This window comes from Watersipora subatra, chromosome 1 (assembly GCF_963576615.1).
Source record: "Watersipora subatra chromosome 1, tzWatSuba1.1, whole genome shotgun sequence".
Classification (NCBI taxonomy): Eukaryota; Metazoa; Bryozoa; class Gymnolaemata; order Cheilostomatida; family Watersiporidae; genus Watersipora; species Watersipora subatra.
Genome location: NC_088708.1, coordinates 1,168,774 through 1,411,156, shown reverse-complemented (window position 1 = coordinate 1,411,156; position 242,383 = coordinate 1,168,774). Strand labels below are relative to the sequence as shown.

At 37.2% G+C, this 242,383-nt stretch overlaps 10 protein-coding genes across 11 annotated transcripts; 4 read left to right on the top strand and 6 right to left on the bottom strand.

Moving 5' to 3' along the window:
• Positions 1-46,201: 46,201 nt before the first annotated feature.
• On the bottom strand, positions 46,202-70,614 carry LOC137385684 (uncharacterized). Its single transcript, XM_068072209.1, has 12 exons — positions 70,268-70,614; positions 68,554-68,752; positions 67,249-67,428; positions 56,910-57,058; positions 56,042-56,186; positions 54,720-54,897; positions 53,393-53,484; positions 50,364-50,534; positions 49,274-49,440; positions 48,779-48,938; positions 48,083-48,190; positions 46,202-46,460 (listed from the first exon to the last, which is right to left on the bottom strand). The coding sequence occupies exons 1-12, from the start codon at positions 70,612-70,614 to the stop codon at positions 46,296-46,298; spliced, it is 2,061 nt and encodes a 686-aa protein (XP_067928310.1). The 3' UTR covers positions 46,202-46,295.
• An 8,013-nt stretch (positions 70,615-78,627) lies between these two features.
• On the bottom strand, positions 78,628-79,675 carry LOC137385683 (salivary glue protein Sgs-3-like). The gene is made up of 2 exons (XM_068072208.1): positions 79,659-79,675; positions 78,628-79,129 (listed from the first exon to the last, which is right to left on the bottom strand). The coding sequence occupies exons 1-2, from the start codon at positions 79,673-79,675 to the stop codon at positions 78,628-78,630; spliced, it is 519 nt and encodes a 172-aa protein (XP_067928309.1).
• Positions 79,349-102,008, bottom strand: LOC137385682 (prominin-1-like). The gene is made up of 20 exons (XM_068072207.1): positions 101,936-102,008; positions 100,952-101,296; positions 100,632-100,690; positions 99,134-99,342; positions 97,078-97,198; positions 96,836-96,902; positions 96,594-96,689; positions 94,729-94,928; positions 92,554-92,692; positions 92,020-92,191; positions 91,355-91,519; positions 89,880-90,012; positions 89,425-89,637; positions 89,092-89,247; positions 86,623-86,832; positions 86,004-86,165; positions 85,653-85,768; positions 80,718-80,738; positions 79,862-79,900; positions 79,349-79,696 (listed from the first exon to the last, which is right to left on the bottom strand). Exons 2-20 carry the CDS (start codon positions 101,208-101,210, stop codon positions 79,675-79,677), a joined length of 2,559 nt encoding a protein of 852 aa, XP_067928308.1. The 5' UTR covers positions 101,211-101,296; positions 101,936-102,008; the 3' UTR covers positions 79,349-79,674.
• A 1,421-nt stretch (positions 102,009-103,429) lies between these two features.
• LOC137407616 (prefoldin subunit 2-like) lies at positions 103,430-111,645 on the bottom strand. The gene is made up of 3 exons (XM_068094083.1): positions 111,458-111,645; positions 107,569-107,692; positions 103,430-103,900 (listed from the first exon to the last, which is right to left on the bottom strand). The coding sequence occupies exons 1-3, from the start codon at positions 111,589-111,591 to the stop codon at positions 103,733-103,735; spliced, it is 426 nt and encodes a 141-aa protein (XP_067950184.1). The 5' UTR covers positions 111,592-111,645; the 3' UTR covers positions 103,430-103,732.
• A 205-nt stretch (positions 111,646-111,850) lies between these two features.
• On the top strand, positions 111,851-138,522 carry LOC137409998 (uncharacterized). The gene is made up of 13 exons (XM_068095631.1): positions 111,851-111,958; positions 113,306-113,508; positions 113,596-113,667; positions 116,652-116,898; positions 117,019-117,101; positions 117,452-117,594; positions 119,004-119,206; positions 119,540-119,752; positions 121,539-121,807; positions 123,440-123,674; positions 133,054-133,156; positions 135,824-135,905; positions 137,938-138,522. Exons 2-13 carry the CDS (start codon positions 113,312-113,314, stop codon positions 137,981-137,983), a joined length of 1,893 nt encoding a protein of 630 aa, XP_067951732.1. The 5' UTR covers positions 111,851-111,958; positions 113,306-113,311; the 3' UTR covers positions 137,984-138,522.
• A 1,138-nt stretch (positions 138,523-139,660) lies between these two features.
• Positions 139,661-144,898, top strand: LOC137385622 (uncharacterized). The gene is made up of 3 exons (XM_068072122.1): positions 139,661-139,803; positions 141,965-142,678; positions 144,122-144,898. The coding sequence occupies exons 2-3, from the start codon at positions 141,974-141,976 to the stop codon at positions 144,653-144,655; spliced, it is 1,239 nt and encodes a 412-aa protein (XP_067928223.1). The 5' UTR covers positions 139,661-139,803; positions 141,965-141,973; the 3' UTR covers positions 144,656-144,898.
• A 228-nt stretch (positions 144,899-145,126) lies between these two features.
• Positions 145,127-188,141, bottom strand: LOC137385621 (voltage-dependent L-type calcium channel subunit beta-1-like). Of its 2 annotated transcripts, XM_068072120.1 has the most exons (13): positions 188,011-188,141; positions 182,048-182,150; positions 179,168-179,263; positions 176,449-176,574; positions 174,189-174,311; positions 171,043-171,176; positions 168,638-168,726; positions 163,299-163,426; positions 158,537-158,792; positions 158,154-158,171; positions 155,824-155,975; positions 149,895-149,990; positions 145,127-146,927 (listed from the first exon to the last, which is right to left on the bottom strand). In XM_068072120.1, exons 2-13 carry the CDS (start codon positions 182,048-182,050, stop codon positions 146,481-146,483), a joined length of 1,668 nt encoding a protein of 555 aa, XP_067928221.1. In that variant the 5' UTR covers positions 182,051-182,150; positions 188,011-188,141; the 3' UTR covers positions 145,127-146,480. The 2 variants fall into 2 exon arrangements, with proteins under 2 accessions (XP_067928221.1, XP_067928222.1); XM_068072121.1 differs by lacking the exon at positions 176,449-176,574.
• A 5,800-nt stretch (positions 188,142-193,941) lies between these two features.
• LOC137385677 (uncharacterized) lies at positions 193,942-194,814 on the top strand. Its single transcript, XM_068072195.1, has one exon. It carries the CDS (start codon positions 193,942-193,944, stop codon positions 194,812-194,814), a length of 873 nt encoding a protein of 290 aa, XP_067928296.1.
• Positions 194,815-194,964: 150 nt separating this feature from the next.
• On the bottom strand, positions 194,965-198,528 carry LOC137408336 (protein FAM221B-like). The gene is made up of 6 exons (XM_068094832.1): positions 198,466-198,528; positions 198,066-198,206; positions 197,660-197,770; positions 197,030-197,230; positions 195,582-195,701; positions 194,965-195,315 (listed from the first exon to the last, which is right to left on the bottom strand). Exons 1-6 carry the CDS (start codon positions 198,515-198,517, stop codon positions 195,119-195,121), a joined length of 822 nt encoding a protein of 273 aa, XP_067950933.1. The 5' UTR covers positions 198,518-198,528; the 3' UTR covers positions 194,965-195,118.
• A 4,242-nt stretch (positions 198,529-202,770) lies between these two features.
• LOC137385735 (WASH complex subunit 5-like) lies at positions 202,771-235,650 on the top strand. Its single transcript, XM_068072273.1, has 26 exons — positions 202,771-202,992; positions 203,215-203,321; positions 203,433-203,517; positions 205,621-205,721; positions 205,916-206,035; positions 206,775-207,000; positions 208,633-208,755; positions 208,840-209,005; positions 209,429-209,553; positions 213,301-213,430; positions 214,463-214,575; positions 215,008-215,174; positions 215,549-215,624; positions 215,787-215,906; positions 216,170-216,301; positions 223,578-223,940; positions 224,152-224,276; positions 224,416-224,506; positions 224,673-224,847; positions 225,417-225,496; positions 225,930-226,033; positions 228,602-228,731; positions 231,824-231,920; positions 232,217-232,376; positions 232,663-232,750; positions 234,461-235,650. Exons 1-26 carry the CDS (start codon positions 202,771-202,773, stop codon positions 234,521-234,523), a joined length of 3,489 nt encoding a protein of 1,162 aa, XP_067928374.1. The 3' UTR covers positions 234,524-235,650.
• The last annotated feature ends 6,733 nt before the right edge of the window (positions 235,651-242,383 follow it).

The window sequence follows — 242,383 nt, the reverse complement described above, 5'->3', positions numbered from 1 at the left end:
GTAACTCACTCGAATAATTCTACTGCTTCAAATTACTGGAGTAGGATTCTCATATGTTTTTCTGTACAAGTGTTATATTGTAAGTAGTGCTACCCAACAATAAATGGATGAAATCGACTGCTTGCTCATTAATAAGCTTAAAAAAAAGGAGCAAAGATACTGACATGTTGAACTCCGTATCGAGGGTTAGTAGTCATACAGATTTACTTGAGTATTCAATACATCGCTGAGCTACATAGTCGCGGTGATATAATGATAGATGTTTCAGCATCTATTAAATTATTATCGTATGAAAAGGTATCACAAGAACCCAGTGACAACAATAAAATCTGCCACTGACATTTCTTATGAAATTGTAAATCATCTTTTGAGCCTCTCACTATGAATAGACGCTCTGTTGTCTGATTAAAAGGAAGTTTTTTTGAATTTGATATTGAAACCTAGAAACACTTCTTTTTTATGTTTCAAATAAAAAACCATTGTATGGGAAGCATTGTATAAATACTGAGGCTAGATTTTACCTTCTCTTGAGTTTGACTGCAACTGTAATGGCTATGATAATTATAAGCAACAGTCCAGCTAACCCTCCAACAATCCAACTCACAGGTGGCAAATTCTCGCTTTGTTCCGATGAGCCTAAATACAGGTAATCCGGTATTTACTATTCACATCTTCTACAGGCTGATTGCTATTGAGTAACAAGAGCAAAGAAGACCGGACAAATATGATGATTAGATTATACAATGATTCAAGGTTGTTGAAAGCTTTCGGCTACTTTATAAACGTTACAATAATCGTATGAAAAAACGAACATTTCATAAAGTTGTAATTGGATCAAATGTTCTGTTATGTTAGTACAAGTACTGGTAGTACAACCAATATTAGTAGAAGCAGTGTTAGTACGCACAATAGTACAAGTATTGTTACCACAAAGAACTTTTACAATAACTAATGTTAATACAAGAAAGCGATGGTAGTACAATAATATTACAGTAGTGTTAGTACAAGCAATAGTGCAGGTATTATTACTACAAGGAACTGTTACAACAACTAAAGTTAATACAACAATTGTTGGTACAAGTAGTGGTAGTACAAGCAGTGCAAGTACAAGTGATAGTAGTGCAATAATAGTAAGTACAGTAGTGTTAGTACAAGTAGTGATAGTACAAGTAGTGGTAGTACAATAATAGTAAGTACAGTAGTGATAGTACAAGTAGTGATAGTACAAGTAGTGTTAGTACAAGTAGTGATAGTACAAGTAGTGATAGTACAAGTAGTGGTAGTACAATAATTGTAAGTACAAGTAGTGTTAGTACAAGTAGTGATAGTACAATAATTGTAAGTACAAGTAGTATTAGTACAAGTAGTGATAGTACAAGTAGTGGTAGTACAATAATTGTTAGTACAGTAGTGTTAGTACAAGTAGTGCTAGTAAAAGTACACCATACTTACCACTCTGATCGGAACTATCCATCATCGTATCAGATCTGCTCAAGGTTGTTGATGTGTTTGAAAGTGGAGTAGAGTTTAGCTTTCTGATAGTAGAAGTCGTAACAGAGTGGAATCTGAATAATTTAGCGTTGTACGAAGTTGCTGCTGTTGTTAGTATAGCATTAGCTGGAATGGTTGTAGTCTTTTCTGTCATTGATATGGTTGTTGTCGTTATATTTCCGGTCATACGTACAGCTGTAGTTGGTGAGATAGCCTTGGATGTCTTTCTCGTTGCAGGGGTCATCACACTCTGGCTTGACATAGCGATGCTAGTAGGCGTCCTAGTGCGTAATTGCCTTGTTGTAGAGGTTGAAACACCTGGTTTTATCGTTGTGGTTGATAGCATGGATGTAGTTGCGGTCGCCAATGTTGGCACAGTGGTAGTAATTGGAACAAATGTAGTGGTTGGCACAGCTGGGGTGTTTGCTACAATTGTTGGCACAACTGTTGTGGTCAACACGGTAGTTGTTGTTGATAGTGTTGAGTTTGGCCTAGTTGTTGACGAGAATATGGCTGTGGATGCCGGAGTTGTGGTTGTAGGTATCTTTGTGACTGCTCCCATTGTAGTGGCTGTTCGTGTGGTCAACGAAGTAGTTGTTGTTGATAGTGTTGAATTTGGCCTAGTTGTCGAAGCAAGTACGGCTGTGGATGCCGGAGTTGTGGTTGTAGGTATCGTTGTGACTGCTTCCACCGTAGTGGCTGTTCGCGTGGTCGTGTATACTGGGCTGGTCTTTATTTTAAAAGTAGAGCTCAAGAGGGGATAAAGAGTGGTGCTTGATATCTTCGCAACAGTTTTTGTATCCCATTTGGAAAGTGTTGTGGTTTGAAATTTATAAGTCGTAGTAGCTCTGCTCTCTGTTGTCGTTGTAGTTGTTGTCGCTGGGCAATCCTCATTACTTATTTTAATGTTGTCTACTCCTGCTGTCATTGCATCATCAACTGGTTTGCTTTTAAATCTTATCTACATAAAACAATATTGTGTAGACTGCTGTGAATGTTTTTATAGCTTAAAGCTTATTCAGAACTGCGGTAAAAATGAGCAGAAAATGGAGCTATCTGGTATGTGCTTTTCGACAAACTAGCCTTTATCCCAAAGTATTCAAGAAGTATATTTTGTAGAATAAGCATTCTCATAGATGTTCTTAGATCTTTGGGGTTAACTGTATGCATTAGCTGTCATGCACTAACCCTTTTCAGTGACTATCTGATGGTGTTCGCAAGTAAGTGAAGTAACAAAGTAGCAAGGCAATTCTTCAGTAAAAGTAGGTCATCTTTAGCTAGTAAGCAAGATGATATGAGGTTGACAAGCTTTGAAAGGTACTTGCCACATGTATAGCCGGTAAACCCGATTTGAAAAACCAACTTATCAGCCATATAGAAAGATACATGAAAAGTATTATATTCATTAGATACCGTGATGCATTCCATAAAGATCTTTGCCAAAATAGTCTTGAATGAATTAAATATGTTTAGACATGTAAAGTTTAATTTTCATTTTTAAAAAAGGTCCAGTAAGTGTTCACAGTAGTTTTATACAGATACTGATCGTATTTTAAACAAGAATATTATTTTTTGGAAGCAAAAATAGAAGATATTACGATTTTTAATTTGCATGAATGATCAGCCTCAAGTAACAAGACTGCAAGACTTGCTACTGAAAGACATGAACTCTCATGTGGTCACGCATGAGCTCTAATGTGGTCACGCATGAGCTCTCATGTGGTCACGCATGAACTCTCATGTGGTCACGCATGAGCTCTCATGTGGTCACGCATGAGCTCTCATGTGGTCACGCATGAACTCTCATGTGGTCACGCATGAACTCTCATGTGGTCACGCATGAACTCTCATGTGGTCATGCATGAACTCTCATGTGGTCACGTGTGAACTTTGATGTGGTCAAACTTGAACTTTGATGTGGTCACACGCAAACTTTGATGCAGTAGCACATGAACTCTGATGTGGTAGCGTGCAAACTTTGATGGGGTTGTGTACAAACTCTGAAGTGATCGCATGCATACTCAGCTTGCGTGCGTGTGAACTCAGCTTGTGTGCGAAGTCTGCTCGTGTGTGAACTCAGTTCACGTGCAAACTCGGGTCTGATGCATACTCATCATGTAAACCATAGACCTATTAACTATACAGTTAATAGATAATTAAAATATACAGTAATGATAGTTGAAGGATAGTTAAATATGCAGTATAGTTAATAGGTCTATGATGTAAACCTATTTCATATTCGCGCCATGTCAGGTTTCTCATGGCAATAAAAGTCTCTAAAGGTCTCTCATGGTAGTGAAAGTCTCTAAAGGTCTCTCATGGTAGTGAAAGTCTGTAACGGTCTCTCATGGTAGTGAAAGTCTCTAAAGGTTTCTCATGGTAGTAAAAGTCTGTAAAGGTCTCTCATGGTAGTGGAAGTCTCTAAAGGTCTCTCATGGTAGTGAAAGTCTGTAACGGTCTTTCATGGTAGTGAAAGTCTCTAAAGGTCTTTCATGGTAGTGAAAGTCTTTAAAGGTTTCTCATGGTAGTGGAAGTCTCTAAAGGTCTCTCATGGTAGTGAAAGTCTCTAAAGGTCTTTCATGGTAGTGAAAGTCTCTAAAGGTCTCTCATGGTAGTGAAAGTCTCTAAATTTCTCTCATGGTAGTAAAAGTCTCTAAAGGTCTCTCATGGTAGTGAAAGTCTGTAACGGTCTCTCATGATAGTGAAAGTCTCTAAAGCTTTCTCATGGTAGTGAAAGTTTGTAAAGGTTTCTCATGGTAGTGAAAGTCTCTAAAGGTTTCTCATGGAAGTGAAAGTCTGTAAAGGTATCTCATGGTAGTGAAAGTCTCTAAAGGTCTCTCAAGTTAGTGAAAGTCTCTAAAGGTCTCTCATGGTAGTGAAAGTCCCTAAAGGTCTCTCATGGTAGTGAAAGTCTTTAAAGGTTTCTCATGGTAGTGGAAGTCTGTAAAGGTCTCTCATGGTAGTGAAAGTCCCTAAAGGTCTTTCATGGTAGTGAAAGCCTTCAAAGGTTCTTCATGGCTGTGCTCTACAACTCGCTACTGTCTATTGACTATTTCTTTTCACTTTCTGTTTCACAAGTTCTTATGTTGAGCAAAATTGAAACATTAATACATGATAGAAGTTGATACATTGTTTACATATTATTCACGACATTGGTTCCTAGGCGCTGAACTAATCTGCTAGCAAGTTGAGAAGAGCTCTTATAGTGCATGCACTCATGCATTATTTTTTCAAAAACGCTGACCACCCAGGTTACGAGCTGAAAGCGGCTGCATAATGGCCTATATATACATATACATATATATACATACATATATATTTATATATATATGATTATTTTCAGATGTTGAAGAACAGAAGCGAGGTAGGTTTCTAGGAGAAGGAGCGAGGTAGGTGCTGTAGCAGAACAGTATGTGCAGTGGGTGTGGTGGTAGTACAGTTGGTGCAGTAAGTACAGTGGGTTCAGTTGCTGCCAACTAATAAATATATTCATGGACTGGAGGCTAGAGTAAGTATACAGTGGCCATGCGCTTGTTGTATTATGAAGTTTATGTAGCGCATAAATAGTGCAGAGCTTCATGTAATTGTGGATTACATCATATGATACATTTTTATTCATACTATGACATACCTTGTATTGTTCCATGTTATCATTTTTGTGATATGCTAAAAATTGTCTCCACCTGTCTGAAGTACTCGTGTTCATTGTCCAATGTTGAGGAGTTTGCAACTCTTCATTCAAACTGGCTCCAACTTTCTCAACAATACTAACATCTAGTTCACCCTGACTCAGCAGGAATTGGAAGGACAAGCGGATGCAAGTCTTGTCTTTTTCAGCAAGAATCAGGGGTGACGTTAAAATTGCTTGACTCGTAGAAGAGTTTGACACATTCACCCACATGTAGCTATCTGCAGAATATGTAACATCAGCTGGTTATTAGATTAAAGCCTTTTGTTGCTTAAGCTATCTGTTTAACTAGTAACAAACTAGTAGACCTAACAAGCCATTGAGAAGCCTCAACCTTTATCGCTGGTTGTCTAGCGGTAAGAAACATTGAGTAAAGCATGGATTTATAGGTGCCTGTGGATCATACCGTGGTTAACATTTGGTGCAGCTATTGGATTGGTGCTAGCTTTTCTTATCTCCCACCCGTTTTCAGTAATATAACCGTCGTATCCAATTTCAAAGTTTGCATCACCAGCTGGGGTGCACTCTCCTTTGGTATATGAAATGTCATCTATCGCCGCTCTCATTAGATGTTTTGAGTCAGTAGACATTCCTACCAGATTATATAAGTAGGGCTCTGTACCAGGTCTACAAACAACTTCATCACATCAGAACTTTTATATACAATGTATTTAGTTGTATTTTGTGTTTTTTAAGTCTGAGTATAGTTCAGAATGTACTTATTTAAAATGATGTAGACACAAATATACAGTAGTTTATACAAGGTGTTTTTAAAGATGTGTTTTTAAAGATGAGGGGCATTGAAAGCTTCCAATCTGATCATATACTAGTTATAAGTGCAAGTAAGTACTTAATTAACTCCAGCTCCCTATTTTAACCAACTTTACTGTCTCTTTTTATATCTTTTCTTCACCATCAATTCCTTCCTTTGTTTTCTCTTTTTTCTTCTTATTTAATTGCCACTCTTCTCTTTTTTATCTATTCACTTTCTCTCACTCTCTCAATTGATCTCTCTCTTCTCTCTCCTTTCTCTCTTCTCTCACTCTCTCACTCTCTCACACTTGATCTCTCTCTTCTCTCTCCTTTCTCTCTTCTCTCACTCTCTCACGCTTTTACACTTGATCTCTCTCTTCTCTCTCCTTTCTCTCTTCTCTCACTCTCTCACGCTTTTACACTTGATCTCACTCTTCTCTCTCCTTTCTCTCTTCTCTCACTCTCTCACGCTTTTACACTTGATCTCTCTCTTCTCTCTCCTTTCTCTCTTCTCTCACTCTCTCACGCTTTTACACTTGATCTCACTCTTCTCTCTCCTTTCTCTCTTCTCTCACTCTCTCACGCTTTTACACTTGATCTCTCTCTCTCTCTTCTCTCTCCTTTCTCTCTTCTCTCACTCTTCCACACTTTTGGTCTCCCTCTCTCTCTTGCCCTCTGGATCATCACTTTCTCACTCGCTTGCTTTCTCCCTCACTCTTTCCCTTTTTTGCACAACTTTTTTCACGCTTGCATTCTCCAGTTTTTTATTATGTAGCACTTTTTCTTGTTTTTAATTCTCTATTTGTTTGTTCAACTTAAGCCAGTCCAAGAACTTTGGTAGACCTCATAAGTTTTGTCATCCTCACTGCCAAAGTATAGCTCCTTTATATTCTACATTGACTGCCTTCAAACAAAGGCCACTTTTGTTAAATAGCTGTGCTGACCTCAAGGTGACTTTCACAAGCAGCCATTCAGTAGCGTTGTAGCTTGGAATTGTTTTCAAGACATCAGGTTGACCACCCAGTATCATAGCCGTAACAGCCAAGCTCACATTGGACAGACTTCTCTGAGGTAGCTCGTAATAGTAAAAGGACAGGCATATTGGTTGACAGGGTATTTTCAGAGCACCATGAAGAAGTGTCAACTTGTTGTCTCTGTCAGTCAAAACTGCATATCTACCATCACTGGTTCCCTTAGTGTGATCAACTTCGGGCCCTAATCCAGAACTTCCATTTACCACCTGCCACCCGTGAATATTTGGGGTAAATGTTTCAAAATCGTTTGATCTCATTGCTCTGCTAGGAATTCCATCGCAGCTCACTGTAGTGGTCATCTGTTCAATGGGGCTTGTAGTTTCTACAATGTGAATCACAGTAGAAGTTGTCTCCAGCATAGATTAAGTATTCTTAGTGTAGGCAGCGTTTAGGGGAAATATAGGATGGAAAAGTTTATTTTAATATAGCAAAAATAATTAAGGGTGGGAAGGCCGTACAGACTGTCAATGTAAAGAGAAAATAGCATGAAATACTGAGAGAGGTAGGAAGGAGAGAGGGAGGGAGAAGAAAGAGGGGAGAGAGATACAAAAAAAGGGCAAAGAGAGAGGGAGAGAGAAAGACATGTAGATAGCATTAGAATAAATGTATTTTGGGATGGCTAAGAAAGTGCAGCATTCTGTATTCTGCACTATTCTCAAAACAATTATTTTAATTCACGCATCTATGTATATCAACATTACCAGCTGAAGGGCATTCTCCTTTTTCATAAACAATATCATCCACTGCAAGAGAGTCAGTGGGCACCGGTGTCTTTCCAACTAGATAATATATGTAGGGCTGACTACCAGGCCTGCAAGCAACAATAACATGCCCATCTTCTAGTCTACCAGTGATACTTAAATAGGGTCTAAAGCAGCTCTATATGAATTATAAGGGTTTGTTATTGCCATGGTTTTTTACTAATAAAAAACCATGGCAATAATGTTGCCATGGTTTTTTGTCTGTTGTTTGCTCTGAACAGACAACTTCATTAAACAAAGACTATTGAACACTTTTTTAAAGTGGTCATAAAGCAAAAGTAGATTGACACAATTGGCGAGCAATGAACGAATGAAAATTGGTTCGAATACATTATCAAATATGCTTTTAGCATGTTGTCCTTATAATGACAACATATAACTATAACCTTATAAACACAAAAACAAAGCAATGCGTGTACTTTAGTCTTTGCAGTCATACTCTAGTTGTAAGTACTACTTCTTAAAGATGAGCTTACATAATTTTTTTATAGCGATTTTATCAAAAACAATCGATATTTTATCGATTGTTTTTGATGTTTGAGGTTATCTTATTGTCAGGATGTTTCTAGATTGAAATGAATAAGCTTGATTGCGATTAAAATGCTCAGAAGATAAATGCGTGCAAAATGACATCACTAGTTGTTATCATTGCGATAGTTGGTATTAGCTATTGTGTTCAAGTAGCAGCATTATGTGACTCTATTCTAATTTGCAACTATTATAGAGGTCATAATCGCACTTTCGCTGGATCTAAGCATTATAATCGCCATAAAGTTTGTCTGATGTTAATCCTAAACATCCTGCCTATCAGATCACCTCAAACATCCAAAACAACTGCAAAGGATAAAAACACGGAGACCTTCTGATAAAATCGACAAAAAAGCTGTTTACGTTTATCTGTAAGTCTATTCAGAAACTACAAATTTGCGAGTGTTCAAATCTCCCATTCCTAGAACAGTAATTTTTGTTGACTGACCTCAATGTGGCTTGGGCACGAAGCCATCCAGTTGCATTGCTACTGGTAACGGTTTTTAAAACTGAAGAATTCCCACCTAAAGGTGCGTATGTAACTTCTAAACTCGCCCCAGATGGTCTTTTGTTGGCAGTTACAGAGTAGAAGAAGGACAGGCATATTGGTTGACAGGGTATTTTCAGAGCACCATGAAGAAGTGTCAACTTGTTGTCTCTGTCAGTCAAAACTGCATATCTACCATCACTGGTTCCCTTAGTATGATCAACTTCGGGCCCTAATCCAGAACTTCCATTTACCACCTGCCACCCTTTAATATTTGGGGTAAATGTTTCAAAATCGTTTGATCTCATTGCTCTGCTAGGCATGCCATCACAGCTCACTGTAGTGGTCATCTCTTCAAAGGTGCTAGTAGTTTCTACAATGTGAAGCACATTAAAAGTTCTCTAACTAGTGGTCATCGGTCCAATGGGGCTTGTAGTTTCTACAATGTGAATCACAGCAGAGATCTTTAACATTAATTCGACATTATAGGGTAGTTGAGTGTTCTGAGACTGAGAATCAGTGTTTCTTCTAGCAGTTGGCGTCCGCTATGTCCGCTATGTCCGCTATCAGTTGGCGTGGGCTAGCAGTTGGCATCTGCTAGCTGATGGAATGTGCGAGCTGATGGCATTTGCTAGCTGATGGCATTTGCTAGCTGATGGCATCTGCTAGTTGACATCAGCTAGCAGTTAACATCAGCTAGCAGTTGACATCAGTTTGCAATTGACATCAGCTAGCAGTTGACATCAGCTAGAGGTCGGTGTCTGCTAGCAATTGACATCGGCTAGTAGTTGACATCAGCTAGCAGTAGACATCAGCTAGCAGTTAACATCAGCTAGCAGTTAACATCTGCTAGCAGTTGACATCAGCTAGCAGTTGACATCAGCTAGCAGTTGACATCAGCTAGCAGTTGACATCAGCTAGCAGTTGACATCAGCTAGCAGTTGACATCAGCTAGCAGTTGGCATTTGTTAGTAGTTAGCAGTACCAGCTACATGTATATTAATATTATAATTACTTCCACTAAATAACTGTTTGAAAGTCTGAATACTGACTCTGGCATAACTTATCTTTAAAAATTCTTGTTGAACACAGCAGTTGCTGTTAGTAGTTAGTAGTTAGTAGTTAGTAGTTAGTAGTTAGTAGTTAGTAGTTAGTAGTTAGTAGTTAGTAGTTAGTAGTTAGTAGTTAGTAGTTAGTAGTTAGTAGTTAGTAGTTAGTAGTTAGTAGTTATAGCCTTTTCAGTGGCACTGAACTAACATTTCACATACTAAGGCACTACCAAACGTTTTCATAAGGTCTTGTTCATTTATCCAGCAGTTTCTATTTGAGTTCATGAACAGCGTCTCCTGCCTAAAGCCAAGAACTTGCACCGGTCATATAACTACCAAGCATTCTCATTAAAGCTGTACCTGCATATGTTTCTTGAAGGATTGGCTGCATTGTGATGCTGTATATTTGCAGTAATATTTTGGTGTCAGCGCTAGAGTACGATGAGAATTCAAACTCTACTTTCAGCCTTGATGATTCATCTTTTTTTTCGACGTGTACACTTATATTAACCAGGTTATTTTGGTATGAAAACCACTTCTTCTCCAGCATGATCTCGTTAGTCATAGAGGCTGTATATTCTCGAGTAACTCGCACGCTCGCTTCAGAAGCTACAGCTTTGCGCAGATGGATTCTCATGTCGAATGTGTTGAACCTCCCGAATATAGGAGAAACAAGCCTGTAGAGACTAGACCTTGAAGAGCTTAGCATCCACAAGTTTAGGCTTTCCACCTCTGCAGAAAACATATGGTACATTAAGAGCAAATATCGCTGCCTCTGACAAACGCATCACCAATAAACAACATGTTAAAAGGTGTGGCCTGAGATAAGCTTATAGAGATCAGTAAAGCTAACCAGTACTATGGACAAGGCCAGCTGCATATTTGCCCTTTCCTATGGTCCACTTTGGCCCTTCTACAGTCCAAGCGCAGGTATATTCTGTAAAACTGCATCCACCTATCCAAATACATGTACATGCATATATACATGTAGTTCAGTGCCAATAGACGATGCTGCAAAAAGAGTTTTAGGGGAAGCTTGGTAAGGTTGATGCTATGCCTAGTGCCTACCATTTCCAACTTGCTGGTCTGGACTCTCGAAGACACTTATGTCATCTAGAAGTATCGCACCTTCTCCACTCGTCACATTTGTATTGAATACAATCTTGAAGCTTCTAGTAGCCAGTGGAGGAATGTCTGCTCCATATCTCTGCCATACAGATCGGTTTGTTTCGCCGTCTGAAAGGATAACTGATGAGTCAATTGTTAGAAAATTGCAACAGAAACTAAAAAAGTTTTATGGAAAAAAGTAGATATTTTCTTTAAAAAAAAGGGTGAAGTTGAGATGATTTCAGAAATCTTCAAGAAAGAAGGGGGAATCTTGAGAAAATGGTAGGAGTTTGGAGTAAATCTTCAAAAAAGTTTGAAGTATTTGCCAGCTATTAGTTGGCTCTGTTATAATCCAGTACACATCCTTCGCAGATTTAAAGTTGTATATTAAATCTGCAGATCGTTCACTTACAAGTCTGCGTTGCCTTGTTTGCTCATATTTAATTTGACCAGCCGTTGAGTAATTCACTTTATAAATGGGCGTGGTCAGTTAGTTATAATATAGCTCAAGAACTTAAACTACAAATGAAGCCATTTATTAGAAGGAGATAATCCCTCAAGTATTTATTACCAGTCAAGAATATTGCTCTCAAGACTGCCAATGCGTTATGATGAGAATAGGTAGCGATGGAGTGAATACATACCCTGATTGAATACATGCAGAGGTCTTATTCCATTCAGGTCAGATAAGGATACTGCAAGAGAGGTCATTGCGTTTCCCTTAAACGCTGCCCAGTAGTTGACCGTAACCCTCTGTTCCTTATGAACTAAGATTATGTCTGTTGTGTATGTGGCGGGCACCTCCGTCTGTAGATAGCCTTTTGCTACATCAGAGGCGTTACGCAGGTCGCTACATTTATGTATGTAATCTGCATTAATCTTTTAATAATCAGTTAGTTTCAATTATAAATGTTCCGCATTCATTAAACAGACATGTACTTCTCTGACCTCAGGCATTCATTAAACAGACATGTACTTCTCTGACCTCAGGTCATCTTTTCTTTTCTATCAAATTTATATATTTGTACAATCCCTCAAAGATCGAATATGGTGTCTGTTTTACTTGTCAGGTACCTCAACTACCTTTGCAGGTAGTTGAGCCCCTACTTGCTCTGGGTAAACGTTCTAAACCACTAGGTCTAGTTTGCCTCCTTCAAGTTTACATATATTTACACACGCAGGTAAGTCTAATCTTGAATGTAAGTCCATGTCTAATTAGGTGTGTCTCAGTTGAACTGGCTTTAGTTTATTTATTTAATAGGAAGTACAGCTCATGTAAGTATTTAATTTACATGTAAGTCTACCTGAGAGTAAGTATTTATTTATGCCTGTTTTGTCGAGTTCAACTACGTATCAGTCTAATTTTAGAGAAAAGAAAGATCATGGAAAGAGAACAGTGGTGAGACACAGCACTAAATGGTAGCCAGGTGATGTAGGATACCTTGTGAGTTGTGAGCCCCTGCAGCTGACAAGTCCGTGGTGGATCCATTGCCAGTCCTCCATCCTTGCAGGTTACTCAGCTGCAAAATGCATGTAGGTGCAGAGTTATACTGACCACCTTCACACCCCTTTTGTGAGAAGTAATAGAGTAGTGATAGCGTAGCAATAGAGTAGTAGTAGTAGAGTAGTAATAGAGTAGTAATAGAGTAGTAGTAGAGTAGTAGTAGAGTAGTGATAAGTAGTGATAGAGTATTAATAGAGTAGTAATAGAGTAGTAGTAGAGTAGTGATAGAGTAGTGATAGAGTATTAATAGAGTAGCGATAAGTAGTAGTAGAGTAGTGATAGAGTAGTGATAGAGTATTAATAGAGTAGCGATAGAGTGGTAGTAGAGTAGTGATAGAGTAGTGATAGAGTAGCAATTATAGAGTAGTAATAGAGTAGTAATAGAGTAGTAGTAGAGTAGCGATAGAGTAGTGATAAAGTAGTGATAGAGTAGTGATAAAGTAGTGATAGAGTAGGGATAGAGTATTAATGTAGTAGTAATAGAGTAGTAATAGAGTAGTAATAGAGTAGTGATAGAGTAGTACTAGAGTAATAATCAACTTAGTAACAGAGTAGCAATGGAGTAGTAATGGAGTAGTAATAGAGTAGTTAAAAAAAGTTCTAATACCGTAAAGAAAACTGCCGGCTCCCTTTACTGCTTCGCAAAAGTAAAGACGCCGAGTGTAAGCAACAAGATGTATATATATTTTACAAATATATATATGAGTACATGTGAACAATGTGTGCACATTACAACGAACAACATGCAAAGGGACTTCCAGCTATCTCTGCCTTCCTTTGCTCATCTGGGCTCCTTATATAGAAGAGCTTGTGCAATATGCTTCGCCCCTTTGATAGTCTCGGCTCCATCGGTTCTTTGTTTAGCCAGCTCAGGTAGCCAAGCTGGCTAAACAAATAACTTATCTGAGCTCTGCTACTACACCGTCATCGGCTGGTCGGTCACAGGTGAATTGTCAACCAGGTCTGACTCAACATGAGCAACTCTGTGTAAAACAGATTTGCCCATGGAGGTAGCCTGGCCAGAGCCCTCTCTTTCTCGGTAGCAGGGGTTTTGCCACCTCGTCCAATTTAGCCGAACCCATGTTCTGGCACACGGACGCGGACTCCTCGTCTGAGCTTAGTAAGCCCGCCAAATGTTCCTCCTCCCCTATTTTCATAGACTCTACCAAGCTCAACATATCTCTGAGTGAGTTTACTGTCTCATCTGGTTGAGCCATGTTAATATTCTTGTTGGAAGGTTGATTGGTATATGCTGTAACAGCAGAGTTTCTGTTGGTTTGTTGGGTTACTTCAGTGTAAGGTTTTTAGAATCAGCAAAAAATTCTGCACGAGAATCAATACATTTAAAAAACGAAAGGAATGTTTAATATTTTGTTATTCAGTGAAACTGGCTGAAAAAGAAAAATGCTATCATTTTTTTCAGTTTGAACAAAACGTAGACACACATTGTCTAATATAAAAATGTAGTAGCCAAAAATGTCATTGGTCCAGCATTGAAGGATTTCACTAGCAGAAATTGTTGATGATCTCTTGAGCCATTGCCTGAGCTATGTCACATAGTCCCAGAGTAGCCTTGATCAGTCCCGGCCAGCTTTCCAGGCTGCCGTCGCAGCGAACAGGCCCATGCAGCTGATTGTTTTGCGTGCATTCCTATCTATTTCTGGCACAGCTGTTGAGCTTCCCTTGAGTCTCTCTAACGAGATCTGGCTTTCCATTGCAAGCTCCTTGTGAGTCGGTCTTCCATCTCTCAGCTAAATGATCTGGCACTGCGGGCAGTCCTCACAGGTCTGTCGGCTGAGTCCATCAGCATTCCGATGGCAAAGCTTTGCTCGGTGTTCTAGCGTGTACTGAAACCCAGCTAGGATCTCTAGTCACCTAGCCACCTAGTTCAAGGGCTGTTTTTGTTGGCATGGCCATAGAAGAGAAGCATGATTTGTACGCAAAAAGTATGGCCGATTGTATAGTTAGGGCCAGAAATGATTTATCTTTACCACGGCAACTGCTTCCTTCGGGTTACACCGCAGTTCCGTTTAGCAGGTACCAGGGCCTTGCTAAAAAACGAGATCACCCTCTCGGTCCCTTATTATACTTGTGACAGCATAGAATCTACTCCGCAGCCACTGCCATCCATGTCTAGAATATACAGCCGGTTTAAATTAGATTAGCTCAGTACAGGGGCCAAGGACACATACTACTTCTAGCTCCTTGAAGGCCATCTGCTTTTCTTTGCTGCAAGTCTACCTCTCGCTCTTGCCAGTCAGTCGGTGCAAAGCCTGTGCTGTGGTAGTAAAGCTAGGTATATACTGCCGGTAGTAGCCTCCCATACTCAGAAAAGCTTGCAACTCACTGAGTCCTTTGGGGATTGACCATTGTTGGACTGCTTGCGTCTTCTTTAGATCAGTAGATACACCCTCTGCACTAACCACATGGCTTAAGTAATGCACCTGTAATTGGAGCAGCTCACATTTGAAGAGCTTCATTTTCAGTCCAGTTCCTTTCAGAGGCTGGAACATTTCCTCCAACCACTACAGATAGGTGTCGAAGTCAGGGGTAATGACAATGATGTCATCCAAATAGAGCAGCACCATCTTCCAATGTGAGAAGTGTTGCACATACTTCTTTAATCTTTAGAAGGTCAAGACTAAAGCGTAAGACTTAACAAGACCTCCACTTCCACAAACTGGAATGAGTAGCAAATGCCAACGCCTCTTAAGCATCGGTGTCCAAGAGTACTTGTCAGTAGCCACTGACCAGGTCTATTGTACTGAAATCAGGCTGCTGAAAAGTTGTACTGCATCAAGGCTGTCATCGACCTAAGACAGGGGGTAAACATTCTGCTCAGCACCGGCATTCAGCTGCCGGTAGTCAACACAGAACCACTACTTGCCATCCTTCTTCCAAACTAACACCAGCAGAGAGCTTCAGACACCTCCAGCTGGCTCGATGAGTCTCTTGCTCAGCAGCTCTTGAACTTGACACACGGCCTTTACCTCCTTTTCCAGTCCCAACCAATGAGGAGGTTGCTGGGTGGGTCGAGTCTCTTCATTTAGTAAAATAGAATGCTCCACCTTGGAGGTCCATTCCAAATCTCCATCACCAGTACTGAATGTACCCTGGTAGCATGTCAGCAATATTGCTAGCTGCTTGGCCCTGCCCGGCTTTAAGCTGTTTTGCCTTAATGTTGCAAACAGGTCCTTCAAGTGGGCTGGCACTTTTACATTTGGTCTACAACTTGGTGGTCTTCCACTCTTGAGGAAGTGCCAGTTGGGATGCCAGCTTGTAGGTGTAGGGGTTGGTTCATGAGATTGAGGTATTGCGTGAGTGTGCTTCACTTTGGCCTAAGTTAGTTCAAAATTGCAGTCAAAAGCAGCTCACTTGGACAGCCCTCTATCATCCCTAAGGAGCAGCAATTCCTGGTGGTCACCCAACACGGAATGGCCAACTCGGTCCTGGCTGGCACCACTAAGTCCCGTACCACCTGGCAACCGGAACAACTAGTCCTGTCTGTGCAGGTAAAAGGCTGAACATCCATGGAGACCACGGGCTGTTAAAATTTCATTACACACTGGTGTGCCATCAAGAATGGCATCACTAAGATGGCATCCTCCTTGATGTGACTCACCACAAAGAACTCCTCAGTCTTTACATTGCGGAGTTGTATGGACAGTCGCACGACTCCATAGAATGGCAGCCGGGTCATATTGGCCATGAGAACATGACTGTCACTCTCCTCCAACAAGTCTCTTGTGCCCTAAAAGAGCTTGTCAAACATTTTCTTGTTCAGCAAGTTGGTAGTGTACTCAGTGTTGATCAGGATTCGGATGAGCCGCCCTTCCAACTTCCCGAAAAGGAAGTAACTGCTAGAGTGGGTAGCGCTTGGTGACTAGTGACCGGTGACTGGTAGCGCTTGTGCCCTGGTAAATTCTGCACTACCCTTGATTTGCAAGGCAAGTTCACAGGCCTGGACAGTCCTGAATCTGGTTGGGAAGCCTTTTGAAGTGTCTGCTGAGTCTAACCAATGGGTGCACGGCGAGTCAACCCTGCAGCTTTTAAAGCAGGCTTCCAGTTGTGTGCTGGTCTATTGGTTTCAGACTGGGCCTCGAGGCTGGCCTTGGAGAACCACACTCTTAGAGCAATCTCATGCAGTGTCAAATCGAGCCGAAAGGGGAGCGTAAGGTAAGTCAAGCCAGCCATTAAAACGGGCTTCCGATGTTGCATCAGCCAAGTTCTTTTAAGCTGATCTTCGAGCGCACTTCTGGCAACATAGCCTGCTGTGGCTCAGTCTGATTCGGAGCATGTTGCCATGTTTGACCCGTCCTCCATAAACTTGGGGTTCAGTTCCTCTAGAGCCTTGCAGTAATTCCGGAGAGCTACGGCTGGAGTTTACTTCACTGTCGTCTCGACCAGTGTAGTAGGTGCAGACTTCCTCCGTTTGACTCCCTATTATTTCTCAGACTTTCCCGGGCTAGAGCTCCTTTTGGCAAAACATCTCTAACTGGCAACATGTCGGACCGGCCTTTAGTATGGGCTTTCAACACAGCCCAGTCTGAGTTCGTTTTACACGGGGGAGATTGGTTGAGGGCCTTGATGCAACCAGTAGTTGGCCCAACTGTTGCAACCCTTTGTTGTTTCTCCGGTGTTAAGGCCTCTCGCACGAGTAATGTTAGCTGTCTGACAGTCTGGTGCTGGACCAATGCAGTTCACTCTTTTGAGACCTTTTCCACAGACCTGACATCCACTCCCTAGAGGAGCTCCGTTCTAGCTCGAATTGCCTCCATCAACTTGGGAGTTGACATGGCCAGCAGGTGGCGCTGTAGCCCTGCATGATTTATGGTGCTGTAAAACAGCTCTTTTGCCATGACTGTCCCATAGGGTGCGGGCAAGTCCCCATAAGCCACATGAACCAGGCTCTCTACCTGGCAGGCTTGCCAAGTACCCAGCCTCTGAGAGTAGTGAGAGGAGTGCCCAGCCTCTAGGCTGGGCACTCCTCTCTCTATTTAAAAAAAATATATATATTTTTTTTACAAATATATATGAGTACATGTGATAGATGGGTGGGCATTACATTGAACAACATGCACAGAGACTGCCAGCTATCTCTGCCTTCCTTGGTCATCTGGGCTTTTTATATGAATGAGCTTGTGCGTTAGGTTCTGCCCCTTTTATCATTCCATCTCTATTGTTTCTTTGTGTAGCCATCTCAGTAGGCTGTTGGCTAAACAAAGAACCTAAAGTTGAGTCTCCTGCTGTGAAGAGACTCTGCCCGGTCATAGCATCAGTTTTGGAATTGACTATGCAGCTAGCCCTGGTCTCTGTGCTCTGCCACCACAATACTATCAGTACCACATAATGCAAGAAACCATTTCCTCTGATCTAATAAGAAGTACTACTCACCTGTGTAGAGTTTCCATGCTCATCTGATAGCATGTTAAAGTTTTCCTTGAACAAGTCAACTCTTTTTGCTTGCTGGTAAACACAGGCTTGTGATGCGAGTTTTATGAATCTTATCGGCATATCTCCTTTATACGCTGCACCAAACTACAAAAATATGTCATAACAGGTTATCAACAAATATTAGAATGTACATTTTCTACAGCAAAAAACGATAGAGTTGTTTGGTGTAGAATAAAATGGTAGTATTATACAAGGTTTTGAAAGTTCCAATGCATCATATTTAGAAGAACCTAAAAAATATATTTCTTTACAACTTTTTTTACCTTGAATGGCTTTTTTGATTGCACTGTAATCAAAGCTGATCCTCGTCCTTTATCCTTTATTGTGGCCAGAAACTGGGTCTTACTGTCAGTTTCCATAGAAATATTGAAGACATTAGATGTACGATCATAGCCATATCTTACTGTCAGACAGTATGTGCCAGGAGCATAAGGTAAAGAGGGTTCCTCAGGTAGACTTCTTTGAACAACTGTCGAATGGCCAAATACATTTCAAGTTATACGAGCAGACAGAATACTAAAGTCTGCTTTACATTTTCTCTTAAGCAATGCTATGGAAGATCTTTAGATAGTAAGTTGTCTGCCTCCTGCATAATAAAAACTTCCAGTCTGTAAGCTGGTGTGCTCGTAACTAGTTAAACTGATATTTTGGAAATCATAGACATTTATTCTGTTACAAGGTGGTAACCAAGTGAGGGTGCTCTAAAAAGGGCCCATGCTAGTGCTAGCATTAGTTTGTAACATTCTCATTTAGGGCATATTAGTTGGCTTGCCACATACTTCTGTGATCTGTTTCTGCAAATCTTCTGTCCTTGGCATATCTTACAGGAGGTGAGTCATCAACTTGTCGAATATCCCATCCGCAGAATGAGACGGTGAAATCACATGTTGAAATGACCACTGGTGAAATAGAAGAGAGAGGGGAAATTATTTAGAAAGGTCTGCTGACTGCCCAAATAAGGGTGATCAGGGGGGAGTTTGAACTCGATAGAGCAAATGATTTCTTCAAATCAATTTAAAAACTTACAAAAATATTTTATTTATTACTGTTGTTTTCAAGCTTTGAGCTATGGAATAAAATTTTAAAAAATTATGTAAAAGTGCTAATATTAGCATTGATTCATTCAAGACAGCAGTTTACCTGGCACAGTTTCCGTGGTAGACAGTAGTCTCTCAGGATTTAAGGTTGTTGTGTCTCCCTCTCTCTTCTCTCTTAATCCAGTTGTATGCGTTTTCAGCATGGAAGCTGACGCTGTTGTGGAATCAGGTTGCTTTAGGGAGGATGATGACTGGAATACTTGTTTAGTGGAAATGGTCGATGTCTTGGTAATCAGTTTAGACTTAATTGGTGGGAAGGAGGCAAGCTTGGTTGATGTTGGCCGGGTTGTGACTGAGTTAGCAGCAGATGGTTTAATCAAGGCTCCTTTTGATGCAGTTGCTTTGTACGTGGTGGGTGGAGATATCAGGGGCTTAGAGGTAGTGGGTTTCGTTGCGGTTGCTTTAGTTGTAGTTAGTTTGATAGTAGTTGGTTTGGGGCTGGTAGGTCTTAGGGTGGTAGTTTTAGGGGTGATAGGTTTAGGGGTGGTAGGCTTAGGAGTGGTAAGTTTAGGGGTGGTAGGTGCAGTTGTGGTTTTTTCAATTGTGGTTGGTTTGAGTGAGGTAGGTCTTGGAGTGTTGGTTGTAAGGGTAGTAGGTGTAAGGGTGCTAGGTTTAGGAGTGGTCATTTTAGGGGTGGTAGGTTTAGGGGTGGTCGGTTCGGTTGTAGTTTTTTCAATGGTGGTTAGTTTGGCTAGAGTTGGTATTCTCGTTTCCCCAATCGCATAAGATGGAAGACCTAAAGAACCAATCATGTACATTAGCTACAATGTCGAAGTATTGACAAAACGTTAATAAATGAATGCTAACTCCCACACTCACTGGCAATTAGTATGTCTGTTGCCAGACATACCAATTAACAATTTTATAATAATAGTAATACTTTAATAAACAACATGCTGATACGTTATCAGACAGGGTAGTATTCTGGATCACATGCTATGCTAGACACCCTTACAAAGTATATTAAATGTGAGCACACGCTGCAATACAAGTAGGACATTACAAAGGAGTAATAGGGGTATGAGTTCATGATAAATGATACCATATACATGTACACAAGCTCTGACCTTTGCATGATGCTGTTAGGGGTCTCATCAATATGTCATCTAGAGCTATTGAATCTATCATCGTGTTCATCAACTTGCCTCGAATCTCCAACTGAAATCATCAACCACAAAGTTTAAGAGCTCATCTACTCTCAATTGTTTCTTACGAAGATTTCAACTAAAGGTCAAACATACTTTTACACAAAACTTCACTATTGTACTAGTACAGTTGTTAAATTGTCCTCTCTCTTAGCACAGCTTTCTTAAAATCACAAAGACAACTTAGAACAGACATGGCAGGGTGCTATCAAACACCCCCTAAACAACATTCATCTTAAAAAGGAACTTACACAGAATTTTGTGTAGATTTTATCAGAGAGTATCGGTATTTTTCAATAACTTGTGATTGTTTTTGTTGCTTGGGGTGGTCTGCCTGCCAGGACGTTTCAAGATTAAAATCAACAAAACTTGGTTGCGGTTCAAATGCTCAGAAGAAAAATACTTGCAAAATGGTGTCACTAGTTTTATTGTTGGGATAGTTGATATCTTCTATTGCTTTCAAGTTGTAAGTTACGTGTCTCTATTCTGGGCTCTTTCCAACTACGTATAAGCATCATAATCACACTTTCACTTGATCTGAGTGAAGCGTCTTGAAACATCCTGGCCACCAGATCACCCAAACATCAAAAACAATCGTAAGTTATAGAAAAATACCGCTACTTTCTGATAAAGTCTACTAAAATTTTAGTGAAGTTTTTCTATAAATTGAGCTAAACTATCTTGAAGGAAAATGGACCTGGTAAGGTACTTCTGATGGCATGTTAATCGGTATTTTGCCTTGGTGCCAAAGTTTCCTGCTTCTATAATCACTCCTTTCGTTAGTCATGCTCCACAAGACAATAGGTTTGCTGGACTGTCCATATCTTAGCGCAACTTCAAGTAGTCCTTGTGAATTGGCATACATATAATACCAGAACTCAAAGCACCCACTGCTGTTCAGTGTTGGAGAAATTATAGTCGTATTCAGGTCCTTGTATACAGAAAGTCTGTCCATGTAAAGACAGAAGCTACCTGTCAGTGCAAACCAGAAGAAGAAATAATAATATTGACTAAACTTTATATTCTATGAGGCTAGTAGTGAGTGCTTGCTGGTGAGATAATTGGTACTGACTAGCCTGGCAGTGCTATGAAATTGGAGAGTGATGCATGGTGTACACAGCACATGGTTACACAGCACATGGTTACATGGTTACACAGCACATGGTTACATGGTTACACAGCACATGGTTACATCATTACACAGCACATGGTTATATCATTACACAGCACATGGTTACATGGTTCCACAGCACATGGTTACATGGTTCCACAGCACATGGTTACATTGTTACACAGCACATGGTTACATGGTTACACAGCACATGATTACATGGTTACATAGCACATGGTTACATCATTACACATCACATGGTTACATCATTACACAGCACATGATTACATGGTTACATAGCACATGGTTACATCATTACACATCACATGGTTACATCGTTACACAGCACATGATTACATGGTTACATAGCACATGGTTACATCATTACACAGAACATGGTTACATTGTTACACAGCACATGGTTACATCGTTACACAGCACATGGTTACATGGTTACACAGCACATGGTTACATGGTTACATAGCACATGGTTACATCGTTACACAGCACATGGTTACATGGTTTCACAGCACATGGTTACATGGTTCCACAGCACATGGTTACATTGTTACACAGCACATGGTTACATGGTTACACAGCACATGATTACATGGTTACATAGCACATGGTTACATGATTACACATCACATGGTTACATCGTTACACAGCACATGATTACATGGTTACACAGCACATGGTTACATCATTACACAGCACATGGTTGCTTCGTTACACAGCACATGGTTACATGGTTACACAGCACATGGTTACATGGTTACACAGCACATGGTTACATCGTTACACAGCACATGGTTACGTGGTTCCACAGCACATGGTTACATGGTTCTACAGCACATGGTTACATCGTTACACAGCACATGGTTACACAGCACATGGTTACATGATTACACAGCACATGGTTACATCATTACACAGCACATAGTTACATTGTCACACAGCACATGGTTACATGGTTACACAGCACATGGTTACATGGTTACACAGCACATGGTTACATGGTTACATAGCACATGGTTACATCATTACACAGCACATGGTTACATCGTTACACAGCACATGGTTACATCGTTACACAGCACATGGTTACATGGTTACACAGCGCATGGCTACATGGTTACACAGCACATGGTTACATGGTGAATGGTTGTATGATGAAAGGTGTTAGCATGATGCCACAACTAGAGCATCCTTTTAAATCAATTACTTACACACGCATAGAATTTGATTTTCACTATAAATGTAAATAAATACCAAAATGTATGTAAATATAGAAAACATATCTCTAATTGTAAAGTATAATTACGATGCGCTTCTAATTACAACTTCTATGGCATTTACCAAGAGGCACGCGATCTGCTCACCTTGGCCTGGGGTGTGATCAGTCGCCGGACCATTTGTTAGGTATATTGGTGTCTCCCCTCTTTTCCATACAGAGTCCGTCCGTGTGGCTAAGCCTTTTCTCCAGGAACATATATCTAGCTCAAAGTCGCAGTCCACTAAAATTCATATGGAATATACTAGCTTCTGGCAACTGTCTTCAGATGAGAGTCGAATAGAGTAGACTTGAACCACACATCATAACCATACCAGCTAACCACACATCATATCCATACCAGCTAACCACGTATCATAACCATAACAGGTTTTAATGAGCTAACTGATAGCCTGTGTAAGTAGATAATACCTCCACAAGAATGATGAACATACAAGTATAGTCAACATACAAGTATAGTCAACATACAAGAATAGTCAACATACAAGTATAGTCAACATACAAGTATAGTCAAGATACAAGTACAGTCAACATACAAGTATAGTCAACATACAAGTATAGTCAAGATACAAGTACAGTCAACATACAAGTATAGTCAACATATAAGTATAGTCAACATATAAGTATAGTCAACATACATGTATTATAGTTAACATAAGATAGCTTGCACTGTACCTAGAGACGGTTGACATGGAGCCAACACGTAGTCATCTATTGCAATTGCTCCCCTTCCCCTAGAATGAACCCCCTTAAAAAGGAGTCTGAGAGGTGCTGAAAGGTACTCTAGGTAGATGCTGGCTTCTCTCCATGCATCTCCTTGAGAGCCTGCAGTAACAAAGGCTTTAGCATTGAGTCTATAAATTATTAAACTGAAAACTCTGCTAAAATATGTCAATTCTTTTCAACCACAGGGACAGAGACTTTCTTATTGGACTGTGCTCATGGCACAGTGCAAGAAGACTGCTAGCTAGCTCTCAGTGAAAGTGGTTTGTTACAAATTGGTGACTTTTTGCATAGAATTGATAGATATTCTAGTATAGAATTAATAAATATTTTGTATATAATTAATAGATATTTTAGTACATAACTAATAGATATTTTTGCATAGAATTGATAGATATTCTAGTATAGAATTAATAAATATTTTGTATAGAATTAATAGATATTTTAATATAGAATTAATAGATATTTTAGTATAGAACTAATAGATATTTTGTATAGAATTAATAGATATTTTAATATAGAATTAATAGATATTTTAGTATAGAACTAATAGATATTTTGTATAGAATTAATAGATATTTTAGTATAGAATTAATAGATATTTTAGTATAGAATTGATAGATATTTTTGCATAAAATTGATAGATATTCTAATATAGAATTAATAGATATTTTAGTATAGAATTAATAGATATTTTGTATAGAATTGATAGATATTGTAGCCTGAAGCTTTTGCGAATCATTATAAAGACTTTCATTGAGTCTACCTTGCAGTCTCCATATCCGTTGATCTGGCAAAGATCTGTTAGCATAGACAGCCCAGACCTCGAGTGAGCCTGTGCTCCTACCAAACATGTAGTACCAAAAGGTCACACAGATATCTCCGAGATACGGATAGCTTGGTGAATACAAGTTTTGCACAAGGTCTTCTCTTGCATATCCCGCTTCTGTATAGAGGTAGTAACCTAAAAAATAAAAATATTCCCGGTTCACTGTTTATCTTAAATGTCAGAGGAAGCGGTTCTCCAACCATGGCTTATAACCTTTAGTTTATAGCTTATAGTTTATAGATTATAGATTGTAGCTTATAGCAACAACTGACATCTACATAGACATCCACATAGATATCTACTTGCATAGACAAGTAGTACCCTTATGAGAGCTAGAGCACATTTAGCACTTTCTGTACAAGCTTCTAGGTTTGTTAACTTGTTACATCTCCTCATTTGTTGGGGTTGCAGGAAGGATTTTGCGATTTTCATAAAATTCAAATTTCCTAAAATCACCAAACATTCTTCAACAAAATTATTCTACAAATTAGATATTCTCTTGTGACTATAAACATTGCTTGACTACGCAAGACTGCCTTTAGCTGTAATACCTAACTATTTATACATTATAAGCTTGTCATTGAGTATTTTGTTAGCTGTATAGTTAGAAAGTTGTTTACTTATGCATATATATTTGCATATAATAATATAATAGTGATGCAAAGTTATGACATTGTATACTGTGCTCCACGAAGAGCATAGCAATAAATACTTGCATCAAGATACGGTGTGTAAGTGTTTGGTTCAAATTTTGTGGATGTCTGTAGGCCTACGTGTTTATTTCTAGACAATAAACACATCTTAAAATATGGAACAGCTCTGCAATGGTAACAGGAGATGTATAAACAAAAATGGTCAACCAAAATGCATTTTAAAATGACTTATAGAAAAACAATTACACAAACAAATGCTTAGACTAACCTTTAGTAGAGCAAATGAGTTTTGAGTCCGTATTTGAAAACATGATTTACGTCTCTACTGGAAGATTTGGTTTCATAGAATTCTAGTAGATGTTTCAGTAAATATACATGTAGATACATATCGATATTATATAAAGAAAGCTTGGTGTTATTTGGGACATACATAATATCTTCAGCTAATATTACAATTGTCATATATGAAGTACATGATATCTTCAGCTAATATTACAATTGTCATTTATGAAGTACATGATATCTTCAGCTAATATTACAATTGTCATTTATGAAGTACATGATATCTTCAGTAAATATTACAATTGCAAGTTGTGATGTACATGATATTGTAAAGGTTTTGTGCAACCTTCCCTTTTCCTCCACTAATACAAGACTCAGTGCATGAGTTTATACATATATTTTTGCTTAGTTCATTAGTTGTACAAGAATAATCAAGTAACAGGCAATGAACAGGCCCAGAACAGTTCTGCTCTTCTACACAAATGTTCGAGCTTATATAGCTAGTATGCTCCGCCTCCGTTCTACTTGGCTGGATTCGGCATGGCCCGGCTCAGTCTTGACTCAGCATGGCTCTGGCTTGGCTTTGGTTTGGCTAAGGTAAGGGGACGCCATCCACCACTTACTCCCCTCCATTGGCGACTAAGGTCTCCAATTTATGTCCTGAAGAAGCACCAGTTGGGCCAGGGCCTCATGCTGGCGGGCTCCGTAGCAGAGGCGCTCCACCTCCTCCAGTAGCTGGCGCTCTCGGCCCTCCAAGTGTCCTTGCCGTAAGACCGTCTGCATCTGCATTGTCTCGGCAGCCCTCATCCACTCTTGGGCGTCTTGTGCCAACAACCGGGCCTGGCTGCGCTGCGTCTGCAGGAGGGTCTGGCTAGCTGGAGTCCGTCCCACTACCCGGCGGAATCCAAGGCCGTCCGGCTCCTCTTGGTCGAGGCCGCCCAGATCCGGGCTAGGGGACACAGCTGAGTCCTGGCCTGCGAGACTCCCCTTCGCGGGCTACGGCGCTTCCTTCCTCTAGTAGTGGGAGTGAAGGCAGCCATCGTCAGAGATCCTCGCATGTTCTCCTGGCAGAACTGCTCCCAAGAGTCCTGGTCGACCAGATACACCACCGGCTCCACTCCTCCCTGCTGGTGAGTAGCGTGGTGTAATAGCATTTGATCTCTCGACACGTGCTGCCAGTCACAGGGGCACACAAACACGGCGTAGTGGTGTAAGACATGAAAGTGGATCCGCCGGATGCTGGTCGTAAACTGGCAGATCCGGCAGCTCCCGTCCTTCACCTGTTTCTCCGCTCATGAGTCAGTCCGGGAAGATAGGTATTTGATAGCCTTCACTTCACTCTTCGCTTCCACAGCCTGGTTTCTCCTGGCTCCGGCTCTCTTACGGGCATTCTTTCTCTAACGGTAACAGCCGGCGGAGAAGAGGACAACTCTGGTGAAGAGAGGCTGACTCGTCTTCTCTTAGTGCACACAGCAGCCGCCCGGCACTCCTCTTCCACTTCTTCTGGCCTGGTCTCGTTGAGCAGGTCCTCCACTCTCTCCTCGGTTAGAGTTGCATCTAACAGCGCCTCTGCTCTTTCTTCGGTGATTTCTAATATGGCAGAGTTCGGTTGTCATGTCATATCCAGCTCCATGTCATTCCCCTTGTAGGCCACCACGTTTGCGGGTATTGGCCTATGCATTCCTTCTCCAGTTTCTTTCAAGCTAATTGTGACCGAAATCAGTAAGTTCTGTAGTGATGTGTTGCCTTTGCTATCCATTTTTTGCAGTGCTCTGATGTCGTTCAGAGAAAACGAGTGCTTTAAAAGGAAAGTCTTGGTTGCGTCCGTGAGAACTGTTTTACAACCTTCCCGCGCGATCTCCGGACCATTTTCCGACAATTCCATAGAATAACATACACCATCTCCGTACTGTTCCGGCTTCCTAGTTGTCCGGGCTGGCCTCAGATTGTGCCGAACCAGAGTTGACAGAATTGCGGGGTTGATGGGATCTGGTGTTGTGGTCTCTTCGGTCTCCACCGGGTTTGCTTCAGGTTCTTCCGGAACTTTTTCTCGTGTAGCCGGATTGATTTTCTCGGAACTCGGAGGGCCTCTCTGGCTTTCTCCTTCTTCCAGTCCAGCTAGATTTTCTCTCGGAGTTATCTCCTGCCTTCGTTTTTTTGCAGCCTTTAGCAGCAACTTTTTTTAGTTGAGGGGCGGCAATATGAGTACAGGGTCTATTTTGACCTTCTTCTGCCTCCTCTCCGGCCTGCTGGGTCGAGCTCCTTTCATGTTAGGACCTCTCCTTGGCTTCAGGGTGGCTGGTATATGCCCCAATCTTTCTGGGCAAGCATGATAAGGTTTCAGCCTTCCTTCGCTCTGAATGGAAGACTGGCCCTACCGTTCCACCAGATGCGTGTGGTTCCCCCAGGCCTTGAAACCTGGTATGGTCCCATGAACTTCGCCTGCAGTTTTGGATTTTCTTCCCATCTCCGGCGTTTATTCGTGAGCCATACCCAGTCACCTGGGGCGTATAGCGGTGGTTTGTCCCTGTTCTCTTACCGAGCCTCCATCTGGCTTTGCCGTAGTGCCTTGTGCACTGCCTGCAACCTCCACTGCACCTCAAGGGCATGCTCGTGGGCAGGAAAAAACTCGGTCAGTGGGGGATGGCTTTCCAACTGGTCTGGCAACCTCAGCTCCCGTCCCAACATCAACATGTTGGCCGTCTCTCCGGTCGCGGAGTGAGGGGTACCTCAGTATGCCCTCATCAGCTAAGGAAGCAGCAAGTCCCATTCGTCCTGTCCCCGGGCCATGAGAAGTGCCCTCAAAGAGTCTCCGAGTCCCCGGTTGTTCCACACCACGATTCCGTTGGCCTGTGGATGATATGGAGCCGTATAGGTTTTCCCTATGTTCCAGAGTTGGCACAGTTCGGCCATCAGTTGGCTCTCGAACTGCACCTCTTGGTCCGGGTGGATCTGCTCAGGTAATCCCAGGTAGCAGAAGGCCTGCTCATCCAGCGCATTGGCGACCACCAGGGCCGTGGCGTCAGGTAGTGCCAATGCGTCCTGCCACCGGGTGAAGTGGTCGGTGAGGACCAGCATCCACCTGTTCCCCCTAGGCGTGACAGGAAATGGCCTCACCAGGTCTACAGCCACTTTCTGCCAGGGTCATCCGGCGTAGAGCCTTGTTTTTCCTCTGGCCGCCTTTGTCCCTCCATGCTTTGCGGCCTGACACACCTCACAACTCTTGAAGAGCCGTCTGACTGTGGACGTCAGTCCGGGCCAGTACCAAGTCAGCCGGAGGCCGCTTATCGTTCTTCCCCCCCCCAGAGTAAGCCAGGGCGTGCGTTTGCCACACCATGGTCTCCCGCACGGCTGGGGGCAGATGGCGCACCATCTGGCATGGCCTTGTGAGGTCATGCGTGCTTTCAGCACGCCTTCCTGTTGTATGGGCAGAGAGCCTCACATGTGATGCAGGATATCCAGCTCTCTCCTTCCGACTTCCAGGTGTTCCGCTGGCACCTCTTCTCCTGTGGCAATGGCACGGTACATGATGGCCACTGGTCCTTGTCCGGTGGCCTGTGTCCTTGCCAGTTTGCCTTTTAATCCTGTCACTCCTAGTGGGACTGATAGCCCCTCGGGGAAACCTCCGGCACCCAGGTTCAATCTCACCACTGTTGGGGGGGGAGTCCAATGCGAGTTGCCAGCTAGCCCCCGAGGTATGCGACGTTGCCCAGGGTCGATCCCGTTCTGTTGAGGGCGGGGGTCCCATCCAGGCAATTGGTCGGGACTCACATGGCTAACGGCTTTTGTTCCCTTGCCAACTCCTTCCGTGAGGGGCCCCCGTCTCTCTGCTCAATGCTTGCACATTTCGGCAGTCCTCGCAGGTTTGCCTGCTCAACCCATCTGCGTTCCTGTGGCGAGTCCCTGACTGATGCTCCAGAACGTAGCCGAACTCAGCCAAGATTTCGAGCCACCGGACTACTTGGTTCGAGGGTTCCCTCCTCCGGCATAGCCACCGGAATGACGAGTGGTCCGTCCGTAGGAGGAACTCCTGGCCATGCAAATACGGCCGAAAGTGCTTAACTGCTTTTACCACCGCAAGCAGCTCCCGTCAAGTGACGCAGTAATTGCGTTCCGAGGAGATGAAGGTCTTGCTGTTGTAGGCAATGACCATCTCGCAGCCCTTCTGTACTTGGGACAGTACGGCCCCCACTCTACACCCGCTGGCGTCTGTGTCCAGGATGTACTGCCTCCGGGGATCCGGGTAGCCCAAAATTGGGGCGGTGCTAATACTATCCTTCCGCGTGTTGAAGGCAATCTGTTCCCCTTCCATCCATTTCCAGGGCTCTTCTTTTGCAGTCAGCCGGTGCAAGAGACGCGCTATAGTGGCGAACTCCGGGATATATTGTCGGTAGTAGCGGACCGTCCCGAGGAATCCTTGGAGTTTCTGTAAAGAGCTATTGTAAAGGTTTCGTGTGACCTTCCCTCTTCCTCCACTAGTACAAGACTCGGTGCATGAGTTTATACATATATTTCTGCTTAGATCATCAGTTGTACAAAACTGATCAAGTAACAGGCAATGAACAGACCCAGAACAGCTCTGCCCTTTTACACAAATGTTCGAGCTTATATAGCTAGTAAGCTCTGCTTCCGTTCTACTTGGCTGGACCCGGCAGGACTCAGTTCGGCCCGGCTTGGCTCGATCTTGACTCGGCATGGCGCTGGCTTGGCTTTGGCTTGGCTTGGCTTGGCTTGGCTTGGCTTGGCTTTGGCTTGGCCTTGGCTTTGGCTTTGGCTTGGTTTTGGCTTGGCTTTGGCTTGGCTTTGGCTTTGGCTTGGCTAAATGTAAAGGGACGCCATCCACCACAATATCTCCAGAAAATGCAATTCCTGTATAACAATTACAAGACAAGCTGAAGTAGTGCTTAAGGAGTTACCTTCTCCAGTAGAATGATCTTCTTTTGGCAAACTTCCTTGCAAATATTGATTGGCTTTTTTTCTAGTCCAGTCCTTCTCGGCGGCTTTATCCTACATATTAGTATTAGAACATCTACTAGTTACCCTTCTTACAATATGCAGGACAATGTGCTACACTTGCACCTACATGTAGGTCTTGGTTAGTTTCTACCAATGAGCCAACATTGTCACCAACTAAGGAGTGCTCTAGCAGTAATCTGTCAAGTGTCATTTGTACCTACTTTTTGCAATCACTACTTTATATATTGGTGGCATATTAATCACCTTTGAATTTGGTGGTGTACAAGCCAAATGCCAGGCTTTGCATGGGTGTTAAAATAGCTTATAAACAGTGGCAGGTTATGTAGTTGCCATCGGACAATTTGAGTAAGCTAGTATACGTATTGCTAAGCTTACTAATAAAAGCCGTGAGAGCAAGGTTTAATGACGTTGCACGCGACAAAGTACCTATGCGTATTTTAACGCAGATAATAACTAGCTGCCCTATGAATCCATTGTATCACGTGTAGCTTAATGGGTTAGCTTGTTAAATTGTAAATGAGATGTTTCAAGATCAAATCTACTGCGACATGGATTTTTCATTGATAGATTTTAATTGCTATAGCTGAAAAAACACCAAACGACGACAGCCGACGAAAAACACCAAACGACGACAGCCGACAACAAACTTTGAGATCTACATATATAGATTAATCACATTTAAATCTTCTGGTGTAGTCGTCTTTGAATTTATGCGCATGTTAGTCACTTTTGAATTGAATAGCATATTATTAAGAGTAGAAGTTAATAGACAATTTTTGCTATCTGAAAGGCATACTAGTTGCCTTCTTAGTTCTATGTAAGTCGCCATGAAGAAAGTTTTCCTGTCTTAGACTCAGTACAGCATGAAAGTGTATTCAGCAGTCAGTCTCACATCACAGACTTAACGACATTTGAATGGAATATTGCCGTTACCTGAACAAATCCACACATGTCTTCCTCAAAGTCACACGATGCATAATGATCTGTGAGGGACGGTTTTGCTTGCTGCGGGACAACTGCAATATATGGAACATATTTCAATAGATGAAAAGTCCTGTTCTCAGATCTTGCATCAGAAAAGTTTAATAACGAAAAAAAGTTGGCACAGTCAGCGCAAAAGAAAGACCTTTTCAATAATTATTTAGTTACAAAGGCTGCCTAAAGCAGTTGCATACTTGCATTAATATAAATGATGTTGTTACAAAGATATTTGACCTTGTTAAGATGCTAATAGATTTGCACCAATCATAAAGGTTTTCCAGAGTAAATGATACCAGTTAACTGTATGATTGCTGTAGATTCAACCTACTAACATATTCACTGCACCTACTAAGACACTCACAATGTTTGGTGTAATCATGGTTTGCATGATCAGGAGGTCTAGCTAAGGTTGTGCTCCTTGATAGATCATCTCATAAAGAAGCAACATCAAGTGACATGAAAGTAAGTCTGAACCTAAATCTCGTACCTTCGCAGGATGATGTGTAAGCTTTAGATATGATGTCATCTATCGCGATATCACTTTGTGATGTTGTTCCAGACTTGCCCTCTATAATGACCTTCAAAATATACGTGGTTACAATCATTCGCTGCCAAGTGTATGGTGGGAAGTGCCCAATGTTGAACTTGTTCAAAGATTTTAAATGAATTCTGAAAATGGTTGATGTCGTATCACTACATCTGAACTTATTTTATAGGCTTCACATCTCAGAGTAAGCATCCATCTGTCTGCAGCAATACCTTATTAGGAGTGAGTAGGATAACCAGCTTTCTGCCGTTTGAAAGAGTTCTTAAAGAGAGTTATTAATGGAAACAAAGCTATTCAATGTTATCAGTTATTCACACCTCTTTGTGTCATTTTAGTAATCCTACAACAGCTTTGCAGAATACATTTATCGCAAAGATTTAGTCGCTAGAGTCTCCTTTACAGTTGATATTAGTATCCTCAAGGCAATATGGCCTCCATGTAACCAACTCAATCATAATACACCACTAGGCTCAAGATCAAATAGAAAAAATATACATTTACAGATTTAGAATTAGCTAACCATCTTTTTGGAGTTATCCCCTCCTAACAATCGTAAGCTTAACAATTTTCTTCCGATTTGTTACCTTACATACTCATGATAACAATTAAATATTAGACTAGCCTTCAGTTCAAAAAGTTGTTAAAAGACATGTTAGTAACTTATGGTATAGAACAGCACCAACTAGGACCAATGCAGAGAAGAAATGAAGAAAAGCTAATGAGAACCTGGAAAGAGCTGGCATGCGTAAGAAGAGGCACGGAGGCATAACTCCATACTTCGCCTTGGTTGTCCTGCAGACCCCAAACCTTTCTCGCTGAATTATCTTTGGTGTGCTTTATGTAGACATTAAGTTCTGCTCCTGAGTCAACATACATGTAGTACCAAAATTCAAGGCACAAGCTGTCAAATGTCGTCAGTGAAAGAAGCCATGATGCCCTTTCTGGATTGTGAGAGGCTTCAATGTACGCAAAATAACCTAAAAAAGTCCAAAGACAAGTAGACATTGATCTTCTGTTTGGCCAGTATAAAAAGTACATACATGTAAATGGAATTTAGTAAAATTTACCAAAAGCGAAGCAAATGGTTGTATTATGTAGTTTAAGTAAAACAGTGCTTTATGCCCTTTACCTGAACCGCTTGTGTGGTCTCGTGAAGGACCAGTCTTGCTCGTCATTGTTTTCTTTCCAATATTCCAAAACGTTTCAGGACTTCCAGGAGACTTCGCATCCCATGAACAAAAGTCTGCTTCAAACTGGCAACTCACTGTAAGCGGTAGAGATAGTAGTGAGACTAATAGGCGAGTTACAAAAGAATTAGCCTAGGAGTACTTAAAGTAGGATTAGGATGAGGGGTGGGTAAACCTAAAACATGCCTCTAGATTTAAGCACACAGGCAAATGGTGACATTTAGTCACTTACAGTTGATGATGGAGCAGGATTGAATGGTGTAGTCATCAAGGGCAATGTCCCCTCTAGAGTTAGAGTTCAGCTGAACAGCTTGAAAGAGAAGATGGAAGGACTCAATTTGCATTGACTTAACGGGTACTCTAATGACCGCCTCCTTCCAACTATTGCCTTGGTTCCCTAGCAAAACATAGTGTTAGCTGTACAGTGTATTAACATGAATTACCACCTCGATATCGATAAAGAAGGTAGCACAGGTCACTGTGTAATACTATACTGTGTAATACTATACTGTGTAATGCTATACTGTGTAATGCTTTACTGTGTAATGCTATACTGTGTAATGCTTTACTGTGTAATGCTATAATGTGTTATACTATACTGTGTAATGCTGTACTGTGTAATGCTTTATTGTGTAATGCTATACTGTGTAACGCTATACTGTGTAACGCTATACTGTGTACTGTTATACTGTGTAATGTTATACTGTGTAATGCTATACTGTGTAATGCTATACTGTGTAACGCTATACTGTGTAACGCTATACTGTGTACTGTTATACTGTGTAATGCTATATTGTGTAATGCTATACTGTGTAATGCTATACTGTGTAATGTTATACTGTGTAATGTTATACTGTGTAATGCTATACTGTGTAATGTTATACTGTGTAATGTTATACTGTGTAACGCTATACTGTGTAATGCTATACTGTGTAATGCTATACTGTGTAATGCTATACTGTGTACTGTTATACTGTGTAATGTTATACTGTGTAATGCTATACTGTGTAATGCTATACTGTGTAACGCTATACTGTGTAACGCTATACTGTGTAATGCTATACTGTGTAATGCTATACTGTGTACTGTTATACTGTGTAATGCTATACTGTGTAATACTATACTGTGTAATGCTATACTGTGTAATGCTATACTGTGTAACGCTATACTGTGTAATGCTATACTGTGTACTGCTATACTGTGTAATGTTATACTGTGTAACGCTATACTGTGTAATGCTATACTGTGTAATGCTATACTGTGTACTGTTATACTGTGTAATGCTATACTGTGTAATACTATACTGTGTACTGTTATACTGTGTAATGCTATACTGTGTAATACTATACTGTGTAATGCTATACTGTGTAATGCTATACTGTGTAACGCTATACTGTGTAATGCTATACTGTGTAATGCTATACTGTGTAATGTTATACTGTGTAACGCTATACTGTGTAATGCTATACTGTGTAATGCTATACTGTGTAATGCTATACTGTGTACTGTTATACTGTGTAATGCTATACTGTGTACTGTTATACTGTGTAATGCTATACTGTGTAATGCTATACTGTGTAATGCTATACTGTGTAATGCTATACTGTGTAATGCTATACTGTGTAATGCTATACTGTAGTCTTACCATCTTTATATATATACACTCAAATTTGGCTAAATGTAAATAAATATGCAATGCTAGTTTTTTAAATCAAAAGTTGTGATTTTGTGAGCAAGTACAAGTACATTATTTATAGTGGTTTGAGGTCACTTTTGCTCAATTACTTCAATAATGAGAGCAAAATAAGTTAAACTGACATTAAGAGCTCTTTAGTTAGAAGTGTATAATGACCGCTTATAAAACACGAGTGATCGCTTATGACAGTGTAGTTCGTATTTTAAATAAATTGTAGGATAATTTTAGGGAATGTTTTCTTTCCTAGTTACAGAGTGTACAACTCTCCATTTGTTCCATTTGTTCCATTTGTTCCATTTCCACTCCATATTTGACACTTCTGTCACAGTATCTGTCATAGTAGCCATGCCATTAAACAAAATAACTGAGAGAGTAAGTAAAGCTTTCAAAAACTGAAAGTCTTAAGTTCAGACTGATTTAAAAGATTCTAGTTGATAAAAGGTTGTATCATGCCTTTAATTACTGAAAACGGTAACTTCAATGTTTGATATGTTTGACTTGAGAAATAGTTCACAGGCTAGCTCACAGGCTAGCTCACAGGCTCGGGTTCACAGGCTAGCTCCCATTACAAATCAGTTTGAACCCTGATACTTAATTGTTTGATAAACAAAGATAACTTGAAAGATGACACGTACTTACAGAACAATACAACTCACACGCCAAAAGGTGAGAGCCGTGATATGAGATAAAATGTCCTTGGTACAGTTTGGGCTGTCGATAGGTCAGCATAATCATTTGTTATATCTCAGACTGTCGCCTGCACAACTAGAGTTTTGCACAACGACAGTCGCTTGTGCAACTAGAGCTTACTTGTCTGAGACTGTCACCTGTACAACTAGAGTTTACCTGTCTGATACCGTCACCTATGCAACTAGAGCTTACCTGTCTAAAGCTGTCACCTGTGCAACTAGAGCTTACCTGTTTGAGACTGTCACTTGTGCAACTAGAGCTTACCTGTTTGATACCAGAGTTTAGAGATGCTCTTCTTATTACTGTCAGTAAGCTGAACATTAAGTTCTCCGACATACTGGCCATACATGTGATACCAAATGGATACACAAGCATCCTTTTCAAAGTGGTAGACAGGTGATAGCAAGTTGGCCGTGTTGCTTTTTTTACCTCCATAAGCTCTCACATATACAAATGAACCTAAAATAAGTTATTGCAATGTTTATTTGCAATGCTATCAACAGGCTAGTTTTTAAAACTGTTTCCTCACATAGACCGCACCTTCTTTGCTATTGGAGTGATCTCTCTCTGGCCCTGTTCCTCGAGTTGGTGTCCGGCCAGTCTGCCTAGTCCAGTTTTTAGTATCATGAGTTCCCTATAAATATAATTTTAGGTCACCTTCTCATGCTCTATTGTCACCTTCTCATGCTCTATTGTCACCTTCTCATGCTCTATTGTCACCTTCTCATGCTCTATTGTCACCTTCTCATGCTCTATTGTCACCTTCTCATGCTCTATTGTCACCTTCTCATGCTCTAGTGTCACCTTCTCATGCTCTATTGTCACCTTCTCATGCTCTGTTGTCACCTTCTCATGCTCTATGGTTTATGTTTGAAAGCTATAAGATAGTTTCATTCAACACAATGCAATAATAAAAATGTGAAAGTTGACAGAGTTATATAAATAGGCTGATCTGGACTACTCAATTATTGTCTCTGGACAGTAGAAGAAGTTTTAGATACCATAAAAGTCCTACAGCCAACATAGAACATGGAAGGATAGAAAAGAAGGATTAAAACAAGGGCAAGTAGAATAAATCGGAGACAAACCATAGAACTACTTTGAAATGGAGGAGGTGACCGTATTTAGTATGGAATAATTAAATTGACATAATTTACAATAAGGGCAAACCGAACATGTTTTTCAAAGCTGTCAGAATACAAAAGGGTCACAAGAAATAATCAGTACAGAGTGCCTTTGGTTCAGCACTATACTGTATTAGATTGTACAGTAGTTAGAATGTAGCACTATACTAGTGTATTAGATTGTACAGTAGTTATAATGTAGTACTATACTCATGTATTAGATTGTACTGAAGTTAGAATGTAGTACTATACTCATGTATTAGATTGTACAGAAGTTAGAATGTAGTACTATACTCATGTATTAGATTGCACAGTAGTTCAATGCAGAGAGTAGATGAAAAATCAAGAAAGATAATGAGCATGAAAGTGTTACACCCAAGGATTGATAACTACAGAGTATGAAGGTATTACACCCAAGGGCTGATATCTACAGAGTATGAAGGTATTACACCCAAGAGCTGATATCTACAGAGTATGAAGGTGTTACACCCAAGGGCTGATATCTACAGAGTATGAAGGTATTACACCCAAGAGCTGATATCTACAGAGTATGAAGGTGTTACACCCAAGAGCTGATAACTACAGAGTATGAAGGTATTACACCCAAGAGCTGATATCTACAGAGTATGAAGGTATTACACCCAAGAGCTGATACCTACAGAGTTTGAAGGTATTACACCCAAGGATTGATATCTACAGAGTATGAAGGTATTACACCCAAGGATTGATAACTACAGAGTATGAAGGTATTACACCCAAGGGCTGATATCTACAGAGTATGAAGGTATTACACCCAAAAGCTGATATCTACAGAGTATGAAGGTGTTACACCCAAGAGCTGATATCTACAGAGTATAAAGGTATTACACCCAAGAGCTGATATCTACAGAGTTTGAAGGTATTACACCCAAGGATTGATATCTACAGAGTATGAAAGTGTTACACCCAAGGGCTGATATCTACAGAGTATGAAGATATTACACCCAAGAGCTGATATCTACAGAGTTTGAAGGTATTACACCCAAGGATTGATATCTACAGAGTATGAAGGTGTTACACCCAAAAGCTGATAACTACAGAGTATGAAGGTATTACACCCAAGAGCTGATAACTACAGAGTATGAAGGTATTACACCCAAGAGCTGATATCTACAGAGTATGAAGGTATTACACCCAAGAGCTGATATCTACAGAGTATGAAGGTGTTACACCCAAGAGCTGATAACTACAGAGTATGAAGGTATTACACCCAAGAGCTGATATCTACAGAGTATGAAGGTATTACACCCAAGAGCTGATAACTACAGAGTATGAAGATATTACACCCAAGGGCTGATATCTACAGAGTATGAAGGTATTACACCCAAGGGCTGATAACTACAGAGCATGAAGGTATTACACCCAAGAGCTGATAACTACAGAGTATGAAGATATTAAACCCAAGGGCTGATATCTACAGAGTATGAAGGTATTACACCCAAGAGCTGATATCTACAGAGTATGAAGATATTACACCCAAGGGCTGATATCTACAGAGTATGAAGGTATTACACCCAAGGGCTGATATCTACAGAGTATGAAGGTATTACACCCAAAAGCTGATATCTACAGAGTATGAAGGTGTTACACCCAAGAGCTGATATCTACAGAGTATAAAGGTATTACACCCAAAAGCTGATATCTACAGAGTATGAAGGTATTACACCCAAAAGCTGATAACTACAGAGTATGAAGGTATTACACCCAAGAGCTGATAACTACAGAGTATGAAGGTATTACACCCAAGAGCTGATATCTACAGAGTATGAAGGTGTTACACCCAAGAGCTGATATCTACAGAGTATAAAGGTATTACACCCAAAAGCTGATATCTACAGAGTATGAAGGTGTTACACCCAAGGGCTGATATCTACAGAGTATGAAGGTATTACACCCAAAAGCTGATATCTGCAGAGTATAAAGGTGTTACACCCAAAAGCTGATATCTACAGAGTATGAAAGTGTTACACCCAAGGGTTGATAACTACAGAGTATGCAGGTGTTACACCCAAGAGCTGATATCTACAGAGTATGAAGGTATTACACCCAAGAGCTGATATCTACAGAGTATGAAGGTGTTACACCCAAGGGCTGATATCTACAGAGTATGAAGGTATTACACCCAAGAGCTGATATCTACAGAGTATGAAGGTATTACACCCAAGGGCTGATATCTACAGAGTATGAAGGTATTACACCCAAGGGCTGATAACTACAGAGTATGAAGATATTACACCCAAGGGCTGATATCTACAGAGTATGAAGGTATTACACCCAAGGGCTGATAACTACAGAGTATGAAGGTGTTACACCCAAGAGCTGATAACTACAGAGTATGAAGGTATTACACCCAAGAGCTGATATCTACAGAGTATGAAGGTATTACACCCAAGAGCTGATATCTACAGAGTATGAAGGTGTTACACCCAAGAGCTGATAACTACAGAGTATGAAGGTATTACACCCAAGAGCTGATATCTACAGAGTATGAAGGTATTACACCCAAGAGCTGATAACTACAGAGTATGAAGATATTACACCCAAGGGCTGATATCTACAGAGTATGAAGGTATTACACCCAAGGGCTGATAACTACAGAGCATGAAGGTATTACACCCAAGAGCTGATAACTACAGAGTATGAAGATATTAAACCCAAGGGCTGATATCTACAGAGTATGAAGGTATTACACCCAAGAGCTGATATCTACAGAGTATGAAGATATTACACCCAAGGGCTGATATCTACAGAGTATGAAGGTATTACACCCAAGGGCTGATATCTACAGAGTATGAAGGTATTACACCCAAAAGCTGATATCTACAGAGTATGAAGGTGTTACACCCAAGAGCTGATATCTACAGAGTATAAAGGTATTACACCCAAAAGCTGATATCTACAGAGTATGAAGGTATTACACCCAAAAGCTGATAACTACAGAGTATGAAGGTATTACACCCAAGAGCTGATAACTACAGAGTATGAAGGTATTACACCCAAGAGCTGATATCTACAGAGTATGAAGGTGTTACACCCAAGAGCTGATATCTACAGAGTATAAAGGTATTACACCCAAAAGCTGATATCTACAGAGTATGAAGGTGTTACACCCAAGGGCTGATATCTACAGAGTATGAAGGTATTACACCCAAAAGCTGATATCTGCAGAGTATAAAGGTGTTACACCCAAAAGCTGATATCTACAGAGTATGAAAGTGTTACACCCAAGGGTTGATAACTACAGAGTATGCAGGTGTTACACCCAAGAGCTGATATCTACAGAGTATGAAGGTATTACACCCAAGAGCTGATATCTACAGAGTATGAAGGTGTTACACCCAAGGGCTGATATCTACAGAGTATGAAGGTATTACACCCAAGAGCTGATATCTACAGAGTATGAAGGTATTACACCCAAGGGCTGATATCTACAGAGTATGAAGGTATTACACCCAAGGGCTGATAACTACAGAGTATGAAGATATTACACCCAAGGGCTGATATCTACAGAGTATGAAGGTATTACACCCAAGGGCTGATAACTACAGAGTATGAAGGTGTTACACCCAAGAGCTGATAACTACGGAGTATGAAGGTATTATACCCAAGAGCTGATATCTACAGAGTATGAAGGTATTACACCCAAGAGCTGATATCTACAGAGTATGAAGGTATTACACCCAAGGGCTGATAACTACAGAGTATGAAGATATTACACCCAAGGGCTGATATCTACAGAGTATGAAGGTATTACACCCAAGGGCTGATAACTACAGAGTATGAAGGTGTTACACCCAAGAGCTGATAACTACAGAGTATGAAGGTATTACACCCAAGAGCTGATATCTACAGAGTATGAAGGCATTACACCCAAGAGCTGATACCTACAGAGTATGAAGATATTACACCCAAGGGCTGATATCTACAGAGTATGAAGGTATTACACCCAAGGGCTGATAACTACAGAGTATGAAGGTATTACACCCAAGAACTGATATCTACAGAGTATACATTCAAGAAAAGAGTGATGACAAAGCATAAAATCAATAGAGGATGTCATCATCCTGAAAAAAATTAGAACAGACTGAATAGAAATCACATACGTATGGACAGGTGATACACATACATATAGATAGGTGATAAACATCTGTATGGACAGGTGATAAACATATTTATGGACAGGTGATACACATATGTATGGACAGGTGATAAACATATGTATGAACAAGTGATAAACATACGTATGGACAAGTGATAAACATACGTATGGGCAGGTGATAAACATACATGTGGACAGATGATGAACATATGTATGGACAGGTGATACACATAATGTATGGACAGGTGATAAACATACGTGTGAACAGGTGATGAACATATGTATGGACAGGTGATAAACATATGTATGGACAGGTGATAAACATGTATGGACAGGTGATAAACATACATGTGGACAGATGATGAACATATGTATGGACAGGTGATACACATAATGTATGGACAGGTGATAAACATACGTGTGGACACGTGATGAACATATGTATGGACAGGTGATAAACATATGTATGGACAGGTGATAAACATGTATGGACAAGTGATAAGCATACATATGGACAGGTGATAAACATACGTATGGACAAGTGACAAACATATGTATGGCCAGGTAATAAACATACATGTGGACAGGTGATACACATACATATGGACAGGTGATGAACATGTAAATAAACCTACAGCCAAAACATACTGAACAACTAGAAGAGTGAATCGTATAGAAAGGTGAATCAGCAAGACAAGGCAGCTGCAATTACTGCAACATTTGAGAAAAAATGTAGAAGTAGAAATATCACATGCATGGCTGAAGAAGGCATGTCTAAAAGCACAAATAGAGGTCCTTATAACTGCAGGTCAAGGCCAGACTACTGAGTGTCGATTGACCAGAGGAACCAAAGTAACTGACGATGCCCAATGCTGAGAATGCAAATAAAAAGATGGAAGAATAAACTACACTGTATCAGGATACCAAGTGCTTGTTGGATAAAATATAAATACGAACACAACAACTTATGCAGGTATATTTATTGTATATTAGGTAAAGAACATAACATACAGTGAGCAACCTGTCAACTAGCGACCACAACCTGTCACAGAAAATGGGAAAACTGAGCCGTTATAACCTGTAAATTTACACCGATAAAGAAATTCGCGCAGAAATCCCAGCTATAATCGTTCAGGACAAAAAGACAAAGTAAGTCACTATCAGCAATACAGACTGCCTCATAGATACAAATGTCAACAGTAGAGAGCCTCATAGATACAAATGTCAACAGTAGAGAGACAGAAAAGATCATAAAACAGCAAGAAAATACGGCAAGTACGGAGAACAGTTTGTCTTCCCAGTAATTGGAGGGCTTAATGACCAAGACATGTTCGAGCCATTACGCAGTTGTCTTACAAGACTAGAATGTGTTCAGTTTACAAGAATCATTGCTGCTCGTTCCGCGTCTGCGACTCGCTGCAACACTCTGTCCCTAGAAAGGAGGCCATACCTCAGCAGCACTCAGAAAACAATAATAATGATAATAATAATACGTGTAGTTGTCAATAAGAAGAAGACTAGAATGGCTGGTTATAAATGTTGTTATACCAGGTGACCTCTGACCTCTGAGTGAAAGGAATACTGAGCCTTGAGATGGAGGTGAATCAAATATAGATCACAAGAGCGCTGGTCACATTACTAGTGATGGATGTGCTTGGAGTTGTCATCCCCTGAGTGACTAGATGAAGTACTTCATGTAGACCAGAAGAGACTGGACAACATACAATAAATTGCTCTACTGGTTGTAACAAATATCCTATGAAAGGAGCTCCATATCATATCTATGTTTTGGATGAATAACAGAATAACATTCAGCAAAAGCTCTGCAATAATTGAATATAATAATAATATTATTAATAATAATAACGGTAATAATAATGACCATCTAACTAAATCAGCTAATCAGTTAACATCCTTAGGAAGGTCGTGTCTATCCCTGCCCAGTGGAACTAGGTTGATGGCAGAAAACAGCCCCCCCCGCTCCAGCTGAGATAAAATCAATAATACTAATATCTATAACGATTCAAAAAGCAGCTCTATTCGAAACTGCCAGCTTTTAAGAACGACTCTTCACTATAAGGACTCATTAAAGTGAGATCTCTTTGACTTCAGGCTAAAGCCTCAGCTCACTTGCTACTAACAACCTGGATGTGAAGACACGTTCAATAATAATTATAATAATAGTAATAATAATAAAATATACCTGTTCAAAGCCACAAAAGTCCTGGTCAAAATTACACTTGTAAACTTTTTTATCCATAAGACAGAATCCCTCTGTTAAAGAGATGTCATCTATGGCTATAACAGCCTTTCTCCTTGACCCTTGAACTCCTCTGATACTTAGCTATAAAAACAACAGATGTAATGGAAATGGAATCGTCGTTTTCCTGCATCCACAAATATCAGCTGCTTATCTGAGTCATAATTCATAGATCTTGAGTTATATCTAACCTCTCTAGATTCTAGTAAATCTATCAGTAAACTTGACATGTATAGCTATTGTATTGACCAAAGTAGAAGGTGAGCTCTCAATGCATAAGTTACACTCTGTAAAAAAGGCAGCTGAAAGTATATTAAATCTGATGATGTATGTTTCCATGATTGTCTCCAAGCAGTCAAAATAGCATGAAACATGTTGTTTTGCTTTCCACTATGATAAAAGAGAAAACTTATAAACTCAGCCTATTTCTATTCAAATAAAGTATTTATTTAAGGTGTGTCAAAGAGTTAGAGAGTTGTCATCACATACTTCAACTCCTCCGCTGTTGCTAGCAGAGACCTCTACATTCGCTGTCCGCCGCCACTGAGACTCAGTGCTGCCGACAGCTTTCCAAAGGACCTGAACATCTGAGGTCGAGTCAGCCTGACTCGTTATTTCGAGGGAGTCAGAATCCCTAAGTATCGAATACCACAAGTTGAGACAGAAAGTACCGGACTTGAGCTGTCTTGTTATTGAAACATAACTGGGCGGAGTTCTTCCTCCATAGCTGTTTATTAGCAGATACTTTCCAGCTGTAAGCAAATGAAACCATTTATTATATTATCTTTCATACGATTATATTGCATTGTAGGCCATAATATTATATATTATATTGTATGTGTTCTATTATATTTTAATATATTACATGAATATGAACTTCATTTACAACCAGTGCATGAAGCCAATAAGGTCATAGAAATTATAATAGAATAATAAAGGTGATCGCTGTCAATGAAGGAAAGAATAAAATAGTGATTTGCTCATCATAGTAGTGCGGCAGCGAGTATTAAATGTGTCACTCAATCTTGTACAGTGACGCCTGGAGGACTGGCGAGTAAAGAGTAAGTGTTTGACCTTGAGCACACATTTTGCACACATCAACTCTAGATAGAGGCTTCGGTCTGTGATGTCTGCCATATACAGCCACTCTGTATAAGATTCTATCTATGGGTATATGATGCGGAGGCAGAGGCTCTGATGCCTCTCTAGTAGGATTGTGATGGTTGTGAAACACAGCTACGCCATCAGCAATACCGAGCTAGAATTTGTATTATATCAGATCATATTATACCGTATTATATTATATTATTTTATATCATATCATATTTTAATACAATATTTTATTATAGCATATTAAAATTAACTTGAATGCATCAAATTATGTTAAAGAGTAGAACAATATATATTATACCAATGATAGTATGTGATATTACTCTATGACAGAACTAATGACTCACTGTGAGTGCCTGACGTGTGGTCATAATTGACTCCAGTTCTCGATCCCTGGGCCACTCTCCAGCTCTTTGTTGAGAATCCACAAAGACTTCTGTCATCGAAATTACAGTTGACATAAAAGGCTTCCGATGCTAAAAAGAAAGCAATGTCATGCGCAGACAGTAGTAAATGACTACTGCAGACGAGAGAGGGAATTATGATAGAGAACATACACTGTATACACATGAGGAGAGCGAATAAAGGAACTATCAACATCACGCTTTGTTTACTGGTACCTGCTGGTACATGCCTCACCTTGACAAAGACAATGGAAAGCTAGTATAATTCCATAGATACTCGGATGACTGCTGTATAGAGAGGATGCCATTTGTGAACGCTGACAGTCAAAAATGAACTGACTTGTGGTCAGCTTTTCCATCTTCATTTATCTTCTGACAAGAGAATTGTATTGTTTTCTTATCTCAATGTCCTCGCCATTCATAATATCTATTTATCAAACAATCACCGGTCAGAAATTAAACATTTCAGCCCATGAACTATAGCAGACATCAGTAGCCTGCTTGCTGTCTGCTTGCCAATTTATAAAAATCTATTTTTTTCTGAATTCAAATGTTATACTTTACTACAATTTTACACCAACACTAATTGGTTATTAATTGCAAGCATATTTACATTATATCATTTATCATATTATTAACATATCATATTATATATTATATCATTTGAATAAATTGGTTTTTTTTAGATAATTTTAGTAGCTCAGACTATAAATTATCAATAACTATCAGCAACCCTTTCCATTATTATACTCGGATTTCCAACCACCTCTCATACCATATCTCAGTCGCAATTCTAATTCTTACAGGTACTGAGATAATGGCTTATCTTTAACAAATTGGGATGCGTTATATAATATATAGATTTCTCTTGTCTTTATCTCATAATGGTCTGGTGTTACTGAAGAGTCATGAAGGAAGGTATTTACAATTACGCCAATGAATGAGGTAAGCTACACTGATATATGTTCCTACCATATGTAATTAAACCATTTTAAACTATTGGATCTTTTCACCAGGGTACGTTACCTGATGATCCCTGTAAATCCTAGAGACAGAGAGCACACCTTAACATATTCAAGAACGGTGTGAAGTTATCTGCACATACCATGAGCTATCGCCAAAATAGGTAGCGAGAGAGCAGCTACATTTATACTCAGTATTGACCATAATGCCATTCAATATAATTGTCAAGGTTATACTATCTGGCGGTGGTGCATAACCAAACTGGGTATGCACCATTTCATACGCATAAAATTACAATAAAAATACAATTTAACATATTCTACATATGAAAGATTAAGCTATATATCAGAGTTTTATGTGCGCATCAGATTTCAGTCGTAGGATCCTCATTCGGTAAAAAATGCGGTATCCTGTTCTCTACAACAAATGTGTTCAATCGGAGTCCACATGTTCTTAGGACTTAATACGCAGATATAATGAGCGTGATAGCGCACAGACCTAAATACTTTTACAGACCTAAATACTAAATACAGACCTAAAGACCTTCAGCACACTTTGGGCCTCTTCACCTCTTCCTTTTCCTTAACTACTATGTCATTATAATTGTCATTATAATTGTCATAATTGTCATTATAATTGTCATTATAATTGTCATTATAATTGTCATTATAATTGTCATTATAATTATTTTCCCATTAGTAAGTTTGTTTATTTTTAAAATACTCTTTCAGTTACAGAAGCTTGTTGATAATATTGAGCGGCCACCAGTCTGCCTGGATTACGGATATGTTAATCAATAAATCAATACGATGAAATGATGCGTCATCTGTGCAAGCCCCAAATAGTTTGCTACAATTGGCAGCCTACTAGAGGTGAAGTTAAGTCAGTTTTAAGTGAATCCGTTGAACAACAATCAATGGCTATCTATTGACCCGACCCCTAAGGTGAGTCCAGGGTTATCCATTGTCCTGCGCCATAGTTTACCATTATCAGTTGACTTATCTGGCTGACCACCCCCTTCTGAATCGACACTCACAGCAGTGTGTTGATATATGGTTAGTGTATCACATTTAGAGAGTACATGTAGGCCTACAGGTATTTATTTAGTTTCTGTACACTCAAAGTTTACCAGTCATATCATAGCGTCCAATAAGCATGGAATGGTCTGATATTATAAATATAGATTTGACTCGACAAAATATTGCATCAAAAATGGGCATCATCAATACTACTTAATTTTAATAACAGATGGAGAAGAAGACGTTGTCTCTAGTAGCAAATGTTCCACAAGGTTTGGCAGAGTGCCAATTGCGCTTGCTCTCCTCTTTGGGCATTGCGACTGGCTGCTAGGTTGTGCTTGAAGAATACACCGCTGCTCTGCACTCTCTTTCCCCTGAAACATTGAGTCCATAAAATTACATTTCTTGATTACTATAAAAAGGCTAAATAAAATATAGAACGTTTAAAAATATAGAGTTAAATTAGAGCCAACCAATGAGATCAGTAGACAGGCAAAAGGGATGTTTTGGTTGGTCGAGTTCGTTATCTCATTGAATTAAAGTAAAAACAAAATAATCTGCAAGAAAATGTATGGTCTAGTTTGCAGACAAGTTCTTTTACATGCATGCATTAAGGGACAAGTTCTTGTACAGCTTACATGAGACGTGTGCTGTATTTCAATAACACTTTCCCTTAACCGCATGCATTAAGGACTTCTACTAAAATATTTAATGTAAGTATCTGTGCAGCATTCTATGACACAAGTACAGTAGCAGCAGCACAAAAGTACAGCCGCTGTGACACAACGGTACAGCGGCTGTGACACAAAAGTACAATAGATGTGACACAAAAGTACAATAGATGTGACACACAAGTACCATAGATGTGACACACAAGTACCATAGATGTGACACACAAGTACCATAGATGTGACACACAAGTGCAGTAGATGTGACACACAAGTGCAGTAGATGTGACACACAAGTACCATAGATGTGACACACAAGTACCATAGATGTGACACACAAGTACAGTAGATGTGACACACAAATACAGTAGATGTGACACACAAGTACCATAGATGTGACACACAAGTACAGTAGATGTGACACACAAGTGCAGTAGATGTGACACACAAGTACCATAGATGTGACACACAAGTACCATAGATGTGACACACAAGTACAGTAGATGTGACACACAAATACAGTAGATGTGACACACAAGTACCATAGATGTGACACACAAGTACAGTAGATGTGACACACAAGTACAGTAGATGTGACACACAAATACCATAGATGTGACACACAAGTACAGTAGATGTGACACACAAATACAGTAGATGTGACACACAAGTACCATAGATGTGACACACAAGTACAGTAGATGTGACACACAAGTACCATAGATGTGACACACAAGTACAGTAGATGTGACACACAAGTGCAGTAGATGTGACACACAAGTACAGTAGATGTGACACACAAGTACCATAGATGTGACACACAAGTGCAGTAGATGTGACACACAAGTACCATAGATGTGACACACAAGTACAGTAGATGTGACACACAAGTACCATAGATGTGACACACAAGTACAGTAGATGTGACACACAAGTACCATAGATGTGACACACAAGTACAGTAGATGTGACACACAAGTGCAGTAGATGTGACACACAAGTACAGTAGATGTGACACACAAGTGCAGTAGATGTGACAAACAAGTACAGTAGCTGCAAGACACAAACACAACAACTGTAACAAGTATATATAGGAATTTTGCGCGAGCTCAGTTTTGCCATTTTCTTTAACATGATCTGGCACGATATTATAATAATATCTTACATAAATATTATGCAGAGTAAATACTACTATACTACTAGCAGAGTAAATACTACTATACTACTAGCAGAGTAAATACTACTATACTACTAGCAGAGTAAATACTACTATACTACTAGCAGAGTATGCTTGGGGCTAAAAAGAGAGTATAAAATAAATTAGGCACCTGGTGGATTCTGTCAAGTTCAAACTGAAATGGCTCCCTTTCTTTGTCTTCCTCCTCAGGACCAAATTCACATTCTACCAGCTCATTCAGCCGTAGAGTTTGTAAAAGCTGCAATACACCAACAAACGCTGAAACACACCAACAAATGCTGACATACATCAACAAATGCTGAAATACACCGACAAATACTGAAACACACCAACAAATGCTGAAACACACCAACAAATGCTGAAACACACCAACAAATGCTGAAATACATCAACAGATGCTGAAATACATCAAAAAATGCTGAAATACATCAACAAATGCTGAAATACACCAACAAATGTCGAAACACACCAACTAGTGCTGAAATACCCTCACAAATGGTGAAATACATCAACAGATGCTGAAATACATCAACTAATGCCGAAACCCACCAACAAATATTGAAACATACTCACAAACGCTGAAACACACCAAACAATGCTGACACACACCAATAAATGTTGACACACACCAACAAATGCTGCCACACACCAACAAATGCTGACACACACCAACAAATGCTGACACACATCAACAAATGCTGACACACACCAACAAATGCTGACACACACCAACAAATGCTGACACAGACTAACAAGTACTCATAAGTGCTGAAACTAATTTCATAAGCTCCAAACCACTTTCAGCTAGTCATAAAATAAACTCAACCTTTGTACTTGTGTTGAGTCTTTCTGCGTAGAGTTTGTTGAAGGCTGACTCACTCTCAATGCCCTTGTTATTGAGAGTTGAAGATATAGCTCGCTCCTTATATCGCTGCCAGCTGTGAGTCACCAAATATTTCTTTAGCAGCTCATTCTCTGTTGGATATCTGTGAAATGCAAAGCATTCCGACCATGACTCCTCAGCGTCAACAGCTTTGCGAAACAGAATGTTTTGGAAAATTGCACACATAGTAATACATTTCACAGCACAGATCCTTTCAAGTAGCTTAGCGTAACTTAGCAGTGTTTATGTCTATACCAATGTACCTGTAAACATACAGCGGACCCCTAGGAGACATAAATAACTAAAATACCTTTAGTATTATTGTAGATGCTAACAGAAGTTGGTAAACCAGTAGGCAATGTCTATTGGGTCATTATCCTGCTAGCAATACAGGTTCTCAAACGGAGGGTAGAAAAGAGAAAGAGTCTCAGTACAGACCTTTCTGTTTCAGTGATTGTCTTGATGTACTCAAGAGCTTCAAACGTTGCTCTCTTCAGAAACTCGGTCTGCTTCAGTCTCACCATTTTAGCTCCAGCGCTGACAAGGATTAAATGGCTGTTCTTGCTGCCTTCATCTGTGCCTGATCTCAGTATTGCATGGATGTCCTAAACAAGACCTTTACGGGTTTCATCCCACTGCGACCACTCACACACATATACACACATTATACGCACGGCTGTATATATAGACATACACACATGCGTATGAGACACTCATATACACACATTGTCTGCACAGTTGCATCTACATACATTTATGTATGTATATTGCACACTCATATACACACATTATCTGTACAGTTGTATATATAGACATACATACATGTGTATGACACATACATATAAACACACTGTTTGTACAGTTGTATGTACATACATACATGTATGTATATGGCACACCCATACACACGCATTATCTAAACAGTTGTATATATAGACATACATACATGTGTATGACACATACAAATAAACACACTGTTTGTACAGTTATATGTACATACATACATGTATGTATATGGCACACCCATACACACACATTATCTAAACAGTTGTATATATAGACAAACATACATGTGTACATACATATACGCACACTGTTTGTACAGTTGTATGTACAAACAGACATGCATACATATGCATAACAAACGCATATACATATATTACTTTGTGGAGCTATGCTGTCATTTCAACTAGCTAGACATTGCAACTGTGCTCTGGTAGCAAGAACTAAATTCCAAGTAGAAGTTGTCAGCCCTTGTAAACAAAAAATTAAAGAAAATATAATTGCAGCATTTATGTTCAACTCAAATTAATATTAGCTATACTGAGGATTCAGGTAGTTGTTAGGTCAAAACTATGTACAAGTTTAGTACTTCCATCATAAGCCGTTCACAGATATCTACCACAATGGAGGTAGTATTCAAAAGCTGTTCACAGATACCTACCACAATGGAGGTAGTATTCAAAAGCTGTTCACAGATACCTACCACAATGAAGGTAGTATACAAAAGCAACTCATTAACACTTACAAAAATATCTTTAGGGTGAACTTCTGCGATTTCTATAAAGACAATCTCTTCTCTATTCTTGTGCGCTTTTGCTCTCAACTCTTTCATGAGAGTTGTAAAATTTTTGACTCCACTAATCCGCAGACTCTGATCTTTTGTTTCATTCTTGCTTCTCCTTCGGACCTCTTCGACCTAGATATGTGCAAGAGAACCTATCACTCACTTGACCTAGATATGTGCAAGATAACCTAACACTCACTTGACCTAGATATGTGCAAGATAACCTAACACTCACTTGACCTAGATATGTGCAAGATAACCTATCACTCAATTGACCTACATGTAGATATGTGCAAAAACATTCATCACTCACTTGACCTAGATATGTGCAAAAAAAATTTATCACTCACATTGATCTTGATACATGCAAGAAAACTTATCAATCTATTTCTAGGTTTTTACAAACCAACCTAATCTTCTTCAGCTGAATACTGCAGCATATGTAATACAACGGAACTTCTTTTACCCAAATACATACGAAACAGTGTCACCTCTTGTGTCTAAATATCTACAAAACAATCTAGTATTTCCTGCTTTAGTATGCACTGTTTTTTAAAAACTCTATTTGAAGGGAGATAGCATTAGAAAATTACTAGCTGTGCCACCCGGCGTTGCCCGTGTAATAGAAGAGTATTTGGACAGAAAATAAATTTGTATTTAACATATAACAACATTTTCCATTCTAACTTTCAAACTACATATCATGAGAAAAGTTTTTTGTCTTATAAACAATGAGAAGTAGTGAGAGTTTTGCTATTAGCCAGTTTAATAATGTGAGCGAACAGCTTCTCGTGACGTTATGCTATGACCCGCGTCATACGCAAAGCAGTTAGGTTTTGCTCTGATATAATGACTTATATTGGCAAGGGAGCAATTTCGACTTTCGTAGTCTAGTGAACAAGGCGCCAGACTGGTGAACGGCTTCGTCTGAGATCGAATCCTCTTTGCTACGGAATATTTATTTTAAGATCTATAGACTGATTTCCGACGACGACACACGGACAGACTTTGTGAAATATATATATAGATGAAGAGATGGTATTAAGAAGTCAATGTCATTACTCAGAACAAATAAGACCCTTGATGGTGGCTTATATATTGGGTTGTATGAAGTGGTGGTAAAGGTGTATGCTGTCTCACCAAAGTTACTGGATTAAGAGTTGTTCATCTATGTAAGCGTAACAACTAAAAGCCTGTTAACACCACTCTGCATCTACAACTGGCCAACAAAATCAACTTACCTTTGCTAAGAACTGCAAGTCGACTTGAGACTAGTGAAGCACAAAGAGAAAACTACTCACAATCTTGATCAAACTCATCGGACAACGTTTAGGACCGCTAATTTTGTCTCGCAAAGTTAGTTTGTAGATTTTAACTTTGAGTAAAAATGTCCAACTTAAAAACTATGTAGGTCGGCTTGCGAAAGAAAAAGCCTTGGAGGGTTTGTGCAGTGATTAAGGTCGGCCTCCTGAATATCTGTATTTTTAGAGTACCCAAAAATTGAGCTGAGATTATACTTTGGTCATAAATAAAAGGAACAGTTCGTGTTTTCAATCCAAGTTTCTAGCAACAACCAAGAGACTAAATAAGATCTTTATAAACTTAAAAAACAGCACACGCCTGTACAGAATGCAAAGCAATAAAATAGAAGCCTATTTTTATAATCTAGTTCTCATTTTCTGTTTTTTCTTCTCTCTCCCCTCCCTCTCTCTCTCTCTCTCTCTCTTTCTCTCCCCTTCTCTCTCTTTCCTCTCTCTCTCCCTCTCTCTCTCTTTCCTCTCTCCCTCTTTCTCCCTCTCTCCCTCCCTTTCTCTCCCCTTCTCTCTCTTTCCTCTCTCTCTCTCTCTCTCCCTCTCTCTTCTTCTTTTCTTCCCTCTCTCTCCCTCTCACTCCCTCTCTCTTTCTCTCTCTCTCCCTCTCTCTCTCCCTAACTTTCTTTCTTTGTATCTTGTCTTACACTATGCAGCAGTTTAGTTGTTCAAGTGCAAGATAAGCATTTGTTTTTAATTTACGTATAATTGTGCTGCAAACTCTAAGAGTGTTGCAATACCCAAGAGAAGTTAAAATGTATTCATCAGCCTTTCCATCACATAATTGGTTAAAATTTATGTAACAAAACTGGTATAAAATCTGAAACAAACATAATATAATGATTAATACATTTACTTACTCTTGCACTAGAACAGCTGGTAGCCTTTAAATCAGCATTATTGAAACATTTGATTGTGAAGGTTTCTCTTTCAGTCTCTTCCATCTTTCCTCACCCTCTCTTGTAACTCTCCCTGTAACTTTCTCACTTATCTACCAACTCTCTCACTCACTTTCTCTCAACTAACTTTCGCTGTCTCTCTCTCTCTCTCTCTCTCTCTCACTCACTCACTCTGTTCTTTTTACTTTCTGGCTTCCTAACTTTGTCACTCGCTTGTTATTTCCCTCTTACTATCTACTTTTTGTAAATGAAAATAAATTCCCAGTAGGATTCTACATTATAGTTCCTATTAAACATATATGTGTACATTACAGTTCCTATTAAACATATATGTGTACATTATAGTTCCTATTAAACATATATGTGTACATTATAGTTCCTATTAAACATATATGTGTACATTACAGTTCCTATTAAACATATATGTGTACATTATAGTTCCTATTAAACATATATGTGTACATTATAGTTCCTATTAAACATATATGTGTACATTATAGTTCCTATTAAACATATATGTGTACATTATAGTTCCTATCAAACATATATGTGTACATTACAGTTCCTATCAAACATATATGTGTACATTACAGTTCCTATCAAACATATATGTGTACATTATAGTTCCTATTAAACATATATGTGTACATTATAGTTCCTATTAAACATATATGAGGCCGTTTTCGAAAGCTTATAGCTAGGAGTTCTAAAATATTGTGAATATTTCATTGCATGATAAGAAATATGAATATTTGTCAGTCTTCTATGACAGAGCACTTACTTGTTCACGAGCCCAAATCCAATCGAGAGCCATTGAGTTCAGCATCTGCACCTTCTGAAATATGGCTCTACTCTCGGCTGATGTACCTGCGTCTACAATTTGGTTGTGAGCGATATCTACTTAAGTTTACTTTCGTAATGATTGAGTTTCAGAACTTTTCTAAAGCACAAGTAAAATATCTAGTAATAAATATAAATTATTAAATATATATTATCAAATATAAAGTAATAAATATGTAGTATAAGTATATATTATTAGATATATAATTCTAAATATTTAGTATTAAATATATAGTATTAAATATATAGTAAAAAATGATCAATTTAGTTCCTAATGGGTGCAACTACTACCTTCAGAGGTTGGCAGGTAGGGTAGAGTGCCTCTGAAGTTAGTATTGCTTTAATGGCTCAAAGTGTGAAAGGCTGATTGAGATCTAGATCAGCCACAAATATGTTTCACTACAAAGCTGCTAACTGAAATTAGGAATTTTTAAGTCAGGCAATATTACTAGAATTTTTAAGACTAAAAAGAATGGTTGTTGCAGAACAACTAAGCTAATCCATTTATGATGCAGATAGTAGAATATTTTACCAACTTGTAATATCTTAAGACTTGTCATCTTATCAGAATTACTTCATGTTAAACACCCAGAGGTCTGGTTGATGAGTGTGTATGACATGTGTGAGCAAGTGTCAGACACTTCGACTATTCCTCAGTGGATACAAATGACAGCAGGTTTACAACAAACTCATTTACAAGGCAGAACCTAACTGCAGTTTCAGCCAAAATAACTAGCTCTATAAACTATCACTCGACAGTTCAATCAATTTCAGCAAACACCTGACAGTTGTATGATTGTCAGTAAGCATTTAGCAGCTGTATAATTTTTAGCAACTTTCTGACAGCGCAATCATGGTCAGCAAACACGTGACAATTCACTCATCGGCAACAAACACTTAGCAGTTTGACTGCTGTCAACAACTGGCTGGTCTTCCAGTAATAATTTAGTGACAGTTACTTATCGGTTTACATGCTAGGCCAATCTACTTAGACATTCAATCTATAGACAGGCAATCTATAGACATCCAATCTATAGACAGGCAATCTATAGACATCCAATCTATAGACAGGCAATCTATAGACATTCAATCTATAGACAGGCAATCAGACAAATGTCTAATATGCTGTCTATATATGTAGAATTGAGTCTAGAAGCTAAACAGCACTTGTGAGTTACCTACATTAGTCATTATGGAATGATGTACCTCAGCTATGACAAGGTGAGAGTCTCTGTCTTATTACAACAGGTTCAGGTGCCTTTTGTTACCTGACAGAGGACTATCTGTAGAAGAAAACCAACGCTGAGCATTATCTCCTCCTTCATTGATGATCGAGGAGAAGAGATGCGCAGACTTTTCTTCATCTTTACAACTTCTGCTCGTTAGTTGACCATCTTGATTCAGCTCAGTTTGAACAGTCATGCATCTTATCACTTTACACTTACCCTGCATAACAATAGCAACATTCTAATTTCATATATATAATAACCAAGGTGGCACAACTCCAACTATATTGCATAACACAAAACTATCATAATCTACTAAGGTCAACAAGAACAAATGCCTGGCTATTTGAGCTTGTCTTTGCTGTTTTCCATTGGTGAGATGTTTGAGCTGCAGGTTGACGCAGGGTTAGTTTTTTGTATTTAAACTTGAGTCATACTGCACCTTGTTGCATGGGCTGGCATAGTCTAAGCCAAGCCATTTTATAACAACTTTGTTGCAGTGTTTTAGTCCATCTTTATTTTATACCTGTGCAAAATTCAATGGCTATAATAAAGTGCTTGCTCTTCCATCAATATTTCAGTTGACTAATGGAAGGTGGTTATCTGGTCAGAGGAGAAAGGGTTCATCTAGAGCTCGCTGCTCATACTAAATCTTTCAACCTGATAATCTGACAATAGGTAGCTTGCGACGAAACATTTTCACTTGCACCTGGGTCACAATAATGGCTAAAAATAAAGTATTAGGTGTCAATAATGCATTAGGAAAGTACCTTGTTGGGTTGGTTGGTACGAATGGCAACCAGAACAAGGGATAGTTGGCATATGATAGTTGGTATATGATATCTGGTATATGATAGTTGGTATATGATAGTTGGTACAGCACATGTGCGAGAAAGTTGTTAACTGGTGCAGCTCATGCGCAGCACAGTATTAAGTGTTGGTTGATTGGTAGGCGTGACATACTGTACAGGAAGAGTGTTGATTGGTGGGTGTGGGATGTACTGTACAGGGAGAGTGTTGGTTGGCGGGTGTGTGACATACTGTACAGGGAGACTGCTGATTGGTGGGTGTGTGACATGCTGTACTGGTTCACCGGTGTCATATGCAGCCCAACAGGAGTTTGGTTAGTGAAATTGACATGCAATACAAAGAACATTTTGTTGGTAGATGTCATATGAAACAGAAAAAATACTAATTACAGACTGACGTGCAGTAGGAAGAGAGCTGTGGCTGGCTAGGGGTTATGCAGAAATATTTATTACATAAGAAGTGCTACGCTAGCTGATTGGTGGAATGCGTGAGACAGCATGAGAGAAATGAGTGATTTGGAGTTGCGTACTCATAAAGAGCAATCTATGGCCAACCTCCATGCATATATAGAGCCAATCTTCTAAGGCATTGTCAGCCACAACAACTTTGCTGTTCTTGTACTGTTTTATCTGGCCATCTGCACAGAGGGCATAAAGGTTTTCTTCACTCCACATGCCTGACATAAATATAGGGAGGCACCTAAAAGAGTAACGCACTGCCATGTTACATCGGGGAGTGATAATGTCTGAGTTATCTTCACCTGTTGCTAACATGATACAGAAACATAACGTGTGAATGATAACTACAATCATTAAATCAAGGCCATAATTGTTTTATTTTTCATTCAGTGATAAATAGTGATTTTGTCCGTGAGTACATCTCTGATGCAAGATTTTTTATTTTATAATCCTTTGCGGTTTTTAAAAGATTTATGTTTTTGTATTGAGGACGATATAGCCACGTTTCTATCACATGACTTTGGGGTAAATGTTTCCATTATAACACGCTAGAAATTATGCATTAATCTTAAGCCTGCAATGTCTGCTTTAGCAACAGCTATTTGCACCAACAGCTTTAGTTTTATTAACTGGTCCTATCAGCATTAGGGTCATAGTTCATAGTAAGAATTAAAATATGTACTAACCAGGTTATAAATATAGACCTGAAGTGAACTCAAATATAACACAGTTAGAGCTCAACTGACCAGATTGCATGAGCTACATAGTTGCCTGCAGATTGCATGAGCTACATAGTTGCCTGCAGATTGCATGGCGAATGCGAGCACCTGCACCTGCTTGTCTCTTTCTTTCATTATTAAAATAAAAAATTGTAAATAAGATATACTTTTGCTGTAGGGTAGTAGCATTACTAGTGTTAGTGGAAAAATTCCTAGCCTGTGAGAGTTGTAATTTGTTAGCCTACCTGATAAATGCTAGCTTCTCTTGCAGTTCTTCTTCAAAGATAGAAGGACAGATTACGCTGAATATTGCATTGTCTACTGTCAGCAGCTCACAATCTTCTCTGCACGTTATTGTGGCAGCTCTCGTTCCATTCTTTAGCAATGCCAGCTCCTGTTACGACCAACATTGTCTGTCATCAGAATACATTCTGTCATACAAACACATCTACTTGAAAATATAAAATTTTGCGGTTAATTCTTTTGGCAATACCTCGTTTGTTAAAAGTCTAGCAGCCTTAACTAATTGACACACAAATTTTACGATTATGTGGTACCTCAGTCACATCATACTATCTTTTTTTTAAATGTTGCTACCTTCAGTTTGGCTAAAGAATAACTGGCATATTGTAAACAGAGAGCGTAGAAAATAATAAGAAATGGTAGCATGCATTTTATTTAATCACAGGTTATACTCAAGAAGCTGGGCAGTACACAGATGCCCGTGGATGACTGTAAAACGTGAGTTGTTTTAAATCAATGAGTCTGCATGTTCATTAGCAGACAGATATTAGACGTGCAGACTATTTGGGACATTCAAAGACACCAAAACTGTGATGCTACGCAGGGGCAACAACCAGATGAAAAGAGAGGTGCTCTGGTCTCAGGACAATCTGCTAGCACGTGCTCCATTTGCACACTTCATGTGACACACTCCATGTGACACACTATGTGACACACTCCAGGTGAGACACTTCATGTGACACACTCCATGTGACACACTCCATGTGACACACTTCATGTGACACTTTTCATGTGACACACTCAATGGGACACACTTAATGAGAAACACTCCATGTGACACACTTCATGTGGCACACGCCACATGGCACACTCTATGTGACACACTCAATGTGGCACACTCCATGTAACACACTCTGTGACACACTTCATGTGACACACTCCATGTGATACACTCCATGTGACACACTATGTGACACACTCCATGTGACACACTTCATGTGACACACTTCATGTGACACACTCCATGTGACACTCTTCATGTGGCACACGCCACATGGCACACTCTATGTGACACACTCAATGTGGCACACTCCATGTAACACACTCTGTGACACACTTCATGTGACACACTTCATGTGACACACTCCATGTGACACACTTAATGGGACACACTTAATGAGAAACATTCCATGTGACACACTTCATGTGGCCCACGCCACTTGGCACACTCTATGTGACACACTCAATGTGGCACACTCCATGTAACACACTCCGTGACACACTTCATGTGACACACTTCATGTGACACACTTAATGGGACACACTTCATGTGACACACTCCATGTGACACACTCAATGTGGCACACTCCATGTAACACACTCTGTGACACACTTCATGTGACACACTCTATGCGACACACATCATGTGACACTTCATATGACATGCAGTAGCATGCAGGGACACTCTCATGCTCCTAGCAGCTTCTAATTTCAAGCCTTATTAAAGATACATGAAGCAATAAAAGAAAGTTATCAGTAGTTGGGCCAAGCACAATAAAAACGCTACCTGTTGCAGCTATTTTCTTCCGAAAAATGAAAACATATTGGGGCCTAGGTAGAGCATGCACTCACCCGCTGTGATTCTGTGATATTCTAAACAAAACAATATTATACATAAAGCTGTAAGCTCATGGTTCATTCAATCATCCAAGTCATGTGAACACCGAGCTTGTTCACATGAATACAACTATAGTACTTGTATGTAAGTACTTGTATTAGTAAAAGGAGTGACTAGACCGACTCGGGTCTACAACCTTCAGCTAAATATTTGGTAACATCAGCAATGCATACAAGAGTGAATATTATGCCATTCTCCTACGTGCTGGGTACATCTATGCTCTATGTAATACTCTATGTAAAGATAAGTAGAGCCAACTCCACAAGGCCTTCTGTGATGTGAAGGCTGCGTACAATTATCCCCCAACTTATGTCATCATTGAGAGACACCAGACAGATCCTGGCTTTAAATTTGTTTGCCTTTTTTATGAGCAACAGCGCTGTAAGCTGTTCATGGATATTGAAAATAACTAGAAGGAGGATGAATTAAACTGTCAGACGAATAAAAGAGAATGTTTGTGAGCAACACAAAGAGGCTGTCATAAGAGCTTCAACTCAAAGCAGTGAAAGATCCAAATTTTCAAATGCACAAATATTGAAGAGCAGGGGGACTATTGTTTTCAGTCAGCGTTCTGTCAGCATTCTGTCAGCATTCTGTCAGAGTATCAGAGATCATGCTGTTTGATACTATCAGTTATATGTTCTCACATCATGGCTCTAGCTTCGGCCTAAACAGCTCAATGCCAGTGAAGATCGCTGAAAAGAAGGCTGGTCTAGCCTTCTTTTCAGCGATCTTCACTGGCATTGAGCTGTTTGACTGACACCGAAATCTTGTTGCAAGCAACATAAGTGTAAAACATGCGGAGACTCAGCTGATATCAGACTGTGGAGTGAGTTATTGTTGACACCCGTCAAACACCTGTCAAACTTCATTGATGTTTTTATGTTTCTATTTGTATTCTCTCAGTTACCTAAGGATCTATACGAAGTTATTTATCTTCTACCACTTAATACATCACAAGTGTGCGCAAAGGGCTGCCCTGCCTAGTTAAAGCCTACCTTGAACTCTGGGGCAGGCTGCCAATTACATTATTATGCTTTGTTTATCTACTGATGTATGACTCGCAAGGAAGAGGCTGTTTACTCATCTTCCTCAAGTTTCAAAATGCTCTCTGTTCAGCCCTGGGCTAAAAACCTTTTCCATACTCTCATTAAGCCATCAGTACTGATGAACTATGCATTTTTTCAAACGATGCATTTTGGACATCGTACCACACCAGTCAGTCGCTCACACCTTAGACACTCGCTGTAATATATTTGTATAATGAGTTGTCTACTCTCGCAAGCTGCCAAATGCGCTGCTGAAGATTAATACAGCGTGAAAGGCCAACAGTGCGTAAAGAAAGTGCCTCTCGCTAGTCTTACCCCAAATGACTCTCCTCTGTGAAGAATTGCTGTTGTTTTAGTAAAGACCTCCTGGCTGCTATTACAGTCTTCAACATTGACGAAGACAGACCCGCTGTAGATAAAGTAGAAACAGACTCCAGAGTGCCCTTTTCTTAGGATAATCCTCTTGGCATCAACACTGCATAGACATCAATACTGCATAGACATTAACACTGCATAGACATCAGCACTGCATAGACATCAAAACTGCATAGACATCAACATTGCATAGACATCAACATTGCATAGACATCAACGCTGCATAGACATCAACACTGCATAGACATTAACACTGCATAGACATCAGCACTGCATAGACATCAACACTGCATAGACATTAACACTGCATAGACATCAACACTGCATAGACATCAGCACTGCATAGACATCAAAACTGCATAGACATCAACATTGCATAGACATCAACGCTGCATAGACATCAACACTGCATAGACATCAGCACTGCATAGACATCAACACTGCATAGACATTAACACTGCATAGACATCAACACTGCATAGACATCAGCACTGCATAGACATCAAAACTGCATAGACATCAACATTGCATAGACATCAACGCTGCATAGACATCAACACTGCATAGATATTGGCGCTGCATAGATATTGGCGCTGCATAGACATCAACACTGCAAAGACATGAAAACTGCACAGACATGAACACTGCATAAATAAACATTTAATAAATGAGAAACCCACTAATAGTATACAGTTAAGACTGTTAGTCTAGAGCACTATGGTTAGTCTTTTAGGTTTTGCTGAAAGAGAAAGCTGACAACCTCGAATGAGCAACATGTTATAAACTGCATGACTTGGAAAGGACAGAACAGCTTCATAGAATGAGAGTAACAGATAATTAGAGCAAACAACCTTCAGCCTAAGAATAGGACAGCTTCTATAGTCTGTGCATTTTTCATATGGTATATAGTGAAGTGGGACATGCATTGGAAAATACTGTAGGCTGTAAAGTGGTGATTATTTGTTCATTTCGGTTTTTATTCAAAGTCAATCTAAGGTGTGCGACAGCATAAAGCAGTCCCTGCGATTAGATGAATTACGTTTATAACTACTATGGCTAAATTACATGCAAACATGTATTAAGAACAGAGCATTTCACACCTCTCTACTTCCCTGTTTACTATGAAATACCCTACTGAACAGCCTATTTGCTGGTCTAGGAGAAATTGGGGTTTCCAATTACCAAAGATTCGGCTTTCTGTTTTGTGCTAGTTGCCATAATGCTCATTCTTCAAGTCAGATGCTGATACACTTGAGACTCAAGGACTTGAGGTGACAAATATGTTCCGGCTACTCATCTGGTCTCATGGCTGGCTAATATACCATAGCATTTATATTGTCAGTAATATAGACCTACCATAGCATTTATATTGTCAGTAATATACCAAAGCATTTATGGTGTCAGTAATATACCATAGCATTTATACTGTCAGTAATATACCATAGCACTTATACTGTCAGTAGTAGACCATAGCATTTATGGTGTCAGTAATATACCATAGCATTTATGGTGTCAGTAATATACCATAGCATTTATACTGTCAGTAATATACCATAGCACTTATACTGTCAGTAGTAGACCATAGCATTTATGGTGTCAGTAATATACCATAGCATTTATACTGTCAGTAATATATCCTAGCATTTATACTGTCAGCAATATACCATAGCATTTATGGTGTCATTAGTATACCGTAGCATTTATGGTGTCAGTAATATACCATAGCATTTATACTGTCAGTAGTATACCATATCATTTATGCTGTCAGTAATATACCATAGCATTTATACTGCCAGTAATATACTGTAACATGTGGCTTTCTAGTTCTGCGAGTAAACATTGAAATTGATAGCAGACAGCTAGTGTGATGGGAGGTAGATGTGTGTTTGGTTTATTTATTAGGAGAAATTTGAAGCACATCGGATGGAAAAAGGAAGGATTAGCTCTATACAAGTTGAATTCTGAAACTTTGGTTTGTTGCAGTGTCTCGACAGTATATCAATTGATATCCTCAGAAAATTATGATAGAGGAGGGCAGACTTATAATTATCAATAGACTTCAGAACCGCTAGCGGCAGGATCTAGGCTAATTGTCTATAGCTCTACAGTCTTGTTAGAACTAACGAGAAAGTATGGCCATATAACTGATATTTCAGCCCGTTCAGTATACATGAGATTAACAAAAAGGTTTTACATAAGTACAGCACTAGTACATAAGAAGACAGTAGCCAATACTAGTACATAAGAAGACAGTAACCAGTAGTAGTACATAAGAAGACAGTAGCCAATACTAGTACATAAGAAGACAGTAACCAGTACTAGTACATAAGAAGACAGTAGCCAATACTAGTACATAAGAAGACAGTAACCAGTGCTAGTACATAAGAAGACAGTAAGCAGTACCAGTACACAACGAGTCCTTAGAGACTGCTAACTATCAAGTATAGAAGGACTCACAACTCGCGTCTCATCGCTCTACACATGGCTAGTTGGATCTTCTCTGTGAATTTCTCAAACGCCTTCAAAGGCCTGACCAGCGAGTGAAGTTTATTACACTCCGTCTGTGTTCTCCAATCAGGTGGCTTCCTGAGAATCCGCTCTGCCCATACAGGGATCCTTGTTGATACCTGGTCAACCAACAATATTCAACAACAGGCATCAGTTACTTTCAGATCTGGTTAGTTTGTAGCCGAGTTTGGCCATCTTAGAAGCAAACGCATGCGTCAAGTCTTAATGTACGGAAATATTGTCAACTCTTGAGACTTGATTGGCCATGGTTTGTGATACATCTATATTATTATTGGCTGTTGTATGACGATGACTGTTGTCTAGGACAACATCATTTCATAATGCTATGAAACCCCAAGCCAGTTCGGTCGCTTTTCATGTCACAAAACAGACTTTGTTCTTTGACTGGCACAATTATTTTGGGACTTCGAAAGGTGGCTGATTAGCTCAGATAGTTAGAGTATCGATCTTATAAGCTGAAAGTCATGGGTTTGAGTCTAATACGGGCTAACATTTTAGTTGTTTCATTAATTGTGTGTACAGATTTTTGTGATTGCGTGAAAGTTGGCACATTCAAGACAACTTCTATTGTAAGACAAAAATAAATGGCTTTGGATATCCATACCGCACTTTATCATTTCTGACAATTGAACATTGATCTTAATAACAAATATGTGAATCCTTCTAAAATTAATCTCAAATGAACTGATTTTAGCTAAAAATATCTACAATGAAAGTTGTAATTTGTCTGATGACGAGTTACATGTATTTTAATAAATCCAATATACATAAAGTATTTTTCATTCATCCACAAATTCTTATGAACAAAGAGAGCAGTTGCTATCATTTAAAATGACCAATGGTAGGTCTTAATAGAAAAAATACTCGCGATAATCCTTTCTGTTTGTATTTTAAGTATAAACAAGCCGAATGATAGCAATAGCTATGTATAGTTCAGTTTGTATTATTATACATCTATTGAATGCCTGACGTTGCCAGGGTAATAAAAATGTCTTTGCAAAAAAAATTCATTTTTATTATGAGAAAAGTGTTTTGTGCAGTTGAAATAAACTAAGAGAAAAAATAACACAGCTGTAAAAGCGTTTAAATGTAAATGTGAAATAATTAAAAAGTAAGGGCTAAATAAAGTCTGTTTTGTTACGATTACAATGAAAAATTATTTGGTATACAACTATATGATTTCAATTCGTTTCAGTATTGGCATCATAAGGTAAGAATGTTGTACAGAATGGTATAGAAACCCATAGTAATTATCTAATGCAAACAAACCTCTGGTAAAAATCATCAAAATTTTATATTTCGTACTGTACATATTAAACATTTGTAACAAAATAATTTATGTTAACTTTAGTAACTATAGTTCCCTATAGTAACTTTAGTGTATTTTGTGGTTATGATCTGCAATAAATATAACATTGCAATGTACTATGTGTAGTACATATCGTAGGGAGTACATACTTTCGAGACAGACGTATAACATAAACGTTGAATTTCACTTAAATGAATTTAGCTTACTAAACACATATGTACTTGAAAGTGAGTTTTAGTATGTATTTTGCTAAACTAAACTTCAACTTTGTCAGAGGCTAGAATTTTATCTCTTATCTGTTTTCGATTTCGTTTTTACTATAACTTATAGCCAATGACGCTAAAGTTAGATAAAGAGCGAGTGAGCATCGTATCTCTTTCAAGTGTTGTGAGAGGGTTTTGGCAAATAGCATATCGGCATTTTTGTTACTTCGTTGTAATCAGTACATCGACTGCCAAGTTTTAATTTCGGGAGAAAGTTTTGTTGATATCACACGGCGCAAAATAAGCCAGAAAATCTTTTTGTTGTCGAATGGCAAGGGTGAAAAAAAACATCGTGTTCCATATTGTAAGGCAAAATAAATCATATAACAGGGTCATCGTAACCTGAGAGCGCACTGTATTAATTAAGAATTTAGCGTGTGCAATCTCGAAAAGGATATACGGTATATGGTAAGAGCTGGATGAAAAGAACGGCTTAGCCTTGTGGTTACACGCCCTTGTTAGTAGACTTGTTAGTAAACTTGTTAGTAGACTTGTTAGTAGACTTGTTAGTAGACTTGTTAGTAGACTTGTTAGGAACTTGTTAGTAGACTTGTTAGTAGACTTGTTAGTAGACTTGTTAGTAGACTTGTTAGTAGACTTGTTAGTAGACTTGTTAGTAGACTTGTTAGTAGACTTGTTAGTAACTTGTTAGTAGACTTGTTAGTAGACTTGTTAGTAGACTTGTTAGTAAACTTGTTAGTAGACTTGTTAGTAGACTTGTTAGTAGACTTGTTAGTAGCCTTGTTAGTAGACTTGTTAGTAAACTTGTTAGTAAACTTGTTAGTAAACTTGTTAGTAAAATTGCTAGTAACTTGTTAGTAAACTTGTTAGTAACTTGTTAGTAAACTTGCAGTTCGAGTGTTATGAGTTGAATTCCAGTACGAAGGTGATTTTTCATTGCTAAAGCTTTATTGCTATAGCTAAACAGTCTGACAGACCGTGCAAACATAGAGATTTATATATATATACAGTCAAACATGGATAACTCGTCCACGGATAACTCGAACACATGGTTAATTCGAACATTTCCTTTGGTCCGTTCCCACGTAATGATAAATTGCTATAGATAACTCGAACTCAACACTGTTAATTCGAACTGTTTTTTGCCCAACAGCTACCGAAACGGTTGTTTTCGCTTTAGAAAATCACTTTATTCAAAGCCATAGAGGTAAACTTCATCTTTTCGTAATTCATAAGCGTCGTTATTACCACCATCGGCAAAATATTTTTGTCAACGACTTTTCTAAAAGTTTGGTGAAATTTGATTTATACTGCGATACGATGAATAGCACGGGCTAGCCGGGTCACGCGCGCAAGAATTTTCGCCACGCACATACAAAACAAAAATCGCATGTTGTTTTGTATGTGCGTGTCGAAAATCCTTGAGTGCGTGACTCGGCTAGCCCGTGATGAATAGTTTTCCGACGTTGATTCCGTGTTGAATCAACGTCGGAATGTTGAATGTTTAAAACGTCTTAAAAATGTTGTAATTGAACGTATACGTTGTCTGAGCTACAAAAAACTATTCATCGTTTGACCTAAACACAGAATACGTGTGTACATTCAATAAGTATATATTAAAAAAGCGTGAGTGATATAGAATGTACCGTAAAACCTCGTAAAACTTTTAATTGAACTGCCTCGGAGTGTTGCTCTTAACGAATCCCAGGTAAAGTAAGGTAATCTGCATAAACTTTAAGAAAAAACGGCAAAATTGATCGTGGGTAAAACCCCAAAAGAAAAAAATGTCTTTTCTTTTGAGCATTTCAACAACGATCAAGTTTTGCCAATGTCAATCTGAAAAACGTCCTGGCAATAACATCACCTCAAACAACAAACCAATCTCAAGTGATAGAAAAATCTCTATACTTTTTCATGAAAACGTTTTAAACTTTACATTAGAAGCATTTAATTTGAAACAAGCCATTTGTGCTTTTGATTTATATACAGTACTGTCTGTAGCATGAGTATATACAGTCAAACATGGATAACTCGAACTTCATGGGACCGAGCGAAAGTGTTCGAATTATCAGAGTGTCCAAGTTATCAGAGCACTGTCACAAGTCCATGAATTTACTTATTTATTAGTAGATACATGTACATATACAAACTATAATATAAATCAAAAGCACAAATGGCTTGTTTCAAATTAAATGCTTCCAATGTAAAGTTTAAAACGTTTTTATCAAAAAGTATAGAGATTTTTCTATCACTTGAGATTGGTTCGCTGTTTGAGGTGATGTTATTGCCAGGACGTTTTTTAGATTTACATTGGCAAAACTTGATCGTTGTTGAAATGCGCAAAAGAAAAGACATCTTTTTCTTTTGGGCGTTTTACTCACGATCAATTTTGCCGATTTTTCTTGAAGTTTATGCAAAGATTACCTCACTTTACCTTGCTTCCGAAGGGCGATCGTTAAGCGGATGTTTGGTATAAATAAAATTTCACCAAACCTTTAGAAAAGTCGTTGACAAAAATATTTTGCTGATGGTAGTAATAACGACGCTTATGAATTACGAAAAGTTGAGGTTTACCTCTATGGCTTGGAATAAAGTGATTTTCTATAGCGATAACAACCGTTTCGGTAGCCGTTGGGCAAAAAACAGTTCGAGTTAACAGTGTTGAGTTCGAGTTATCTATAGCAATTTATCATTACGTGGAAACGGACCAAAGAAACCGTTCAAATTAACCATGTGTTCGAGCTATCCGTGGGCGAGTTATCCATGTTTGACTGTATATATCTATACATATATTTCTCAAAGTATGTCCGTATGTGGATTTGTGCGCATTCCGGATATAGGTATAGCTATAGAGCACACTGATTATTTTGCCGATGTGGCCACACATTACGACAATCCTGTTAAGAAATATTTTTTGTAAGGTTCAATTACTATATCTGAGGTCAAGGCCAAATCTTTCCGCGCGAACATATATATATATATAATGTATATATATAGATTAGAGTTAAATATATTGTATACAGAAAATATACAAAATTTATCACTGATTAATGGACAAGATTTTATTCTGTAATGTCTGTTTCAAAAGAACTGCACACTTAAGTCCTTAAGTCTTCAATTGCACACTTCTCAAATCCTTAAGCCGTAAAAGGTAAAATAACGTTAGTGAACCTGCACCTTGGATCGGCTATAGTCTTCACGCCTGAACTGTTTGTCCATGGTGTCCGTGTTCCGAGTGTGCCAGTCCATCTCCATGGCAGTCATAACCATTTTGTCTAAACTGATGGCTATCATGGCCCGTTTCCACCGTATCACCCACAAAACCTTCCATATGGCCTCGCTGAACCGCTTAGCAGCCTGTAATTATGGTGTTTGTTGTTTTATAGCAAAATAAGGTAAATGAGATTTAAAACAGAAGGTAATGGAGCAACTGCGCTCTGAGTGAATCAAGTGTGCCTGAAATGTATAAGTACAAATGATTGAGAAGTAATTTGGTAATTGGCACATTCCAGTTTCTTTGTTTAAACAATTTTTACTTTTCTGGCTTTAAATTCAGTCAGTTTTTGTTTGCTGACCAAGTGAATCAGTAACTTTGATCCTCTCTAAGCCAAGGCCAGCAACTTTCACATTAAATACCTCGATAAAGATTGCTAATGAGCATGTGTATAAAATATTACACTTACACAAAGAGTTACGTTGTTTGAGATATTCATAATTATAGATTTATATTAATTTCTTATATTTACATATTTATATCGTATTGAAAGTATTTATGGATCCTTTATTAACCACATTCTGCAGCTGTCAAAATATATATCTCATATCGCTATGGATATTTACTACAAAATTATTTGTAGAAATGGAGATATTGTATATATGAACGTTGGTACAAACTGCACCTGAGGCTATCTTGGTATGCCTAGAATGCTTGTATTTCATTGCCATTCTCTATTTGTTATTCCTGCTAGTGAGATGGAGAAGTTGATGATTATATAAAAGAAACCTATCATTCTTCTCATTGTCTCCTGACTGTCCAGACTCGCTGTTGTATTTTTATATTTTGCACTGTGAGAAGTAGAGTTACAGATATATTTATTCTAAGTTCTGCTAAGGCTGAGTCTAGTTAGCACCACATCTAATACAAACATTACCATAGGAACCCAACAAACTCAGATACAGCGCATAAACATGAGCCACAATTTCCTTTTAAAAAGCTTAAAAAATTCCAATTCATGTTTTTCAAGAATAGTACTGGCTTGGTGTGGTGCTAATCACAGATATTCGCGTGGGAGGCATGTGGCAGAGAAGGGCGAAGTGGAAGAGGAAGAGGGTTGATAGGAGTAGATAAGGTGTGAGAAAAGATGGGAAAGCTGCACCAGAGTCCTGTCTAGTATGTAGTATCATTCACAATTTACTAGCACGCCTGACCACAAGCTCTAGTAACTACACGTACATGTAAGTGACAAGAAATAAAAGACTTGCCAGAGCTCTTTGTGTAGCTTGATTCTTTTCCAAAGCTCTTTTTTCTTTCAGAAGTCTGTAATAAGTTTGCACCTTCTCTTCAGAAGTTTGTCTATGAGCTAAAACAATCTTTTTGCGCTCCTCTGGACTCAACCTTGCCGATCGCCTCCTACAGCTCTGAGCTCTCACCTTTTTCACGATATCTTCTTTGCCAAAGTTTCTGTTTGGTAAAATATGCATACGCGTATAGATAGTTAGGCGGTAATGAGGCTTCACATATGATGACGGACAAGGCAGTCAGGCCTTTAGCGGTGAGTTTAATAGTAATGTAAGCGGAGTGTTTAGCAGTAAAGTAAGTAGTAAAGTAGGTAGACAACTCCTGGCATGCTGAGCTGAATCAGTAAATTACATGTAAGTCAAGTTATTTTTTTTAGTGCAAAACCATTCAATAAGTTGAGAAAAGGTCAGATTAAGCCAAATGAAAACAGGCCAAGCCATTACTAGTTAGGAGTGTTAAAAACGAATAAAAGCAGGGTAGGTTGACGGGTTGAGTCATCCCTTGATTAAGTATATCAGCTCCTTTCATTATATAGCATGTGACAACATAATACTGAAACTAAAGTCAAACCAGATCATGAGCCACGCAATCTCTAATCATCATACTGAACTACATGTACATGGAGAGACTACCTACGAGCTAAATTTAGAGCCATATCTCTAGTCACCATCTTCAAAATGTTTCTCATGCAATTCTACACGAACCTGACTCAAGTTTGATCTGCAGCTTTCCTCTGTTTCATTCTCACAATTAGTCTATTAACTAGCATAATGGCTGGTGTTGCACGGGTATTAAAAATAAGCTTATAAACAGTGACAGGTAACGTAGTTGCCTGCCACTGCTCGTTACCCTGGCACATTGCCAATAGCTAATTTGAGCAGGCTAATAATTTAAAATCACTAGTAAGAGTCGTGAGAGCAAGCTTTAGTGACGTTGTTATAACGTAATGCCATGCGTATTTTAATCTAGATAATCACTCATATCGCCAAATGAATTCATCAATCTCTTTAGCTTAATTGGTAAGATATTTGCTTGGTGAATAGGAGGTTCCGAGATCAAATCTAGCAGGATGAGAGCTTTCAAATCCAAGATTTTAATTGCTGTAGCAAGACAAACCAAAGTACAGACAAACAAATTTGGAGATTTTTATATACACGTATATAGACTTATCTTGTGGTAACTGCATACACTACATTGTGTTTGTTCACATTTTTTACAAGGAAATAACGAATTTTTCAACGTAATGTAGTAGAGTTCAGCTACACAAGAATGAACTCGGAGCAATTTGCAGAGAATATTCATTTAAGGCAGTCTTAATAGGAACTTTCTCATTAAATGTGAATGAACCAAATTAGCTTTTGGGTTTCAAACTCGGTCTTTTGCTACTGCTATTATGAAGACTACTACACCCGCTAGTCTCATGCGCTGTGAGAGGTTGTCATGAGTAATCAGTACATGGAGAATTATCCATCCAATGGCAAAGGTACTGGGGTGGTGTAATGGTAATGAGCTTGCTTTTGAGTTTGTTGCCCAGGGTTTGATTCCTATATGAGGCAATATTTTGCCCTAACACTCTTAGGGAGTGGCTTCAGACAGACAGATGAACACTGCTCTTATTATATAGTAAAGATTTGCATCCTTGACTCTGATTGGATAAAAAGAAAAGTGCCTGCTTACCCTTGACCTTTATAGCCTTCTACTGGCAGCTCACTGCTTATGTAGTTGATGAGCTTGAAGCTGCTCGCTGGTGTAATCGATGAGACAGATCTGTTTTTGCTCGACGTCGTCGCTGTATTTGGTCTAGTTGTAATATTTGCTCCAATGGGGTTTGGTTCTTGAAATCTTGCTCTTGCCTCCGCAGTATGTGGACGATTCTTAACGTAAAAGTTCATTTGCTGAGCTGGTCTCAATGTCAGCTGTGACTTTTCAGAAGAAACTACAGGTTTGGTGACAAGATCAGGTTGAGATTGGACAGATCTATACAGAGTCATTTTGCCTCTCCATTGCTGCCGTGTCCTTTCCATCTCGTGATGCCGAGGTTGCACAGAAAAGCTCAATGAGCATGCGATCTGCTCAGAGATTGTCGATCGGTCCAGTCACACTGCCAATCAATAAATCTGTCTGTAAACTATTATTACGCTCTCGCTGTGTATATAATCTATATAGAACGTTATGACCCTCAGACCCAAAGAGATATTACTTTGTTTATCAAACAGTCGGAACATGAAAGGTATAAACTCATTGACAGTATAGATAATTATTTAAACTATATCAATAACAAACATTACAAAGTATTTTACAACTTTGTTTTGATAAAGTTGATTTTAGCAATAAAGATGAATAATATTGTTTAGCCATATGAAACTAACCTGTATATATGAGGAGAGTAGAGAAATTGAGAAGTGAGAGTCCTTTGCTACTGTTTGTCAATTGTACTGCTTGCCAAGCCCTTAGTGACACTATCGTCTAGCATGCTCTCTCCCTCACAGCCCCTCACCGCCCCTCATCGCCACTTACTGACTCTCAATTCTCAATGGCTTTATTGAATTTTGAGATCATTGTAAAATGGTGATCAAATAGGAAAGCAATTGTATTGTTTGTTTGTACTGGCAGCATTGCTGTTTGAACTGGAGCTACTGTATTATATGACCAACCCAATTAGATCTCTTGTGGCCTCACCATAAATAGTATTTATGCTGGTGAATTATTATAAATTGAATAGAGTATTTGCTCTAATCTCAGCTAATATCAAGATAATCATTGTGACTCCATAGCTGCCAGTTATACTCTAATTTCACCTTTGTTAAACCTTTTAGAGACGACATGATAGAAGCTGTAATGTGTTTATGTACGAGTACAATTATCTATTAGTAATGCTATATAGAGTACACTAATATCTACTAGTAATGTTATATAGAGTACAGTATTATCTACTAGTAATGTTGTATAGAGTACACTATTATCCACTAGTAATGTTGTATATAGTACACTATTAGCTACTAGTAATGTTGTATAGAGTACACTATCATCTACTAGTAATGTTATATAGAGTACACTATTATCTACTAGTAATGTTGTATAGAGTACACTATTATCTACTAGTAATGTTATATAGAGTACACTATTATCTACTAGTAATGTTGTATAGAGTACACTATTATCTACTAGTAATGTTATATAGAGTACACTATTATCTACTAGTAATGTTGTATATAGTACACTATTATCTACTAATAATGTTGTATAGAGTACACTATTATCAACTAGTAATGTTGTATAGAGTACTCTATTATCTACTAATAATTTTATATAAAGTACACTATTATCTACTAGTAATGTTGTATATAGTACACTGTTATCTACTAGTAATGTTGTATAGAGTACATTATTATCTACTAGTAATGTTATATAGAGTACACTATTATCTACTAGTAATGTTATATAGAGTACACTATTATCTACTAGTAATGTTGTATAGAGTACATTATTATCTACTAGTAATGTTATATAAAGTACACTATTATCTACTAGTAATGTTGTATATAGTACACCATTATCTACTAGTAATGTTGTATAGAATAAACTATTATCTACTAGCAATGTTATATAGAGTACACTATAATTTACTAGTTATGTTGTATATAGTACACTATTATCTACTAGTAATGTTATATAGAGTACACTATTATCTACTAGTAATGTTGGATATAGTACACTATTATCTATTAGTAATGTTGTATAGAGTACACTATTATCTACTAATAATTTTGTATATAGTACACTATTATCTACTAGTAATGTTATATAAAGTACACTATTATCTACTAGTAATGTTGTATATAGTACACCATTATCTACTAGTAATGTTGTATGGAATACACTATTATCTACTAGTAATGTTATATAGAGTACACTATTATCTACTAGTAATGTCGTATAGAGTACACTATTATCTACTAGTAATGTTATATAGAGTACACTATTATCTACTAGTAATGTTGTATAGAGTACACTATCATCTACTAGTAATGTTATATAGAGTACACTATTATCTACTAGTAATGTTGTATATAGTACACTATTATCTACTAATAATGTTGTATAGAGTACACTATTATCAACTAGTAATGTTGTATAGAGTACTCTATTATCTACTAATAATGTTATATAAACTACACTATTATCTACTAGTAATGTTGTATATAGTACACTATTATCTACTAGCAATGTTGTATAGAGTACATTATTATCTACTAGTAATGTTATATAGAGTACACTATTATCTACTAGTAATGTTATATAGATTACACTATTATCTACTAGTAATGTTGTATAGAGTACATTATTATCTACTAGTAATGTTATATAAAGTACACTATTATCTACTAGTAATGTTGTATATAGTACACCATTATCTACTAGTAATGTTGTATAGAATAAACTATTATCTACTAGCAATGTTATATAGAGTACAATATTATTTACTAGTTATGTTGTATATAGTACACTATTATCTACTAGTAATGTTGGATATAGTACACTATTATCTATTAGTAATGTTGTATAGAGTACACTATTATCTACTAATAATTTTGTATATAGTACACTATTATCTACTAGTAATGTTATATAAAGTACACTATTATCTACTAGTAATGTTGTATATAGTACACCATTATCTACTAGTAATGTTGTATAGAATACACTATTATCTACTAGTAATGTTATATAGAGTACACTATTATCTACTAGTAATGTCGTATAGAGTACACTATTATCTACTAGTAATGTTATATAGAGTACACTATTATCTACTAATAATGTTGTATATAGTACACTATTATCTACTAGTGATATTATATAGAGTACACTATTATCTACTAGTAATGTTGTATATAGTACACTATTATCTACTAGTAATGTTGTATATAGTACACTTTTATCTACTAGTAATGTTGTATAGAATACGCTATTATCTACTAGTAATGTTATATAGAGTGCACTGTTATCTACTAATCATGTTGTATATAGTACACTATTATCTACTAGTAATGTTATATAGAGTACACTATTATCTACTAGTAATGTTGGATGTAGTACACTATTATCTATTAGTAATGTTGTATAGAGTACACTATTATCTACTAGTAATGTTATATATAGAGTAGGCCTACACTATTATCTTCTAATAATGTTATATAGAGTGCACTATTATCTACTAGTAATGTTATATAGAGTACACTATTATCTACTAATAATGTTGTATATAGTGCATTCTTATCCCCTAGAACTATTTATTAAAGATGTCAATGAGAAGGTTCCTAAACATTCAAACACCCAATTCGGAACGCTGCTTATTTTCGGCAAATCTAAAAAACTAATGAAATATCTACTATATAAACGGAAAAAAATCTGTCTGTAATTTTTGTGTGTATGTGTGTTAGTTCACCTCATAGAGCGGTTTTTCCTTTTTTCGATTCGGTCGTACCAAGTGAACTGAATTAATATGAGTAATAAATAAATTATAGAGCGGTCTTTCCTTTTTTGCGATTCGGTTGTACGAAGCCAACTGAATTGATATGAATAGTAAATAAATCGATAAAATTTACTACTCTTTAAATAATTTAATTAGTAGTAAACTTAATTAGTAATTAGGTAGTAAATTAATATTTACTACCAACGGAAGGTCATGTGAATGTTTGTCTTCTCTGACCACGTAGACAATTGTTTTCGCTTCAAAAATTACCTACTAAATTTCTACTTCAAAAAGGTAAGTACTTCTCACTCAATGTTGCATTGTCTATGAATTGCCACATCTCCACTACTTAAAAACGTTGCATTTGCCACTGTTGGTGATAGTAAACATATTCATTTCCTTCCGCGGCTGAGTTACTTTTATTTTTTCCAGCTACGAGTACTACAGCTACTACAGAACTTGCACGGGTACTCCGAGCGTTGCGTTAGGTGATGGTGAGAAGAAGGAGAGCAGCTAGTATTGACTTACTGTCACCCTGCTTTAGCCATGGCCAGCTTTACGTTGCCTGGTCAAAAGTACGCATAAGCCGAAAACTGTTTGTTCATACATCCAACAGAAAAACAAAAAATGTTGTATATCCGCAAGTGTTGCGTTGAATTAACATTGTGTTATTTTTATGTCATACTTTGCTGGCATTGAATTAACAGTATGTTATTGTTATGTCATGCTATGTTTTTCTTGTTCTGTTATATCTACATATTATCCACATGCAACATTTTCTAACATATTTTTCAATATATATATATATATATTTTTTTCATGCATTCATTTTCCTCATTGTATCTCATAAAAAGGCTATCTTGTTGAAGTTATTGTGAAGTGCTATTGCTGTATCTGCCTTGACATCATACTGTTTGTGCTGTGATACATATAAATTTTATCAACACAACCACATTACTGCCGCACTGTTTGTATATGCCATGTCAAAACACAGGCTATAGACGAAGAACTGGTGAGCTATGCTTAGTGTCTCAAGCATGTAGAAGTCTGCATTCAATAAATGCTGGCGATGGCAAAATATTTTGTAGGATTTCTTAAAAGATGCAAATTTTTTCAATACTGCCAGTTTTGAAAGACTGTAGTTTGCTTAGCAATGACAATTTCATTATCAGTTCTCTGTACAAAAATAGGACAACTCCAATTTGAGTGGTTTGAGATTGATGCATTGTATACTAGCTGTGAAACACATTGCAAATTTCCATTGTTCTCCCAAACATTATTGACATGTATGACTGCTTATGTGTATGCATACTCTGATCAGGGCAACAATTTCAGTAGACTGCATATTTGGAGTTGTTTTACAGTATGAAAGACAACTCTCAATAAACCTTTTGCTGCACGTGAATCTGTTCCCGTGGACGGATAATGCAGCTAGCAATTCGGGTTTGGGGCTGTGGCGTCACTTGGGGATGCGTGTGAGATATTTCTTGCCCGAGTGGGGCAGGAGTCTCCAGGCGCAGCGCTCCGGATGAATGAGTAGGCGAGTGCGAGGCAATTGATTGCGAAGCGAGTGCGAGGCGATTGATTGCGAGGTGAGTGCAAGGCGATTGTACACTGCTCGGTGGGTAAAGACTGGTTGGCCAAGTCGGGAATTCGGCGGCAAAAGCGCGCGATCGTCAACTACAAATATAGATAGGTATGAACGGATGCATGAAACTAAACGCATGAATCTAGAATATTTACTAGATTTTACATGCACCTAGCTGTAAAACACATTGCAGATTTCCATTGTTCTCCCCAACATTATTGACGTCTTATTAGAAGTCTTCATTTAATAAATGCTGGCGATGGCAAAATATTTTGTAGAATTTCTAAAAAGATGCAAAATTTTTCAATACTGCCAATATGAAAAACTTCAGTTTGCCTAGCAATGACAATTTCATTATCAGTTTTTCGTACAAAAATCGGGCAACCCCAATTTGAGTGGTTTGAGATTGATGCATTGTAGACTAGCTGTAAAACACATTGCAGATTTCCATTGTTCTCCCAAACATTATTGACATGTATGACTACATATGTGTATGCATACTCTGATCAGGGCTACAATTTCAGTAGACTGCATATTTGGAGTTGTTTTACAGTATGAAAGACAACTCTCAATAAACCTCTTGCTGTACGTGAATCTGTTCCTGTAGACGGGTAACGCAGCCAGTAAATATATAAATCTCATAGTTTGTCATCAGTCTGATGTCGATCGATCGTCGGTCGATCGATCGTCGGTCGATGTCAGTCATTGGTCGATCGTCGGTCATTCGTCAGTCGATCGTCGATCAATCGTCGGTCGATCGTTGATCGATCGTCCAACTGACGGTTGACCAGTCCTACTATAACTATTAAAATCTTAGAATGAAAAGCTCACTTTGTGCTAGATTTGAACTCACGAAGACTGTATTGCAACCGCAAGTTTTTAAACGCGCATCTAACCACTAAGCTTTGCGGTTCTTACAAACCTATCGCTTTTATCATATACAGTATACGCTTTTCTCGATTGCACTTGCTAAGTGACATACTAATTGATACAATGCGCCCACGTTTTATGATGACCCTGTAGTAAAATATTTTTTGCCTAATTCTATGAAAGGTGATGGTTTTTCATCTTCGCCATATCAGGGCGAATTTGTTTCCCACCCTACAATATCAACAAAAGGTTTTCTCGAAATTAAAATTTGGCATTCGCTGTACTGATTATGACAAAATAACAAAAATGGTAATGTGCTATTCGCCAAAATACCTCCCACAATGCCGGAAAGAGATATATGTCCTCGCTATCTCAGTTCAGTTTTATCCATGATGGCAAAAGTGGATTTGCAAACAGATAAGTGATAACATTTTAGTTAAAAGGTTGAAGTTTTCTAAAATACATACTAAAAAAATTTCATTAAATCGAATTTTTTGACGCAACCACATCTTTAAGTAAGTGTTTAGAAGGCTAAATTCATTCAAGTTAGATTCAGCGTTTATGTTGCACGCCTGTCTCGAATGTAAGAACTCTCCACATACCTACTCAACATAGTATATTGTATTGTTACATTTTCTTGCAGATCATAACCACAAAATGCACTAAAGTTATTGTAGGTAACTATAGTTACTAAGGTTAACATATTGCTTTGTTACTCTTTTTAATGATGATGATTTTGATGATTTTTACCAGGAGGTGTTTGTATTAGATAATTACTATGGGTTTCTATACCACTCTATACGATATTTTCACCTTATGATGCCAACACCGAAATGAACTAAAATCATATAATTGTATACCAAATAATTTTTTATTGTAATCATAGCTAACCAAATTTTATTTAGCCACCAGTTGCTGATGATTTATCATTTACTTTTAAACAGCTTTACAGTTTTATTTTTTTTCCTAATTTATTTCAACAAAACCATCTTTTCATGATACGAAATTTAAAGGTTACAGTTGTTTGAAAAAGTTGTAAAACCTTTACAGTTGTTTTATTTTTTCTCTTAATTCATTTTAACTGCACCAAAACACTTTTCTCATGATATGAAGTTTAAAAGTTAGAATGGGAAATGTTGTATATGTTAAACAAAAATATATTTTCTGTTCAATGACTTTTTGATTACTCGGGCAAAGCTGGGCATTCAGCTAGTATAACATATAGTGAAACTATTTATGTAAGTTTATATTTTACTTGCCATTTATGAGTAATTTAGTTTGACAAACCATCAAACTGATCTGCAAACCATCAAGTGCTGACTTTCAAACCATCAAGTGCTGACCTTCAAACCATCAAGTGCTGACCTTCAAACCATCAAGTGCTGACCTTCAAACCATCAAGTGCTGACCTTCAAACCATCAAGCGCTGACCTTCAAACCATCAAGCGCTGACCTTCAAACCATCAAGCGCTGACCTTCAAACCATCAAGCGCTGACCTTCAAACCATCAAGCGCTGACCTTCAAACCATCAAGCGCTGACCTTCAAACCATCAAGTGCTGACCTGAGGCTGTGTGATGCTCAATAGTGATGAGAATGTTAGTCTTTAGTTTTGTGTCTTGCAAGAGGCTCATCTACCCATAGTTGGTAATTTAATTTATCATAAATTATTATTCTGGAATGACAGGAAACCATAATTTGATAATCTATGAGACAAAGTTAAGGGAATTATGCCATGCTGTGAAAAACAGTTAATTTCAATGAAGCATTTGGTACGATATCTTTGCTCATTTTTCCCCATTTCGCATCAGATCTTTTCTGTGTGTTCAATGTGGCTGATGGCTGTGCTTTGAGGACTGTTGGTGCTTACTTAGTGCATACCCTGTTAGAGTCAAGTAACGGGTGTTATAGATAAAAACTTGTGGAAACTGCACTTTTTCAAAAGAAGTTTTCGGACACCCAACCATAACATTGCATATAGCGTACAGTACAGAACCATCTACATCAATATACAGTAGAAAATGTGTGTGAAAGGCAAAAGTGGTCAACGTCACTAACGATGTAACAGAATAGTTGAACTTCTCACTATTTGCAACGTAGGCTGTTATTCCTTGGTCAAAGTAGCTCTGCCATTAGTAGGATAGGTCAAAGTAGCTCTGCCATTGGTAGGATAGGTCAAAGGAGCTCTGCCATTAGTAGGATAGGTCAAAGTAGCTCTGCCATTGGTAGGATAGGTCAAAGTAGCTCTGCCATTGGTAGGATAGACCAAAGTAGCTCTGCCATTGGTAGGATAGGCCAAAGTAGCTCTGCCATTAGTAGGATAGGTCAAAGTAGCTCTTCCATTGGTAGGATAGGCCAAAGTAGCTCTGCCATTGGTAGGATAGGTCAAAGTAGCTCTGCCATTGGTAGGATAGGTCAAAGTAGCTCTGCCATTGGTAGGATAAGTCAAAGTAGCTCTGCCATTGGTAGGATAGGTCAAAGTAGCTCTGCCATTGGTAGGATAGGCCAAAGTAGCTCTGCCATTGGTAGGATAGGTCAAAGTAGCTCTGCCATTGGTAGGATAGGCCAAAGTAGCTCTGCCATTAGTAGGATAGGCTAAAGTAGCTCTGCCATTAGTAGGATAGGTCAAAAGAATAGAGGGCACGGAGAATAGAGAGCAGAGAATAGAAATTGCTACTCAAGGCAGATATGAGAGATAAGCATTTCATCAATTTAGACATATTTTATAGGAAAGCATGTCAGTGCTGACACAATGTATACGAATGGCACACAAGTACAAACATAGTGTTTACTATTAAAAAAATACAACATATTATAAAACGCTTGAGCAAAAGTTATCCATGGTCAAAATTTTAGATTGGTAGATAGGGTAATTGATTTTGTTTCCCAGATGAAAGTTGCCTCATCAGTTCTATTACATAATAGAGGAACTCAGTCTACAGAGGTCTAATGGCGAGCACTCATTCATTAGCTGAGGAAGATTCAGTGTGGACAAAATATAAACTGCTATCAGGGGAGATAACTGTTTCTGGTCATCCATAAAATGGTGACAGGTGAATATGGCTTCATGTTCAATGATCTCTTACTGTTTGTAAGATGCTTAGACAGGATTTGTAGTTTCTTCCTATTTTCCACCTCGATAGTAGAGCCATTATATAGGGTGAACTTTTCCCCTAAAAATAAAAATACTGTTAGACTTTGCTCACTGCATTCTATCGAGCATTTTGGATTTATTACACTTCTCGGTAGTAGCGGCTAAGGACTAAACTGGTTTGCATGACAGCTGTTGAAATCATTGTAGTCTTATGATTAGTACTAGAGAACGGCTAAATACTTACTTCCCTGGCACTGGTCCTGCTCCCTCTCCTTCCACCTCTCTACAACAAACAAGTGCGTACTCGAACACTCTAAAATTAAATGTACTTTCGAAAGAGAACTCAAAAGTGCTTTAATAATTGATTAGTTCTCAGCCCTCCTGCAAACTGGAGATTAAATTGTTTTTGATGTCGTATTACAGATGACAACAAAAATCGCACATGTAATGCTTTTAGTTTTTCTAACAGGATTCAATATCTTGACTAGCTTGTTTATGCTGGCAAGTCAACTGAACTTATGCTCTATTGTTGACCTAGTATTCTGCACTAACCACGAGTAGTTGTAGCTATTCAACTATTAGCATTATTACCAATAATCACTTGTAATAATCAAGAGTGGTTCCAGCGATGGACTAAACATATAGAATGAGCTCACCAAACATTAGAGGCCAAGACCGTAGACACACTATGAATTCAACGCTAATTAGAACAACAACAATATCTGAAAAGTAAAAAGTGAGTTAGAAAAAGCCTATTAAGAAGAACATAAGTATTGACATAAGCAATCAGATACACGGCATGTTAATCAATCAGCAATCAGATGGACGGCGTGTTAATCGATCAGCAATCATATGGATGGCGTGTTAGTCAATTGCAGTAAATAAGGGGATGCGGTATCTAGTATATTTGGGTTTAGATTTTGTGAAAGGAATTGAATGTCTGTTGACACAAAAGAGGGATTTACAAAGGAAGGAAAAGCCAAGGACCCCCATGCATGGACTACTTCAAATTGCTAATGGACTGAAGACCACCATAAAAGGTGCGGCTGAAAGTAAAATGTTACAGCGGTCATAAAAAGCTGAGAGAGATAACCACTTACTTGCTCTTGTAACTTTTTCCACTGAAATAGTAATTCTAACATGAGCTTCCATATTAGCTGTTACCTAACTGTGGTGAGGCTAGCAAACTTTATTATGTCATAGGAGTACCATACACCGGGATATTACCATATCAACCCTGTTAAATTTTATCTTATCATATACTACTCTATCCTATACATAGTAGTACTGTACAACTAGATATTACCATATCAACCATGTTATATTCTATCTTATCATATATTACTCTATCCTATACATAGCAGTACTGTACAACTAGATATTACCATATCAACCATGTTATATTCTATCTTATCATATATTACTCTATACTATACATAGCAGTACTGTACAACTAGATATTACCATATCAATCATGTTATATTCTATCTTATCATATACTACTCTATCCTATACATAGCAGTACTGTACAACTAGATATTACCATATCAACCATGTTATATTCTATCCTATCATATACTACTCTATCCTATACATAGTAGTACAGTACAACTAGATATTACCATATCAACCATGTTATATTCTATCCTATCATATACTACTCTATCCTATACATAGTAGTACAGTACAACTAGATATTACCATATCAACCATGTTATATTCTATCCTATCATATACTACTCTATCCTATACATAGTAGTACAGTACAACTAGATATTACCATATCAACCATGTTATATTCTATCTTATCATATACTACTCTATCCTATAATACATAGTAGTACTGTACAACTAGATATTACCATATCAACCATGTTATATTCTATCCTATCATATACTACTCTATCCTATACATAGTAGTACTGTACAACTAGATATTACCATATCAATCATGTTATATTCTATCTTATCATATACTACTCTATCCTATACATAGTAGTACAGTACAACTAGATATTACCATATCAACCATGTTATATTCTATCTTATCATATACTACTCTATCCTATACATAGTAGTACTGTACAACTAGATATTACCATATCAATCATGTTATATTCTACCTTATCATATACTACTCTATCCTATACATAGTAGTACAGTACAACTAGATATTACCATATCAACCATGTTATATTCTATCTTATTATATACTACTCTATCCTATACATAGTAGTACTGTACAACTAGATATTACCATATCAGTCATGTTATATTCTATCTTATCATATATTACTCTATCCTATACATAGCAGTACAGTACAACTAGATATTACCATATCAACCATGTTATATTCTATCTTATCATATATTACTCTATCCTATACATAGTAGTACTGTACAACTAGATATTACCATATCAATCATGTTATATTCTATCTTATTATACACTACTCTATCCTATACATAGTAGTACTGTACAACTAGATATTACCATATCAACCATGTTATATTCTATCCTATCATATACTACTCTATCCTATACATAGTAGTACTGTACAACTAGATATTACCATATCAATCATGTTATATTCTATCTTATTATATACTACTCTATCTTATACATAGTAGTACTGTACAACTAGATATTACCATATCAACCATGTTATATTCTATCTTATTATATACTACTCTATCCTATACATAGCAGTACTGTACAACTAGATATTACCATATCAACCATGTTATATTCTATCCTATCATATACTACTCTATCCTATACATAGCAGTACTGTACAACTAGATATTACCATATCAGTCATGTTATATTCTATCTTATCATATACTACTCTATCCTATACATAGCAGTACTGTACAACTAGATATTACCATATCAACCATGTTATATTCTATCTTATCATATACTACTCTATCCTATACATAGCAGTACTGTACAACTAGATATTACCATATCAGTCATGTTATATTCTATCTTATCATATACTACTCTATCCTATACATAGCAGTACTGTACAACTAGATATTACCATATCAACCATGTTATATTCTATCTTATCATATACTACTCTATCCTATACATAGCAGTACTGTACAACTAGATATTACCATATCAACCATGTTATATTCTATCTTATCATATACTACTCTATCCTATACATAGCAGTACTGTACAACTAGATATTACCATACCAATCATGTTATATTCTATCTTATCATATATTAGTCTATCCTATACATAGCAGTACTGTACAACTAGATATTACCATATCAACCATGTTATATTCTATCTTATCATATACTACTCTATCCTATACATAGTAGTACAGTACAACTAGATATTACCATATCAACCATGTTATATTCTATCTTATCATATACTACTCTATCCTATACATAGCAGTACTGTACAACTAGATATTACCATATCAGTCATGTTATATTCTATCTTATCATATACTACTCTATCCTATACATAGTAGTACTGTACAACTAGATATTACCATATCAACCATGTTATATTCTATCCTATCATATACTACTCTATCCTATACATAGTAGTACAGTACAACTAGATATTACCATATCAACCATGTTATATTCTATCTTATCATATATTAGTCTATCCTATACATAGCAGTACTGTACAACTAGATATTACCATATCAACCATGTTATATTCTATCCTATCATATACTACTCTATCCTATACATAGCAGTACAGTACAACTAGATATTACCATATCAACCATGTTATATTCTATCTTATCATATACTACTCTATCCTATACATAGCAGTACTGTACAACTAGATATTACCATATCAACCATGTTATATTCTATCTTATCATATATTACTCTATCCTATACATAGCAGTACTGTACAACTAGATATTACCATATCAACCATGTTATATTCTATCTTATCATATACTACTCTATCCTATACATAGTAGTACTGTACAACTAGATATTACCATATCAACCATGTTATATTCTATCTTATCATATACTACTCTATCCTATACATAGCAGTACTGTACAACTAGATATTACCATATCAGTCATGTTATATTCTATCTTATCATATACTACTCTATCCTATACATAGTAGTACAGTACAACTAGATATTACCATATCAATCATGTTATATTCTATCTTATCATATATTAGTCTATCCTATACATAGCAGTACTGTACAACTAGATATTACCATATCAACCATGTTATATTCTATCTTATCATATACTACTCTATCCTATACATAGTAGTACTGTACAACTAGATATTACCATATCAACCATGTTATATTCTATCTTATCATATACTATTCTATCCTATACATAGTAGTACTGTACAACTAGATATTACCATATCAACCATGTTATATTCTATCCTATCATATACTACTCTATCCTATACATAGTAGTACTGTACAACTAGATATTACCATATCAACCATGTTATATTCTATCTTATCATATACTACTCTATCCTATACATAGTAGTACTGTACAACTAGATATTACCATATCAATCATGTTATATTCTATCTTATCATATATTAGTCTATCCTATACATAGCAGTACTGTACAACTAGATATTACCATATCAACCATGTTATATTCTATCTTATCATATACTACTCTATCCTATACATAGTAGTACAGTACAACTAGATATTACCATATCAACCATGTTATATTCTATCTTATCATATACTACTCTATCCTATACATAGCAGTACTGTACAACTAGATATTACCATATCAGTCATGTTATATTCTATCTTAACATATATTAGTCTATCCTATACATAGCAGTACTGTACAACTAGATATTACCATATCAACCATGTTATATTCTATCTTATCATATACTACTCTATCCTATACATAGTAGTACTGTACAACTAGATATTACCATATCAACCATGTTATATTCTATCTTATCATATACTACTCTATCCTATACATAGTAGTACTGTACAACTAGATATTACCATATCAACCATGTTATATTCTATCTTATCATATACTACTCTATCCTATACATAGTAGTACAGTACAACTAGATATTACCATATCAACCATGTTATATTCTATCCTATCATATACTACTCTATCCTATACATAGTAGTACAGTACAACTAGATATTACCATATCAGTCATGTTATATTCTATCTTATCATATATTACTCTATCCTATACATAGCAGTACTGTACAACTAGATATTACCATATCAGTCATGTTATATTCTATCTTATCATATACTACTCTATCCTATACATAGTAGTACTGTACAACTAGATATTACCATATCAACCATGTTATATTCTATCCTATCATATACTACTCTATCCTATACATAGTAGTACAGTACAACTAGATATTACCATATCAACCATGTTATATTCTATCCTATCATATACTACTCTATCCTATACATAGTAGTACAGTACAACTAGATGTTACCATATCAACCATGTTATATTCTATCTTATCATATACTACTCTATCCTATACATAGCAGTACAGTACAATTAGATATTACCATATCAACCACGTTATATTCTATCTTATCATATACTACTCTATCCTATACATAGCAGTACTGTACAACTAGATATTACCATATCAACCATGTTATATTCTATCTTATCATATACTACTCTATCCTATACATAGTAGTACTGTACAACTAGATATTACCATATCAACCATGTTATATTCTATCCTATCATATACTACTCTATACTATACTATACATAGCAGTACTGTACAACTAGATATTACCATATCAACCGTGTTATATTCTATCTTATTATATACTACTCTATCCTATACATAGTAGTACTGTACAACTAGATATTACCATATCAACCATGTTATATTCTATCTTATCATATACTACTCTATCCTATACATAGTAGTACTGTACAACTAGATACACTACTAGGCAACGCTGGGCATTCACCTAGTAGTATATTATACTGGCGCTCAGTGACACTTACCCATCTTTGTCATCCAGTGCTTTCATCTTACGGATATGCTTAGCCAGCTTGACAGAAAAGATGAGACCGAGAACCATAAAAGCGAGCGACCAACCAAGTGAAAACCAAACACCATTCTGCAATGTAATAGAAGATGAACATCTGAAAAAATGTAAAAACAAACAAGCGAAAAACACTCGTAACAGTTCATTCTAAAAAATGACCCTTCAAACGCTTCCTAAAACGTGCACAATAGTTTAGCGGTGTTATGGAAAAAGGTGTATAGAAGCCTGTTGGCTGCGTAGGTGGTCTAGTAATAATATTTCATACACTCAGCAACTAGTAGAACCTAGTAGAAGGGTAAAGACATACCCATGAGTCAACAATGGATCCGCAGAGGGTATTAACAAGTACTGATTGATAGAAGTTAGACACGGGCTTGCATCTTCCCAACTCTTCCAAAATGGTTGTGTTTACAAATGACACAAACTGGTCGGCAATTCTGAGGACACGGTTAGCAAAGATCTTTGACTCCTACAACAATCATGACCACAGCTATATAAATGATTCATTATTATGTATTAGACAGCTCAGTGACAGCCTTACACAAACAAGTGGCATACAAGCCGTCACATACCTCTATGAAATGAGTTACACAGATTACCTTGTTACCTCGCTACAGCTCACTACTGACTGCTACAAGCTTCTATAGTACAATTGATAGGTGTTTTCGTTTATAATTATAGTCACGAATAAGATAGCTCAATACTGCTCTACAAGTACTGCATTCAGAGTAAACTCGCTGTAATTGCTATGGATTGGAAACTACTCTCCCGGTTGAGCTGGTTTAAATGGCTCACTAATCAGATGATGAAGTTTTAAAGTTGCCAAAAAAGAAAGTTTTGATCTCAAGGGCTGTTACATTCTTTTAGTTAAAATGGTTAACGATTGGAACTTTTAGCTTCTGACAGAACCGTTGGCTCTTATATACATTTTTAATGATGTTCACTCCGTTGTTCTGCAGAACAGTCTGAGTAGAGTTAAGGCTGGAAATGAGAGTCGTGATTTGGTTTGGTGCTTTGGAAGCAGACGCGTTCAGTGATACAACATCATCTAACATCTGCTGCTGAGAAGCTTCTACAGCAGCCAACTCCACAGCCTGAATCCTGTTCAGCTCATCAATGTGGCTAGTCAGTTTATCCTGTAAACATGTAGTATGGACTATGAGTTGGTTCACTCAGGCCAGTCGTATCAAAAACATGAAAATTGGTAATTTGTAGCTATGGATAAAATTTCTAAAAATAACAATAAATCTAATAACTATACTTAATACTAAGACTTAATACGTATTAGACTTAATACTTAATAGCTATTAAGTATTAAGTCTAATACTTAGCTATTAGTCTAACTATAGACCAAACTAGTCTATAAATAGCTATTAGACTTAATAAGTCTTAGAGCTATTAAGTAGCATCTATTTGAGAAATCCTTTTCTCAAAGACTATCAGCATCTAAATTTTTAATTCATTTGATTAAAGGAACCCAATACGCAAGAAACACAAACGCATGTAGGCCTCACTGAAACAACTTTTAAAACGAGATTACCCAACCAAATAACATCATTTAAATATCCTACCAAACGCCTACAAACAGAATTGAGTAAATACATATGGGACATAAAAGACAAGAACATTCACAACAACATAACCTGGAAGATCATCAAAAGAGCGGCATCATACAATACATCGACAAAATCTTGCCAGTTATGCCTATGGGAAAGTACTTTATCATATTCGAACCAAAGTTAGCCAGTCCTAACACTAGAAATGAGTTGATATCCACATGCCGACACACTAGAAAACACATACATGTAGTTAGCTCAATAACATAATTTGACAATATCTTTACTATAATTATATTAGATAATATTACTAAGCCCACCAGCTTTATAAAATAATTCTATAATTATTTATAAAGATATGTATATATATATAATATATAATACATACATGTATATATACATAGAAACTGATTGCTTATCCATATATTATAATAGATAAGTAGTCAAGCGTACTGCTAACAGCACTATATGCTATGAAAAGTGTGGGGTGTTATAAATAATTTGAGTGTTGGAATAGGTTAAAGTTGTTTATTTTTTCCAGCTTGATGTTTTTCTCTAGAATCACGAAAGGTTTGTTTTGTGCCTCAGCACTCTTAGCACTTCAGCAATAACCTAAACTAATCGTAAGATAACCTAAACTAATCATAAGATAACCTAAACTAATAGTAAGATAACCTAAACTAATCATAAAATAACCTAAACTAATCCTAAGATAACCTAAACTAATCGTAAAATAACCTAAACTAATCGTAACATAACCTAAACTAATCCTAAGATAACCTAAACTAATCATAAGATAACCTAAACTAATCCTAAGATAACCTAAACTAATCGTAAGATAACCTAAACTAATCGTAAAATAACCTAAACTAATCCTAAGATAACCTAAACTAATCCTAAAATAACCTAAACTAATCGTAAAATAACCTAAACTAATCGTAACATAACCTAAACTAATCCTAAGATAACCTAAACTAATCATAAGATAACCTAAACTAATAGTAAGATAACCTAAACTAATCGTAAAATAACCTAAACTAATAGTAAGATAACCTAAACTAATCATAAAATAACCTAAACTAATCCTAAGATAACCTAAACTAATCGTAAGATAACCTAAACTAATCGTAAAATAACCTAAACTAATCGTAACATAACCTAAACTAATCCTAAGATAACCTAAACTAATCATAAGATAACCTAAACTAATAGTAAGATAACCTAAACTAATCGTAAAATAACCTAAACTAATAGTAAGATAACCTAAACTAATCATAAAATAACCTAAACTAATCATAGGATAACCTAAACTAATCCTAAGATAACCTAAACTAATCATAAGATAACCTAAACTAATCCTAAGATAACCTAAACTAATCGTAAGATAACCTAAACTAATCATAAAATAACCTAAACTAATCGTAAGATAACCTAAACTAATCGTAAGATAACCTAAACTAATCATAAAATAACCTAAACTAATCATAGGATAACCTAAACTAATCCTAAGATAACCTAAACTAATCGTAACATAACCTAAACTAATCCTAAGATAACCTAAACTAATTGTAAGATAACCTAAACTAATCGTAAAATAACCTAAACTAATCGTAAATAAACTAAATTATTTGTAAAATAACCTAAACTAAATGTAAAATAACCTAAACTAATTGTAAGCTAACACTAATTCTAGCTTACGACTAGTGCAAACAACATAATTAAATATATTTTAACTTGGTTAGATTATCTTACGTGGGTAGCTGATAAGCTAGGAGTGTTAGCGATATTATCAGCAACGGTTTGAAGTTGCTGTATGAGAGCATCGAAGTTGACGGTAACAGTTGAGTTACCAAGTCCGTCTTCAAGCCCTTCAAAGTCAAGCAAAGTGATAGCATCGGACATGTCTGTAAGTTGAGTTGATGTGTCCTCATCTATGATTTCAAGTGATGAAAGATCAACAGAAATCTTGTCAATTTCACCATCTACATCTATAGTCTGCAGGAACAGAAAAAAGTCAGAAATGCTAACACATCGTTGATAATGAACGGCGAAAAGAGAACGTCGTTAATGAAAATTCCACCTTTATTACTTATTGCTTTTTAATCACTAGAAGAAATAAAAACAGTAGAATAATGCACATCTGTCATCGACATTGTTAAGCAAACATCATACCCCTTTGTAGTCGAGCACTGCTTCAAGGTCAAAAAATTGGCTGATATAAAGAGCCTCCCAAGCAGGAGCATTAGCGTCGCAGTCAGTTAAGAGCCCGGAAACAGTGAGAGGAACAGCTGGGTCCTGGAAGACCATGTTTCCAAGAGTGTAGCCATCCTGGCTGCCAATGATTGTGTTATACGGGCCATCTGCGGGGTCTCCTCCATCTATCAGCTAAAAGTAAAGATTGCAGACTATGCGCGATATGCTTTTTTAAACAATCACTGCATTGATTACTTATCAGAGCAGTTTTTTAAATATTATCCTTATAATATAAATAAAGATAAGAGATATCTGCAGAAAAGAAACAGACAAATAGCAATATGAATAAGAATATCAACGGGTGGCAGATTCAATGTCGATGAATGTCAATAGTTATCTAGTGAGAGTGATGAACATGTAGAAGATTCACACACCTGCTTAAAGACTGTGTAGTTGGTGTCCTTGATGTTAGCACATGCGATCTGTTGGAGAGGCGCTCCAACGAGATATGTAAGCCAAACAAGGAGCATGATGAGAGCACCGAATATAAAGACGAGTCCAACCGATCTGCAATATGATGGACGCACTCATCAACGCTTTTGACAGCCAAAGTAGATGAGGGGCTGAAAAGTCTGTCTGTTCTATTTAAACAATTTTCATTTTGATTCAAATACTTGTAGCAAGTCAAAAATTATATATACATCAATGTTCAATATGTGGATATATGGGGTGGTTATTCTTTTTTACAGCAGTATATGATATGGAGTTGTTATTCCTTACAGTAGTACATGATATACAGTTGTTATTCCTTACAGTTGTACATTTCTCATATATGTGAATCAGACATTGACTTTCTTAAAGTCTGTGAGACAACTTGGTTGTTTTATGGAAGCAAGTCAACTTTCATTGGAAATGGAAGTTATCTCCCTTGCTGGCTTCAAGCTGCACTGATGAGGCTTCAATAGCCGAAACAGTACTGTCTGTAGCATGAGTTATATATATATATATATATATATATATATATACATGTATATATATATATATATAGAATAGAGTATAAATTATAGAATATATATATATATATTATATATATTATATATATTATATATAGTATATATATATATAGTAAGTATATATATAGTATATATATAGTATATATATATAGTACATATATATAGTATATTATATATACATGTATATATTATATTATATATATATTATATTTAGACAAATTTATGCCAGTAAATATCCATGTATCCACGTACCTCAGTGCTTGTCTTTTTGTCAAACCCTGTGTCCAATTATAGCAATTAAAAACAAGCAATGAAAATTCCGCATGGCACCTGATTTGATCTCAGGACCTCCAGATCTAGAGGCGGCAAACTTTACCATTAAGCTACACGGAATACGACGGAGTTAGTGGGCAAATAGTCATTACATTGGTTAAGATACTCATGCTTAAAGTGCAGGCTTGGGGTTAACTACTAGCACTATTGATCATTACGCTTAACGATTGTTAAGCTGGCCCAAAACGCGGGTATTGCAGGTAATGTTTCAGTAAAGATTTTTGTAAAGATTTAGCTTTCCAAGTAAGTTACTCCAATTCATTAGGTAATTGTTCTATTACTTGTGCAATGCCTGGTATTCAACTAGTATATATATATATATATATATATACATATATATATATATATATATATATATATGTATATATATGTATATAATATATACCTATACATATATATATACATATAATTTTTATATGTATATATATTGGCATAATTCTGACTAAATGAAAATTTGTTATGTATTTTAGGATTGATTTTCATGAAAGTTCCTTGGTTGGCACATATAATTTTGCAAAACTGCAAGAAGAATTTCCCAAACGCAAATGCGAAGTATAACATACGCCATGAGCAGTATGCCTCCAGCACTTCCCACAGCAGTTCTTTTTGTTGGCAGTCTATCTTTATCACCGAGAAAGCAGCAGGCAATGCAACCGAGTAGAGCGCCTACTAGCTGCAGGATCAGTATTAGTAATATGAAGCAAGTCAAGACAACTCCACCAATGTACCTACAATAACAATAATTAGTACACAGTCACAGACAGGTAACTCGTGTGATTTTGCGTAAAATATTAGAATGAGAAGCAGGCATATGCTATTTGAAGGAATTCACTGTAATAACTAAAGGAAAAGTCATATAAAGCTGGCCAACAGACTTAAAACATAAAATTTACCAGACATCTTGAAGGTCAAGGCCAGTTTGAAAAAGATACTTATGATATGGGTTCTTTTCACAACGTTCCTCTCTTTATGCAAGAGCTATGAACTCTGTTAGACTGCATTACTACTGTATACACTATAGCAGCACAGTGCTGTGTCGGTCTAACTCTGTGAATAAGTCTAGACTTTTCAGTACAATCCACTCCGCCGCTCATTGTACAACCCACTCCGCCGCTCATTGTACAACCCACTCCGCCGCTCATTGTACAACCCACTCCGCCGCTCATTGTACAACCGATCCGCTGCTCATTGTACAACTGAGAGGAAAGAAATGATAACGAAAATGTACCTGTACTTTTCTATGTCTCCAAGAGTAAGAGTGCCTGCAAGGGGAGTTGTGTCAAGATCTTTGATAAAACTCGTAAGGTTGGTGATGGTGTCAAACAGCTTCAACATGTCATTGACAGAGGTCAAGGCACCAGAGATGACTCCGTCAAATTGGTCAACCGTGCTCTCAATAGCTAAAAAAGAACACCATAGCAATATCAAACTTTTTGCAATAAATTTAGAATAAACTGACCCAGTTATACATAAAAGAAACTCCAAAACCTCAAAATGTAGCACATCTTGTGACATAAAATTATGTACTAATGATAAAATATCTCAAATTTACATGAGAGATGCAGTTTTTTGGTTAACTTGTAAAAGGAATATTAATAACTGTTAGTGTCAACTAGTCGCTAAGCTTACCCGCTTGCACTATGAACTATGAACTACAGGCAACAAGGACTAGCGGACAAAAGATGAAAGATTACTGAGATTAATCTATTAGAAAAGCTGCAAACATTGAAGGCTGACCGAGGATAATAATAATAACACTTACTACTTATCACAGGGGCAGACTCCTCCTCTACGATTTTCGAAATGTTATTGAACTGAGCTTTCCCTTCAAGAACTAACGCTGTGATGTTCTCTGCGTAAACAGCATTTAAATCGGCAAGTTCAGAGTCGAAGGAAGGCAGCTAAAAAGGAAATAGTAGTTGAGACAGGCTCTCAGTTAAAAAAGTGCTTGAGGATGTTATGTGAGATACGGCATAATTCTACGGGAGAAAATGCTCTATTAAAAGGCTTTATAAATGTATTGTCGTGCGGTGTCTAGGATTGCAATATAAAATAATGCAATATAAAATAATGCAATATAAAATAATGCAATATAAAATAATGCAATATAAAATAATGCAATATAAAATAATGCAATATAAAATAAAGTAATAGAAATGAATGCAATATAAAATAAAGCAATAGAAATGAATGCAATATAAAGTGTGCATTATAAAGGAATGCAATAAAAATAACTATCTGGTGAATTTTATCTTTGGAAATGGGCAGTCTAAAAGTGCCTCTGAAGAATAGATTTAGTGGATTCTGCTAAGGCAGCTGAAAAACGTAAGCTTACTTTCGTGGGAGATGCTGATGCTGTTGATACTAAAGAGGTTTACTCAAAAATTGATTTTAGGGGCAAAACAGAAAAGCTTGCATAGGAACTGCTGAAAAAAGTAAATGTCATTAAATTATTTATGGTGGTTTGGTATGTCTAGGGATAAAAACAGATGGTAGGAGGATGTAACAAGTGTTGGATTCATGGAAATAAATAACTTGAACTTATCAGACAAATAACAACAGCTGATCGACTCTACCAATGCTTTGTACTAATCGTCTGTACTTAAATAACAACAGCTGATCGACTCTACCAATGCTTTGTACTGATCATCTGTACTTTAATAGAAACACATGATCGACTCTACTAATGCTTTGTACTGATCGTCTGTACTTTAATAGCAACACATGATCGACTCTACTAATGCTTTGCACTGATCGTCTGTACTTTAATAGCAACACATGATCGACTCTACCAATGCTTTGTACTGATCGTCTGTACTTAAATAACAACAGCTGATCGACTCAACCAATGCTTTGTACTGATCGTCTGTACTTAAATAGCCAAATATACTTACTGATAACAGATTATTAGTGTTCCTATTGAGCCCTAGAATACCTAAGCATTAAATATTCTTGTTTAGGGTGACAGATTTATATATTCACCTTAAATATTCAATTTTTAAGGTGACAGATTTCGGGCTTCGTTGGCCCAGCAACTTCATCTATAATCTTATGCGAAATTTCTAATAGTGAGGAGCTTAGATCAATAGTGTTTATGCATCCTGATGGTCTCTTTATCTAACTAAATTGTTGAGTCAGATTCATGTCGTTGAATGACTAGTAAAAATTAAGAAAAGAAGACAACTATGATTGTAACTATACAGTGAGAAACCTCCAAACTGTTCACTTGAAGAAAAATGTTTGAATCGGATACAACAAGAAAGATGGCAATGGTGTAACTGTCTCTAACAGTGTAAAAAAATCTGGGAAAGTGGGAAATTCGAGAGGACTACATTTTTGCAGTAGGATGATTGAAGAAAGAAATTGTAGATCTGATGAAATCAACAGGTATGGAGTATAACGTCAATATTCCTACAGTTGAAAGCATCGGGTATAACGCAAGTTTTGAAAGCACAAAAACTGGTCAGTTTTTTCTCTCTTCTATGTACAATCCTTGCTGTGTATTACTGCGTTTCCTGTGACTTTGTGCTTTGATTGACGATCAACTAGATCTAGCACATTTTCTATAAAAAGGAGCTGTTGTATTTTTTGAAAGCATGTTCTGCTTTTGTTATGAGTTTATTATAACAGTGTTAGTAGTTCTCTGTCCCTGCCATTCTAGTTTTGACTGTTTTATTTTACCATGTGGTGTTTTTGTTAACTGGTACAACAGGCTTTAAATCAGAAATGAATAAATGCTATGCTAAACATACTACAAAACGACCAAGAGTTGGTTCCATGACACAACAGCGCATCATGCACTCACTCAAATATGCAAAACCTTAAATTTTAAAAACGGCTTATCACACTAGTGAATAAAAAAAAATCAAGGAGGCTAGCAGAGAAAGTACTTTAAGTGAGGCCACAGAGTAGCTGATGTAAATAGTATAGAACTCACTCCATCTGGATCGAAATTACTGCCACTTTTGAGCCCTCCTGTGTTTGGTGGGGAGCCGCAGGCACCACCACAAGAAGTAAATGTGTCATCAATATCGGTTGCTACATTTGTCATCGCTGTCTCTAAAGCTGTAATATCGCTCACTACATTTGCTTTGGCTGTGTTTACGGCAGTCAGTCCTGTGATCAGCTCAAGTAGCACTGTAACAAAAAAAACATGTCTCATTGCAGCCAATGAAACCTTTCCTGTTCATACTCTATATAATAGGTTATATGATAGTCTTATTACAGGTAATTAAACCTTTCCTGTTTATACTCTATATAATAGGTTATATGATAGTCTTATTACAGGTGATTAAACCTTTCCTGTTTATACTCTATATAATAGGTTATACGATAGTCTTATTACAGGTGATTAAACCTTTCCTGTTTATACTCTATATAATAGGTTATACGATAGTCTTATTACAGGTGATTAAACCTTTTCTGTTCATACTCTATATAATAGGTTATATGATAGTCTTATTACAGGTGATTGAACCTTTCCTGTTTATACTCTATATAATAGGTTATATGATAGTCTTATTACAGGTGATTAAACCTTTCCTGTTTATACTCTATATAATAGGTTATATGATAGTCTTATTACAGGTGATTAAACCTTTCCTGTTCATACTCTATATAATAGGTTATATGATAGTCTTATTACAGGTGATTAAACCTTTCCTGTTCATACTCTATATAATAGGTTATATGATAGTCTTATTACAGGTGATTAAACCTTTCCTGTTCATACTCTATATAATAGGTTATATGATAGTCTTATTACAGGTAATTAAACCTTTCCTGTTCATACTCTATATAATAGGTTATATGATAGTCTTATTACAGGTGATTAAACCTTTCCTGTTTATACTCTATATAATAGGTTATATGATAGTCTTATTACAGGTAATTAAACCTCCCCTGTTCTTACTTTATATAATTGGTTATATGATAGTCTTATTACAGGGCATTAAACCTTTCCTGTTTATACTCTATATAATAGGTTATATGATAGTCTTATTACAGGTGATTAAACCTTTCCTGTTTATACTCTATATAATAGGTTATATGATAGTCTTATTACAGGTAATTAAACCTCCCCTGTTCTTACTCTATATAATAGGTTATATGATAGTCTTATTACAGGTGATCAAACCTTTCCTGTTTATACTCTATATAATAGGTTATATGATAGTCTTATTACAGGTAATTAAACCTCCCCTGTTCTTACTCTATATAATTGGTTATATGATAGTCTTATTACAGGTGATTAAACCTTTCCTGTTCATACTTTATATAATAGGTTATATGATAGCTTTATTACAGGTGATTAAACCTTTCCTGTTCATACTCAAATATAATTGGTTATATGATAGTCTTATTACAGGTGATTAAACCTTTCCTGTTTATACTCTATATAATAGGATATATGATAGCCTTATTACAGGTGATTAAACCTTTCCTGTTCATACTCTATATAATAGGTTATATGATAGTCTTATTACAGGTGATTAAACCTTTCCTGTTCATACTCTATATAATAGGTTATATGATAGTCTTATTACAGGTAATTAAACCTTTTCTGTTTATACTCTATATAATAGGTTACATGATAGTCTTCTTACAGGTGATTAAACTTTTCCTGTTCATACTCTATATAATTGGTTACATGATAGTCTTATTACAGGTGATTAAACCTTTCCTGTTCATAATCCATATAATTGATTATATGATAGTCTTAAAACAGGTGATTAAACCTTTCCTGTTTTTACTCTATATAATAGGTTATATGATAACTTATTTATGGCTGGTAAAACTCACGAGGATCCATCTTGAGAAGTTCAGTGAAGGCTTCATCAACACCGGCCTCCTGGTCCATTGCTTCTTGCACTGAGCCTCCGACTAGTGGGCCAATGTCTGCAAAGGAATAGCAGATCGCTTTAGCTTATAGGGCGTACCTTTGAGTTCATATAACAAAACTGACTGAAGCCCAATAACAATAACAATTGAAAATAATATTAATAAGAAAAATAATATTAATGATAAACAGCGTTTAAACTTACTGGTCAGATCTCTAAGCATTACATCAGCTGTAAAGCCAAATCCGTCATAGGCCACATAATTAATTTGCTGCAACAATTATGGCAAACATGTGAAGGTTCCTTGGTATATGATTCACATGCAAAAGAAGACTATTTCTAAGTTGCATGGTAACAGTGAAAGTCAAGTGACACAATGGCACTAGTACTTAGCTTTGGTATCATCAGATATTCATACAAAGTGTGAGGTTCACTCGTACGCTTACATCGATTGTGTTGTTAGCGTAACGTGAGAAATCATCAACATTGTCTTGCACAGTAGTTGTAATGTCGGTGAAGAGGGTTGTCATTCTTTCATTTACCACATATGTGCAGATCATCCCACAGCTATACAGCGATACATACAAATATGATAGAATTGTATATACTATGTACAAATATGATAGAATTGTGTATACTATGTACAACTATATGACATATTGAGATGTCTACACATACAATGCATCATGTGAACAAACACCGTTAATTTGGATCATTTAATAAAAAAATATACTTTGTTAGTCACTCTAAGGCTATCTCTAATATATACCTACTTGATTGCTGTGAGTTATCACATGTAACAAGTTCATCACGTCTACTGACAACATACTGCTATAATGCATCGATTTGAAAAATATTTAGTAAAAACTCCCTCACTGCATCCGCAGCAACTGGTAGCTAATAATAACAATGGTCAGGCGTGTCTAGAAGGGCTCTTCCTTTCTAAAACACTCCCATAGTAAGGCCGATATTGGCACAGTTCATATGACTTTAAGCTACGCTAATGTATCTACCGAGTGTGTCTATGAATCTGAAAGTGTTAGTTATGAATGCAACGCAAATAACCGGTATTATTTCACCAGCCCCTAAACTGTTTTGACTCAAAGGTGTGTAATAGCTCTGCTATAGAAAAGAATGCTGTTTCAATTTCATTGATTGTTGTCCATTTTCATTTCAATGAACAAATGTAAATTGAGTATAATTTTATAAGACAGCAACATCATTTCAGCGCCTCTCATTTTCTATTGTTTGAGTCACAGTTTTCACACAATGTTGATAAGCTGTCGGTGTGAGAGCCATTATGTGAAGATTCATTTCAACGTTTTACTCCCAGAGCATTCTCACCTAGTAGCAGCGCATACATTGAGGCAGCAAATAGTACTCTAACAGCAGGTCGCCTCAAGAAGATGAGAACATATTTTACTGACAAGACTTTACAAGTTGACTGTAGAAGCAAGTAGCTAGAGAAAAAGCAGCAACGAGGCAGCAAAAATGGACTGTTGTAGCCATAAACTACAGTCATACCTCGACATCCGAGCCTAATGCATTCCTGGAGCAAGCTCGTATGTCAACTTCCTCGCATGTCAAATCAATTTTTCCTATATAAAATGACTAAGAACCAGTTAATCTGCTACCAACCTTTAAAAATAACCCTACAACAGGATATTACAATAGAAAAACTTGTTTTTAATTCACCACCTATGCTCACAAAGTAACAGATCTAGTGGTTACAATCTACAATGAAATGTGACATCGTTATGTAAAGTATTGTATGGAGTTCTCATTTTCTAGACAGACATAGTGGCTAGTGCATTGTGAGAGAGACTCGACGGCAACACATTCAGTATGCTACACTTGTTTGTCATTATGTAATATAACACAAACTTTAAATTTAACTTAGATGAACTTAACTTACTATAGACAAGCTTAGAAATTTAAATCTTACGTTTCGATAAACTTAATTCTAGTTTTGTTTTCATTTTGGGTTTTTAACTTTTCTTGTTCCAAATTATCGCTTGTTGCCTTCACTTTTAGTTGGCCTTTTTAAAACCTTTTAAACTCATCAAATAAGAAAGACCGAGCGATGCTGTTCTCGAAAGCGGCCTCTCGCATTCTCGACCACCTAGTGGCCGCATGAAAAACTGCCTCATATACTTACTCGTATCTCAAATTTGTATCTGGAAGCAAAAATTTGCTCAAAATTTTCCACATATCTCAAATTGTTCATATGTTGGGACGCTCGTATGTCGAGATATGACTGTATAGGTAGGTAGGCACACGGCTCGTATGTCGAGGTATGACTGTATAGGGAGGTAGGCACACGGCCCGTATGTCGAAATATGACTGTATAGGGAGGTAGGCACATGGCTCGTATGTCGAGGTATGACTGTATAGGGAGGTAGGCACATGGCCCGTATGTTGAGGTATGGCTGTATAGGGAGGTAGGCACACGGGCCGTATGGAAGGTAGGTACGAGGCAATGAAAAGTCACCAGTTGCTTACCCTAGAAAAGTACAGCTAATGAAGAGGCTGATCACATAGCAGCATCTCCAGCCAGCAGTCTTGGAGTCTCGCTTTTGTACCATCTTCCCACCACACTTACCGCAGCATACCCGACAGCAGCAGAAACAGCAGGCAACGATGGGGAAAATAAAGATGAATCCAATGCCAAGGACAATGCAAACAGCGTAACCGCCGCCCCATTTGAAGAGCTGTAGAGAAGAGTTAAAACTGGACACTGATGCAGCATCAGCCAAATCAGCCTTATAACTGTATTTTTTATCAAGTAATAGCTTTTATACAGCCTAAAAGTCATCAGCTTGCTATTAGAAAGGTTGTGCAGTTTGAACAGTGAACTGTATAACCTTGCTATTAGCAAGGTTATACATCTTGAATGGTGAACTCGACCTTGACTGCTAAACATTCGCTGGCACAACTCAAGTATTTCCATTTGTGCTTTATGATTAGATTATTGAAAGATTTGTGTGGGTTCGATACGTCTGATTCGTTTGATTACATAGTAAGAATAGTGATTGCTCCAGCTACAAACCCAGACCTAAATAAGTCCTTACAACAAATACTCAAAATAGCAACCTGAAAGAGGTAAGCAGAATAAAAGTTTGTCCTTGGAAACCTAATAAAATCATTTCGCTCTACTCGTCATCTTCCGATATTCAATAATAAAGGCCATTGTATTTCTTTCAAGCTCAGCTAGCAGAAACATAATATAAATCAATATGTTATTAGCATTGCCTAGCAAAGCTGCAAACAGCATTGCGTTTTTTTTTGTCTTCTAAAGAAATGCTCAAGCTGACGTGAAGGCACCTCATCCCGGTATGAGATGCCTTCACGTCAAGCCAGTGAAGGCATCTCATACCGGTTTCTCCTCATGTACTTCATTGCTATGGTCATATACATTTGTAACTTTCCAACTGCAAGCACTGCCATATGTTAGCTTGGGTTCTATCTTACTGATCGCAACAGTGAACTTTAAAGGCCCGTTACATGTGAGGCATCGCATTATCAGCTCAAATTGCAGCCAATGCGAATAATAATTTCCTAAACTAGAGATGCTCGTTTGAAGAATATGCTAGAAATGGCTATAAAATAGATTTAAAGTTTGCCCCTGAATACTGTCACTCTTTAAGACCATTTAAAGTTGAGATAAAAGAACCCAAGTGAGTTTACAGTTTTTTTTAGTTCAAGTATTTTGAGTACTAGACAAAGATAAAGAAGAGACGGGGAGGACTAGACTGCTAGACATTCAGGTGTCAAGCAGGAGACCACTGATAAAACACTGTGCCACTCAGTTAAGATAAAATCGTTCTTCTGACACTTAGAGCGGGTGAGTGATTTTAGGGTGATCAAGTCTGAGAAACACGTCACCAGGTTCATAAACTTACATACTCAAAATGTATGCCGATTGGTTTAATTAAATGTTACTCACAGATTTTTTATATAATTCAATATAATATATAATATAATGAACATATGAACTTACAGAAAGAATGAGTTCTCCTCCAAATGCGATGCTGCCATCAAAGAGACCCAAAAACAAGTCTATAAAGGAAGAGATTGCTGATCTCAATGAAGCACCACAGTAAGTAGTAGTTCAACTACAGCGACAACTGATGACTGCCAAAGAAGTCATAGACGGAGGAGATGCAACTGAGATGATTTTTGGCAAGGCTAGTTTTAAAGTACCGCTCGTAGCGGGCTGCGCTCTGCAGTGTATATATCATACAAAACTATTCATTAACAGACAAGCTTACAGCAAATATAGCATATAATATTCTTTGCTAGAGAGGGTTGTTTACTTACCCCAAGGATCATCCCCATAAAAGCAAATTCCTACAAAGTCCTGTACGGCCTTGAAGAAAGGCTCTAGACCGTTGTATGTGTAAGCTTCTGGATCCACGACATACGCGGCTCCTTCAGGAACTTCTGCAAATGCTATGTTACTGTCCTGGTCAGCGTAGTTTCCGTAGCTGTCTGTTACAGTTGGAGGATCGACAGTTACTGAAGCCACAGCAAGTATGCAGACCAACATGGACGCTAGAAACAGTGGGAGTCGTCCCATATTCGTTGTTGCAATGCGTCCGATGTGGTGAGCAAGCGAATAAATGTAGTGGTGCCTCACCAGGTAATGCTTTTTGAGATAAAAGTCTACAAGAAGAGAAGTTATGAGGAGACAAGGTGCAACTAGTACATGAGTTGCTCCGAATCTGATACAGCAATAGGAGGTATCATACGTGGACAGCTATAGAACTCCACACAAAAGAACATGTAATCGATATATAAGTTGATCTGAGCATTGACTAGCGCATTATGCCTGCTGCCAAAGAAATAAATGACTATTGAATTGCCGGGTCAAAGACAGAGAGATTAAAATGTTACAATGCTGCGAGGAAACTAACTAAAAGATTTTCCAATCAAAATACAGATTGTTCGCTGACATAAAAATGATCTGAACTACTCAATTTTGAATAAATAATACAAACAATAGTTTGTGAGAAGCGGGCAGGGATGCTAGGGTCACACTACTTCTAGAGATCAACGTTTTCAATGAGTTGCTGATATTCTTTAGCAGATAGTTTGAAACATTGATATCGATACGTTATATTGCACCGCTGCCGCGCTCAATAACAATACGTATAACTAATTTTATTTTTGTTGTAGCTATTGACGAGCTCAAGAAGGAAGTGAAGCGATGTTTTGTTGTTGTCATGAAGCAAAAACGTATTGTTTAAAAGGAAAGAGATTTATGGATTCGAAAAGTAACAGTAAGGTAGGACAAGAACTTACGTACTCGTGCTACGAGCCTTCAAATTAGCTGGATAGGACAACTTCAACTAGATTTCCTGCAGGATTCTATCTGTCTACCCAAGTAATGTAACCTTTTCTATAGCTGACCAAATCAACTCAGCTGCTAGGCTGTAGCGATCTTGTGAAATGACCAGAATGACCGAAGTGCTGTTCACTGCAGAGCAGATCGTAGCAAAGCTGTTCGGTTCAGTGTTGTAGCAACAAATAACAGCTAATTGTCTAACACTCTCTATTCAAATATATAGTAGAGCAATGCTGTTGACAAAGGCATGCTTAGCCGCCTTCTTTTTGTGTTAGAGGTGCATTACCTGTACAATAAGCAATCGTATACTGAATGAGAGACTACGTCATAACCAGAACTATGTTCTAAGTAAGCAAACGCTGAACTCCTAACAGTGAGCGACATACACTGGTATATGAGTTCACTTTAAACCTACCACTCGTCAGAGGTAATATTTACTATTCATCAGAGCAGTGAACTTTAAATGAAACACGATAATACATTAACATACTCGACATGTAAGATCCATCAGCTAGTAGTCACCCACAGCTAACGGTTGGCTCTATGACTAGTATAAAACAGCTACCTACTATGAGATTAGCTCTATGATTTACTGGTAGCATGTGCTCTGTGCTGTTGCAGCACCCATCAACAACAGTAGAAGATGGTTTCGCTTTCAAAATTGATTTAAACAAATATTCTGTTCTTCAATGACGTTTGTGACAATACACTTTGATATTCATTGGAAGTGAAAACAGTTACATACATTATACTGTATACAACATTCATGTATTCTATAGAAAAGGCATCGCAGTTATTTGTAAACTTTGTGGTCATGTATGTCCTACCTTTGTTAATCTCCAATTAGCAAGTTACCTCAAGGGTGTCTCATGATGGTAAGTGTCTCATGATGGTAAGTCTAATAGGGTAAGTGTCTCATGATAGTAAGTCTCATACAGTAAGTGTCTCATGATGGTAAGTCTCATACAGTAAGTGTCTCATGATGGTAAGTCTCATAGGGTGTCTCATGATGGTAAATCCAATAAGGTAGGTGTCTCATGATGGTAAGTCTCATAGGGCAAGTGTCCCATGATGGTAAGTCTCATAGGGTAGGTGTCTCATGATAGTAAGTCTAATAAGGCATGTGTCTCGTGATGGTAGTTTGTGAAACCCTTTAACAGGCGTTTGCTTAAAATAAGCATTACATAAAATGAGATGTTATTATTGTATCCCTCAAATGAGGGCCATGCTAACCAGTGTCGCAGTTAGGGATAGTAGACACTGGTAATACAATACTTCGTCTAATATTATCTCCTCTAGGGATAAAAGAAATAGTAGTCAGTTAGGGATAGTGCTGCTATTTCTTTTATACCTAGAGGAGATAATATTAGATAAAGTATTGTATTACTACATGTATGTTAGCCTTAGTACAGCAAATGCCTTGCAAGCTAATGAACAGATCAACCCTCAGCTGAAGATGTTTTTTATATTTGTCTTAGTTAACCTGGTTGAAATCATACAGACATTTGCTAACCAAATACATCGCAAAACGGTAAAAGAGAAGAACTTTTACACGAAGGCTGCATTAAACAAGCCTGATAGAGCAAATAGTGTAACAAAATGATTGCTATGAGAAGCAGTGTTATCCCGAGGCGCTAGACAAACAGACCTGTGCAAAGTGCTTATGCAAACAGCGATTCGGTATAAACTTGATCACTTTCCATTGATTATTAGTTCGGGTTCGAGTCGTCCTATAGCGTGAGCATTCCGACAAGTCAGTTCGTCACAAGAACGCCTGAGCTTTTGCTCTCACTCAGCTTTTCGATAGATTTTTCTGTTGGTGCTTCACTCTGCAGTTTTATCTTGTGCTTTTCACGGTACTCAACCAGTTGCTGTCCCTTATTCTTTATCTGTGTTTCGAGTGTGTCTATCAAAGTGCCCATCTACGAAAGAAATCTGACAAATATTCACAAGTGAAGTGTATAAAAATGGCTTCAACTAAATAATATCAAGCAGAAATGGGCAAGCGAACGGTTGGTTAAAAATAAATCTTAATGTTGGGTTTGTATTAAAAAATGAGAGGAGGCAATTCCTAAATAATAAAATTGTTAGAGAGAGTAAATGAACATATTCTTATAGACGGGAGAAGGCGAGAGGAGGGAAACTCATCGATAGTATATTTGTATTAGAGAGTGAGACAAGGCAGCGATATGTTAAATCCGAAGCATGTGTAACAGCCTGATAACGTTGTGCGCATGCATGTGTAACAGCCTGATAACGTTGTGCGCACGCATGTGTAACAGCCTGATAACGTTGTGCGCACGCTTGTGTAACAGCCTGATAACGTTGTGCGCACGCATGTTTGTAAAATAAACACAATTGGCATCCCATTTAAATGTTTAGCAACATTGTTATGGAAGTTGTCTACCCAGGTTATATGAAGTAACGAAATACTCACACAAAAGCAACACAAATGTAAACAATTATAGAGGGTAAACTGAGGTATGTTGAAATAATAAAAAACATGTAATTATATTATTCTAAACTATAACTAATGTGAATTAGAGTTAAGTTGGACATGTATGTAATTTTATGACTAACTCTCCGAGCCTAGACATTGTCAAACCTCCACTTCAGTTCCAAATAGAGCAACAATAAAAACCTCTTTTACTGATTATTGTTTTATTACTATATTTTTAGCATATAATTGAAGTCTCCGTGATCCATTTTTTACATATCATTATATAATTTATTTGTTTTGATGACATGTGTAATTACTTGACGCAGATACCATTGTTTCTGCTCTGGAATGAACTAAACAAACTATAATACATTCTTGTAAAATAACTTTCTTTAAGGCATGTTTGTGAGAAAGCAATTATCAAATTGGGTTAACTTCTTCTGTCGAGGTTTAATGGCAATTAGATTTTCTTGTCGTTGAAATGAAGCCAAAAAATAACAAATTATCAGTTGAAAGGAGAATGTGTTTGGGTAAAAGCAGGTGTGTTCAAATAAAGCCAAGTGTGTTCAGGTAAAGGTGTTCAGGTTGGAGTAGGTGTGTTCAAGTGAAAGCAGGTGTGTTCAGATAGAGGCAAGTGTCTTCACGTAGAAGCGGGCGTGTTCAGGTAAAGGCAAAGGTGTTCAGGTAAAAGCATATGTGTTCAGGTAAAGGCGAGTGCCACGCAGCCGATTGTTGAAGACCTCTTTGCTATGAGAACTAACACTAGACATCATATAGAGCCATTTAGTCATTTATTAACTCTGTAAGTGCAAAATGGGGCCGCAGTTATTGGTTATATGGCCAGACTGTTTTAAAATTTTTCCACTAAAAATAACATATATCTGAATTTTATCGTATAAGACTGCAAATGACCAAAAATCCAAAAAACTTTAAAAGGAGACAAACTCTAGGGCAGTCAATATTAGACCCAATTGTTTTGTTTATGTGCAGGTTAATAAAGTTAACAATATGTAACATATTGTACAGCAACATCTCCATGTCGAAAACGAAATTTTTTGTATATGCTTGAATTTTGTTCAAGTCGAAGAATTGCCATTATACCAGAGTGTTGAAACATCCACATTATACCAGAGTGTTGAAACATCCACATTATACCAGAGTGTTGAAACATCCACATTATACCAGAGTGTTGAAACATCCACATTATACCAGAGTGTTGATACATCTATATTATACCAGAGTGTTGAAACATCCATATTATACCAGAGTGTTGAAACATCCATATTATACCAGAGTATTGAAACATCCATATTATACCAGAGTGTTGATACATCTATATTATACCAGAGTGTTGAAACATCCACATTATACCAGAGTGTTGAAACATCCATATTATACCAGACTGTTGAAACATCCACATTGTACCGGAGTGTTGAAACATCCATATTATACCAGAGTGTTGAAACATCCATATTATACCAGAGTGTTGAAAGGTATATATGAACAAAGACAATAGGTAAAAGATATATAAACACATTCAACTAACAGCTCTGTATAAAACAATTTCTACATAAGTCCACTAACCTTCCAATGCATCGACCACACTTCAAGGGAGGATTGCAATACACCGTTAAAAAGCTGTTAAACTATAAATTTCAAAGCAATATTTTTTCGTCTCTGTTCGCATTATAAAATACTCATTTCTGCATGCTAAGAACAGCAATTAGGAAATGTAATCAAAGATATTCTGGACTGCGAGTTTGTAATAAATAAATAAAAAGTAATGGCATGTTTCTGTCATGTCGTGACAATGCTTGGTAGTAGAGTTCTAGTACAGAAACACATGTTCACATGTTCTAGTAGAGAAACATACCGCCAGGACTAGTTTTTTATAAGCTACCTTGGGTGGTCCTAACATTTATCAAGGGCTTCTTCTGGAACTGTCAGGCTAACCCAAAGGGATGCATTTTGCAAAAGGTCCAGTCTGACAGAGCCAGGTAGTCATTTCACGTGCCCAATGTGCGAAGTACAGAGGTGAATCTTTAACGTGCCCACATTGACAGTGTGGTACACGAGGCCTCCAAGTTATGGTTTAGATCCAAAGGACCAAACAACTTAGGGTTGAAAGCTTGCTGTCAGATCAGCATTAAGCAGGGCTCTAACCACCAACCCCTTGGTTGAAAGTCAAAGACGGTACCACTAGGCCACCCTGACACCCTAATACTTACACTATAAAAAGTAACAAATATTTATTCAGTTGTTATGATCTACAATAAAATGTAACATTGCTATGCACTACTTTATGGGGTTTTTACCTTCGAGACGGATGTTGTGGATACGGAGGTTGTGGATACGGAGGTTGTGGATACGGAGGTTGTGGATACGGAGGTTGTGGATACGGAGGTTGTGGATACGGAGGTTGTGGATACGGAGGTTGTAGATACGGAGGTTGTGGATACGGAGGTTGTGGATACGGAGGTTGTGGATACGGAGGTTGTGGATACGGAGGTTGTAGATACGGAGGTTGTGGATACGGAGGTTGTGGATACGGAGGTTGTAGATACGGAGGTTGTGGATACGGAGGTTGTAGATACGGAGGTTGTGGATACGGAGGTTGACAGAGGTTGTCGACCGTCTGAGAGAGACTTGAGAGCAAAGCATTTGGTACACTAAACTTTTGTAGCCCTATTTAATAGAAACTTTGACTTTAACTTGAATAAATTTAGATTACTAAGCAGCCACTTGAAGCTAAGTTTCTATCTTTCACTAGACTTACTTTAATTTTGTCTTCTTTTTTGTTAGTATCCATTTTCGGTTAGCCCCATTTTACCTCACATTCACTATAACCTTTAGCCAACATTTTAAAAACTTTTTTTAAACTGATTCGAGAAGAAAGACCGAGCGATGCTGTTACCAAAAGTGGCCTCTCGCATATTTGGCCATGTAGTGGCCATCAACAACCGGCTCGAATCTCAAAGATTCCTCGATTTTCAAGGAAGAAACTTGCTCGAAATTCAGCTACTCGTACCTAAAGTTTCTCGCATGTCGAGACACTTGTATGTAGAGCCATGACAATATATACAATCGTCTGATAATACATACATGCAGAGATACATGTAGGTTAGTCACTGGTATTATTAAGTATCACACCTGCTTAACACTATCCTGTAGCTTTGGCATCACTTCACCGACTGTCTTCTGGACAAGTACCTCGCCGATCATTCTATAGCATATGCGATCCTTCTCCATATTCTTCAGTGTGTCTAGGACTAGTCTGCAAAAGCAAAATAAAAAACGTTAATATACCATAATATTAATATAATAATAATATGATATTATCCCGTGTTTTTGAGTCCAGCAAAAAAGGTCATGCTCCCATGCCATTACTCGACAAAAGAGAACATTACAATACAACTGATAACTACTACAATATAACTGATAACTACTACAATATAACTGATAACTACTACAATATAACTGATAACTACTACAATATAACTGATAACTACTACAATATAACTGATAACTACTACAATATAACTGATAACTACTACAATATAACTGATAACTACTACAATATAACTGATAACTACTACAATATAACTGATAACTACTACAATATAACTGATAACTACTACAATATAACTGATAACTACTACAATATAACTGATAACTACTACAATATAACTGATGACTACTACAATATAACTGTTAACTACTACAATATAACTGATAACTACTACAATATAACTAATAACTACTACAATATAACTGATAACTACTACAATATAACTGATAACTACTACAATATAACTGATAACTACTACAATATAACTGATAACTACTACAATATAACTGATAACTACTACAATATAACTGATAACTACTACAATATAACTGATAACTACTACAATATAACTGATAACTACTACAATATAACTGATAACTACTACAATATAAATGTTAACTACTACAATATAACTGATAACTACTACAATATAACTAATAACTACTGGGTAAGAGAAAATGAAGATTAAAAAGTAAGATAAATATCCCTTGACTACAGTATGCAGTAGTCAACTCTCATTAAAATGGATCCCATTAGTTCAGATATATCCTACAAGACAGACATAATCCGTGGTAAAGGATTTGAAGCATGGGACTTCCATCATGTCTTTACAACGGCTGGTGAACATATGGAGGAAAACACCGTTAAGACACAGTGAGAGGACACGGAAGGTGACCCTGGCTAAGGGAATAGGAGAATCACTTAATAGTATTATCAACTACATTGATTTGCATCCAGAAAATGAGATCCAGCAATGGTATCAACATTTAAGAGCCTTCGAAAAAATTATCATCGGTACATATCAGCCAGGAAAAAACAAGGAATCATTTTGTTCTGCAAGCCTGTGCATGAACAGGCTTGCAGAACAAAGGTTGTAAAACAACATTGTGAAAATTGACAAAAAATATCAACGACCCATGACCTCAGTCACCTCAACCTTCTTTAATGGGTAAATATCAGCCACCAGCATTTTTTGACTCCGAACAAACACTATATTTACCCCCGACTAACGTACATCACCTCCGCTCATTGGTCATCCACATAATGTAAATAAACATTTACTTTACTTTTTTGTACTTGAACTAACTTTTTTTCTCACAGGCTAAATATTTAAAAGTATATAAATTATAGAGCACAGTAAATGGTGCAATGTATATAGGCCATATTAATGTGATTTTTCCTGTATAAAGACCTACTAGGGCAGGTACCTGGCATTGCCTGGATATTGGGAGATATTTAAAAAATATAACCAAACGAATATGTTACAACAGTGTTTTTATTTTACTTGGACGCAAATGGGCATTGTGACTTATGAAAAGATTACATGGTAATGCTAATTAGATAATTGACACGGGATCTTTAAAAAGACTTTGTAAATGCTTGGGCGCAATCTTAAAAAACATTTCGAAGTGCTTCTTGGTACACATTTTTGGCTTTTCTATCTAGTGTCAAAACGCATAAATTTTTAGGATTGCCAACCATTAAGCAGCTTACATAAAGTTGATCATGAGAGAACACAGGCTCTGTATTATTCAGTCCAACAACTTGTAGTGTTTGTCCTTGACTCTTATTCACAGACATTGCAAAGCTGAGTTTGATTGGAAGCTGAAGTCTCTTGAAATCAAATGGCAGATCTGATGGAATGGGGGCTTATTGAGAAGAACACATTTTTTTACTTTTGTATTTGCCTGCCAAAATGGTGACTTCTCAAACATAGGTCATCATCCGTTTAATAGCTAGTCGAATTCTAATGCAAAGCTTTTAGGTATCAAATTTTCTAAGAAGAACTTGGACTCAATTTTTCAAAATGAGATCATGAGGAGGCAGCCCCGCAGGTTGCTGGCCATTAAAAAATTCTATTAGATAATTAGCAATTTCATCTGGATCAACCATTTTGTTCGCCGATTTTAGCTCTTATTTTCACCATGCTTTGTGTCAAGGAGTTTGGCATTGGCATCATTCTTGGGAGCAAGAATGGCCCCTTCACCTTTTTGGGCTTCACCAGTTTAGTCTGAGAACCTAACTGAAAGATTTGGAGAACCTTTGAACATAAATTCTTCTTCTGATCATTTTGGAACCATAAATAAAGCTTTGCAGCGGCAAAAGAATTTTTCGGTGAATTCCACCATGCAAATTTAAATATTTTTATTGACCTAAAACTTTTTCCTGGCCTAGCTGATCAAGAATATATAGAGCTTGTAAGGTCTGGAGGCTTAATTTAGAAGGAGTAGCACAGAAACAAACATATTTGCCATTTATATATAATAGATATACAATGTATAGGCATATCAGTTAAACCAGACAATCAGCTAAACCGGACCGCCCACCATCCCAAGAGTACTGAGCTGAATCCTTTTAAACCAGGAGATGTTGTGTATGTGAAGCCACCTCAGGCAAGGTGTACGACACAATGGCAAAAAGGCAAGGTGACATCATTAGTGTTAAACACGGCGTTGAAAGTAGACTCAATGTCCAGACACATTGGTGATTTGAGGCTTTGCCACCCACATTCTGCAGCTGAAAGGGGCGACACATACATAGAAGTGCATGAGTCAGACACCGAACAGCAAGTAGAAGACGATAGCCTAGAACATGACAATGATGAATTGCAATACGCCCCAGATCTGTTTCAGATCCCAGGTGACTGTGATAATCTAGCTAACAATGTTGTGGTTCCCAGTGACTATGCGCGACCAACACGAAAAAGACAAACCCCCTCATGGCTTACTGACTATCATATGTATTAAGTGTTGAATTTTAAGTTTTGAAGTTTACTAATTTTGTTCTTGTTGATTTAGAAATCAAGGGGAGGTGTGATGATTTGTTTTAGCATGATTTGCTGACTCAGTCTATTTTGTGTTGCTGTTTAGCTAGAAGGAGATTCCCCTATTATCAGTATCTGATTGGTCAGACTGATTTACTATTTTGTGCACTGCTGGGCTCTGGCTAGGCAGATTGCTCTGGCTAGTGAATGAAGAGATAACAGTGTTAAACTTGTTGCATTCTAACTACAAATTTTCTTAATCATCAAAACATCTACTATATTAAGAAGATTCATAGATTTTTACTGGCAATAGCTTAACACCTTCACTAGTGCCCGAACCAGTAATAATCAAATTAGTTCACACAACCTAAGCTGCCATGCACAAATTAAACATAGTCGACATAGAAAAAAACGACAAAGCAAAATCAACATTGATATATGTGTGGATGCAGATTAATTGTGTATAACATTACTTTCCTACTCACAAACAACAATCGCAATATCTGGTTTGTGCAACTTTATGTTATAAATAATATCAACACAATGAGTTACCTCCAGTCTTTATATTGAGCTGCTCAAACAGCACCTTAACAAATTATTTTTTAAAAACCGCAATAGTTCACAAGAATATTTTTATATGCTTCTTATAATGTTGCCCTAAAACAAAATTTATGAAGCTAGATGAAAGAAATACAACTTCATCTTACTGATATTCTTTTCTCTCGTCTGTTATCTCACTTAATTTGACGGCATATTGCCTCTGCTGGTTCCTAAGTTCGTTAAAGCCATTTACAATTTGTTCTTGGCTAGGCTGTTTAGATGTCGTTGATTTGGTTGTCATTTTTGCGAGTACGTCGCATGAAATATGAAAAGTTTAACTCGGTCGCCGTTTCCATGCAACATCAAGGGTACAAGCGACTTCCTGTAGCATGGTCGTGATTGTGGAACGAATCGGTTAGATGAGCCCCCGAACATAACATAATATTAAAAAAATCTAGTTTAGGTTCGCTACTGCATTTGCTCACGCCTTTTTCATTCAAACAGTCTATCGTAGAGAAAAACATGTAATTGTAACAACCGATTGTTAAGCAATGGCTTCAAAAGGTGTTATTAGACCAGATTACGAGACATATTTTGATGACCCAGCTTTGGTTAAGGCGTTTTACATTCCAACTGAACTTCTTCACCTCACCAATGATCAAAAGAAGGTTTGATTTATTGCCAAAACGTTGGTTAACACAAATTTAGAATCTGATATTTGCACTCAGACGACTGATAAGACAGTGTTGGTTTGTTGGATCAGCATAAGTCACTTGATCTGTCATGGTGACAAACTCTGTTTAGCCACTGTCTGTGTAACAATCTGCTTATAGTTACAAATATGACATTAAAAAAGACGAACAACATGGCAGTAGGCCTATAAGTCACAACAAAAATACACCTAGCCAAGACAGTACTAAACTTGACTGTTGTTTGCTTGAAACAATTTAATAGTAAAACTATAAAATGCCGGCTGCTCATTTAAGGTAGGCCTAGTATGGCCCAAAATCTTACGGTTACATAGATACGCTGCAACGATAGACAAAAACTTGGTACATATATGTCCTTCAATGTTGAGAAATTATTTGTTGTAGTTTTTAATCAAATTACTTCATTTTATAAAATTTCTCATGCTAATAAAATAAAACAAAAGCTATTTAAACTTGCTCTCAGGGAATTGTCTATCCTGGCACGATTTGCTCCATTGGAACAAGTCATTAGTAAAAGTGGATTAATAATGCGTTCAAGACAAAGCTCGCTATAGAGTTCCAATTTTTCATATTATATGTTTTTGAAGTTTAATGGCAACAGGTGAGTTATAAAATGACAGTTTGAATTATGCCTTGCTTGCATCAAAATACATGAAATATACTCAACACATCCATGGATAGAAGAAATACTTGATTGGTCATCGACTTATTACTATTGATTATATGCAGTACAATATATAAGAGCATTGCTCATTCAACTTTAGAAAAAGGAAGAAATTTATGGTACCCTATCTAGTTGAACATGTGCTGTGCTTCTTGGAGGTTTGTTTACCAAATAGTTTCTCAAATATTTTCAAATCATTGAGTGATTTGGGCTTTGAATCATGCTCATCCGTGATTTGATTTATTATATATTATTTGACGCGACCAGCTGATTTGATTTTAGTCAAATCATATTTTAACTGATTTGATTGGATTTTGAATAAAAAAGCGATTTATACACAGCTCTAGTATTACCACACAAAAAGTATCTGTTTCTGGCCTAGGTAGTTTCTATGATTGATTAGGGATTTTGGTAGGCTACTAGTGAAGTCAAGCCATTGATAAAACAAGGGCCTTTTTTCCCATAACTATCAGCACAGGCTGCTTATGTATATCCAGTTGTCAGCATCAGCAGGCAACACACGCTCTATATGTGTTTTTTACAGTATCAGCCTTACCCTGCGTACCCGCTCATTTTATCCAAGGGTTTGGCTTCAAAATAAAATAAAACTTGACAATTACAACAATAAATATTAATTGCAGCTCGCGATGAGTCCACATCGTTTGCCTGAACGGGAGTCTGGCACCAAGCAGCCAATAACGCCAGAGACAGAGGCTTACATTCGACAATCCGAGTTTAAATACGACAGTGGAAAAAACATGCCCACTCATCCTACACCAAGTCCACCGTCTACCATCAAATTTGATGAGTCATGGCCATCTTCTGAGCAACCATCTTCAATCTAGTAATACACTTTTGTTTTCTTTTTTACTATTATTCATGTTTTTTTTCACCTATTTGCTATTTGGGTGTTATATATTTTTATTTACAGCTCAACTGTGACTAAAGGGCCTAGTCCTGCAGAGACCACCTCACCCAGTACAGATGAAAGCGTCTTATCTAAGTAAGTAATGTGGTTATTAAAGTAATGTAGGTAGGTGAACAGCCATAACCACTAGTATCACTAACATATAGTATCAGAATCAGGGACCACCTGAAATAAACATCAGCTTACAGACAGTGAAGTTAATGTCAACACTTGAACAGTTGCTACTAGTCGATCATTTCAGCATTCCTTCCCTTTATGTCTTTGCTTCAAGACAACCTATATAAATGGTTACTTTGATTGACTGACTTTCAATTTTGATTCAAAATTAAATTTGGCAAGATTTAGGTAATGAAAATTATGTGAGTTTAAAATCGGTGATTAATGGAAGTTTTAGTGTCAATTAAAAAATCATTGTTAGTAATAAAGATTATAATGAGTCGTTTTCTTTTACTCATAGTGATTATAATGAGTCATTTCATTTTACTCATAGTGATTATAATGAGTCATTGTATTTTACTCATAGTGATTATAATGAGTCATTTTATTTTACTCATAGTGATTATAATGAGTCATTGTATTTTACTCATAGTGATTATAATGAGTCATTCTATTTTACTCATAGTGATTATAATGAGTCATTCTATTTTACTCATAATGATTGTAATGAGTCATTTTATTTTACTCATAGTGATTATAATGAGTCATTGTATTTTACTCATAGTGATTATAATGAGTCATTTTATTTTACTCATAGTGATTATAATGAGTCATTGTATTTTACTCATAGTGATTATAATGAGTCATTCTATTTTACTCATAGTGATTATAATGAGTCATTCTATTTTACTCATAGTGATTATATTGAGTCATTCTATTTTACTCATAGTGATTATAATGAGTCATTGTATTTTACTCATAGTGATTATAATGAGTCATTTTATTTTACTCATAGTGATTATAATGAGTCATTCTATTTTACTCATAGTGATTATAATGAGTCATTCTATTTTACTCATAGTGATTATAATGAGTCATTCTATTTTACTCATAGTGATTATAATGAGTCATTTTATTTTACTCATAGTGATTATAATGAGTCATTCTATTTTACTCATAGTGATCATAATGAGTCATTTTATTTTACTCATAGTGATTATAATGAGTCATTCTATTTTACTCATAGTGATTATAATGAGTCATTGTATTTTACTCATAGTGATTATAATGAGTCATTTTATTTTACTCATAGTGATTCTAATGAGTCATTCTATTTTACTCATAGTGATTATAATGAGTCATTTTATTTTACTCATAGTGATTATAATGAGTCATTCTATTTTACTCATAGTGATCATAATGAGTCATTTTATTTTACTCATAGTGATTATAATGAGTCATTCTATTTTACTCATAGTGATTATAATGAGTCATTGTATTTTACTCATAGTGATTATAATGAGTCATTTTATTTTACTCATAGTGATTATAATGAGTCATTGTATTTTACTCATTGTGATTATAATGAGTCATTTTATTTTACTCATAGTGATTATATTGAGTCATTCTATTTTACTCATAGTGATTATAATGAGTCATTGTATTTTACTCATAGTGATTATAATGAGTCATTTTATTTTACTCATAGTGATTATAATGAGTCATTCTATTTTACTCATAGTGATTATAATGAGTCATTTTATTTTACTCATAATGATTGTAATGAGTCATTTTATTTTACTCATAGTGATTATAATGAGTCATTTTATTTTACTCATAGTGATTATAATGAGTCATTGTATTTTACTCATAGTGATTATAATGAGTCATTCTATTTTACTCATAGTGATTATAATGAGTCATTGTATTTTACTCATAGTGATTATAATGAGTCATTCTATTTTACTCATAGTGATTATAATGAGTCATTTTATTTTACTCATAGTGATTATAATGAGTCATTGTATTTTACTCATAGTGATTATAATGAGTCATTCTATTTTACTCATAGTGATTATAATGAGTCATTCTATTTTACTCATAGTGACTATAATGAGTCATTCTATTTTACTCATAGTGATTATAATGATTCATTTTATGGAGTAATCAGGGATTTTTTATCATTGCCTGTTCATTGCTTGGATGTGGTATATGTATTTGTATTGCTGTTTTGCACTGGTGTATTATGTTTAATGAACTGGTTTTTCAATCTAAACCAGAAAATAACTAAACAAGAACAATTATCTACGCATTTCGTATATCAGATCTCCATGGTAATGAACTGGTGCCAAGATTGAACTGACACTCATATAATTTGTCTTAGAGAGGTGGATGACATTCATTTTAGACATTATTAATGCTCTTCATTCTCACGTGAAGAATGTTATCAAAATTAAAGGTAGGACAGTCGATTTGCTTGCATGATTACCAGCCTTTAATCATGGCTCCCCACATATCGGTACACTTATCCGCTGCAGAGGGATGGGTGTTGTTTATACTTGTAATCGTAGGTAGCCTAAACTCCCCTGCTGCGGAGGGGTGGGTATTGTTTATACTTATAGTCATAGGTAGTCTAAACTCACCCGCTGCAGAGGGATGGGTGTTGTTTATACTTGTAATTGTAGGTAGTCTAAACTCACCCGCTGCAGTTGGGTGTGCGTTGCTTATACTTTCAAGTTTTACTATGATATGTAAGTTATCTCACATGCATTAGTTTAAAGGATGTTGCGCTATGGCTAAAGGCTGGAGTTGCCTTTTCTTACAAAAATATCTGAAACCATAGACCTCGTATTGCATATATGTACTTGTGGATCAGTTATACTGGTAATTCATAGTATAAAGCTACATACCTAATCTTGTCTTGTGTTCATTGTGTTTTCTTCTCCTTTAGAGCAGCAGGACTATTGAATATGAGACCTGATTGAATTGATACCTGATAGAATCCTTGCTGCAGTTCCTCTCAATAATAACTGTTATACCAATCACATGCTGAAAAGGCTTTATGTTACAATCCTCTTATTCTGATTAGCATCAAGCGTCAGGGTGTATTGTGGCGTTCACAGGTACCTCAGACGGTTTCGAAATGATCCACCTCTTCGACGGCAAGATCGCAAAGCACCATCTTTACACGAGTTTTGGTGGGGATCCAATAACTTGTGCAGGAATACGGAGAAAGCAATAAAGAAAGCGAGCTCTAACAGTGTTGTCTCAACACAGAGCAGTGCACGAACAACAGGAAATACTAGTAGCGATCATGACTTTGAGCTCTCCAGTGATGGCACACCAAGGAGTAGCGGCAGTAAACCGCAGGTGATCATTTCTAGCACTCATAGCTATGCATTGACCCAATATTTCTCTTAGCGCCATATAGGTTTAGCATTCTGGTTGTATTTAGTGGTATATTCTATTTTTGCTAAATGTTGCATACAGATGGGCAAAAGAATAACCTTTGAGCCAACTACACCCAAAACAAAGGCTTTGACTGAGCGGGCCGATGAACTGCTCAGCAACAGGTGAGGTGTGCTTATACAGCTAACTGATACAATTGTACAGTATTGATTTATACAGCTCTGAATTGTACAGGTCTCAGTTGTACAACCTTTAGTTGTGCAGTCCTCAGTTGTAGTTTTCAGTTGTACAGCCTTCAGCTGTATAAATTTCAGTTGGCAGTAGGAGGATGGAAACTGAATTTTATGTGGTCTCCTTTTCATTTTACTATTATTTGGTGGATTATTGTCTTTTTTCGAATCAAATAGAGACATTGTTAAGGATAAGTGCGACAGGTAGATTTACTTGTGGTAGACGATTAACATTTAGATTCTATACCCATGTAACGCCCTCATCTGTCCTTTCTACTTCCTAGTGACCTTACGGAAGTCCTCACATCTCTGCCAGCCATGTCCACTATAAATAGTGAGAGTTCTTCTGGAACCTCTGCAGTTGTCTATCACAGCACACCAGAGGAGGACACCATCAAGCCATCCGCACACCGAGGCTTGACAACTGGTAAGTAAATCTGTAGCTACTCTCTTCTCTTGTCTGACTTTGAAAGGGAGGACAGGTCTTACATACGAGTAGGTTGTATTGTGGAGTACTGAGGTTATCTACAGGTAACAGGATATAGGTTAGCTGTCAGTACCCAGTAACATTACCCATTGGGGATTCTGTAATATTTTAGCAGCATTTTAACCTAGCAAAAATGGAAAAAAAGAATTATAAAATATTGACAGTACTCATTTGAAGCGCTATCTAATGGTATTAAAATCACTCATTCTTTGTGCTAAAATGTCTCAAAACTGTCCTATCTGAGTTCTTATTTGTGAAAGCATAACGTGTTTTTAAGTTTGCTGTTCTTTTATTAGCACTTTCACATTTTATTAGTGATAAGTTTACAATTGGTGATTTCCAGAAGTTGATGTGCAAGCGGATTGATCTAGTCTCACGGTCACCTGTCAGTCACCTGTCAAAGACTAACCTATATATAACTCTCAGTGTTTGTCAGTTTCTTGGTTTGTATATTTCTAGCAATAAAGTTATAGAAACGAAAAATCTACTTAACACTAGATTGAACTCAGAACCTCCGGGTCTGCAGGCATACATGCTATCCACTAAGCCACACGGCTTACTTGGGACACGAAGAGTTAATTGTGCGCATAGTCATTACACCGTTTGCGCGCTTGAAGTGCTTGTGAAAATACTATATATTGGTTACTACTAGCATGCTTGAAGTGCTTTTGAAAATACTATATATTGGTTACTACTAGCATGCTTGAAGTGTTTGTGAAAATACTATATATTGGTTACTACTAGCATGCTTGAAGTGCTTGTGAAAATACTATATATTGGTTACTACTAGCATGCTTGAAGTGCTTGTGAAAATACTATATATTGGTTACTACTAGCATGCTTGAAGTGCTTGTGAAAATACTATATATTGGTTACTACTAGCATGCTTGAAGTGTTTGTGAAAATACTATATATTGGTTACTACTAGCATGCTGAAGATCATGATTGATCGAGTGAGAGATCATTACGCGTAATGTTTACATGCTGGCTTCACAGCTCTTATTATAGTAAGGATTTAGACAAGCTTAAGTTAGTAGCTATGTTACTCAAATTAGCCGATTCACTAGTTTTGCCATTGGCTATTTAGTCAATTTAGCCAATGGCGACTACATTACCGTCACTGTTTATAAGCTGTGTCTGTCACATCTGTGCTGTCACATCTGTGCTGTCACATCTGTGCTGTCACATCTGTGCTGTCACATCTGTGCTGTCACATCTGTGCTGTCACATCTGTGCTGTCACATCTGTGCTGTCACATCTGGCTTCTTTGCTTTCCTCTTTCACCATAATCTTGGGCCCCTGGCTATAATATGGCTGTTTCATCATTCATATTTATCTGTACTTTGCAGGCATTAATAAAACTAGCAGAAACAGGACAGCCTACCGCCAGTTTGCCGTGCATCACACGGCAGCAGACACCCTCGATCCTAACAACGATATTCTGTATCAGTGGAGGCTGAAGCGAAGATTAGAAAAAGCGCAGGAGAGAGTGAAAAATGCTGAGCTTCAGGCTGCATTACCTCAGACTAGGGGACATCTAGATGGGCCCCGAGTACGGTTCATTTCACTAATAGTTTTAAATGCTAGTTACAGGACCCATTTAGTGATATACTAGATAATACAAATATGTTTTTTTCTATAACTCATGCCTGTTGTTGCTCTCTCATTGGTTGTTTGAGCAGCACCATCTGGTGGTCAAGTAGTCAACACTCCATTATTGAAAATGTCATGTATAGCTATTACCATTGTATTTGAAGTTGTTTTCTCTTGTGTACCTCTCAACGCAGCATCAGTTTGTCTAAATATGCTCTTGGCCACCAACGGATATTTTTGGTCTTGGTGCCATAAACATGGATATATTCGTATGATGAAATGTTTATTGTAGCAACATGGCAAAGCACAGCTCAAGCACACCTTCTCAAGCAAGGCTGGATTGACTGAGCCAAGTTCATCTTCTCTGCACATGGCCGATCAATTAGCCCAGGAGTCTTTCAGTGTGGCTGGGGAGAAGTTGAAGGCGGTGCGAACGACGGTTGTAGAAAGAGTTGTACAAACAGATAAAGAGATAGTGCAGAGCGGAACACAGACAACTCCCACAGTATGTATTTCTTTCTCAGTTTCCTGCAGAGTAAAAGATTTATTGGCTGCACTCGAAGCGTTTTGTATTCCCTTCCACATTATTTAAGAGAGTTTGGTGTTTTTTACCATTTGCTGCATTTTCAAAATCTGATTGGGTATGGCCGTGTGCTTGATGCCACTAACAAGCCACTTTCCGCCAGCGCTGAGCTATAGGCCCCAGCATATGTCATAATTGTCTTCTTCATTCCACCAGCGCTGGGCTATAGGCCCCAGCATATGTCATAATTGTCTTCTCCTTTCCACCAGCGCTGAGCTAAAGGCCCCAGCATATGTCATAATTGTCTTCTTCATTCCACCAACTCTGAGCTATAGGCCCCAGCATATGTCATAATTGTCTTCTCCTTTCCACCAGGGCTGAGCTATAGGCCCAGCATATGTCATAATTGTCTTCTCCTCTCCACCAGCTCTGCGCTATAGGCCCCAGCATATGTCATAATTGTCTTCTCTTTTCCACCAGCTCTGCGCTATAGGCCCCAGCATATGTCATAATATATGTCATAATTGTCTTCTCCTTTCCACCAGCTCTGCGCTATAGGCCTCAGCATATGTCATAATTGTCTTCTCCTTTCCACCAGCGCTGAGCTATAGGCCCCAGCATAAGTCATAATTGTCTTCTCCTTTCCACCAGCGCTGAGCTATAGGCCCCAGCATATGTCATAATTGTCTTCTCCTTTCCACCAGCTCTGCGCTATAGGCCTCAGCATATGTCATAATTGTCTTCTCCTTTCCACCAGCTCTGAGCTATAGGCCCCAGCATAAGTCATAATTGAATTGTCTTCTCCTTTCCACCAGCTTTGCGCTAAAGGCCCCAGCATATGTCATAATTGTCTTCTCCTTTCCACCAGCTCTGAGCTATAGGCCCCAGCATATGTCATAATTGTCTTCTCCTTTCCACCAGGTCTGCGCTATAGGCCCAGCATATGTCATAATTGCCTTCTCCTTTCCACCAGCTCTGAGCTATGGGCCCCAGCATATGTCATAATTGTCTTCTCCTTTCCACCAGCTCTGCACTATAGGCCCCAGCATATGTCATAATTTTCTTCATCTTTCTGACCGTCTTGTGATGGTATTAGTAATCTGTGCATTTGTACGAGCTTCTCATAGAGGTCATTGTACTGGTATCACTAGGACACAGCTGTCAGTGAGTGAATAGTATCTGTAATACCAGCAGTAACATAGTAACGTAGGAGGGTGTGTTGACTAGAGCCTTAGTAACCAAAGGCTTACGGAATAGATAAATGAGTTTTAGGATCACAGGATAAGCAATAAGACTGATAGGCTAATACACTGGAAATACTGATATTTAACTCTCTTCTTTTATGCTTCCGTTAATATTAAAACTCTCACAACTACATGTACTATAGTTATATTCATATTAAAGAGTGAAAAATATAGAAGTGTAATTATATTAGATGATAAACTAAAACATTTTATGACATACTCACACATTTAAAAACAATATATTTGAATATATGTGGTGAAAAGGGCAATTAGTTTATGAGTCTGCAATCTATCATCTTCAATACTCTGGCCACTCAGTTCGCTGTAAAATTACACTAGCAAGGCCACTGCTATCTAAAAGCCCTTACACTCCTTCCAAACGTTATTATATAACTACATTTATCTTGCATGTAGGCTACATTTATGTTGTATGTAGGCTACACTTATGTTGTATGTAGGCTACACTTATGTTGCATGTAGGCTACACTTATGTTGTATGTAGGCTACACTTATGTTGTATGTAGGTGGACCCAATATCAGCATGCACTGGCCTTGCAACAGAGGTGTCAACCAGAACACTTCGAGACAGGATTGCAGCATCCACCTCTCCTATTCAGTTCTCTGCTGCTGGATGTTCTGCCATGGTTGGCAAGTCTTGTTGTGTAGTACATGCCAGACATCAGTCAGGATATCAGCAGTGCTGTCGGGGCCTTGACAGGCAGCAATGCTGTCATGAACTAGACAGACACCTATGCTGCCATGATTGTAGCCAACCAGAAAGGCAGCTTTCGAGGTGAGATATTAGCCAAAACAGTATGCACCATTTGGCTAACTGAGAACATAATGGTGATGTATCTGAGGTTAGTAGAAGTTCTTCTCTCCTATCTCTCAGTCATACAATAATACATGGATGTATGTACATGCATACATAGATCTCACTTGGAGTCAAGCAAACAACTTAACATTTTATATGATGATTTGGCATTAGAAAAAATTGAGAATTTCACAAATTTGAAGAACTAACATGTTTGGAAGGACTACCATATATGGAAGAACCACCATATATGGAAGAACCACCATATATGGAAGAACCACCATATATCGAAGAACCACCATATATCGAAGAACCACCATATATGGAAGAACCACCATATATCGAAGAACCACCATATATGGAAGAACCACCATGTATGGAAGAATCACCATATATGGAAGAACCACCATATATGGAAGAACCACCATATATGGAAGAACCACCATATATGGAAGAACCACCATATATGAAAGAACCACCATATATGGAAGAATCATCATATAAGGAAGAACCACCATATATGGAAGAACCACCATATATGGAAGAACCACCATATATCAAAGAACCACCATATATCGAAGAACCACCATATATCGAAGAACTACCATATATGGAAGAACCACCATATATCGAAGAACCACCATATATCGAAGAACCACCATATATCGAAGAACCACCATATATCGAAGAACCACCATGTATGGAAGAATCACCATATATGGAAGAACCACCATATATGGAAGAACCACCATATATGGAAGAACCACCATATATGAAAGAACCACCATATATGGAAGAATCATCATATAAGGAAGAACCACCATATATGGAAGAACCACCATATATGGAAGAATCACCATATATGGAAGAACCACCAAATATTGAAGAACCACCATATATGGAAGAACCACCATATATGGAAGAACCACCATATATGGAAGAACCACCATATATGGAAGAACCACCATATATGAAAGAACCACCATATATGGAAGAATCATCATATAAGGAAGAACCACCATATATGGAAGAACCACCATATATGGAAGAATCACCATATATGGAAGAACCACCAAATATTGAAGAACCACCATATATGGAAGAACCACCATATATTGAAGAACTATCATATATGGAAGAGCTACTAGATCCTTTGTAGCCAATAGAAATGGTTGAATATAAATGCACAAGCGGTGCAGATTTACTCGTGATAACATGTTTTAAATTTTGGTTTTCAAAAGTGGCACTCTAGAAGAGCAGACAACTTAGAAATAGCATTTGCTGAAAAACCTGCCTAGTATGAATTGTCCATGAGACTTATTAAAGCATTGGAGGCAGCTGGTGGGATATTTCATGCTGGTCTACCAAAGCGTCTCTGTCGCTGGTTTAATTGAGCCAAGCTGCTAGATTAGTACTCCTCTCTCTCCTCTCTAATAAAATTCTACTGAAAGTTTGTTTAGTTATAGCCAGTTTCTCATCACCTTTGCTCAGAGCACTCGCTGTTGGTTCAATAGCTAGCTGCGTAATGTGCGTGGCAGTCCTTGACTGGTCTCACCAACTGACTCGGTAGTTTTGATTAACTGTATCAACTGATTTCATGTTCAATTTTAGCGATACTCCTGAGAGGAGACAACTCTCTCAAAGTCATTCGGAGTCCCCAAACACAAACAACAACTGCTTAGCTGAGATATCACAAAGCCGTCCAAGTGTATTCCCCGCGACTTCAGACAAAACTGTTACAGCGGCATCTAACCTTGCGAGAAAAAAATGTGTACCAAGTCTAAATAGTGGCGAGACACACCTTGCGGGTCCCGAGGCTACTGCTGTGTCCAAGGCTATATCTGAGGTAGGCGCGCAATTCCAATGTTCTCTTTGCTGCTTCTGAGCACATTCTCTTTCTCAAGGACCTTCATATTGGTTGAGCTGCATGTATACCCTTTCATGCAATTCTCGATAATCGCAAACGGTTGTGTATTCTGTTATATATGTACTATAAAATAGTATTGCCTGCTTTTCTATGTCTCTGTATTGCACCCCTGTATGCTTCTGTATATGTACTAGTGTATACACTCTAATTTTGAGTAAATCTGTTTCAATACATATATATATGCTTTGTATGTCAGACCATCGTATTTTGGAGTGAATATTGTATTTTGTTATCTTTGTTCTTCATTTCATAGGTTTAAAGATAAATACATAAATAGCTTATTACAATAGATGCAGTATTTACAGTCTCTTGCCTGAAAGTGCTCATTATTAAAATAGAGCGATGTAAAATTGTTACAAAATTATTGTAAAATTGATGGGGATACAGAGCTAGTATAACATGGACTACATGAACAGAGGTATAGAGGAGACAGACAGTGTGTAGGTAGAGGTGGTGATAGAGATACAGGGCTAGTATAACATGGACTACATGAACAGAGGTATAGAGGAGACAGACAGTGTGTAGGTAGAGGTGGTGATAGAGATACAGAGCTAGTATAACATAGACTACATGAACAGAGGTATAGAAGAGACGGACAGTGTGTAGGTAGAGGTGGTGATAGAGATACAGGGCTAGTATAACATGGACTACATGAACAGAGGTATAGAGGAGACAGACAGTGTGTAGGTAGAGGTGGTGATAGAGATACAGAGCTAGTATAACATGGACTACATGAACAGAGGTATAGAGGAAAGAGACAGTGTGTAGGTAGAGGTGGTGATAGAGATACAGAGCTAGTATAACATGGACTACACGAACAGAGGTATAGAGGAGACAGACAGTGTGTAGGTAGAGGTGGTGATAGAGATACAGAGCTAGTATAACATGGACTACACGAACAGAGGTATAGAGGAGACAGACAGTGTGTAGGTAGAGGTGGTGATAGAGATACAGAGCTAGTATAACATGGACTACATGAACAGAGGTATAGAGGAGACAGACAGTGTGTAGGTAGAGGTGGTGATAGAGATACAGAGCTAGTATAACATGGACTACACGAACAGAGGTATAGAGGAGACAGACAGTGTGTAGGTAGAGGTGGTGATAGAGATACAGGGCTAGTATAACATGGACTACATGAACAGAGGTATAGAGAAGACAGACAGTGTGTAGGTAGAGGGGGTGATAGAGATACAGAGCTAGTATAACATGGACTACATGAACAGAGGTATAGAGGAGACAGACAGTGTGTAGGTAGAGGTGGAGATAGAGATACAGAGCTAGTATAACATAGACTACATGAACAGAGGTGTAGAGGAGACAGACAGTGTGTAGGTAGAGGTGGCGATAGAGATACAGAGCTAGTATAACATGGACTACATGAACAGAGGTGTAGAGGAGACAGACAGTGTGTAGGTAGAGGTGGCGATAGAGATACAGAGCTAGTATAACATGGACTACATGAACAGAGGTGTAGAGGAGACAGACAGTGTGTAGGTAGAGGTGGTGATAGAGATACAGAGCTAGTATAACATGGACTACATGAACAGAGGTATAGAGGAGATGGGACAGAGGACACTTTTATATACTTTATAGATTTTCAGGTATTTCTCAGGCATAACTTTGGTATTTTTGCGTCAAACATACTAGATCGAACTTTGATTATTTTTAAAGAGTTTATTCAATGATATTTGCACAAATTTTTGCATAATTATTATTTTTATTCCAAGGGCGTTTAATTTTCATCGCTAACTCTACTCGCTAGAGCTTTGTTGGATGGAATCCATTATTTTAAAACTAAAAAGGGGAGTAAGATGCAGTGTTTCATATTAATATGACAGGTTATGACAGGTTATATAAGCTATGATAAGGTTAGGATTACTCATATAATATAAGTTACAAACCTCTAATGCTTATCTATCTCCTTGAATTAGGTTGTCTCACTTTCATGTTCATCAAATGGTTCAGTTTGCTAAAGCTTCTGCCAACCAATTTTGTAGCATTCTTTTGCACATCTACATACAGTGTATATATTTCTCAAAGTATGTCTGTTTGTCACTCCAGCTATAGCGCACACTGATTATTGTACCGATGTGGCCACGCGTTACGATGCCCCTGTTAAAAATATTTTTTGTAAGGTCCAATTACTATATCTAGGGTAAAGGCCAATTCTTTTCGCGTGGACAAATATATTGTCTCCGTGGAAAAAATCAGTATCGTCATATTCAAAGTATTTATGGATAGCTTCTGGTGGCACAGTAACCTTTTTTATACACAAGCATTTCTATGCAAGAATTGTTATTATTAATTCAATATCTTCAGGATCTTTATTGTGTTTTCGTAGCTCGTATTAATTATATTATTACAGAATCATCTTGTATTAATATTGGATCGTAGGAAAACCGACTTAATTTAGCTATCACTTGCTAATTATTTCACATTTACTTCTAAACCTTTTTATCGTCGTGTTATTTTTTTTAAATTATTTGACCTGCACGAAACATTTTCCTCATGATATGAAGTTTAAAAGTTGTTTGACAAAGTTTGAAAACCTTTACAGTTGTCTTTATTTTTTCTCTTAATTTATTTCAATTACACAAAGCACTTTTGTCATGATATGTAGTTTGAAAGTTAGAATGGCAGATGTTGTTATACGTTAGATGCAAATCAATTTTCTGACCAAAGACTTTCTTTATTACCCAGGCAACGTCGGTTAGCACAGCTAGTCCTATTCTATATCTGAACATCTGCTTTCAAGCCACTCAATATATCAATATAGATAGTCATGATTGTCTAGAACACAGGAAATTTTGATGTGGAAAAAATCTATTATAATACACGATACGATGGCCACTGTTGGTATGCATTTTTAAGTTGTAATGTCAAATTGTAAAAAGCCTCGAAAGCGTTATTGGCAAATTTATTTTGATATCAATTCCCTCTTCTGCAGCTCAACAGTGATGAAGCGTATTTTTCAAGATGGCCACTGTTGATATGTGCAGTGTGTACTCGTGTGATAAAAAGCAGCAAGTTAGATGTTGTCCTCCGCTGAGATAATTCACTGTACCAAGTGTTGCCTTACAGGTCACTATACACGTACCTTTCGACTTTAATAACAGCCATTATTAGCCTTTCGATGAATATCTTTCCTTGTCCCATCTTGTACCAGATGAACATGATTCCTTTTTTGCTCCGCCGAATGCTAGTCAAATGTAATGAGGCACGACAATGAGATTTTCCATTTTAGTCAGAGTGAACTGAGGTAGCCTGCTATATGTACCTAACAGGACTCTGAGCATTGGGTAATATCACTGATATCGCCTTAAGGTCTTGAAATGTACTGACTTGTACTTACACTTTGACATGTACTTAGTCGTACATTCACTTTGACATGTACTTACCTGTACTCACACTTTGACATGTACTTACTCGTACTTACACTTTGACATGTACTTACTCATACTTACACTTTTTCATGTGTTTAAGAGACAACATTAGCGTGTGGTCTTTACATGAGGTTTCTTTTCCTTCTCAGCTACTCTGTGGTAAACAAAGCATATCAGGCATGAGCTCCATACTCATCCCTAATACCATATGATCTTTGGCTATATGTTATAAACATTATGCACCTAGTTAGCCTTCCAAGATGATCGACTGCATGTCATGTGCCTTCTTTTCTGAATCACTTTCCTACCCAAACAGTTCTGCCTCATTGGTCATGTATGGGATACATATTAGAAATATTACGCAAACCACATTAATCTTATTGCAATCTATCATCGGTTTAAAAGAAGTAACAGTGAGGTTGCCAAGTGGTAAAGGTGAAACCAATAAAAGAGGCCTTGAGAACTGTAAATTATCTTAGAAAGTTGGATTTTCTAACAAACCAGAATATGAAGTAATGAAATAGTTTTTACGTTTGTAAAAAGTAACATCGCATGCTACCAGTGCAGGAGATAGAATCAATAATTTTCATCGGCAGTCAATCCGCTCTGTTATAACAGTATAACTAAATATAAATGCAGTAGGATAATCAGGATTCCAACTGAAGGCATTTGTGTTTGGCATCATAAGATAATCACATCGCTATATACAATCGTAGTATCACCAGAGGCGATGACTGTATTCATGATTGGGTGCTAACATACACACTGATAATGTATTCATTTACGTCATACTGACGAATGGCTTGCTGTCTATCAGATGTCAGCCACCTCATTCCCAGAAACTGTGAAACTAGCAGTTGCAAAGTACCTTACATAACGCTTGTACATTCACTTTCATTCGCTTCCGTTATGTCTCAGGAGTTTTTAAGGCCACTCAAATTGATATGCACCATTTAGTGTACATACTTGATTTATAAACGCATCAAATATAAAAAAATGTTATTTGTTGCACACTTGTGTCAGTGTTTCTATCATCTTGTGCTAGCTTTTGTTAATAAAATGTGCAGTCTTTAGAGTATCTAGGCTTGGCTAAGAATTGATTTTGCTTCTAAATACAGCACACTGCAGCAAGTTTGACATGGCATGTTTTCAAACATTTAGTGAAACAAAGCACCATCTAACAATTAAACGAAAACTTTTTTGATAATGACTATTAAAAAATTTTTATTCAGAAACCTACTTTCTAAAAGTTAAAGATGTCAATTGATATTCATATATCAAGTGCCTTTCTAATACCTGGTAGTTACTTCTTGCGCTGCGAGAATGCTCTATCCTTGTTTTTTCAAGCTCAAGTACATTCTGTTTGTATTGTGATTATTATACAAATGTAATATATCAGTCATATATATGGTTATTATTTCTCTCTCTTGCAGTCGGTCCTTTCAACCATGACTGCTTAATGGTTTCAGGTTTATTGCCGACCCCCATGCAGTTCTGTTTGCAGCTATCTTTGCTGTCCGTATCTACTTCTCTTGACTTCATGTTACAGTTTGGCTGATATTTGCATCACAACCTCCATCTGCCTTGATTTCTCTTGTCATCACGCAGCTGTAAATCCAGTAGCTGTCTAGCTAAATGCTCACTGCCATCCGCGGACACCATCTTTATGAACAGGAAATCTGTTATGTGCAATTTAGATTTAAACTTGGAAACCCTGTAAACATTAGCATCGTGTCTTGTCTGAAGTTAGACTCCTTCACTGATGTCTTTAAAAGCAACCTCCAGCATAGCACCAATATTCAGTGGGACATGATGGTTGACAAGACACAGTCTTTAATTGACACCATTTTCTACTGCAAATTTATCTGAACTCGGTTTATCTAGACTATTTGAGCCTGCAGTCTACCATGTCAAGATTTTACAAGATTTACCATCTCATCAGGACAACCAAACTTCTTCAGAACTATACAGAGACCATGTCTTTAGACGGGGTCAAGACCGTTGGTAAAATAAATAAAATTCGTACAAAAAGCATATTATGTTTTAGACATTTATCCTGTACTTGGCAATGACTGAACACCATATTCATTATATCACATCCCTCGCTAGCCATAGAGAGTCAGACAGTAAATCTGGTGACACTTCTTCATTGATCTTGTTGAGCAGCAAACAGGCTATGATCTTTCCAGTAATAAACAGTAGCGATATATACCTAGATAGTTTTCACAGCCCTTATAATCTCTTCTCTTAAATATGAGTGCGACGTTTGCATCTGTCTAATTCAACGATTTTTCCTCATGTTCCTGTATGTCCCTGATTAGCTTCCCTGAACTTCTAACCACCATAGTTTTTATACCCCTGCTGGAATCTCACATCGCCTACGCTTCCTGTTTTTTTGTGTCATGGTGAGTGCAATGAAGAATTCAGTTTTGTCAAGTAGTTTCTCCAGTCAACTGATCTCCGCATCTAATGTACTCTGCGCAGTCGCGCTCGATTCTAGGACTTTTAAAAGTAAAGCGCTATAGAATTTTCCATCAAGAGCGGCTATTTGGGATGTTCCTTGCTTCTAGTGGCCATATACTTTTTTGAGGCCCTGGTAGAGTTCCTTCATAGCATCGCAATTAGCAGCAGACTGTATATTTCTTGTTTTTAACTGTTAGAAATGGTCCTTTCTTGGTGGGTTTACTGGTGTCTCCTCTCAGAGGTCTCCCACCATTCAGTGATTTTCCCTCTTATCTCATTCTCATCCAATCTTTTTATTTATTTTCTCAAACTCATTTTAAATCTCCTTGTTTTACAGTTTTAAAAATATTTTGAGCCATGCCTTGATCTGTAGAGCACTAAGTTCTTCTGAAAACACAGGTGTCTAAAACGTCTCTTTGGCCTGCCTGTTTTTCAATTACCTTACCTTGTAGATGCCAATGCTTAGATCTTAAATGCATTCGTGTTGTTTTGTGTTGACCCTTTGACCCTTGTATTTGAGAATGGTGTTCGCGCTGAAAAGATGTTGTTCGGACATAATTCAAATGGAAGGTCACCATTTGAGTTACATTATCCTGCATCATGATATGCAATCACTCCTTGTCAACTCTCACGATGATCACATCTATCTCGGTTATAACAAATTAACAATTAACCATGATGACTAACTTATTTGTACTAGAAATGGTTCCTATTTCTTAACTATTTGTAGAAACTTCCTTTGTTTCTTCAAATTTGTCATAGTGGTGGCATGAGCTTTCATGCATTATTTACCAGTTATGATGCTATCACTCACTAAAGTCCAGTCTTGTTCAAGGCATCTCTGACGGTGGAGCCAATTCCTGTATCCCTTCGTTCATGGTCCTTTTTTGCTACTCAGGAAGAATTGATAGCTACTGTTCACAAAGCATCCTGAGACTTCTAGATGGGGACGGGTCTCACACAATGCAGCCGTATCAATCTCACTTTTCTCAAGTTTTCTTGCTACCAGCAGTCTGTCGCTCAAGTTGCTTTGAGCATTCTCTATTTAGGATTTTTATAACACTTTATTCTGTTTTCTCCTTCCCAACATACTTTCACTGAGTGCTGGACCAAGACCGCCTTAGGAGTGGGTCTAGCAGGGTCCCCCAGGGGTGGGTGATGTTTCAGCTGATATGAAGTACTTATCTAAGCTATTTTCATAAAAATGCATGCAAAAAACGTTTAAGAAACATTGACATTTGCACGACCTGAGTTTTTCTCAGCAGTACAACGACGTATTCCATTAGGCATGATCAGATTCAAACAAAAAGGCATTTATTTTGCTACAGTGGCTGGCTAGAATAGCTAGAAGATATGTTTATCTACCCTAGCCTTTCGTCATAGCCATAGCATACCTAAACAAGGATGCACTAATTATATTGACTAATAATGTTTTAAAATCCTTGAACGACGATAAATGTGTTCTTGGCATCTTTCTAGATTTTAGTAAAGCCTTTGCCACAATAGATTATAACATATTGTACTCAAAACTCCACAATCTTAATTTTGACATCACCGCAATTAACTGGATCAAAAGCTATCTAATCGAACGTAAACAACACACTATTATTGGTAACACTCTATCTTCCGTACTAGATTTAACATGTGGTGTACTTTAAGGTTCCATCCTTAGTCCAACTCTTTTTTTAATTTACATAAATGATTTAACACATGTCACCAACTTTTTTACACCTTTGCTCTATGCAGATGACACTAATCTCTTTTTCGAATCCTCTAACATCAACGAGCACATAGATTGTTTAAATAACGAACTTCTCGCTATTCAAAACTGGTGCACTTCTAACAAACTCACCTTAAATGTTGATAAGACTAATTTCATGTTACTAAAAAACCCAAAATAAATTTCATCTAGCTAACACTCATCCTTTTTTCATTTTCAACAAACCAATTTTTCAGACAGATCACACTAAATTCTTAGGTATTTTCATTGATTCTAATCTCACTTGGAAAAAACATCGAATATTTACTAAAAAACTGTGACCCTTATCAGGCTTACTCTACCGCACATCTGAATATTTACCCTGCAAACCTCTGCTTTTATTATACAATTCCATGGTTAATTCTAAACTTTCATATTGCATTGAGGCATGGAGCAATGCACCTCCCACCCATCTTACAAATTTAATAACACTTCAAAAACGCATGATAAAGACCATTCACAAAAAACCTCGCCTCACCCACACCAAACTTCTTTTCAAATCATCATCCATACTACCTATCAGTTCACTATATTTATATCGCATTATACTTTTAGCTCATCAAGAATTTCATTGTAATTACGTCCCTCGCACAATACATCGAGCCCGATTCTAAAATTCCTGTCTAAATCTCCCACAATCTTCTTCCCGTGCAGGCCATCGCAGGGTGGATTTCCAGCAAACCATTTTTTGGAATCAACTCCCTAAGTCTATTAAAGGCATAGAGAAGGTGGCCAGTTTCAAAAGAGAACTCAGGTTGTATCTTTTAACATGTGAATAAAAACGATGACGACAAGCCCAACGCCACGACTAGCTATGCTATTGGGTATTATGGGCTTCATCACTCCTCTAGCTTTTTTCTTTTGCTCAACTAATTTTGTTGAAAATAAATCACAAATCAAAAAAACATATGGCTTTAGATATTTGCCAGGTATTTTACTTTGTTCTGACGGGATACCCAGATTCATCTACCCAGCTTAGGTTGGTGATGCAGGTTAAGTTCCCATTAATCCAACTCATGGTGTAGGAGGTATCAGTCCTAATGGTCATCGGATGGCAGATACCAAGTTGCCATGTAGCTATAACTTACTATTTAGTTGTTTTTAATGTTTAGCTCTGTTCTCATTACACTCAGTTATTGTTCTAGCATGCCCATGACATAAAATATGTTACTTACTACTATCTTACGGTTGATGAGGTATTGATAGGTGATTTATTGTCGTAAATGCAGTACACTATTCAATTTTGTTTTTGTTTTTATGGTTTTTTAGTACTGTTTTTGGTAATCAGTTGGTTGTTGGTAGGCTGTTGTTGGTAGTCAGTTGGTTGATCACTATTTATTTTAATACGTCACTGTCTCTGAAATACGTTACTGAATAATAGAACTACCATTCGTGCAGTATAAGTTGATCAGCTGAAATTACTACGTTAGGTTAGGTCTTTCTTAGGTCTCGATTAGTTAGGTCTCCATATCGATTAGTTAGGTCTCCGTATCGATTAGTTAGGTCTCTGTATCTGTGTTTATCAGTTACTACAATTTTCTTGTAGGTCATCTATCTTTTGTTATTGTACAGAATCCTTCCAATGCTCACAGTCTGTGGGGGAAACTTTTAACAGTTTACCGGTATAGTCTCATGCATGATAAAATCTTTAGCTTTTTTCACATGCCTCCTCTTTTTTTGGCTTATACAGGTGTGCAAGCAGAGACTATTTGATGTTACTCATTCTCCAGATGCCACGATATCTCAGACTCTTGCAGAACCTCTCTCACCATCACCCGCCTTGACACACGAAGGTACATTTTCCCCTCTATTACTTTTGCTGTACATTAAACAGGCTTTTGTAAAAATTGAATTTTACATCATCAGTTAGATGTGGACCCCTTGTGGACCCCTTGTCATTTCGTTTATGAGATCAACACTTTCTGTAAAACCTTATTGGATACAACTCACTCAGCTCATCTGGTCAGCCTTTATTGAACTCAACTTATCAAGTTCTTTTGTGTAGAGTTCAACCCTCTCAACCCTCTCAACCCTCTCAATTCATTTGATGAGACTGCTTTGAATTAAAACTGCTCAACTCCTTTGGGATATTGAAGGCGAATTATTGATAGTGTCTGGTAACGTAGTTTGATTATTTCTAGATTTTAGATAGTTCATCTCAATAAACTTCCAAGCCATACCTATAAGGGAGTGCTAATTTCTTTTTAAGAACAGCTCAACTGAGTATCTCTACCTGTGTGACAAGGGCCTCTCTAGCACTGAGTATCTTTATCTGCGACAAGGACTTTTATCTATCTCTATCGACAGAGATAGAGTCGGTTGTCAGAGGACACTATCTCTGACAACCGACTGACAAGGATAGGTCGTGGGAGTAGTACATGAAGAAACAAAAGTTAACATTTTTGAAACAAAAGTATTTGCACCGTTTGCTCAGCCAGTTGCGTTCAACCAGATTGCTGCTTTTGTTTGAACTCATTTTATATTCTTCTGGTTGTTCAATACTTTTTACAGTTTCTGCTGACCTCAACCTTTCTTCCGCACTGCTGAGCTAGTTGATGTTAGCGTCCAAACAATTATTTAGCAGAGCAAAACTTTTTTACGCGTTGCTATTTAGAATACTATTCACACAAATAATAAGAAACTTTTAGCCACGTGTACAGCTGAAAGTGCACTTGCTTGGTAAGCACTAGTTTTAGCCTCAAAATAGTAGTACAGATTTCATCATAAATGTTACTCGGGTTTTTCACGTACGACGAAGCGTCAAGACCTTGTTAAACAAGGAACTACTATTAGCCTTATACAATTAGTAATTATTTTATGGTGCTGCTTTCAGTTTTCAACGAAAAACCCATAAAGCTTAGAGTAAGAAAACAGACTTTGATAAAAACAACAACACTGAATGAATTAATTGTGATTGATATAACCGAGTCATTATGAGGACCACTTTGTGGACACATTTATACTGGCCACTCGCTATTATGGGTTTGTAAAAATCAAAGAATGTCAAAGTGGCGGTCTAATAGAGGTGGCTTTCAATTAAAGGTGGCATTCGAATAGAGGTTTTTACCATATTTTAGGCTTGTTTAACATTCAACATGCTTAACCTATTCAACAGGCTTATGATGGCTGTTAATGTTTGCTATGGCACCCGTAGATTAATAATGTTGAAGGCTAAAAGTTGACCCACGCTGGACGCGAAATACTCGAAATTACCACTAATACATGTAGTTCTTGTCATGAGATAATAAATTATTGCTGAGAACCTGACAATCATGCAGGCTTAGCTCATTCTTGATCAGCATGTTTGTCTAGCATGTGCTCTTCTTAGACAGGTCGTGTCATGTCGTTGCTATAGGAGCTATAGCCAACTGTAGCCAATGAGCAGCTAGGTAGCAGGTATGGCTTGCCCGGCGTGTCATTTTTTCATGTTTGAGAAAACACTTCAGCGGATTAGTTTAATCTGCTCATTATTCATTTGTTTTTAAGTTTAGGTGTAGATGCAAGAGGATGGATGTAGGTATGGCGAGGTCAGATGGTGTGACAAGTACAGGCTTAACTGTAGTGAGCAAACCTTGTTTAGGTCTCCCTGTTCATACGCTGAGAGATGATTAGTGATAACAATTCTATTTTCTTGAGGTCTTTATAGCCCTTTCGCTTGGCTCGTATTTCAAAGACAGTGAGACAAATCGAACTTGTCTATGAAATTAACCGAATGAACATCTGCTAAACACCTTCATCGCATGTCGCCTCCTATGGCGTCATGTAAAGAATGGGGCAGCTGTATTGGAAGCTGTTGGAGCCAAACACATGCCATCGTGTTTCAAATGTAAAGGAGCAAGGATAGGAGAAATTGATAATGAGTTTTGCACACAAGACTAGAATTGTTTTGTTAACAATTAGAGAGTTGAAATTATTGCCTGACTGCTCGGCAGTAGGGTGTGAATGGGACTGCAGCAGATGTGATCTCCTCACTTCTCTCACTCTGCACAAAACCCTTCATGTCTCATTTCCATTTTACAGCCATTGTGATGTCAAATTGTTCACATAGTTTTCCATGTTGTCAATATATGCCTCATACGCAGATCTAACCAGAGTTGTAAAGTCATGTCAGCTCTGATGCTGGCTAGTCCGAACAAGGTTGATGTCACCGTAAACCCATGGCCTGTGTGCCTAACCATAAAGTGTCATTATCCATGTGCAGGTCACTTCTACATGGTTGTATGGGCAGGCCATGCTCAGAGGCGCGCGGGTCGTGTGCTTGTCTTCCATTCTGTTATTTTGACTAAATCATTATTTTGATACATGTGACTAATATTGGTCAGCGTAATGACGTCACGTCATTCATCGTCTCGCCTGTCAGTATGTTTTTTCTTATGGAATAAATTTGTCTCTTTCAGTTTCAACAATTTGTTTAATCTTTCGTGCCCTCTTCTCCATCATAATAAACCTATTACTTCTAGAATCTTCTGGTGATGAGTTTGTTGACGATGAGCTGCTGTCAGCTTTAAGACAAAAGAGACAAGAAATGGAAGGAAAGCTTAAGTGAGTATTTTTAATAACAAAAGTGCTCCCTGTTGGTGAGTGTCTACCTGTCCGTGAGTGTTTACCTCATAGTGTCTACCTGTCTGCGAGTCTACCTGTTGGTGTCTACCTGTCCGTAAGTGTCTACCTGTTAGTAAGTGTCTACTTGTCCATTGAACCATTGAGTGAACTATTAGTTGTGTATATTTAAGTCTATGCCTGATGCCTCATCACTGTTGTTTATCACTCTGTCACCATGTTTGACATCTCATACTCTCTCTCTCTCACACTCTCCCTCTCTCTCTCTCAAATAGAGTTTGGCATTTCTCATATCAGTGGCGTAACACGCTCTTATCAATCATTTTTTCCGTTACATTTACCTATCAGCGTGCCAACTAAGTACACAGCCTTTTCATTTCAATAAACTTTATATTGTATTTTACAAAGAGAAATTAATTAATTTGCCAGTCGTTATCTAACATCTTTGAAGACAGATTCTCTCGCTCTTCACACCTGACTTCATTTGAATAGAGCCTGCGCTTGCTTCAAGTGTAGTTCTTTCAAGTCAGTTGAAGGTTTTTCATTCACTCAAACTATTTGCCATGGCTAATGTTTAGGTAATAGAATACTCATCCCACCCATATAAAATGTATATAAGGAGGCCCATAGCTTTCTGTCCTTTCTTCACACGAGAGAAAGTGTATCAGCTCCCTGATCAACTAATCAACACCGTGATGAGTCAACTGACGGATCAACCTCCGTCATAATAAACCAAGACCGCACTCATTCTATCAAAGTGTGACGTCTAGCCTGTCTAATAGTTATTTATTATGCATGTTTATAATACAGCTAGCATTTCATCCAGTGGTTCATCAGGGACAAGCTACTACTTTCATTCACTTCTGCAGCTCCTATGACAGGAAGTCCAGAACCTGATTAGTTGCCCTCAGTCAATTTGCAGCCTTATAGAATACCTACTACAATTTAAAGGCGTAACGTGTCAGATTTTAAAAGATTTTATCAGAAAGTAATAATATTTTTCTATCATTTGAGATTTGTTGGTTATTTTAGATATTAAATATTTAAAAGGAATGTGCATAGCCAAAGCCTGCAAAGCACAGGCTCTGATAGTCATTTCTTTCAGATCTCAGACTATAATCGCACATGTAGTTCACAGTATTTCAGATCTCAGACTATACTCGCACATGTAGTTCACAGTATTTCAGATCTCAGACTATACTCGCACATGTAGTTCACAATATTTCAGATCACATGTAGTTCACAGTATTTCAGATCACATGTAGTTCACAGTATTTCAGATCACATGTAGTTCACAGTATTTCAGATCACATGTAGTTCACAGTATTTCAGATCACATGTAGTTCACAGTATTTCAGATCACATGTAGTTCACAGTATTTCAGATCACATGTAGTTCACAATATTTCAGATCACATGTAGTTCACAGTATTTCAGATCACATGTAGTTCACAGTATTTCAGATCACATGTAGTTCACAGTATTTCAGATCACATGTAGTTCACAGTATTTCAGATCACATGTAGTTCACGGTATTTCAGATATTTCTGTCAGGAATTGTATAAGAGAAACCAACATAGTCGAGTAATAACACGACCCTTTCGCATACTGATCTACTATAACACATTCTCAAGACCCGCGGTGTGATGAAAGCCTGTTCCTGCTTTACCAACCCTCTGAGCTGAAACCTTAGAGATCTGCCACAAATAGTTGGCTGTCAGTAGTTGGATGTTCTGTTGCATTTGGATCTGTTGTTGTCCTTTTTATTCTTCTGCAACTGATACACTAACGGTGCAGCCCATAAAACAACGACAGAAATGTCAGGTGGTGACACTTTCATCCATTAAAATATTTTCCTTTCAAGTATGTTCACATTCGATCTTTTCCTACATATTGTTTAAGTAGGAAAGCATGTGTTCAGGTTCCTATATGTACATATTTATATGAAAAATTTGTGATAACTCTCAGGCATTGCGTACTCTTCTTGTCATACGTAGTTGCTGAATTCATTGCAGGGAAGTTGAAAGAAGACTACTCCAGCTAGCGAGAGGGGCGTCATGATAAGAAGACAGATCATTTTAGCGGTGTCCTCCTTTGGTGTTCTCCTCCAAGAGTTCTACTGCAAGCGGATAGCTCTAGAAGACCCTAAATTACGGCTGCCCACAGTTTTTTATATATTGCATTGAGGGTATACAGCCTGCTCACATATCAATACATTGATTTTGTTTTCAACAGGAAATTAAATCCCATTTCTTAGAGACTGTTTGTTGGCTGAGCTACTACATGTATGGTTCAGAGGCTGTCAGCTCAATAAAGTCTACCAATTGCTCTTGAATTTTATAATGTTTAAAAGCATTCATTGATTTTTCTTTTGTCACTTTCTCATAGTTAAGAAGGCATTTAGTGATCAATGAGTCTGCACTTGAGCAGAAGCTGGTAACTTTTTATTGTTTCCTTTCATGTAAAAGTTAACTGAGTAAGTTTATAAACATAATCATGTTGTACTACCCTTGTTCATAGTCCAACGTAAATAACTAAACACAGTAGCTGCTGAGCTTAATCATTACAGCAAAGCTGTTCTTACGCATTATTCATTTTTAACAAGAACTCCTGTGAAAAGAACAGATGAAATAGCTGTTTTTTAACTGACACATGTGTTTATTTTGCATGTTTCATATAGAAACAAAAGACTGCAATGCAACTTCTATTTGGACTTGTCATTCTCTCTATAACTGTTCCTCTACAGTCTGCTCTTGTGATGTACAGTCACCGCTGGTGCCTTCACGCTCAACAAGCCTGGCAACCAAGCAGTAGAATCAGTTCATTTTATGGCTATAATCAAAGTCTGGTAGAAGTTGCGCAAGGCCAAGATAAAAGCAGCAGCAATTTGACCAGCTATTTGCACCCAGTGCGTGTCTGCTGATCAACCTTTTCACTGAGTCTGTTGCTGATGCTGACAGCAGCTCTAAAGAGTTCCAAAGTTTGCGGTTGCTTGCACAAGTGTTCTCCCCTATTGCTTACCTCTTTTGCAAGACCTTTGAAAGATAGCGTTTGTCATACTATTAGAGTTGATGATGCATTTCTGCTAAAAAGTTTGAATTAACCAGCGCGGGTGCTGAGTGGCTACTGCGGAGCAGTCCTGTATGAGATGTTAAAGCAAATTGCGTGTCAACGCCCTGCTTGGCGAGGTAAACAGGTTGCGTGAATAGAATATAACGCATCGTTGATGACACTGTACTACTAAGCTTTGGATAGGATTATTTGTAAATTGTCAGGCGGTTTGTCATGTTTTCATTGACTAATTGGTGATTAGAAGCCATGTCATTGAAACTCACTAATGCCTGCCCTCAAAGCAAGGCAAAGCATGTCTCAGTATTTTATACAAATTCTAAGCCATATTACTACCATTGTATTTAACTTAAAAGGATTGTCTTTGCTGGGAAGAGATGTGATAAATACTCTCTATTTTAGCTTACTCCTGTCTGTCCCATCTGTTCTAAGCTCCATTCATAATACAGAGGGAATTATCAGTATTTGTTTATTAAGCCAGTCATAGCTGTATTATCCGGTTACCTGGACACTAATTTCATTCTAGATGGACATGAATAATAATCATTGAATTGGAACTTCAGCTAACCTTTCATTGGCCACATCTAGCAATTTCCGATTTTGATTGGCTAATGAGTTAGCAAGCGCAGTATATCAAACTGAGTTGTTCGTAAATGCCATATAAGTGTGGAAACAGCAAATAGCAAAGCTACTACTGCGTAAGCTTAATCATACAAGTATTCTAAGTACTGACTACTTTGCTCAAAGCATCTTTGTCTTCACAGGGTCGATTCCATCTTCACCAGTACTGCACCTTTCCATCCAACCTACAGGTTAGTTTCAATCAGCCTCAGATGACCTTCGTGTGAAGTCGGTAATGTGAGTAGATGTTATAATTTTGTTAAAAATGGTTTTACCGAAACAGTCTGTTCTAAGAGACACGAGCTACTGTCTGTCATAAGCTGAACTAGACTTGCTTTCTCCTAGATATAAATGACATACATTTCAAAGTAGACCTCCAAGCAGAAAGTGTCACTATCACAACAGGTACAGTGACCAGCTGCCAATTATGACCGCTAGCTTAGCAGTTGACCGCTTAGCTTTGTGCCGTTCAATGCCACGAGATAACATGACATGACTGCCTCGAGGTGACGTGAACTAACTAGAGAACTGATGAATGAAACAGCAAATGAACTTAGTATGAAGATTGGTAGCTGTAATGCAATCCTACTGATGGAGCGCAGAACGCTATTCTCTAAGTCTTATATTTCAACTCTTGGATGGGAGGTAGTAGAGATCACCAGAGAACAAACTAAACAGAGCTATAGCTGAATGACTAGGTTGCCTATGCGCTTGTGCTGTGATGAGCTGCCACATTGTAATACTGTGACACGTATTTCAACATCAGTTGAAGTATGCTATTGAGCTCTCATACTAGAACGAGAGACTGCATCTGGAGAGCTTAGAGCGCCTCTCCATGACGGACAAAAAATCAACAAGCCGCGCATATCCGGCTCAATATTGTTCTTGCAAATCACATTATGTCCTTCAATTACTTCTGCATATATAACAAAACAATAGAGCTTTTACTGTTCAAACCTGCCCTAGTCAAATGGTCATGAATAATGCATGCCCCCTGATGGCTTGTCAATATTATTCGGAAGTATAGTCGCTTCACAATATTTACCATAAGGCAAATCAATAACTGCAATTGTGAAGCCGTAAAGTGCCTTTGACTTTTCTACAATAGTTATTTAGAGCTGTGGTCTGATGGCGAATACCTGCTAGAGAGACTACATTTCACAGCTGCCTTAGGCAGACCAATAGCCGCTCTAAACTTGCTTCAACTCGAGAGATCATTCCTCTTCAATACTGCAATACATATCAACCAACTTTGGTGTCCACCTTGTAAATTGTGAGACCGTCTAATGAAACTCTCTGTGTCAAGTACTGATCAATCCTTGACCTGTGCTCTTGTCTCAAGTAGAATGTTTTGACCGTTCAAGAACATTCGTGATACACACTTTCATTTCATGGCACTGATACAAAACCTTCCATGCTAATCGTCAAATGAAATAGTAATTCGCAGCTCTGAAAAGAAGATACGAAAAACTCTACGCTAAGCTATGAGTACAACCGTGAGATTCAACTGATTTTTGGTTTTCAGTTTTTCTATCACGATTATATAAAGATGATCAAGTTGGTGATGCAAGTGTGCAGTTTTAAGCTTTCTAAATCTCTCAGAATTGGTGAGGCGCTGTTGTAAGGAAAAGCAAGCAGGTGGTGCTTATTCAGCTTGTAAACCAGCTCTGAGTAAAGCTATTCTAACCCCTAACACTAACTCTTAGCCATCGTTAGCAATCCATTAGCTCCCTGTCTGAAGGCTTAGCATAATGATGTCAGCTTAACACCCGATGATGCGTGGTCGATAGTGGCCGATACAGGGTCACAAACGGATACAGGGTTTGCTTATCATATAATTACTAATCGCCTGCTGCCAGCTATCATCGCAACTGCTGCCTAGATTCATGAGGGCTCGAATGAAACGTGCATCATATAATTAATGAGGTTGATAACCTCACAATTAGTCTTCTCGCGTAGGAAGAACAGGAAGATGAGTTCTCTGCCACACTCATACTTCACCTGTTTCCTGGCCTGATTCATCAGTCAATCCCGTTTGTCAGCTGGCTGCCCTTTTTTCTCATTTCTCTTTACCAGTTTTCTTAATACTTTACATAAAAGGCTTTTCAAAAATCCAGGTCTGAGTACACACTTATTTCTTGTGAGTAGGTAGAGTCTCTTGTTAGGCAGCTATTTACCAATCACTCCGGCAGCATTATCTTATCATTTCTCTGCTATATTCTTGTTTCTATTACAATCAGCAAGCTGGCAGCTGCAGTTAGTACTGCTCAATTGGCAACTCATTTTATTGCGATCAGCCAGGCATTGCCCTTGGACAGTTTGTCACTCGTTTGGTTTATTAATTATTTACAGATCTAGTGTATGAGCATGAAACTCAAGAACTACCTGAGCGCGAAAAGGCTGAAAAGAAAGCTCTCAAAGCCGAGTATTAATGCTTCCCAAGGCAGCATTAATGATAGCTTCGCAGACTTCAATGACAATGAGGTACTACCATCAAACACCACAAGGGATGATATGTTTTTGAGGCCAAAGAGAGACGGTGCTGTCGGACAGCGGTCAGATATGACTCAGAGTTTCTCTGGAATATTACCGAGCTACCAGAGCCGTCTTGTGCAGACTGATACACCCGTCCCCTACACCGACCATGGTTCACAAGCTGACTTACACATTACCGCTGCCGACAGTAAGCTGAAGTATTCTCCTCTTTCTGGGGATCCCGATTTATTTTTTTACAAAGACAGCATAAGCAGTATGGAAGTGGGTGGTTTGGATGAAGACGAAACAAACAGCAATTTATATTATCACTCTCTGCCTTCAAACCAAACTACTTATCACCAAATAAGAGAGATTCAATACAACTCTCTACCGTCCGCTACGACTCACACTACTTATACAGAACGCATGCCATCAACTAACCCTCCTCGACTCTGTAGTCGCTGGAAGAGAAGCAGAATTAAGACTAATCCTTGGCTGCCGCTGCCAGAGCTAAACAAGACTGAAACACTGCAGAGATTCAGAAAGGTCAACAGCAGGGCTGAACCACGACTCTCACGCTTTTTCTCTGAGGTACGCATTACAAATACTTAATCCTTTTTACTAAAATAGGTAAGATCGATATTCATATAAAAATGAGAAATGTGAGCCAGATGATTATGCAAAGACATCAGATATCGGGTTTTAAGTTATTGAATAACGATCAATTTTGCAATGTGACCCATGAGTGCCTGGATTAACTTAGCCGAAGGTGGCTGTAATTGACATTGCTGACAACCCCACGCAGTAACTGATGGCAACTGAAAGCTGATAGCCCATCAGAGAACTTTGAAGTTTGATCATGTCGTGATTCATTTTTGCTAAAATATGTCAAAAACTTTTCTTGTCAAATTTTGAGTCACAAAGCAACCAGCTGCTACTTCACCAGTTTATTAAAGTAACTGTTCACCAACAGCAGTGCTTTACCAACGATAGCGTGTTATGAAGACTATAACACGCTATCAGACTGGATGACGATTAAACAAATCCAGAGGACTGGCAATTTATGAAATAATTCTTTGAATTATTTCATCTGAGCTCTGCTGGTTTTTAAATGTTTTTTATAAGATTATGGTTTCATCACATTCTAAAACAATATATAATGCTGGTTTATTGTTTATAAATGAACCAATACGCTGTGAACAAAGTTTACCATTACATCGCAGTAATAATTTGTAAGTACTGTAATCCATATAACACTAGTTTTACTATCAATAAAATGTCTGTAGGTTTTTATGCCTGTTCTAAAAATCACTTAGTTACTCTTGCACTCTCTCTCTCTCTCCAATAAACTTTTGTTCATTTCTCTCTTATTCCGCATATTTTTAATACCGCTATCTTGATTTTCATTAAGAAAATTTCAATTATTATTTCACTTTATGGCTACTGTAGCAATCAAATAATTCTGTATTGAAGCACCATTGTAGAGTTTGGCGATCATTGGATGTATACGCACATCCTTCCGCTAACAAGCAAAATAGTCAAGTGTTATTCAATCAGTTGTCCCTTCCTGTATAACAAGCACATTTTTCAGAACCAGAGCTAGTAACAGACAGCCTATCCTTTCATAGCAAGAAGCATCTTTCGAATATTCTTCAAAGTGAACTTGTAGCCTTGCACATTTGACAACGAGAAATAGATATTATATCTGTGTGTAGAATCATAGAACTATTTCTGTTGAATACATAAACTAAATTGTAACAAAGGGTTTGATCCTTCCTAGACTCTTTTTAAAACTTTATTAAATATGTAACTATGCCTAGCAAAGCAATTTCAGTCACAATGTTTTGCATTTAAATATGTGGAAACCTTTTAAAAAGATCTTCCTGTAGCTAATTTTAGAGGATCAAACTGCAACAAATTTCTTCAAGAAAATCTTTTAAATCTGAATACATGTTGATACACACAGATGTCGTAATGGATTGAAACTGTGTTTGTGTGAAAGCATTTACTTAGCAATCGGTTCCTAATTTTCAGGTAGAAGAATTGATGAAGAAACAGCTTACAACTGCAGATGAGAGCAGAGAGGATGCAAACACCACATATCTAAGTCGGAGCAACGAATCCCTAGCGAGCACCTGCAGTACTGCTACAGAAATTCCTGTGCGAAAGGGTTTTTACTCATCTGTACGTTTGCCTTCGGAGGGATATACATCCGCTTGCGAAAGCAGTGACCTTAACCTTGCCGACACAGAATCACTTGCAACCGAATCTAGATGCTCATCGCCTAGCGGTTTATTAAAGCGGCATGGAGATGTTGAGCCTAGTCTAACTGGATATTGCCCTCCTTCGTTGCAGGACTTTAACGCTTCTATTAACAACAACAATAATAGTTGGACATCTTCGTCTAGCTCATTAATATCAGAGAAAATGTTTGCCTCGTCATATTCATCGCCTAAATACCACGCTCTTGAAGATAAGGTGCGCAAGCTCTGCCAATCAACATCAGATCTTGACGAGAAGATGAGGCAAGCTCGATTGGAATCTAGTTACATCCAAACAATGTCTTAATTTTAACTCAGTCACTCACCAGCTTACATTCACCCTGTGAGACTTTTCAGTCAGTTTCTTTAAATGCTTATTTAAAATTAGAAATAAATATACATATATATATATTATACGTATATTTGCATATATATTTATATTGTAAAAGTGGTAATTTTGGCAATTATCTCGGTAAATCATACCATGGAAAAAATTTCCAACTGCAAATGACTGATGCTTGTTCCAAAAGCCTCGCTAACAGAGTATCTCAACTCTACAGAGTAGCTAACTCTTGTATCAGAGTAGGCTACTTGACACTTGATGCCCGACAACAGCAAACAAGTTGAGCTGATAGGTATTAGAGAGCATAAAATAATGCTGCTAAGCAATTCAAGAAGTATTGCTCATTTCTGGTTTAGTTAATCCATATCATTCAAGCGTGTATTTTGTATAGCTAGAATAAAACGGCTGCAAGGTAAAGCAAACAGACTCGCATAATACACATACATAATAAAAGTATTAATGATAAAATATAAAAAAGTAACATTACCATGATAGACCCAACCTCAAGTTTAAAAGAAAAAATCCAAAATTAACGGCATATACAGCGATCACCTATTAATCGGTACTATACGCAATGGCATGTCATAAAAGAATATAGCATACATACACCAGGGCTGTGTTACTTTGTATACTGATAATAAAACAAGAATCTGTTAGAATTGATAAAGTTAGTTTGCAACAGATGAAACTTTCGCCAAATCTATTGTGTTAAAACTTGCTAGATAGACACCATTGGCTCAATCACTTCACAATATAACATTGTGTACACAGAGATTTTAGTTTATGGGACAAACAGAAAGCCATTAAAATATATAATTATCTTTTGCACCTTAGACTAGTACAAACATGAATACATGACTAATTAGTCTGCTAGTAAAAACTAGGTTTAAAACTTGCAGCAACCAGAAAACGAGACAAAAATGTTTTTAGTAGCGAGAGAGGAAGTGAGGAGGAACACGTTGATCGTGACTAGGTGAAGACTAGGCGAGGGTTTTAATAGCAATGAACAGTTGCCAGTTCTCATTGTTATAGCAGCTGGAAAGAGATAAATATTATAATGCAAGAATGATGGAAGAGTGAACCAACAGAGTGAGTCGTACACATCGAGTTACGCCATTAAGCATGGACACTACGTCATGGCAGTTGACTTGGCTAGAAGAATTTTGAATTTGTCAGAACTATAACAGCAGCTGGACATTGTAAAATTGCCATTTGTTTAAAAGCCAAACTGCCTTGAAGGCTTTTTACCCCAAAATCAATGACAAACTGCCTAGATCAAGATATCTTGGTCGGCTAACCATATTTTAACAGCTTTGTGACTCCTTGGACCAAATATATTTTATTAATAACGAAAGAACGCTTGTTTAGATCCAGATAAAAAAGCATATAAACGATGTCCGTGTAAGGTTAATGTTATGAACTATGATTAGCCAATTCTTTTTAATATGAGCAATAATAATAATATACCATAAAATGGGAATTACCGTTATTTTAGTTGCTTTCGTGCACTTCATTTTGAGTTTTATTTTATACCTACACTTATCACTCACGATTGAGTGTAGAGAAACTGCTCAGAGTTGTGCATTTAGAGCGCTGTGAGCCATCCTTTCTAAGACCTGTCCAGCTGCTCTTATACATGATACATGTTGCAAGTGTTGCTAGCTTATGCATAACTGCCACCAAAATTGACGAATTCTCTGGAAGACCAGAATAAGTTTACCGGTGTAGCAATGCCTGAAATAACAGCTACTGAAAATGAAAAAGTAAACCCTATGTTCAGTGCAGGCTATCAAATAGCTATCCTTCCTTGATGCCTATGGTCGTACTCATGGGAGTTACGACCCATGTATGATTCTTTCATTTCAAATTGTTCCTGATACATTTCATCAGTAGGCGTGTCGTCATAATTGTTGTGGTGCATAGTTCGTAGCCTTTGATCATTGTAGGCGTGTGAAGCCTTCGCTAGTTCACCGCTACGGTGATGAGACGGTCGGGAGGAGTGTGTGTGACGTTGGGTGTTGTGTCTATGTACAGCTGGAGCTGTATTGTGACGGTGGAGAGCCGGTGAATCTGCATGATGTGATGAGGTAGTAGGGGTGAGATGAGTATGTAGAGAGTTGGTGGAAGGTGCATGGGCTGGAGGGTGGGTCGCTCTGTAGTAGGCTTCTAAATACTCAGCTAAATGCTCACACGCATCCTCCAGCTGGTTCTCATCCAGTATCACATCAAACATGTCCTGCGAAAGGAAGATACACACATACGTTATATACGCACACATGTCATACACGAGCATATCTTATATACGAGCATATGTTATACACACACTTATGTTGTATACGCGCGAATGTTATATACACGCATAGGTTATGTACGAGCGTATGTTAAGTATGAGCAAATGTTATACACACAGGTATGCTGTATACGCGCATATGTTATATACGAGCATTTGTTATATACATGCATATGTTATATAAACACATATGTTATATACAGACAATATATACACGCATATGGTATACTAGCTGTTCTATCCGGCGTTGCCTGGGTAATAAAAAAGTCTCTGCACAGAAAATTGATTTGTATTTAACATGTAACAATATTTGCCATTCTAACTTTCAAACTACATATCATGAGAGAAATGTTTCATGCAGGCATCGTAACGCGTGGGCGCAATGCTAAAATAATACGTCATTTAGCGTGTGCATACGCTATACGGTATATGATGCCACCTTTGATCAATACACCTTGTCTAGCTTAATGGTAGAGCGCGTGGATTTCAAACTTGCGGGTTCAATCAATGCGAGTTCAAATCCATCAGAATGCGAAACTTTAATAGCAAGATCTTCATAGCTATAGCTGGACATACACGGACACCAACTTTGAGAAATATATATAAGGTATATATATATAGATACATGCATGATATATATATATACAGTCAAACATGGATAACTCGAACTTCAAGGGACCGAGCAAAAGTGTTCGAATTATCAGAGCATTCAAGTTATCAGAGCACTGTCACAAGTCCATATATTTACTTATTTATTAGTAGATACATGTACATATACAAACTATAATATAAATCAAAAGCAAAAATGGCTTGTTTCAAATTAAATGCTTCTAATGTAAAGTTTAAAACGTTTTCATGAAAAAGTATAGAGATTTTTCTATCACTTGAGATTGGTTTGTTGTTTGAAGTGATGTTATTGCCAGGACGTTTTTCAGATTGACATTGGCAAAACTTGATCGTTGTTGAAATGCTCAAAAGAAAAGACATTTTTTTCTTTTGGGGTTTTATCCACCATCAATTTTGCCGTTTTTTCTTGAAGTTTATGCAGATTACTTTACTTTACCTGGGATTCGTTAAGAGCAACACTCCGAGGCAGTTCAATTAGAAGTTTTACGAGGTTTTACGGTACATTCTATATCACTCACGCTTTTTTAATAGATACTTATTGAATGTACACACGTATTCTGTGTTTAGGTCAAACGATGAATAGTTTTTTGTAGCTCAGACAACGTATACGTTTAATTACAACATTTTTTAAGACGTTTTAAACATTCAACATTCCGACGTTGATTCAACACGGAATCAACGTCGGAAAACTATTCATCACGGGCTAGCCGAGTCACGCACTCAAGGATTTTCGCCACGCACATACAAAACAACATGCGATTTTTGTTTTGTATGTGCGTGGCGAAAATTCTTGCGCGCGTGACCCGGCTAGCCCGTGCTATTCATCGTATCGCTGTATAAATCAAATTTCACCAAACTGTTAGAAAAGTCGTTGACAAAAATATTTTGCCGATGGTGGTAATAACGACGCTTATGAATTACGAAAAGATGAAGTTTACCTCTATGGCTTTGAATAAAGTGATTTTCTAAAGCAAAAACAACCGTTTCGGTAGCCGTTGGGCAAAAAAACAGTTCGAATTAACAGTGTTGAATTCGAGTTATCTATAGCAATTTATCATTACGTGGGAACGGACCAAAGGAAATGTTCGAATTAACCATTTTTTCGAGCTATCCGTGGACGAGTTATCCATGTTTGACTGTATATATATATATGAGCATGTTATATACATGTACATGCATTTGTTATATACACGCACAAGTTATATACGCGCATATGCTATACAGGCTAGTGCTGGAACGATATCAAAAATTCGTTTCGGTACGATATGATGGCGTAGCCAATCGATATATCGGGTATGTTATTCGGAATTGTCTTATCTGCCATGAGAGAACAACTCCCTAATGAATCCATGCACCAGTATAATTCTTTAAAAAACGGGTATCAAATCGAGTAGAGGGCTATTTATCGACAATCATTCACCATGATATTATATTGAATTGAATGCCATTCATCAGAATTATATTCTATTGGACTCTGTAAGCGAGTACTGTGATACTATATAATGAAAATATCGACGATATAGTGAAATATCGACAATATCCAATATTTCGATATGGGCAGAAAGCACTCGGTACGGTCGGTATCAGAAAGTGGTATCGACGGTATACCGAAATATCGTAATATCGTCCCAGTACTAATACACGCGCGCAAGTTATATACACGCATATGTTATATGCAAAACTTTTTATTATTCGTGCACTGCTGGGCATTCAGTAGTACACACATGTTTTAGTGAAGATGCATGAGTAGCAAGGGACATCAGCATAGACATCTATAAGAGTCTAGATGTGTGGTAGTACACACGGTATATATAGCTGGATGACAATTTTTCTAATAAAACGGCTCATCTCGAACGAAATTTTTTTATTACAATCCGTTTAAAATGAGAAGGGAATACAAAACAAATTATATAATTCTGTTCAACAAAAGAAAATAACCAGCCAGAAGTGAATGGACAACGCCTGCAAGCTTACATGAGAAGCAGCATATCGCATCATATTACAATAGCAGTATAATTGTAGGTACGTTTGACATGCAGTATTTGTATAATATATACAAACACAATAATATAATGTCTAATATATATATATATGTGTGTAATATATATATATATATCGTATATATAAATATCGTATATATATATATCGTGTATATATATCATGTGTATATATATATATATACACATGTACATGTAATCATTATTTGGGTGTTAACTTCAAAGGAAGCCAACTCTAAACACATAGACTAGCTATCAATTGCTATTCCACTGCATGACTCACACTTACTAATGAGCACTGGTTGAGTTTTTCAGCAGCAACTAGTTGTACATTCATGTCTCTGCTTTGAGACTTTCCACGAGACTTCACCAGTCGCTGCAATACCTAAAGAGAACAGAAAACAAACATGTAACAGTAGTGAGCTGGCAAATCGTTTTATACCATTTAATAATTCGCGTAGAGTTATCTCCCCATTGAAGCTTGTGCACCCAGATGCAGCCATTCGCTTACAGAATAATCTGAACTGGAGACATTGATGAAATTTCCTAAATAAAAACTACTTATTCTCGTATGTATTAGAGGCCCATATAACAATTTACGACAACCATTGCTAAAGTACTGGCAAAAATGAAATAGCTGGAAATCATTAGCGAGGAGGTCCAACACAGGAAGTCCTGGTTGAGGATTAATACTGTAAAAGACTTGGATTCTTATGTGAACCTGTCGAGGTAAATACAAATGAATCAGCATTGTTTTAATGTTTAGTACTACTGTTAGTACTACTGTTAGTACTAATGTTAGTACTACTGTTAGTACTACTGTTAGTACTACTGTTAGTACCAGTGTTAGTACTACTGTTAGTACTACTGTTAGTACTACTGTTAGTACTACTGTTAGTACTACTGTTAGTACTACTGTTAGTACTACTGTTAGTACTAGTGTTAGTACTACTGTTAGTACTAGTGTTAGTACTACTCGAACCTCTGGTTCTGTTTTCACTCAACTTGTGTCAAGCATTACAAAGAAAGCATTTGCAGCAGTTTCAAATTTTAACAGCATTAAAATTATAAAAGCAGCTTATTTCAAACATTCATCATATGCTTAGCTAAAGTGTATTTTGTTGCCGGCAGCAACAAATTACATAGTCAGCACCATCGGGTAAAGGGTAGACCGAAGGAGGCGAATCTAAAACTGGTTTTAACATACAACAAATATAAAAAAGTTATCACTGACGAGTTTGGCAAATTCTCATTTCATGCTTTCTTGACAAACAATTGACTACGGCTCCGCTATTTAAGATCTCCTTAGCCAGTAACCCAACTTGATAGAGGCAGAGTAGGGGTGCTTATCATGAGGGCAATAAATAACGATAATATCAAAAAGGTATTAAATTTACAAAACTTGAGAGTAAAGGTAGCGTCAATTGCTGGCCGCGAGTGTGTGAGACAGATATACTCCGTCTGTTATGGGTGAGCAAACATCTTTATTCTATACAATATCTGCCAGTGGAACCTGAAATTTCCTTTTGTCCTGCTACATTTAGACAATACACTAGCACAAGAAATACATATGCCGGTGTTAAAGCCCTTTGATAATTGTGAGAAGTAATAACTTTCAGAATACACACAATCTAGAATTCTCTCTACTTCTTTTTCTGGTAAAAGGTATAACTTTTTTTCCTTTTTATGGTAAATTCTGTAGGCGGAGCCAAGAGGTGATCAAACCAGGTTCAAGGCCTCAAAGGAGCTTGATCTACTGCATCAACACATGGTCGATCCAAATTTCCTTTTTTCTCGCTAAATTCCTTGCCTATATACATTACACTATATACATTGCACTGTATAAATTGCACTATATACATTGCCTGTATACATTGCACTATATACATTGCCTATACGTATATATTGCACTATATATATTGCACTATATATATTGCACTATATACATTGCACTATATATATTGCACTATATATATTGCACTATATATATTGCACTATATACTGAGCACTTCTTTACCGCATCTACTTTAAATTATTTAGCCAGTGAAAAACAAATTACAGCTTGAATACAAAAAATTAAATATTCACTTATCATATGTGGATTGCCTCATACAAACATGGTGGAAAATAGAAGTTTGAATTATGTCTTAACTGAAAAATATTCACTGAAAATGCAGAGCACTGGCGTGTGAGTTGTCGGTTGTCATACACGTCGTGAACGAAATCTTCCGCAAAATAACTGAGCCGTTGAAATTTTAAAAAAAACAAAGATTAGAACAACTCATTTTACTGCAAATTGGTTGCGCAAGTTTTTATTCACGTAATGAATTATAACCATCTTGTTTTACTGAATGTAAAATAAGTTACAGCTTCAAACTAGTTCAACTTATGCTGTGATCTGCCAACGTATTTATAAATCATATGAAATTATACTTCACCATCATAAAAGTGAAACAGCACCCAAATGATATGATTAAGAAACCTATATAATTATTGCGAGTGATTTATATAAATGGCTCCAATAAACAAGTGCTACTTACATTTAATAATTTTCTAAATTTTCACTAAAATTCATTATAAACCAACTATCAATTGTTTGAACTCTGCGGCACACTCTTTGCAGCTGCTATACCTAAGTTTGTCCATCTTATCCGATATCTGGACTAACTAGGTTTGGTTTAATGAGGGCCGACTGTATCATGCATAAACTTTGCACTAATTATTCTTTATCATAAAATCCGTGACAGATCAGCTGATAAATTTTAGGAGAGAGATACTTGACTCTAGGGCGATGGTAGTGAGATTACTCACCAAGCTCCTGCGCTGAAAAAAGATAGTCAATATGGTATGCACTTAGTTTAGTTTGCTTCGAGATTTAAACCATGCCACTTTTGTTATACATGTAGATGGTAAAATCAAATCGCTTTTCAGCGAAAGGCTTTTGATATTGCACAAGCTAGTAAATCATTGTGATATATTTTACGTGTGAATTGGGAGGAAGGTTGTCATCCAACGACACGCAATGGATGTCAGTTTTCAGAACCAGACAGCGCCGACCAAGACTCTTGAGAAATGCTGAGAATAGCAACACCTGACTTTTGCTAAAGGGTTCTTATATATCATTATATAGGTCTTAGTTGAATATATGAAGGAGCTTCGGAATCTGTACATATGCCCTAGAAGAGGACGTGAGACAAAATATCTAACTTTAAAGGTTGACTTGCAACAAAATTCACATTATTGTTATTTGATATGAAAAGATTCACCATGTCTTACTCTGTTGTGTTGTAGGTGCAAAATATGTGGAAATGTGATTACAAGCTCTTAAAAGCTAAAAGCGAACAGAAAATCACAGCCACACGAGACCGCCATAGTTTGGATTCCCTTTCCAAAACGGCTCAAATGTGATGTAGTTGTGAGAGATGGTTTCTGTTTATACTTTCTTGCAACCTTATTCGTCGAAATATTTTCACAAATATACTTCACGCATTTAATAAAACTATGTCTATTGTTCTTATGCGTCTGTTTTACTGTCATCGTAATGCTGTCACTTTTAGCAGTGATATCTTATAACTTACCGTAAAAATTCGTTTAATTTTTTAGCCTTAGCTTGAAGGAGTACATATCATTCTCTGATAATCATGACGAGCCTGTTGGTCACTTGTGATAATCGAAAAGTGCTGCAGAAATTATTTGCGAAGTATTGGGTCACATGATCAGATTACAACTTGCCGATTAGACCAGGCCGAAACAAAACTGTAAAGTAGCGAACATCTATAATTGATACGGGGTCTTCGGTAAAACCCGAAGTTTTTGTCATAAACTAGTACTACGATAAGTTTTATATTGAGCTTTGTATTGGCCTTTCAATTCACGTGAGAACATACGTGACAAGACGATAACCAGATTTCGTGGCTAAGTCATCGAAATGAAGAGATTCCAATCTACGGCGGCTTTTCATTTTTGAGCTTTTAAGAGCTTGTAATCACATTTCCACATACAGTGAAACATGGATAACTCAAACTTCACGGGACCGAGCGAAAGTGTTCGAGTTATCAGAGCGTTCAAGTTATCAGAGCACAGTCACAAGTGAATGTATTTATCAGTAGATACATATACAAACTACATGTATATATAAAACTAAAGTATAGGTTGTTTGTTGTAAGTTAAAGGGCATCTGATGTAGAGTTTTCAAGTATTTATCAGAAAGTATAGATATTTTTATACACTTGAGATTTGTGTGTTGTTTTAGGTAATGTGACTGCCAGAACTTTTTCAGATTAAAATTGGCAAAACCTAATCGCGGTTAAAACGCTCAGAAAACATTTTTTCTTCTGAGTGTTAAGATTAAAATTGGCAAAACCTAATCGCGGTTAAAATGCTCAGAAAACTTTTTTTTTCTGAGTGTTTTACTCGAGATCAATTTTGCCGATTTTAGTCTTAAAACGTCTTGTCAGTCACATCACCTAAAACTGCAAACAAATCTCAGCCCAATAGAAAAATATCTATTCTTTCTGATAATTTTTAAAACTGGACATAAGTGAACATTTATGACCAATGCGAAAAAGCATGCTTTACATCTGATCAGTTGTTTCATTTAAAAAGCTTATCGAGTGTAGTCTGTGACAAGGTATTTTTTTGACAAAGATCATCAGTGTGATTTATTGTAGAAATAGATTTTAAACAGTTATTATAGTCCTTAAAAACCTGTTAGCCTTTTCTAACAAAATTGGCCCATCGATAGGTACGCCTTCACTACGCACTTGTCTAAACCAAGTCAATAATACACCATCCAAATCATCGTGCGACGTTGAACGATCTCTTAGCCTTGATGAATTTTGGTCACATAACGATCTTATTCTTTCTTTTTGTTTAATCCATGTTGACACTGTACTTTTTGGAAGATTTTCTCTTTTTGATAATGCTGATAGCTTTTGTCCTGCTTCGATTTCCTCAAGTACTTTAAGTTTGTCAGAAGGTTTCCACGCTTTTCTTTGCTTGCGTGATGCCATCGTAAAGCGGATGTGTGTTGTAGCGGACGCCAAGCCACGAGCCTATTTGTGACATTTTATCTTTATGTATCCGCATATAATAACTGTTACAATATGTATTTTGCATGCTGTGTCTATCTTTATTAAATTTTTATCGCTAATACCTTCTAACGTTTATAGCTTGGCCGTAACTAAGCGAACGTCTTAGCGACCCTATTAATCATTTTTATGCGATTTTTTTTTCGGTTCCATTATACGGTACGGGGGAAATTATATGTACACTATACGCGTATAAAAAGCGCTTTCGTTAAGAAAGCAGAGTAGTCTCAGCTCCGCGACTAGTGGAAACTCCTTCGAAATAAATTAAACGGAAACCACGTTTGTGAATTCGGCAAAAAACTGTTCGAGTTAACGGTGCAGAGGTCGAGTTATATAAAGCCATTTATCATTGCGTGGGAACGGACCAAGCAAATCCATTCGAGTTAACCATGTGTTCGTTATATCCGAGGGCGAGTTATCCATGTTTCACTGTATTTGGCACTTACAACACAACAGAGTGAGACATGGTGAATCTTTTGATACCAAATAACTGTAATGTGAATTTTGTTGCAAGTCAACCTTTAAATAGGGTATGCCATAAGCATTTGTTTAGTCTTATGTGTATATCAATAAACCTGGAGTTATCCTCTCCATGCCTCTCTCTGTGATACCGCCGCCTACCAAGGACAAACATGAATCCAATAAAAAAGTTTTGGCATACACCGAGCATTTGTTACATTGCAAGCTTTCGAGTACCATGGCCTAAAAACACTGAACTATTTATAAATATCTGAGGCTGCAAGTTGTAATAATGTATCAGCATGTAAGGTCTTAGACCCTGTCAATGAACCCTAACTAACATACCCATGCTTACCCAACAAAGGCAAGAGCTACTGTATTTCTCATATGCGTGTAATAGGAATCTAAAGACCTCATGTCTACCACAATAGCATACATTTAGGAAGTAACAATAATAATGGTGTACATAATAGGGGGCACCCCAATGTGTACGGGGTGTACAGGAGTACACTCCGTACATAGGGAATACGAAAGCATTCTTATTTGGCTTGTGTTGAATACTGCATGGATTAAACAAGCTTAAAAAACTACAATTGATGAAGAAACATCATAAATCATAAGGTTAGAGTTGCGCTCTCCCAGAAGAAGGGAGACTACTGCCTGACATACCTTGGGTGAGGAGATTTTGAGGTGAATGAGGATGGGTGCAAGGGATGTCTTGTTTATCTGAGATGGGTGGTTAATAGTATCACAGTCAAGAACAACTAGTTGTAGAGTCCTTGCAAGCTCAAATATTCGCTCAATTTCTGCCTGAACCTCGACTACAATACAAATGAGCGTGAGTATGGTGAGGATAGCCTGAGAACCATTGACAATCTAACTTGGAAGCGATATGCTGAGACTTGGCCAACTAGAAGGCATCCTCCAACTAGAAGTCATCCTCCAATTAGAAGCATGTTCTCCAATTAGAAAGATAACCTGGAAACAGAAGTAGTTGACCGACTATCATCAACATTGGCATAGCCAGTGACTGGTCGCCATGGGAGTAAATATGACATGGCTTCAGAAATTAGATATGATGGCAGCAAACAGGGCAGCAGAAGGCTATTCATAATGAGATTATGAATCTCGCAAGTAGAATTGATCTGAATCTCTAGGTGCAGGTATTAAAGAGAATATAACAAAGATTATTGCATGATAAAGGGTGCTTCCCAGTACATTCACGGCTTACGACTATAAATAAGTCAAAGCATTCATTGTCGCTATGTGCTATAATCCACATACAGCAACAATGCTGCGTGCGCACTGTAAGTTGAGTACTATAGAGTGAATATACACTATGATCCCATATAACACAATACTACACACTGTAAGTTGAGTACTATAGAGTGAATATACACTATGATCCCATATAGCACAATACTACACACTGTAAGTTGAGTACTATAGAGTGAATATACAATATGATCCCATATAACACAATACTACACACTGTAAGTTGAGTACTATAGAGTGAATATACAATATGATACCATATAACACAATACTACACACTGTAAGTTGAGTACTATAGAGTGAATATACACTATGATCCCATATAACCCAATACTACACACTGTAAGTTGAGTACTATAGAGTGAACAGAGTGGCAACTAATAGGATGCAGAGGCGTGGAGACACTGGTGCGGCACTGCATAAAACTAATGTGGAAAATGCACACACTTGCCTGGCAATGCAGGAGCTAGAGAGAATACAGCTGATACATAGATAGAGAAAATGAGGCTACTACAGAGATGGAGTAAAGAAGCTATAAATTTTGTAACTTATATCAACTGTGATTCAAAGCTGCGAGAGAAACAGTGAACATAAATAACCTTACAAGTATGAATGTTTACATTACATGATGATCTGCGCTGCCAGCAGTCCATCTGTGTGTTTAAATCGGTTTGTCATTTTCCAATGATCAATAAGAAATTAGAATTGCACCAATCGGATATTTTCCATTAATTAATACATTTTGGTAAATTAGTAAAGTGATTCAAGCATTCATCATTATCATTGGTCAACACAGATCAAATTCTATAGGTCATCACAGATCAGATTCTATTGGTCAACATGACACTTCAATAATCATGGCTGTAAATATCTAAATTACACTTGGCTTTTCCCAGCAGACTTCATAGTCAAAGTATTACCTCAAATGGTGTGAGGCTGAAGCAGAGCTTCTTGCAGAAGATCGGAACAGAAAAAGGAAATTATAAATAAGAGAACAATAATTCGTGGATCGAGAGAGAAGCGGGTTTAGAGCAAATTTCAGAGGTCTCTCTCTGATTGTGCATAGGTACCTAGGAAGAAGTGGAGTAGGTAGGTACTGTACCTGAGAGGGTAGAGTAGGTAAGTACCTGGAAGGGGTAGAGTAGGTAAGTACCTGGACGGGGTGGAGTAGGTAGGTACCTGAAAGGGGTAGAGTAGGTAAGTACCCAGAAGGGAGTGAAGTAGGTCAGTACCTGAAGAGGGTGGAGTAGGTAGGTACCTGGAAGGGGTGAAGTAAGAAGGTACCTGAAGGTAGAGTAGGAAGGTACCTGGAAGAGAGTGGAGTAGGTAGATACCTGAAAGGGGTGGCATAGGTAGGTGGGTACCTGGAAGGGAGGACCTGGGTGTAAGAGTAGGTGAACTTGGAGAAAGTGCGACAGATCTTTTTAAGACAGTAGAAATGGTGATACTGACAGATTGAGACTAACAGTGATATTGACACAGTGGCACCAGGAAAGAATAATATTGACGGACTCTAGCAGTGAGTGCTATGGATGCAATACACTAGCAGTGAGTGACACTAGCAGTGAGTGACACTAGCTGTGAATGATACCGACAGAGAATGACACTAGCAGTGAGTGACACTAGCAGTGAGTGACACTAGCAGTGAGTGACACTAGCTGTGAGCGACAAATGACTAAAAGCCATGTAAAGCATAAACTAGCAATAACCAATGACATACTAACCGGGCTCAGCCTGTGTTTCTACAGCAGAGAGAGATAGTAAACTACTCACCATGCCAGCGCACTACAACTACTGACTAGGAATTTTCATAGTCGAGCATTTCTGATGAAAACCTTTTCACATTTCACTACTCATGACAGCAGCCAGATGCTGTAGAAGGACATTGAATTCAGAAATCTGAGAAAAATACTATGTTGAAATTGAGCAGAAGAGATCATTGCGCTTCTACAATAACAGGTTGCTATAGAAGGTCATGATAGAAGTAGAATCAACTAAAGAAAGCTGGAAAGCATTAGACAGCGCTTGGTTGGCTTAGACCTCCAATAAATATGATATAGAGAGGAGCAGAACGCAGTCAAGTCGTCCCCTGGTGCAAAACACTCACCTGCTGCCCCTGCCGTCCTACTTCCCGACCTCTCCACAGCCCCACGTTTTGTGTTGGGGGCCAATGTTGCCTTCTTGGCCATAGATATATCCGCTGTTACTCTAGTAATTACCACTCTATTTTCAAACCTCTTGCGCAGGAAGTCAAACAGTGCTTTCTGCATCATATCAGTCACCTCGTAACCCTTGAGAGAAGGTCCAACAAGCACTACTGGTCTCATAGAGGGTACTACTTCATAGGGAGGTACGTTGTCAGGCTGTAATAGACACAGAACATAGGGAGGTATGTTGTCAGGCTGTAATAGACACAGAACATAAGGAGGTATGTTGTCAGGCTGTAATAGACACAGAACATAGGAAGGTATGTTGTCAGGCTGTAATAGACACAGAACATAGGGAGGTATGTTGTCAGGCTGTAACAGACACAGAACATAGGGAGGTATGTTGTCAGGCTGTAATAGACACAGAACATAGGGAGGTATGTTGTCAGGCTGTAATAGACACAGAACATAGGGAGGTATGTTGTCAGGCTGTAACAGACACAGAACATAAGGATGTATGTTGTCAGGCTGTAATAGACACAGAAAAGGCCAGCTTAGTGTTTGTGCAAACAATTTCGAGAAAAGGACAGCTGGTAGTGATTAACATAAAAACAGCACGAGAAATGCAATTGCAGTGTGATGCCAATAGGAAGCTGACCAGATAAAGTATACTGATTTTATATGAAGCCTGCAAAGTTGCTCATGCCAACATGAAGTAACTATGGTTTGCGAGTTGTCTGCAAATCCAGAAGACATTGAAGGAGTGACATGGCAATTTTACAAACTCTACGTAGTAATAACTTTCATACATCGATTCGCTTCCCGAGGCTTCCAATGTTGTCATATTCTGAATGCCACCTAGACAAGCCTCACAAAAAATTGGACTGATTTTTGGCGATGTTACAAATTAGATAATATGTGGTGTTTTGGAACCAGGAATTTAACGAATTATGAGAAAAACAAAATTACGAATCCAATCGTAATAAATTCGAATAATTTGTGAACCATCGTAATAGCGATATAATATCGGTTGTATTAATAGACATCGTAATAGCGATATAATATCGGTTGTATTAATAAACATCGTAATAGAGATATAATATCGGTTGTACTAATAGACATCATAATAGCGATATATCGGTTGTATTAATAGACATCGTAATAGCGATATAATATCGGTTGTATTAATAGACATCGTAATAGCAATATATCGGTTGTATTAATAGACATCGTAATAGCGATATAACTGACATATAACATGCAATATAACACCTGAGCGTGTTACTGCTCAGGTGCAAATGTACCAAATAATAATAATTCATATTTATCATTGACGAGTATTACTGCTCAGGTGCAAATGTACCAAATAATAATAATTCATATTTATCATTGACGTGTATTACTGTTCAGGTGCAAATGTTCCAAATAATACTAGAAATTCCACTGTCATACAGCCCACGACTAAACTGATATTGGAAAAAAGAAAGGGTACTGATGGTTGAGAAATGCAATATTAGCAGTCAAATGGCACTGCAGTGCAATAGGATAACTGCAATGGTAGCTGTAATGTACTGGGTGTGGGTGTTATTATATACAACAAATAGCAATAATGAAAGGAAAAGATTATATGTTTATATCTCTCCCCCTGCAATAGGAGAAATGCAATATTGGCCAATATTAGAAGTAAAATGCACTGATATTATTAAAATAACCAATATTATTAATATAGTAATAATATAAAACCAATGCACAATTTTGTTTACATTTTAAAACGTCATAGCTAACAATATCAAGAAGTTGTGATATTTATATAGGTTTTTAGAAAATATGTACTACGTAGTCATTGTTCTGTAGTCATCCAAACTTATAATTAAATATTGTAATAATCTCATAAGAATCGTTAGAAAAAAATATCATCGTCATTTCCTTTACTTACACTGCGTTGGACATCAGTTAGAATACCAAAGTACTCAAAAGTGTCTAAAATGTCAGTTACTTTGAAATCGGCAAAATTGAAACGATTTCAGTACTCCTACGTTAATTGCAGAAACCTTCGGCAATCCGACAATGCTATAGACTGGTGAAATGTGAACGTTATTTTTTCGTGAAATGCGCACGACTTAATTGTTCTATTCTCTGTCGCTCGGCGTTTCAATTTCCGGTCTTAACTTTGATAAAAGTTAGGCTTAGCAAGTTTTAATAACGATTTTCGGCCAAATAAATCTGTCTATTTGTGTATAATCCGTTCAGATGGTTAAGTTTTAAGATACTGTCGACACTTTTCAAAAACTTGGTAATATACTTGAATAGGCTTATATGTTTTGTATCGTTATTATACTTAAACGACTCTACAAAACGATGGTTAAATTTGTTGATGAGATTTCGAAACGAGGGTTTGCGACGTTGTTGATGAATAATTTTTGTAAGTTGTGTGCACATGCATTTATCATAAAACTCTCAAACTTCGCTCCGCTCATTTGGTCGTGAGAATAAATTATTCTACAAAGAAACTATCCCTGATTAAAATAAGATTGTTTGTAATGTAACCAATAAATCAGTAAAACAGGTAAGTAAAATAGGTCATAGGCTTTCCTGCTGTCACACCTACAATGTGTTTCAGAAAGACCACAATATTGTAGACAGGCTAGTCGAGCAATGCAATGCTGGCTAAGTTTCCCAATCAGTACTAAAACAGCTTCTTTGTTTTTTGTCTGTCATTAGATAATCATTCATATCAATTGAGTGACCCTAACTTATAGTACTTCACCATGTAATTGAGTGACCCTAACTTATAGTACTTCACCATGTAATTGAGTGACCCTAACTTATAGTACTTATGTAGCAGCTGAGAGGATAACATGCAGTACATGTTACAGCTGAGAGGATAACATGCAGCAGCTGAGAGAATCACATGCAGCAGCTGAGAGGATCACATGCAGCAGCTGAGAGAACCACATGCAGCAGCTGAGAGAATCACATGCAGCAGCTGAGAGGATCACATGCAGCAGCTGAGAGAATCACATGCAGCAGCTGAGAGAATCGCATGCAGCAGCTGAGAGAATCACATGCAGCAGCTGAGAGGATCACATGCAGCAGCTGAGAGAATCACATGCAGCAGCTGAGAGGATCACATGCAGCAGCTGAGAGGATCACATGCAGCAGATGAGAGGATCACATGCAGCAGCTGAGAGGATCACATGCAGCAGCTGAGAGAATCACATGCAGCAGCTGAGAGAATCACATGCAGCAGCTGAGAGAATCACATGCAGCAGCTGAGAGAATCACACGCAGCAGCTGAGAGAATCACATGCAGCAGCTGAGAGGATCACATGCAGCAGCTGAGAGGATCACATGCAGCAGCTGAGAGGATCACATGCAGCAGCTGAGAGGATCCCATGCAGCAGCTGAGAGAATCACACTCAGCACATGTTACAGCTGATAGGATAGCATGCAGGACATGTAATAGCTGAGAGGATCACACACAGCACATGTTACAGCTGAAACATTCTGTACATGTCAGTCGGAAACAGGACATCACATTAGGTTTTGCTTATAACCAAACTTCCATGATATCTCTTCTTTATGGGATTTTGAGAAAGAATAAAATTTGAGAGTAGGCGAATAGATAGCCTGTCTTGACAAACTGTTGTTTTTGCGGAGTTGTCTCCCAGCGAGCGGAGCGAGCAAAACAACAGCTTGTTACAAGACGCACTGCACCTGATGCATCAGCTGCACTGAGAGGGAGTTGTTCTCTTCCGTCAATGCGGCTTGGCTGCGATGTTATGTCGGTCGCTCCATTGGTAATCATAAGGATTTAGCCCAAAAATTTATGTAGAAAAAAGATAAAAACGTTTAACCAGAGACCAGTCTCTGCGGTAAACTTTAGTAGCAAATAGACAGGCTAGAAAATAGACAGACTCTTTTTGAAAATGTCCAATGTGAATAATACGTGAAATACAGTCCTGTAGGCATGTAGATGCACAGCATCAGGAAGGCAGGAAGGCAGCAATTGCAGGTTGTTTACCTAAGCAGCAGAGATGGCTCTTCACTGTTTATAGCCAGTAGTCGTCTGCTCTAGGAATGCCGTCTTCAGAATGAAGACTTAATTGTGGAAGAGAGAAGGCGAGCATTACATGGCTAATTAAGCATAAACAGGAAATAGCTCCCTATCAATGATTGAGATAGAAAGAACGGCTCGGCAGACGCTGTTTCTGATAACAAATAGATCACCGTTATCAATTATAGAACACGCACCTCTTTTCTCACATTAACAGATTACAAGCGTACCTTTCATCGGCCAATTTAGTCTGCCTTTAGTACTGCCCCACCCCTTCACAACTGCCGCAATATTTCTTTCTAATAAATTTTTACTTTTGCATTTTATTAATAGATAACTTATACACATACGAAATGTCATTTCTCTTATGCTAGGGGGTACCCCGTAGCACACCCACATGGGACTCCTACTTGGTTCAACAATACATAGGAGGAGTACATTTACTTTTCATATGAGGTTTGCTCTGGGTTCAAACAAACTTCTAGTTCAATTCTAAAGTAGGTTGAGCATGACAGAAGCAACTACCTGTCAGCAAAGGTGAAGGATAGCTGGCCTCCCATATCACATGCAATAAATGAGAGCAGGAGCCGGCTACTCAACTTAAAGACAGTATTGAGATGGAGAGAGAGAACACACTTTCTAACATGCCAAAGGAATTTACTAACCTTTTTGAAAAATGGACTTTTGCGCTGTTTGTCTCTCGTGAGAGTTGGCGCCCCTGTGCCACCTCGACCTGCTCGTGGGTTTCCCAAGCTATCCGAGTCTTCACCATCAGCCAGCTCAAGATCATTAGCTGGAGAATAGAGTAGACCAATGGAGTAAGTAGTGGTCAGAAGTTGGAGTAGCTTGACACTTCCTAGTTAGAGCCCTGGCAACTACAGGTGACAGGGTTCTCTCTGATGTTACTCAACTCCAGATGTTTACACAAGTCGGATTTGCAGTTTATATACTCTTTGACCGCTATAATTTTAACATTGTTTGGCAAGCTTTGTGCCTCTGTACTCAATGGAGAGACTGGTGGTAACCAACAATGCGTTGAAAAAGGAGTCATGTTCGATCCTAGAAGAACTATCACCTAATCTATGCACATGGCTGCCGACGTCATGTGCATAGATTACTTCCGGTACACAGGCAGCATCCTAATGATTATTGCTGATAAGCATGATAAAAACATTTTACCGGTGATGATACTAGACCGCAGTTGTTAGGCCAAATTGGTATATACTGTATGTTATTATTACTGTAAAATATGAGTATAGATGATATAGTATATCCAGTGTACCCAGTCAAGCTACCGATTCTAACCTCATGCAGAATCAATGTACCTTATGTTTTGCCATGGATACTAAAATTGACCTTACTCTATTTTATGTGCCAATTGTTCAGTAAAAATTTTGTGGAAGGCCTCAGTAATATTCTGCTACCTTATCACTTTGAATTTTAAAATGTGTCAGTGATGAATTTTTGACTGAACCCCAGAGCATTTTAAAAGGTCTTGTTTAGGTTTTGTACTCGGGTTTACAGTTGAAAGTGTTTTATGGCACCAGCCAGATGAGCAAGAGGCAGCCGAGTAACCTCATATTCGGCTGGTACACTCAAATAGGTGTCCAGTTTAATAAAGTTTAAGGTATACATACTATGTCTTTTGTACAATGCATATCGCCTAGCAAACCTCTCGCTTCTATTCAAATAAAGATTACTAGACAATGTATTTGAAGATGGTGAATGCCAATTCCAACATTGGTAGAGGACATGCATCCAATAATAAACAAACTCACACCTAATCGACACGAAACATCAAGCCAGCTATTGAGAGTGACTATGCAGTGAGTAAATATAGGAACAGTGCGTAGGCCTATCTCCTATTGCATGCTTGGATACTGCTGACAACACAAAATTAATGCTTGAACTTATGCCATCACTCTCACGAGCGTTGTTCGCTGTTTCATATGTGGACTTTCACGAGCGTTGTTTGCCGTTTCACATGCGCATTTTCACGAGCGTTGTTCGCCGTTTCACATGCGCACTTTCACAAGCGTTGTTCGCCGTTTCACATGCGCACTTTCACGAGCGTTGTTCACTGTTTCACATGCGCACTTTCAGGAGCGTTGTTCGCTGTTTAACATGTGTACTTTCACGAGCGTTGTTCGCCGTTTCACATGCACACTTTCACGAGCGTTGTTCGCCGTTTCACATGCGCACTTTCACGAGCGTTGTTCGCCATTTCACATGCGCACTTTCACGAGCGTTGTTCACTGTTTCACATGTGCACTTTCACGAGCCTTGTTTGCCGTTTCACATGCGCACTTTCACGAGCGTTGTTCGCCATTTCACATGTGCACTTTCACGAGCGTTGTTCACTGTTTCACATGCGCACTTTCACAAGCATTGTTCGCTTTTTCACATGCGCACTTTCACGAGCGTTGTTCGCTGTTTCACATGCACATTTTCACGAGCGTTGTTCGCTGTTTCACGTGCACACTTTCATGAGTGTTGTTACTTTCACGGGTGACAGTACCAACACCTAAATAACTTACTTTTAATTACAAGTAATTTTATCATAAAGCAATTCGTAACCGTTCGTCACGCTTGCATATGAACAGTAGCACAGGTCGATGACTCGCCAATAGTTATCATTATAGTTATATAGCGGACCATCTACTCAGTTTACTAAAGGAACCGATCGCAGTCGGCAACACCTTATTAATGCATGTCTTCTTTTGTTCAGGGATTTTGTGGAACTCTCAACTCGGTTTATCATAGCCAAATGCTCGCCATGGAAACCAATGCTACGACAGAGCTAGCTAAGGGTGTATCGTTATTGCACCTCATTTTTAAGAACTTTTAAGGAATTTAGGTCTATAACATGTTGCTGTCTATAATTAGTAATATTATATTGATACTGTAATAGTATGAAAATTATCAACACATTTAATGTTACTTGAACCATAGTTGTTACTATGAAACTTGTTTAGATATTACACAAACAGCACATATGTAGGTAAAGTATCTCACTTTAGACGCCCTCAAAATATAAAATCAGCTGATTTTTCCTCTTGTTCTCCCTACAGTCAAACCTCTGCTTACAAGCATCTCAATATACAAATTTAACAACATACCACGTAAAACTTTAGCAAATATCTGACTACACCAGAAATTGTTTTTAACATGCAACATTTCAGTGTAGCCAAGTGAACGTGAAGAGGCAGGTGAAAAGGCAGGTAAGATGGCAAGTAAAAATGTATGAGCATAAAAATTTTAACAAATATGTAAAGTCAATTAGTGTAAGCTTTACTCCATGTAAGTTAGTGTAGGGTATACTATGTATCTCTAACTTTACTCCATCTAAATTAGAGTACGTTATACTATGTATCTATAACTTTACTCCATCTAAATTAGAGTACGTTATACTATGTATCTATAACTTTACTCCATCTAAGTTAGAGTACGTTATACTATGTATCTATAACTTTACTCCATCTAAGTTAGAGTACGTTATACTATGTATCTCTAACTTTACTCCATCTAAGTTAGAGTACGTTATACTATGTATCTCTAACTTTACTCCATCTAAGTTAGAGTACGTTATACTATGTATCTCTAACTTTACTCCATCTAAATTAGAGTACGTTATACTATGTATCTCTAACTATTCTCCATATTAATTAGTGTAGGTTATACTATGTATCTCTAGCTTTACTCCATCTAAATTAGAGTAGGTTATACTATGTATCTCTAACTTTACTCCATCTAAGTTAGAGTACGTTATACTATGTATCTCTAACTTTACTCCGTCTAAGTTAGAGTTTTGGAATGAATAAACTTTGCTTGTAGAGATCTAAGTCTATGAAGTATTCCACAGCCTGTAGTAAAAATGTATATCTGGCAGCATTTGAACAGACCATGACACCAAGGTCTGTATAAAGGAGACCAAACTAAAAAATTTTTAACTTAAATTAGAATACGATATATCCACATATTACTGCGCACAGTTGGCAAAATTTTGAGCTCGCACCGACTTTTAAGCCATCTAGTAAAATTTCAATCTAAAGACTTATAACACTCTGCATGTTTTCCATAAATCTACTATAATTGCACAACGATAAACAAGAAATCCATTTTACAACAGTTTCGAGTAGTTTCATCATCAACCTACTGATTGGTGAAAGGAGACACACTTCAGTTCACCATACCCGACTGCGGCTAAATTTAAAAATCAATTTTTCTTTATAAACCGGCGCAAAACAGCCAAAAAGCTTTAGATTGTTGCTTGTCTTGAGCTTTTGTTAAAAAAAAACTAACTTCAGATGGAAAATCAAGTACAAAAAATAACATAAATTTGCAAATTTTAGATTTGAAATTATCATTTTTATAGAAGAGAGAGGTAGTTTTAGTATTACATATTTGTATCAAGTGAGTTCCGGCCATCTTACTATGTACATTAAGTAGTTGCTCCCTTAGCAATGACCACTGCACCTATACACAAGATATAAGCAATGACCACTGCACCTATACACAAGATATAAGCAATGACCACGGCCTCTATACACAATATATAAGCAATGACCACTGCAGCTATACACAATATATAAGCAATGTTGACTATTACAAAACTCTATTAGTTTCTTAGACCCACACTGATGTAACACTGTCTGGATACTGTCTAACTTGTCTCTACACTAATCATATCATAATATTCAAAGGTTTTACTGTAGTTATTGTAAGTAGTCTTGCCTACAGCCAGCATTGTCGGTGTCTCCTTTCTTTGCATTTTAAAATCTTTTGTAACAATAGGAAATATGCCACGCATCTTTGTTCAGCGTTAATCAAATTAGGCACAAATGTTTCAACTTTCCCTCCTGTTTTCCTTGATATGATAAATATTTTATCATTGTATTCATTTAGCCGCATACTAAATTTCTAGGATGAAAATTCTAACAAAGCTTTTTAATCATATCGAATGAAGATGTGCAAATGAAAAGTTATAAAATGGAATCATAAGAAAAGTGTTACGGCGGACCCCAATCGTTAGGGCTAACTACAGCAGAACCTCGTCATAAGACATTAATTCGTTCCGGTGTTGATATCGCAAAGTGAAAATTTTGTATAGAGGGGTATAGAAACCAATAGTAATTATCTAATACAGACACACCCTGGTAAAAAAAAACTACAAAAGTTTATATATGTACTGTACATACTAAAAATTATTAAGAAAACAGTATATCAACCTTAATAGCTATAACGGACATGATCTGCAATAAAATGTAAAATTACTATGTACAGTACATACCGTATAGAGGTCTTACCTTCGAAACAGACGTATAACAGAAACTTTGAATTTAGCTTAAATGAACTTAGCTTACTAAACCCACACTTGAAGATAAATTCTAGCATTTATTTTACTAAACTTTAATTTTATCATCGTCTTAATTAATCGTCTTACAAAACACGAAGAATGCTGAGCTGAGAGAGGAATAGAGAGCGGCGTATCTCTTTCAAGTGTTGTGGAATTGATGTCAGTGAATAGCATATCGGCTCTTTGCGACTGCGACGTATGCAGCACACTAACCACCACAAATGAATTTCTAGAGACGTTTTCGTTGATGTCGAATGGTAAAAAAAATGCTGTAACGAGAGGACGAAAAAACATTGTGTTCCACACCGTGAGGAGAAAAAACAGCAAAACAGGGAAGCCATAACCCAGGGGTGCACTGTAATAGCATTCATAATCAACTCAGGTAAATGTTCAAATGTACAAGTACACATCATAACAAATCAATTGAGCAAACCAACTTTCTAGTCGAACAGAAATAGTAACATAATGAATATCTTTGCTCTCTACTTTTGATGATGTTTCGATTACATCCGCAAACAGCCTCGTCCATACACACAATGTGAAAGGAAATGTAAGCAAATAAGTTACATATTGACAGATAGGCACCTCAAGCTTAAACAACTTTAAGAGAAACTGAGGTCAGCCATAAAAACTAATAAGACAACTCACCAGGTGTTGGAGGAGTTGAGCCACGAGAATTTGTGGATCTTGTTGAATTGTTGAGAAAGGAGTCCAGGTTTGATGATGAACTAGTTTTGCTGCAAGGAGATGTACATAAACATATGATGATAAACAAACATTGGATGATCCACTAAATGTGATTGATGGGTAAGAACAACAAAGCATACTAACAAAAAGGATAGTCAGTTTTGTTCAGAAGCTGCCGTTTATTTAGGAACAGGGAGTTCATTAAAACTACAAAGTACATGTATATGAGAAGAGGGAGATAACGTGATGCAATATTGGATCTGAGAATATTAGCGACGTAGTAGCTGTCCAGCTTAGTTCATGATTTGAAAATACTGAGCATATTTTTGTACAACACTAGCTAGCGCCATAGAACATCCATAAAGGCATTTAGCGAATGAACAAGTTCAACAAATCGGATACACGTTTCCATAAGAAATACGGAAAAGATAACTAGACCTGCAAAGTTAAATATGTAGATCATAATTCACACGACGTACTAACAAGATCGTTGTTTTAAATATTTGAACATAGACAAAGCTATAAACGACACTAACGATAAGAATTAGATTTTTTAGTTTTTGTTATCATTATAAATAGACTTGCTTGCAACCTTTTATCTTATATAACACATGATCACACTCGAGATGACAGGGAACAGGACATTTATCTTATCAGATGACTAATTGATGAGGAAGAGTGTCACCTATTTAAACTGGAAGAACTGCGCTAATCGAAACGGTAAAACGTTAGAAAGCTATCAAATCACCAAAAATGTAGGGGCTGACCAATTGGAGTGACAGAGTTGTTCGTGAGATCCAATCCTTGCCCAGTCTAAATAGTAAGTAATATATATTTACTCGCATCTACCTGACCAGGCAATACTCATTAATATTTCTAACTAGAATTGTGAGTGAGTGCACTTGAATTTTCAAGACTGAACAAGTTATGGAATTTCGATAACGATAAGCAGGTACTCTGATGGTAAACAAGCTTGTTTGCCAAAAGCCGACTAACCGATGACTTGGCATTTCAAAACACCAGTCCAAATCGGCACAGTGCAAACTGCTGAATCCTTTAGGTAAACACAAATTGTTTCATTCCTCTTATAGCTTTAGCAGCCAAGACTAGTGATACCAAGACTAACGATACCAAGACTAGCGATACCAAGACTAACGATACCAAGACTAACGATACCAAGACTAACGATACCAAAACTAGCGGTACCAAGACTAGCAGTACCAAAACTAGCGATACCAAGACTAGGGGTACCAAAACTAGCGATACCAAGACTAGCGATACCAAGACTAACGATACCAAAACTAGCGGTACCAAGACTAACGATACCAAGACTAGCGATACCAAGAGTAGCGATACCAAAACTAACGATACCAAAAGTAGCGATACCATGACTAGCGATACCAAGACTAGCGATACCAAGACTAGCGATACCAAGACTAGCGATACCAAAACTAACGATACCAAAAGTAGCGATACTAAGACTAGCGATACCAAGACTAGCGATACCAAGACTAGCGGTACCAAAACTAGCGGTACCAAAACTAGCGATACCAAGACTAACGATACCAAAACTAGCGGTACCAAGACTAGCGATACCAAGACTAGCGATACCAAGACTAGCGGTACCAAGACTAACGATACCAAAAGTAGCGATACCAAAAGTAGCGATACCAAGACTAGCGATACCAAGACTAGCGATACCAAGACTAGCGGTACCAAGACTAGCGGTACCAAAACTAGCGATACCAAGACTAACGATACCAAGACTAACGATACCAAGACTAACGATACCAAGACTAACGATACCAAGACTAGCGGTACCAAAACTAGTGGTACCATGACTAGCGGTACCAAAACTAGTGGTACATAAAGAGGATTTTCCCATTGACAAACCAACACTATTCAAACAAAAAAGTGACCATTCAGTAGTTTCCACTTGCTGGAAACAGTATGTACTCACGGGACAGTAGATATCATCAATATTATAGATATATCTTCTCAGAGTTTAGCTATTTGGAACCAAAAATGTTTCAGGCAGTTCTAAAGTTAATTTTTTATCGTAAAAATGCAAATATACAACATTTGCTGTTTTGGCGAAGCCAAGTGAAGAAGATTCAAGCCGAAATCTTCTAGTTTTTGGGAAAAAGAAACAAGATGTGTAACACATTTCTTAAAATCTCCACTTTCAATCGTAAAAAGTTATTTAAACAAAAAATACCTGAAAACCCAATTATTCACTGGATTACGCGGGATAAAAAGAGAGAAGCAGCTGGGATGCTAGCTTGGCAAGATCTGGGTGTAAGCCCTCATGAAACAGTCAAACATAAATATTACAAGTTGAACCAATGGCCAGACATGTTACTAACATTTTAGGTGTCGAGCGAGAAGTACCCATGGACTGTTGTAGCCTGATATCTTCAAGCTTGGGAGGGCTTGGAATGAAACCCACATCACATCCTTCTTTCACCAGACGTCCTATCCACCAATCATCATTGTACTTCTACAACAAAAGACTAGATGCGTGAACAGTGGGTGCGATGTAAAGCTTGAGCGGGCAACTCTGAAATGGTCGAATTCAGGGAAACGACTGACACGAGGTGATGCTGTAAGTGATGTTACACCTTAAACATGAGGTGATGCTGTAAGTTATGTTACACCTTAAACATGAGGTGATGCTGTAAGTGATGTTACACCTTAAACACGAGGTGATGCTGTAAGTGATGTTATACCTTAAACACGAGGTGATGCTGTAAGTGATGTTACACCTTAAACACGAGGTGATGCTGTAAGTGATGTTACACCTTAAACATGAGGTGATGCTGTAAGTGATGTTACACCTTAAACACGAGGTGATGCTGTAAGTGATGTTACACCTTGAACATGAGGTGATGCTGTAAGTGATGTTACACGTTAAATATGAGGTGATGCTGTAAGTGATGTTACACCTTAAACATGAGGTGATGCTGTAAGTGATGTTACACCTTAAACATGAGGTGATGCTGTAAGTGATGTTACACCTTAAACATGAGGTGATGCTGTAAGTGATGTTACACCTTAAACATGAGGTGATGCTGTAAGTGATGTTACACCTTAAACACGAGGTGATGCTGTAAGTGATGTTACACGTTAAACATGAGGTGATGCTGTAAGTGATGTTACACCTTAAACATGAGGTGATGCTGTAAGTGATGTTACACCTTAAACATGAGGTGATGCTGTAAGTGATGTTACACCTTAAACATGAGGTGATGCTGTAAGTGATGTTACACCTTAAACACGAGGTGATGCTGAGTATTTATAATATTTTGGCTCTATTACACCTTAATAGCTACGCCAGGCATTAACCCTTACTACTATTAGATTAACCCTTACTACTATTAGATTAACACTTACTACTATTAGATTAACCCTTACTACTATTAGATTAACCCTTACTACTATTAGATTAACCCTTACTACTATTAGATTAACCCTTACTACTATTAGATTAACCTTTTGATAAACTTTATTGTCATTACGGATAATATTCAATAGCATAAACTTATCTCTATCAATTACCTAAAGGAAACCTACCTTCACTACTAACATCTACCAATCACCTAAAGGAAACCTACATTCACTACTAACATCTACCAATTACCTAAAGGAAACCTACCTTCACTACTTACATCTATCAATTACCTAAAGGAAATCTATTTTCACTACTTACATCTATCAATTACCTAAAGGAAATCTATCTTCACTACTAACATCTACCAATCACCTAAAGGAAACCTACCCTCACTACTAACATCTACCAATCACCTAGAGGAAACCTACCTTCACTACTAACATCTACCAATCACCTAAAGGAAACCTACCTTCACTACTAACATCTACCAATTACCTAAAGGAAACCTACCTTCACTACTTACACCTACCATTCACCTACAGGAAACCTATCTTCACTACTTACATCTGCCAACTACCTAAAGGAAACCTACTTTCAAGCCAACCAACCAGATTTAAAACTGGCACTAAAATCTCTTATTACTTCTGTTTACTTTAGAGATTGGCAAATTGATGTCAACATCTAACAGTAGATGGAAGAAAGAATTAACACTCCAACTATGCCCTTCTGTTTAGAAGACAACCTTAAACGAGCCAAAGTGCACATGAATAAAATAGTCCTACCAAAATATTAATAAATGAGATGGTTGAAAAAGCAATACAATCTGTCATTTGTTAGTATTAGCAAACAGCTTCGGATCAAGTAAAGATGATTGCTGGTGATGATCAGGAGAGTGATCAACCAACGCGGTTTTTATAACTCGACAAACTTTAGCATAGGGCCTTTACCTTTGCTGCAAGGACTGCTGGGAAGTGAGCCAGATTGTGAGACGTGCTCAAAAAGCATGCCAGCAACCTGGTGCACTCCAAAAAGAGTGTACGTTATAAAAAGTGTACATTATATGTGCGAATAGAAGTGGTGTGCCTCATGGCTCTTTTGTCTATCATACAGTTCTGTTGCCAACCATGCACCAGTTTTTGTTTGCAATAACAATTTAGAAGCCAGATTTTCGATAGCAAAAAAAATCAAAAAGTATTGACTCACAATACCTAACCTTTATGATAAGAATACATCTATGCAATTGACAGTGCTGGATAAAACTTTAATAGTGGCCCTAGCCATGTAAGATAGCGCTGCTAATTAGTAGAGCAGCCAAGAATCTACTAGCCGGTACTACCCTCCAACATTTCTATTAAAACCACAACTATGAGATGATAAAATGGCTGAGAGAGGAAACTGGCTAACTAGCTGGTAATGCTGGTAGAGCCGTGAGAATAGAGATTTATTAAATAACCTTAATTTACATGACCAGCTACTCAGATCCAATGAGCAAGTTTGGCCTGCTAAGTAGGAGCAGCGTAAACACAATTTGTTCATTTGTTCAGCACAAACCTACAAGTATTCACATGATACAAGAATACGACAATTTTTATGACTATCCATGCGATGTATGATGGAGGGGGCAAAACAGCACAGCCACTGTAGGCGGTGTGAACGTTAGCATATGTCAGCTACTGACATCAATAGAATGTGGGCGCATTTAGTTTTATAGCAGACCATAGCATTAGTGCGGCGGTGCTGGGTTTAAGGCTTAGCGAGCCCACGGCCATATTCTAGCATTCTAATCAACATCAGTATTTTGGAGATTGCTAATATCTAGGTAATCCATAGCATCTGAGAAATGAAATATTCTAGCAAGCGCGAAGAGACACAAAACCCCTACAAATGAGGGGAGACATCATCCATCCAAGAGAGAAAAGACATGAACCAACCCCAGACTGGTAATAAGCTGTAACTCTGATGCATGTGAGAAATAAGGAGACAGAGAAGTAAAGAAAGGCAAGAAAGATGAGGAGACTAAGAAGGAATGATTGTGAAAAGCTAAAAAGCAATTACTCTGCATAATTAAAATCAATGATCTATCGCTGGCAATTAGAAGCAGATGCGCTAAGGCAAGCTCACCTCTTTTATGTGTAGGAAGTCTTTCACACTGAAGCTAACGGCGCAGCCGTGTACCGGCGAATCATCGTCAAGAGATCCATCATAGGCTACATTGGTGCGTACAGCAAATGCCACATTCCTCGTCTTCAAATAGAGCGTGAAATCATTGAGACCCTGATACATAAACAAACGGCCATTCGCCTCTATCAGAGACTCAGACTCAAATAGTACAGAGCTCCTGACTGTTAGACGCGCAGAGAAATGCAACAATAGTGCATCACGGAGATGATAACAACTAAGTGCAGAGCTGAGTTTAAAGGTTGACTCGCAACAAATTTCACATTACAGTTAGTTGGTATCAAAAGATTCACCATGTCTTACTCTGCTGTGTGGAAGGTGCAAAATATGTGGAAATGTGATTACAAGCTCTTAAAAGCTAAAAAACGAACAGTTAATCGCAGCCATCACGAAAACATTATGGTTATTATTTTGACACGTGATGTTATCACATGAAATCAAAGGCTAATAAAAGGCTCAATATAAAACAGAGCACTAGTTTATGACAAACACTTGGGTTCTACCGGAAAGCCCTTATTTTTCAACTATCACAGGTTTCCAACAGGCTTTTCATGTTTATCAGGGGATGATATGCACTCCTTCGAACTAAGGTTGAAAAATTAAACAAATTTTTACAATAGGTTTTGAAATATCAGTGCTCAAAGTGACAGCATTAAAATGATGATGAAATAAATGTGTAAGGGCAATAGACATGGTTTTATTGAATGCGTGAAGTATATTTGTGAAAGTAATTCAACGAATGAGGTTGCATGAAAGTGTAAACAGAAGCCATTGTGTTCAACTATGTCCCATTCGAGCCATTTTGGAATAGGATTCCAATCTACGGCGTTTTCGTGATGTGGCGTTTCTATGGCGTTTAACTGTTTGTTTTTGAGCTTTTAAGAGCTTGTAACCACATTTCCACATATTTTGCACTAACAACACAGCAGAATAAGACATGGTGAATCTTTTGATACCAAAAAACTGTAATGTGAATTTTGTTGCAAGTAAACCTTCATGGAATGTCCAAGAATAGTGGTTAGTGGTGAGTTAGAGGCTGCCCTCATTTCGCCTACATCGTATTTTTATATCAAAAGCCAATTCAGTTGTGAGTAGTTTACTGAATAGAGAGAGTAGTGAGTAGCTCACTGAATAGAGTTGTGAGTAGCTCACTGAATAGAGAGTTGTGAGTAGTTCATTGAATAGAGAGTTGTGAGTAGTTTACTGAATAGAAAGTTGTGAGTAGTTTACTGAATAGAGAGTTGTGAGTAGTTCATTGAATAGAGAGAGTAGTGAGTAGTTCACTGAATAGAGAGTAGTGAGTAGCTCACTGAGTGGAGAGTTGCGAGTAGTTTACTGAATAGAGAGAGTAGTGAGTAGTTTACTGAATAGAGAGTTGTGAGTAGTTCACTGAATAGAGAGAGTAGTGAGTAGTTCACTGAATAGAGTTGTGAGTAGTTTACTGAATAGAGAGTTGTGAGTAGTTCATTGAATAGAGAGTTGTGAGTAGTTCATTGAATAGAGAGAGTAGTGAGTAGTTCACTGAATAGAGAGTAGTGAGTAGCTCACTGAGTGGAGAGTTGCGAGTAGTTTACTGAATAGAGAGAGTAGTGAGTAGTTTACTGAATAGAGAGTTGTGAGTAGTTCATTGAATAGAGAGAGTAGTGAGTAGTTCACTGAATAGAGAGTTGTGAGTAGTTCACTGAATAGAGAGAGTAGTGAGTAGTTTACTGAATAGAGAGTAGTGAGTAGTACACTGAATAGAGAGAGTAGTGAGTAGTACACTGAATAGAGAGAGTAGTGAGTAGTACACTGAATAGAGAGAGTAGTGAGTAGTTTACTGAATAGAGAGAGTTGTAAGTAGTTCATTGAATAGAGAGAGTAGTGAGTAGTTCACTGAATAGAGAGTTGTGAGTAGTTCACTGAATAGAGAGAGTAGTGAGTAGTTTACTGAATAGAGAGTTGTGAGTAGTTCATTGAATAGAGAGAGTAGTGAGTAGTTCACTGAATAAAGAGTAGTGAGTAGTACACTGAATAGAGAGAGTAGTGAGTAGTACACTGAATAGAGAGTTGTGAGTAGTTCACTGAATAGAGAGAGTAGTGAGTAGTTTACTGAATAGAGAGTTCTTCAACAATGAACTAATCGAACCAATGCTATAACCAACCAGACACCCAAACCACTTTGATCAGCACAAAGATTAGCAAGGTTCCCATGGTGTCTTACCCGACATTTCTCGAGCTGCGCAAGGGCCATCCTCTCATTGTCCCTTCTCACTGTCTCCTTGTCCTCTTCGAGTGATAGTTCAGATGAGTGTTGTGACTGGTGTGAGACATTGGAGTCACCTGATTCCTAAGAAGACAGTTTGCAAGAGCTTTTACACAATACATCGCTGCCAAAAGTCACACAATAGTTTACGTGACTTTTTGGATGAATCAATGTTTACACGCTATTAAAATTCCACAGGTAGAGAATAGACAGCTAGCTAGAAATAGATGCATGTTGAAAGGAAAAACAAAATCAGCATTGTTGTGGCTGTCATACACGCTGCAATCTGATTCCTCGCACGCACCGTCTTGTGATTTGATTGGGTTTGGTAATCACCTGCTGTTTTCCTGAGAAAATTTCGCGCCATGTTCGCTTTTTCTTTTTTTTAGAAAGAGACAATTTGCTATCAGTAGAGTGAGTGTGTCCGGAAGGTATGCTGTCAGTGTGTTGAAAAAACCGAAAAGCCTCTCTGGCTGACAGCTTATTTCTGGCATCTTCTTCATATGCACTCAGTCGTCGGACTGCCGCGCCAAACCGCCCCTTGATGCCTGCCACAAGGTTGAGAGTATTCAAGTCTTCGGAATTCTCTTCATCATCAATCCTACCACCCCTCCTGTTTTGCTCAGCTATAGCAGCATCATGTATCCTCTGAAGACGCGCGGTCTGTGACTCTATAACATCATCTGTTCTGTCAGCGTTACTAAGTTTGCGAATGACATCACCAATAACGATACCGGCAGGACTCAAGTGATCCTTTATATCATGGAGGAGGCCGCGGGAAGTGGAAACCTCCGCTGCCTCAAGTTGCTGGGCTTTGCGGATTTGCTGAAAGTATTCATTGGGTGGAGGCCGCTGGAGGTCCGCCTCAATATCTTCTTGTGTACCACTCAGTTTTCTCACGGCCTGCACGATCGAGGCTGGAGCCAAGCGGTCGACCACGTCCATTTCTTCTGCTGACCAACATTCAAATACAGACAGGACCACACATATCAACACTTTTGCTGCCTATTAAGTAAAATTAGCAAAGAACTCGCGTGAATAAGCTCAACGGGACCTGTGTAATTACATGATAATCCAATAAAAAACCAAGATGGCCTCAACAGACCAGACCAAGTCACCCAAATTAGTTCTAATGGTCGCATTAATGATGGTCTTAGTTCTTTTGGATCATTTATAGAGGAACTATGGTATATCAGACCTTTCTAGAGGCATTAGTGCATAAACATGCCATGTAGCTAGAGTAAAAAAATAAGACAAGGGAGCTTAGAGAGCACTATAAAACCATTACCGCCATCCGACTGCTGCACAAGACATTCTCAACAAGGCTTGAAGAAATACTGAAGGAATCGTAGGACTCAGAGTCACTGCAGGACAAATAGTAATCATCTTCCCTTTCCAATACGATAGATCTGTTTGTGCTAAGAAGAGGAGGCTCTCCAGAGCAGACAGTCGCGAATACTCCCAGTGTCTCTGGTTCATTTGACAGTCTTTCAGGTGAGTCGAAACAAGTCATTTCATCATGTAAATATGACCGATTCACGTTTCCATGCAGGCGTGAACGATCCATCGCTAGCGACAACAGCTGAGGCAGTGGCAGGTAAAGTGAAGGAGGCAGCAAGCTGTTACGAGGGCAGCTAGTGAGGTCATTAAGGTGCTGTTAAGTTTCCAGAAGAGAGATGAAACGATTCAGAAAAGGGTAGCAGAGACATAAACCAGTGCACACCAAACTATGCCAGTTAATGTCTACTCTAAATTGCTAAACATTCAGATGCTATGAAAGAGAGCTTCCTGTTATGTAATTCTAGTATTCATTAGTATATTACACTAGCTTACACCAACAAAAATGCTAGTGTCTTATATAATCCTAAGTTGAACATAAAGGAATGAAAGGGCACTGGCTGGTGTTTGTAGGGTTGCTCACCTACCCTTTAGAAAACTATAGCAATGGATCATGCAAAGCTGTGCATTCAGTCATCTAATATTTACATGTACTTACACCCAACCGATTTTACATATATATATAACCTGTTAAAACAGTTCAGCAAGCTTTGTGTGTCTCCTGGTCTCGGCTTACATTTTTGATCTGCTGAGCTAATATTAGGGCCTTTGCTACCAGCTGACTTAAGAGACAGCTGCTGCCACCTTAGTGCAACACGACTGTGGAAATGACATACATGAATAGAAAGATTGATGGATATGCATTTATGCTCTAATGCACCTTAGCTGAAGTTTAGTATTCACTTGAAGGGCCAGACCCAACTTTTCCTCAAAATGTATTGAAAGCGTGTAAGGAGCAGGTCTAAAGAAAATGCAGTTTATATCATTAAGAACATCCTGTTCTTAATGATATGAAAAGAGTAAAGGCATCTCTTCAACAAGTATCTCTTTGATGATGAGAGTACATGATTAACTATGCAGTGTTACTGAGAGACATTATGCGTAGGCAAGGCAACAAAACTACAAGGTTATCCTGCTATATTTCAGAAATGCTGCTAACAAGTATTACAGGAAAGTTGATGCTGTCAACAGCGCTATAAACCTAACATACAGGAGTTAACTATGTCGGTTCTAATTGCAGGAAACAAGAAACACGGCGTGAAGCACAAAGGAAAATTATAGGGCATACTGAATGTGTGGATCAGAGAGATTACAAGATGGAGAGTCTAAGCAAAGATACCTGTCGTACAACACTGTTTGAGCTGTCAGAAAAGCTGCTCCCAGTGATGTCATACCGCCTGACCATTCCTCTCCGCTTCCCTCGATTAGTGTTTGACTGGAAGAAAAACAAATAGCAGCTGCCATAGCTAATTCAGGTAGGAAAAACAGTGCAGTAGACTTGCCAATCTCTACAACCCTCTAAGCTAGGTGGCGCTAAGCAATATTTTATCGCATCAATTTTTTGCGAGTAACTTGGAAATCAGCCTCTTGAGAGACTACAAGGAATAATGAAACCAGCAGAACCTGCATCCATCCAAGTCACTGTTTGCTAGTGACCTTCGTCTGACCTAGGTGTTTATTGCCCGTGTACCAAACATGACAAGTCTATTTTCAATGATGGGTATTTATTTTTCTCAAGAGATTTATTATGAAGGCACCAGCATTACCAAAGAATTCTAAAAATTCAAATGAGCGCAGCTTTAACAGAATGAGTAAGCAAATCACTTGTGGATTTCTCAATACAAGAAAACCAAAATAGTGCAAAGTGCTGTTCTTCAGTTCTTAAGCCTGTTGTATTGATGACTGCGTGTCAGCTGTTGTTTCTAATCAGAGTTCAAAGGCTAGATTTCCAGCAGCCAGATAAATAAGCAGGGCCAGTCAATGCCTGTCAGCAACCCTGGGCAATTTGTCCGGCGATCTTAAGTTTTTAAACTTTTATTAAATATATCTAAATGTGCTCATAACACAACGATACTTGGTAAAACACTAATAAAATAGTTGGGCACCCACAGCAAATCTCATAAAACAGAAAAAAACAGTATTTCACCGTTATTCGGGTTGAAACTATAAAAGTTCGTAAGATTTTAAAAAGCTTGTATAAACATTACAGCATTACCCTAGCATATCCGTCGAGATCGTAATTAATAATCAGTGTTAATCATAATTTCCTGACTCAGAATATACTGAAAAATTATAGTTAGTATAATAAAACTCTTCACTTGCATCACAATCATTTATTACCTACTAACGAATGAGTCGTATCGACTTTTTTGCGACATCGGCCTAATAAAAAATTTTTATTATAGCGAAGGAAGTAGATCAAGATATTTACAAATGGAAGTGAAATTTCTGGTCTAACTAACTGTGCAAAAATTAATTCGACTGGTTTACGCTGTTACTTAGAAACAGGTGTTGTAAACAGAGACATGTGAATGTCGGTATTTCGGCAGTTAGGGTTTTTGACACACCCAACGTAATCCCGGAAAACCGGCCATTAGGGTTCAGTGGGTTGAATTTAAAAGCTACCGGTAATAAGTAAGGTTTCTCTAATCAGTGGTACAGCCCGCAATCTGCTAAGTGCCAAGAGTTCCTAGTAATAATGATACATGTATATAAGATTCGTCTCATACAGAAAGGCCTACCATTACGGTACGTATTGCAATTGACCTAATCGACTCCGATGCTCTTACAAACAATAATCTTGTAACTTTTGCAAGACTGCACAATAGGAAAGAATTTATGTGCAAATGGATGGATCAGCCAAATAGGGAAAACTTGATTCTTTCAAATATTTGTGGTACATTCTACCAAGTTTGACAAAATAGTGTTGATATGAACTAGTGCCTACAACAGATATCCGGGCACTGGGAGTGACAAAAGAGGAATTTTGAAATCTAATAATAACGACAGCCTTGCAAGAACCACACCCCGAAGGAAATTTAAAGTGGAAAGCGTGAGCAACATCATTTGCCCTTGACATTAATACATAGCAAACTCTATAATGTCAGTTACTAAACATTGAGCACTGCTGACATACACAAATTTGCTGGCGTCCATCGAGCATTAGTGACAGTATTTGCGAATTTACTAAACATTTCTCTAATATGTTTCAGCCTGTAGTCAACCACAGCCTGTAGTCAACCGCAGTGTGACCTATTTATTTGCATGAGCAACTGGAAAGTCGGTCGCTTTTAGACATTCCAATGCGTGAACATATATTACAAGTCACAATCACTTATAAGTTTACTGTTTATTCTTGTGCAACTGATACTGCTTGCTAATGCATCGAGAAGAGCAACGCACAAGTGAAAAGTAATGACCTTGTCTGAGCGCACAGAGTTGACTTCTCAGTATCAACATGGGAATCTTTTTAAAACAGCGACCTTTGTTACCTTCTGGTCCCCTACTAGTGTCAGCTACAGTTCAGCATTTCACGCAACTTCGAGTTAGTTGGTAGAGGACCAGCATATACGACTAGCGAACCTAGTATAAACCTGGTCTACATAGACTTTACAATATTTTTCCACCCTTGCGAACCATTTATTTTGAGTTGTGTTTTAGATTTAGCCATCAATCAGACATATCTATAGGAACTAGTTGAGTGGTAGCTAGAGCAGACATAACCAGTGGAGCATCTAGTTGTGATTCTAGCAAGCTTACACCTTTGAGTAGAATGAGTAAAATGAGTAGACAGTTGATCCAATCTGTGATGATGAAGCTAAGGCATGCATCTAATCATATATGTATAATCATACGCTGTATAGCTGCATAATCGGCTAAACACCTATTGCAGTTGTTCTTCTAGTTATTGCTTCTGCGTTAGTCTCAACTAATAACTACTTTTAGAGGCCACCACTGCAATTACAACCATCTGTCACTTCATCCTTCTTTCAGGTTGGCTACATTCCTACCACAGATATACACTATACTAGTTTTTCTTCATCAAGGACAATTAGTATGATTAAATATTACCAAAGAATGTTGCAATTTAGGCCAGTTTCATCAGTCAATCGAGTTGAAACAGTACAAACAACTAGACTTTTGCTGACTTTGTGACATTTATGATATGAAAAACACAACACGGTCGTGAGGTGATACACAAGAATGGGCTAATATATACCATTGGGCATCAGGTAGTTAGCTGTTGTCGAAGGAGGGTGCTGATCTAGTTACAACAGTGAGGGAAGCCAACAGAGATTCTTCTGCTGCAGAATGTAAGAAGTCTACAAGAAAGTGAGTAATTGATCCAGTGATAAGCCAACAAGACATATTATGGAATATAAATTGAGACCAGCATTATTATGAGCAAACTTTTTAATGAATTGAATGTAGCTACTGTTAAAAGTGTAGAGTGGATCTTTTTAATTACACAATCAGTAAAACCATTGAAGTAAAACCAATGAATCTGCAAAACAGTATTATAGCTATAACAAACGAAAATAATCGTCTTTTATACACAAATATCATCTATTTAAACTGATGCACACCGAACGTTTTATGCATGCAAATCCTTTCCTGACTATCAATCCTGGTTCATATACATTCCATTGAGTAGCATGGACTTGTAAACCAGACTTAGTAGTTGTTTTATTATGGTTGCACTGTTTGACCAGTCGCAAAGATAAAAACAAGAGGATTTAAAAACTCATTTGTTGGAGGCTGGTAAATAGTGTACATGGTAGACGATTGCTCAAAGAAAAAAAGTACTTGGGTACAAGTCTGAAAAATATCCCGATGATACTTGGATGGATCCTAGCACATTTTTATCATGTGTCATAGAAAGCTGTAGTGTCTCTAGACTTTCATGGGTAGATGAGTGTCGTATTCACATGAATCATCAATGACACAGATTTGTGTGTCAGTGTTACGACTCCGTGACAAAGTATTTGTGAACCAGGTTTCAACAGCAACACTTTACATATAGATATATATTTAATCTATGATACTGTAAAAGACAAACCTGCTACAAACAGAACAAAAGAGACCTTGACCTAAAGCTAGTGCTATGTCATAGTGTTCCTCTCCAGATTATCCAGTAACGGCAGAGCAATGGCAAAGAACCACAAGTTACATTCAGACATCGTGTCATTATATTATATCATAAAACCTTGTCATAACGGTGAATATTTTTAATGAAAATCAGTATAAAGAATAGCAGTTCTGTAATCCACAGGGCACCAAAATCGTCTTAACTAGAATAGAAGTTTAAAATAGTTTAGACCAACTAGGTATTACACACAGTAAAATTTATTCTGTTCGTTACTCAAGATAGTGACAGGAGACTAGCCGAGTTGCTTACTCTTAGAAATCTAGTGAACATTTTAGAGCCATCTTGGACACATACACGTACAGTGCAACACGGATAACTCAAACTTGAAGGAACCGAGCAAAAGTGTTCGAGTTATTAGAGCATTCAAGTTATCAGGACAGTCATAAGTGCACGTATTTATCAGTAGATGCATGTACATATACAAACTATATATCAATCAAAAGCATAGATTGCTTGTTGCAAGTTAAAGGGTCTCTCGTGTGAAGTTTTTAATATTTTTAATCAAAAAAGTATAGATATTTTTCTATCACTTGAGATTTGTTTGTTGCTTTAGGTGATGTGACTGCCAGGACGTTCTCAGATTAAAATTGGCAAAACTTGATCGCGGTTAAAACGCTCAGAAAAAATACATACGTATTTTTCTACCGAGCGTTTTAACCAAGATCAATTTTGCAGTAAGCCAGTTATCACAAAACTGCTTTACTATTAAAAAACCCATTATCAATTTTGCCGATATTACTTTAAAGTTATCCAAATTTTACCTCGCTTTTCTTGCTTTCGGAGAGCTTATCGCTAAGCGGATGTTTGGTAAAATTTGATTTTTGCAAACCTTTAGAAAAGTCGTTAATGAAAATATTTGCCGATGTTGGTAATAACGAGGCCTAAGAACTACTAAAAGTCGATGTTTATCTCTATGGCTTGGAATAAAGTGATATTCTAAAGCGATAGTAACAACCGTCTCGGTAGCCGTTTGGCAAAAAACTGTTCGAGTTAACGGAGTTTCGGTCGAGTTATCTAAAGCCATTTATTATTGCGTGGGAACGGACCAAGCAAATCCATTCGAGTTAACCATGTGTTCGATATATCCGAGGGCAATTTATCTGAGTTTCACTGTATATATGCAATGCTTGTTGAGCTACTGGACACATACATGTATATATACAATGCCTGTTGATCTACTGGACACATACATGTATATATACAATGCCTGTTGAGCTACTGGACACATACATGTTGTTATGTGATGTTACGGTTGGTCACTACTTGAAGCAAATTAATTATCATGATTTTGATGAGTGAAATTGAAAGATGCAGTTTAAAGGAAGGAAAATAAAAATATTCATAAAGATGGTGATGATTAAGCACAATAAAATACATATTTATATCCTGAATACAAGAATTTATGAAAACTATTATGGGTACCATATAAATAGATTTTATATATTTAAGTTACTAAATACTTAGAATCAGTCAATAGATATTTGATGTTAGTAAATTTGTAGCTAGTATTTGGACAGATCACGAGGAAGCTCTGTGATGCAAAATATTCAGTTGTAGTTGATTATTCCTTATGATAATTCTCATGCTCTCTTCATGAACATCTCAGGCTACGGTGGACCCACACCATATGATTTTAATTCATTCCAGGGTTGGCATCATGAAGCCAAGGCAAGGATTCCGTATAGAGGGGTATACAAACCCGTAGTAATCAATTAATGCAAACACCCCCTGGTGAAAATCATCAAAATTTTATATACGTACTGTACATATTAACAATTAGTAATAAAATAATATGTTAACCTTAGTAACTACAGTTACCTACAGTAACTTTAGTGGTTATGATCTGCAATAAAATATAACATTACAATGTACTATGTGCAGTATGTACCGTAGCGAGTGCTTACCTTCGAGAGAGAAGGATAGTATACATGATGAAATTAACTTAAATGAATTTAGCTTACTAAACTCATACTTGAAGCTAAGTTTTAGTATATATATAATACTAAACTTCAACGTTGCCATTGGCTAAAATTTTACCAACCATCTGTTTCGGTCTCGTTTTTACTATAACTTATAAAGAATAACACTGAACTGGGAGAGTGAGCATCGTATCTCTTTCAGACAGTGTGAGAGGGATTTCGGCGAATAGCAAATCAGTATCTTTGTTATTTCAACATATTCAGCACACCAACTGCCAAATTTTAATTTTAAGAAAATTTTTTGTAGCCATCGTATGGCAAAAAGATTGGTATGGCGAGGACGAAAAAAGACCATGTGTGACATTGTGCACTGCCTTCAGTGCAATGCCTTCACATTTAAGAAAGTCTTAGGTTAATATTGTTTAATGAAAAACAATACAAAAATGTACTGACCGCCCAGAAGACTTGAACTAAACATAATAATGATGCAGTGAAATAAAAGCCACACTGCTGATGGTTGCATTCGGTATACAATTTTTACTTAAATAATATAATTGACAAGCATGAGCCTAGCGTAAAAGCTTATTGTAAGGCTGCGTTGACATTCATGTGAACCATTTAAAAACTCATCGAATTCAAAGGTTTTCTATGAAATAAGATGGGTTCTGGCTGGGCCAATATTGGCCAATAAGAATAAGTAATTAAGTAAACGAGACATGACGAAAGCCACTATTAAATTTTAAGCGAGCCTGGAGAACAGCCTGGAGAACGACATAAAGCCATTTTTTACCATAAACATTGCGCATTGTCAGTCGATATACCTTAGTTTGCTATCACAAGAAGACAGCAGCGTAATCATTTTGGCTGACAAAGCTGACTCTTTCAATAAAACTATTGCCACTACTAGATAAGGTTAGCATGTGTAATCGGGAGAATTGACAAGGTTGTAGCTGAAAATTACCGTAAAACCTTTATTTTAATGGCATGGCACTGTGTTTTCCAACCCTTCATCTATAGTGGTGTTTTATTAGAGGCGATGTTAAAATAGAGGGTGTCGCTGTATTTTCCGAATAGCTCGTCAGAATTTAGGGAAGATAAATTTAACTCTTTTACAGGTGAAGCAATGCTTATGTCACCTATATTTTGCATTCTTCTTTGGGCGGACCATGATTGGTGCTGTCGACCTCAGCATTTTTGCTAAATCGTTTTTCATACACATCAAAGTATCAACAAATTCATCAACAAATATCAGAATTAGAGTGTAGTTCTGATGATTGTGAAGATCGATCTCCTCAGGCATACAGTCACTAAAACCAGGGCCACCACTACAGTAACAACGAAAGGATTAATTGTTATTGATGTAACCGAGTCGTTATTAGTACCATTTTGCGGAAACTTTTTTACTTTTTACTGATCACTTTTCATTATGGGATGGTAAAGATCAAAGAATGTCAAAATGGTGGTCTAATAGAGATGGCGCTCAATTAAAGGGTGGCGCTGTATTTTTCAACCTTTCTCCTATAGTGGCATTTTATTATCTAGAGACGGCGTTCAGATGAAGATGGCATTCAAATAGAGGTTCTATGGCACTTGTGAGGGTTTGACAGGTATTGCAATCTTTTATATAGCAACTCACCTTTGTGTACAGATATCTGTTTAATTAAACACTCATTGAATCGTCAGAAGCAGTTTTAGTTTATTTTTCAGTTTAACTGAATATCTGGCAGTAACATCACACGCTCAATAGAGGTTTCTGCTATTGCGTCGTATCCAATGCAACCTTTCTTGGCAATTCCAAATATTAGGCTCCCAGAATACAACAAAAACATCCAAGAAATTAATGATCCAAATTTTTTGTGTGTGTTTGACGTACTTCAATATGTACTAAGTTAAAATGACAGTTTTATATATGGTACAGAAAACAACCTTTCAAAGTACATATTGCAAAACTAGTTCAATTTAATGACACTCTTAATGCATGCTGACAACAACCAGTCAACATAAGAGACTAAGACAGTTCTTCCTTAAACCAAGAGAAACTGCTGATGATGAAAGATTATCTAGATGTAATAATAAAAAAACTTAGAGCTGCTACATAAGGGCACGCGAAAACATTAAATTTCGACTTAATTTAATCGAAAAACCAAGCTGTCATGAGGGCAGCTAGCGAGGTCATAAAACGTGCTGTTAAGTGTCCAGAAGAGAAATGAAACGATTCAGGAAAGGGTAGCAGAGACATAAACCAGTGCATATCAAAATATTCAAGTTAATGTCTACTCTGAATCGCTGAACATACAGATGCTATGAAAGGGAGTTTCCAGTTATGCCATTTTAGTATTAATTAGCACATAACAAACAAGCGTACACAAACAAATATGCTAGCATTTTATATAACCCCAAGTTGACCAGTTCACAGTGTAACAAGTGTCACTAGAAAGAGCAAACAGTACCACTTTGTTTAGAGTTACATGTAACATAGACATCCGTTCGTATCGAGGTAAGAATAACATGCAACACTCTGAAAGTCTTCATATCAACAGTATTAATCAAGACTCCTAAATGTGGACTTGTACAAAGTTAGCAAGTACGCAAAGTTATCTAGCTTTGACAGGTTTTTCATTACAGCGACCCATGACAACACCTACCGAAGATATTTGTGTACAAGAAAACTGTTAATTTCGTGTGCAAAGATAAAGCATGCCTATTTATAAACATATTTTGAAAAATAAAAGCTTCATATTAGATACAACCATAAAAGATTATAAAAAAACACGATACGGGTTTAGTGCTGCTTTAGCTGTTTCAGTGGTCGCTATATCTGTGTGTGAGAGTATTACCAGGCTGCAAATAGCGTAAAATTTGATTCATCAACTGCCTACCTAAGCATAGTGCCAAAAAGAGCTGCAGGTGTAATTTTTGCAGTTTATTTTAAAACAATCAATTTCAAAAATATCAAAAAACAACTTGCTATACGATCTTATATTAATGCAAGCAATATAAACAATTTTCAACACAAGGCTGTGAGACACTGGAGAGCTTCTCGAATGTAGTATATGTTGGCTAAAATGCACCATTGAACAACGATCAATGAATTAGGTGTCTTTGTCCACTTACAAAATAATAGCCAAGAAGGCTGTTACTCCACAATAATATCCTTCGCAAAATTTATAATCCGAATGCGTGCATTTTCGCACACGATGTAGTCCTTAGAAGCGTCGCAATCGTTTCTCAGCGTAATAGTTATCAGACAACAGAGCGCTAATCGCAATGATATATTTTACAGTATGAATCGCTAAAAATCACTTGCCAACTATCTCTTGAAAACAGTTTGTGAGTCAGTCAGCTTCTATTGCTATTACTTTGGCAATTCTCAATTTTGAACTAATTAGACCTTTTGCTGACGTCAGTGGTTTCGGTTTTGCCGATCTCGTTCCTAGGTCGTACTAGAAAGAGGATAACTTCAAAACCAAAGGCAAAATAAATCATGTACATAAACACACGAAGATGTATCATGGTATATGATTATTTTGGAATTAAACACTTTGTATGATACCAGTTGGCACTGGCTTTTGGAGACATAGACGTGCAAAGCCACAAAGTTTATTACAATATTTACAATATTAAATCAAAGTTTGCAGAATTTGTAGTGTTTTGAGAATTATAAACATAAGATGTGTGTAGATAAATAACAAAAGCAGCACATGACTCCTTTTTTCAGCACCATATCTAAGACAGCAGCTGTGTTGCATTTCGTCTTGCGTTTTGATGTTGGTTTAAAGCATTAGTCTAGCAGCTTCGTAGCTACATGAAATAAACTCTGCTTACGTAATTAAGGTGTAGGAATCAACACTGTTATTCATTCTGCGCAATAGTTCATGAGGACGTGATATACCTGTATAAAATTGTTTAGTGCTTCAATTGGACGTTTCAACTTTGATAAAACTTAAACTTTCAAACTAGCTTAGGCAAACAGCATCAAAAAGAAATAGCAAAGCGTTTTAAGCTTTCTTTTAAACGTCAAGAATTATTGAGAATAATAATCTGATTTTGAACTTTGTGTTTTTTAGGCCAAAACGCCAAGATTCGTCAAAACTGTAAAAAGCATAGTCATGCAGTTGTAAGCCTATGCAACAACAGTCTACAAGCTCATTCGTTTTGAGACAGGAAACTAACAAAAATGGATTACATGTATTTTGCAGTTATTGACTTTGTAAGAATATCACATACTATCTCATTGTTGTCCAACAGTAATAACTCATTTCACTCTCTGACAGCAATTGCTCATTTTCTCTAAGCGCGTACGCAGTAGTTTTGTAGTAGCGTTTTACTGCTCAAATTTGACCAACTTATTCGGCAAGAGAAGGCAATTAAATTTCTGGAGTAGTCATAATCTATGGTAATTGTGTGTTTTAAAAACTCACACAGCTACTATGTTCAATTGCAGCGGATGTGGTTCGCGTTTCTTTAATAAAAATGTGAAGTATGAGGCCAAATTAGTATTTTAGACTCTGGTTTAAACTTTTTCGGTCTGAAGTTCTTTATCAGCGATACCTCAGCTGGGACCCCAACCTAATTATGATTGTTAAAATGGCCTGCTATTAAGGACATGTTAAAAATCATGTTTTCTGTCAACTAAAAGGCATGATATAAATCTGTGTAATACAGAAGTTTTCAAATCAAATTTTGCCATTCAATACTATCAAGCATTAGCCAAACTTATTTTCTTATCAACGATTTAGGATTCTCCATAAATATGATCCAGAATTTGATGAAATGCCAAACTGCTACTCAGTGTTACAGGTTTTTCAAAACCTTTCATCTTATGAAGAGTCATGGAGAAGGTGAACAAAAACCATCGATTTTTGTGATAGGTATTTAACAACGTGGGAAATAAAGTAAGTAGGTTTTAATTTGATTGAAAATGTTTGTTGTATGTTGTAAAGTGTTTTGAAGAAAAAATGAACGCACCAGACTTACTTCCATGTATGTAGTGGGCTCTCATCGCTAAAGGTAAATATATGTTTGGAATGCAAATAGTGTATATATAGTTACCTTGAACAGGTCTGTTAAGAAATACACACTTGTTGCCGTAGTACGTATTTGAAGTCAAAGTTACTTGTAGCAGCTAAGCGAGCCATTTTACTGTTTCAACCAAATTTGAACCAATCTACAAATTAGATACGTTTCTGAGCTAAAACAAAAACACAAAAGTTAAAAAGAACCAGTGTGTCTATGCCTCCGCCTGCTGTCAGTGCAACTGCCTTCACCAATGCCTTTGCATACGAGTATATTTGTGTTTTTGTCTATGTCTACACCTCATTAATGAAGACATAGCTATTGTCATGCCTTTATCTATGCCTCTACAGTTTCATATGTTTGTAGTTGACACGTAGACAAGTGGGGGTGAATAAAGATTGATTTATTGTACACTCACTTCACTCATTACCTTTTCATTCTAATCAGTTATTTCACCGAAAAATCAGCCTTTCGCATATCCGTGCTTACTAACTCCTTTTTGGCACATTTTCCTACGGCTCAAACCTTTTCCATCACCTTCCTGTGCAGTCTCATCTCGGACCTAAGGACCTAAGGCTAGTAGATGTAAAAGGTACAGGGTATCAATTAGTTATTTGTCGCCACAAGGTATCAATCAATTAGTTAATCAGTATCGACTGTTTGCACGGCCCACAACTGTTACCTTTCTGGAAGGAAGAGTCACATTTCAAACTCTTTGCAGAACCTTTGCTAATTTTATCTTCTACCAAAAAAGTGTGATAATATATATAATATAATAATAATATCGCTAATAAAGCTGGTTGTTACATTGGGAGAGAAATGCAGAAGTGGTGGTAGCTCAGCAGCATGCCCCAGAAAACCAGAGAACCATACATTAGAAGGCAATAATCACTCTGGCCTCTGTTATCAAACTCTAGCTAACAAGCAACAGTTTCAGGTCTCACTAGTAACATAAACAAATTATCAATTGCAACCATCTGAGAATCGTAACTTTATTTCCAATTTCGAGTTGTTCACAGCTGATCAGATGAAATGGCTATTGAGCAGGTAGCTCTACGAGTTAACTGGTTCCTTAGTTAATGCTAAGACATGGCTTGTGTGGGCCTTAGCCTTTAGTCTAACAGCACCACCCGTATCGGTCCGTGTGTGGGCCTTAGCCTGTAGTCTAACAGCACCACCCGTATCAGTCTGTACTAGATAGGAGTCAGCGTTAGATAGCTGAGTGCCTTGTCTAGTCATAACTGCATCTTTCCATGAATCTTTTCTGTCGAGGGCTAGTTGAGATACGTCACTGCAATTGTTAAAGGCTGATTTAGTATGACCTAGACTAGTAGTAGTAAGAGCTACACAAACTGTGTGCTCTCCATGGTTCCCGCAACAATGATTAAATAATGTATAGTATCAGTTTTAACTACAGTATTATTACTATATTTTTCACTTTAGTAATTTGGGTTGTAACGTATGAATAGTAGCCAACTCAAGGCAGATTTTATAATTTTATTCAAATATAAATGAGAGGATAAAAATAAAGTGATACTTGTAGTACGTTTCCTAAATAACCTGACATAGTTTTAGGTGTTTTGCTCTAAAATAGTCGTTCAATGATTTTCCTTTCGATATGCTGTGTTTTAAATACCCAATCGTGACATTACTGAGCGCACATAGCTCAAACTGTTTTTCAGAACATTTCTTATAGTTGCTGAATTCGACCAACTAGGCAGTCACACGGGCTCCTACAACCACAGCCTTTAGCCACACTATGAATTTAACTGCAAGCAGATAACTACACATTACAATGGATCATGATCAGTGTAGTGCAACCTACCGAGCAGGCACTCTTGGTAAACTAGTTCTTGGTAGAACAATGGGCTTTAATGCAGAAGGTACTGGTGCATGCTGATATACAAATAGCTTTTGATGAGATGGCCTCACAGGCAGCTCGCTTGCACTCCGGTGACTCGGTAAAGGTGTAAGTAAATTATCATTGGAGTACTGGTATCCTAGCAGTGCACTGTGAGCATTTCGTAAGACAGTGTGCAGTGGTACCCCTTCACAACTATTATTATACACATCTTCTTTACTATATCCGGAGAGCAGATTTTGACTTTCACGGCATTCTTTAAGCTGAATGTCTGTCCCTTCTGGGTCGAGGAGAGTTTTAAAGCACTGAGTATTTACCTTGGAACAAGATTTGCTCAACGAGAGCAATATTTATGGGTACTTTATAACAAGGGGCTTGTTTGTTGGAAACTTCTTTTGCTCCTCTACATATTTTTTTATTTTAATGAATTCGTGTGAAGGCATCTCTTCCAGGTCAGGAAAGGAATGGCTGGGGCTTATAGCTACTGTTTTGGCATCTCGTTTCGCTCTACGCTTGAGTTTCTGTGTGTTAAATGAAAAATCTTTGAGCATTAATTTTAGGGTTTTGATTTGAACATCGCTATCTTCCATCTTCTTCGGCTGAGGCTGGTACGTCATATCTTTACTGCAACTCTCACGAATATTATTCTCTTGTCTATATTTGGTATATTCCTCAAGTTTAATGTTTTTTAAAAATCTGTACTGCTTGAGCCGACCATGCAATTGCTTTTGCGTTTCTCGGATGTTGTCAGTCATCCTCAGCTTCCTTTTAAGTTCTACATACACTTTAAAAGCTGACTGAGGCCTTTGTAGAGTCTGTGTTCCTACAGAGCGGTGGTGTTCGCTACTGCTGTGAATAGTATTTGCGACTTGCGGGAGTTTTTGCGTGTCTCTTATTGGCCCTATATCTTTACTGATCATATCAAGGCAGTTGAGGAAGTTCTGTTGCGCTGCACTGCTGGTTGGTCTGAGAGTAGCAATGTCAATCATCTCGGTTCCATCCTTATAGGTGGCACTAGGTTGTTTCAACAACTCATGATGGCCGGCTATAGCTCCCTTGGCACTCCTAGATTCTACTATATCAAGCTTTCGATAATGGATTGGAGAGCTAGATGCCGGTATTTTTTTTTCTATTTTTTCTTTATGGTCATTTTTCTTTTGCAGAACACTGGATAAATCACTGAGTGACTTGACAAGGCGAGGAGGAGGTTTGGTTACAGGGCTGGCATGGTGCGTCGACATGTCTTTATCGATCTCAACTTTACTGTTAGCTGCAGGCCCTAAGACATCATCAGCTAGGAGACTAGAAGCATATCCTTTAGTCCATGTTTGAGGCATTGAGAACTGAAAAGAGGGTAAAGCAGTCTCAAGAGTTTGAAAATGATTTGGCAAAGAGCCAAAATCAACGGACAGCAAGTCCTCCGTGTCGTGCTGCTCTAGTTTATTCAAAGCTTCCAAGACTTTGTTATCCACTTTTTTCTGCTGAACGTCTGCTGTTTTATAGGCCTTGTCTAGTCGCAAAGCAACTTCTTCTGAGAGTCTCCTCGTGTGACCCTCATCTTCTGACGCTTCTTTTACATTCTCTAAATTGGTGTTTGACATACTTTCCTTTAGTTCAGTCATGAACGATAGTAATCGCTGCAGCTGGCTATCTGTGAGGAGTTTGTTTAACAATGAAAAATATGCATAGAGATGGCATAGAGGGAATTTTTCACATTGTTGTCAAGAAGTTTCTGCCAACTTATACTCAGCCAGAATAATAGTACACAGGTAAAACTAGTAACTAGGCTTAAATACTAAACATTAATACTCATATTTTAATGTAATTGAATTGCTGCAAATTGTTCAAAAAGCCAGTGTTTCAGGCTCCTATTAGCATAACAAGATTGCCCAGTATAGTTGGGACAATTGTTAGTAATTTGGTCTATGTTGTTACGCATCTATGGATTAAAAGCAGAAAAAAGGGATGAAAGCACTCTGAGTATAAAATGACTTCCAATTACGTCTGACAGTCACTAGTATAGTCTATCATTTCTGAAAGCCAATCATCAGCCAATCAAATTGTAATTTATAACTAACTATCCTATACCTTTTAAGTCGTCTCCACCTAAACACCATCTGATCAGAGTATGATCTCTATTGAAGGTCGCCTCTGAATGATGCATGAACATGGCAGTATCACATAACGTGTCCAAGGACTATACGCGGAAGATACGCTGCCCTAGTCCGGTGATTTCATCTGACACGATAAGGCAGCGTGAAGAGTTGCAAAAGTCCGTACTCAAACATACCAACAGACTCATCAACCAACTACTGAAGAATCTTGATGAAGCGGACAACGTCATAAAAAAGAGACTCTCTCCGTCACACCTTGAAAGGCTTATCAATTACCTTAGAGACGACATCCAGCCCTTGCGTGGCTTCATCAACAAGATTTCTGTTCACGCCGAAAATCTTGGGTCTATGAAAAAAGAGTATGAATTGCAAGGCGCGGGTGGCGAGGGTTTGCGTACCTTGTCACTTTCCACAACAAATAGTGACTCCAACAGTTCTTTCACTAGATACATGTTTGATAGAACTGCCCGAGAGCCATCTTTACATCATGATAAGGTTGAGCCACCGAGTCCTCCATACCTCACCCCTAGAAATTCACCAAGGAAGAAAATGGCTGATGGATTTGTGTCTAAATCTTGCAGCCCTATACGATTTGATGTGGGAGACGGACTGTCACACAAAAGTGATGTTTCGACGGAAGGTGATCCAAAGTGGGTTATGCCCGAAAATGTTGATCTCTCACAGATTGTTGAATTATCAAGGCGGGCGATTTCAAGAGAGTTGCGGAAGATATATAAAACGATATTACGCTGGATATTGTTTTGGAAATATAAACTAACTGGTAGTCAAAGGATTGGTTTAGTTGATTTTTTCATTGTCATTATATTGATATTTTTGCTGTATCGTGGAGCAGTTCATGCACTTGATTATAGTTGGAAAATTTATAGAACATGGACAAATATGAGGCGGGGTATTAAACCAATGTAATTTTTATTGCTTAATAATAAAATAAGAAAAAAAACTGATGAATTATTATTCATGTGTTTTGCAATGTATTTAATTTTTTGAATCTTGTGATTAAAATACAAAATAAATCATACAAGTAAAAATATATCATTACATATGATTTGAGGAGGTATGAGTTGGTTATGCAAGCAAAAGCAAATAAGAGAAGACAGAACAGCATTAGGGCAAGTGGGTCATAACAAATAAGTGCTGAGTACAGATTGTCGCTATAAAATATAATTTAGAATGCTGTTCTAAATCGTTAAAAGAAACATGTTGTTACGAGTCAGTCATAGACTGACCTAAAACCAGACTGTTTCCCTCCTGGGTTAAAGACTGCATCATTGCCTTGTGGTTTCTCCGTTATCGGAATGTGACCTTGACCTCCCGTAAGAGCTAAGTACGCAGATTCATCATGCTCATCACCAGTGAGGACAGCATTCCTGAGGTTCGGCATTTCCGCGAAGGGTAGATAAGCCTCACCTGCATGGAGTAGAAGAGAATTAATGTTAATAGTGGACTCACTCTAAACTGCTAAAGCAGCTCAAGCTACAAATGCAGACTGATCCTTCTCTGTCCTAAATGAAACTTACGGAAGTTTGATAATTGATGAGTGATACAGAATAAGAGGCTGTTTGTTGATACAAGTAGGTTATAGGATATACATGTACTGCTACATTTATATCTCTAGATTAATAGAATACTATTCTTGATGTTGGCATCCTATAGCGTCAGTTAACTTCACCTACCAACAGGAAGGCCCTCTTTTCTTCTCATCGCTTCCGTCTCAAAGAAAGTTGCATGCTGCTCCCAGTGTTTGTCACAAGCAGCGCAGAGAAAGTTTGAGTTGAAAACAGCACAGGGGCACCCTATATGACAAGTACGTATATTTATACATGTACATCAGTTTACCATAGTGGTAGTCAGGTTGCTAGCACACCAGTAGGTAGTAGGTACTTCAGCAGAGCATGTGATGTATTGCTTGCTGTGTTAGTATCTTGAATCATAAGAATCCTGGTGAACAACACAATATTCACTTTTACCATACTATAATACAACTATAGTATCTGATATAAAAATTGAACAGTCTATCTGTCTGTTTGAAAACTTCTACAGACTCTCATATAGTATAATTTATAGTCCTTGCTCTAGTTTCACTTCTAATCAGTGTTTTCAAATGTCCTATACTGTTACTGTTGAAATGCAGATTGTTTTACCCGCTGCTCTCACAAAAATGCAGAAAATTCTGCAAAAGTTAAAGCATTTGGTTTATTATGGTATTTTTTTATACAAATGTCTAAGTCTATGGAGAGTGCAGCAAACATAGAATGTAAGATCAAACTGTCACTAAATTATTAGTTTGGTTGACTGATTTGGGTGTAATCTGAGACTATCTGAGACTATCTGAGACTATCAGATAACCGCACTTGCTGATAAGATTAAACAGTTGAGTGAAGTTACAAAAACCTTCAAGAAAGTTGCACCAAGAAGTTTCATAGGAAAACCTCAGTAGAACTGTCTGTTTTTATAGCCTTATAATATAACTCTGAGCTAAGTTCCTTGATTAAGCCTCCTTCAATGCATTTTAAGTTCTACATCGAACCCAGACTACATCTTTCTGAGGAACCCTAAACCATTATCACTTGATAAGCAATCCTGTTGCAATAATGACCAATGGCAACCCGACTTGCCATCAAAACCTCTCAATTAGGTCAAATATTTCACTCAAGTTATCATATTGTATGATCAACAAGAACTCTGAAAGTATTTGAATGAGTATGACATGACAACTGTTTTTTAATGCAAAATGTGATGGATGTGACAACTCCAAAGAAACTATGATATCAACCAACGTTTATGATTTAGGCACGCAAGGTCATTAATATTCATTCCATCGATAACTTCAGTTAGCTACCAGTTTATCATCAGCAAGTTTATCAACAACACAAGATGTCTTCCCTACTCCTTATTAAAAATGTTCTACTTGAAAGGCCTGTGTGCGAGTCTTAGTTGCCGCCGATGATCAACTAATACACGTATATTAGTATAACTACAATAAAATAAGCAAACTATGCATGCATATTTGATTAAATATCGACAGTTCTCAACGGAAAACAGTAAAACAGAGCGGATCAAAGGTTGTCATAACAAAAGAAACAGCTTACAAATACTCTGACTATCCAAATACATTACAAACCTTTCATTTTGCAGCGTCTGCTGCGGCAATCATGTTCTTCGTGGCTGTGTTTGCATCGACATTTAGCCCTCCACGTTGAAGGATCAAAATTCCGCCTTCGTTGGTGCCAGAATTCACCAACATCTTCTGGTCTAGAAGGAATCCACTGATAGGCGGGACATCTGCAGCCCATCTGGTTGCAAGGAACAGTAGTACTACGTCCTGCAATGTATAGCTTAATGGTGTGTACTGTCACTATTAATATACCAATATACTGTCAGTGTTTTAAAATACCATTATACTGGGAGTATTATTATACTGTGAGTACCATTATACTGTGAGTACCGTTATACCGTGAGTATTATTATACTGTGAGTACCATTATAGCGTAAGTATTATTATACTGTGAGTACCATTATACCGTAAGTATTATTATACTGTGAGTACCGTTATACTGTGAGTACCATTATACCGAAAGTATTATTATACTGTGAGTACCGTTATACTGTGAGTATTATTATACTGTGAGTACTGTTATACTGTGAGTATTATTATACTGTGAGTACCGTTATACTGTGAGTATTATTATACTGTGAGTACCGTTATACTGTGAGTATTATTATACCATGAGTATTATTATACTGTAAGTACCGTTATACTGTGCATGCTCTCCCAGTAGATGACCACAGAAACACAAAGATGTGTCGCTTATTCTTTGACAGTCAAACTTTTGTCCAGGAAGTCTCCAGCCAATGTAAACACCTGCCAATAAAAAGTGACGAACATTAATTTAATAAGATCTCTAATCCAATGCTGTTAACGACTCCTTCATATCTTACAAAAAAGTTCAGCAATAAGAGCCTTCAAGCCGCACAACCTAGACCAGATCCCTATGAAAATGGTCATCATATGACCCTCCTTGACAGCCTTGGCTACATTAGAAATGTTTCAGAAATGTTATAAATATCACAATTCATTCGTTTTAGCTATTTCAATAAAGCCAGTGTTCATAATCGGTCATCATTTTATAGCCACACCTTGATTCGCTCTAACGTACCTGATTTTTGAGCCTCAACCGCTGCCTTGCGCTCAGGGTCAAAGAGCTTTTTTACACGGGGTGCAAAGTCATCATTCATCGCCCTTGCAAAGCTGATTACATCATAATTTTCAGCAGCGACAACTGGTCTCATCGTGTAACCTGCAATCAGAGTACGCATATTCCATCATAAGAAGCGCATGTTCCATCACAAAAGACGCATGTTCCATCACAAGATACGCATGTTCCATCACAAGATACGCATGTTCCATCACAAGAAGCGCATGTTCCATCACAAAAGACGCATGTTTCATCACAAGAAATGCATGTTCCATCACAAGAGACGTATGTTCCATCACAAGACATGCATTGAGTCTTCAATGAAAATTGAAAATTTGTTCAGGAATGACAAAAAGCCTACCTTTAGGTGCCAGAGTACCATCGGGTAACTTGTCCATAGGCATAGGATCCATATTGGGAACCAGACCAGCTGGTGTTTTTCTTGACACCACGCTAGTGACCTTTTTGGATGCTCCTGATGGGGTGGCAGGTGTTAAAGATTTCTTCTGCCATTAATTGCATAATAGGCATTTACAATATTTGTGAATTAGATCAGAAATATCACATTAATATTTTATCAATTGAAGGTAAGAATACAGCAGCAAGGCAGGCAGCTTACCTTGTCAGCTATTCCTTTTTTAGCGCTTTTTGGTGGTGTCTGTTTTGGTCTGCTAGCCATCGTGACTATCTTATTAACTGCAAGAAAATATAATAATTACAGACTACATGTTTTGCTAGGCACAAATCTCTTGGGCACTTTTGCCATTCAGTATAAAATTGAGCTCAAGCATCAGAGTTTTTGCGTCGGCAAACAAAAGGCTCAAAGCTATTTGTTCCAAGCAAATGTATCAACAGTAATATTCATTGTTCTCCTTGAAACTGGTTACTAAATGTTTAGTTTTGATAATGTTATCTATTGATATGTTTTTACAGCACTTGAATACTCTCAATATCCTAGATATAAGTTTTTATGGAAAAATGTCAACCATTTATGAAACACAATCATCACAAACTCCTGCAACTGCCAATCAATCAGTGCAATCAGTTGACTGGTTGCACCAAATCACCTTGACTTTTTGACAGTTGCCACAGTTACACGCAGTCCCTTTGAAGGTCTTAATAATCATACAGTACTAACTCAAGTAGTACCTCTTTTGCAGCCATTCAAAAAGTTTCGTTAAAGTGTTGTTAAGACCCATACTTGCACATGATAAACATTCCCTTGTGCTATTTATTGTCTACAAACTAGCGCTACACTGAAAAACAAAATACAAATTACATTCATTCATGCTTCAACCTTACAATAAGGTTTTGTACTGCGTTGACAAGTTCTTCTATTTTTTGAGTTTAAACTGATCTTGACCTAACAGCTCAGAAGTTTTTCCATAGCTCTAAATTTCTTGTGTAAATGGTCAGAATCGTATGCCTTACTTGTCATTTGTTAAGATAGATGAATAAGCGATACAGCAAATTTGCTTAGATGATTTGGTGACAATAGCTGACACCAACATGAATGGTGAAGAATAATTTATTGTCAGCTTCATATGGAGTATCCTACCAAAACTATGGCTTTGGAAAACAGACCTCTTTGGGATACAGCAATTGAATAAAACTGCACAAAGAATAAAATTGCAGCTACAGAAATATTTTAATTTGGAATTTTAAATAGCCAACTTTGTTACATAAACTTACTCATGAGCTGTAACTATTTACTGCTATAATGTACTAGACATCACTAAGCTATGAACTTGTCTCCTCAAAAAATCATTCAAGAAGCATAGCCTTAGCTGCCTTGGCCAAGCCTCCATTACTTTTTTGAGTTTGCTTAAAAAAATTAGCAGCAATTTTAAATATTTTTGTGTTTTTTGTTGACCCTGTCTTCTTGAGGACATTAAATTTGCTGTGCTTCAGGTACTCATAACTAGCAAGTTGAAATTCTTCTTGTGATGCAATAGAAAGGTGTCGAAAAAGGACTTTTAGCTATTGCTGAAAAAGAAAATAGGCCTTTCACTGTAAAGGTACAGTTGAGCTTTTGATGTTATTTCTACAGCCTGTGAATATATCTACAGCATGCCATGTTATTTCACAATTTCGGCTAAGCCACCTACGTAGCAAGCTTGCACATGTGTGACATATTGCTCTCTAGCAGCCTGGCAACCAAAATCATGTCACATTTAGTTTTAACTGACTAGTATAAGCAGAAAACTTTTAGTCTTTCAGTGAAAACCACTGAGCAAGTCTCCATGGTTTTATGGGTTATCAAAAAATTAGCTATTGGCTACTAAAATGAGTCAAAAGTAATGCATGGCCAGTTTCTAGATTAAACTATTTTATGTAAAACCCAGGTTTTTGATTAACTGTTAGCCACAAGTCAGAGTACATTTGTCCATCACTACACAGAACGAGTGCGACAGAACAATCGGTATAAATATAGGCAATTAGTACAATAAGCGCCACAGACAGGTCTCTGTTTAACAAGCAAGAATGTACACAGGAGTTTTAGCTAAAAAAACTATGAAATCATTGCTAAGACTATTAAGATGACATGTAATTTGAAAAGAATGATAAAAAATTGTCAGTCAAAATATAGTATTTTGAGTTGGTCTTATTTAAAAGGTATTTTGCCTAAATGATTCAATTTCGAGATTTACTTTATTAGTACTTCTACAAACATTTAAATTTGATTCTGTCGTAAGAATCTACAACAACTATTTTGTTAACTTTCAAAACGATGTACTGAATTGTTAGACGTACAATCTTGGTTTCCGTTGAAATATCGGGGTGTTAGATACACAAGAATATGTGTAAGATCGGATAGTTGTTGTAGTCGTTGTTATCGACTACATAATTTTTAATAAAATGCTTAGTTAGAATCGCTGTTTAGATTAGACTTGTTTAGATTTTCCTATGCTAAAAACTAGGTGAAATTACGGGTCAGTACCGCGTATATCGGCACATGTGCATTGTTGCGGACTGTCCATAACCCTTGCCGTGCTATCGGTTTATGCCAATTTCCGGATTGTGAGGGGTGTAGGTTTGGCGTGATATTTTATTAGCGGATAGCGCACAATGTATGCAGAACTGTTGGGCAATCCATATTAGTGTTTATTTATTGTACCATTTTGCTAAAGGCTGCTTCAAGTTCGTTTTTTAATATCGACGTAATATGTAAAACCAGAAACTTGTTTGCCTAGAGTTGTAATTCAACCAACATGCATGCAAAGGAAACTGTTTCATGAATTTCTCTTGTAGGCTATATATGTATAACTAACAGATAATTAGTTTCTTGAAGCTAAATCTTATATGGTGTTTTGTAATCTCATATAGTATTTAGGATGGTAATGAACTCTTCTATCAATATAAAATTTGTAATATAATTATATACTATCCCACTAACGCGTTATTACAGTTTCCATCATTACGTGTAGCCTTACATCTTACATCTTCTTCATAAAACGTACTAGAGCCGGTTGCGGCAAGTGGCACGCCTCATATGTTCAGCAGTTGTTAACACTAGATAATATTGTAATTTATTGCCATATTAGCAATTAATTGTTTATTGTTGATGTGATGTACAGCTTTTAAATTCACGAACAGTCTTTGGTAAAAAGCTGTTGTGATAAACAGACGATCTTGCATATATAGTAAGAGGATCGCCTCTTCCAGCAGCTCGTGTGACAGTCGTACTAACTCGGTCCTGCATTAATTCATCATAGGTGGTAATTAATGAGTTGTGATTCTGGTCAGAGGGGAGGAGTCGCATTAGCAGATTTTGTCTACTGACATTCCGTCTTTCACATAGTGTTTGCATATTTAAAGTATCTAAAGCTTTGGTGATGCTATCTCTTCCTTTCAGTTTACATATAAAACGTAGTGCGTTGTTTTGCATCATTTCAAGCTCATGTTGTAGTAGCTTAGTAGAAGGGTCCCACACAGTGGAGGCATACTCAATATGTGGCCTGCAAAGACTAGTATATGCTAAGAGTTTGGCCTTTTCAGGAGCTTCATATAGCACACGCTTAATCATGCCTAACTGCTGTCTCGCCCTTCTGGCTTTGGAGTCTATATGTTTGTCAAACTTCAGGTTAGATTGTAGGATAACACCTAGGTATTTGGTTTCTTCAACTATTTTTAATTGTTCAGTGTCTAGGAAGCATTCAGCTGAGGGAGAGTTATTTTTGTCATTAAAAACCATGACAGAGCACTTAGATACATTAAATAGTATTTTCCATTTGTTAGCCCATGATTCCAGGGCATTAATGTTTACCTGAAATCGTTGTTTATCAGCATGGCAGTTTACAGGTTGGTATATCAAGGTGTCATCTGCAAATAAACTAATATTACAGTCAACTTGCTGGGGCAAGTCATTAATATAAACTAAAAACAGTGTGGGACCCAGCACTGATCCCTGTGGAATTCTAGATGTCACAGCTAGTTCATCGGATTTATGTCCATCAACCACTACCCTTTGTTTTCTGGCCATTAGGAAATCATGTATCCACATAAGAATTTTATCATCTATGTCAGATATACTGGATAACCTGTTCATCAAGAGTTGGTGAAGGTAGCATCGGTCTTATTTGTTGTAAAACATGCATGCCACAAAGTGCCTAGGTCTTTGTTAGAAACACTATCATGACCTACTACTTCATCTAGGTTTTAGCCAATGGACTTCCTCGCAGAGAACAATCCTTGTGGGCAGACACTGCTGAGGCTGGTCGCTAGGGGCAATGCAATCACAGCAGAAATTCTTCGGCTTTCTGAGTTTATCCCGCCTGCCTATCGACTTGAAAGTAAGCAAGAGCTTGGTCGACATGCTGATATCATCTTTGATTTCAGCTACTTCAACAGTGCTGAGTACTATGACAACATCATAGAAAGCAACATGGTAAACTGTCTCCCTTACTTGTGGTTTTAGTGACTTTGTACTGCTGTCGTGTCTTTTTTCCATTTGTTGATAATTTCTGCATAAGTAGTAGAATTTAACATCTCATGTTTCATGGGTTGTAATTCGTGGATCTCACGCGGCATAGATGGCTTTTAAGTATAAATCTTTAACTTGCTTGATACATGCTAGTGATAGTCTGTAGTCTGTGAGATGCTGTTACAGGACCTCCAGGACTTTGATGATGAGTTCAGAGAGAACCACATTGAGATTCTCACAAGATTTTATTTAGCCTTTGAAGGCATTCACAAATACATCACTGACCTAAACAGGTGCGTTTTGTTCTGTTTCTCTTCTTTTATCATTTTAAGGATACCATTTACTGATTAAGGATGAATATGGCTGATGTGGCTGTCAAGTTAAATATCTTGTTGACTTGCCAGGTTTTTAGATGACTTGGAGGAAGGAGTATTCATACAGCAGACCCTAGAAAGTGTCCTGTTGAATGAAGATGGGAAACAATTGTTGGTAGGCTATTTATCGTGTGTCTAGACTTGTGAATAATCAGTCCCTTCATCACATAAGATGACAACAGAGTTTATGTTTGACTAATCTACATAAAAATGCAATCAGAGCTGCCAACCTTGAATAATAAACTAAAATTTATAATGCAAATATTTAAAAGAAAGTATATTGTGCATGTAAGAATAGAACACTTATATAGTAATATACGGACATAGATACTATAGCTTGAATGTTAGGTTATAATGTCAGATTTTTAAACATCAGTCCATCAAATTAGAATTTAGAGTTGTATTTAAGCTTGTGTTTCATGAATGTTGGAAAAGTAGTGGATGGCGAACAGAATATCAGACAGGATTTTTCCAACACTTGGCTGTTTTCCTGTATTTTATGGAAGATAATAGTAATCACATCGAATCTCATTTTTAATGAAATCAATCAAATCAATTGATTAAACCAATTCAATGAAATCAAATCATTGAATCATCCTAATAATTAAGTATAACAGTGTATCGATCATAGTGTATCGATCATAGTGTTTGATGTAATTACCGAAACAAGTATTGCCGATGGCAGCGCAACTACAGTCAAACATGGATAACTCGAACTTCAAGGGACCGAGCAAAAGTGTTCGAATTATCAGAGCGTTCAAGTTATCAGAGCACTGTCACAAGTCCATATATTTACTTATTTATTAGTAGATACATGTACATATACAAACTATAATATAAATCAAAAGCACAAATGGCTTGTTTCAAATTAAATGCTTCTAATGTAAAGTTTAAAACGTTTTCATGAAAAAGTATAGAGATTTTTCTATCACTTGAGATTGGTTTGTTGTTTGAGGTGATGTTATTGCCAGGACGTTTTTCAGATTGACATTGGCAAAACTTGATCGTTGTTGAAATGCTCAAAAGAAAAGACATTTTTTTCTTTTGGGGTTTTACCCACGATCAATTTTGCCGTTTTTTCTTGAAGTTGATGCAGATTACCTTACTTTACCTGGGATTCGTTAAGAGCAACACTCCGAGGCAGTTCAATTAGAAGTTTTACGAGGTTTTACGGTACATTCTATATCACTCACGCTTTTTTAATAGATACTTATTGAATGTACACACGTATTCTGTGTTTAGGTCAAACGATGAATAGTTTTTTGTAGCTCAGACAACGTATACGTTTAATTACAACATTTTTTAAGACGTTTTAAACATTCAACATTCCGACGTTGATTCAACACGGAATCAACGTCGGAAAACTATTCATCACGGGCTAGCCGGGTCACGCACTCAAGGATTTTCGCCGCGCACATACAAAACAACATGCGATTTTTGTTTTGTATGTGCGTGGCGAAAATCCTTGCGCGCGTGACCCGGCTAGCCCGTGCTATTCATCGTATCGCAGTATAAATCAAATTTCACCAAACTTTTGAAAAGTCGTTGAAAAAAATATTTTGCCGATGGTGGTAATAACGACGCTTATGAATTACGAAAAGATGAAGTTTACCTCTATGGCTTTGAATAAAGTGATTTTCTAAAGCGATAACAACCGTTTCGGTAGCTGTTGGGCAAAAAAACAGTTCGAATTAACAGTGTTGAGTTCGAGTTATCTATAGCAATTTATCATTACGTGGGAACGGACCAAAGGAAATGTTCGAATTAACCATGTGTTCGAGCTATCCGTGGACGAGTTATCCATGTTTGACTGTACTTACAACAGTTCTAACACGGAGGACATGGAGGACATGAACATTTCTATTGAGTAGAAGCCTTTTAGTTGTAGAATTGTTTCTACTAATTGATTTGAATTGAGACTTAATTAAATAATTAGGTGTTATCACCTAACCTATTGCCTACCTCTGCTTTCAGGTAAATCATTTTTTGTTTATAAACAGTAATAAAAGTATATTTCCGCTACTTTTACGATGAAGGGTGTTCACGCTCATCCCCTTCCCATGAGTCTTTCAAATCTGGAGCTAAGGTTGAGGTATCAGACTAGTATTATCCTGATGTAGCTAGGATGTTGCGCACATTAGACTAGTGGCGCCGATAACGATCTACCCATATCTTTGATTGAAAAGACATTGGCTCTGTACTCTTTGGTATTTGACAGTGTGAAGTGCTGTATCTGTATGGAGTCATTCTATTAGTCGTCGACATGAAGGTGGAAGGTCTCGTAAGAGAAAAAATGCTTGTTTCTTACCATCGTTACAGGTGAGCGGGTAATTCTCTATGAACGTTATTGAAATGACAGGCAGATAGCTATATTGCCTGCAGGCATGTACTGCCATAACTGGAGATGGCCATGATCATTACTATTAGTACGATGTGTTGTCACTATGGACATGGGATGTTTATAGTACAGCGAACAGTCATAGTTTGATATGTTTACAACTAGCTTGTTTTAGTGCCCAGAATGCCTCAGTCAACTCGAACATAGACGATGTCTGTAAACTGCTCAGGAGCACAGGATACAGCACACAGCCTGGGGCTAAGCAACCCGTCAACTACCCTGTCTCTTATTTCCAGTAAGTCCTCTTGGCTAGTTGTTGGTCTCTCAAAGGCGGTCTGTTGCTATTATGTCTGTAGTATGATGTTGCTATTATGTCTGTAGTATCCTGTTGCTATTATGGCTGTAGTATCCTGTTGCTATTATGTCTGTAGTATCCTGTTGCTATTATGTCTGCAGTATCCTGTTGCTATTATGTCTGTAGTATCCTGTTGCTATTATGGCTGTAGTATCATGTTGCTATTATGGCTGTAGTATCATGTTGCTATTATGGCTGTAGTATCATGTTGCTATTATGGCTGTAGTATCATGTTGCTATTATGGCTGTAGTATCATGTTGCTATTATGGCTGTAGTATCATGTTGCTATTATGGCTGTAGTATCATGTTGCTATTATGGCTGTAGTATCCCGTCACGGCTGTCGTTGACCTGATCATGTCTTGGTTGATTTACAGATGTTTATCTGTGCGGTACTAAGTAACCTGCAGAGGGTGACCAATTGGCATAGAATATTGTTACCGATTTAGAGTGTACTGTTGCCTGTCAGTCAAATGAAGTTACTCGGAGAAATTTACAGTTTCGCCTCATTTAAATAAATCATAGAAATCCACTCGTAATCTTAAAGGTTCTTAAACAAAGATTTAAGTTCATCTGGCATTCAAACTGCCTTCTTAGCTTTTTTCATTTCCATTTCTGCCCAATTATTGTAAATAAGACATATAAGACGAGTACATTAATCTCATGTTACTCACTTGCAGAAGAATTCCAGTGAATGCCGAATTTGTTGACATGCTAGTCGGGCGTTTGCGCTCTGATGATGTCTATAATCAGATCTCAGCCTATCCTTTGCCTGAGCACAGAAGCACGGCCCTCGGCACTCAGGCCGGTATGCTCTATGTCATTCTCTTCTTCGCACCGGACATCCTCCACACTCAGCCGGCCAAAATGAGGGAGATCGTAGACAAGCATTTCCCTGACAATTGGGTTAGTTTAAAGCGATGTATTGTGTTCTTTTATGATATTTTTATCAGTGCTTCTAGTTCACACTAGAAGGCTTTTATGTAGCATTCAATGCAGATGAAGACTTGTGTGGCGCGAATCACCAAAATTTGTGAACAGGACTTATAATTGTTAATTAGTTTACCAATGTATATTTCATGTCTAAAAATAAAGTCTAGAATATTCTAAAATGCGGCTTTAACAAGACATTGTTACACTGTCCTCATCTAATATAATTTTGTTCGTGTTAATGTTAATGTCTATGCGCTTCGTAAGGCTCCTTAATCTGTTATAAAACCGGAATTACACCATTATACTTGTGGTGATGGTGTAACAAGACTGACTCCTCACCTATGTAACCTATTATTAATACTCACTGCTATAACAGTATTTTGAACTTGTCTCGCAGCGCTTATTTGTCTGCTTCATGTTCCAAGTACTGTCATGCCTCGTAAAATGCAAGAAATGTTTCTGCTTTTACATTTCACACGATCTTCGCTAGGATTTACTGCTGTACTGATTCATTGGGAATTCTTCAGATCGTACCATTACCTTAGGCCTTCACTACCTTAGGCCTTCACTACTTTAGTATTTATGTTAACATTGGTAAAAATGAAACATATGTAATGTTGTTGTTTCATGCTCATAGATAGGATATCTTTTATTAAAATAAAACACACAGTCTATTTCTACACCCCTTATATTATTATATATAGTGTACAAGGCTCTTAGTAAATGAGGCTGGGGTATGAGTGCTACATGTACAGTGGTACAGTACATTGGCATGGCTTTACTATATTAATTTGAGTATAACCTGCAAACATTTTGTGCTGGTTTGCAATCGAAAATTAAGTGCGGGCATTAAATGAGTAAATATGAGCAGTCACATGGCATGCTGTTGCTCGATTTACTGATGACGCCTCACCTAAGCATTATCCAATGAATTTTGTATTGACTTTTTGACAACTTATCTAGTCGAAGATGGTGTTACAAAACAGATGCTTCAAAAGTGCCATCACGCAAATTGGAAAGCAATTAAAAACCGCTTTGCAGCTTCTTCAGTTGAGAGCAAACCATAATGATTGTTTTGACGACGCTATAGCACCTAAAATGCACACTAAAGTCCAGGTGTTACAGGCACCCTTAAATTTTCACTAAAGAATGGGTGCTCCGGGCACCCTAATTTTTAAACGCTTGGTTACTAAGTAAAAAAAATCTTGGATTACTCTATGTGATTTCAATGTCAACCGATATACTGTCTTTCACTCTGATGGTATACGGTCTGACTATAGACAATATAGAATGAAGAGAAATGAAAAAGATTGCATACAGATTCTCATTCGGAAATTAAGGGTCTTCTTTGTACTCAAATAATTACGATATGTCACCTGTGAATATATGGTCTCTGATTGTTATACAATGTACCTTTGCCTGACATTCTGTCTTTACTCATCTGTGCTTTATGAGTAAAAAATGATGGTGTTTTTTCTGTAAGCTAGAGGTCTTGGAGAGATATCATTACATGTATATATTACCGAGTGTCTGGTACCTAGTACCTAGTATTTAGTTCTAAAGTATGCAAAGATCATGTATTAGTATTATTATTATCTTTACCAGATTATCAGCGTTTACATGGGGATAACGGTGAACCTTGTTGATGTCTGGCAGCAGTTCAAAGCAGCAGCGACAGCACTCAACAACACTCTAGACATCAGTAATGTGAAGGAACAGGCAGTTAAGGTTAGTGTCTGCCCCGATGCCAGTTTGTGATGGGTGATGGTATGTAATACGGTGTTTACTCATTTCTCTATGTCTCTTGTATAGCATTCAAAGAAGTTGGAACAATGTGGTCCAAAGCTGTCACAGGTTCTGAAGGAAGGCGTGCTGCAGGATGAGTATGTTCTGGACAACATCTCTAAACTAATGGCACTTATTCGGGAGGCTAATGTCACCATCAGATGGCTCATGCTGCACACACAGTCTCTTGGCAGTATGTTCAATCTAATCCTACAGTATTCATCTCACCATACAACACACTGTCTCTTGGCAGTAGCTTCAATCTAATCCTACAGTATTCATCTCACCATACAACACACTGTCTTCTCTCCTGCACACACAGTCTCTTGGCAGTATGTTCAATCTAATCCTACAGTATTCATTTCACCATACAACATACTGTCTCTTGGCAGTATGTTCAATCTAATCCTACAGTATTCATTTCACCATACAACATACTGTCTTCTCTCCTGCACACACAGTCTCTTTGCAGTATGTTCAATCTAATCCTACAGTATTCATTTCACCATACAACACACTGTCCTCTCTCTAGCTTTTAGCAATTGTTTCATAGGCTGATGGACAGCATGTTGTCTATGTCTATGGTTACACATGTAGCTGGTTTCTATTCTGACAGTGGCCGAGGGAAACAAGAGATGTAAGTTGCTAAGAGACCAAGTGATTCAGGAGAGCCACTACAACCCTCTCAAGTTGCTTCATCTTCTAATGAATGCTGCTAAGTTGGAACTCAAGCTCAGGGAGGTTTGATACCAGTCATACAAGTCAATCCAATCAGAATCACTTTATCAGCGCTCATCCAATCAGTATCACTTTACCATTGTTTACCCAATCAAGATCACTTTACCATTGTTTACCCAATCAGAGTCACTCTACCATTATTTACCCAATCAGGATCATTTTACCATTGTTTACCCAATCAGGATCACTTTATCATTGTTTACCCAATCAGAGTCACTTGATTATTGTTTACCTAATCATCATCGCTTTACTATTGTTCACCCAATCAGATTCACTTTATCATTGTTCATCCAATCAAAATCTTATTACAGTCAACTCTGGCTGGGACATTGTTACTGCAGATATCGTATACGAAAGACAAATTTAGACATAGCAGCTGCAATCAATGCGTGGCTACGTTTAAACAATTGATAATCAGCTTATAATACTCTTTCGTAAAAATTTTGAAAATTAGTAAATATAAGAAACCCTTGTTTATTGGAGCCTTTTATACAAATCACTCGCAAGGTTGAAATGCGCTTTTCAATCACACTGTTTGTGTGCTACTTGACTTTTATGATGGCGAAATATAGTTTATAAATATGTTAAAAACCATAATATAAGTATAAAGAGTAACTTATTTAATATTCAGTTAAACATAATGGTTCTAACACGTTGCGTGAACAGAAATTTACGAAAATAATTTGTCATTAGAGGAGTTGTCTATTCTTCGTTGCTATTTTTGAAACTTCTGCAGCTTTTTTTACTAGCTAAATATATTAAAGTATATACAGTATAGTGTAATGTACGGTTTACAGTGCAATTTATATAGACATTATTAATGTGATTTCTTCTGTATATAAACCTACTAGATGAATACCCGGCGTTGCACGGATAATTAACAACAACTTACAAACATTACATTACCTGCATTATCTTCCCTACTAAATTACCTTTACACGCTACATTACCTGCAACTGTTTATAAGCTGTTTTTATTACCCGTGCAACTCTAGGAATTCAGCCGTGAGACCCGTTGCTAATTGTTACGTGTGACGCAACATCGTTATGCGTATTTTAACTCATATAATGAATACTTTCGATGCAATGATTATTATCAATCAGCTGGACATGTTAGTCTAACGGGTAATCTAATGGCCACCTCCAGAACTGGAGTTGCCAAATCTAGCAAAAAGCGCATTTGTCATTCCTAAAACTATCGCTATAACTGGACAGATGGGCGACAGACAAACATTGAGATATAGATATAAGATATATAGGCCTAGGCATATCAGTTAAACTGGACAATCGGCTAAACCGGTGGACAACCCCACCACCTCTATTAGTCTGTTCTAATCAGGATTACATTACTATTTCATATGCGGAATTACCTTGAGATCCAATAATAGAAGATATCTGAAAGTCTCTTGTGAGACCTCTGTTGTGATTGGTCTAGGCATAGTTAGCCGGGTTTTGCACACATAGAGTCTACATCATTCTGTTTTTCCATGGTTTGGAAAGAAAGTCTACTTTAGTGTGCATATGTAGAAAGTGGGCTCATCACCGCGTTGACCTTCACCTATTAGATAATCACCTCACCTATGTAGTAACCCTCGGCGTCACATCTTTTTTCTAAACATTGTGATAGCAGCCAACCTCCACTTCTAACAACAACGATGTATAAACCTTCGAAAGATAGATGCCAAGTTTGAGCTAATATTCTACTTTACATCTGGAGTGATTTTTAACATACGCCATTCCAACTTTAAATGTTACAGTCTTGCGAGTAAAAGTGAAGGGGCTGGTGAATATTAAAAAGCAAGGTTAAAAAATAGAACAGTAAGTAACACTATATAAGATAAGCGGTGTAAAGTATAGCTAGTCTAAGTGAGAGTAAGTTATGCCTCACGTCTTTATCACCACCTCTGGGACTGAACTCTCTCATTTCTCTAAATTCAAGTAACAATGAAATCTCTTTAATTATTCTTGTTTGTATCCATTTCTTATTTTGCATATAGTTCCTTACATACAGTAGCTCTAATATAGTTCCTTACATACAGTAGCTCTAATATAGTTCCTTACATACAGTAGCTCTAATATAGTTCCTTACATACAGTAGCTCTAATATAGTTCCTTACATACAGTAGCTCTAATATAGTTCCTTACATACAGTAGCTCTAATATAGTTCCTTACATACAGTAGCTCTAATATAGTTCCTTACATACAGTAGCTCTAATATAGTTCCTTACATACAGTAGCTCTAATATAGTTCCTTACATACAGTAGCTCTAATATAGTTCCTTACATACAGTAGCTCTAATATAGTTCCTTACATACAGTAGCTCTAATATAGTTCCTTACATACAGTAGCTCTAATATAGTTCCTTACATACAGTAGCTCTAATATAGTTCCTTACATACAGTAGCTCTAATATAGTTCCTTACATACAGTAGCTCTAATATAGTTCCTTACATACAGTAGCTCTAATATAGTTCCTTACATACAGTAGCTCTAATATAGTTCCTTACATACAGTAGCTCTAATATAGTTCCTTACATACAGTAGCTCTAATATAGTTCCTTACATACAGTAGCTCTAATATAGTTCCTTACATACAGTAGCTCTAATATAGTTCCTTACATACAGTAGCTCTAATATAATTCCTTACATACAGTAGCTCTAATATAGTTCCTTACATACAGTAGCTCTAATATAGTTCCTTACATACAGTAGCTCTAATATAGTTCCTTACATACAGTAGCTCTAATATAGTTCCTTACATACAGTAGCTCTAATATAGTTCCTTACATACAGTAGCTCTAATATAGTTCCTTACATACAGTAGCTCTAATATAGTTCCTTACATACAGTAGCTCTAATATAGTTCCTTACATACAGTAGCTCTAATATAGTTCCTTACATACAGTAGCTCTAATATAGTTCCTTACATACAGTAGCTCTAATATAGTTCCTTACATACAGTAGCTCTAATATAGTTCCTTACATACAGTAGCTCTAATATAGTTCCTTACATACAGTAGCTCTAATATAGTTCCTTACATACAGTAGCTCTAATATAGTTCCTTACATACAGTAGCTCTAATATAGTTCCTTACATACAGTAGCTCTAATATAGTTCCTTACATACAGTAGCTCTAATATAGTTCCTTACATACAGTAGCTCTAATATAGTTCCTTACATACAGTAGCTCTAATATAATTCCTTACATACAGTAGCTCTAATATAATTCCTTACATACAGTAGCTCTAATATAGTTCCTTACATACAGTAGCTCTAATATAGTTCCTTACATACAGTAGCTCTAATATAGTTCCTTACATACAGTAGCTCTAATATAATTCCTTACATACAGTAGCTCTAATATAGTTCCTTACATACAGTAGCTCTAATATAGTTCCTTACATACAGTAGCTCTAATGCAGCGGCTCTACCGTTATGTTTAATCACTCGCAGTGTTTATTAAAGTGTTATTAGGTCATGACACAATTAAGATGAACTATGTTGTATTCATCTGAGAATGCATACTCTACTAGGATACAGTTTCAATATACAAACCAAGTCTTTAGCAACTTAACCTTGTATGTTGTGGTTTGACTCTAATCCTTTTGTTCTGATTGATTTTGGCTGATTTGTTATTTAAATAATATAGAAATTGCCTTTCTTTACTTTCATACATTTGTTACAACTGAGCTAGGTTGTCCGACTCACCGCTCACTTGATGTGTACAGTAAGGGGTGCTTGGTTACAGATGTTCCGCAAGATGCTTGAGCAGAAGCAGGCCAAATGGGAAAGCTGTAAAAAGGAGTGCCAGGAGAGGATGTTAGAACTAGCTGATGTTTTCTCTGGAACCAAGCCTCTCACTCGAGTTGAAAAGAATGGTACTGTTTCTGCTATTTGTCATTGTATTTCTGTATTACTCTTTACATCACGTATATGAGCCATGTCTGTTCATTAGTGATGCAGCTTTACATTATAGTCTTCATGTTCAGAGGCAGCATGTTTAGAGGCAGCATGTTCAGAGGCAGCATGTTCAGAGGTTTCATGTTCAGAGGCAGCATGTTCAGAGGCAGCATGTTCAGAGGTTTCATGTTCAGAGGCAGCGTGTTCAAAGGTTTCATGTTTAACGGCAGCATGTTCAGAGGTTTCATGTTCAGAGGCAGCATGTTCAGAGGCAGCATGTTCAGAGGCAGCATGTTCAAAGGCAGCATGTTCAGAGGCAGCATGTTCAGAGGCAGCATGTTCAGAGGCAGCATGTTCAAAGGTTTTATGTTCAGAAGCTTCATGTTCAAAGGTTTCATGTTCAGAGGTTTCATGTTCAGAGGCAGCGTGTTCAGAGGCGGCATGTTCAGAGGCAGCATGTTCAAAGGCAGCATGTTCAGAGGCAGCATGTTCAAAGGTTTCATGTTCAGAAGCTTCATGTTCAAAGGTTTCATGTTCAGAGGCAGCATGTTCAGAGGCAGCATGTTCAGAGGCAGCATGTTCAGAGGCAGCATGTTCAGGGGTAGCATGTTCAGAGGTTTCATGTTCAGAGGCAGCATGTTCAGAGGCAGCATGTTCAGAGGCAGCATGTTCAGAGGTTTCATGTTCAGAGGCAGCATGTTCAGAGGCAGCATGTTCAAAGGTTTCATGTTCAGAGGTTTCATGTTCAGAGGCAGCATGTTCAGAGGCAGCATGTTCAGAGGCAGCATGTTCAGAGGTTTCATGTTCAGAGGCAGCATGTTCAGAAGCAGCATGTTCAAAGGTTTCATGTTCAGAGGTTTCATGTTCAGAGGCAGCATGTTCAGAGGCAGCATGTTTAGTTCTCTGTTGACCTGTTTAGGTACACTATTCTACTGCTGTGAAGATGATCATAGTATTTGTTAACTCTGCGTATTGTAGCTTGTGTCAATCGGTTCTGTTATATTTTTTAGACAATCTCCAAACGTGGTTCTCAACCATGAGTACACAGATGGGATCCCTCGACTATGATGACTCAACATCCGCAGGACGTAAAATCGTTCAGCTGATGCAAGCTCTAGAAGAGGTAAGATGGAGAGTTAGGTGATTGGTGTGGCAGAGGGAGGATTGCGGTGTTTTGTCTGGATAAAGGAAAGTGCCAACATATATACAATCTTTGATTCATCAAAGATTTATCTTCGATTAACCCACAGCCTTTAACATGTCTTCAGATATAGCATTTATTCTCAATCGATGTTTCTGTCACGTCATAAAATGTTTCTTCTGACCTCACATTCTGTTATTTCTTGCTCATGAGGTTCTATGGCATATTTTCCTTTTACTACAATTTTTCTACTTCTCTCTAATATGTCTTTTCTTTCACCCTTCATGTTACACCTGGTATTTTACTCTTAGTACTACTGTTATTTCATATTCTATAGTACGTTAGCTATTCAACAGTGTCATGTAAAACTATCATGGAAAACTACAGTTCAATTATTTCGTGGACTTTGATTAGGTGCAAGAGTTTCATCAACTCGATTCCAATCTGCAAGTAAAGCAGTTTTTGGCCGACACTCGTAAGTTTCTACACCAAATGATCCGAACTATCAACATAAAGGATGAGGTGCTGATTAACCTACAGATAGTAGCTGATCTCAGCTATGCCTGGCAGATCATTGACAGGTTGGTGAGAAGGGAGGTCGTTTAGACATCCGTATTACTGTAAGATAATTAGTTGAAGAGCTGGGATGAAGTAATTGTCACTACTCGCAACAGGACTAAACTGTTTAGCAGATTTTTTATTCACCAAAACGGTAAAAAAAGAAAGGTACATTCTCAATCAACCACCCAACAGACAACTCTATGTTGTTTTAGTTTGTGTCTAGCAAGCGCCTGCATTTGCCTGTTATAGTTACACTAACTACATGCTGCCTGTTATAGTTACACTAACTACATGCTGCCTGTTATAGTTACTCTAACTACATGCTGCCTGTTATAGTTACACTAACTACATGCTGCCTGTTATAGTTACACTAACTACATGCTGCCTGTTATAGTTACACTAACTACATGCAAGAAGGAGTGAAGAGAAATGCTAACCTAGTCATCAAGCTGCGTGCTACATTTCTAAAGGTACTTTTTATGTTCTTTTTTAGACGTACTTGAGTCATGTATAGGTTGTATATGAATCGGACATGAATCGGTCATAGAAGATTGCTAATTCTAATACGTGTTGGTGCTATTTCCTACCACAAGTGGGGAATTTTGGTAATTGTGTTCTCTCTATCTACACAGCTGGCCTCTGCTCTTGATCTCCCTCTAATGAGAATCAGCCAGGCTCGGAGTCCAGATCTTATGAGTGTCTCCCAGTATTACTCAAGTGAACTTGTTGCATATGTCCGTAAGGTCCTCCAGGCGAGTCCTTTTCTCATCCCTAATTACCAATTCACATCATTACATTTGGTTTGAATCACTCTATTGATAAGTACCATCGCTTTATTAATAAGTACCTTCAGTCTATTGCTAAGTACTATCACTCTATTGATAAGTACCTTCACTCTATTAATAAGTACATTTACTCTATTGGTAAGTACCATGACTCTATTGATAAGTACAATTGCTCTGTCGATAAGAACTATTGCTCTATTGATAATTTGTTCTCCTATGTGAATGTGTAGATAATTCCTGAAACAATGTTCTCCTTGCTGGCTGACATAATCCGCCTTCAGACAACAGCAATCAAGGAGGTCCCGACGCGCCTAGACAAGGACAAGATGAGAGAGTTTGCTCAGTTGGATGAGCGATATAAGGTATGTAACTGCACCAGTAATCCCAGAGATACTTGTTTCATAACTAATGTAAGGTCTTATTCACTTATAACATTGTCGCACAAACCGCTCAGAGTCAACCCAGATTTGTGTGCAACACGTGTCAAGTCATCGGCAATGCAGAACACCCAACATTGGTAAAAACCCAAAAGGGATGGCTATTGGGTTTGCTATATTTTTACGATATAATGTTGGTGTAAAAATTTACATAACTTGCAGCGCAAATCTACTCTTACAACTTACAATCGTGTATTAGTTGTTAGAATACTTAGACAGCACTCGACGTCAATTTTATTGTTAAACATGGAAGAAACGGTGAAACTTCCTATCATCTTTAGGACTGAACAACGCATTATGTTAGTAACAATAAAGACAATTGAATAGCTCACCAAAGATCCACTCGTCTATATAAATATGTGTATGTCTGTTTGTCTGTCATTCGTCTGTCCAGCTGTAGCGATTGTTTTAAAAATGAAAAATATACTTCGCATTGAATTTGAACTCATAACTTCGGACCAGCAACTAATCCACTACATTAAGCTGTCCTTATTCATAATTATCTTATCTATCCTTATCTATCCTTATCTATACTTATCTATACTTATCTATACTTATCTATCCTTATCTATCCTTATCTATACTTATCTATACTTATCTATACTTATCTATCCTTATCTATACTTATCTATCCTTATCTATACTTATCTATCCTTATCTATCCTTATCTATCCTTATCTATCCTTATCTATACTTATCTATACTTATCTATACTTATCTATCCTTATCTATCCTTATCTATACTTATCTATACTTATCTATCCTTATCTATCCTTATCTATACTTATCTATACTTATCTATACTTATCTATACTTATCTATCCTTATCTATCCTTATCTATCCTTATCTATCGTTATCTATCTTTATCTATACTTATCTATACTAATCTATACTTATCTATACTTATCTATCCTTATCTATACTTATCTATACTTATCTATACTTATCTATCCTTATCTATCCTTATCTATCTTTATCTATACTTATCTATCCTTATCTATCCTTATCTATACTTATCTATCCTTATCTATACTTATCTATCCTTATCTATCCTTATCTATCCTTATCTATCCTTATCTATCCTTATTTATCGTTATCTATCTTTATCTATCTTTATCTATACTTATCTATACTAATCTATACTTATCTATACTTATCTATCCTTATCTATCTTTATCTATCTTTATCTATACTTATCTATCTTTGTCTATCTTTATCTATCTTTATCTATCTTTATCTATATTTATCTATCTTTATCTATATTTATCTATCTTTATCTATTTTTATCTATACTTATCTATCTTTGTCTATCTTTATCTATCTTTATCTATATTTATCTATCTTTATCTATCTTTATCTATCTTTATCTATTTTTATCTATTTTTTATCTATTTTTATCTATCTTTATCTATCTTTATCTATTTTTATCTATACTTATCTATACTTATCTATACTTATCTATACTTATCTATACTTATCGCGATTGCAGGCTAGAAACTGAGTATGTAGTTTTTATTATTATCTGCGCTTGCTTTTTTTGAAATTTTTTTAATACCTCATAATCTTTACCTATTTTTTTAATTTGTTATTTTCAAATGTGTCATTTCAATTTCAAATGTGCCATTACACGCTTCAATTTTCTGTTCTTCATAAGGGTAATCGTTAAAACCTGTAAACACTAAAAACTGATACCTCATTTTGACTTTCGTAAAAATGATTACGAGAGGTACCAGTGTCAAGAGGTACCTGTATCGTTGTATTCAAAGTTATTGTATTGTTTTATTATTATGTTGTATCCAACATATCCAAGGTTTTTATTTTTTTTTCAGTTCATTTTAGTTTTATAAATATCACATCATTTTTCTTTGTAATCATTGTAATAGAACAGACTTTATCTAGCCATTACTTGCTTATTTTACATTTCAACACTATTACAGTTGTTTTATTGTTTTTCTAGATTTGTATGTATTTGAACTGCACAAAAGTCTTTTCTCATGATATGTAGTTTGAAAGTTAGAGGTAACTGTTGTATATGTTAAATAAAAATAAGTTTTCTGAACAGAAACTTTTTTATTACCTGGGCAACGTCGGGCATTCACCTAGTCTAACTATAAATTCAAGATTCCCACTTTAGCAAACTTAGCAGGCAAAACGGTTTTCACTGTCTTGCAGGTGCGAAATTTTAAAATTACTTTGAGAGCCAAACATACAAATTTTTGTGTATCATTTTTATTACAAATTGATGGGAAAAATTGAATAATTGAGTGTAAACCAACTAATACAGCTATGAAAGTTATACATCGTGTTTTCAATACCTAAGTGTTTCAATGCGAGACTTGGCACGAAACTTGCACTATCTAATATAAGTTAAGACTGTTCATGGGCTGTGTAGTATATGACCAACTGTACTATCTAATATAAGTTAAGAATGTTCATGGGCTGTGTAGTATATGACTAGCTGTACTATCTAATATAAGTTAAGACTGTTCATGGGCTGTGTAGTATATGACCAGCTGTACTATCTAATAGAAGTTAAGAGTGTTCATGGGCTGTGTAGTATATGACCAGCTGTACTATCTAATATAAGTTAAGACTGTTCATGGGCTGTGTAGTATATGACTAGCTGTACTATCTAATATAAGTTAAGACTGTTCATGGGCTGTGTAGTATATGACCAACTGTACTATCTAATATAAGTTAAGACTGTTCATGGGCTGTGTAGTATATGACTAGCTGTACTATCTAATAGAAGTTAAGAGTGTTCATGGGCTGTGTAGTATATGACTAGCTGTACTATCTAATAGAAGTTAAGAGTGTTCATGGGCTGTGTAGTATATGACTAGCTGTACTATCTAATATAAGTTAAGAGTGTTCATGGGCTGTGTAGTATATGACTAGCTGTACTATCTAATATAAGTTAAGAGTGTTCATGGGCTGTGTAGTATATGACTAGCTGTACTATCTAATATAAGTTAAGACTGTTCATGGGCTGTGTAGTATATGACTAGCTGTACTATCTAATATAAGTTAAGACTGTTCATGGGCTGTGTAGTATATGACTAGCTGTACTATCTAATATAAGTTAAGACTGTTCATGGGCTGTGTAGTATATGACTAGCTGTACTATCTAATATAAGTTAAGACAGTTCATGGGCTGTGTAGTATATGACTAGCTGTACTATCTAATATAAGTTAAGAATGTTCATGGGCTGTGTAGTATATGACTAGCTGTACTATCTAATATAAGTTAAGAGTGTTCATGGGCTGTGTAGTATATGACCAGCTACACTATCTAATATAAGTTAAGAGTGTTCATGGGCTGTGTAGTATATGACCAGCTGTACTATCTAATATAAGTTAAAAGTGTTCATAGGCTGTGTAGTATATGACTAGCTGTACTATCTAATATAAGTTAAGACTGTTCATGGGCTGTGTAGTATATGACTAGCTGTACTATCTAATATAAGTTAAGACTGTTCATGGGCTGTGTAGTATATGACTAGCTGTACTATCTAATATAAGTTAAGACAGTTCATGGGCTGTGTAGTATATGACTAGCTGTACTATCTAATATAAGTTAAGAATGTTCATGGGCTGTGTAGTATATGACTAGCCGTACTATCTAATATAAGTTAAGACTGTTCATGGGCTGTGTAGTATATGACTAGCTGTACTATCTAATATAAGTTAAGACTGTTCATGGGCTGTGTAGTATATGACTAGCTGTACTATCTAATAGAAGTTAAGAGTGTTCATGGGCTGTGTAGTATATGACTAGCTGTACTATCTAATATAAGTTAAGAGTGTTCATGGGCTGTGTAGTATATGACTAGCTGTACTATCTAATATAAGTTAAGAGTGTTCATGGGCTGTGTAGTATATGACCAGCTGTACTATCTAATATAAGTTAAGAGTGTTCATGGACTGTGTAGTATATGACCAGCTGTACTATCTAATATAAGTTAAGAGTGTTCATGGGCTGTGTAGTATATGACTAGCTGTACTATCTAATATAAGTTAAGAGTGTTCATGGGCTGTGTAGTATATGACTAGCTGTACTATCTAATATAAGTTAAGAGTGTTCATGGGCTGTGTAGTATATGACTAGCTGTACTATCTAATATAAGTTAAGACAGTTCATGGGCTGTGTAGTATATGACTAGCTGTACTATCTAATATAAGTTAAGAATGTTCATGGGCTGTGTAGTATATGACCAGCTGTACTATCTAATATAAGTTAAGAGTGTTCATGGACTGTGTAGTATATGACTAGCTGTACTATCTAATATAAGTTAAGAGTGTTCATGGGCTGTGTAGTATATGACTAGCTGTACTATCTAATATAAGTTAAGACAGTTCATGGGCTGTGTAGTATATGACTAGCTGTACTATCTAATATAAGTTAAGAATGTTCATGGGCTGTGTAGTATATGACCAGCTGTACTATCTAATATAAGTTAAGAGTGTTCATGGACTGTGTAGTATATGACCAGCTGTACTATCTAATATAAGTTAAGACAGTTCATGGGCTGTGTAGTATATGACTAGCTGTACTATCTAATATAAGTTAAAAATGTTCATGGGCTGTGTAGTATATGACCAGCTGTACTATCTAATATAAGTTAAGAGTGTTCATGGGCTGTGTAGTATATGACTAGCTGTACTATCTAATATAAGTTAAGACTGTTCATGGGCTGTGTAGTATATGACTAGCTGTACTATCTAATATAAGTTAAGACTGTTCATGGGCTGTGCAGTATATGACCAGCTGTACTATCTAATATAAGTTAAGAGTGTTCATGGACTGTGTAGTATATGACTAGCTGTACTATCTAATATAAGTTAAGAGTGTTCATGGGCTGTGTAGTATATGACTAGCTGTACTATCTAAAATAAGTTAAGAATGTTCATGGGCTGTGTAGTATATGACTAGCTGTACTATCTAATATAAGTTAAGACTGTTCATGGGCTGTGTAGTATATGACTAGCTGTACTATCTAATATAAGTTAAGACTGTTCATGGGCTGTGTAGTATATGACTAGCTGTACTATCTAATATAAGTTAAGACAGTTCATGGGCTGTGTAGTATATGACTAGCTGTACTATCTAAAATAAGTTAAGAATGTTCATGGGCTGTGTAGTATATGACCAGCTGTACTATCTAATATAAGTTAAGAGTGTTCATGGGCTGTGTAGTATATGACTAGCTGTACTATCTAATATAAGTTAAGACTGTTCATGGGCTGTGTAGTATATGACTAGCTGTACTATCTAAAATAAGTTAAGAATGTTCATGGGCTGTGTAGTATATGACCAGCTGTACTATCTAATATAAGTTAAGAGTGTTCATGGGCTGTGTAGTATATGACTAGCTGTACTATCTAATATAAGTTAAGACTGTTCATGGGCTGTGTAGTATATGACTAGCTGTACTATCTAATATAAGTTAAGACTGTTCATGGGCTGTGCAGTATATGACCAGCTGTACTATCTAATATAAGTTAAGAGTGTTCATGGGCTGTGTAGTATATGACTAGCTGTACTATCTAATATAAGTTAAGAGTGTTCATGGGCTGTGTAGTATATGACTAGCTGTACTATCTAATATAAGTTAATAGTGTTCATGGACTGTGTAGTATATGACCAGCTGTACTATCTAATATAAGTTAAGAGTGTTCATGGACTGTGTAGTATATGACCAGCTGTACTATCTAATATAAGTTAAGACTGTTCATGGGCTGTGTAGTATATGACTAGCTGTACTATCTAATATAAGTTAAGAGTGTTCATGGGCTGTGTAGTATATGACCAGCTGTACTATCTAATATAAGTTAAGAGTGTTCATGGGCTGTGTAGTATATGACCAACTGTACTATCTAATATAAGTTAAGAGTGTTCATGGACTGTGTAGTATATGACCAGCTGTACTATCTAATATAAGTTAAGACAGTTCATGGGCTGTGTAGTATATGACTAGCTGTACTATCTAATATAAGTTAAGAATGTTCATGGGCTGTGTAGTATATGACCAGCTGTACTATCTAATATAAGTTAAGAGTGTTCATGGACTGTGTAGTATATGACCAGCTGTACTATCTAATATAAGTTAAGAGTGTTCATGGGCTGTGTAGTATATGACCAGCTGTACTATCTAATATAAGTTAAGACTGTTCATGGGCTGTGTAGTATATGACCAACTGTACTATCTAATATAAGTTAAGAGTGTTCATGGGCTGTGTAGTATATGACCAGCTGTACTATCTAATATAAGTTAAGACTGTTCATGGGCTGTGTAGTATATGACTAGCTGTACTATCTAATATAAGTTAAGAGTGTTCATGGGCTGTGTAGTATATGACCAGCTGTACTATCTAATATAAGTTAAGAGTGTTCATGGGCTGTGTAGTATATGACCAGCTACACTATCTAATAGAAGTTAAGACTGTTCATGGGCTGTGCAGTATATGACCAGCTGTACTATCACAGATAACGAAATAACACTGAATGGAGAGAGGGAGCGACTATTGTATCTCTTTCAGGCATTGTGGGAGGGAATTCACCAAATAGCGTATCGGCATCTTTGTCATTCCGACATATTCAGCACCCTGATCTCCAAATTTGAATGTCGAGAGTTTTTTGCTGTATGCCATTTGGAGGGACAAAAAAGATTGTTTCACATGGTACCCCGAGGAGTAATGTACTGATTACTCGTGACGACGTTTTACAGTGCATGGGGCTGGAAAGCCTACTAGTGCACCATAATTCTCAACCTATGGCATTTATTATATGATTAATTTTGTTGCTCGTTGGATAGATAACTCCTGTCATCCAAATGGGGAGTCCGTTGTAACACTTATTAAGTTTGTGGATTGCCCAAACTTTAGTGTTTGTGGCACCCATGAGCAGTCCTCATAAAAATCGTATTGATGCCCATCTGGCCTAACCTCTGTGTCACTTCTCCATATCATGACTTACCACAATTGAATAATTGGTTTACATCTGCTCATCATCGATGCTAGGTAGTAACAAACAGTTGCACACATCTACAGTTCCGGTACTAGCTGGTGTTTTTATCCTTAGCAATCAATCATATCTTCACTTTTTCCAGTATTAATGGAATGCTACAGATTCATTAAAATTTCAGGACTACGAGCAGTAATCTAGTCGTAGTTGGCTTCTCATGTTATATATATATGTAGGTTGCAGAGCACACTTATGCTATATCGGTATTCACTGAAGGAATACTAATGATGAAGACAACCCTAATGGGCATCATAAAGGTGGACCCAAAGCAACTGCTCGAAGATGGTATCAGGAAAGAGTTGGTGAAACAAGTGGCATACGCCCTCTACAAGGGGCTCATTTTCAACCCTAAGGCCAAGACTAGTGAGCTGATGCCTCGACTCAAGCAACTCGGCGCTCAGATGGATGGTTTCAGGCGATCATTTGAGTACATTCAGGACTATGTGGACATCTATGGGCTGAAGATATGGCAGGAAGAACTCTCACGGATAGTCAACTACAATGTAGAACAGGAGTGCAATAGCTTTCTCAGGACAAAGGTAAATGACTTTCACCTGTACTTAATATTTACTAACTAGTTGTATATCATATTCTTCTTAGGCTTACCTAAATGTACATTTCTAAATTCCTATATCATTTCCTAATTCCTATTCCTGGCATGTATTTTGCATAATTCCAGTCTGGCAAGTAGGTGACACTTGTAAAAAAGTTGCCTGCACGTTTATTTCCTATGTTGAACCAATACCGTAGGTGCTGGACTTCCAGAGTATTTACCAGAGCAAGGCAATTCCGATTCCAAGGTTTCCTCCAGTTGATAGTTCAGTCAATTTTATTGGACGGCTTGCTCGAGAGATTCTGAGGATCACTGACCCAAAGTTGGTATTGTCTGGTTATGACATGAAAAAGCAGACAATGTCAGATAAAAATTCTTACTGAAGTTATTTGCTGAATAGTTATCTCCACATGGTTCATCGTATTATTGACCTTGCAAATAAACAGTTGTTGATGTTGTAGGACCACCGTTTATATAGATTTGATGAGTGCCTGGTATGATTACAAAACTAAAGAGGAGATAGTCAACAGCAGACTGGCTCACCAGCTTCTGGTATTATAAACCTCTCATTATAATATAAACTTGTCATTATAATATAAACCTGTTAATATGATATAAACATGTCAGTATAATATAAACCTGTTGTTATAAAATAAACCTGACCTACAATATAAAGCTCGTATAACCTAATGATGTTGCTAGTGAATCATGTTTTTAGCAAAGTGTCGATGTCATGGGTCTGACAGGCCTCGACAGGCTCTTTTCCTTCATGATAGTTCAACAGTTGCAAGAATTTGTCAAGCGGCTAGAGCGAGTTGTCAGCAAGGAGAAAACATTTTTGGATGTGAAGGCCTTGGCAGAGGCGAATCTCATGCCTATTGACAGAGTATCATGTATGTTTATTGTATCCTATTGACAGAGTATCATGTATGTTTATTGTATCCTATTGACAGAGTATCATGTATGTTTATTGTATACTATTGACAGAGTATCATGTATGTTTATTGTATCCTATTGACAGAGTATCATGTATGTTTATTGTATCCTATTGACAGAGTATCATGTATGTTTATTGTATACTATTGACAGAGTATCATGTATGTTTATTGTATCCTATTGACAGAGTATCATGTATGTTTATTGTATCCTATTGACAGAGTATCATGTATGTTTATTGTATACTATTGACAGAGTATCATGTATGTTTATTGTATCCTATTGACAGAGTATCATGTATGTTTATTGTATCCTATTGACAGAGTATCATGTATGTTTATTGTATACTATTGACAGAGTATCATGTATGTTTATTGTATCCTATTGACAGAGTATCATGTATGTTTATTGTATCCTATTGACAGAGTATCATGTATATGGATTGAATGACTTTCTGTGCCGTGTTTGACAAGTTTTCTGGTCCCGTTATCACTCTTTGAAGCTTTTAATTGGTTCGCCATTTCAGCTAGTGACCAGAGGACATATGGACAGATGACACAAGCTGGTAGTCGCTTGTGGCCGGCTTTTGTTGCTCAAATTCTCAAGGTCAGTTTTGATATGAATAGTGGCTTGTTTCCCTTTGAACTATGAATATTTAAAATTTTCGAATGATTTTTACTACACTTAATTCCTATATTAATTTGCTTATTTCTTGGCGGATGAAATATGATGTGTGTAAAATTCCTGTTTTAATAAGTCTTGTTTATCAAATACAACTTTTTCGCATATCCGTATTAAAGAAATTTTCAAAAATATTGATCTGTTTGAGGTGTGAAATGTGCTGGTATTCAGACGCATCAAGTTAGTACAGTAAGTTTACTTGGCGTGTAAAGCATGAGCTACTTGGGTGGATATTCTCTTCCTCAAGGACTGCTGCTATTATAACATCCCTCATCGTTGCTATCATGACACAACTCCAATTTTAATTACTCTGACAATGGAATAAGAAGACAACTCTCACTGCCTTGGCTTGTTGCAGATTGGACAGATGCAGCTAATCAGGAGGCTGATGGCTCACGAACTCGCAACCTCTTCCAAATTTGACTCGAAATTTTTGGCCAGTGCTTTGTCCAATGTGAACATGTATGTTATCACGTTATTCATGCTTGATATAGCCTATAGCTCTCAAGGCTAGCCTAGTAAGTTAGTAAGTTAGCTGACTAACAGGGATTAAATTACACATCTCTGTTTAATTCTGTCCACTTGCAACTCTAGAAATACAGCTTCAAAAAGCATGTGAAACGTAGAATAACGGAACAGTAAAAGGCATGAACATCCTAGAGATCTCGATGAATGCCTTTTACTTGGGTTATGTGAATTGGGTGAACATCATCGTCGTCATCAGAACTTGTCACGTAGGACAGCATTTTTGTAGAGTGCACTTTTTGCATGGCACATAATTATCTTAGGTCATGCATCTCAGCGAAGCATACAACTCCATGCGCTTCGCTGAGTCTCTGCGACTGTTTATGTGGATTTGCCATGTTGCCCAATTAAAAATTTAACTCATGGAAGCATGGCTTGAAGCATTATCACCTGTGTGGAGAAACTTTTGCTCAGTTCCCGTGCTTCATATAGATATAGATGTTATCAGACACATTTACTGGTCAGGGGGTAACGAATGTTAGTCTACATTGATTTCGACTGCCACTATGTCAGACAGGAAAGTCCTCAGAAAGTAGGGAAACTCTATTTTAAAATGACAACTATTACCGATTGTATAAACCAGCTTTGAAAATGTGAAGGTTGGCAGACAGCTACAGATCATGTTTGCTAAAATGAATACTCTGTCAGTAGTACGACTGCCTTTTATAAAGTAATAACATTGTGAATATGTATTTAAGAACGAATACCCATGAGATGTGAACATCTGTAGCCATTGTATTTTACTTTTAAAATGTCAAATAGCGGCTGATCATCTGGAAAGACCACACATATTTGGTCATGTGTATGAAGTGAACATCAATAGGTAATGGAACACGACTCTTTGCAAATTATAATTGAATAGGCTGTTCTGGGGAAAACTAATGCAGAACGACAGACCATAGTAATGTCAACAAACTCTTGGGCGGCACTTGGGTGTGTGACAGAAAAGACTATTTTTGGCGCTGGAACAAATCCCTGTCCATTGCACAAATCCGCACAGCTATTGGCTGGAGAATCTGTTCCAAGATAGGGAAGAGTTTCTGTGACTGGGTGGGTGTTACAGGCGCGACTGCTCACAGGTCCCCTTGATACTACAAGGAGCACAGGCCACTCCGAAAATGCACCTGATACCCGTACTCCTTCTGCTTGTGAAAGTATGGATCACATCGCTTGTATTTTGCCAGTCATCAAAGAAGAGTCGTGTTTTTAGCTATTTGAGGCTATTTGTTTTAAAAGAGCGTATAATTTGGTAGAGCACTCTGATTGCAACAGGTGTATCAGTAAATGTATAGTGATACTTCTAGGCTATAAATGAATGCTTATATTAACATTGCACCTTATTGGTCATGAACATTGTTTTTTACATTCTGTAATAAATGCCATGTACTTGGTATAAAGCTGCGCACAATAACTGAACCCACACAGGTGTAGAAACCTCACATCATGAGTGTTCTGAAACAGTGAAATAGTTCCCAAAAATATATCTTGTAAATAGTGCAGTTGGTTGTGCCGACAAATAAGTTCAGTCTCTGACTTCCCTCAAAGTGATATCACGTCTCAGCTTATATTCATTCAGTCATTTGGGTCTGTGTTCAGCTAAGTCTGCCATGCTCGTCGTATTCAGTCCAAGACAGCTTTATTCAGGTCAAGATGATTAAATCTGTAGTTTTTGTGAAATGCCAAATTATGTGCCTGTATGCCAAATTATGTGCCTGTATGCAATTTGATTTATTACAAGAAGTGCCTGGTGAAGCGATGTCGAGTTAATTAATGATTCGCCACTTTTGTGCATATTTATAATTCTGCTAACCTTAAAAAGTGCTGAGAAGCGTTTGGTGGACAACTCATGCACATTAACTGATGACTAACGGTAATCATCTTGTTGCATTGCATTCAGTCTTTGCCACAAACATTGAATGCTAATGTTTAACGAGTCTACTGTAGATATTAGGTGTTTTTAGTCTGCTCGGATGTGTCTTTTTTGCTATTTGCTTTTTCACTAAAAATTTTTTATAAGATTGGCCATTAGCCGAATATGAATGTCAAATGTTTCCTGATAGGTTACAGAGGTATCTTTGCTTGTTCAATGCTAAAATAGACATTTCAGCTGATTTGTTAGTCTCTTTGCTAAATAAAGATTATGTATTGATTTAAGCGATGATTTAAGTGATTTAAGTGTGTATTTGGTTACATCTTCAAGTTCATACTATAAATAAATTGAACCCCAACATTGTTTGTTGTCATGCTCTACTTCCATATACAGTCTCAACTTCTTCTCAAGTCGGCGGCTACAAAAATTAATCGTGTAAAAAGAAAATTATGAGTTATGTCTATCGTACTAATAATTCTCACCGTAATTCGTCCGCCACTTTAATTTTAGCAATCATTTGACCAATCACAGGTTGGGCCGGTTGTTCAGTAATCAGGCATTTCTCACCTATTACGTCATTGCGTTGCCATGAGTTTTGATAGCAGCCACTCATGACTTTCTCATCTAATTGGTAGGGCGCTCTTAAATGATGTTGAAAGGCACTACAAGGATCCTGCGTTGCCATATCCTAGAGAAGACAACCCCCTCATGTATGAGCTGTCGAGTTACCTTGAGACGGTTGGCATTTCGAACCCGCTTGACAAGGTGTGTTATGGCTTGTTGTACAACAAACCATTTTAATATTTCCCTCTATGAAGGTCCTGTGACTCAGATCTTCCAAATGCTTTAATATTCCGATATCATTTTGGTTAGATTCGGTTAGTTTAATCACACTGTTAAGAATGTCTAACGGTGGCTCATTAGCATTTGTTTAATGGTTTTAGGTTATCATAACATAGTTTTACATTCAATCTAATATTTATGCCATTTCCAGTTTTATATTTATTCCTCCACACACATTTCTGTTATTGCATTCGCTCAAAACAAAAGCCCTCAAGTAGCAGTCCAAACATTGGCACCACTCATTCCGTTTTTGACCAATGGTAAGCCTTATTATTCTGTCAACTGCAAAGTGAAAACCATTTCAAGCAAATGGATCACCCTAAAGTGGAAAGTTTTAACTTACTTGTGACGCTCCCACTGATTACAATTAAACATCAACGAATGTAGTAAGACTAGCAGAATGGTCGGCGTTGCACGGGTATTAAAAATCTACTTATAAGCAGTGATAGCAATGCCACACTTATATAAACCCAGCTTATAAACAATTCCACTTGCCACTAGCCTGGCACATTGCCAATAGCTAATTTAAGTAAGCTCTTACTAATACATAGAATGGCGTTGCGTCATAATGGGAGAGCGTATTTGCACCCACATAGCGACATATATCGCCTAATGAATCTATCAATCTAGCTTAGCTAAATTGGTAAGGTATTTGCCTGACAAACGGGAGGTTATGAGATTAAATCTTCTGTGATACGGATTTTTTATTTTAAGATTTTGATAACTATAGCCAGACGTACCGATGGACAGGCAGACTTTGAGATTTATATAATAGAGGTAGTTTACTTAGTTATATATAAATTATATTTTTACTTGAGGAGTTGTATGCAAAAAATAACTCTAACTGTTGCTTGCTTGCCCATATACATGGTTGTATTTACATACGTTTGTCTCTTGGAGATTGCCTGTAAATTTAGCGAAAAATACGCCATTAGGCTTAAGAATTCAATGAAAGTGCAAACTTGAAAGCTTAATTTTAGTGGCTATTCTGTTTAATGTTGACAGATAATAATCACAAACGATCGATGACCTTTTTAATTATGTTACACAACTGACTTAATATAGCATCATTAGGTGACTCACACGATAAATGATAGAAATAATCTTTGTACTAAAGATATTTGCAAAGAATGGCAGTGTGCCTTTATGGTTCCTTACGGTATAGCTATTACTAGCTTCATGGTCCAACATTGCTGAAAGATTCTATGTGATTTCTTACTTGTTGGCAACGATGAGATAGAAAAGGCATCGTTAGGTACAGGTATAATAGATTTGTTGGATAATATGTAAAAAAATCTTTAGAAAGCAGAAAAAAGGTATTAGGTGAGCTCGGATGACAAGATGATGAAACTCTTCCACTTAGTTCTTCCATTTTATTATGACATATAGACATAATAGAATAATGTACTTTTTATTAATAATGTAAATTTATGATGTGAACTTGGTGAGTTTAAGTGCCAAAACATGTATTCCAACCACAATTCCTCCAATACTGCACGACAAGGGAGACAATCCGGACAAAAATCCTGAGGTAATAGGGAACCACCTTTTTACCTTCTCAACAATATTCATGAAATATCTAATACAAGCAATTGAAGAAGATCACGTCATGAGGGCCCTGCCTACTTCAGATTACTCTTAACTGAAACATTGTGTAGTCGAAAGCTTAAAATAAGGGGATTCATTTCTCTTATTTTAATCTTCGAGAGCCATAAAAGTATTAGCGATGAAATGTATATAAATTTCTGTTGCATTCTCTAAGCCATATTTGATACTTCTAGCAATAGTAGTAACAGTAGTAGTAGTAGCAGATACTTTCTACTTCTAAAAATTAGATATAACTGATTTTATTAAAATCAGTTATCTTACTTTTATTAAAAAAATTTATTAAAATGAAAAAACACATCAAATAGTGTATTAAATAGTTGTTGAAAGATAAAATCCATCCCTGATGTGCACAATTAAAATTCTTAATCACTGATAATGGTTTGAAAATATTTGCCAAATCATTGGATTATTTTAGCAATAAGCTAAAATTAAGAAAGGCTACAAAAAATTTAAAAATTAGTAATAGCTAAGGACAGTAAAATACTAAATTCAAATGCTTAACTTCATTAGGGTTACTATCTGCCATTTTGAAATTTAATTTCTTTAGCCTTGTGTTTGCTGGCTAAACATACTATTGACAGAGCGCGATATTATCATTACACCGGACCTTATCTATAACAACCGTAATGCCCCCGACAGCTAGTGTGGTAGCTTGAATGGTAGTTTCAAAACAATATGAGAGCTAAACAGCTAAGCTAACTTTTGCTTCTGTTTTATAAAAAATTGTTCATTAAAACAGGTACATCATAGGAACAATATGATTTGTTTGCCAAATCCAAATCACTTTGTTTTTAAAATTAATTACAAATGCACTCTTGAATTTGTATGAATAAAGTAAAATAGAAATGATCTCAAATTATTACAGAGGGCATTTGTTCTAAATATTTGGGTATTCAAATATTTGAGTATTCAAATATCTCAATCACCGTTATTTGGGCATGGCTTGGCCTTCTAGTGCAAAGGATCACTGCGACTGTATATTAGTGTAAGCAATGATATACAGCCCCCCATTGGGGGCTGTATATCATTGGTGTAAGCAAAAAGGAGGATCAGAAAGAACCATTTTGCTAAACCTTTAGTTATGCAGCAATGTATAAGCGCCATGCAGGTGCATCATATTAGTTGAAAGTGACTTGAAACCCTTACCTAGCTAGCAGAAAATGGCAACTAACGCTCAACTAATTGCTTACCAAACAAATACTGAGCCAAGATGCCTGGATACAAATTGAGCGTATTTAAGAGAACTCAAACAAGTGTTTGCAATCCAAAATATCCTTTGTGTGCGGAAATCTTCCAATGTTTATGCAAATTTATTGGATAACATGGTACTAAACTGCATAATAATTTATCTTGTTTTGTCTATGTAGCAACATACCTACTTGGTCTATTTGTGCTAACATTTGCAGATCTATATTACTACCAAAAACATTCCATCACTATCTCTTGCCATGTTCATGCTTGTGACGAGTCAACTGCCCAAACTACAGTACTCGAAGAGTGTCGGTGAGTGAATCAGAAATTCATTAAAGGCTTGATGTAATAGAATGTATAAGACTGCAAATCTGGCTAGCTACCAATAGAGATGCAAATGTAACTAGAATAGATATATTAGAAAAAAACATCCTCTTCTGGGAAGTTATACTGCTGTAATATAATGCGCTGTTTTTGAAATGAGGCATTTTCGAGACAGTCTAGTCATCCAACATTGGTGAATGATCTGCAATCCACTGATTCATATGGTTGTTAAAAACCTTGTGAAGTTTATTTTTATGCGAATTTGTGGAGTTATTATTTTGCAGCCACAATGATGTCAAAGCGCCTCCAAGATGGTATAGATGGACCCCCATTTGTTATTGGATGCTTGACGATTCTGAAGCAGTTCAACTCAACACAAACGGATATATTCTTCCAACTAATGTCTCAATTTGTAAAATCAATGTCATTCGACGGAACAGGAAAGTGAGATGTAGTGTTTTTAAATTACCAATTTATGTTATCATAAATCAAGATTAAAATTTATTTTTGCTTTCAGGGTTACTCAATAATATATCTCAATGCTGTTGATTAATTTTATTTCATACGACATGGCTAAAACAAATCTTTGTGTTCTACAAATGATTGTAAATCTGAAGAGGTTTTAGATCAACTGGTTTGCTTGCAAAGATAATTCACTTTAGTCGTACATTTGAAATGTGTGTCTCCTATGTAGTGATGGCAGATGACAATCTTACTGATTTTCTTTTAGTCCTAAAGTTATGGATTTCCCAACTGATGCGATTAGTGCAATGCTATTTCTTGAAGAATTTGTGTTCCACGGCAGATTGGATCGTAAGGTAAAACTCTTGAATGACACTACCTATTAATTTCATGGTTATTCTTCCTTGCTCATTAACTTAGTGTTTTATTTTACGAAAATTGGGTCGCCATTTCTGAAGTTGTCTTCTACGTAACTGACAACCCAGTGCAGCTTTCATGTACCACATAAAACCCTATGGCCATAGTCCGACCTGACATCCCAAAGACTATATATAGGATCTTCTATTGTCAGACTTGAGATGAAAATTCTTTTCCTGTTTGGATAATTGGGTTACAAGAAAATGGTTGTTTTTATAAAAACTAGGCTTTTATCACATTTCATAAAATGGCAATAGCAACACAACCTTTACACAACAAATACTTTTTAGTAAACAGCATGTTTAATTAGTTTTATTATCTTGTATCATCATGTTCTTGCATTTAAGCGGTATATTTATTGTTTTCATAAATTTTTGAAGGTCATCAACTTGTAGTGAATGTATAAGTATGAAATTAAACGTAAACCATTTTAGTAGTTATTCGCAAAAATCTTCACTTGTCACATATGCTTAGAATCTAACAGCATAGCCTAATTTGAGCTTGAAAAACTGGCTCTGACAGAATCCAACAGCTCTCCCATTGGCTTAGTATACTTTCACCATTTATTTTGTTATCATTTACTATGGCTGGTATGTAATAATATCATAGTCAGAAGCAAGTTAATGCTACAAAAAGGCAAATAAGCTCACAAGTCATATTTTAGTACATTTTTGTACAAGAATAGTATAATTCCAAAGATCTGCTTAGTTTTAAACAAGTTAAATTGAAAACATGTAACGTATGCAAGGTATGGTTTGGGGCCCTCTACACTATTTAACAAAGCTTGCTGATGATTGCCTATTTGTTAACCTGTGAACTTGGTTTTCTGGTATGCATACTTCTACTGAATATTTATAACAATATTCTTAGGGCCTTAATCATTTTCAACTCAACACTATTTTAAATTTACATCAGCTAATGTACAAGTATTCAAGCATCGTATGAGTCTCTCTAGTTGTATATTGATTAATGTTGAACTAAATTGGCAAATTTGGGAATGTTTACTGTGTTTTACATAAAACTGCTCGGATGAAAGAAACATTGCAGCTGTTATTGTCTACCGAGATACAATATAATACTTATTAGAAGTGTTTTGATGGCATGTTTGTGTTGTATATGTAATATTCTACAAAATATGTAGTTAAAATACAAATCAAATAGAACCCTGTACACCATACAATCTATAGATTTATTGTATACACATTGTTTTTCAAATGGACACTAAGTACAGTAGACCTATATATGTGCCATCATGCCCTCAAATGGACACTTTAAGTACAGTTGACCTATGTATGTGCCATCATGTCCTCAAATGTACACTTTTTAAGTACAGTAGACCTATATATGTGCCATCATGCCCTCAAATGGACACTTTTTAAGTACAGTAGACCTATGTATGCGCCATCATGTCTTCAAATGTACACTTTTTAAGTACAGTAGACCTATGTATGTGCCATCATGCCCTCAAATGGACACTTTTTAAGTACAGTAGACTTATGTATGTGCCATCATGCCCTCAAATGTACACTTTTTAAGTACAGTAGACCTATAATATATGTGCCATCATGCCCTCAAATGGACACTTTTTAAGTACAGTTGACCTATGTATGTGCCATCATGCCCTCAGGGCATTTTACATTTGTTTGTAGGTGATAGAAGCGCACATTCCCACATTTATTTTTGATCAATGCAGAGAAGTGTTGGCAAGATAGACATGAAAAGCATAATACAGCCGTCGAACATCTGTCAAGCCCAGAATGTTTTGGTCATAGGAAACACATTTTGCATGACTACAGTGATAGACTGTGGCACTGGAATGAGTACTTTTTATAGCCATATATTTGCTTCAACAATTTTAAAACATAAATGAATTAACTGTCCAAATACTAACAAAGAAAGTCCCAACAAAAATAATATATAATACATTGTTAAATGTTGATCTTGCTATTTAAATTTTATTTAGCATATTTTCTTCATAAGTCATTTTGTTATCTGCGTTACAACGCATTTTCCAACACTTAAGCACTTTTAACAGCTATGTACATCAGCATTTTCCATTACATCATTGGAGAGCACCTCATTCAATTTGTCAATCTTTAATGACCCATGCTCAATATCTGTAAAGTGGTCAGATATCATGTTGTCATCCTGGTTAACCCTTGAGTGTGTTTTACCTTCTGGTATGCGGTGTTCTTGAGCTGAAATTTCCTGCTTGGTATCAAATGAATAATGCGTAAAACGTTCTTCTAGAGCATTCATACGTGCTACAACTTCGCTGTGGTGTTTCTCACAACGTTTACAAGAAGATATCAAGTTGAAGGTCTCTGCATCCATATCCGGACCACACTCCGCGCTCAAATCCATAAATAACTCCATAGAGTCAACTACAAAATCAAAGATCGCGATAAAACACTTGAGATAGTGTCAGTAGCAATAGTTATTAATGTAAGATACAGACTTCATCACTATTTGAACGGACGAGTTTTCGCGCCCACAGGAAACAAATGTAATTTTTAAGTTAGCTGCGCTTGCAATGACGCATCTATCAAAAACCGAGATTATATGATATTGATATCGTTTTTCATTTCACAATGGTTTTGATCACACTCACTGAATTTATTATGATTCTTTTACACTTTCATTCACTTACATCATTTTTCATCTTGCCTAATCGAATTAGATTAATATATTTGTTTTCCTTCACAAATTCATATATTGGTATGCCTACACACTTACAGGTAATTTAATTTTGTGTTAACTCATGAGTGCAGGTGTTTGCTGTATCACTTACTTAAAATTCCAAAAAAGGATCTGAAATGTAATTGGGCTTGTGCAATCGGTATTACTTCAGATAAGGCAATCTGAGAGCTAATGATCGAGTCTGTCATCATCAATAATCGTTAGAATGTCATCCAATCTTTGTTATATACTTTGAATCTAGGATTGTGCAAAAGATAGAAAAACGCATAGCTGATCAACCATTAAAAGAAATTCTTCAGCAGGGTATTCCTTGCAGCCCTAATGTCTCTTACAAAGCCCAGTCGATATGATTTTTCTAGGACCTACTGCTCAAACATTTATCTATCCTACCACCGCTGGCTGGTAGAATGACCTACAGAAGAGAGCAACAGTCTAGCTAGAAACACTTAATGGTGAAACAGTCCTTCAGAATAAAATTCCTTTAGATTGCCTCACACAAAGACCAATCATGGGCTGTCTGGATGAGAAACCTGACGAAGCATAAGTGATCCCCGTAGTCATCAGAACAAAAAAAAATAGAGCACCTGGACCAACCTTTTTCTCACTACATCTTGGTGCTATGCTTAGAGTTGTTTTTAATGACAACAGCGAAAGGTCTACATTCAAATAAGACACAGTGCCAATCTCTTCCGAGCCTCTCAGTTCAAGTCCAAATCACGCACAACCAAGTTTTTTCTCAGGGATATATTGTTCGCAGATGACAGTGTTCTGGTTGCCCACTCGGCAGAGGACATGCAACTTGCTTAAAGGTCGATTTGTAAGAGCAGCTTCAAAATTCAATCTAAAGATAAGCATAAAGAAAATAAAATGTCTGTATCAACCTGTAAAGCTCCTGCATCCGTCGCCAGATCCTACAGACATCTTGATAGACAACAAGCCACTTACTTTGTACAGATTTCAGGTGCCTGGGTAGTAATGTATCCAAAAATGCCAAAATTGATAAAGAACCTCGTCACACAATCAGAACAGCCAGTTCTTGCTTTGATAACTTCGGAATCGCTTGCGGTAGAACAAGCATGTAACTATTCACGCTAAGTGTAAGGTATACAGAGCGGTAATCCTAACAGGCCTATCAAATGGTGCTAAAACCTGGACAGTGTACCAAATGCAAATGAAGAGTCTGCTCGCAGTCATGATGAGACAACAGCAGCATGAATCTCACCTGGATAATAACGTCGTAAACTACAAAACCCTAAGACGTGCTAGAGGTGGCAATCCATGGCGGACATTCGGATAGAAAAAGGCCTAAGATGGCTGGGACATATGCACAGGATAAGTCATGAATGATTGCCAAAACAACTGTTACATTTACAACTCTACGTGTCAGCTATGCGAGAATAGAAATTCCCTAAAAATTTATAATTGAAGGATTCCTTTATATAAATAAATTATACCACCTCCTCCTTTGAGTAGGAGGAGCCACTTATTGTGGTGAACCATAATAGATGCACAATTTTTAAAACGTGCATCAGGTTTGAAACGTCCAAAAAAGTTCCATTAATTCTACAAATAGAGAATCTATGATAAGGGAGCAAATATTTTACTTGGTCTAGTGGGCAATATAAACCACTGACATTCAAATGTACTTTTTCTTGTGAAAAAGTTCACATTTTTTAACAAGAATCTGCAGTTCTAATGCTGTTTGTGGATGAATACTATAAAACAATTTAACTTTACGCAACTTTTTTGTTATTTTTGAACAGGCTATTTGCTGATGACCTGGGAAATAGATTTTGGATGCAGTTTATTACACAATCTAGTAGTACAGCTTTTAGCAAAGCCATGCTCTGCTTGATCGAATTAAGAAATATTTTAATATCTCAGATTACAATATTTCATCGTATATCGTGATATTTTATATTTTGATGAAGATATGCTGAAAGTATCTCCTTTACAGGTGCTTACCAATTTCTTGGCCGAATCAGGAGTGTGAATGTGGATCATCAGCTTTGCAGAACATGAACTGAATTTACATGTTTTATGTACTTACTAATCCTTTCAATGACTGTTGGACCATAAATCCTTAGCAGATCTTGATCAACATACTGATACATTGGGGACGATATTTAAATATTAACAACAATGTTCTGCGTTAGTTTAAATGATGTAGAAACTTTTTTGTGGGGTGATTTAAGGATCTGTTGATTTGATGTTTGAAGCATCGTACAAAGGAGGATCAGGGGAATTGGTAAGATTTGGGTGATTTTTCAGCATACCTCGAGCTCTATGAGGTGATGAAGATGCGTGAGAATTTGAAATGTACATGTACATTTCATTGCAAAGTTGCTGGACACTGCAAGCATGGCTAGAAACAACTTTGTTGCACTATTGTGCAGCGTATGAACAAACGAAGTATGCAGAGATTCCAATTTACTAGCAAGCAAAGAACTATCAAGTTATAATACAAATTTTCGATAATTACATATCTAAATATTTGGCTAGAGTGCACTCCATGTTTTTAATTTTTTTATTGTAGTGTTCTATCTGTTCAATCATTGAATCAAGCATATTTTCTTTCATAACTTATCCACTCTTTCAATGAATGATCTTACAGGATCCGACGAATATTCCATAGAAGATATGTCATCTGTGACAGCTTCAGTCTTCTTTGAGGAAGATAAATGTTGAGTTGACTGAGTATAAATAATTGTTGTTATCACTTTTAGTATATCATCACGGTTGAATGAAGACATGTTTGAATCTGACCTAGCGGTCAATCGTGAGGATAATTTCTTAAACCAAGTTTTCTTCATCGAAACTGTTTGTCACATCTAAAAAGTTGAAGCCTTTACAGCTAGCTCACTCCGTTACTACATTCACTCCATTAATTCTTTCATTGCATATTAGCCAGTTTATGTATAGTCCACTTCTTTTGCCTTTCTGCACGACATAAACCATATAATTAGCGGGAGCATTTCTATACACATTCATTTTCTTTTTTTAGGTTTAGTCGGGAGTTCCGAATATTAAACTTATAGTTGAAATTTATATAGTTTTTTTACAACGCAATTGTTTTAATGCTATTTGTAATCAACTGAAGTAATTATCACTCAGTTGTCGAGTTCTGCAACGAATTAAACAAAACAATGTATTCTTATAAAATCTGTGCTCCAACAAGGCAGTTTCAACATACGAAAAAACATCATAATGATTGAACATCCCGTGTGAAAAATTGAGTTTAATTTTTTTACTTTTATATTTGGTATCACTGCGTTGATGTGTTATTTATATCTACAAATATTCTTACGCATTCAGCAAATGGTCATATGCTACTAATGTTTTACCCAAAACCAATGCATTACCCTGAAAAGAGTTTCCACACATACAGTATAAGAGGCTGCGTGCATCAGTGATAGCTCAGAGGTTTTGAAACTGACTTTTGACCTCAAACTCCGGATGGCAACTTGGTCAAACTACAGACACGATACAATCAAATGAGAAAAATTTTAAATACAGCATAAATATTTAACATTCATCTTAAACCCAAGATCCAGCAAAGAATAACTATATACAAAAACCATCAAACTACCAGATTAGGAATACTTTTATTTTTCAGTCTAGTTGGCAGAATAAAATATCCTTATAAATGATAATACCTTGGAGATTCAGTAACTCTGAAGCTTGTTGGTCAACCTTTGACTGTAGTTCGGCAATAGTTTCAAAGACGCTGTCATATGCTATGACCTTGGATCTTCGAGATGTATCCTTATTATCAGCATTCAAGCCAGCAGGTATTTGAAATAATTTGTCAATGTTGTCCAGTAGAGACATCTGTGGGAGCAACAAAGTGTTATTGTACAAAATCATGAATTGTTGACATTGATAAAAAATATAGGATGAATCTTGTCAATTGATGAAAACACTGATTTATCTAAAAAATACTTAGTAGATTTTAGTCGATGTATTAAGGCTAAAATGAATCTGTAGCTGGATAAGTTGTTACGAGTAGACTTAGTTTAGAACTGCAATAGACGCTCTTACAAAGTAAACAATTCATTCTGGGAATGTTTACGTTACATGGAATTTACGTTATAGGAACAGCAAAATACTTGTTGAAGTGCCTAATCTGTTCCAACATCTTTTTAAACTCACCCTTTGGTCTTTCCAAAAGGAGAAAGACCAGACCTAATGCTTTAATTTGATCAGTGGTTTTGCAGTAATTGTAATATTATTGGTTGGTATCAGCAACTTTGTTAGGTTTAAATTATTTGTATCTAATTTTATTTCATCACTTTCACTCGGTTTATAGTCCATGATTATGGTAAAATTACGACAAGTTAAGGGGAGCGTACATTTTCCATTGATTCGTTCACCATTTTGTTTTATACAGCAATTTATATTTTTGAAAGAAAAATAATAACACTGCTTTATGTCTGAAATAAAGTACAACAAAAATACATTTGGCTATCGTAAGTGCAGTGTCTGTCCGTCTATCTACCCATCACCAAGATTCGAGGTTAAAATAAAATATACCTTTCGCCAAGACTACACCTCATGACATTCAGATTGGCGCATTGACACTCTAACACCTGCACCAATCGATCACCTTCAAGTATTTCAAAATAGTTGTGTGGCTACCTTTTCTCTGTGCTTTATCGACACGTCTGACGATTTTTCATGCCGAACTAGAATGCCAGGGTATATACAAGTATATATAATAGAGATAATCCTAAACGTCACCTTTTCTCCCAAGTGCAACAAAAGAGAAAGCTAGATACGAGAAAGCTAACTACAATATTATCGTTAATCAATTAGAATTCGAGAATGTTTACCGACTTGGCACTATACGTTATATGGATTGTTTTACTAAGTACGAAGCAAAAATTTCACATAAATTCTTTACGTTATCTGGAATTTACGTTATAGGAGGTATACGCTATGGGAGCGTCTACTGTATTAATTGCTAGCCTTTCAAGGAATATGCCAATACATGTGATTCTTAATGTTAGCTAGTTGAGGTAATGAGGCAGTGACTATTGACTAACGATATCTAGTGATAATTGAATATTACAGACAGGTCAAAACAGAGTTTCACATTGATTTGTTACTTAGCTGCACTTCGATGCTCTTTAATGGCACTCAGTAGTTTTTCATTTTGTTTGGCAGTTCTTTAGTCGCGTTTTGTAGTTCTTTGATCATGTATAATAGTTATTTTATTTTTTACTAGTCTTTTAGTGATGTGTTGCAAAATAATTCACTTCTATTACACTCAATTGTGATAGCTGTCAACAGGTTATGGCGACTGCAGCATTTTAAAAGTCAGCAAAGCTTAAAACTGGTGAATTTGTATTATTATATTTCACTAGAGTAATTTCAATGGAAAATTCTGGTAAGCTGTTGGCAGTCATGAAAGGTTCACAGAAGGAAAGTTGATCAGTCACTGATCAGTCGCCTTTGTTGATCTACATGTTAATAATAAAAAGCAATTGTAAGGTTAATCAGAGTAGCTCTTATATAGGCACATGTGCAGTGATAAAGATAAAGCAAATATTTTCCTCAACATTGCTTTACAACACTGTTAGCACTGATATCTGCTAGAAGTTATCGATGTACTCCTAGCACTGGGAGCATAAAACTGAGAAAAAAAACAGGACAAACATTTATTGCTGGAAAACCTTTTGGACTAGTCTTAAGGCCAAAAATGGAAATATGTGGATTGTCAATAGTTAGAACATTACAAGCTATACTGTTCTCAAATTGATTGTTAAAAGTGTTACCATGAAGGGTGTATTTACCACTAACGCTCTTAGAGAGTCTAGTAGACACAGATATGGTGATGATAAGTACGTTAGGTGCAGGTGTAGTAGAATTTATAATAATTGTAAAGTTTGTGCAAGGTATAGAGTAAAGCACTGAAGATATTTGTAAACAGTGTCGTTACAAAGCATTAACAAGCATAAAGTGATGTTATAAAACATCAAACAGCATAAAGAAGTTACGCTAAAATATTTTACGTAAATGAAAAATGACGAGTGAACGCTTCAAAGTTGCAAAAGTACTCCAGACATTACGCTTAATATTTGCTGGTTTTGATACTGTTCTGAATGGATTCATCACAATTTTTCATGGCTAAAATGAAGAAGCAATTAAAATAATACTATAGCCAAGATACACATATTATTGTCTTTTACCAGATAACTCGCTAAAGCTTATCAGACGGAAACGTGTGTGAGTGTGTGTAGTGTGTGTGTGTTTTACCTCATCATAACAGACAGAACATATGGAACGAAAATGTGGAGACATGTCTATAAAAATAATATAAACAAACTTCAAAATTCATGTGAATGATGGGGACCAAGCGCCTACTAAAATTGCGGCTAGTTGAGGAGCTGGGCCCAAAGTTGGCAGATGTAAGCAGTTGAAAGTAATATTGAAAGGGTACAACTCCTATTCATTTGTTATTTTATATTTGTATAGCTTAAATTAGTAACTAGAGAGCCATATGTCAATGTCAATGGTCATTTGCCAAAAAATCTTGCATTGAAAAACACCAAACTTCAGCTCTGAGCCTAAAAATCCTCTTTAAGCCAATTCTTTCATTCTCACAAAGATTTGGTGAGCCATTGAGCCATGAAGAAACTAAATTTTATTGATCTCTAACCTGAAGTGATATACAAGTTAGGGAGTTCTAAACCAGCTTTTGATAGTTTGATCATATAGTGTGTGCTCCTCAATTAGTCTAAGTTATAAAACTTAGAAAGTGCAAGTAAATAATTTTTCATTAATAAAATTTCTCAACAGGCAAAACAGAATAAAAGAGATTGTGATGTGATTCTAGGTGGTTTGTTGAAAACTATACATAGAATTCACTT

Coding starts and splice junctions, on each gene's coding strand:
- LOC137385684 (XM_068072209.1), bottom strand. CDS start 70,614: ATGGAAAGGACACGGCAGCAATGGAGAGGCAAAATGACTCTGTATAGA. Junction 53,485..54,719: donor TACAGATAGTCCTCTGTCAG/GTAACAAAAGGC, acceptor ACCAAATTGTAG/ACGCAGGTACATCAGCCGAG. Junction 50,535..53,392: donor GGATTTGGGCTCGTGAACAA/GTAAGTGCTCTG, acceptor GCACATATCTAG/GTCGAAGAGGTCCGAAGGAG.
- LOC137385682 (XM_068072207.1), bottom strand. CDS start 101,210: ATGGGACGACTCCCACTGTTTCTAGCGTCCATGTTGGTCTGCATACTT. Junction 100,691..100,951: donor TTATGGGGATGATCCTTGGG/GTAAGTAAACAA, acceptor CTTCCTTTATAG/ACTTGTTTTTGGGTCTCTTT. Junction 91,520..92,019: donor GGAGACATAGAAAAGTACAG/GTACATTTTCGT, acceptor TTGTTATTGTAG/GTACATTGGTGGAGTTGTCT.
- LOC137407616 (XM_068094083.1), bottom strand. CDS start 111,591: ATGACAACCAAATCAACGACATCTAAACAGCCTAGCCAAGAACAAATT. Junction 107,693..111,457: donor GACGAGAGAAAAGAATATCA/GTAAGATGAAGT, acceptor TTGCTTTTGCAG/ACTAGTCCTAGACACACTGA. Junction 103,901..107,568: donor TACAGGATAGTGTTAAGCAG/GTGTGATACTTA, acceptor TTTCTTTCGTAG/ATGGGCACTTTGATAGACAC.
- LOC137409998 (XM_068095631.1), top strand. CDS start 113,312: ATGAGTCCACATCGTTTGCCTGAACGGGAGTCTGGCACCAAGCAGCCA. Junction 117,595..119,003: donor ACACCGAGGCTTGACAACTG/GTAAGTAAATCT, acceptor TGTACTTTGCAG/GCATTAATAAAACTAGCAGA. Junction 121,808..123,439: donor CCAGAAAGGCAGCTTTCGAG/GTGAGATATTAG, acceptor GTTCAATTTTAG/CGATACTCCTGAGAGGAGAC.
- LOC137385622 (XM_068072122.1), top strand. CDS start 141,974: ATGAGCATGAAACTCAAGAACTACCTGAGCGCGAAAAGGCTGAAAAGA. Junction 142,679..144,121: donor TCTCACGCTTTTTCTCTGAG/GTACGCATTACA, acceptor CCTAATTTTCAG/GTAGAAGAATTGATGAAGAA.
- LOC137385621 (XM_068072120.1), bottom strand. Junction 174,312..176,448: donor CGCAGCTCGAGAAATGTCGG/GTAAGACACCAT, acceptor CTCTATTTGAAG/ACGAGGAATGTGGCATTTGC. Junction 149,991..155,823: donor TCAAAATCTCCTCACCCAAG/GTATGTCAGGCA, acceptor TGTTCTCTTTAG/GTATTGCAGCGACTGGTGAA.
- LOC137385677 (XM_068072195.1), top strand. CDS start 193,942: ATGGCAGTATCACATAACGTGTCCAAGGACTATACGCGGAAGATACGC.
- LOC137408336 (XM_068094832.1), bottom strand. CDS start 198,517: ATGGATCCTATGCCTATGGACAAGTTACCCGATGGTACTCTGGCACCT. Junction 198,207..198,465: donor TGGTACTCTGGCACCTAAAG/GTAGGCTTTTTG, acceptor CTCTGATTGCAG/GTTACACGATGAGACCAGTT. Junction 195,702..197,029: donor CAGACGCTGCAAAATGAAAG/GTTTGTAATGTA, acceptor CTTGTCATATAG/GGTGCCCCTGTGCTGTTTTC.
- LOC137385735 (XM_068072273.1), top strand. CDS start 202,771: ATGGACTTCCTCGCAGAGAACAATCCTTGTGGGCAGACACTGCTGAGG. Junction 203,322..203,432: donor TACATCACTGACCTAAACAG/GTGCGTTTTGTT, acceptor TTGACTTGCCAG/GTTTTTAGATGACTTGGAGG. Junction 228,732..231,823: donor TTTCGAACCCGCTTGACAAG/GTGTGTTATGGC, acceptor TAACATTTGCAG/ATCTATATTACTACCAAAAA.